This window comes from Rhinoderma darwinii, chromosome 5 (assembly GCF_050947455.1).
Source record: "Rhinoderma darwinii isolate aRhiDar2 chromosome 5, aRhiDar2.hap1, whole genome shotgun sequence".
Taxonomy (NCBI): Eukaryota; Metazoa; Chordata; class Amphibia; order Anura; family Rhinodermatidae; genus Rhinoderma; species Rhinoderma darwinii.
In genome coordinates, this window is record NC_134691.1 from 187,592,254 (window position 1) to 187,860,940 (window position 268,687).

At 43.8% G+C, this 268,687-nt stretch overlaps 3 protein-coding genes across 4 annotated transcripts; 1 reads left to right on the top strand and 2 right to left on the bottom strand.

The window, feature by feature from the left end:
- Positions 1–17,421: 17,421 nt before the first annotated feature.
- Positions 17,422–170,441, top strand: NFX1 (nuclear transcription factor, X-box binding 1). 2 transcript variants are annotated; one of them, XM_075826794.1, is made up of 24 exons: positions 17,422–17,610; positions 25,075–26,142; positions 75,305–75,466; positions 92,415–92,492; positions 92,605–92,710; positions 94,470–94,541; positions 112,611–112,750; positions 118,292–118,391; positions 121,892–122,109; positions 122,728–122,825; positions 123,890–123,920; positions 138,269–138,351; positions 138,899–139,007; positions 142,105–142,224; positions 143,742–143,821; positions 153,030–153,260; positions 156,618–156,691; positions 158,315–158,416; positions 163,913–163,954; positions 166,181–166,276; positions 167,230–167,296; positions 168,241–168,386; positions 169,559–169,663; positions 170,178–170,441. In XM_075826794.1, exons 1-24 carry the CDS (start codon positions 17,589–17,591, stop codon positions 170,251–170,253), a joined length of 3,426 nt encoding a protein of 1,141 aa, XP_075682909.1. In that variant the 5' UTR covers positions 17,422–17,588; the 3' UTR covers positions 170,254–170,441. The 2 variants fall into 2 exon arrangements, with proteins under 2 accessions (XP_075682909.1, XP_075682910.1); XM_075826795.1 differs by lacking the exon at positions 166,181–166,276.
- Positions 170,442–196,656: 26,215 nt separating this feature from the next.
- LOC142652815 (contactin-associated protein-like 2) lies at positions 196,657–221,656 on the bottom strand. Its single transcript, XM_075828495.1, has 5 exons — positions 221,484–221,656; positions 220,149–220,292; positions 212,970–213,124; positions 197,827–197,953; positions 196,657–197,753 (listed from the first exon to the last, which is right to left on the bottom strand). The coding sequence occupies exons 1-5, from the start codon at positions 221,617–221,619 to the stop codon at positions 197,569–197,571; spliced, it is 747 nt and encodes a 248-aa protein (XP_075684610.1). The 5' UTR covers positions 221,620–221,656; the 3' UTR covers positions 196,657–197,568.
- A 1,636-nt stretch (positions 221,657–223,292) lies between these two features.
- On the bottom strand, positions 223,293–246,483 carry LOC142652531 (uncharacterized). The gene is made up of 10 exons (XM_075828177.1): positions 245,856–246,483; positions 239,820–241,649; positions 238,929–239,154; positions 237,052–237,182; positions 236,526–236,682; positions 228,859–228,995; positions 226,487–226,621; positions 224,976–225,133; positions 223,941–224,067; positions 223,293–223,300 (listed from the first exon to the last, which is right to left on the bottom strand). Exons 1-10 carry the CDS (start codon positions 246,481–246,483, stop codon positions 223,293–223,295), a joined length of 3,537 nt encoding a protein of 1,178 aa, XP_075684292.1.
- Between the last annotated feature and the right edge of the window lie 22,204 nt (positions 246,484–268,687).

A 268,687-nucleotide genomic window follows, 5' to 3' on the forward strand; every position in this document is an offset into this window, starting at 1 on the left:
GCAGCATGTCTATGTCTGTGTCCTTCTCTCCTGCTCCCTCTCCATAGACTTCTATGGACAGTATGTCTCCTCTATCTCACTCTGCTTCCTATCCTGCTTCCCTCTCCCCTCTTCATAGACTTCTATGGTTCTATGGGCAGTGTCCCTCTCTGCTCCCTCCTCCTGCTCATTTCTCCCCTCTCCATAGACTTCTATGGGCAGTGTGTCTATATTTGTGTCTCCTCCCTCTCCTTCTCCCCTCCCCTCTCCATAGATTTCTATGGGTGGTGTTTCCTCTCCCTCCTACCCCTTCTCCATAGACTTCTATGGGCAGCGTGTCTCCTCTATCTCACGCTGCTTCCTCCTCCTGCTTCCCTCTCCCGTCTTCATAGACTTCTATGGGCAGCATCTGTGTGTCTCTCTCTGCTCCCTCCTTCTCCTTTCTCCACTCTCCATAGACTTTCTATGGACAGTGTGTCTATGTTTGTGTATCCTGTCTCTCCTTCTCCCCTCCCCTCTCCATAGACTTCTATGGGCAGTGTGTTTTCTCTCTTTTAGTTTACTTTCTTTACCTGCTCCCCCTCCCTTTCAATAGATTTCTATGGGCAGCGTGTCTGTGTCTCTCTCTTCTCTCCACTCCTGCTCCACCCTCTCCTCTCTATAGACTTCTATGGTCAGCTTGTCTATGTCTGTGTCTTCTCTCTCTTCTGCTCCCCCTCCCCCTCCCCCTCCATAGACTTATATGGGCAGTTTGTCTCCTTTCCTTCATTCTGTTCCCTCCAACGTGTCTGGTCTCTCTCTCTGCTCCCTCTTTCTGCTCTTCCCTCCCCTTTCCATAGACTTCTATGGGCAGCATCTGTGTGTCTCTCTGCTCCAGCTCCCTACTCATGCTGCCCTCCCCTCTCCATAGACTTCTACTCAAAATACTAATCAGTGCAATATCAAGCTCACATACAAAACGCACACCACACAGATTGAATTTGTTGATATATTGATCAAAAAAGACACTAACGGCTTAATCCAAACAGATTTATACAAAAAAGAAACATCACTGAAATTCCTTCAAATACAGCAAATCTGTTGCAACCAAGGTTCAAACAACAGAACACTATTCAGGTGAGATATGTGACAACATACCATTCCAGGTGGGGTGAAATAAGAAATATCCTGATCAAATACTGGCCAGTGTTATTGTCTGGCAAGTCTTTTGCCTCACTATCCAGCACTAGCCCCTGGCGCTTTAAGAACCTTCACAATACCCTTGTGCAAAATCACTATGCCCCCAAAACAATAGGGAGAATATTTGATGCAAAGAAACCAAAATGGGGATGTTACCCCTGTGGGAAATGTATTTTGTATCCCAACATTGAATGGGCAGTAGATTTCTAGGATTCAAAACGAGACAGAACATACAAAATTACTTGGCATATTACATACTCCTCTAAAGGTGTCATATACTATGCCATTTGCCCTTGCCCAAAAGTTTATATAGGCGAATTAAAAACTTGGGAATTCAAAACCCGGGTTAAGGAACATGTGAGAGACATAGAAGCAACAAGGGCATTACAGAGACAGATGTCATTCAAAAACTTGAAGCAATTCCACGCCACTTTTTGTTGAATCATAATTGTAACTCTAAACTGCTGAAGGTGAGGGGTATTGATTACATTACCCTTGGATTAAGAGATGTTGATCTTATGAAAAACTACTACAATGTGTCTCCAAATGGATTTGGAGATTTAAAACACTACAACCCATGGGACTCAATGAATCTTTTTGATTTACATATTTTCTCTGACTCTGATCAGTAGTATGTGGGTGCTCGATCTTCCAAATTCTTAGCTCTTTTTGTTTGATCTTAATGTATGTTCTTCTGTGTCCCATGCAGGCCCTCCTTCTTGCCATTTGTCATTTACTCTGTAGTCATTGGATGGGATCAGTTTGTCTTATATCGGTGACTTGTCTCTACGGAGTATTGAATCATCTTCTCAGATTTGGGTCTATAACAATTGCCGCATATGATTGGTGTATGAATATAGACCCAATGTAATATGTCTATTACATGCCCTTCCCACACATCTGCATTTATTATTATGGATACATGTATGTAGACTGATATTCTCTCACATTTTGTCCATATTTTCACCACATGCCTAATTGTGTAATTTTCACATATTTTCTACACCATATTTCTCTCTTTGGGATATGTTGGTTCAAACCTTCTGGTGTGTCCCACCATCACCCATAATATATTATTCTCACATCCACTTAATTTTGTTTATGATGTAGCTTTAATCTTTTTAATAGTTTTTACCATGAGTGTTAGTCATCCGGTATTGGGCTAATAATGTCATATTATCTCAAAATTTTGCTGTAAAGTGATGTTGATCTCTTCACTTACACTTATGACCCTTTTTGGTGCAATTGTCACCTATCACGCTATGTATATATATATATATATATATATATATATATATTCGTTCTTACATGCAATGTACAACCTGTATGTTACACTATGTTTCCATACTAAATATACCTTACAGTGACATTTTATTTTTATGACATTAGGATGGGTAGCATATGTTTATATATTAATAAGATAGTATCAAAATATGTTTGTAAGATGATTCTATACCCAGCACTCTTGTGATGCGATCTCATGAATATGCCTTACGATTTTCACACAGCTAAACCCCTGTTTTAACTGGCATCTTGATATATCTTTTGCCCAGGTTGAAGTTCGCATGCCCAGTATGTGACGCATGTAAATATATGACACGGAGCGCATGCTGTCATATATTTTTCACCATTTAGCAATTATTGATTTTTCTATACAAACCTTTGACTGATTGGTGGAGAGTGGTTTATAAGGGACACATTAGATTGTGAGAACCACCCTCAGACTAAGGTTTTCAGCAAAAACGCGTGTCAGGGTGGACATCCTCCATTACGGGTATTAAAACACATGGGTATGTATACTACTAAGGGCCTATGATTGTATAATGTTTGTATCAGTCCTTATGCATTATGACACTGTATTGTGACCATACCTCCCAACCGTTCCAGATTCGACGAGATGTCGCTCTGTCCCGGGCGGCCGGTGGTATGACCCGATGTCAACTGTATCTGCGTCCTCAGGACACAGATACAGTTGAACCCGGTGCTAAAGCAAGGAACCGTCATCTCCCTGCTTCAGCATTAGTACAGAGCGGAGGAGCAGAGGGAGATCCTTCACTCGTTGAGGCCTCCACGAGGACTCCTACTTTTAGGCGCTGAGCCAGGGGAAGCCCTTTATGTCACTGTACATATATGGACAGTGATGTCAGTTGCTCTGCTAGGAGCGGAAACCTTTGCCAGAGCGTTGCCGATGCTCTGGCCAGGGATTCCGCTCCTAAAGGGAATCCCTGATGTCACTGTCCATAGGATGGGTCTCTATCCACATAGAAATAATTTGACTAAACTAGAGTCTGCTGCCCTTCTAGCTTTGAGTAACAACAGGGAGATAATTATCAAGCCAGCTGATAAAGGTGGAGCCATAGTGGTGTGGGATAGAAAAGACTACATTCTCGAGGTAGAGAGACAGTTAGCTGATACTAGGACATATAATAAGATTGATAGTGACCCTACCTCGGGTATTCGCAGTAGCATTACCATCATCTTGGAAAACTATAAAGACCGAGGAACGATCGATGATAAAACCTTTAAATTTTTACAGAATCCCCATCCAATTACCCCAATATTCTATATTCTACCTAAGATTCATAAATCTCTACAACATCCACCTGGTAGACCTATAGTTGCCTCAACGGATTCCATACTTTCCCCTCTTTCAATTTTTTGGGAGAAGATCCTCACTCCTCTAATTAAGACTACACCCTCCTTCATCTTAGACACGGGACATTTTCTTAAAAAAATTAGTGATCTCCCAATGATTAGTCATGATTGTATCTTAGTTACCCTGGACGTTACTAGCCTATACACTTCCATTACTCACCAGAAGGGCATTCAAGCTGTTACTCGCCTTCTTGAATCCACTACTATGTCACCTGATTCAATATCATTCTGCCTGGAGCTACTTACATTAATTTTACATAAAAACTTTTTTCTATTTGGAGACGTGTTCTATGTTCAGACATGCGGAACGGCCATGGGCTCAAACGTCGCTCCACCGTATGCTAATGCATATATGGCTTCATTTGAAGAGGAATATGTCTATAGCAATCCTCTCTTTGTACAGCATGCCTTATGTTGGTTTAGATACATAGATGACATTTTCTGCATTTGGGATGGCCCTATGGGATCGCTAGATGACTTTGTCATGTACATCAACCAGGTGAGAGATGAACTAAAATTTACCCTTAACTTTAGCAAGGAAAAGATCTCATTTTTGGATACTATCATTGGACTGGATGGGACGGGTTCCCTTAGCTCTGACCTCTACTCAAAACACACAGACAGAAACAGTTTACTACACTACAACAGTAACCATCCTAGGAACACACTTTGTTCCTTACCACGGTCTCAATTCATGAGGGTTTCTAGAATCGTATCCGATTTTGGCATTAGAAAAACTAGACTACAGAATATGTCTAGAAAATTTGAGCAGAGAGGCTATCCCAAACGACTTTTATCAAAAGAGCTCGATAGATTTACAGGGGTAAATTCGGAAATTAAAATTAGAGAACCAAAACAAGCTAGGCTACCACTGATACTAACGTACCATCCCCATATACCGAAATTATTACAAAGCGTACGTAGACATTGGTCGGTATTACATACCGCCTACCCTGGGATCGAAGAATTCAGGAATCCGGTGATGATGTCCTCAAAGAGGCGCCCCAATGTTCGCGACCGTGTTATTAGAGCTGATATTGGCAGCTTTTCTAAGATACCGCGTCAAACTTTCTTACAGACTAAACGTAATGGCACTTTTCCATGCCTGCACTGTTCGTGCTGTTCCAACATTATTAAAGGTGACACCATTCAACATCCCCATACCAACAAATCTTCCCAGCTAAAGGTTTTTTCACATGTGACTCGAACTTCGTTGTATATTTAATCAAATGCTCTTATGGCTTGACTTATGTGGGCGAAACAACCCAACATATTAGAGATAGGATTTCGAGCCACAAATCCACAATCAGATGCAAGAAAACGTGGCTACCACTCCCTGATCATTTTATCAAGCTCAACCACAATATTTCTCAGCTGAGATTTCAAATCATTGAACAGGTCCTACGACCTAGGAGGGGTGGAAACCACATACACTTACTAAAACAACGGGAGTCCTATTGGATTCATACACTGGATACTTTGACACCTAAGGGCTTGAACAGGGAATTCAATTTATTATGTTGATACCAAATCTATGTTTTTTGTAGACCGCAGCGATCCATGTCATTAATACCATATGTTTGTTTCTTTCTCAGGCACGCTAGAATGTGCTGACGACCAGATACAGGTACCATAAAACCGGTTTCACCCACTTTGTCTTTTTATTTTAATTTAATTTATTTATTTTTTCTCCGTGTCTTCTAATTTAGCTTTACCTGTCTACTGACATTATCTACTCTAAATGTTTCTTTATATTTTATTGCTCTCGTTTGCAATAGGATACATATATGCCTTTTTAAATGCTTTATAAATATTTCGTTTCATTACCTAACTCATAATACATAGCATATATATTTTTCATACATTTTTTATATATTTCTTTATATTTTTAATTTTCTGATATATACAGTTTTTTGTTACATTACGCCAATTTTGTCTTCAGCAAACTTCGTTTATATTCCACATTATTCATTAACTTTGACATGCCTCAGACATACTTACATTCATTAGTATGATAACTATATCGGGTCATAGCCGTCTCAAAGCATTTATCCGGATCGTCTTGACTTCACACTACATCATATGCCGGCTTCACTGGGCGTCATAACAACCAGGGCAGCTTGCGTTTCATTAGGGGATGTCATTCCCCCACTGCGCATGCACCGACACTTGTTTGCGTGCCACACACCGGACTTCCGGTTTTGCAATGAGCGCTTTAAATGACAGACGCTCGTGGGAGATCTCCCACACTTGTGAGCATCTGGCAGACGCCATTAATATTCCACACATCCTTCTCGAGTTTATGCAGGTATGACGCTACTCTACTCCTTTATTTGGACAACATTTTATTCAATTATATTTTATTCAATTATATTTTACCTATCGTTCCTTTCCTTATCGTTCCTCTTCTTTATCTATATATATTATTACTCACCACCGACTTCTACACCGGTATTTTATGGTATGGTCCTGAGAGGTATTTTTATAATACCTCTCCTACTATATATCTTATCTATATTTATGCATTATTGTCTAGAGAAACAGTGTTTATAGATTTCGGAGATTTCATTCCCTTTACGTATCTTCATATACTATATTCTATTTCATTTTAGGAGATGACTCTATAACATACTGGATTTTCATTGGAATAGTCAGATTATATGGTCTATACCTTACTGCTTATACAGGATACCATGTATACCATACAATTATCTCTGTATATGATTTTATTTGCATTTCTTTGTATTTGAAAACTTGAATTTGTAGATGTACCATTATTTTTTTTTTTCCCATTTCTAAAAGAATAGTTATGTTATTGTGTATTTTTGTTTTTCTGTTTGCAGCGAATGTGAGAAAGGCCTAGGTTGGGCCGAAACGTCTAATACTGATCGCTTGCATTTATACCTCTTTTTGTTCTGTACATACTGAAACCTGTGGAATGAATAAAAAATAAATAATTCCTTTTGGAGATCTATACGACCTTTTATTCTTGGAGTGCTTATAGGTTTCTCTATCTCTATTAGTGGGGTACAACCCGAACCTAAAATAGCACCAACGATTAAGGAGTGCATCCTTACTATTTTTTTCATATATGGACAGTGACATCAGGGGCTACTCCTGGAGCTGAATCCCCTGCCAGAGCGTTGCCGACACTCTGGCCGGGGATTCCACTATTAGAGGGAACCCCTAACGTCTCTGTCCCATATATGGACAGTGACGTTAGGCGTTCCTCCTGGACCGGAATCCCCGGCCACAGCGTGGCTGATGCTGTGGCTGGGGATTCCGCTCCTAGAGGGAGCTCCAATGGTGCTATCTACAGGGGGTAGCGCTATCTACAGGGGAGTGGCGCTATTTTCAAGGGGGTTGTGGCACTATCTACATGGGCACTGTGGCACTATATAGGGGCACTGTCTACAGGGGATACTGTGGTGCAATCTACATGGGCACTGTGTGTGGCACTATCTACATGGGCACTGTGGCACTACGTGGGCACTTGCCCTTTATATGTGGGCACTGGCACTAGGGGCAGCTAAGGAGGCATTATGCTGTATGGCGGAAGCTAAGGGGGCATAATACTACATGGGGCAGCTATGGGGGCATTACACTGTATGGGGGAGGCTATAGGGGCATTATACTGTATGGGACAGCTGTGGGGGCATTTTACTTTATGGTGGCAGCTAAGGGGGCATTATACTGTATGGTGGCAGCTTTGGGGGCATTATACTGTATGAGGGAGCTACAGGGGCATTATACTGTATGGGACAGCTGTGGGGGCATTATACTTTATGGTGGCAGCTAAGGGTGCATTATACTGTTGTGGCAGCTTTAAGGGCATTATACTGTATGAGGGAGCTATAGGGGCATTATACTGTATGGGCAGCTGTGGGGGCATTATACTGTATGGGGGCAGTTATGAGGCATTATACTGTATAAGGTCATCTACGGTGGCATTATACTGTATGGGGGCATCTGTGTGGGCATTATACTGTATGGGGTATCTTTGTGGGCATTATACTGCATAGGGGCAGCTATGGGGGCACTATACGGTATGGGAGCAGCTAGGGGGCCATTATACTGTATGGGGCAGCTATGGGGGCATTATGCTATATGGGTAAATTTGTTTGGGTGTTATACTGTATGGGGGCATCTGTGTGGGCATTATTCTGCATGGAGCATCTGTGTGGGCATTATATTGTATGGGGCATCTGTGTTGGCTTTATACTGTATGGGTATATTTATGGGGGCATTATACATTATGGTGGCAGCTATGGGGGCATTATACTGTATGGTGGCAGCTATGGGGGCATTATACTGTTTGGTGGCAGCTAGAGGGCATTATACTGTGTGGGGGCAGCTAGGCAGTATACTGTGTGGGAGGCACTATGGGACCATGATAATGTGTGGGCTGCAACGGGTGTGTATGGGCAGAGATTGGGCGGTTTTAGAGGCATGGCTTAAAAGGAAAAAAATTCCACACCATGCTGCGCGTGCCGCATTACTAGTCCCTTTTTGCGATACTTAAAAGTTGGGAGGTATGTTGTGCAGCTTTATAGTGTATTTTTCTGTCCTGTTATGGGTGTTCACTGTATACTTGTTCGCATTTTGTATTACACATTCACATATACCGCAAAGTGACATCCTTTTTTGTTTTTGTGGGACTTATAGGTCATCAGTATATGATCGGTGCGTGTCCGACATCCATACCCCGCACCGATCCGCAACTCCGGCTGCCTCCGTGCACCGGATGTTGGGAACGGGATGCAGTAGTTGGAGCCGGAAGCAGATGGCTCCAACTACTGCATAGCGGCTGTTCGGCAGAACTGCAGCTCTGCACCTATTCACTTGAATAGGAGCAGAGCTGCAATACTACAGCTCGGCCACTATTCTTTGACCGGAGCCATCTGCTTCCGGCAACATCATCCGTCGCCCGGAGGCAGCCGGAGTGCCGTATCGGTGCGAGGTCTAGGTGTCGGATACGTATCGATCATATACTGATGACCTATCCGGTGGATAGGTCATCAGTTTTCAGAAAGTGGAAAACTCCTTCAAGCACTCATTTATTTTTGGTATTGGTATATTTGTTATTAGAGTGTGGCCTGTCACATATCTTTTTTGGTATATACATGGGCATCAGTTGTATGTATGGTATTTAGTGCCTTCCCATGTATAAACACTGCTATGATTCAGTATGTAATATGTATGTAACATCACTTGTAGCTAGATGCCGGTACTTAGCTCCATTCAAAAAAATAAGTCCTTGCAACATCGAAAACACTGATAATTGTACGTGCGGGGGGAGGGCTCAAGGTATCCTGCTGTTGTGTATTGCTGAGGCGTGACTATGGCCGCTGATGGTGGGTCCTGTGTCCCGTCTCGTCCATAAGTGGCCATCAGAGGCGTAGCTAGGGGTTTAGCACAGGGGGTGAAACACATCTGAGTGGGCCCCAACCCAGTGTAATGCCCTTATAAGATAAGATAACTTTATTAATCCCCAAAGGGAAATTCTAGTACTAATAATAAGATAATAAGTTAATAACTTCAAACACAATCCCCACACATCTGCCCCCACACAGGATAATGCCCCAATAGCTGCCCCCACACGATATAATACCCCTATATTTGCCCCACACAGTATAACTCCCCTATAGTGCCTCCTTACACAGCATGATGCCCCTAAAGCTGCCCCACACAGAATAATGACCCCTTAGTGCCCCCATAGTATAATGCCGCCATACCTGCCTTCACACAAGATGATGCCCCTATAGCATCCCCCACATAGAATAATGCCCCCTTATGTTGCCCCCACACAATATAGTGAACCCTCAGTGCCCCCACACAGTATAATGCCCCCATAGCTTCCCCCAGACAGTATAATGCCCCCATAGCTACCCCACATGGTATAATGCCCCACACAGTATAATGCCCCCATAGCTGCCCCCACAGTATAATATCCTCATAGCTGCCCCCACACAGTATAATGTCATCATAGCTCCCCCACACAGTATAATGCCCCCATAGCTGCCCCACACAGTATAATGTCCTCATAGCTGCCAGATATAGCCCCAAAGGTCCTCCATGCCCAGTTGTGAAAGTGATTAACAGATGTTTAAATTATTACATTTTGTGTAGACTCCATCTTGGATATTTGGAATCTATTTTGTCTTGAAGGATCCAATTTGAGATTAATAAGTCATGTTGCTTTAAAGCTAAAACCTCTATGTCAGCATTGCTCAGTACATATATACAGCACCAGAACCAAGCTCAGTACATATATACAGCAACAGAACTAAGATCAGTACATATATACAGCACCAGAACAAAGCTCAGTACATATATACAGCACTAGAACAATGCTCGGTACATACATACAGCAAAAGAACAAAGCTCAGTGCATAAATACAAGACCAGAACCAAGCTCAATACATATATACAGCAGCAGAACAAAACTTATTACATATATACAATACCAGAACCAAGCTTATACATATATACAGTACCAGAACCAAGCTCATTACATATATACAGTACCAGAACCAAGCTCAGTACATATATACAGAACCAGAACCAAACTTAGTACATAAATACAGCACCAGAACAAAACTCAGCACATAAATACAATACCAGCACAAAAACAGCTCATTTTAGTGCAACCCCTGCCGTAAAGGTTTGTACAGTGTAAAACTACAGCTCCCAGCATAGCCCGAACAAAAGTAAGGATATGCTGGGAGTTGCTGTTTCACAAAAAAAAAATCATACCATCCATCATCTTGCTGCAGATCATACAGTGACTATGTACTGATAAGAGGCAGAATAAACACTTCTACTAAGTGACTCACCGGTGACGATCTCAGATTCTAGTTGTTCTTTTTCCCTTTTATTCTCAATCCGGTCTAGACCTCTATGATGACATCTCCTGGGCACAGCCCATTTCTGCAGTTTGCCGCTCAGATGTCTTCAGCTTCTCACTTTTCAAACATTTCTGCACCTATAAACGAAGATAAAATTCTCATAGTGCCACACACTATGCACCCTAAATAAAAGAGTTCCATACACTGCACCTCTAATTATAATAGCACCATACACTGTGTCCCACACACACAGTGCTCCCTGTAGATAGTGTCCCCATAGAGCCCCCTGTATATAGTGTCCCACATATAGCCCCCCCTGTAGATAGTGTCCCACATAAAGACCCCCCTGTAGATAGTGACCCACATATAGCCTCCCCTGTAGATTGTGCACGACATATAGCTTGCCCTGGATATATTGCCCCACATATAGACCCCTGTACATAGTGTCCCACATTTAGCCTCCCCTGTAGATTGTGCCCCACATATAGCCCCCCTGTATATAGTGCCCCACATATAGCCCCCTGTAGATAGTGGCCCACATATAGCCCCCTGTATATAGTGCCCGCCATAGAGCCCCCTGTAAAGTGTTCCACATATAGCCTCCCCTGTAGATTGTGTCTCACATATAGCCCCCCCATAGATAGTGTCCCCACATATTGCCTCCCCTGTAGATTGTGCCACTCATATAGCCCCCCTGTGGATAGTGCCCCACATATAGCCCCTCCTGCAGTAAGTGCCCCACATATAGCCTCCCTTGTAGATTGTGTCCCACATTGAGCTTCCCCTGTAGATTGTGCCCCACATATAGCCCCCTGTATATTGTGCCCCATATATAGCCCCCAGTAGATAGTGTCCCACATATAGCCTCCTCTGTAGATTGTGCCCCACATATAGCCCCCCTGTATAAAGTTCCCCACATATATCCCCCTCTGTAGCTAGTGTCCCACATATAGCCTCCCCTGTAGATTGTGCCCCACATATAGCCCCTCGGTATATAGTGCCCCACATATAGCCCCCTGTAGATAATGTCCCACATATAGCCTCCCCTTTAGATTGTGCACCACATATAGCCCCCTGTAGATAGTGCTCCACATATAGCCACTCCTGTAGATAGTGCCCCACATATAGCCCCCCTGTAGATAATGTCCCACATATAGCCCCCCTGTAGATAATGTCCCACATATAGCCTCTCCTGTAGATTGTAACACACATATAGTCCCCCTGTATATAGTGCCCCCATAGAGCCCCCTGTAAAGAGTGCTCCACATATAGCCTCCCCTGTAGATTGTGCCCCACATATAGCCCCCTGTAGATAGTGTCCCACATATAGCCTCCCCTGTAGATTGTGCCCCACATATAGCCCCCTGTAGATAGTGTCCCACATATAGCCTCCCCTGTAGATTGTGCACCACATATAGCCCCCTGTAGATAGTGCCCCACATATAGCCACTCCTGTAGATAGTGCCCCATATATAGCCCCCTGTAGATAGTGTCTCACATATAGCCTCCCCTGTAGATTGTAACCCACATATAGCCCCCTGTATATAGTGCCGCTCATATAGCCCCCTTGTAGTGCCCCACATATAGCCACTCCTGTAGATAGTGCCCCATATAAAGCCCCCTATAGATAGTGTCCCACATATAGCCTCCCCTGTAGATTGTAATCCACATATTGCCTCCCCTGTAGATTGTGCCGCTCATATAGCCCCCCTGTGGATAGTGCCCCACATATAGCCCCCCCTGTAGTAAATGTCACACATATAGCCCCCAGTAGATAGTGTCCCACATATAGCCTCCTCTGTAGATTGTGCCCCACATATAGCCCCCCTGTATAAAGTTCCCCACATATATCCCCCCTGTAGCTAGTGTCCCACATATAGCCTCCCCTGTAGATTGTGCCCCACATATAGCCTCCCCTGTAGATGGTGCCCCACATATAGTCCCCCCTGTAGATAGTGCCCCACATATAGCCCCGCCTGTAGATAATGCCCCACATATAGCCCCCTATAGATAGTGTCCCACATATAGCCTCCCCTGTAGATACCGCCCCACATATAGCCCCCTGTATATAGTGCCCCACATATAGCCTCCCTGTATATTTTGCCCACATATAGCCCCCCTTTAGATAGTATCCCACATATAGCCCTGTAGATAGTGCCCCACATATAGCCCCCTGTATATAGTACCCCACATATAGCCCCCTGTATATAGTACCCCACACATAGCCCCCTGTAGATAGTGTCCCACATATAGCCTCCCCTGTAGATTGTATCCCACATATTGCCTCCCCTGTAGATTGTGCCGCTCATATAGTCCCCCTGTGGATAGTGCCCCACATATAGCCCCTCCTGTAGTAAATGCCACACATATAGCCTCCCCTGTAGAATGTGTCCCACATATAGCTTCCCCTGTAGATTGTGCCTCACATATAGCCCCCTGTATATCGTGCCCCACATATAGCCCCCAGTAGTGTCCCACATATAGCCTCCTCTGTAGATTGTGCCCCACATATAGCCCCCCTGTATAAAGTTCCCCACATATATCCCCCCTGTAGCTAGTGTCCCACATATAGACTCCCCTGTAGATTGTGCCCCACATATAGCCCCTTGGTATATAGTGCCCCACATATAGCCCCCTATAGATAGGGTCCCACATATAGCCTCCCCTGTAGATACCGCCCACATATAGCCCCCTGTATATAGTGCCCCACATATAGCCCCCACTGTAGTGTCCCACATATAGCCTCCCCTGTAGATTGTGCCCCACAAAAATCATACCATCCATCATCTTGCTGCAGATCATACAGTGACTATGTACTGATAAGAGGCAGAATAAACACTTCTACTAAGTGACTCACCGGTGACGATCTCAGATTCTAGTTGTTCTTTTTCCCTTTTATTCTCAATCCGGTCTAGACCTCTATGATGACATCTCCTGGGCACAGCCCATTTCTGCAGTTTGCCGCTCAGATGTCTTCAGCTTCTCACTTTTCAAACATTTCTGCACCTATAAACGAAGATAAAATTCTCATAGTGCCACACACTATGCACCCTAAATAAAAGAGTTCCATACACTGCACCTCTAATTATAATAGCACCATACACTGTGTCCCACACACACAGTGCTCCCTGTAGATAGTGTCCCCATAGAGCCCCCTGTATATAGTGTCCCACATATAGCCCCCCCTGTAGATAGTGTCCCACATAAAGACCCCCCTGTAGATAGTGACCCACATATAGCCTCCCCTGTAGATTGTGCACGACATATAGCTTGCCCTGGATATATTGCCCCACATATAGACCCCTGTACATAGTGTCCCACATTTAGCCTCCCCTGTAGATTGTGCCCCACATATAGCCCCCCTGTATATAGTGCCCCACATATAGCCCCCTGTAGATAGTGGCCCACATATAGCCTCCCCTGTAGATTGTGTCTCACATATAGCCCCCCCATAGATAGTGTCCCCACATATTGCCTCCCCTGTAGATTGTGCCACTCATATAGCCCCCCTGTGGATAGTGCCCCACATATAGCCCCTCCTGCAGTAAGTGCCCCACATATAGCCTCCCTTGTAGATTGTGTCCCACATTGAGCTTCCCCTGTAGATTGTGCCCCACATATAGCCCCCTGTATATTGTGCCCCATATATAGCCCCCAGTAGATAGTGTCCCACATATAGCCTCCTCTGTAGATTGTGCCCCACATATAGCCCCCCTGTATAAAGTTCCCCACATATATCCCCCTCTGTAGCTAGTGTCCCACATATAGCCTCCCCTGTAGATTGTGCCCCACATATAGCCCCTCGGTATATAGTGCCCCACATATAGCCCCCTGTAGATAATGTCCCACATATAGCCTCCCCTTTAGATTGTGCACCACATATAGCCCCCTGTAGATAGTGCTCCACATATAGCCACTCCTGTAGATAGTGCCCCACATATAGCCCCCCTGTAGATAATGTCCCACATATAGCCCCCCTGTAGATAATGTCCCACATATAGCCTCTCCTGTAGATTGTAACACACATATAGTCCCCCTGTATATAGTGCCCCCATAGAGCCCCCTGTAAAGAGTGCTCCACATATAGCCTCCCCTGTAGATTGTGCCCCACATATAGCCCCCTGTAGATAGTGTCCCACATATAGCCTCCCCTGTAGATTGTGCCCCACATATAGCCCCCTGTAGATAGTGTCCCACATATAGCCTCCCCTGTAGATTGTGCACCACATATAGCCCCCTGTAGATAGTGCCCCACATATAGCCACTCCTGTAGATAGTGCCCCATATATAGCCCCCTGTAGATAGTGTCTCACATATAGCCTCCCCTGTAGATTGTAACCCACATATAGCCCCCTGTATATAGTGCCGCTCATATAGCCCCCTTGTAGTGCCCCACATATAGCCACTCCTGTAGATAGTGCCCCATATAAAGCCCCCTATAGATAGTGTCCCACATATAGCCTCCCCTGTAGATTGTAATCCACATATTGCCTCCCCTGTAGATTGTGCCGCTCATATAGCCCCCCTGTGGATAGTGCCCCACATATAGCCCCCCCTGTAGTAAATGTCACACATATAGCCCCCAGTAGATAGTGTCCCACATATAGCCTCCTCTGTAGATTGTGCCCCACATATAGCCCCCCTGTATAAAGTTCCCCACATATATCCCCCCTGTAGCTAGTGTCCCACATATAGCCTCCCCTGTAGATTGTGCCCCACATATAGCCTCCCCTGTAGATGGTGCCCCACATATAGTCCCCCCTGTAGATAGTGCCCCACATATAGCCCCGCCTGTAGATAATGCCCCACATATAGCCCCCTATAGATAGTGTCCCACATATAGCCTCCCCTGTAGATACCGCCCCACATATAGCCCCCTGTATATAGTGCCCCACATATAGCCTCCCTGTATATTTTGCCCACATATAGCCCCCCTTTAGATAGTATCCCACATATAGCCCTGTAGATAGTGCCCCACATATAGCCCCCTGTATATAGTACCCCACATATAGCCCCCTGTATATAGTACCCCACACATAGCCCCCTGTAGATAGTGTCCCACATATAGCCTCCCCTGTAGATTGTATCCCACATATTGCCTCCCCTGTAGATTGTGCCGCTCATATAGTCCCCCTGTGGATAGTGCCCCACATATAGCCCCTCCTGTAGTAAATGCCACACATATAGCCTCCCCTGTAGAATGTGTCCCACATATAGCTTCCCCTGTAGATTGTGCCTCACATATAGCCCCCTGTATATCGTGCCCCACATATAGCCCCCAGTAGTGTCCCACATATAGCCTCCTCTGTAGATTGTGCCCCACATATAGCCCCCCTGTATAAAGTTCCCCACATATATCCCCCCTGTAGCTAGTGTCCCACATATAGACTCCCCTGTAGATTGTGCCCCACATATAGCCCCTTGGTATATAGTGCTCCACATATAGCCCCCTATAGATAGGGTCCCACATATAGCCTCCCCTGTAGATACCGCCCACATATAGCCCCCTGTATATAGTGCCCCTCATATAGCCCCCACTGTAGTGTCCCACATATAGCCTCCCCTGTAGATTGTGCCCCACATGTAGCCTCCCTGTATATTTTGCCCACATATATCCCCCCTTTAGATAGTATCCCACATATAGCCCCCTTGTAGATAGTGCCCCACATATAGCCCCCTGTATATAGTACCCCACATATAGCCTCCCTGTAGATAGTATCCCACATATAGCCTCCCCTGTAGATTGTGCCCCACATATAGCTCCCTTTGTATATAGTACCCCACATACAGCCCCCCTGTAGATAGTATCCCTCATATAGCCCCTGTCGATTGTGCCCCATATATCGCTCCCCCTGTATATAGTGTCCCACGTATAGCCTCCCCTGTGGATTGCGCCACACATATACCCCCCTGTAGATTGTGCCCCACATATAGCCCCTCTGTACATAGGGACCCACATATAACCCTCCTTTAGATAATATCCCACATATAGACCCCCTGTATATGATGCCACTCACACTTTTAAGTGGAAAAAAACACTTTACATACTCACCTTGATCCCGTTCCCCATATAGCCTCCCCTGTAGATTGTGCCCCACATATAGCCCCTGTATATAGTGCCCCACATATAGCCTCCTCTGTAGATTGTGCCCCACCTATAGCCCTCCCTGTATATAGTGCCCCACATATAGCCTCCTCTGTAGATTGTGCCCCACATATTGTCCCTCTGTATTTAGTGCCCCACATATAGCCTCCCCTGTAGATTGTACATTATACTGTGTGGGGAGGCGCTGAGGGGGCATTATACTGTGGGAGGGCAGCTATGGGGGCATTATACTGGGTGTGGGGTACTATGGGGACATTATATGTGTGAGGAGGTGCTATCGGGCATTATACTGTGTGGGGAGCACTATGGGGGCATCATACTGTGTGAGGAGGCGCTATTCGGGCATTATACTGAGTAGGAAGGCACTATGGGGCCACATGAGTTGTCCCTCTTTACGATCATTGAAAGTTATGCTATTATGTGGACTGAAAGGTCCCACTTTCTATTAGCTTCGCATTTTAAAATTCAGTGAACATCAATGACCTCAGTAACTCGAAAATATTAATAGACAATTTAATACACAGAGATAAATTGTACAATTTCATATGCAGGTAAGGCATATCCATAACATTGCCCATTGACAAAATAAAGCTGAGTGAAGAAGAAAAAAAAAACCCAGGCGTGCGCTTGGAGGCGGCGGGGCTTATCCAGAGCATGCGCGCCTGGGTCCAGGAATAATGAGTACGGTGACTAGCAGCATGTGACGTCACCAAAAGGAGCACGGTTCCGTCTCAGTGTCAGCGGAGCTGTTGTCGGGTTCTCTCGGACCTTTACCGGGTATAAGACGTCACGTGATCTGTACGGTGGTTGTAAGCGGAGGAATGGCGGAGGCGCAGCCCTCAGGTACTGTGTGAGGAGAGCCGTTCACTTCCCGGTGTCTATGTCGTTGTGTGTAATGTATAGCAGTAGACCGTGACGTTGACTCCAGTAGGGTCTGTATATGGGTGTATAGTGTGTGCAGTCAGCCGCGCTCTCAGCAGAACTATTCCGTGTACCAGACGCCTCTGTGCGTTCAGTCCAGTCAGCAGCAGTCGTGTGAGCGAGCCAATGACAGGCGCTGTAGCATTGGACGCATAGTCGGTGTGTGCCACGGACTGTATGTACATCATGGAACTTGTTCTGAAGTGTTGTGTAATCGATTAGTTACTCATTGACATAAAGTTTACTTGTGTATGTATGACGTCATCACATTGCTAGACACCTTTTATTGTGCGACCTCTGACTCTATGCGCCTTAAATGCGTCCGTTTCCGTTGAGCGCGACTTTTCTCCTACTTCATAGATGGAAATTGGCACTGATGCGACATTTCCATTGACCTCTTAGAAATAAAGTGGAATTTAAATTGTGTAAGTCCTGAATGGTGAGCGTTTTACGCCGGTCATCGCATGGCGCGTTGTCCAATGAATCTCTATACGGACCCCAGTGACCGCTGAATAGTCATCTGATTTGTGGTTGGATGTCCTTGCTGGCGGCAGTTGACCTGAATGACTTTTCTGTATATTATCACTAAGATGGGAACCCATTTAAATCATTGGGTTCCGTCGGGCGCCATAGGTGTCCATCTTGCAACGAATCCGTTTTTTTTTTTTTGTAGAACGGAAAAGCAGCAAGCAGATGTGAACGAAGCCTTAGGTGTTCTATTGCAGTTATTAGTTGGACATCTGTATTGCGCGGCTCTGTGATATTGTAAGAATCTGAAATGTCACTAAATGTCATAACCTGTGGAGGGAAACATTGGTTGCTCAGCGGGAGGCTCTTCATGTATTAGAATGTACACGGGTCTATAGAAGGGCAGTCATTGGCCTTTTTATTTATTCATGAAGAAGATATTGTAATATATTGTATTATTGCCCTCTTTCCCTGACATGGGGCAGATGATGGATCTGTAATAATGAAGTGTCCGGCACATAGGTTATGTGTCATTAGGGAAGGGCTGTGTCCCTACCGGGTGTTATTACATGGGTATTTTTGGGAGACACATTTGTGTTCTTATAATTATATAGTTACCCAATATATATTTATTGAATCCTAACTCCACTGGTAAAACCACCGTTCTGTCACCTGATGACAAATACTTGCGGTTTGCGTTCCACTTAAATGGGTTGCACAGGATATGGCCGCCTCTTCTAAAAACAGCTCCACACCTGTCCACAGGTGGTATTTCAACTCTGTACCACTAAAGAGAATGTGGTGATGTATTTGGAAGAAAGCCGCCATGTTTTTCTAATCTTGTACAACCCCTTTAAATGCCTCCTTCTCCCCAGCTATTAGTGGCTTCCTGAATCCGTGGCTATGCGGTCTGTTTTCGTCCCGGAAAATCCCTTTGAAGACTCCTTCTCCTCTAGTAGATTCCTCCACACACAGTCACAGCAGAACTCCCACCAGCTTATCCTCCCTCCCACTAGTCACAGCAGAAAAAGCCCCAGCTGCCTACCTTCCTATACCCCATAGTAGTCACAGCAGGACTCCCACCAGCTCATCCTCCCTCCCACTAGTCACAGCAGGAAAACTCCCAGCTGCCTACCTTCCTATACCCCATAGTAGTCACAGCAGGACTCCCACCAGCTCATCCACCCTCCCACTAGTCACCGCAGGAAAACCCTCAGCTGCCTACCTTCCTATACCCCATAGTAGTCACAGCAGGATTCCCACCAGCTCATCCTCCCTCCCACTAGTCACAGCAGGACTCCCACCAGCTCATCCTCCCTCCCACTAGTCACAGCAGGACTCACACCAGCTCATCCTCCCTCCCCCTAGTCACAGCAGGAAAACCCCCAGCTGCCTACCTTCCTATACCCCATAGTAGTCACAGCAGGACTCGTATTCCCTCACCTCCTGCTCCTATTGCCAACTGCTGTTTCAAGTTTCCTGCATCAGTCTCTGCTAACAGAATGATTTATCTTGCCTACACTGATACATTGCAACAAACCCAGTTCTCTTGAAAGCATCCTGTTCCATGCATTCTCCACCAGAAGGGAGCTCCCAGAATGCATCAAAGTTTGGAGCAAAGCCCAGTTATCGGGGCTGATAGTTGCCGTAGCGATCTGGCGACAGACTTTTATTCCGCCGTGGTTCAAGCAATCTTCTATAGGTTAAACATCGCAAATCTCTATTCTGAACTCCAGTCTTGCCTACACTGAGACATTGTAACAAATCCACTGGACTAGACTAGGAGGGTTTACAGTCTCTGAAAATAAGCGAGAACTCCTTTTACTTGACAGCAAGCAGAAATTTTGAAAATGTTGACTTTAAACAAGAACGGGCACATTTACTAATACAGCATGTTATTAAAGTGTGACAAGCGCCTTGTTCCCCAAGACAGTGGATATCTATTGAGGAATAAGTCTACTGTAAGGCTGGGTTCACACCAGCATGTTCGGTCCGTAAAGGACGGAACGTATTTCAACCGCAAGTCCCGGACCGAACACACTGCAGGGAGCCGGGCTCCTAGCATCATAGTTATGTACGACGCTAGGAGTCCCTGCCTCTCCGTGGAACTACTGACCCGTACTGAAAACATGATTATAGTTGTCTAGACCAAGGTGAGGAGGACCCTTGTGATTGCATCGCTGCCCATATCGCATATTGCTTATTGTCAGGGCACACTTATTAGCGTCCAGACTAATGTACTGGTATATAGATAAATGTCAGTATGTTTTTATAGTTAAAAAAAAAAGAAAACAACACAATCATAAGTTTCCTTTTTAATATAAAGTGAAGAAAATAAATGTAAATTAAAAAAATAAACAAAACCCAAACATCGCAGGAAATCAAATATTATGAACATGTTTTTAATCCCCATAACACCATGCACAATAAATATATAACGTTTCTGATGACCAGTGTAATATAGACAAAACATGTAAATGTAGCACAGAATGGCACGTAGTAGACCTAAAAATAAAAAAGTGATGACCACTGGAATGAATGCATTCAACACAAAAATGAGTCTGGTGTTTAAACTTTTTACTAAACCTTAAAGGGTGTTTCCAACTTCTGACAACTGATGACCTATACACCGGATAGGTCATCAGTACATGATCTGCGGGGGTCCGACACCAAACTGGAGGCTCCTGCCATGGAATAGCGGCCGAGCTGCAGTACTGCTCCTATTCAAGGGAATAGGAGCAGACCTGCAGGACGGCCGCTATGTTATGTACGGAGCCAACTGCTTCCGGGCTCCATACATAGCATTATGTGCCACCAGAGCAGCTTAAGGGTATGTTCACACAGGCTATTTTCAGCCGTTTTTCGGCCCGTAAACGTCTCGAAAAACGGCTGAAAAATTGGAAACCGAACGCCTATTTATTTCAATGGGAAATACGGCGTCCTGTTCCGACGGAGCGTTATTTTACGCCTCATTTTCAAAAAACGGCGCATAAAAAGTGCATGTCACTTCTTGAGCCATTTTTGGAGCCTATTTCATTGACAGAATAGAAAAACTGCTCCAAAGACGACAGTAATAAACACTGCGAAAAACGCTTGTTTGATTTAAAAAGCGGCAGAAAATCAGGAGCTGTTTTCCCTTGTGAACATAGCCTAACGGTGCTGGGTCCGGGAGACTGACCCGCACCGATAGCATACTGGTGACCTATCCAGTGGATAGGTGATCAGTTGTCAGAAGGTGGACAACCCTTTTAAGACTGGGTGGTTCACATGTCACGGTCAACCAATACCTTTTTCCGCGACATGAGAACCCAGCCTACTAATGCAGATTAGAAATACACTTTACATTAGGACTCATTACCAGAGCTGAGATCATAGGTTACATAGTTAGGCCTCATGCACACAAACTTATTTTTTCCCTCCCGTAAATACTGGCGTAAATACGGGTCCTTGGTCACACGTATTCGACCCGTATTGCACCAGTATTTACAGACCCGTGCCCGTAAATACGTGTCCGGTGTCACCCGTATTCCACCCGTATTTACGGGCACGTTTTCGCTGCAAAATTGCACTGCAGTAATCGGCAGCCCCTTCTCTCTATCAGTGCAGGATAGAGAGAAGGGACAGCCCTTTCCGTAGTAAAAGAAATTCATACTTACCTGGCCGTTGTCTTGGTGACGCGTCCGTCTCTTGACATCCAGTCCGACCTCCCTGGATGACGCGGCAGTCCATGTGACCGATGCAGCCTGTGATTGGCTGCAGCGGTCACATGGGCTGAAACGTCATCCCGGGAGGCCGGACTGGAGGAAGAAGCAGGGAGTTCTGGGTAAGTATGAACTTATATTTTTTTTACACGTTACTCTATATTGTGATCGGAAGTCACTGTCCAGGGTGCTGAAAGAGTTCCTGTCGATCGTTTAACTCTTTCGGCACCCTGGACAGTGACTATCCCCTGACGTCGCCTAGCAACCCTCCCGTAATTACGAGTGCACACACGTAGTCACCCGTAATTACGGGAGCCCCATAGACTGTAATTACGGCCTGAAATAGGACATGTTCTATATTTTTCAACGGCTCGGCCCCTTCCCATAAGCATACGGGGAGGTACCTGTGGCAAATAGAAGTCTATTGGCCTATAATTACAGGCCGTAATTACGGCCTGTGATTACTGGCGTTTTTACGTTCGTGTGCATGGGGCCTAAGTACAGTTGAAAAAAGTACACATGTCCATCAAGTTCAACCAAGGGATGGGAAAACGGAAAGAAAAATCTCTTCACATTGACCGGTTGGGTTCACATTTAACAGTTGTGTCCGGCCACTTTATAGAACTGACGAAAAATGTCCATGTACATAGTTGGACAGAAAAACCTTGCACGTGACGTTTCTCTATTTGGATTGAGATGACGTCCGGGATCAGATCTGGTACTACCAAACACAATACTGACCCCATATGAAACTATGGAGTCAGTGTTGTCATTTATTTCCCTCTGGCGTTTTTGTACTATGCCATGAGGAAAAATTAGACTTCAGGGCCGTGTATATGTGAACCAGCCCTTAGGCCTAGTTCACACTTAGTTCTTTGACACGCAGCAAAAATCTGCCTCAAATTTCCTGAAGGAATTTTGAGGCAGATATTTAATTGCCAGCGTTTTTGGAAAGAAGTTTTCTGCCTCTGCATTGATCTCAATGGGAGGTCAGAGGTTCAGACCGCTCTCAGAAAGAGCATGGCACTTTTTTTTTTTTCCGTGAGTGGTCAAAAGCCGCCCGGGAACAAAAAAGCCGTTGCCTCCCATTGAAATCAATGGGGGACAATGTGGGCCACTTTTTGGTGCTGATTCAGATGCGGTTTCCGCATCAAAAAACTGTGTGAACTGACCCTAAGGGTATGTTCACACACACTAATTACGGACGTAAATCGGGCGTATTAACCCCCGAATTACGTCCGAAATTACGGCTTGAATGCGTTGACAAACATCTGCCCATTGAAAGCAATGGGCTGACGTTTGTCTGTTCACACGAGGCGTATATTTACGCGCCGCTGTCAAAAGACGGCGCGTAAATAGACGCCCGCGTCAAAGAAGTGACCTGTCACTTCTTGGGGCGTAATTGGAGCCGTTATTCATTGGCGCTGCTTTTCATTGGAGTCAATTACGTCCGTAATGGACGCGGTGTTCAAGCGCCTGCACATGCCGTTACGGCTGAAATGATGGGGCTGTTTTCTCCTGAAAACAGCCCCGTAATTTCGGCCGTTACGGACGCTGTCGTGTGAACATACCCTAAGTGTCTGTTGTATAGACTGCTTATGTTTGTTTAAACATTCATGACCATATGGCCCCTTCTGTGGATGAGATGTTGCTTAATATTGGATTTATTTATTGTGTAAATGGCTAGCTTCTGCAGGGCTCCTGGCAAATAAATAAATAAAAAAAATCACTTGGGCGCCTTTTGACTCCTAATGTATAATTTTAGAAGCCCAATCATAGGTTTTGGTGACCAAATCAACATTACATTCAAAATAAGGAAAGCATTTACACTAGACTATGAACTGACCAAAGAGTTTACAGAAAACTATGGGGCAGATTTATTAAGATTGGTGTTCTGTATGCCAGTTTTAATATGAAGAGCACTGGAGTAAAATGCACCTAATTTATTAAGAGCCCTACCCCCCTCATTTATAAATTAGGCGCGTCTCTGGCTATTCGTGCGCCAGTAAGGGAAATCAACGGCAGCTATGAGCTGGAGTAGATTTCCGCTATATAATGAAATCACTTGGGCGTCTTTTGGCTCCTAAGTCTATAAATTTAGGAGTCAAATTTTATTATTTAGGTCACATTTGCAACCGTTTTGCTTGCCATCTGGATCCCTGTTTAGTGGAACTTGATGCTGAGTAGGGTCTCTTTCACATCTGCGTCGGAGGCTCCGTTAGTGGCCTCTGTTGCAGATCCAGTTGAGATTACCGGAGACTATAGCACAGCATGCTGTACATTTGTCTCCTATAAAACCACGTACACCTTGATGGAAAGCCGACGGAACCCGTTAAAGTCAATGGGTTCCGTTGTCCACCGGCTATGTCCGTTGTGCAACCGAACCCTTGCTTCCGGCATGCCGTCTTCTGCTCCTATGTCGGAACAGAACAACAGAATGTCACGGCGCAGTTGTGAACTTAGCCTAAAACTGTTTTTGAACTACTTCCACAAATTCACAGCTGTTGCATGCTGGATAAATGAAATGATTCCTTATGAATTACAGTTTTGTTAAACGTATTTGGAGATGGCCGCTTTCTTTGGTATAAGACTAAGGGTATGTGCACACTGCTTATTTTCAGGCATATTTCAGAGCTCCGATGTACACTTAAAATACATATACAAACCGCATTCCATTGATTTCAATGGAAAATACACTGTAGTTCATACTAGGTGTATTTTTATGGTTGCTGAATTAAAAAATGCCTCGTAAAAAATTGGCTTTGTAATAAAAATAGTGACGTCACTTCTTGAAACATTTTACAAGCTAATTTGCCATTGTCACGTCAAAAAACGCTTTGAAGTACATTTAAAAGGCATATTTTCAAAGTACACGTAAAAAAACGCTTGCAAAAATGCTTTGTAAACACCTGAATTCAAAGGCTGTTTTCTCTTGAAATCTGCCGCAAACGTGTGCTGTGTGAACATGGCCTAATTCTTGCATTTATCTGGTTGATTCCTAATTAAACATAGTGGTAGTATAGGATTGTATCATACTCAATATGGCTCTGTGAACGTTTTAAATTGCTGATTTAGTTTTGCAAATGAACAGACATATGGGAGAGTCACGTTTCAGCACACAAATATTTTATTTACAAAAGCATTAGTTATCTCTAATGAATAACCAGCTCATTGTAAAATATTGCCATTTTACTTACATCTTTGTTCTTTGTTTCAGGGCTTACAAAGTATAACCCCGAGGCTCCTGACTTTGTCCCTAGAGAGCACTTGAGTCATCACCCAAACTGGAGAAATCCAGGAAGAACTGAAAGCAATAGAAATTGGTCTAGAAACTGTAACTTACCTGCCACTCATCAGCATCAGTCACCACGGGAGAGCAATCACGACAGCCCTTCTCAGAAAGTGCAGTCCTATAACAGCTCCGCCAAAAGTAACAATGCCAGAGGCCAGCAAGGATCACCTGAGATCACAAACAAAACGGTGAGGAATCACAGCTTTCAGAATCAAAGGTGGCATCGATCCAGAAGTGAAAGATCTCATACTAGGAACCATTCAAGGCAGCCTCTTTCAGATACATCAGCAAGGCCGTCATTTGTTGGAACCACGCCGCTTGGTGACTGGCGTGTCCGGACAAGAGATCCCAGTGACTTAGGCTCATCGGAAAGTGAGAAAGAGGTTGGCAGTGCTGACAGTCGAGGTGCCAAGCCAAAGAGACTAACCCATGTGTCTGGAGGATCTCTCAGAGGACCTCGCGACAGAACAAAACATTCGTATGACAGGGAAAAACGCGTAGCTCCAAAGCAAAAAACTGATGAGTTGTTTGAAAACATTCCACCTCAAGATTTCAAGAAATCGGGCACAGCCAAGGAGGAGCATTTTAAAACTAGACTTGATCGGTGTGATGGAGCAGCTGAAGACCAGCAGAAACATTCATCTTCTGTTATTAGGCCCTCACGAGAACCACTGGATTGGAAGAAGCCTCAAGAATATGTTCAGACATTTAAGCGGAACGAAGAACAGAGCAACAAGTTGCCAAGACATGAAAAAAGCCAACCAGCAACATTTACATCAAGAGAGAAGAAGACCGATCGGGGAAAAGAACCCCCCACTTCTAAAACATACCAAGAGCCAAAGTCTGGTGGACATCACTGGGTCGCTGATGGTGAGAAGCCAGCCGGAAGGAAACATCCATCCCAAGAACGTGCTTCTAAGTCTTCTATGCAGCAAGATTCTAGCAGACCGTGGAAGAAACATGATTTACCAAAGAGCAAGGAAACACATACAGGTAAGGTAGTCAATAAGACTGTATGAAAAGTGAAATCTAATATTTAAATGCTTGTTGTCTTGTTTTTCCTTGCAATAATGAAGTTCTGAGTAAGTAGAAATGTTTGTTTTGTGGGGACCCATCCCCCGGCACACATTGTAATTGTCTGTCTGATGGAATACAAGCAACGCTGGACAAAGTTAATTCCCAACCTTTAAACATGTTAGGACTGATAATGCAATACCTACAGCTCCTTGCAAAAGTATTCACCCCCTTGTTGATTTTCCTGTTTTGTTGCATTACAACCTGGAATTAAAATGCATATTCACCTTGATTTTATGTAATGAAGCTGACAAAACAGTCAAAATTGTTACAGTGGAGTTGAAAATAAATACCTGGCTTAAAAACAAAAACTGAAAGTTGAGTGTATATGTATTCACCCTCTTTGCTATAATCAAACCAATTAACTTCAGAAGTCCAATAATTATTTGAATAAGACCCCCCCCCCCCCTGTCTGTGATCAGTGTCCACATGATCTGTCACATGAGGTGAGTATAAATACACTTGTTCTGAAAGAGTCTGCAAGACACATGAAGACCAAGGAGCTCTCCAAACAGGTCAGAGACAAAGCTGTGGAGAAGTATAGATCAGGGTTGGGTTATAAGAGAATATGCAAAACTTTAACCATCCCACGGGGCACCATTATATCCATTATAGCAAAATGAAAAGAAAATGGTACAATGATAGACCTGACAAGAGAAAGCCGCCCACCAAAACTCACAGACCAGGTAAGAGATTCAACCTAGTCACCAACTAAAACACTGAAGGAGCTCCAAAGATCTACAGCGGAGGTAGAAGTATCTGTCCATAGGATCGCTATAAGGCCTCATTTACACGAGCGTAATATACGCGCGTGCTTTTCACGCGTGTCGTACGCACCTATATTACTCTATGGGGCAGTGCAGACAATGCGTGAATTTTGCGCTGCGCGAGTGCGTTGCGTAAAACTCACGACATGTTCTATAATCGTGCGTTTTTCGCGCATCACGCACCCATTGAAGTCAATAGGTGCGTGAAAACCACGCATGCCGCACGGAAGCACTTCCGTGCGAACTGCGTGATTCGCGCAATAGCTGTCAAAAGGATGAATGTAAACAGAAAAGCACCACGTGCTTTTCTGTTTACAAACATCCAAACGGAGTGTCAAATTAGAGATGAACGCACCGAACTTCACCGGAATCGGCCGAACTCGTTTTGACCGAACCCGGCAAAATTTTTTCCGGTACGCGACGTCAGGAGACAGTCACTGTCCACGGTGCTGAAAGAGTTAAACCGGTTCAGCACCCTGGACAGTGACTTCCGATCACAATATACATGAACGTGTAAAAAAAACAAGGAGTTCTGACTTACCGAAAACTCCCGGCTTCTTCCTCCAGTCTGACCTCCCGGGATGACAATTCAGTCCAAGTGACAGCTGCAGCCAATCACAGGCCAAGCACAGGCTGCAGCGGTCACATGGACTGCCGCGTCATCCAGGGAGGTGGGGCCGGATGACGAGAGGGACGCGTCACCAAGGCAACGGCCGGGACCGGACTGGAGGAAGCAGGAAGTTCTTGGTAAGTATGAACGTCTTTTTTTTTTTTTTTTTTTATTCACAGGTTGGTGTATATTGTGATCGGAATTCACTGTCGAGGGTGCTGAAAGAGTTACTGCCGATCAGTTAACTCTTTCAGCACCCTGGACAGTGACTGACGTCGACTTGCCTCATCTCTATGATGGCGGCTGTGCGAAAATCACGCAGCCGCGCATCATACACTGATGACACACGGAGCTGTCAAGTGCCTTTTTCGCACGCCAAACGCTGCGTTTTTTTGCCTGCGCAAAACGCACACACGTGTAAATGAGGCCTAAGACATAGAAGAAAACATAGTTCACCAAACCGCATGTGGCAGATGTGCATCCGTGTGCTGTCCGTGCTCTTCTCGCACCTATTGAAAACGCACCAATATAGAACATGCAGTGAGTTTCACGCAACGGACGCTCGCTATGTGAAAACTCACGCATGTGTGCATAGTCCTATTGAAATCAATGGGGTCGTGTGCTGTGCGTTTCAACGCACAGCGAACACATGAGATTCACACTCGTGTGAATGAGCCCTTATGTTGTGGGGATGCTTTTTATCAGCATAGACTGGAAAGCTGGTCAGGATTGACGGAAAAGATTGATGGCCATAAATACAGGGCAATTCTTGATTAAAAAAAAAACACCAAACCTTTCCAGAGATAAGAGACTAGGTAAACGTACCGCTAAAGCTAAACTGGAGTGTTTTAAGGGAAACATTGTTACAGAATATTTTGCACCTTCAAAGTGGTATGTAAATCAAATGCTACAAACCACCCAAAAATCCATTTTAATTCACAATGTTGGTTTTGCAACAAAACAGGAAAAACACTAGTGAATGCTTCCACAAGGCACTGGATTATGATTCTAGTGGCTCCCAGTTGCATTATCACATTAGGACAGGGTTAAAGGGGTTGTCCAGGAAAAAAAAAAAATCTAAAAAATGTCCCCCAGCCTTGATTTGCCTTCCCTAATACCCCCTATTAAACTTCTAACCAGTTTCTGTTTGATTTCCATCGTCACTGCTGCTTTTTCTGTTTGTTTACATCCCTTACTGGCTGTTTCCTGTCTTGTAACCCACCACACCCATGATCCCCTGCTGCATCTGAGGAGACAGTTGCATCCTCCCCCTTCCTCCAAAGCACCTCAGCTATTAGCATACTGCCACGCCCCTCTATGGTCACATGTCCTTCCCTGCTCTAATTCCAGATTACAGGCAGACGCTCCCTCCCTGCACACTGTCTGAGGCCGGATTACACCAGCGTGTGCCTTTTGCTTGCGCAAAAAACATGTCGTTTAGTGCGCGCAAAAGGTACATAACAGCCCCCGCGTGTCAGCCCCGTATGATGCGTGGCTGTGTGATTTTCGCGCAGCCGCCATCATTATGACACTCCGTTTGTATGTTTGTAAACAGAAAAGCACGTGGTGCTTTTCTGTTTTCATTCATACTTTTTACTGCTGTCGCGCGAATCACGCGCGTACCACGGAAGTGCTTCCGTGTGCTGCGATTGATTTTCACGCACCCATTGACTTCAATGGGTGCGTGATGCGCGAACAACACACAAATATCGGACATGTCGTGAGTTTTACGCAGCGGACACACGCTGCATGAAACTCACAGACAGTCTGCACGGCCCCATAGACTAATATAGGTCCGTGTGAGGCGCGTGAAAATCAAGCGCGTTGCACGGACGTATTACACGTTCGTCTGAATAAGCCCTTACACAGTAATAATCATCATTATCCTTTGTGCTTCCATCTATCCCTGATCTAAGTCCAGGCACCCGTCTCCCTCCCCGTCCCTTTCACAGCCTGATAAATGTCAGGGGATGTTCACAGGCAAAGACGTCTCAAAATACGGAGCCGTTTTCAAGAGAAAACAGCTCCTGATTTTCAGAAGTTTTTTGTGCAAATCGCGATTTTTCGCTGCGTTTTTTACGCCCGTTTTTGGAGCTTTTTTCACTACAGTCTATGGAAAACGGCTCCAAAAACGTCTCAAGAGGTTTCCTGCACTTTTTCGCAGTCGTTTTTTTATGTGTAAAAAAAACACATCAAAAAACGCTCCTTCGGATTTTTCGGGAGTTTACGGCCCGAAAAATGGACGAAAATAGGCCGTGTGAACATGCCCTAAGTCTGCCCACTCCATTTAAGGGTATGTGCACACACACTAATTACGTCCATAATTGACGGACGTATTTCGGCCGCAAGTACCGGACCGAACACAGTGCAGGGAGCCGGGCTCCTAGCATCATACTTATGTACGATGCTAGGAGTCCCTGCCTCGCTGCAGGACAACTGTCCCGTACTGTAATCATGTTTTCAGTACGAGACAGTTGTCCTGCAGCGAGGCAGGGACTCCTAGCGTCGTACATAAGTATGATGCTAGGAGCCCGGCTCCCTGCACTGTGTTCGGTCCGGGACTTGCGGCCGAAATACGTCCGTCAATTACGGACGTAATTAGTGTGTGTGCACATACCCTAAGTCAGACATCTTGGTACACACAATCCAGTCAGCACATTTACCTCACCTGCTGCTGGATCTGTTCCAATAGATCCTGTATTAGGCAATGTTCACACTGAGTTTTTTTGCTGGCAGAAAATTCTGCATCAAGATTCTGTCTTGAATTTGGAGGCAGATTTTGACCTGCCTGCACGCCGTTTGTCACGTTTTTTGCCCGCGGCCATTGAGGGAAAAAGAAGCGACATGCCCTATCTTCGGGCGTTTATTCCTCTGACCTCCCTCTGACGTCTATGGGAGGCAGAGAAAGCGTTTTTCGCAGCGTTTTTGCCCGTTGCGCTCAATGCCCGCGGGCGAAAATCGTGGCAAGCGGCGTGGAGGCAGATCAAAATCTGGCTGAAAATTCAAGCGAAATTTTGAGGCAGAATTTTCTGTCTGCAAATAACTGTGTGAACAGGGCCTTACAGTGAAGCAAACACCAAACACTACTCCAAACAATGGTAAAACGTTTCTTTTTTTTTTTTACATAATTTACTATAAATGTATGTAAGGCCCCATACACACTAACGTGCTTTTGTGGGCGCAATTCCCCCGAAAATCCACGAGAGAATTGCGGCCCCATTCACTACCTTCTATAGATACTGACACAGCCCCCCTGTAGGTAATACCACACAGCCCCCCTGTAGGTAATACCACACAGCCCCCCTGTAGGTAATACCACACAGCCCCCCTGTAGGTAATACCACACAGCCCCCCTGTAGGTAATACCACACAGCCCCCCTGTAGGTAATACCACACAGCCCCCCTGTAGGTAATACCACACAGCCCCCCTGTAGGTAATACCACACAGCCCCCCTGTAGGTAATACCACACAGCCCCCCTGTAGGTAATACCACACAGCCCCCCTGTAGGTAATACCACACAGCCCCCCTGTAGGTAATACCACACAGCCCCCCTGTAGGTAATACCACACAGCCCCCCTGTAGGTAATACCACACAGCCCCCCTGTAGGTAATACCACACAGCCCCCCTGTAGGTAATACCACACAGCCCCCCTGTAGGTAATACCACACAGCCCCCCTGTAGGTAATACCACACAGCCCCCCTGTAGGTAATACCACACAGCCCCCCTGTAGGTAATACCACACAGCCCCCCTGTAGGTAATACCACACAGCCCCCCTGTAGGTAATACCACACAGCCCCCCTGTAGGTAATACCACACAGCCCCCCTGTAGGTAATACCACACAGCCCCCCTGTAGGTAATACCACACAGCCCCCCTGTAGGTAATACCACACAGCCCCCCTGTAGGTAATACCACACAGCCCCCCTGTAGGTAATACCACACAGCCCCCCTGTAGGTAATACCACACAGCCCCCCTGTAGGTAATACCACACAGCCCCCCTGTAGGTAATACCACACAGCCCCCCTGTAGGTAATACCACACAGCCCCCCTGTAGGTAATACCACACAGCCCCCCTGTAGGTAATACCACACAGCCCCCCTGTAGGTAATACCACACAGCCCCCCTGTAGGTAATACCACACAGCCCCCCTGTAGGTAATACCACACAGCCCCCCTGTAGGTAATACCACACAGCCCCCCTGTAGGTAATACCACACAGCCCCCCTGTAGGTAATACCACACAGCCCCCCTGTAGGTAATACCACACAGCCCCCCTGTAGGTAATACCACACAGCCCCCCTGTAGGTAATACCACACAGCCCCCCTGTAGGTAATACCACACAGCCCCCCTGTAGGTAATACCACACAGCCCCCCTGTAGGTAATACCACACAGCCCCCCTGTAGGTAATACCACACAGCCCCCCTGTAGGTAATACCACACAGCCCCCCTGTAGGTAATACCACACAGCCCCCCTGTAGGTAATACCACACAGCCCCCCTGTAGGTAATACCACACAGCCCCCCTGTAGGTAATACCACACAGCCCCCCTGTAGGTAATACCACACAGCCCCCCTGTAGGTAATACCACACAGCCCCCCTGTAGGTAATACCACACAGCCCCCCTGTAGGTAATACCACACAGCCCCCCTGTAGGTAATACCACACAGCCCCCCTGTAGGTAATACCACACAGCCCCCCTGTAGGTAATACCACACAGCCCCCCTGTAGGTAATACCACACAGCCCCCCTGTAGGTAATACCACACAGCCCCCCTGTAGGTAATACCACACAGCCCCCCTGTAGGTAATACCACACAGCCCCCCTGTAGGTAATACCACACAGCCCCCCTGTAGGTAATACCACACAGCCCCCCTGTAGGTAATACCACACAGCCCCCCTGTAGGTAATACCACACAGCCCCCCTGTAGGTAATACCACACAGCCCCCCTGTAGGTAATACCACACAGCCCCCCTGTAGGTAATACCACACAGCCCCCCTGTAGGTAATACCACACAGCCCCCCTGTAGGTAATACCACACAGCCCCCCTGTAGGTAATACCACACAGCCCCCCTGTAGGTAATACCACACAGCCCCCCTGTAGGTAATACCACACAGCCCCCCTGTAGGTAATACCACACAGCCCCCCTGTAGGTAATACCACACAGCCCCCCTGTAGGTAATACCACACAGCCCCCCTGTAGGTAATACCACACAGCCCCCCTGTAGGTAATACCACACAGCCCCCCTGTAGGTAATACCACACAGCCCCCCTGTAGGTAATACCACACAGCCCCCCTGTAGGTAATACCACACAGCCCCCCTGTAGGTAATACCACACAGCCCCCCTGTAGGTAATACCACACAGCCCCCCTGTAGGTAATACCACACAGCCCCCCTGTAGGTAATACCACACAGCCCCCCTGTAGGTAATACCACACAGCCCCCCTGTAGGTAATACCACACAGCCCCCCTGTAGGTAATACCACACAGCCCCCCTGTAGGTAATACCACACAGCCCCCCTGTAGGTAATACCACACAGCCCCCCTGTAGGTAATACCACACAGCCCCCCTGTAGGTAATACCACACAGCCCCCCTGTAGGTAATACCACACAGCCCCCCTGTAGGTAATACCACACAGCCCCCCTGTAGGTAATACCACACAGCCCCCCTGTAGGTAATACCACACAGCCCCCCTGTAGGTAATACCACACAGCCCCCCTGTAGGTAATACCACACAGCCCCCCTGTAGGTAATACCACACAGCCCCCCTGTAGGTAATACCACACAGCCCCCCTGTAGGTAATACCACACAGCCCCCCTGTAGGTAATACCACACAGCCCCCCTGTAGGTAATACCACACAGCCCCCCTGTAGGTAATACCACACAGCCCCCCTGTAGGTAATACCACACAGCCCCCCTGTAGGTAATACCACACAGCCCCCCTGTAGGTAATACCACACAGCCCCCCTGTAGGTAATACCACACAGCCCCCCTGTAGGTAATACCACACAGCCCCCCTGTAGGTAATACCACACAGCCCCCCTGTAGGTAATACCACACAGCCCCCCTGTAGGTAATACCACACAGCCCCCCTGTAGGTAATACCACACAGCCCCCCTGTAGGTAATACCACACAGCCCCCCTGTAGGTAATACCACACAGCCCCCCTGTAGGTAATACCACACAGCCCCCCTGTAGGTAATACCACACAGCCCCCCTGTAGGTAATACCACACAGCCCCCCTGTAGGTAATACCACACAGCCCCCCTGTAGGTAATACCACACAGCCCCCCTGTAGGTAATACCACACAGCCCCCCTGTAGGTAATACCACACAGCCCCCCTGTAGGTAATACCACACAGCCCCCCTGTAGGTAATACCACACAGCCCCCCTGTAGGTAATACCACACAGCCCCCCTGTAGGTAATACCACACAGCCCCCCTGTAGGTAATACCACACAGCCCCCCTGTAGGTAATACCACACAGCCCCCCTGTAGGTAATACCACACAGCCCCCCTGTAGGTAATACCACACAGCCCCCCTGTAGGTAATACCACACAGCCCCCCTGTAGGTAATACCACACAGCCCCCCTGTAGGTAATACCACACAGCCCCCCTGTAGGTAATACCACACAGCCCCCCTGTAGGTAATACCACACAGCCCCCCTGTAGGTAATACCACACAGCCCCCCTGTAGGTAATACCACACAGCCCCCCTGTAGGTAATACCACACAGCCCCCCTGTAGGTAATACCACACAGCCCCCCTGTAGGTAATACCACACAGCCCCCCTGTAGGTAATACCACACAGCCCCCCTGTAGGTAATACCACACAGCCCCCCTGTAGGTAATACCACACAGCCCCCCTGTAGGTAATACCACACAGCCCCCCTGTAGGTAATACCACACAGCCCCCCTGTAGGTAATACCACACAGCCCCCCTGTAGGTAATACCACACAGCCCCCCTGTAGGTAATACCACACAGCCCCCCTGTAGGTAATACCACACAGCCCCCCTGTAGGTAATACCACACAGCCCCCCTGTAGGTAATACCACACAGCCCCCCTGTAGGTAATACCACACAGCCCCCCTGTAGGTAATACCACACAGCCCCCCTGTAGGTAATACCACACAGCCCCCCTGTAGGTAATACCACACAGCCCCCCTGTAGGTAATACCACACAGCCCCCCTGTAGGTAATACCACACAGCCCCCCTGTAGGTAATACCACACAGCCCCCCTGTAGGTAATACCACACAGCCCCCCTGTAGGTAATACCACACAGCCCCCCTGTAGGTAATACCACACAGCCCCCCTGTAGGTAATACCACACAGCCCCCCTGTAGGTAATACCACACAGCCCCCCTGTAGGTAATACCACACAGCCCCCCTGTAGGTAATACCACACAGCCCCCCTGTAGGTAATACCACACAGCCCCCCTGTAGGTAATACCACACAGCCCCCCTGTAGGTAATACCACACAGCCCCCCTGTAGGTAATACCACACAGCCCCCCTGTAGGTAATACCACACAGCCCCCCTGTAGGTAATACCACACAGCCCCCCTGTAGGTAATACCACACAGCCCCCCTGTAGGTAATACCACACAGCCCCCCTGTAGGTAATACCACACAGCCCCCCTGTAGGTAATACCACACAGCCCCCCTGTAGGTAATACCACACAGCCCCCCTGTAGGTAATACCACACAGCCCCCCTGTAGGTAATACCACACAGCCCCCCTGTAGGTAATACCACACAGCCCCCCTGTAGGTAATACCACACAGCCCCCCTGTAGGTAATACCACACAGCCCCCCTGTAGGTAATACCACACAGCCCCCCTGTAGGTAATACCACACAGCCCCCCTGTAGGTAATACCACACAGCCCCCCTGTAGGTAATACCACACAGCCCCCCTGTAGGTAATACCACACAGCCCCCCTGTAGGTAATACCACACAGCCCCCCTGTAGGTAATACCACACAGCCCCCCTGTAGGTAATACCACACAGCCCCCCTGTAGGTAATACCACACAGCCCCCCTGTAGGTAATACCACACAGCCCCCCTGTAGGTAATACCACACAGCCCCCCTGTAGGTAATACCACACAGCCCCCCTGTAGGTAATACCACACAGCCCCCCTGTAGGTAATACCACACAGCCCCCCTGTAGGTAATACCACACAGCCCCCCTGTAGGTAATACCACACAGCCCCCCTGTAGGTAATACCACACAGCCCCCCTGTAGGTAATACCACACAGCCCCCCTGTAGGTAATACCACACAGCCCCCCTGTAGGTAATACCACACAGCCCCCCTGTAGGTAATACCACACAGCCCCCCTGTAGGTAATACCACACAGCCCCCCTGTAGGTAATACCACACAGCCCCCCTGTAGGTAATACCACACAGCCCCCCTGTAGGTAATACCACACAGCCCCCCTGTAGGTAATACCACACAGCCCCCCTGTAGGTAATACCACACAGCCCCCCTGTAGGTAATACCACACAGCCCCCCTGTAGGTAATACCACACAGCCCCCCTGTAGGTAATACCACACAGCCCCCCTGTAGGTAATACCACACAGCCCCCCTGTAGGTAATACCACACAGCCCCCCTGTAGGTAATACCACACAGCCCCCCTGTAGGTAATACCACACAGCCCCCCTGTAGGTAATACCACACAGCCCCCCTGTAGGTAATACCACACAGCCCCCCTGTAGGTAATACCACACAGCCCCCCTGTAGGTAATACCACACAGCCCCCCTGTAGGTAATACCACACAGCCCCCCTGTAGGTAATACCACACAGCCCCCCTGTAGGTAATACCACACAGCCCCCCTGTAGGTAATACCACACAGCCCCCCTGTAGGTAATACCACACAGCCCCCCTGTAGGTAATACCACACAGCCCCCCTGTAGGTAATACCACACAGCCCCCCTGTAGGTAATACCACACAGCCCCCCTGTAGGTAATACCACACAGCCCCCCTGTAGGTAATACCACACAGCCCCCCTGTAGGTAATACCACACAGCCCCCCTGTAGGTAATACCACACAGCCCCCCTGTAGGTAATACCACACAGCCCCCCTGTAGGTAATACCACACAGCCCCCCTGTAGGTAATACCACACAGCCCCCCTGTAGGTAATACCACACAGCCCCCCTGTAGGTAATACCACACAGCCCCCCTGTAGGTAATACCACACAGCCCCCCTGTAGGTAATACCACACAGCCCCCCTGTAGGTAATACCACACAGCCCCCCTGTAGGTAATACCACACAGCCCCCCTGTAGGTAATACCACACAGCCCCCCTGTAGGTAATACCACACAGCCCCCCTGTAGGTAATACCACACAGCCCCCCTGTAGGTAATACCACACAGCCCCCCTGTAGGTAATACCACACAGCCCCCCTGTAGGTAATACCACACAGCCCCCCTGTAGGTAATACCACACAGCCCCCCTGTAGGTAATACCACACAGCCCCCCTGTAGGTAATACCACACAGCCCCCCTGTAGGTAATACCACACAGCCCCCCTGTAGGTAATACCACACAGCCCCCCTGTAGGTAATACCACACAGCCCCCCTGTAGGTAATACCACACAGCCCCCCTGTAGGTAATACCACACAGCCCCCCTGTAGGTAATACCACACAGCCCCCCTGTAGGTAATACCACACAGCCCCCCTGTAGGTAATACCACACAGCCCCCCTGTAGGTAATACCACACAGCCCCCCTGTAGGTAATACCACACAGCCCCCCTGTAGGTAATACCACACAGCCCCCCTGTAGGTAATACCACACAGCCCCCCTGTAGGTAATACCACACAGCCCCCCTGTAGGTAATACCACACAGCCCCCCTGTAGGTAATACCACACAGCCCCCCTGTAGGTAATACCACACAGCCCCCCTGTAGGTAATACCACACAGCCCCCCTGTAGGTAATACCACACAGCCCCCCTGTAGGTAATACCACACAGCCCCCCTGTAGGTAATACCACACAGCCCCCCTGTAGGTAATACCACACAGCCCCCCTGTAGGTAATACCACACAGCCCCCCTGTAGGTAATACCACACAGCCCCCCTGTAGGTAATACCACACAGCCCCCCTGTAGGTAATACCACACAGCCCCCCTGTAGGTAATACCACACAGCCCCCCTGTAGGTAATACCACACAGCCCCCCTGTAGGTAATACCACACAGCCCCCCTGTAGGTAATACCACACAGCCCCCCTGTAGGTAATACCACACAGCCCCCCTGTAGGTAATACCACACAGCCCCCCTGTAGGTAATACCACACAGCCCCCCTGTAGGTAATACCACACAGCCCCCCTGTAGGTAATACCACACAGCCCCCCTGTAGGTAATACCACACAGCCCCCCTGTAGGTAATACCACACAGCCCCCCTGTAGGTAATACCACACAGCCCCCCTGTAGGTAATACCACACAGCCCCCCTGTAGGTAATACCACACAGCCCCCCTGTAGGTAATACCACACAGCCCCCCTGTAGGTAATACCACACAGCCCCCCTGTAGGTAATACCACACAGCCCCCCTGTAGGTAATACCACACAGCCCCCCTGTAGGTAATACCACACAGCCCCCCTGTAGGTAATACCACACAGCCCCCCTGTAGGTAATACCACACAGCCCCCCTGTAGGTAATACCACACAGCCCCCCTGTAGGTAATACCACACAGCCCCCCTGTAGGTAATACCACACAGCCCCCCTGTAGGTAATACCACACAGCCCCCCTGTAGGTAATACCACACAGCCCCCCTGTAGGTAATACCACACAGCCCCCCTGTAGGTAATACCACACAGCCCCCCTGTAGGTAATACCACACAGCCCCCCTGTAGGTAATACCACACAGCCCCCCTGTAGGTAATACCACACAGCCCCCCTGTAGGTAATACCACACAGCCCCCCTGTAGGTAATACCACACAGCCCCCCTGTAGGTAATACCACACAGCCCCCCTGTAGGTAATACCACACAGCCCCCCTGTAGGTAATACCACACAGCCCCCCTGTAGGTAATACCACACAGCCCCCCTGTAGGTAATACCACACAGCCCCCCTGTAGGTAATACCACACAGCCCCCCTGTAGGTAATACCACACAGCCCCCCTGTAGGTAATACCACACAGCCCCCCTGTAGGTAATACCACACAGCCCCCCTGTAGGTAATACCACACAGCCCCCCTGTAGGTAATACCACACAGCCCCCCTGTAGGTAATACCACACAGCCCCCCTGTAGGTAATACCACACAGCCCCCCTGTAGGTAATACCACACAGCCCCCCTGTAGGTAATACCACACAGCCCCCCTGTAGGTAATACCACACAGCCCCCCTGTAGGTAATACCACACAGCCCCCCTGTAGGTAATACCACACAGCCCCCCTGTAGGTAATACCACACAGCCCCCCTGTAGGTAATACCACACAGCCCCCCTGTAGGTAATACCACACAGCCCCCCTGTAGGTAATACCACACAGCCCCCCTGTAGGTAATACCACACAGCCCCCCTGTAGGTAATACCACACAGCCCCCCTGTAGGTAATACCACACAGCCCCCCTGTAGGTAATACCACACAGCCCCCCTGTAGGTAATACCACACAGCCCCCCTGTAGGTAATACCACACAGCCCCCCTGTAGGTAATACCACACAGCCCCCCTGTAGGTAATACCACACAGCCCCCCTGTAGGTAATACCACACAGCCCCCCTGTAGGTAATACCACACAGCCCCCCTGTAGGTAATACCACACAGCCCCCCTGTAGGTAATACCACACAGCCCCCCTGTAGGTAATACCACACAGCCCCCCTGTAGGTAATACCACACAGCCCCCCTGTAGGTAATACCACACAGCCCCCCTGTAGGTAATACCACACAGCCCCCCTGTAGGTAATACCACACAGCCCCCCTGTAGGTAATACCACACAGCCCCCCTGTAGGTAATACCACACAGCCCCCCTGTAGGTAATACCACACAGCCCCCCTGTAGGTAATACCACACAGCCCCCCTGTAGGTAATACCACACAGCCCCCCTGTAGGTAATACCACACAGCCCCCCTGTAGGTAATACCACACAGCCCCCCTGTAGGTAATACCACACAGCCCCCCTGTAGGTAATACCACACAGCCCCCCTGTAGGTAATACCACACAGCCCCCCTGTAGGTAATACCACACAGCCCCCCTGTAGGTAATACCACACAGCCCCCCTGTAGGTAATACCACACAGCCCCCCTGTAGGTAATACCACACAGCCCCCCTGTAGGTAATACCACACAGCCCCCCTGTAGGTAATACCACACAGCCCCCCTGTAGGTAATACCACACAGCCCCCCTGTAGGTAATACCACACAGCCCCCCTGTAGGTAATACCACACAGCCCCCCTGTAGGTAATACCACACAGCCCCCCTGTAGGTAATACCACACAGCCCCCCTGTAGGTAATACCACACAGCCCCCCTGTAGGTAATACCACACAGCCCCCCTGTAGGTAATACCACACAGCCCCCCTGTAGGTAATACCACACAGCCCCCCTGTAGGTAATACCACACAGCCCCCCTGTAGGTAATACCACACAGCCCCCCTGTAGGTAATACCACACAGCCCCCCTGTAGGTAATACCACACAGCCCCCCTGTAGGTAATACCACACAGCCCCCCTGTAGGTAATACCACACAGCCCCCCTGTAGGTAATACCACACAGCCCCCCTGTAGGTAATACCACACAGCCCCCCTGTAGGTAATACCACACAGCCCCCCTGTAGGTAATACCACACAGCCCCCCTGTAGGTAATACCACACAGCCCCCCTGTAGGTAATACCACACAGCCCCCCTGTAGGTAATACCACACAGCCCCCCTGTAGGTAATACCACACAGCCCCCCTGTAGTAATACCACACAGCCCCCCTGTAGGTAATACCACACAGCCCCCCTGTAGGTAATACCACACAGGCCCCCTGTAGGTAATACCACACAGGCCCCCCTGTAGGTAATACCACACAGGCCCCCCTGTAGGTAATACCACACAGGCCCCCCTGTAGGTAATACCACACAGCCCCCCCTGTAGGTAATACCACACAGCCCCCCCTGTAGGTAATACCACACAGCCCCCCTGTAGGTAATACCACACAGCCCCCCTGTAGGTAATACCACACAGCCCCCCTGTAGGTAATACCACACAGCCCCCCTGTAGGTAATACCACACAGCCTGTAGGTAATACCACACAGCCCCCCTGTAGGTAATACCACACAGCCCCCCTGTAGGTAATACCACACAGCCCCCCTGTAGGTAATACCACACAGCCCCCCTGTAGGTAATACCACACAGCCCCCCTGTAGGTAATACCACACAGCCCCCCTGTAGGTAATACCACACAGCCCCCCTGTAGGTAATACCACACAGCCCCCCTGTAGGTAATACCACACAGCCCCCCTGTAGGTAATACCACACAGCCCCCCTGTAGGTAATACCACACAGCCCCCCTGTAGGTAATACCACACAGCCCCCCTGTAGGTAATACCACACAGCCCCCCTGTAGGTAATACCACACAGCCCCCCTGTAGGTAATACCACACAGCCCCCCTGTAGGTAATACCACACAGCCCCCCTGTAGGTAATACCACACAGCCCCCCTGTAGGTAATACCACACAGCCCCCCTGTAGGTAATACCACACAGCCCCCCTGTAGGTAATACCACACAGCCCCCCTGTAGGTAATACCACACAGCCCCCCTGTAGGTAATACCACACAGCCCCCCTGTAGGTAATACCACACAGCCCCCCTGTAGGTAATACCACACAGCCCCCCTGTAGGTAATACCACACAGCCCCCCTGTAGGTAATACCACACAGCCCCCCTGTAGGTAATACCACACAGCCCCCCTGTAGGTAATACCACACAGCCCCCCTGTAGGTAATACCACACAGCCCCCCTGTAGGTAATACCACACAGCCCCCCTGTAGGTAATACCACACAGCCCCCCTGTAGGTAATACCACACAGCCCCCCTGTAGGTAATACCACACAGCCCCCCTGTAGGTAATACCACACAGCCCCCCTGTAGGTAATACCACACAGCCCCCCTGTAGGTAATACCACACAGCCCCCCTGTAGGTAATACCACACAGCCCCCCTGTAGGTAATACCACACAGCCCCCCTGTAGGTAATACCACACAGCCCCCCTGTAGGTAATACCACACAGCCCCCCTGTAGGTAATACCACACAGCCCCCCTGTAGGTAATACCACACAGCCCCCCTGTAGGTAATACCACACAGCCCCCCTGTAGGTAATACCACACAGCCCCCCTGTAGGTAATACCACACAGCCCCCCTGTAGGTAATACCACACAGCCCCCCTGTAGGTAATACCACACAGCCCCCCTGTAGGTAATACCACACAGCCCCCCTGTAGGTAATACCACACAGCCCCCCTGTAGGTAATACCACACAGCCCCCCTGTAGGTAATACCACACAGCCCCCCTGTAGGTAATACCACACAGCCCCCCTGTAGGTAATACCACACAGCCCCCCTGTAGGTAATACCACACAGCCCCCCTGTAGGTAATACCACACAGCCCCCCTGTAGGTAATACCACACAGCCCCCCTGTAGGTAATACCACACAGCCCCCCTGTAGGTAATACCACACAGCCCCCCTGTAGGTAATACCACACAGCCCCCCTGTAGGTAATACCACACAGCCCCCCTGTAGGTAATACCACACAGCCCCCCTGTAGGTAATACCACACAGCCCCCCTGTAGGTAATACCACACAGCCCCCCTGTAGGTAATACCACACAGCCCCCCTGTAGGTAATACCACACAGCCCCCCTGTAGGTAATACCACACAGCCCCCCTGTAGGTAATACCACACAGCCCCCCTGTAGGTAATACCACACAGCCCCCCTGTAGGTAATACCACACAGCCCCCCTGTAGGTAATACCACACAGCCCCCCTGTAGGTAATACCACACAGCCCCCCTGTAGGTAATACCACACAGCCCCCCTGTAGGTAATACCACACAGCCCCCCTGTAGGTAATACCACACAGCCCCCCTGTAGGTAATACCACACAGCCCCCCTGTAGGTAATACCACACAGCCCCCCTGTAGGTAATACCACACAGCCCCCCTGTAGGTAATACCACACAGCCCCCCTGTAGGTAATACCACACAGCCCCCCTGTAGGTAATACCACACAGCCCCCCTGTAGGTAATACCACACAGCCCCCCTGTAGGTAATACCACACAGCCCCCCTGTAGGTAATACCACACAGCCCCCCTGTAGGTAATACCACACAGCCCCCCTGTAGGTAATACCACACAGCCCCCCTGTAGGTAATACCACACAGCCCCCCTGTAGGTAATACCACACAGCCCCCCTGTAGGTAATACCACACAGCCCCCCTGTAGGTAATACCACACAGCCCCCCTGTAGGTAATACCACACAGCCCCCCTGTAGGTAATACCACACAGCCCCCCTGTAGGTAATACCACACAGCCCCCCTGTAGGTAATACCACACAGCCCCCCTGTAGGTAATACCACACAGCCCCCCTGTAGGTAATACCACACAGCCCCCCTGTAGGTAATACCACACAGCCCCCCTGTAGGTAATACCACACAGCCCCCCTGTAGGTAATACCACACAGCCCCCCTGTAGGTAATACCACACAGCCCCCCTGTAGGTAATACCACACAGCCCCCCTGTAGGTAATACCACACAGCCCCCCTGTAGGTAATACCACACAGCCCCCCTGTAGGTAATACCACACAGCCCCCCTGTAGGTAATACCACACAGCCCCCCTGTAGGTAATACCACACAGCCCCCCTGTAGGTAATACCACACAGCCCCCCTGTAGGTAATACCACACAGCCCCCCTGTAGGTAATACCACACAGCCCCCCTGTAGGTAATACCACACAGCCCCCCTGTAGGTAATACCACACAGCCCCCCTGTAGGTAATACCACACAGCCCCCCTGTAGGTAATACCACACAGCCCCCCTGTAGGTAATACCACACAGCCCCCCTGTAGGTAATACCACACAGCCCCCCTGTAGGTAATACCACACAGCCCCCCTGTAGGTAATACCACACAGCCCCCCTGTAGGTAATACCACACAGCCCCCCTGTAGGTAATACCACACAGCCCCCCTGTAGGTAATACCACACAGCCCCCCTGTAGGTAATACCACACAGCCCCCCTGTAGGTAATACCACACAGCCCCCCTGTAGGTAATACCACACAGCCCCCCTGTAGGTAATACCACACAGCCCCCCTGTAGGTAATACCACACAGCCCCCCTGTAGGTAATACCACACAGCCCCCCTGTAGGTAATACCACACAGCCCCCCTGTAGGTAATACCACACAGCCCCCCTGTAGGTAATACCACACAGCCCCCCTGTAGGTAATACCACACAGCCCCCCTGTAGGTAATACCACACAGCCCCCCTGTAGGTAATACCACACAGCCCCCCTGTAGGTAATACCACACAGCCCCCCTGTAGGTAATACCACACAGCCCCCCTGTAGGTAATACCACACAGCCCCCCTGTAGGTAATACCACACAGCCCCCCTGTAGGTAATACCACACAGCCCCCCTGTAGGTAATACCACACAGCCCCCCTGTAGGTAATACCACACAGCCCCCCTGTAGGTAATACCACACAGCCCCCCTGTAGGTAATACCACACAGCCCCCCTGTAGGTAATACCACACAGCCCCCCTGTAGGTAATACCACACAGCCCCCCTGTAGGTAATACCACACAGCCCCCCTGTAGGTAATACCACACAGCCCCCCTGTAGGTAATACCACACAGCCCCCCTGTAGGTAATACCACACAGCCCCCCTGTAGGTAATACCACACAGCCCCCCTGTAGGTAATACCACACAGCCCCCCTGTAGGTAATACCACACAGCCCCCCTGTAGGTAATACCACACAGCCCCCCTGTAGGTAATACCACACAGCCCCCCTGTAGGTAATACCACACAGCCCCCCTGTAGGTAATACCACACAGCCCCCCTGTAGGTAATACCACACAGCCCCCCTGTAGGTAATACCACACAGCCCCCCTGTAGGTAATACCACACAGCCCCCCTGTAGGTAATACCACACAGCCCCCCTGTAGGTAATACCACACAGCCCCCCTGTAGGTAATACCACACAGCCCCCCTGTAGGTAATACCACACAGCCCCCCTGTAGGTAATACCACACAGCCCCCCTGTAGGTAATACCACACAGCCCCCCTGTAGGTAATACCACACAGCCCCCCTGTAGGTAATACCACACAGCCCCCCTGTAGGTAATACCACACAGCCCCCCTGTAGGTAATACCACACAGCCCCCCTGTAGGTAATACCACACAGCCCCCCTGTAGGTAATACCACACAGCCCCCCTGTAGGTAATACCACACAGCCCCCCTGTAGGTAATACCACACAGCCCCCCTGTAGGTAATACCACACAGCCCCCCTGTAGGTAATACCACACAGCCCCCCTGTAGGTAATACCACACAGCCCCCCTGTAGGTAATACCACACAGCCCCCCTGTAGGTAATACCACACAGCCCCCCTGTAGGTAATACCACACAGCCCCCCTGTAGGTAATACCACACAGCCCCCCTGTAGGTAATACCACACAGCCCCCCTGTAGGTAATACCACACAGCCCCCCTGTAGGTAATACCACACAGCCCCCCTGTAGGTAATACCACACAGCCCCCCTGTAGGTAATACCACACAGCCCCCCTGTAGGTAATACCACACAGCCCCCCTGTAGGTAATACCACACAGCCCCCCTGTAGGTAATACCACACAGCCCCCCTGTAGGTAATACCACACAGCCCCCCTGTAGGTAATACCACACAGCCCCCCTGTAGGTAATACCACACAGCCCCCCTGTAGGTAATACCACACAGCCCCCCTGTAGGTAATACCACACAGCCCCCCTGTAGGTAATACCACACAGCCCCCCTGTAGGTAATACCACACAGCCCCCCTGTAGGTAATACCACACAGCCCCCCTGTAGGTAATACCACACAGCCCCCCTGTAGGTAATACCACACAGCCCCCCTGTAGGTAATACCACACAGCCCCCCTGTAGGTAATACCACACAGCCCCCCTGTAGGTAATACCACACAGCCCCCCTGTAGGTAATACCACACAGCCCCCCTGTAGGTAATACCACACAGCCCCCCTGTAGGTAATACCACACAGCCCCCCTGTAGGTAATACCACACAGCCCCCCTGTAGGTAATACCACACAGCCCCCCTGTAGGTAATACCACACAGCCCCCCTGTAGGTAATACCACACAGCCCCCCTGTAGGTAATACCACACAGCCCCCCTGTAGGTAATACCACACAGCCCCCCTGTAGGTAATACCACACAGCCCCCCTGTAGGTAATACCACACAGCCCCCCTGTAGGTAATACCACACAGCCCCCCTGTAGGTAATACCACACAGCCCCCCTGTAGGTAATACCACACAGCCCCCCTGTAGGTAATACCACACAGCCCCCCTGTAGGTAATACCACACAGCCCCCCTGTAGGTAATACCACACAGCCCCCCTGTAGGTAATACCACACAGCCCCCCTGTAGGTAATACCACACAGCCCCCCTGTAGGTAATACCACACAGCCCCCCTGTAGGTAATACCACACAGCCCCCCTGTAGGTAATACCACACAGCCCCCCTGTAGGTAATACCACACAGCCCCCCTGTAGGTAATACCACACAGCCCCCCTGTAGGTAATACCACACAGCCCCCCTGTAGGTAATACCACACAGCCCCCCTGTAGGTAATGCCACACAGCCCCCCTGTAGGTAATGCCACACAGCCCCCCTGTAGGTAATGCCACACAGCCCCCCTGTAGGTAATGCCACACAGCCCCCCTGTAGGTAATGCCACACAGCCCCCCTGTAGGTAATGCCACACAGCCCCCCTGTAGGTAATGCCACACAGCCCCCCTGTAGGTAATGCCACACAGCCCCCCTGTAGGTAATGCCACACAGCCCCCCTGTAGGTAATGCCACACAGCCCCCCTGTAGGTAATGCCACACAGCCCCCCTGTAGGTAATGCCACACAGCCCCCCTGTAGGTAATGCCACACAGCCCCCCTGTAGGTAATGCCACACAGCCCCCCTGTAGGTAATGCCACACAGCCCCCCTGTAGGTAATGCCACACAGCCCCCCTGTAGGTAATGCCACACAGCCCCCCTGTAGGTAATGCCACACAGCCCCCCTGTAGGTAATGCCACACAGCCCCCCTGTAGGTAATGCCACACAGCCCCCCTGTAGGTAATGCCACACAGCCCCCCTGTAGGTAATGCCACACAGCCCCCCTGTAGGTAATGCCACACAGCCCCCCTGTAGGTAATGCCACACAGCCCCCCTGTAGGTAATGCCACACAGCCCCCCTGTAGGTAATGCCACACAGCCCCCCTGTAGGTAATGCCACACAGCCCCCCTGTAGGTAATGCCACACAGCCCCCCTGTAGGTAATGCCACACAGCCCCCCTGTAGGTAATGCCACACAGCCCCCCTGTAGGTAATGCCACACAGCCCCCCTGTAGGTAATGCCACACAGCCCCCCTGTAGGTAATGCCACACAGCCCCCCTGTAGGTAATGCCACACAGCCCCCCTGTAGGTAATGCCACACAGCCCCCCTGTAGGTAATGCCACACAGCCCCCCTGTAGGTAATGCCACACAGCCCCCCTGTAGGTAATGCCACACAGCCCCCCTGTAGGTAATGCCACACAGCCCCCCTGTAGGTAATGCCACACAGCCCCCCTGTAGGTAATGCCACACAGCCCCCCTGTAGGTAATGCCACACAGCCCCCCTGTAGGTAATGCCACACAGCCCCCCTGTAGGTAATGCCACACAGCCCCCCTGTAGGTAATGCCACACAGCCCCCCTGTAGGTAATGCCACACAGCCCCCCTGTAGGTAATGCCACACAGCCTCCCCTGTAGGTAATGCCACACAGCCTCCCCTGTAGGTAATGCCACACAGCCTCCCCTGTAGGTAATGCCACACAGCCTCCCCTGTAGGTAATGCCACACAGCCTCCCCTGTAGGTAATGCCACACAGCCTCCCCTGTAGGTAATGCCACACAGCCTCCCCTGTAGGTAATGCCACACAGCCTCCCCTGTAGGTAATGCCACACAGCCTCCCCTGTAGGTAATGCCACACAGCCTCCCCTGTAGGTAATGCCACACAGCCTCCCCTGTAGGTAATGCCACACAGCCTCCCCTGTAGGTAATGCCACACAGCCTCCCCTGTAGGTAATGCCACACAGCCTCCCCTGTAGGTAATGCCACACAGCCTCCCCTGTAGGTAATGCCACACAGCCTCCCCTGTAGGTAATGCCACACAGCCTCCCCTGTAGGTAATGCCACACAGCCTCCCCTGTAGGTAATGCCACACAGCCTCCCCTGTAGGTAATGCCACACAGCCTCCCCTGTAGGTAATGCCACACAGCCTCCCCTGTAGGTAATGCCACACAGCCTCCCCTGTAGGTAATGCCACACAGCCTCCCCTGTAGGTAATGCCACACAGCCTCCCCTGTAGGTAATGCCACACAGCCTCCCCTGTAGGTAATGCCACACAGCCTCCCCTGTAGGTAATGCCACACAGCCTCCCCTGTAGGTAATGCCACACAGCCTCCCCTGTAGGTAATGCCACACAGCCTCCCCTGTAGGTAATGCCACACAGCCTCCCCTGTAGGTAATGCCACACAGCCTCCCCTGTAGGTAATGCCACACAGCCTCCCCTGTAGGTAATGCCACACAGCCTCCCCTGTAGGTAATGCCACACAGCCTCCCCTGTAGGTAATGCCACACAGCCTCCCCTGTAGGTAATGCCACACAGCCTCCCCTGTAGGTAATGCCACACAGCCTCCCCTGTAGGTAATGCCACACAGCCTCCCCTGTAGGTAATGCCACACAGCCTCCCCTGTAGGTAATGCCACACAGCCTCCCCTGTAGGTAATGCCACACAGCCTCCCCTGTAGGTAATGCCACACAGCCTCCCCTGTAGGTAATGCCACACAGCCTCCCCTGTAGGTAATGCCACACAGCCTCCCCTGTAGGTAATGCCACACAGCCTCCCCTGTAGGTAATGCCACACAGCCTCCCCTGTAGGTAATGCCACACAGCCTCCCCTGTAGGTAATGCCACACAGCCTCCCCTGTAGGTAATGCCACACAGCCTCCCCTGTAGGTAATGCCACACAGCCTCCCCTGTAGGTAATGCCACACAGCCTCCCCTGTAGGTAATGCCACACAGCCTCCCCTGTAGGTAATGCCACACAGCCTCCCCTGTAGGTAATGCCACACAGCCTCCCCTGTAGGTAATGCCACACAGCCTCCCCTGTAGGTAATGCCACACAGCCTCCCCTGTAGGTAATGCCACACAGCCTCCCCTGTAGGTAATGCCACACAGCCTCCCCTGTAGGTAATGCCACACAGCCTCCCCTGTAGGTAATGCCACACAGCCTCCCCTGTAGGTAATGCCACACAGCCTCCCCTGTAGGTAATGCCACACAGCCTCCCCTGTAGGTAATGCCACACAGCCTCCCCTGTAGGTAATGCCACACAGCCTCCCCTGTAGGTAATGCCACACAGCCTCCCCTGTAGGTAATGCCACACAGCCTCCCCTGTAGGTAATGCCACACAGCCTCCCCTGTAGGTAATGCCACACAGCCTCCCCTGTAGGTAATGCCACACAGCCTCCCCTGTAGGTAATGCCACACAGCCTCCCCTGTAGGTAATGCCACACAGCCTCCCCTGTAGGTAATGCCACACAGCCTCCCCTGTAGGTAATGCCACACAGCCTCCCCTGTAGGTAATGCCACACAGCCTCCCCTGTAGGTAATGCCACACAGCCTCCCCTGTAGGTAATGCCACACAGCCTCCCCTGTAGGTAATGCCACACAGCCTCCCCTGTAGGTAATGCCACACAGCCTCCCCTGTAGGTAATGCCACACAGCCTCCCCTGTAGGTAATGCCACACAGCCTCCCCTGTAGGTAATGCCACACAGCCTCCCCTGTAGGTAATGCCACACAGCCTCCCCTGTAGGTAATGCCACACAGCCTCCCCTGTAGGTAATGCCACACAGCCTCCCCTGTAGGTAATGCCACACAGCCTCCCCTGTAGGTAATGCCACACAGCCTCCCCTGTAGGTAATGCCACACAGCCTCCCCTGTAGGTAATGCCACACAGCCTCCCCTGTAGGTAATGCCACACAGCCTCCCCTGTAGGTAATGCCACACAGCCTCCCCTGTAGGTAATGCCACACAGCCCCCCCCTGTAGGTAATGCCACACAGCCCCCCCCTGTAGGCAATGCCACCCTCCGGAGAAATCCCTCACTTCACTGTCCATATATGAACAGTGAAGTGAGGTACTTCTCCTGGAACGGAATCCCCGGCCACATCGGCGGGGATTCCGCTTCATTAGTCCCTGACGTCACTGTCCATATATGGACACAGTGAAGTCTGTGACTTCTCTTGGAGCGGAATCCCCGGCCACATCGGCGGGGATTCCGCTTCTTTAGTCCCTGACGTCACTGTCCATATATGGACACAGTGAAGTCTGTGACTTCTCTTGGAGCGGAATCCCCGGCCAATTCGCCGGTGATTCCGCTTCAGAAGTCACTGTGTCCATATATGGACACTGAAGTCTGTGACTTCTCCTGGAGCGGAATCCCCAATCCCGGGTTTGGGGATTCCGCTCCTACAGTGAGCAAATAAACACCCTCCTCCTCCTCCTCACATGCGCTTCGGACTGTGAGGAGGAGCAGGAGAGAGCGAGCTACGGCCGTCACAGTGCACACCGACACCACATATTAAGACTTGCGCATGCGCAATGAAACTGCTGCTGAAGACGCAGCCATATCATTTAACAGACCATGCGTGGTAGTGTCAACCACGCATGCTCTAAGCAGATGGGGAAAACACGTGGTACAGTATGACGTAACCGTACACTGTGAAAACCGGAAACCGCAAACCGGAAGTTAGGCGCGAATGGACGGGTATGCACAGGAAGTGCAAATTTTACATGGACAAGCGGTCACGTGACGGAAGAGGGGATACGACGATACAGCCAGCTAATCAAACGTAAGTACATTACAAAGTTAAATGTTTTTTATGGTTTAGTTTAATTAAAAGTAATTTTTAACTTCCGGAAAACCCCTTTAACGTTGCTGTATTTTGCCTACTGCTGTATTGCTAGGCGTTTTCTAATTGGCCATGTAAGGGTAAGGCTGGGTCCAGACGCGGCAAATAACGTACATGCGGATTTTGTCACAGATTTTTCTGCGGATTTGACCCTATGCATTGCAGCAGAATGAGCATTCTGCGGATTTCACCCTATGCATTGCAGCAGAATGAGCATGCTGCGGATTTCACCCTATGCATTGCAGCAGAATGAGCATGCTGCGGATTTCACCCTATGCATTGCAGCAGAATGAGCATGCTGCGGATTTCACCCTATGCATTGCAGCAGAATGAGCATGCTGCGGATTTCACCCTATGCATTGCAGCAGAATGAGCATGCTGCGGATTTCACCCTATGCATTGCAGCAGAATGAGCATGCTGCGGATTTCACCCTATGCATTGCAGCAGAATGAGCATGCTGCGGATTTGACCCTATGCATTGCAGCAGAATGAGCATGCTGCGGATTTGACCCTATGCATTGCAGCAGAATGAGCATGCTGCGGATTTCACCCTATGCATTGCAGCAGAATGAGCATGCTGCGGATTTCACCCTATGCATTGCAGCAGAATGAGCATGCTGCGGATTTCACCCTATGCATTGCAGCAGAATGAGCATGCTGCGGATTTGAAAATTCGCAGCATGCTCTGATTTCCGTGCAGAAGTTTTCTGGTACATGTGGATAAGGTTTTCAAAACCCTATCCACTTGTATTGTTTCCGCTAGTGGATCTGGCCTTAGTTCACATGCTACAGAATTGTTGCAGAAATTTCTGAATTACTATTCAAAACATCGATCATGAGAGATATGGCACAATCCTTTTTTATATAGAGATTTTATTAAATCCATTTGTTTTTTTATTGTGTTATTTGACTATTTATTAATTGACTATTGCAGCTCTATTTCATGGTATTCTGAAGTTTGCGTTTATCAGTTGTAATATTACAATCCATTTTACCACGCCCATTCAAAGTTGACTTTACCGGGATTTTTTTATGTAAACTACTGCGATTTATATCTTTAGGGCCTGTTCACATCAGCATTCGCTTCCGTTAATGGGTTCCGCCAGACCTTTGTCGGAGGAACCCATCAACGGAAAGACAAATGGAAACCATAGCTTCCGTTTGCATTACCGTTGATTTTAATGGTAATGCTTCCATTGCTAATGGTTTCCGTTTGTCTTTGTTCCATAAGCTTTCCGTTGTTTTTACAGAATCAATAGCACAGTCGACTGAAACCTTACGGAACGGAAACCATTAGCAACGGAAGCATTACCATTGGAATCATTGGTAATGCAAGCAGAAGCTATGGTTTCCATTTGCCTTTCAGTTGAAGGGTACCTCCGATGGAAAGCTCCGGCAGAACCCATCAACGGAAAATGAACGCTGATGTGAACACACCCTTGCATGCATCCGTTCTTTAACATGATGAACGGGTCCAAGAACCCCAAAATGCATTGCATATTGAAAGGTAGAAAAAATGTTTATTCACACTAAATGACCATCGGCTGATTTTTACTATAATTCAGAAGGCGCGCGCTTGGTTCTCCTACTTCTGTTGTAATATTGTATAAATTACTCCTATAGTCATCCCTGTGTGCCCCCTGTGTAGGGCTGTGTGATTATGACCTAAATCACAATCCCGCTTAATTGAACATGTAACCTCGATTACGATTATTTAGTCCACACCCCTTTTTGCATGCCACGCCCCCTAATTGCATTCTACGACATTGAATTAATATTTATCCCCTGAGTCGGCTGTATACCACTGTATATAATATACCCGGACACTGCCCCCACACAGTATAATGCCCTCATAGTGCTCCCTACACAGTATAGTGCCCCTAAAGCTGCCCTCCACACAGTATAATGCTCCTATAGTTGCCCTCCACACAGTATAATGCTCCTTTAGTTGCCCTCCACACAGTATAATGCTCCTATAGTTGCCCTCCACACAGTATAATGCTCCTATAGTTGCCCTCCACACAGTATAATGCTCCTATAGTTGCCCTCCACACCGTATAATGCTCCTATAGTTGCACTCCACACCGTATAATGCTCCTATAGTTGCCCTCCACACCGTATAATGCTCCTATAGTTGCCCTCCACACCGTATAATGCTCCTATAGTTGCCCTCCACACCGTATAATGCTCCTATAGTTGCCCTCCACACCGTATAATGCTCCTATAGTTGCCCTCCACACCGTATAATGCTCCTATAGTTGCCCTCCACACCGTATAATGCTCCTATAGTTGCCCTCCACACCGTATAATGCTCCTATAGTTGCCCTCCACACCGTATAATGCTCCTATAGTTGCCCTCCACACCGTATAATGCTCCTATAGTTGCCCTCCACACAGTATATAATGTCCTTATAGTTGCCCTCCACACAGTATAATGTCCTTATAGTTGCCCTCCACACAGTATAATGTCCTTATAGTTGCCCTCCACACAGTATAATTCTCCTATAGTTGCCCTCCACACAGTATATAATGTCCTTATAGTTGCCCTCTACACAGTATATAATGTCCTTATAGTTGCCCTCCACACAGTATATAATGTCCTTATAGTTGCCCTCCACACAGTATATAATGTCCTTATAGTTGACCTCCACACAGTATATAATGTCCTTATAGTTGCCTTCCACACAGTATATAATGTCCTTATAGTTGCCTTCCACACAGTATATAATGTCCTTATAGTTGCCTTCCACTCAGTATATAATGTCCTTATAGTTGCCCACCACACAGTATAGTGCTCCTATAGTTGCCCTCCATAAAGTATAATGTCCTTATAGTTGCCCTCCACACAGTATTGTCGTGGAATTCAATGGCTCAAAATATTGGACTGAAATTTAGACGAGTGTTCCAGCAGACACTCACGCCCGGCACTTTATCCAGCATCCTAATCAGGATCTTTCATACCGATATATATCGAGAGAGGAGAAATAACACACAGACGCTGCAGGTATGCTCAAAATACTCCTCTGGAGGTTTATTGCCAAACTCCATTATAATATCATTCAGAAGGGATGTAGACTTTAGGTTAACCAATCATAGGCAATGTGACAATAACTCTTCAGCCAATAGCAGACCATAAGAATATTTCAAATGCATAATTCTAATTCTTCATTAAAATGCTGACATCAGGTAACACCTGGAGACAAGCATATAATCGGCAGTTGTTAGTGATTTGTTCTCATGGGGGAGTTTGTTGCAATAATGAGAAATAATTGCACTTTATGTCTAGGGGTTCAGCCAACCCGCTACAATGGGGTATGAAGGCCATATTATGATAAGACATTTCTTTGAATTATATAGAGGAAAGTTCATTACAAAATGGAGAATGCATATTTTAGTAATTCGGCATCCTGCTTGATAATTCCTAATGTAATTTCATACAAAGAATATAAGCAAATAAACCATCCTTCACAGTATAATGCCCTTATAGTTGCCCCCACACAGTATAATGCCCCCATATAGTATAATTTCCCCATAGATGCCCAAACAGAGTATAATGCTCCCCACACCCTATAATGCCCCCATAACGGCGGCCTTTCCCACAGTATAATGCCCCCATAGCGGCCTCTACATAGTATAATGCCCCCATAACTAACTTCCACGCAGTATAATGCCCCCATAGCGGCCGCTACATAGTATAATGCCCCCATAACTAACTTCCACGCAGAATAATGCCCCCATAGCTGCCCTCTCGCTGTATCATGCCCCCAATAGTGCCTGATAAAAATAATATACATATTTGCCTGACCCCGTTCCTTAGGGTCTCCTGCTCTACCATTGGATTCAACTGTATCTGCGTCTTAAAGATGCAGATACAGTTCAAACCGGGAGAAAATAATTGATGAAACCGAAATTCGCAAGATGACGTCTATTTAATTGTGCTGAATTTCAATTATTTTCGATTGATTGCACAGCCCTATCTCTGTGTCTGTTTGGATTAGTGCATACGGAGGAGATTCCAAATGATGCATGTTGGTAGCTAGCAATACAAACTCCTTCTACTTGGTTTTTTATTTCCCTGGAGGGACAGCCTGACAGGAAACTGCTGAAATAATATGGTGATCCATGCCAGAGAAAAAGTGTTTTAATAGTGCACCTTGAGGCATGTCTACAAGAAATTTGCAACAATTAACTGGAATTAGACTTAAGACCGTTTTGCATGTAGCTTATGTTAGTGAGTTGCATAGTTTGATATGCGATTTGAAATCCACTTCTTGCCGATCACGTTATCAAGCTTAATGTTCCTTTTACAGGTCGTAGGTTGTAGAATTTTATTTAAGTTTTCCTTTTGTATAATAGTGTTTTTTTTTTGGTTTTTTTTTTGCCTCTGCTTGCATTACTGTACCATTTCTCCTTTTCAGGACCAGACTAATTTAAATTTTTATCCTTTTGTTTTTTCCTCCCCGACTACTTCAAAAAGTAATAACTTTTTTTTTTTTTCTTCGACTCCGCTATAAAGAACAAATTGTACTTTCTAATGGTACTATTTAATATTGTGTGAGATGTACTGGGAAGCTGGAAAAAAATTCAGAATGGGGTGGAATTGGGGAAAAAACAGCGGTTGCGCCATTTTCTTTATAGGTTTTCATTTTTACGGTGCTCTCTGTACGGTGAAAATTGCACATTTACCTTCATCCTGTGGGTCAGTTCGATAATGGTAATACTAAATTTATGTAGTTTTTGTTATGTTTTAGTACCTTTTTAAAAAAAATATGTAAGTTTGAGAGAAACAAAATTATTTGCTTCACCATATTGTGACCACCCCCCCATAACTTATTTGATCTTTCTGTGTTTGGTGACTTTTTGTATGGGGAAATATGTAGGTTTTATTGATACCATTTTAGGGAATGTCTGGCGTTTTTATCACTTTATTTTTACATTTTTAAAAAAAATTATTTTTCAAACAGTTTATTGAAAAGGAAGTACAAATGACAGGGTAATCGTCAAGGTACAATAAAGAATATACAATCCATTATGTGTAAACTCTAGCTTGTAACAACAGTCCTGTTTGCGAACATTATACAATCACTTTGTTACACATTGTCTACACGAAAGACCTTAAAGAGGAGGCATATATAAAAAATACAGGGTAAAGTCACCGCATGCAGGCGGGTAGGAAGCTATATTGTTAAAAATAAAAAAGATAAACACCAGCAAGGCGACAACGTAGGCTTCATTCAGATCTGCGCCAGGGCTCCGTTCCGTCTAAGCTTTCCGTCGGAGCAGAGCCCTGACTGATGCAGTCGACTACGCTATTGATTCTGTCAAAACAGCGGAACCCTTGCACAACTGAGACAAACGGAAACCATTGGCACCGGATCCGTCACCATTGAAATCAATGGTGATGCACATGGTTTCCGTTATTTTGTCAGGGCTCCGTTTTGACGGAACGTCCGAACGGGACCCTGACGCAGATGTGAACAAAGCCTAACAAATCAGAGTCTAAAATCTAGTCCTCAGGTAGACTATATATCCCGGGGTAATGAAACTCAAAGGTTACCCACGCTGGAGGTAACTGGAGACTAACACCATCCACTCCAGACAGACACAAACTTGTGTTGGCAGTCTCAATGTTTATAAACTAAATTTTCATATGGAAGCACAGAGTTAACAAGTTTCTTCCATTGAGAGATCGATGGGGGGCGTTCAGCCATCCATCGGATGGCAATAGCTTTCCTGGCCATAAACTGGACTTCTCGAAGAAAAATTCCTTCATAATGGGGCCATACGTCTTGTTGAAGTAATCCCAATAAACAAATTCCTGGTTCTAAGGGAACCAAGCTGTCTAATATCTCAGACAACAGATCTATTACCTCTCTCCAAATATCAGGACACAACCAAATCGTATACTCAAAATCTGCCCGAACTTGTGAGCATCGGAGGCAGTTTGCATTATCGGCTCTGCCCATATGCAGTAACCTGATGGGCGTGATATAACGTCTATGAATAATAAACAGTTGTCATCTTATTGTTTGCTGCCGGAGAAACTGAGAAGTGATATCATGACCTCTCCCTAGTCCTCCTTGGATATAGAGGGAATCTGTGCCTTCCAGCGACTCTCAATTGCAGATTCAGCGTGGGCGACCCTCTGAGAAAGAAGTATAAATTACTGACACTGGACCCCCTTGGACCCGGAGTCCTTAGTACTCCTATGAGAGGCAGCGAAGATGTAGGACTCTGGTCCTCCCTGAATTGAGAGGACAAGGCATGTCTTGGTTGTACACACCGAAATGTTTCCCTCTCAGGAACCTGGTACGCATACGGAATCCCTTGTGTAGTTAAAGTATTGCCTTCATCATTTACCAAATGCTGTAATCTTGTCACTTCCAAGGCTTCCCAAAACGCTGGAAAGTGAGATAGACCATGATTAAACCATATGGGCAAGTCGGCAACAATATCCAAATAATGGAGTGTTTTTTTGGCTGTTGAGCCAGTTTAATTATGGGCAAGGCGTAGCTGGGGTTGAAATCGTGGGATCAGAGTAGGGGCCACAAATTAGGGATACGAAGGAAATTCGATAAAAAAATGTTCTGCGTTAGGCAAGGGAGGATCTGAAATTCACAGTCTAATAAAACGTAACTGACCTGCTAAGTAATATAGGAATATATCCGGCAATGCTGCACCAGCTTGATCCTTGGGTCTCTGAAGGATACCGGGCGTGAGTTTTGGTCTGCCTGTAAACCGTATAAAGGGAGAAAACAATGAGTCCACCAAGCTAAAATAACGTTTGGGAACCAATGTGTCCGCGTGCTCAATATACTTGTCCTTCTCAATGAATTGGAATATCATCAAAAAGTAAATTTATTTCAGTAATTCAGTAATTCAATTAAAAAAGTGAAACTCATATTATATTGATCCATTACACACAGAGTGATCTATTTCCAGCATTTTCTTATTTTAATGTTGATGATTAAGGCTAACAGTTAATGAAAACCCAAAATGTAGTGTTTCAGAAAAGTTGGAATATTAAATCAGCCCAATTTCAAAAATGATTTTTAATTCCGAAATGTAGGCCTACTGAAAAGTATGTATGTAAAATTTCCTGGTAGATGGCTGCGATGATTCTGGACTTGATATAACACAGTGGACCAATGCTCTTGCTCAGTGTTCCAAAGTCCTGTTTTCAGATGAAAGTAAATTTTGCATTTCATTTGCAAATCCAGGTCCCAGAGTCTGGAGGAAGAGTGGAGAGGCATCAATCCAAGTTGCTTGTGGTCCAGTGTGAAGTTTCCAGTCAGTGATGTATTGGGGAGCCATGTCATCTGCTGGTGTTGGTCCACTGTGTTATATCAAGTCCAGAGTCAACGCAGCCGTCTACCAGGAAATTTTCGAGCACTTCACGCTTCCCTCTGCTGACAAGCTTTATGGAGATGCTGATTTAATTTTCCAGCAGGACTTGGCACCTGCCCACACTGCCAAAAGTACCAATACCTGGTTTAATAACCACAGTATCACTGTGCTTGATTGGCCAGCAAACTCGCCTAACCTAAACCCCATAGAGAATCTTATGCTTCAGATACGTTAATAAGGGATAAATCTTTGTAACATACGAGTGTGTACTATCGCGGAAGATCAAGATGCCCAAATATTTAAAACCGTGTACTACCTGCAGACCCTGAAAATTAGAATCCCATCCAATACGAGCCTCGTGTGGTCCTATACGAATACCCTGAAGCACCGTATCTTGACTGATACAAATAGCCAGGGGTTCAATAGCCACAGTGAATAGAAGAGGTGAATATGGGCACCCCTGCCTTGTTCCTCCATGGAGGCAAAAGGAAGGGGATAGAAGCCCATTAACCACCACCGAAGCCCGAGGATACTTGTACAAAATAGTAATCCAATTAATAAATTGCTTGCCAAAGCCAAATCTGCGGAGAGCTGAAAAGAGGTGGGGCCGTTACACAGAGTCGAACGCCTTGTGAGGCCAAGGCCCAAATCCAGCTAACACCTGAACTCTGCGGTGTTAAGAAACGTCCGTCCCTTTAAGATTACCATGACTACTAGTCCAGCTTTTGGGCTGTTCTGGTTTTAGTTGTTGAACCTATTCCCCCTTCTCTGTCTTTCTTCCTATCAGATTGAACGGTGGAATATTTAATTCAGGGTTGGTTCTGTTTTCTTTGCTTGTGATTTTCCTGGTTTCCATGTGTTTTGATCAAGCTAGTGACTATACCCTGTACCTTTTTTGACTATTTGCACTCTTTGGAACTGGACGTAGGCTTGTCTCTGGATTACCCTTTGTTTACTGATTTGAACTTTCTGCTCCTGGCTGTTTTTGACCTCTACAATCCCTGATATCCACTAGCTTTGTGATTTGGATTTTGTTTACCCTTGGGCTGTCTTGTTTTCTGCTCTGGTATTGCCTGCATTGCACCTCTTATCGAACACTGAACTCTGTTAAAACAACCTGGGTTCTAGGCTGCAAAGTCCAACTTGCCTTGCCGCGGGCTCTGGCGAAAACCATAGATTAGCCTTCGATTCTGTTGATCAGAGTTCTAATGGATTTGAGGTTGTTGATTTTTATTTACACTCTCATTTGCGACAGTCTTTAGCATCCTTTGGAGAATTGCTCACCTAGCAATTCCATAAACTTCCACCCTGGAAATGACTCAACTGGTGATTCCATTACATACGGATATTATCGGAGGTGGATTTGCCAGGAATGAATACAGACTGATCCGGATGGATAATCTCTTTTATAACCCTACTCCGCCTATTTACTAGAAGCTTTGTTTAATATTTTGTAAAATGACGACTATAGTTGCGTCTTTTGTGGTGTCCAGCAACTCATTCTTAGTATATGAATTTTCAAAAAAGGAAAAATTGGAGTGCTAAAGTATCCATATATTGGAGATATACTTCTAATGGCATACCTTCTGGTCCTGATGCCTTCCCTTTTAGTCATAGAAACAATGCATTCAGAAATCTCCAACTGTGAAAGGAGCATCAAGCCTCTGACTACTGTCAAGCAATAACCCTGGAAATTTTACCTCGGCAAAGTAAGCATCTAAGTCAACCTGACAATACTGACCCCCTCGAGGTATGTAAGTCCCTATAAAGGTTAGCAAATTGATCTAGTATATCTTGCAGCATAGTAGACCAGACATTTTGGTCATTTCGTTTGTGCAAAACTGGCGGGATATGGTATTCTGTTTTACTAAGTGAGCCGGTAATTTGCTAGACTGATTGCCCAGTTCAAAAAATGATTGTCTATTAAAGAATGCCCTATGGGAAGCTTTCACCTGTATGACTAGTAAATATTCTCTGCCAACTGCAAGCCAGGCATCCCTGTTCTGCGGGGTCGGATCCCCCACAAACGAACCCTCCGACTCCTTGCACCTGCGAACCAGATCAAGTTCCTGTTGAGCCGAGGAGTGCTTAACATAGGAAATGGAGGAACGTAAACCGCCTCTCAAGTAGGATTTTAATGTGTCCCATAACAGTAATCCATTTTGTTCTAGGCTAAGTGCTTCTACAAATACTTCAAGTTGATAAGGAATCTTATCATTTACTTTAACCAATTGTAACCAGAACGGATGATTCTTAACCTCTTCCCGCTCCTGGACGTACTATTAGGTCATGGTAGCTGTATCGTTCGCGCTCCATGACCTAATAGTACGTCTCGGGAGTAACGGCCGTTTCGGCCGTCCTCCCGACACATACAGGAGCTGTGACAGCTGCTGTCTTGTACAGCAGCTGCCGCTGCTCCTACCGCTGGGACCGATCGCTGTGTCCCCGCTGATTAACCCCTTAAAAGCCGTGTTCAATAGTGATCACGGCTTTTTAGGGGTTAAGCTACAATCGCTAGCCTGCTACGCGATAGCGGCTGGCGATGGTAACTATGGCAACCGGACACCAAATAATGGTGTCCGGCTATGCCATCGACGGAAGCCTAGTGGGTCCTGACGAAGTCAGGACCCACTATGCTTGCTGTCAGTGAGTAGCTGACAGCTCTAATACACTGCACTACGCATGTAGTTCATTGTATTAGAATAGTGAACAGGGCCTCCTGCCCTCAAGTCCCCTAGTGGGATAAAGTAATAAAGTTAAAAAAAAAGTTAAAAAAAGATGTGTGAAAATAAGAAAAAAGTTTTAAAAGTAAAAATTCCCCCTTTTCCCTTATCAGTCCTTTTTATTATTAATAAAAATATATAAACAAACAAATAAACTATACATAATTGGTATCGCCGCGTCCGTAACGGCCTGAACTACAAAATTATTTCGTTATTTATCCCGCGCGGTGAACGCCGTAAAAGAAAATAATAATAAACCGTACCAGAATCACAATTGTTTGGTCACTTCACCCAAAAAATGGAATAAAAAGAGATCAAAAAGTCACGTACCTAAAAATGGAGCTGATCGAAACTACAGTTCGTTACACAAAAAATAAGTCCTCGCACGGCTTTATTGATGGAACAATAAAAAAGTTCTGGCTCTAAAAGTATTTTATTGTGCAAACGCCATAAGACATAAAAAAACTATAAACATATGGCATCGCCGTAATCGTATCGCCCCGCAGAATAAAGTGAATGTCATTTATAGCGCACGGTGAACGCTGTAAAAAAATAGAATAAAAAAACAATAGTAGAATTGTGGTTTTTTAGTCACCACGCCACTTAAAAATAGAATAAAAACTGATCAAAAAGCCGCATGCACCCCAAGAAAACTACAATGGATTCCTCAAGGGGTCTAGTTTTCAAAATGGGGTAACTTTTGGGGGTTTTCCACTGTTTTGGCACCACAAGACCTCTTCAAACCGGACATGGTGCCTAATAAAAAGGAGGGCTCAAAATCCACTAGGTGCTCCTTTGCTTCGGAGGCCGGTGCTTCAGTCCATTACAGCACTAGGGCCACATGTGGGCTATTTCTCAAAACTGCAGAATCTGGGCAATACGTATTAAGTTGCGTTTCTCTGATAAAACCTTTTGTGTTATAAAAAAAATAATATAAAGAGGATTTTCTGACAAAAAAATTAATGTAAATTTCACCTCTACTTTGCTCTAAATTCCTGTGAAACACCTAAAGGGTTAATAAACTTTCTAAATGCTGTTGTGAATACTTTGAGGAGTCTAGTTTCTAAAATGGGGTGTTTGATGGGGGTGTCTAATATATAGGCCCCTCAAAGCAACTTCAGAACTGAACTGGAACCTAAAAAAATAAATAAATGAGGCAATACTTCGCTTCTTACATTATACTGATGATGAGCCATGCCCACCCCGAGATGGCCCCAGTTTTGACCGTTTGTATAAACGGAGACCCCTATTAGACCGTTTCAGTGCCCAGTTTTCCCAAGCATACACCCCCGAGAAGTGTATTTCTATTGAGTCCTTGGTACATTTTAAAGGGAGGGTTCAATTCCGCGAGTACCTGCCGGGTAAGAGGGCAAGGTATGGCGTGAAGATGTATAAGCTGTGCGAGAGTGCATCAGGGTATACCTACAAATTTAGGATATATAAAGGGAAGGACCAGTATTCAACCCCCAGAATGCCCCCCCTCCCTTACTGTGAGTTAATACAAAAAATTGTGGTGGATTTGGTGCACCCACTGCTGGACCAGGGTTACCACCTCTACCTGAATAATTTTTATACCAGCGTCCCACTCTTCAACTGCCTCGCTTCCAGAAGTCATGCGGCACTGCTAGAAGAAATCTGAGAGGCCTCCCTAAGACTCTGCTTGGGCAAACCGGAAGGAGTGAGAGCAGGGCACATTCTAGCAGCAACATATTGTGTGTCAAGTACAAGGACAAGAGAGATGTCACACCAGTACCCATGTACCAGTACAGAGACCCCCAAACCAGACTGCATCCTGGACTACAATAGGTACATGGGAGGGGTGGACTTGTCAGATCAAGTCCTGAAGCCCTACAGTGCCATGCGGTGTGGTATAAGAAGCTGGCCGTGCACATCATACCGATGGCTTTGTACAATGTGTACGTGCTACGTCGATGTACAGGCCAGACTGGAACTTTCCTGGAATTTCAAGAGGTGGTTATCAAGAACCTAATCTTTAGGGACCAGGAAGGGGGGGGGCACCCAGTACTTCTGGAAGAGAGGCCACACGCATCATACAAGGGCAACACTTTCCAAGAGAAGTTCCCCAAACTGGCAAGAAGGGAAAAAGTCAAAAGAGGTGCAAAGTCTGCTATAAGAGGGGGATAAGGGAGCACGCAATATATCAATGTGACACGTGTCCCGAAAAACCAGAGCTCTATATGAAAGTGTTTTAAAATTTATCATACATCCCTTGGTTTATAATTTACCCCAATTTTACTTACCCTGATGCACTCCGCACAGCTTATCCCGCTCATCTTTCCCTTCTGAGCCCTGCTGTGTGCCCAGGCAGCTGATAACAGCCACATGTAGGGTATTGCCGTACCCGTGAGAACCAACATTACAGTTTATGGGGTGTATGTCTCCGGTCAAATGCTCACTACACCTCTAGATGAATGCCTTAAGGGTGTAGTTTTTAAAACGGGGTCACTTCTTGCGGGTTTCAACTGTACTGGTACCTCAGGGGCTTCTGCATACATGACTTCGCACTAGAAAATCCCCAGTAGGCCAAATGGTGGTCCTTTCGTTCTGAGCCCTCCCATGGGCCCAAACGGCAGTTTATCACCACAAATGGGGCATTGCTGCACTCTGGACAAATTGCGCAACAGAATGGGGTACTTTATTTCTTGTGAAAATAAGAAATTTTCAGCCAAAACTACATATTATTGGAAAAAATTAATTTTGTTTTAATTCCCATCCCAATTCAAATAAATTCTGTGAAAAAACTATGGGGTCAAAATGGTCACAACACCCATAAATGAATTCCTTGAGGGGTGTAGTTTCCAAAATAGGGTCACTTCTGGTGGGTTTCCATTGCTTTGATACCTCTGGGGCTCACCAAATGCGACATGGCACCCGAAAACCAATCCAGTAAAATCTGGACTCCAAAGAACAAATAGCGCTCCTTTCCTTCTGAGTCCTCCCATGGGCCCAAACGGCAGTTTATCACCACAAATGGGGTATTGCCGCACTATGGACAAATTGGGCAACAAAATGGGGTATTTTGTTCCCTGTGAAAATAAGCACTTTTGATCACAAATGACATCTTATTGGAAAAAATGAAATTTTTTTAATTTCACAGCCCAATTCAAATAGGTGCTGTGAAAAAACTGTGCAGTCAAAATGGTAACAACCATAAATGAATTCCTTGAGGGGTGCAGTTTCTAAAATGGGGTCACTATTGGGGGATTCCTACTGTTTTGACACCTCAACCCCTCTTCAAACCTGGCATGCTGCCTAAAATATATTCTAATAAAAAAGAGGCCTCAAAATGCACTAGGTGCTTCTTTGCTTCAAGGGCTTGTGTTTTAGTCCACGAGCGCAGTAGGGCCACATGTGGGACATTTCTAAAAACGGCAGAATCTGGACAATACATATTTAGTAGTGTTTCTCTGGTAAAACCTTCTGTGTTACAGAAAAAAAATGGAATAAAATTGAAATTCAGCAAGAAAAATGAAATTTGCAAATTTCACCTCCACTTTGCTTTAATTTTTGTGAAATGCCTGAAGGGTTAAACTTTCTAAATGCTGTTTTGAATACTTTGAGGGGTCTCGTTTTTAAAATGGGGTGTTTTATGGCGATTTCTAATATATAAGGCTCTCAAAGCCACTTCAATTGGTACCTAAAAAAAAAAAAGGCTTTTGAAATTTTCTTAAAAATATGAGAAATTGCTGTTTATGTTCTAAGCCTTGTAACGTCCAAGAAAAATAAAAGAATGTTCAAAAAACTATGCCAATCTAAAGTAGACATATGGGAAATGTGAACTAGTAACTATTTTGGGGGGTGTAACCGTCTGTTTTACAAGCAGATGCATTTAAATTCTGAAAAATGCAATTTTTTCAAAATTTTCTCTACATTTTGCAATTTTTCACCAATAAACACTGAATATATCGACCAAATTTTACCACGAACATGAAGCCCAATGTGTCACGAGAAAACAATCTCAGAATCGCTTGGGTAGGTTTAAGCATTCCGACGTTATTACCACATAAAGTGAAATATGTCAGATTTGAAAAATGGGCTCTGAGCCTTCAGGCCAAAACTAGGCTGCGTCCTTAAGGGGTTAAAAGAGCATCGAAATTCCTACAGTCTGTTGCGATAGTTGAAGTAGGATCTGGCAATGGTCCGAAACTGCTCTAGGGAGGTGCACGATAGATCATAAAGAGGGAAAAAGTGTGGGGGATCCAAATATATAATCAATCTGTGATACAGCATTAAGTTGGGGGTTATGGCATGTAAGTTCTCCTATTCCCTAATGACACACCATCCAGAGGTCTATCCTACCTATCTCCTCCATAAGCGAAGCTAATTGTGTAGTGCAATTAGAAGCTCGAGGCTCCTCCTATGTGGAGAATCGGTCCATAGAAGGAACCATAGTTATATTTAAATCCCCCATTAGGATAATGCTTTTTTGTGATGCAAATGATACGGCCTCCCTGAGTATTACAAGGGAACTATGGGGTGGGTTATAGGTGTGTAGGGCCTCCCGCCGGAGACTGCTTTGGACCAACATGGAAACCCCCCTAAAGGAGGAAGACTGTAAGGAATGCTGCCCCCATTGAATCCACAGCTTGCTCAGGAATCGCACAGTGTCGGTGGTTAAATGAGTCTCCTGTAGACAAATAATGTGGCGCGTGTCTACAAAGCACGGAGTAAACCATATTTTTCTTTCTAGGCAATCCCACCCCCCTTACATTCCAAGACAGTGTCTTAAGTTATGCCATCGGAAAGATGAAATCATTGCATATAAAGGAGCATACTTGACTTATAATAGCACTGCACTAGATAAATGACATACACATCCCATGTCAAACATATAAAGAAGTGCCGTACATCACAGGACAAGGAACAATAACAACGAACAAAAATTTACATAGGACCCCAACAGGAGCTCGGTGAGTATACGTGACATTTGGGACGAGAGAAATGGGGGTAGTTTCCACAGAAAAGGAGACACGCTGTGGAATCAAAGATGGAATAAACACTCCTCCGTAGCATCCCTAAGTTACAAGCAATACCAAGCCAGCGAGGGAGACCTCATCCCATTATATATAAAATGGGGAGGGAGCAGGAGACCTATGGGTTAAATACCAGTATACAAATATACACTCACATGATTAGGCTATGGAGCAACCTAAAACAAAAAATAAAGAGCAAATGTCTAGAGCCATAGTCACTGTCCCATAGATAAGCGCAAAGTATCAGCGACGAGAATATCTACCATTTCTGGAAAGCCATTCATCAGCAGCTTCTGGCGTAGTAAAAATACTGAGCGCTCCCCATCGACCACCCTTAGGCATGCAGAGTACGCCATAGAATATGGAATCTGTCGCTCTATTAGCCTTTTTTCTGGACATAAGGGGCCCTCTGTCGTTGTAGCTCCTGGGAGAAGTCGGGGGAAAATCTCCTTTTCGTCGAGCAGTCTGTAGTACGGTGTCCTGGTCCTTGCAATTTAGTAGCCGTGCCAACAATGGCTGCTGATTCATGCCAAGAGGTGGTGGTTTGGCGGGTACTGCGTTCCCTCAATGGCAAAGGCCGGCTAGAATAAATTGTCCGGGAACAAATCTCTAAGCTATTTTTCAATATATACATTTGGTCTTTGGACCTCTCCCCTTTCAGGGAGGCCTATAATTCACAGGTTATTCCTCAACCGGTTTTCAAGATCATTACCTCTGTGGCGCCACAACTCCATTTTACCGGTAAGGGCAGAGAGTGTATGAGGCATAGCTTCAGTACGATCCTCCAGGGCAGAGATTCTAGTTTCAGCCTGAGTAACCCGATCTCTCAGGTTATGTAAGACCTGGGGTAGGAGGCCGACATCCACTTTCACCTCCTCAATTTTAGTAGTGACAGACATCCGAGTTTCCAGGATCTCCACCAGAATTGTCGGAAACCTGCTTCAGAATCTGCTCCGGAGGGGCAGCTCCCTCATCTGAGGTAGGAGTTGCCGGCAATGCAGACACACTATCTACAGACTTAGGCCTCGTGCACACTTCAGTGTTTTTCTTCAGTGTGCTAAACGTTTTTCTGACGGCTAGCACACTGACCCATTAATTTCAATGGGGCCATGCACACTTCAGTTTTTTTTGACGGCCCCGTTGCTCTGTTTTGGATCCATAGTAGAGCATGTCCTACTTTGGTCAGAGAATCCGTGACCGTGAGGCCCGTGCAAGTCAATGGGGCCGTCAAAAAAACTGAAGTGTGCATGGCCCCATTGAAATTAATGGGTCAGTGTGCTAGCCGTCAGAAAAACGTTTAGCACACTGAAGAAAAGCACTGAAGTGTGTGACGGAGCCGTTGCCTAGCAACCGCAGGGCGGGCAGAAAAACATTACAAAAATATTACACTAATCTGCAGCCACTTGTCTCTATCAATAACTGATAGAGAAAAGAGGCTGCTGATTAAAAATAAAATAAAAAGCATTTCATACGTACCTTCTTTTGTGACGCGGCAGCCTGTGATTGGCTGCAGAGGCGGTCAAGTGGGATGAAGCATCATCCGTGGAGGCTGGCCTTCTGACGTGCGTGACCGCCCCTACAGCCTGTGATTGGCTGCAGCGGTGACATGGATTGAACGTCACTGCTGGAGGCCAGACAGGACGAATGTAAGTATGAACTTATTTTTTTTTTTTTTTTTATTACATTAAAATTGTATTTTCCACGCGCCGAGCATGGTACTGTCAAGGTTGCTGAAAGAGTTACCGCCGATCAGTGCAACCCATTAACTCTTTCAGCACCCTGGACAGTACCATGCTCGGCGCACGGAAACACGGAAACCACACGGCTGCTAAAACGGGTTCACGGACCCGTCAAAAGCGGCCGTGAAATCGGTGATGTAAGTGTGCACGAGGCCTAAGCTGACCTGCCTCAGCCGCCATCTTGTACAAAGCTCCTGGCAAACTCAGCTGCAGCTGATGCCTTAGGCCCTGTTCACACAGTTTTTTTTTTATGAGTTTTTTGACGCGGAAACCGCGCCAAAAAACTCCCCAAAACCCCGCCGAAAATGCCTCCCATTGATTTCAATGGGAGTTGGACGAGATTTTTTACCGCGAGTAAAAAAAAACGTGTCGCGGTAAAAAGAAGCGTCATGACCCATCTTGAGGCGGTTTCCGCCTCAAAAACGCAATTTCAGTCAGAAAGAGGAAAGAAAAACCTCGAGTGTTTTGACGAGTTTTTGTCAAACCACTGTGCAAAAACCTACTGGAGCAGTTTTTGCACTAGGAATTTTCCTCCTGCAAAAAACTCAGTGTGAACACAGCCTTAGAGGGGCCCATGCTGTTTCTCGAGGGTCCTACCCTTATTCCTCAAATTACATTCTGACATTTTTTCCCCGCTATGATGTTCGCCGTATTGGATAAATATTTTTATGGTTCAGGCATTTTTGGACGCGGGTATACCTAATGTGTTTTGGTTATTTTGGTTTATTTATTTTTATACATTCTTCTTCTATTTACTATTTTTTAAACTATTCTTGAACCTGCGATCATTAGATTGCTTATGCCATAGATTTCACAGATCACAGTATTGCAGTCTATGGCAAAATCAGTGTATTGCTATTGAGACCTGCCACAAGCAGATCTCAATATCAATCTTCCTATAGCAGGACTGGAAGCGTTCACAAGGCTCCCAGCTGCTAGAGGAACACACTGGCTCCCGTGACCTTGCCGCGCTAGAGCCGGTAAACAGAAAATCCCTCAGATGCCGGTGGTCACATCTGACATGGCATTTGAGTGCTTAAATGCCTGCCATCAGAGATGTGTAACACAGCAGAGACACGGCGGCTTTGGTGCCCTCTCTGCTTCTGAGCGGGCGCCATATTTAAATACCCTTTCCTGACATAAATAGCCAGTGCAGCGACGGGAAAGGGTTAATTGCAGTAATGCCGAAGCAGCAATTTGCTAGTTGTAGCTATTCAGACTTCTAAGTGCTTGTCCACACGTAACCGGATTGCTGCGTATTTTCCATCCGGAATTGTGGACGGAAAATACGCATCAGACTACAGTAGCAGCAAAGTGGGTGAGATTTAACAAATGTCATCCACACGCTGCGTAAAACTTCCGAGCAGAAATTCGCCTGCGGTGCATATTTTTTGTACAGCAGCATGCCAATCTCTGCTGCGGAAAGCGGACTGAATTGCTGCGTTTTTCAGAGATGTCACCATCCCCCAGCATTGAAAGAAACGCAGCAAAATCTGCACCAGTTTCTGCAGTAAAAACCGCAGGAAATGGTGCTGTTTTTCCGCAGCAGAATTTCTGCTAGTTTCTGCGGAATTGCTGCAGAAATTTTCTGCAGCAATTCCGTTACGTCTGGACAAGCCCTAATGGTGGTCTTGCTCTTCAGTAAAAAACCAGTTCACGGACAGCTGGTTGTAACTGACCAGTTTTAGATCATCTCCCTTTTTTCACATTGGCTTATGCCCCATGGACACTGACGTGCCCGTAATCACTGGTTGCGATTGCGGCCATGCCTGGCCGCGGAAGTTCCCCTCCGCACTCTCAGCCCGTGCTTCCATACAAAGTGGACTGCAGTGAACATGAACTTGAATGGAGCGGTGGTCCAGCATTCGTCCGCCGCTCTGTTCACTACCTGTGAGAGTGACAAACAACCGAGTGCTGTTTCCATCATTAACATAAACTTTGAATGGAGCTCGACTGCTGCTCCATTCAATGTCCTCACTGCGGTGGGGCCCCCAACGATCAGCATAACACCTGATTCCCTATGCCAAATCCTTTGTTCTGCCTATTCCCCTGCTCATTAAAATTAACGTATATGTTAAAGGTAAGGCTGCCAGGCGATTAAGACGTAGCAGAAAACGGCAAGCAGTTTTACTTCAAATCGGTTTCTGCTTTTTAATGGCTGGTTTTGCGGGTAAAACTGCTGATACCTGCAAAACCACGCGTCCATTATCAATCAAGTTGAAAACTGTTAATTCACGGGAAAAACCACGTGTGTGTGGTTTTAACCCCCGGCACCGCGGCCTTGTACGTGCAGCTTTACAGTTTTTGGGGAGTCTGGAAAGAGACACAGTGAGAGCATTATTTATCATATGGAAACCTTTATAAATTTGAAAGGCAAATATTGGAAATACTTGTTTTAGGCCTCATCCACACGACCGTAGCCACGTGCACGGTCGTAATGTTCGGGTCGGCGGGCAGCAGAGTGTCACTCGCGAGCCGTGCACATGGTCGCGTCCATTATTTCCTATTAGCCTGGACTGCAGAACACGGCCGTAATAAGATATGCCCGTTCTTTCTGCGGTCGGGGGCTCCTGGGCCACGCACGGACTGTGGAAACCACGGTCATCTGCATGGCACCATAGGAAAGAATGGGGCCGCAATTCTCCCGTGGATTTTCGGGGGAATTGCGGCCGCAAAAGCACGTTCGTGTGCATGGGGCCTTACTTTTTTTTTTTTTTTTTGTTCTCTTGGTTTCCACAGAGCATGAGTTATTTTGCACATCAAACTATACAATAATAAGTTTAGCTCTGCAAGATCTGTATGACTGGCCGACTCCTATCACCGCTCACTGTGTTGCAGTTACTAGTGTGACATAAATAACGGGCAGACAGGTCAGTAGTGTTTTTCTTACTCATTGCCTGCAAACATAAGGCAAGAATAAAATGTATTTATTAGAAAGTGAAACATAATGAGACTCGTTCTTGCTTGTGTTCTATACCAACTTTCCCACAGACTGTATTAGTAAAGCTGTTTTTCCAGATGGTTACCTCCAGTGCTTTTCTCTTTCATCATGAGTGGCCTGATATTTTTCTGCAGCTTTTTTCTCTGAGTTCTACAGAGGAATTTTACAAGGCTTGCATAATATTAAAGGTGTCGTCCACTATCCGACAAATGGTGACCTATCCACCGGATAGGTGATCAGTATACGATCGGTGGGGGTTTGACACTCAGACCCCGCACTGATCGGCTGCGTCCGGCATCGGATTTCCATGCCGAAAGCAGATGGCTCCAGTCACTGAATAGCGGCCAAGCTGCAGTTCGGCAGCATGGCCGCTATGCAATATACGGAGCCGAAACAGCTGATCAGTGTGGGGCCCGGTTATCGGACACCCACCGATCGTATACTGATGACCTATCCGGTGAATAGGTCATCCGTTGTCCGGTAGTGGACAACCCCTTTAATGTATAAATCCTGCAATTCCTGATTCGTCCTCAGCTTGTGTAACATTGGCAAATCAAGCTGTAGCGAAAATATAAGGTGACAAAGTGGTCAAAAGATTCAGTCAATGTACAGAATGAATTCTATAAACGTCACAACTATTTAAAAGGAGTCTGTCATCACGTTTTCACCTCCCAAACCGCTAATCCGACTATATAGGGAAGGATGCTAGTTTTTCAGACATACCTCATTGTTGCCAACCATTTGCCGGGACTGTCCTGAATGTATAGAGACAATCCTGGCAAATTACTGTCCCGAACGTGTCCCAGCAACTTGAACTGTCAACGGCCGTATTCAATTGTATCTGCGTCCTCAGGACGCAGATACGATTAAATACTATGGCAGAGTAGGGAGTCCTTCTCCCTGCTCTGCCATTCACTAGGCTACAGGCAACGTTAGGCCTGCAGCCTATAAAACGCTGGGACAGGATACCTGTGCATGCCGGCGTGGTGACCTCACTGGATCGTGGTGGCCTACGCAAGGATCCTGTCCCGGCGCCTCAAAGGCTGCAGGACTGAGGAGACTGTGGAGCTCCATTCTTCGTGGTAACTGGGCTAAGGGAGTATAAGGGTCTTTTTTTTGGGGGGGGGGGGGGTGTGGCATAATCTACGGGGAAGGGGGTCTCGGTGTGTGCCACTACCAGGGGTGTTCCCTGTGTGTGGCAATATGTACCCGGGGGGATTCTGTGTGTGGCGCTATCTACGCTGGTTTTTATGTGGTCAGCACATATCGCCTAGCCATAGTGCTAAAGTGAGACATCACCTGCCTTCATACCACCAGATAACCAGAGAGAAACTGGCCGCCATAGTAGTTGTCAGCCAAACGAGTGCAGAAATTCTGTGAAGAAAGCCACGCCCTATTAAACGCAGCCCATCGTGAACCATAAAGAGCTTTGATTCCGCCAGTTTAACACCTTAAATGCCGCGGTCAATCGTATAAATTGTTAGAATCAGGGGGCGCCCCCTCAAACACGCCCTCGTGCCCCCCCCCCACGGCGCGATCGGCTGTTTACAACTGTTGTTATGGCAGCCTGGGGGCCTAATAAAGGGCTTCAAAGGAGACTGCAATACTTCACTGGTTCAAGTCTCCTAGGGGGACTAATAAAGAAAGTCAAATAACCGTTAATACTTGTTTTTTTATGTTTAAAAAAAATAAATCCAAACTTTAAAAAAAACAAACATTTTTCCACTAAGGTAATGATAACAAAAGATAACGCCTCATGCACGCGACTGTTGTGCCGCTCTGGCAGTTTTTGACTGGATCCAAGTGGCACCCGATAGGCTTCACGGGCCCATTCACTTTAGCGTGTGAATCGGATCCGAGGAAAGATAGGATGTGTTCTATCTTTCCTCGGATCACTGAGGGGACTCAGCCGGCGCATGCGGGTGTGTGCATGAGGTGTAAGAGTTAATGTAACTGGTATTGTTGCATCCGTAAAAGTCTGAACGATCACAATATAGCGTTGTTCAACCCGCTCGGTGAACGGCAACAATTTTTTTACAAAACACGCAAATTGCTGTTTTTTGGTCACTTTAGCTCTCCAAAAAATGAAATAAAAAGTGATCAAAAAGTCGCATATACACCAAAATGGTATCTACAGCTCGCCTCACGTCGCTAAATTGATGGAAAAATAAAAAAGTTATGGCTCTCAGAATATGGCGACACAAAACAATTTTTTTTTTTGGCAAATATTTTTTTTTAAAGTGGTAAAACATGCAACAAAACATCAATTTGGTATCGCCAAAATAGTTTCAACCTGTAGAATTAGGTGCACATGCATTTTTTCACCGCCTGATCGATGCCGTGAAAACAAACCCCCCCCCAAAAAAAAAAAACGCTGTTTTTTCCCATTACACCACACAAATATTATTATTTTTTTAGCTTCCTAGTACATTGTGCGGTACAATAAATGGCGCCATGACAAACTACAGCTTGTCCCACAAAAAACAAGCCATCATACGGCTATGTCGACAAAAAAACAAAAGTTCAGGCTTTTGGAATGCGAGGAGAAAAAAACGAAAATTAAAAAACTGATCCTGGCCATGTCTCCAAGGAGTTAATGGATGAAAAGTGGTATTGTGATTTGTGATTAAATAAAATAATCTGCATCTGCTTTAAATTCCCTTTTTAGTATTTTATTTTCTTGATAAAAGGACATCCATGACACCTGTTATAGATATTGCATTTCTAAATACATATAAAATATATCGATATATCTTCATTCCAAAAAAACGAATGGTAATCCTGGGATGAATACGTACAGAGTTCCTTGGCTTCTGTCTGCACATGGAAATGTCAGATCCCTAGAGTGTTTTTGTTAGTAATGCTAATCCTTCTCCTGAAGGCACGTAGAGGAATATCTTGCCATATATTACGCTACACGTTAATTGGCTGTTTCCTTGCTGAGAGTGAATTAGTAAATAGATGTTTGATGTAGATTTGATGCCATTCACATTCCTGTTGGCAGATTTGATCTTCTGTGCCAGGTCTCCTAATTCATAACCAACTGCGTAAAGACATCTGTGTGTGATATTTTGGAGAAGAACATTGATGAATTGGATTTGTTAGTCTTGGTTTTCCTGGCTAATAATTATTTTATTTTTTTCATTGATAATAAATAAATATCTTTTATTTATATGTATCTCTGATTGACAGGTGGCCAGTAATTTGCGTCCTATTTTGCGATCTCTTGCTATTTATATGCTTTTTTTGCTGCTGTATTTTAATCCTGAGCGGAGCTCTTGAACCCTTTTTTTAAGGCCCTGCATAGAAAAATCAAAGCTGTTATTGAGCTGGCTGTGGGAGCGAGTGATTCATGGCCTACAAATTGTCAACTTTAAGTTCTGCTGTTCTTACCAGCTATATCTGAGTTGTAATTACAGTCCTTGTTGAGGTTTGCCTAGACCTGCATGGTAAGCATGAGTGCTTAGCACAGCAGAGGAGGCCGATTTTAAAGTGCTGGGCAATTACACAAATCTGTGCCATTCAGCGGCACTTTGAGAAGGTGCCCAGAGCATGTCCTTCTATTATAATTGCATCCTGCAACGCCATCCATTACACGTGCTTGTGTTAGGACCTTTAGCTTTATCTCTACACTATGCATGAATTTGTAGCCGTGAATATTCTTTATATTTCCCAAAGTATATGGACCCTCCCCCTAATTCTTGAGTTCAGGTGTTTCAGTCGCACCCCTTGCAAGCAGGACAAACCTTGGTAATAGTATGGGTCGCACTTAAAAACTCATCCGTGTCTAGTTTTGCTAGGCCTGCCCTGGTAAATTCTGTGTGCTATTGAAGAAGCCACTTATGCGAAACGCATAACTAAACCTATTTCCTTACCCTGAATGGGTGAAACATATATATTGTTTTGTGATCCTTGGTACCTCCTTTTATTGGGAGATACCTCACTGGATTTACTTTTATAGTATACTTGGATTCAGAGAGATAGTGGGTCTGTAATTTTCAACCCTTTAAAACTTCCATCTAGTCACTAAATTTTTTTACTGTACAAACCACTAGATATTACATGATAAATATGTGAATCTGTAGGAGCCAATGCACAACCTTCTTTTGTGTTTTCTTTTTGGTATGGAGCTCTCTTTATGTACTAATGGTTTTAATGCGTTTTTAATGCTATTTATTAAAATGTTAGTTTTATACTAAGATAGTATTTGACTCGTTTCTTGTGCTTTTGATTTCTATATTCATTAGTTGACTATCGGTTATTTGTGGAGGAGCGGAATATACAGTGCATTCAGAAGTCTTCAGACTCTAGCTGTTTTTCAAATTCTGTTAAAATAATGTCCGAATGTCTGAATTAGACTCTCTAATCTGCGCTCGTTTGCTCCTTTCACTTCCTCGTTACTACGTCCGCTCACCCCCGTATATTTCCATCATGTCGGCAGCACATCTCCCTGTTTACATGTAAACGATACAATCAGCCGATGAACGAGCGTTTGCTCGTTCATCGGATGATCATTGACCTGTTTACACAGGGCAATGACAAGAAACGAGCGTTCATACGAACGCTCGTTGGACGATAATTGGCCCATGTAATTAAGGGCTCCCCCATACACATACGATTGTGAGTGGAAGTGTTAAAAAATGTTGTGGTGTTTTGTTTTGTTTTTTTTTAGTTTTTTTATTTACATTTCTCTCTAATACTTGGTGTTTTTCTTTTACAGGGTCTCTGATTGAGCAACTGACAGCAGAGAAATATGAGTGCATGGTGTGTTGTGAGGTGATACGAGTCATGGCTCCAGTGTGGAGCTGTCAGAGCTGCTACCATGTTTTCCACCTTAACTGCATCAAAAAATGGGCCAGGTCTCCTGCATCACAAGCTGAAGGTCAGTATTCTGTTTTTCTGTCTTTGCGGTTCTTAAGCCTGCGGCCGAATCGGTGCCAAAAAAACGGGCCAAAATCGCCTCCTATTGATTTCAACGGGAGGCAGAGGCTTTTTTTCTCGCGGGAACAAAAAGTGCAATGTCTTTTCTTGCCGCGGTTCTGCCTCTGACCTCCCAATGAAATCAATAGGAGGCAGAAAAAGCGTAGAAAAAACGCTGCGAAAGCCGTGACAAAAAAGCGCAGGCAGGTCAAGGAATTTTAAGGCAGATTTTTTTTTTCTGCCTGCAAAATACTCTGTGTGAACTAGATTGCTCTATTGATTTTTAAAATGTTGTATTTTAGCTTCCTGTGGAATTAATTTCTCTAGTGGCACTTGTCAAAACTAGTAAGGGACACAGAAAATGTAAAGCCTTGTGATACATAAAAGGTGTTCTGAAAACACTCCTTGACTAGTAATTTGAGCACATTAAGGACAAAGGCACGCGATTCGTTTATGTGAGGATTTGCCACATCTATTCTCATGCAGCAAATCCTCGGCGAAATACGGTACAAGCAAAGTTAATGAGATTTAAAAAAAAAATCTCATCGGCACATTGCAGATATTTTTTCCTGCTTGTAAATTGACCTGCGGCGCGTATTTTAAGATCCGCCACATTGCGTTTCCGCTTGCGAATTGTGTATGAATAGTTTTTTTAAAAAAACGCACCAAAATCCGCAGCATAAATACGCACCTGTTTCCGTATCAAAATTTAAAAACCACACCTTTAAAACGCATCAAACGCAAAAATGTATAAGGCGTTGTTTACATCTGCGTTGGAGTCTCCGTTTGAATCCCCTATCACAGATTGAGTCAAATTTGACAGGAAAAAGGGCGTACATTTCAGCGGAATCCGACTAACCCCATTACCAGTTAATGGGGTGCGACGAGTGCCGTTGGTATTCGTTGTGCGACTCATCTGGCACAGTAATGTGGCTTCTGCTATAAATAAGAGCTGACGCAAATGTGAACAGAGCCTAAAATCCCTTTGTGCTTTAGACTGCAGGTATACAGAAACTAAGCATCAGAGATTAAAACCCAACCTGTCAAATCTTTGTTTTGGAAGGCTTTCTGGCTGTCTGTATAGACATTGAATTGTTAGCAGAACTTGGGGAAATTGGTGGGGATTCGCTAAAGACGATTGTTAATATCTATGGCCAGCCGAAGCCAATCTTTATAAAGGTGACCTAAAGAAGCTTAAAGCTCTCTGCGGCGTCATTCACTGGAGAACCGTATTATTTTCTATAACGTTGTGGTCGCCACACACACACAGCACGCTTTTTATACCTTTTGTGAAATACTAAGAAGTAAAATAAAAATCTAATCTACTGTCATTTTATTGGTAGGTAATGTACTACTTAGCCGGAGTGTGAACGTTTTCCTTCCTGTTTTTATTACTCTTATATATAGTGTTGTTATGGCAACTTGGCTTACAATTGCCATGCTGAGACATTGTCAGCAATGGGGAAAAAAATAAAGATAGAAATAGGTTTTAATATGGAGAAGAATAATTATCAGCGTTGTATGCATAAGGAAAAGTGCCACTAAAATCTCCTTATATTTATTACATTGTGACGTTCTGACTCCCTTTTTATGCTGCATGGCAGAAATCCATTTCTTAGAACAAGAATTTTTTTTATAGTATAGTACAATGTATCATATGATGCCTGGCTTTTATGTTCATTGTTTTACTTGTAGAACTGAATGAGAACAAATCTACAAAAGCTCATGTGACAGTGGTGCATTAAAGGGGTATTCCCATCTTAGGCTTCTTTCACACTACCTTTAGGCTACACTCACACGATGGAAAAAAAAAATGTCCATTAAAAACTGATCAACTGTCCGTTTTTCATGGCCATTTTGCATCAGTGTGTCTCCAAATTTTCATCCATTTCCACTCCGTCTGTCCATTTTTAATGACCGTTTGTCATCTGTTTCCCATCCGTTTTTAATGGCCGTTAAAAAAAAAAAAAAAAAAAAAAAAAAAGGATTTCATTTGTCATGGTTTTGTTTTGTTTTTTTTTGTCCCAACCCCCTGAAAACACCACAGTGCCCATGTAGATAGTGCTGCAATGTCCCTGTAGATAGTGCCACAGTGCCCACTGCAGATAATGCGGACAAGGTGACAGTGCCCACTATGGTGACAGTGCCCACTATGGTGACAGTGCCCACTATGGTGACAGTGCCCACTATGGTGACAGTGCCCACATAGTGCCAGTGCCCATTGTAGATAGTGCTGCAGTGCCCATGTAGATAGCGCCACAGAGCCCACGTAGTGCCGCAGTGCCCATCTAGATAGCGCCACAGTGTCCCCTGTAGATAGCGACACTAGCTCACTGTAGGAGCGGAGTCCCTCTGGCCGGGGATTCCGCCCATAGAGGAGCCCCTGATATCTCTGTCCATATATGGACAGTGACGTCAGGAGAGCGGAATCCCCTGCCAGAGTGGGCCGGGGATTTCGCTCCAGTAGTAACCCCTTGACGTCACTGTCCATATATGTATAGTGACGCCGGGAGTTTCTCCAGGAGTGGAATCCCTTGCGAGAGCAGGGTCTGGAAGCCGGGGATTCCGCTCCTACAGGGAGCTACAATGGTGCGATCTACGGGGGATGGGGGGTGTGCTATCTTCAGGCAGGGGGTGCTATCTACAAGACGAGTTCCCAGCCAGAGATCTTGCGATGCTCTGGCCGGGGATTCCATTGTTGAAAGCCTGACATCACTGTCCTTGTATGGACAGTAATGTCAAGGGCTTCCGTGGGCTCAGAGCTCACAGTAGCGCTGTGTGCGGTGAGACCTCGGCCAGGATCAGTCTTTACCGGCTGTTGCAAGGATTGCTTCCTGAAAAACGGCCGGTAAAAACGGATCCATTGACTTCTATGGGAGCTGTCTGTCTGTGAAAACGGTCAAAAATAGGACGTCCTATTTTTTGACGGCCAATATTCACGGGCCGTTAAAAAAAAAATAAAAAAAAATAAATAAAAAAACGCCCATGTGAATACACCCATAGAACTTCATTATTCTGAAAACGGCCGTGTAACGGTTGTTAAAAAAACATCTGTTACAAGTCATGTGAATGAAGCCTTCGTATAAGTTTACCTCTCTTCCGTCAGAGGAAGAGAGGATCGAAAGAAGCAACGGTTCTGTTAGAATTACCATTGACTTCAATGGTAATTCTTTGTCTCCGTTCGCTAGGTTTGTTTTTTTTTTTGTTTTTTTTGTTCACTGAAACAAAAGTTCTGCAGACTGCACTTTTGCTTCCGTCCAAAAAATGGGAACCTAGCGAACGAACACAAACGGAAAGCAACTGAAACCGAAGAATTACTATCAAAATCAATGGTATTTCTAATGGAACGTTGCTTTCCGTTTTAATCTTTCGATCCTCTCTCCCTCTGATGGAAAAGAGGTAAACGTTATTAACGGAAGTATGAATTTAGGAATTACCTGGATTTTTGCATTGATTACTAATAAAATGTGGTCTGATTATTATCCAAGTCACAATTCTAGACAAACAATCTAACTAAACTAATAACGCACAAACCGTTTTAATGGCTTTTATTGGGAACATTGAGTAAACATCATGCCACAGCATCCCGATAGAGTTCAGGTTAGGATTCCGATTTGGCCATTCTAAAACACAAATTTTCTTCTTTATTAACCATTCTTTAGTTGATTTTGCTTCTTTTTTTTTTTGGGGGGGATAATTTGTCTCTTCAGCTTGAGGCCATTGTTCCCTCCAATGATTGCAAGGCGTCCAGGCCCTGAGGCAGCAAAGCATCCCTTAAACCATGATGCTCCCTCCAGCATGCTGCACAGTTGGGATGGGGTGTCGGAGTACAGTGTTCTTTTTCCTCCAAGCAGAGCGTTATGCATTTGTGCTAAAAACTTCCACTTTTGTCTCATCTGTCCATTGAACGTTTTCCTAGAAGCATTGTGGAACATTCAGGTGGTCTCCGGCAAACTTGAGATGGGACGCAATGTTTTTTTTTTTTTGGGACAGCAGCAGCTTCCTTCATGATGTTGTTTTTCATGGACACCATCTGCTCAGTGTTTTTCTAAGGGCTCATGCACACTTCCGTTGGCCGTCGTACGGCTGCTAACGACTGATCCGTGAAACACTGACCGCACACGGTTGGATTCCGTGTGCAGTCTGTTGTTCCAATGGACCAAATGAATGAAATGGCCGAAACTGTTCCATCAAAAACAGACAGGAGTATACTCTCCGTCATGTTGGAGGGGTTGTGGTCTGATAGGTAGCTATATGCATGTGTGGTGGACTTGCACTCTGGTATTCAGTTTTTGGAAAGCAACTTTTACACTTATCTCTTCTATTGTACAGTTCACTGTGTCCCCATCCCCTGCCCTTGCACTATGCTTTATTGGACTTGCTGACATCCCTGCAGATCTTCGGTGTATTGTTGGCCATGTCATACTGGCCGCTAGATTATTGATAGCGAAGTCCTGGAAATCCCATGATCCGCTTACGCTAACAATTTGATTGTTATGGAGAAGATGGTATCTGTACGCCTGAATACCTTTTAACAGATTTCGAGTGCATTGGGCTTTATGGTCTGAATATAGATTGTCCGGAACCCCACCCCCCTCGTAACATAAGTCCTGGTGTCTACGGGTGGTACTATTGTGGTTACATGTTCATTTTTAATCCTTTAACCCCTTCAGGACACAGCCTGTTTTGGCCTTCAGGACGAAGCCGATTTTTCAAATCTGACATGTCCCTTTATGTGGTAATAACTCCGGAATGCTTTTGCCTATCCAAGTGATTCTGAGATTTTTTTCTCGTGACATAGTGTACTTTATGTTAGGGAAAAAATTTGGTCGATAAATTCAATATTTATTTGTAAAAAACACCAAGATTTAGAGAAAATTAGCAAAAATTAGCATTTTTCTAAATTTAAATGTATCTGCTTGGAAAACAGATAGTAATACCACACAAAATACTTACTAGTTTATATTTCCCATAGGTCTACTTTATGTTTGCATCGTTTTTTGGACATTCTTTTATTTTTCTAGGACGTTACAAGACTTAGAACTTTAGCAGCAGTTTCTCATATTTTCAAGAACATTTCAAAAGCCTATTTTTTCAGGGACCAGTTCAGTTCTGAAGTGGCTTTGAGGGCCCTATATATTAGAAAGTTCCCATAAATCACCCCATTTTGAAAACTGCACCCCTCAAAGTATTCAAAACAGCATTCAGAAAGTGTTTTAACGCGTTAGGTGTTTCACAGGAATTAAAGCAAAGTAAAGGTGAAATTTACAAATTTCATTTTTTTTTTTTCGAAAATTCATTTGTAATACATTTTTTCTGTACCACAGAAGGTCTTACCAGAGAAATGCAACTTAATATTTATTGCCCAGATTCTGCAGTTTTTAGAAATATCCCACATGTGGCCCTAGTGCGGTAATGTACTGAAACACAGGCCTCCGAAGCAAAGGAGCACCTAGTGGATTTTGGGGCCTCCTTTTTTTAGAATATATTTTAGGCAACATGTCAGGTTTGAAGAGGTTTTGTGGTGCCAAAACAGTGGAAACCCCCCAAAAGTGACCCCATTTTAGAAACTATACCCCTCAAGGAATTTATCTAGGGGTATAGTTAGGATTTTGAAACCACAGTTTTTTTGCTAAATATATTTGAATTAGGTGAAGATTAAAATCTGCTTTTTTTTGTGAAAAAACGTAGACATTTTTAATTTTTGCAAGGAATAAAGTAGAAAAAACACCCCAAAATATGTAAAGCAATTTCTTCCGATTATAGCAATACCCCATATGTGGTAATAAACTGCTGTTTGGACTAGGGATGCACGGTGCATCGAAACTTCGATACTGTTTCGATACTGTGCATCCCTAAACGGTTCGATACCGCTATTTCCTGTATTTCGATACTTGGCTGCGCAGCCGCACAGCTCAGTATAGTAATACATGAATGTATGGGAGCGCGGCTGCGGCTGTGTAATTCAGCCACAGCCCTGCTCCTGAGTCATGATAAGTTTGCGGGGTCAGGATGATGCGATGCGGCCAGCGCTGCAATAATGAGCGGCGGCACTGGAGACAGAACATGGCGGGCACACTACAAAACACCCCCATGTTCTGTCCTCAGTGCCTGAACTGCCGCTCATTAGTGCAGCGCCGGCCGCATCACCTCATGCTGACCGCGCACTTCCTGTCAGGAGCGGGGCAATGGCTGTATTACACAGCCGCAGCCCCGCTCTATAACGGCGGAGATCAGAGAAACCTCTCATCTCCGCCGTTATTCCCCTGAATGCTGCGATCACAGCTGACTGCAGCATTCAGGAGAAAATGAGCAGGGGGGATGCCCCTGGATCGCGTCACAGGGAATTCCTGTGACGCGATCGAGGGCCATACCATATATGGGCAGGCAGCCCAGGGTCTATTGACGGACCCCAGGGATGTCTTACCATATTTCATGTTGTTAGGACATACCCAAGTATGTCCTAACAACTGCCTGTGTGCTATCTGTCCACAGGGTAATGTACTGGCACATATCTGATATATGTCAGTACATTAAAGTTTAAAAATAAAGTAAAAACAGTATTGTTAAAATTTAAAAAAAATACACATACACCTTTTTTACAATAAACATTAAAATATTCACACATTCAGTAATGCATCGCACAACATTTTTTTTGCATCATTTATGATGTGTACGCTGTAAAAAAATGAAATAAACACGGCTTTCACTTATTAATGTGAGGCACGAGGTGCGATGAATTTAACCTCCATGTTCCTCGCATTAATAGTAATTAACCACATCATGTACCTCATCATGTACCTCGCATTATGACTGAGAAACATGATGGGATTAATTACTATTAATGTGAGGCGCGTTCAAAATTAATCACACGTCGCGCCTCACATCAGAAAACGGAAGAAATTTTTTTTTTTATTACTGTTGCCAAAAGTATCGAAATTGGTATCGAAATCGCAATACTAAACGAAGTATCGGTATCGAAGTCCAAATTCTGGTATCGTGACATCCCTAGTTTGGACCCACAGCTGGCCTCCGAAGAGAAGGAGCACCATTTGGATTTTGGATTTCTGATTTTGCTGAAATAGTTTTCAGTGCCGTGTCGCGTTTTGCAATGCACTGGAGGGATGAAAATCATGGAAACCCCCCAATAATGACCCCATTTTGGAAACTACACCCCTCAAGGAATTTTTTCTAGGGGTAAAGTTAGCATTTTGACCCCACAGTTGTTTTGCTGAATTCATTGGAATTAGTCTGTAAAGGTAAAAATCTACTTTTTTTCTGTAAGAACGTAGACCTTTTTAATTTTTACAAGTAATAAAGGAGAAAAAGCACCACAGCATTTGTAAAGCAATTTCTCCTGATTACGTAAATACCCCATATGTGGTAATAAACTGCTGTTTGGACCCACACCGGGGCTTAGAAGGGAAGGAGCGCTATTTGACTTTTGGAGCTCAAATTTAGCTGGAATAGTTTTTGGGTGTCATGTCGAATTTGCAAAGCCACTGAGAGACCGAAACAGTGGAAGCCCCCCAAAAGTAACCCCATTTGGGAAACTACACCACTTAAGGAATCTTTCTAGGGGTATAGTGAGCATTTAGGTCCCACAAATCTTTTGCAGAATTTATTAGAATTAGGCCGTGAAAATTAATATCAACATTATTTCCACTAAAATGTTGATTTTTTTTTTTTCAATTTCACAAAGGATAAAGGAGAAAATGCACCCCAACATTTTTAAAGCAATTTCTCCCGAGTACGGCTATACCCCACATGTGGTCATAAATGGGTTTTTCATTAGAAAGTAATTAACACTTTCCGAACTGAACCATGTTTTTATTTTTCGTTTTTCCTCCCCGCTTTCCGAGAGCCACAACTTTTTTATTTTTCTGTCAATAGAGTGGTGTGAGGGCTTATTTTTTGCGGGACGAGCTGTAGTTTTTATTGGTACCATTTTTTGGTACATAAGACTTTTTGAGCACTTTTTATTACATTTTTTGTTAGAACGAAGGTCACCAAAAAACTGTTTAAAATTCTTTATTTTTGACGGCGTTCACCTTGCGAGTTCGATAATGGTATATTGTAATAGCTTGGACTTTTACGGACGCAGCGATACCAATTTTGTGTTTTTTTTTTTTTGTTTTTTTTACATTACTTTAGAGAAAAAAATGTGAAAAGGGTTTCTTTTTGGACTTTAAATATTTATTTAATTTTTTCCACTAATAATAACTATTTACTTTTTGTTTTTACACATTTTATTAGTCCCCCTAGGAGACTTGAACCAGCAATCGTTAGATCACTGGTAGAATACACTGCAATACTAATGTATTGCAATATATTGTCATTTTTACAGGCTCCTGTAACAGCGTGTTCGCTGTTTCTGTCCGTTAGTCCCAGGTATATTATTGTAATACACAGCTGACACCGGCAGCGTATGGCGAGGGCTCAGCGCGTGGGACGCTCCATATATCACCCCCCCACACCACGACATGCTATTAAGTCATGGTGCGCGAAGGGTTTAATGCGCAGCGGATGGTGCAGAGTGAAAATTGCAATTTTCCACTGATGTGCCATTTTAGTGCACTATGTGTTGTGCCCAGTTTGTGCCACAAATACCTCATAAAATTTTAACCGGGTTCTCCCGGGTATGGCGATGCCATATCGGTGGACGTAAACGGCTGTTTTGGCACGCTGTAGGGCTCAGGGAGGGACGCCATTTGGCTTTTGGAGCGCAGATTTTGCTTGGTAGTAGCTCTGGCGTTTTGCTGGTATTTCAGTTTATAATGTGGGGGCAAATGTAGACTGGGCAGAGTACATCAGGGGCATAATAAGAGGGTATAATAATGCGGTAAATAAATAATAATCCGCAGATATGTGGCTTTTTGTGGCACTTATAAATGGCGCCTGATCTTATCCGCTTTTGGAACACTGCACATTTTGCATCGCCATATTCTGGGAGCCAGAAGTTTTTTTTATTTTTTCACCACCAGAGCCGTGTGAGGGCTTATTCTTTGCGGGACAATCTGTAGATTTCATTGGTACCATTTTGGGGTACATGCCATTTTTTTTATCACTTTTTTTATTCCATTTTTCGGCAAGCCAGGTGACCAAAAACCATCAATTCTGACAATGATTTTTATTTATTTTTTACAGCGTTCACCCTGGGCTATAAATGACCATTATATTTTATTCTGCGGGTCGGTACGATTACGGCGATACCATATGTATATAGTCTTTTTTATGTTTTGCAGCGTTTGCGCAATAAAGTAACTTCTTTAGAAAATAATCTATTTTTTGTGTCACCATATTCTGAGAGCCATAAGTTTTTTTTATTTTTCAGTCAAAAAAGCTGTGTAAGGGCTTGTTTTTTGCGGGACGGGTTGTAGTTTGTATCGGTACTATTTTGGCGTACATGCAACTTTTTGATCACTTTTTATTGTATATTTTGGGAGGAGTGGTGACCAAAAAATAGTGATTCTGGCATTGTTTTTCGTTTTATTTTTTTTGCGGTGTTCACCGTGCGGGAAAAATAATATTATAGTTTTATAGTTGGGGTCGTTACGAACGCGGGGATACCAAATATGTGTACTTTTTTTTACGTGTTCATTTTTTTTCCTATAATAAAAGACTTATTATAGGAAAAAAAGCAGTTCTTGTTTATATCACTTATAACTTTTATTTTTACACTTTTTTTGAAAACATATTTATTCTTTTTTTTACTTTTTTCACTTGTCCCACTAGGGGACACTTAGACTTGCAGCTCTGATCGCTGCTGGAATACATTACACTACACACGTAGTGTAATGCATTCAAACTGTCATTCTGACGTAACCGTCACACTGACAGGAAGCCTACGACGACCACCCTCAAGGTGGTCCTCATAGGCTTCTGTACATGGCAGCCCGGAAGCCATTGTCTGGCGTCCGGTTGCCATGGGTACCATCGCCAGCCCCCGTGATTTCACATGGGGGCTGCCGATCGGCACTAAACACCTTAATTATGGCGTTCAAAATCGAACGCCGCAATTAAGGGGTTAACTGCCGAGATCAGCGGCGATGGGCCGCTGATCGGCAACGGGAAATGCAGGGCACCACTCTGCACAGTTAACCGCCGCTGCGGTGTAGCGCCGCGCGGCGGTTAACAGTCAGAGCACAGACGTTATTTCACGTCAAGGCGCGCGAAGTGACTGCTCACATTGACGTGCATTAATGTCAAGGTTGCGGGAAGGGCTTAATTTGAATTTCTGTATATTTGGATAGTCCTGTATACTTTTTCATGGGGTCTTGTTGTAACCTTTTGTTAGCTTGTGGGAAGGGGCTGCAGTCTCTGCATGGGTGGGCATACTTTCTGGTGCGGGATTTACTTGTCTTTAAAACAGGTAATAAGTTGGTTTTCTTTAGATTTATTATTTTACAGCTGAAAAATTTGGTTATGTCTGTTTGAGATCTCTGATGTACTTGTACTATAATCCAGCATGATTGTACGTTAACTTGATGACAATGTCTGGAATTGTTAATATTGGAGTGGATTATGGAGTGTACGTGTTCTTCTTCTTTTCTTCTTGTTATATTGAAAAGGTAATAAAAATGTAAATAAAAAAAAAAACGGACAGGAGTAGGACCTGTTCTATTTTTGTTGGAACGGCCACACGGTTCCATTAGAACAACTGAAGTGTGCATGGACCCATATAAATCAATGTGTCCTTGTGCTGTCCGTTAAAAAAATGGATAGCACACTGAATAAAATAACTGAAGTGGGCATGAGGCCTTATAGTGGACTCATGAACAGAAGTATTTGCAGCTTGTAGAGTCCCCAGTAGGTCTTTTGCAGTTACCCTTGCCTTCTTTCTCGCCTTTTTCAAGATTGTCCGTTGTGCTTTTGCAGTGATCTTAAGAGAACAGATTAAGCTTTAGCAATGCTTTTGCTGCCTTTTCCAGCTTCATGCGTCTCTATAACACATCTTCTGAGGTCTTTAAAAAGTTGTTTGCCTCCAGGCATGGTTCACGCTAACCAATCTTTCTTCAGAATAACAGAATTGTTAATAACCAGGCTTTGCTTGCCTTTAGTTAATGGGCAAAGCACCTGTGAAACCCACACTTTCAATCTCATCTCGTTAATGGAAACACCTCATGCCAATGAGCTCTTGGCAATGTCATTAACACAGAAGTTCACTTACCATTTTCTTCCTGAACTGTGGATGTTTACTCGATGTTCCCAATAAGACATGAACAATGCAATTTTTGTGTGTTAGATTTGGTTAGATTGTATTCGTCTATAATTGTGACTAACCATGAGACCGCTTTTTATTAGTAATCCATTCAAATCTCGAGGTAATTCCGTAGGACTTAATTACTTATTCTTGCAACTTTATATCTACGGGATATGCCATAAATGTGTTATAGGATCTGGTCCAACCTCTGGGGCCCTCACCTATTGGGAAAAAGAAGAGTCCCGTGTCTTTAGTTTGCCAATTTTGTTAAAGTGCTTACCATATGGGATTCCATGGAGAAGTTGCCCCTCTTATGGAATAAGCAACATAGCATTGGCACACGGGTGTCCTAGAAACCCCCCTTTTTTTTTTTTTTTCAATAGATGAGGGTGCCTGAGGTGGGACCAGCGACTATCCTGCATTTTAGATGATTTGCTTATGGATATACCATAAATGTGTAAGATTGGAATAATCTTAGAGATGCCCATATTTAAAGCACTAGGCGCTCACCTACCGTACAGCCCCTGAATTGGAGTTGAGATGTGCTGAATCCCACTTCTAGAGTTTTTCTCAAAAGGATGTGTGGGTCGGTGGTACTTCAGGGGGAGAGGCCTGTAAATTGGTTTCCTCCATTATCACAACCAAACAAGTGGGTACCGTGTAATACATTTCCTCTGCAATGTGTAGACACCAGCAGCTTCTCTTAACAGATGAGTTTCAGGGAGCTGCCTTTGGAAAAGGAATTGTCTTGGCTTGACAGACTCTTAAGTTTTGCAAACCTGATATGTTTTTGTGCTAATATGTAGCAAGTTGCCAGATCATGATGTGTTTTTTTGGCCTTCTTTGAATTTTAGGTTTTAAGGATGAGGGAAGCGTTTCCAGAAACTGACACTCTCAACAAGCCTATAGTCTTTGTAGAGTAATCCGACTATTGACTGTAGTTAAAACATTGGGGGAGATTTATCAAAACTGGTGCAAAGGAAAAGTGGAGTTGTTGCCCATGGCAACCAATCTGGTTGCTACTGTCATTTTCCAAAGTCCCTTTGAAAAATGAGAGGTGCACTCTGGTTGCTTCTCCTTTGCACCAGTTTTGATAAATCTCCCCCAGTGTTTGCAGATTGCTGCAGAATAGTGTCTTATATGACGAAAGATTGGTGCCAGACTGTGGAAACAGTGACTTTATTTAGAGGTTGATGCTCTGGGTTGCTAGCTAACCTGGCCAAGTTATACTTTCGTCTTTTATTAGTAGCTCTTTCTCCTTTAAAACCTGCTGTTGTCTTCTGCATTTCACCCCAGGGGATCTGCTGAATTAATCGTGGAACATGGTTGAGGAGCAGCTCTCGGCGTGATAAGCACAGGGATAAAGGCTTTTACATTTACACATGATTTATTGTGGCTTGCTGTGTAATGTCATTAGTACATTGATAATTATAGGACAGACGGCATTTTATGTTTTTCATCCTGTACGTGGGTAACATTTAAGGATGGCTTTAACAACCGCAAGATGCTAATTTGGTGACAGTTTATGTTTGCATTGTATGTCAGAAGCTATGTTAAATAGAATAAGACTTCCATAAAATATTCCACACAATAGTTGCTTGTTTAGTCCTATATTTTTTAAATATTTTGTAAAACTAAAGAGGTTTTCCCATAGTAAGTATCTCTGATCGGCAGGGGTCCGACTTCCGGGACTCCCACCGATCACGAGAATGGACTAACTTTGTCTTTCCAGAGAGCCCCTATAGTAATGGAGTGGTAGCGCGCATGCTCAACCACTGCTCCAGTCCATTTATATGGGGCAGCCTCATAGATACAATATATTAACCACTAAGCTACACTAGACCACCAGGTCTATTTTTATTAATTCTCAAGCCATCTCGTACCACCCAAAATATTCAGTATTAACCTTTTAACCCCTTCCCGACATTTGATGTATCCATACGCCAAAGTCTGGTAGGGGAAGTATGGAGCGGGCTCACGTAGTGAGCTCGCTCCATATGATGCAGGTGTCGGCTGTTTGTTACAGCCGACACTTCAGAGCAACGAGCGGCATCGCGCTCGAGCACGATCCCGCTAGTTAAACTCGTTAAATGCCGCGGTCAATAGCGACCGCAGCATTAAAATCGTTAGAAAGAGGGGGGCGACCCCCTCTAACAGCTCATCGCGCACCCCGCAACGCAATCGCGGGTGGGAGGCGGGCAATGGTTGCTATGGCTGCCTGGGGGCCTAATGAAGTCCCCCAGGTCCGCCATCTTTGTACACTTAAGGGCTTAATAGTTGCCTGTCAGAATCACTATATACTGCAATACATTAGTATTGCAGTATATCGTGCAAGCGATCTAACGATCGCTGGTTGAAGTCCCCTAGGGGGACTAATAAAAAAAAAAGTAAAAATGAGTTAAAGAGGCTCTGTCACCAGATTTTGCAACCCCTATCTGCTATTGCAGCAGATAGGCGCTGCAATGTAGATTACAGTAACGTTTTTATTTTTAAAAAACGAGCATTTTTGGCCAAGTTATGACCATTTTTGTAGTTATGCAAATGAGGCTTGCAAAAGTACAACTGGGCGTGTTGAAAAGTAAAAGTACAACTGGGCGTGTATTATGTGCGTTCATCGGGGCGTGTTTACTACTTTTACTAGCTGGGCGCTCTGATGAGAAGTATCATCCACTTCTCTTCAGAACGCCCAGCTTCTGGCAGTGCAGACACAGCCGTGTTCTCCAGAGATCACGCTGTGTCACCATTCACAGGTCCTGCATCGTGTCGGCACCAGAGGCTACAGATGATTCTGCAGCAGCATCGGCGTTTGCAGGTAAGTCGATGTAGCTACTTACCTGCAAATGCTGATGCTGCTGCAGAATCAAGTGTAGCCTCTGGTGCCGACACGATGCAGGACCTGTGAGTGACGTCACAGTGCTGCACTGCCAGAAGCTGGGCGTTGTGAAGAGAAGTGGATGACACTTCTATACACAACGCCCAGCTAGTAATAGTAGTAAACACGCCCCGATGTACGCACATAATACACGCCCAGTTGTACTTTTACTTTTCAACACGCCCAGTTGTACTTTTGCAAGCCTCATTTGCATAAATACGAAAATGGTCATAACTTGGCCAAAAATGCTCGTTTTTAAAAAATAAAAACGTTACTGTAATCTACATTGCAGCGCCTATCTGCTGCAATAGCAGATAGGGGCTGCAAAATCTGGTGACAGAGCCTCTTTAAATAAAGGTGTTTTAATGTATTTATTTTTTTTGTGTAAAAAAATAAAAATAAAATAATGAAAAAAAAATAAGTTAAAAAAAAATATTTTCCCCCTAGAGCATAGTAAAAATGTAAACATAATTGGTATCGCTGCATCCGTAAAAGTCTGAACTCTTACAATATATCATTATTTAACCCGCACGGTGAACGCCGTAAAAAAATAAATTTGTAAATGCCAGAATCTCTATTTTTTGGTCCCCTAATCTCCCACAAAAAATGAAATAAAAAGTGATCAAACCGTCACATGTACACCAAAATTGTATTTATTAAAAACTACAGCTTATCCCGCAAAAAATAAGCCCTCATACCACTTAATCGACGGAAAAATAAAAAAGTTATGGCTCTCGGAATTTGGTGACACAAAATACATTTTCTTTTTTACACTTAGGTTTTTACTTGTAAAAGTAGTAAAATATACAAAAAACTATATATATTTGGTATCGCCGTAATCGTATTGACCCACAGAATAAAGTTAACATGTTGTTTTAATTGCACAGGGAATTCCATAAAAACGACAGGCAAAAAAACACGGAGGAATCGCTGTTTTTTTTTTCTTCATTTGCTACCCCACAAATTCTTTTTCTCCCATTTCCTAGTACATTATATGGCAAAATAAATGGTGCTACGAAAAATTACAACTCGTTCCGCAAAAATCCCTCGTAGGACTATATCGACAGAAAAATAAAGACGTTCTGGCTTTTGGAAGGCGGGGAGGAAAAAATGAAAATCTGAAAAAGGGCTGCGGCGAGAAGGGATTCAAGGAACACTAAACATACCAAATGCACAAAAAATAAAAAAAAAGTATCCCAGCAATTCCTCCCCTAATCTCCTCCTCCCCTTTGATCCTATTTTGTCTCATATGCAATTAAAGAGGCTCTGTCACCAGATTATCAAATCCCTATCTCCTATTGCATGTGATCGGCGCTGCAATGTAGATAACAGTAACGTGTTTGTTTGTTTTAAAAACGATCATTTTTGGCAAAGTTATGAGCAATTTTATATTTATGCAAATCAGCCTTTCTTATGGACAACTGGGCGTGTATTGTGTTTTTAGCAACTGGGCGTGTTTACTTGTTTTACTAGCTGGGCGTTGTGAATAGAAGTTTATGACGCTAACCAATCAGTGACCAGTCAACGTCCTACACTCCTCTCCATTCATTTACACAGCAGCATCGCGTTCTTACTAGAACACGATGTGCAGCCACATACACAGACATTAACGTTAATCAAGTGTCCTGATAATGAATATACATGACCTCCAGCCTGGACATCATGTGTATTCAGAATCCTGACACTTCTGAATCTTTTCTGTGAGATTCCAGCAAGCCATGCGTAATCTCGCGAGATTACGAGGTAAACGATATTTTGTTTCCCTTGCTGGAAATCTCCCAGAAAAGATTCAGAAGTGTCAGGATTCTGAATACACATGACGTCCAGGCTGGAGGTCATGTGTATTCATTATCAGGACACTTGTGTATGTGGCTGCACATCGTTCTAGTAAGAACGTGATGCTGCTGTGTAAATGAATGGAGAGGAGTGCATGATGCTGATTGGTCACTGATTCGTCAGCATCATACACTTCTATTCACAACGCCCAGCTAGTAAAACAAGTAAACACGCCCAGATGTTACAAACACAATACACGCCCAGTTGTCCATTAGAAAGGCTCATTTGCATAAATATAAAATTGCTCATAACTTGGCCAAAAATGATAGTTTTAAAAAAATTAAAAAAAAGTTACTGTCCTCTACATTGCCGCGCCGATCACATGCAATAGGAGATAGGGATTTGATAATCTGGTGACAGCCTCTTTAAAGAATTATTCCCTGTTTTCCAGGAGATCGGCCATTCCCCCCTCCTTTAAGCCACTCCTATGCTTCGTTTTAGCGGTTCTTCTTGGTAAAGTGATAACAGAAATTGTGCGGGGTTATGTTGCAAGCTCTTGTCCTCTTGACATTGCTCTAGGTTATGAATGCACTCTTATCTGCAAAAGGGGGACCACAATTTTGTCTTATTGAGGGGCACCGAATTTTTGGGGCATCCCTGATCAGACATGATTGTGGTTGATTGAACCACTATTTTATGTGTATGGCCAGCATTACAGTAATGTATAATGAGAAAGCTGTCCATAAGGGAAGCTGGCCTAGTTCAGACCGTATTTAAGGGGCTTTTTACACTAAAAGTACAGTAACAAATCATTTAACACTCTTGCCAAAGTTCATACCCCCTCCTCTCTCTCCCCAGAGGGGACGGATCTGTTTTTATATAAGGAATACATATACTTTTGTATGCAGTGAGTATTTGTGATTGCCTATAGTATTGCATTATCTTTACTTGCTATATTGCTGTCTCGTGATTTAGACAACGGTCTGAAACAAGCCGTTGTGTATAGTTAATGACTATATCCTCTTAAAGAGAAGACGTGCTTTTATCTTTTTCTCTCAGATGGAAATAGTGGTTGGAGATGCCCCGCCTGTCAAAATGTCTGCGCTCGAGCTCCGAGCACCTACACCTGCTTTTGTGGTATGTTGAAATGTCTTGGATGCACAGTAATTTGTACATAATAGAGACTAATTGTTGGTTAGTGTGGGTTTTTCATTAGTATAAATATTAGTTTTTCTGTTTCATTTTTAAGGTAAAGTCAACAAACCGGAATGGAATAGAAATGAAATTCCCCATAGTTGCGGTGAGCTTTGTGGAAAGAAGCGCTCTGGCCTGGATTGTCCTCATACTTGCAACATGTAAGGCACGGTTAGGACATCTTCTCACTAGTTTCTGTGTAGCAATGGCCTCGCTCTTTCCTGTGATGTGTGAATAAAGCAAAGTGTAGAGGAGAATAGAGCAATGTTTACACAATAAAATAAGCCCGTATTGTTCATAATCATTGATTTTTTTTTTTTTTTTTTTTTTTTTTTGTTAGTCACATTTCCAGTCATAAGAATTAACACAATTGTGGAACACCTTGATAAAGAGAGAGGCAGTTTTGCCCTCCTTAAAAAGTTTTCTCAGTGAGGCTCTATTCACATCTTCCTGCCATAATTACAGACCTCACAGCGGAACCTGACCAACCCCATTTTTAAGTGAATGGTGACCATCGGGCCCTGTTGGTACCCGTCCGGCACTCTGTCAATTTCGTTTTTCTGCTCCTATGACCGAGCAGAATAATGGAATTGACAACACAGGTGCCCTTTAGCTGAGAGCAGCAGACAGGGATCTCCTCACAATGGTCCTCCCAATTTGTCCTTTTCAGCTGAATACTAGGCAATGTATACAGACCCTTTCCCCCGAACTTTGGTTTTAGACCTGGATAGCGATGTTCCTGAAGAACCACTTTAATTTGAAAAGTACTGTCTGCATTCAGTCACACATTTGTAAGGTTGTAGTCTTTTAAGTAGAAGTAAAACGCCACCTTTAACGCCACTTTAAATCTAGATTAGGGAAATGCATCATCAGCCGTACCCTAATATATACCCACTGCCAAAATCACTCCAGCGATGATAATGGAGCAGGACACCTGCACAGAATACATCCCACTGGTGGCTGCCGTCCAGGCCCCTTTAGTAGAATACAATCCCCTAGTGGCTCCTGTCTAGGCCCCTTTAGTAGAATACAACCCACTGGTGGCTGCCATCCAGGGCCCTTTAGTATTTTACAATCCCCTGGTGGCTGCCGTCCTGGCTCCTTTAGTAGAATACAACCCCTAGGTGGCTGCCGTCCTGGCTCCTTTAGTAGAATACAACCCCCTGGTGGCTGCCGTCCAGGTCCCTTTAGTAGAATACAACCCCCTGGTGGCTGCCGTCCAGGTCCCTTTAGTAGAATACAACCCCCTGGTGGCTGCCGTCCAGGCCCCTTTAGTAGAATACAACCCCCTGGTGGCTGCCGTCCAGGCCCCTTTAGTAGAATACAACCCCCTGGTGGCTGCCGTCCAGGTCCCTTTAGTAGAATACAACCCCCTGGTGGCTGCCGTCCAGGCCCCTTTAGTAGAATACAACCCCCTGGTGGCTGCCGTCCTGGCTCCTTTAGTAGAATACAATCCCCTAGAATACATATAGCTGGTGCAGTGACAGAGCAGGTACCATCTCTATACAGCTTCCATTCACCTTGGAACAGATTTATCAATACAGTCTCTAGGACAATGTAATAAGACCTCTATCGTTCGCTACTCATTAAATAATATAGCCTGGTGTCGGAGACACATTTTGTGTCAGTGAAGACCTGTTTTACAAGTGCTCAAACTTTGTAGGAGCTTCACTGGCGAGCGGCGGCCACAGACTTATGACTTCCGATACACTAATACATCTGCCCTCTAGTGTACCAGCGGAAGTGTGCGTTCATGCTATTTACAGAAATTGCGTGTTGTTGTTGTTGGCTATAGATCTCATGCAAAGTTCCTTATGGTGCACTTCCTAACTGCTGCTATGTTGTTTTAGTATCATTACTGCATTTCTTTTATAACCAAGCGTGACTATTATTTTACTTATATCACTTTTCTTCACTTAGCCTGTGTCATCCAGGACCTTGCCCCTCATGTCCTGCCTTTGTGACAAAAACCTGTGAATGTGGAAGAACCAGGTAAGTAATTGTAATATATTAAGCAAAAAAGTTTAATCTTTCTTTTTGGTACCCCTACCCCCCCACCCCCGACTGGTTGTGCATGTGTTTTGTATGTATATACTACCAGACCTGCATGTCTCTTAGGGGCTCCTTCACTCTTGCGTATGAAAATATGGATTAAATACGGATCTTTTTTCACAATTTGCTCAGTTTCTGCTTCCATATTGTATCCGTTTTGTTCCGGGTTTTTTTTTTCAGTCGTATGTTTTTCATTCTTATTTGTTCCTTTTTTTTTTTTTTTTTTTTTAAGGGATTAATAATTTTTTTTTAATCCCTTCTTTTTTTTTTTTTTTTTTGCTGTCTTTTGCTAAAATACAGATGTGTAAAAGACCCTACCGGTACACACACGTGACCTGTGACAACTTTTGTGCAGTTTCTGCTTGTATGCTCTAGTTTTATAGAGTCCATCTTTAAGATTGTATTAATAAATCTACCCCAATATTCTACATTAAAGAGGCTCTGTCACCACATTATAAGTGCCCTATCTTGTACATGATGTGATCGGTGCTGTAATGTAGATTACAGCAGTGTTTTTTATTTAGGAAACTCATTTTTGACGGAGTTATGACCTATATTAGCTTTATGCTAATGAGTTTCTCAATGGAAAACTGGGCGTGTTTTTACTATATGACCAAGTGGGCGTTGTACAGAGGAGTGTATGACGCTGACCAATCAGCGTCATGCACTCCGCTCCATTCATTTACACTGCAGATAGCGATATAGCTATATCGCTATTTGCAGTCACATAAACACACTATAACGCTACTCATGTGTCTTGACAATGAATATACATTACCTCCAGTCAGGACGTGATGTGTATTCATTCTCCTGACCACTTCTGTAGCGTCTGTGTGATTTACAGCACAGCGAGATCTTGCTGTGAATGACCGTTTACAGCGTAATCTCGCGAGACTACGCCTGCTGTGCTGTAAATCAGAGACGCTACACAAGTGGTTTAGGAGAATGAATACATACACATGACGTTCTGGCTGGAGGTAATGTATATTACTATATCGCTATCTGCAGTGTAAATGAATGGAGAGAAGTGTATGACACTGATTGGTCAGCATCATACACTCCTCTGTACAACGCCCACTTGGTCATATAGTAAAACACGCCCAGTTGTCCATTGAGAAACTCATTAGCATAAAGCTAATATAGGTCATAACTCCGTCAAAAATGATAGTTTTTCTAAATAAAAAACACTGCTGTAATCTACGTTACAGCGCCGATCACATCATGTACAATATAGGGCACTTATAATGTGGTGACAGAGCCTCTTTAAGTTACTTCCAACTTTCTTGAAGAGGGGTTGACAGATCACCTTTGCGGGATGGAGTCTTGTCATGGACCAAGTTTTTAAATTTTAAGAATGAAGAAAGTTGATCCAGCGCTGCAGGTATGTGGTTTAAAAAGGAACATATTCCCAATTTTATTGTATCAAAAAAGCTTTAAAATTCGATATCAGGTGCATTTTGGCATCAAGGCAGTAATAGGTGGGTATTTAGCGCCTACGCGTTTCAAGCACGGCAAGTGCTCTTAGTTATGGCATCCATTCACTCATTCACTGAATGGATGCCATGACTAAGAGCACTTGCCATGCTTGAAACGCGTAGGTGCTAAATACCCACCTATTACTGCCTTGATGCCCAAATGCACCTGATATCGAATTTTAAAGCTTTTTTGATACAATAAAATTGGGAATACGTTCCTTTTTAAACCACATACCTGCAGCGCTGAATCAACTTTCTTCATCCTACTATTGTTTGCCGTGGACCGTTGCGGAGATCCGAGCAAGGCAGAGGTGTCAGGCGTTGGACTGGTGAGCTGGAGGTTTCCTCCCCCTATTCTTTTAAATTTTCAGTTGTGTTGAGATTCGAACTGTTTGCTGGCCATGTCTTTGAGTTGATACTACCTTGCTGAAGAAAAGCTTTATCACTCTTTCCTCTGTGGCAAGATTCATTATCATCCTGAAAAAGGACTTTAACACCAAACCTATTCGATGGAATGAGAAAAGTGTCCAAAATCTATATGTACACCTGTGCATTGGCTGTTGAGGTAATGATTGCCACCTCCCCTGGTACTTTACCTGACAGGGGTGTATCATAAAGGAATGGGGAAATGTTTTTTGGTTTTTTTTCCAGACCGTAATCCTAATATGTTTTTATTAGAACGACACCAGAGAGAAGCTCTAGCATCTGGTCAATGCAAATTGCTGATTTATCCCTCAATATCCCTCTCATCCAGTCATCCACACGACATTATGGCTTCTCTTGTCCCTTGTAACCTTGTTTTATTCAGTTTAGTTGTTAGTTCTGGATTTCTACATTTAAATCCTATTTCATTTAGCCAAGTTCTAACAGTTCTGTCACAAACATCAACCCCTGTTTCTTCCCATTTGGTTTTCATTTGTTTTCTTGGAAGTTTTCCATTTTCAAGGCCTATTGCTTGAGTTTTCTCTCCTGACACCTTGACGTCGTCTTTGGTCTACCCGTATGTTTTCCTTTTATAACCTTTCTATGTTATTTATACTTGCACCAAATTTTACACACCGCTAACAGGGAGCAACTAAGATCTTTTGCCACACTGTGTTGGATTTCAATCTTGAAGGAGTTTTATAATCCTAGTTTTAGGCAATGTTTGCTTTCAATTAGCCAAGTCCCACAGCTAGTTCAGGTCTGTAAGTGCTCCCTTTTAGCACCTTCCCGACATGCCATAAATATACGGTGCAGGGTAGGTGATTATGGAGCGGGGTCACGGGCTGAGCCCACTCAAATAGAACGAGCATGTCAGCGGTGTGTAACCTCCAACACGTCAGTGTAACGAGCAGTATGAATCGCTTAAATGCCGCCGTCAAAAGCACCCACGGCATATAAGTGGTTAGAAGCAGGGGAATGGCTTTTTTTTAATTTTTATATAAGGCTTTATCTTTACTTTTACAACCGTACAAACATTACAAGTGTAAACTGTAATAAACATAAGGGCAGTCACACAACCCAGTCATACAACAGACATCCATGCAGTCTACTTGACTCATCCCAATCCCAGACAACAACTCCTGTCAAGGTAAGGATGTGACCGCTGTTTCAGGCGTCTTCAGCCATCTGGCCCAGATTTTCTCAAACTTGTAAGGACCGATCCTATGAATATACAACATTTGGTACAAGGGCACATATTTATTAATAAGCTGGAGCCAATGTGCAATACTCGGGACCACTGTTGCCTTCCACAACATAATGACTTTTCTGGCACAGAACAAAGCAAATCGAAAGTCTTATCATAGTATCCCGGCACCACCTCATTTATGATTCCTAGCAGTCAAACTTGGGGGACAAGAAGCCTAGGAAATTGAAAGTGATCATGAAGGAATGCAGCGACTGCTGACCAAAAGGGCAAAATCTTAGGGCACAGCCACACACAGTGAAGATATGTGCCAACATCAGATTGCCACCTAAAACATGTATCAGAATTGGAGATACCAATTATTTTCAGACGTACTGGAGTATAGTAGACTCTATGCAGAAATCTGGACTGAATGAGGAAATCCCTAGCACTCACAGCTTATGTCAAAGAAGGATAGTTCCACTGCCGCAACTGCTCGCTCAACAGCTCTGGGACATCACCATTCCATCCCAAAAAAGCTCCCAAACGGACGAGGTCTCACAGTTTCCAATAGAGTGTATAATTGATTCAGAGGTTTAGAGAGGTCCAGGGAGCCCAAAAGGTCCTCCAACTTGGAGTAAGAGAGGTAAGGTGTTCAAGGCCAAATTGGGCCACACACGCATACCGCAATTGTAGGTAGTGAAGGAAAAAAATTGTTTTTGGATACATCCTATCTATCCCCAAGATCCGAGAGACACAAATCCAGTATCCGCAAAGTACAGCTTGCCCACAAATTAATTCCGGCCCCCGCCCGAAGTACCGCACCCGGCAAAGACTCAAGATGGGATAAATGAGGGTCGCCCCATAAGGGAGTTTTAGGGGAATATGAGGAGGCATCCGCGTCTGCAAGCAAATCATGCGCAATGTTCCACACTTGGGCAATCGTTTGAAGTGGAAGGGCCACCTATATCTATATAGTAAGTTGGTGAGGCTTTCATATGAGCTCATGGCATTGCCCCTATTAATGTCTTTCCACTACCGGGCACATACCAATTGTTAAGCAATATAGTAGAGGTAGGGTGCTGCCATCCCTCCCAGGGACTTCGACATAGGGGCTGCCCCACCACCCCTGCTATTAAAGCCTCTCTGATTGTGGCTTTGTATGCATCCTATTTAACTAAAGGGTCTGGGAAGTTACTTCCCCAATAATTGTCATGTGCCCTAGAGACCAGTGGCTTTACCACAGGAGAATTTAACCAGGCAGGATGTAGTCTCCAAACCTTTGAGTCAGCGGGAGGGCCTGCCTGAATAATTATACAAAGAGCAGTGTGGTCTGAGATACCCATTAGGGGTAAAAGCTATAGATGTAATTGCGGCAGGAAATCTGGGGAAGCCCAGGCGAGGTCAATCCAAGAGAACGTTTTATGCGACGTGGTATAATAGGTATATTGTCTATCCAGTGGTAATTTCCAACGCCACATGTCAATAAGGTGGAGGGTTAGAGTCCAGGCGTTAAGATGTGCAGAGGCAGAGTCCGGACCACCCGTCCGATCCACAGAGGCATCAGGAACAGCATTAAAGTCTCCTACACAGAGGAGAGGGCACACTGGAAATTGCATAAGTTTACCAGTTACCAACTGTAGTAAATTAAGATCAAGGTGAGGGGGGGGGGACATATAAATTCACGGTATTAAAGGCAAAACCATGTAAAATACAGTGTATTATGATATACCTTCTCAAATGGTCACAGGCAACTTGCAACACCTCGATATGGAGACTTTTGTCTATTTAAAATGGATACACCACGTGAGTAAATGAAATAAGTTGAATGGTATCCCCTGGCAAACCAAGCTCGATTAAGGGAGAAGATCTTCTCCCCGGTCGTGTGTGTTTCCTTTAAGCATATTATGTGCGGGGATTGCTTTTTGCCAGAATCCAGGGCCACTGCTCGTTTAAATTTGGAGTTTATCCCTCGCACATTCCAGCTCAAACTTTAATCGATGCCATAGTATCTTTAGAGGAGACACAGGTGCCCGCAACCATTTGCGACAAGGAACAGAAGGGGGATGAGTCAAGAGCACACAGCTATATACACACACGCACAAAGCAATCGTACAAAAGCTGCAATAATATACAAAAACATTCCCAATTGAAATTGTAAAAAAAAAAGGAAAAACTCAATCTAGCACTTACAACCTCAAAGTGTTTACCTATACCCACTAACTGTTTAACCCAAGAACAGGGGTCACTGTCTAAGCTACTAACAACTAGAAGCAGAGTCCCGAGACCTGACCCTGTAAGGGAAATGTACAAGTAGAACATCAGAATTCTTGACAATCCTGCAGTGTAGAGACATTGCACCAGTCATCTAGAAGGGGAAGCTGCTGGAGACTAATCTGTAGAACTTCTCTTGTCGGGAGGTCCTCCCTGCCAAGTAGGGGGAGGGGGGGGTGCTGTTTCCACCAATGCCAGGGCCTCGTCTGGAGTCATGAATAATCTAGTAGCAGGGCAATCCACAACCCTCAACCTGGCCGGGTACTACATGGCATATTTGTAGCCTTTTCTCTTTCAATCTCTTTTGTGTCTCCATAAATTGGGTACATTGCTTACGTATATTAACCGAGAAGTCCGGATAAAAAGAGAGACACTGCCCAATGAAGAGGATGTCCTCTTTTTTTTCTGATATCTTGAAGAATGGCATCCCTGTTGGGGACGCTGTTTAACATTAGAATTTCAGTAAATCATGCAAGTGATCCAACGATTGCTGGTTCAAGTTCCCGCGGGGGACTAGTAAAAAAAAAAAGTTAAATACACTTAAAGAGGGTCTGTCACCACATAAGTGCCCTATCTCCTACATAAGGAGATGGGCGCTATAATGTAGGTGACAGCAGTGTTTTTTTATTTAGAAAAACTATCTATTTTCACCACATTAGGAGCGATTTTAGCTTTATGCTAATTAGTTTCTTAATGCCCAAGTGGGCGTGTTTTTACTTTAGACCAAGTGGGCGTTGTACAGTGTGTATGACGCTGACCAATCAGCGTCATGCACTTCTCTCCATTCATTTAGTCAGCGCATAGTGACACTGCGTTGTTCACTATGTGCTGTCTTATACTGACATATTAACGTTACTGAAGTGTTTAAACAGTGAATAGATATTCCTTCCAGACAGGACGGGATGTCTATTCACAATCCCGGCACTTCGTTAATGTTTCTGTAGTACTTACAGCAGAGTAAGCGTAATCTCGCGAGATCACACTGTAAATGACAGGTTACAGCGAGATTACGCTTGCTCTGCTGTAAGGACCAGAGAAACGTTACAGAAGTGTCAGGATTGTGAATAGACATCCCGTCCTGTCTGCAAGGAATGTCTATTCACTGTCTAAACACTTCAGTAACGTTAATATGTCAGTATAAGACCGCACATAGTGAACAACGCAGTGTCACTATGCGCTGACTAAATGAATGGAGAGAAGTGCATGACGTTGATTGGTCAGCGTCATACACTCCTCTGTACAATGCCCACTTGGTCTAAAGTAAAAACACGCCCACTGAGGCATTAAGAAACTAATTAGCATAAAGCTAAAATCGCTCCTAACGTGGTAAAAATAGATAGTTTTGCTAAATAAAAAGCACTGCTGTCACCTACATTACAGCGCCGATCTCCTTATGTAGGAGATAGCTAGAAAATGACAGAAAAAGACAACAAAGCGCACAATAGTGCATGAAACTGTGATTTTATAGGTGTGAACAGTGTGCAAGTGGTGCTAACCTGGTGCGGTTATGCTGGGAGCATAACATCCAGTAGAGCAGAATCCAAAAACGGCCTCCACGGTATGTTGGTAGTAGAGTCAGGTTGCAGCCCAGGACCCGGTTTGAGAACTTAGCAAAAAAGTCTCAATGTAGATATGAAGGAATAAAATAAAGAACGGGTGCTTTCCAGGCGCTACCGATCGGAGTGAGCATTTATATGCTACCTGAGGAAGAAACCGGTCCGGTTTCGAAACAGTCCGCTGTTAAACAGTCTACTGTTGTGTTATATACCTGCACTAATAAATCCTTTTAACTACTGATCTCATCTCTATCCTTGAGACAATTGGATTATACTTTCTACGGATGATCACTCCGATCGGTAGCGCCTGGAAAGCACCCGTTCTTTCTTTTATTCCTTCATCTGTAGGAGATAGGGCACTTATAATGTGGTGACAGAGCCTCTTTAAATCAAGTTTAACCCCTTCGCGCTCAGCGACGTAATAATCCATCGCGCTAACTATCGCTAGCGCTCAGCGACGGATTATTACGTCGCGGGGATAACAGCCATTTCGGCCGTCCTCCCGACACATGCAGGAGCTGTGACAGCTGCTGTCTCGTACAGCAGCTGTCACAGCTCCTACAGCGGGGACCGATCGCTGTGTCCCCGCTGATTAACCCCTTAAAAGCCGTGTTCAATAGTGATCACGGCTTTTTAGGGGTTAAGCTACAATCGCCAGCCTGCTACGCGATAGCGGCTGGCGATGGTGGCTATGGCAACCGGACACCAAACAATGGCGTCCGGCTCTGCCATCGACGGAAGCCTAGTGGGTCCTGACAAAGTCAGGACCCACTATGCTTGCTGTCAGTGAGTAGCTGACAGTTCTAATACACTGCACTACGCATGTAGTGCGGTGTATTAGAATAGCGATCAGGGCCTCCTGCCCTCAAGTCCCCTAATGGGACAAAGTAATAGAGTTAAAAAAAAGATGTGTAAAAATAAGAAAATAAAAGTTTTAAAAGTAAAAATCCCCCCTTTATAATAAACTATACATAATTGGTATCGCCGCGTCCGTAACGGCCTGAACTACAAAATTATTTCGTTATTTATCCCGCGCGATGAACGCCGTAAAAGAAAATAATAATAAACCGTACCACAATAACAATTGTTTGGTCACTTCACCTCCCAAAAAATGGAATAAAAAGAGATCAAAAAGTCGCATCTACCTAAAAATGGTACTGATCGAAACTACAGTTCGTTACACAAAAAATAAGTCCTCGCACGGCTTTATTGATGGAAAAATAAAAATGTTCTGGCTCTTAGAATAAGGTAACACAAAAAGTGAATGATTTATTACAAAAAGTATTTTATTGTGCAAACGCCATAAGACATAAAAAAAACCTATAAACATATGGTATCGCCGTAATCGTATCGCCCCGCAGAATAAAGTGAATGTCATTTATAGCGCACGGTGAACGCTGCAAAAAAAATTGATTAAAAAAACAATAGTAGAATTGCTGTTTTTTAGTCACCGCACCACTTAAAAATAGAATAAAAACTGATCAAAAAGCCGCATGCACCCCAAGAAAACGAAAATGGATTCCTCAAGGGGTCTAGTTTCCAAAATGGGGTCACTTTTGGTGGTTTTCCACTGTTTTGGCACCACAAGACCTCTTCAAACCGGACATGGTGCCTAATAAAAAGGATGCCTCAAAATCCACTAGGTGCTGCTTTGCTTCGGAGGCCGGCGCTTCAGTCCATTACCGCACTAGGGCCACATGTGGGATATTTCTCAAAACTGCAGAATCTGGGCAATACGTATTAAGTTGCGTTTCTCTGGTAAAACCTTTTGTGTTATAAAAAAAATGGTATAAAGAGGATTTTCTGACCAAAAATTTTTTTTTATTTCACCTCTACTTTGCTCTAAATTCCTGTGAAACACCTAAAGGGTTCATAAACTTTCTAAATGCTGTTGTGAATACTTTGAGGGGTCTAGTTTCTAAAATGGGGTGTTTGATGGGGGTTTCTAATATATAGGTCCATCAAAGCAACTTCAGAACTGAACTGTAACTTAAAAAAAAATTAAAAATCAGGCAATACTTGGCTTCTTACATCATACTGATAATGAGCCGTGCCCACCCCGAGATGACCCCAGTTTTGACCGTTTGTATAAACTGAGACCCCTATTAGACCGTTTCAGTGCCCGGTTTTCCGAAGCATTCACCCCCAAGAAGGGTATTTCTATTGATGAGTCCTTGGTGGATTTTAAAGGGAGGGTTCAATTCCGCGAGTACCTGCCGGGTAAGAAGGCAAGGTATGGCGTGAAGATGTATGAGCTGTGCGAGAGTGCATCAGGGTATACCTACAAATTTAGGATATATGAAGGGAAGGACACCAGTGCTCAGCCCCCAGAATGCCCCCCCTTACTGGGAGTTAATGCAAAAATTGTGTGGGATTTGGTGCACCCACTGCTGGACCAGGGTTACCACCTCTACCTGGATAATTTTTATACCGGCGTCCCACTCTTCAACTGCCCCGCTTCCAGTCCTGTGGCATGCGGCACTGCTAGAAGAAATCTGAGGCCTCCCTAAGACTCTGCAGGGCAAACAAGAAGGGGTGAGCGCAGGGCACATTCTAGCAGCAACATATTGTGTGTCAAGTACAAGGACAAGAGAGATGTCACACCAGTACCCATGTACCAGTACAGAGACCCCTAAACCAGACTGCATCCTGGACTACAATAGGTACATGGGAGGGGTGGACTTGTCAGATCAAGTCCTGAAGCCCTACAGTGCCATGCGGTGTGGTATAAGAAGCTGGCCAGGCACATCATACAGATGGCATTGTACAATGTGTACGTGCTACGTCGATGTACAGGCCAGAGGGGAACTTTCCTGGAATTTCAAGAGGTGATTATCAAAAACCTAATCTTTAGGGACCAGGAACGGGGGGGGGGGGCACCCAGTACTTCTGGAAGCGAGGCCACACGCATCGTACCAGGGCAACACTTTCCAGGAGAAGTTCCCCAAACTGGCAAGAAGGGAAAAAGTCAAAAGAGGTGCAAAGTCTGCTATAAGAGGGGTATAAGGGAGGACACAATATATCAATGTAACGCGTGTCCCGAAAAACCAGAGCTCTGTATGAAAGAGTGTTTTAAAATGTATCATACATCCCTTGTTTTATAATTTACCCCAATTCTACTTACCCTGATGTACTCCGCACAGCTTATCCCCCCTTATCTTTCCCATCTGAGCCCTGCTGTGTGCCCAGGCAGCTGATAACAGCCACATTGAGGGTATTGCCATACCCGGGAGAACCCACATTACAGTTTATGGGGTGTATCTCTCCGGTCAAAATGCTCACTACACCTCTAGATGAATGCCTTAATGGTGTAGTTTTTAAAACGGGGTCACTTCTTGCGGGTTTCAACTGTACTGGGGCTTCTGCACACATGACTTTGCACGAGAAAATCCCCAGTAGGCCAAATGGTGGTCCTTTCGTTCTGAGCCATCCCATGGGCCCAAACGGCAGTTTATCACCACAAATGGGGTATTGCTGCACTCAGGAAAAATTGCGCAACAGAATGGGGTATTTTATTCCTTGTGAATAAGAAATTTTCAGCCAAAACTACATATTGGAAAAAATTAATTTTGTTTTAATTCCAAGCCCAATTCAAATTAGTTCTGTGAAAAAACTGTTGGGGTCAAAATGGTCACAACACCCATAAATGAATTCCTTGAGGGGTGTAGTTTCCAAAATGGGGTCACTTCTGGTGGGTTTCCATTGCTTTGATACCTCTGGGGCTCTGCAAATGCGACATGGCACCCGAAAACCAAACCAGCAAAATCTGTACTCCAACAAACACATAGCGCTCCTTTCCTTCTGAGCCATCCCATGGGCCCAAACAGCAGTTTATCATCACAAATGGGGTATTGCCGCACTCAGGACAAATTGGGCAACAAAATGTAGTATTTTATTTCTTGTGAAAATAAGAATTTTTGAGCTAAAACGACATATTATTGGAAAAAATATTATTTTTTTTAATTCCCAGCCCAATTCAAATAAGTTCTGTGAAGAAACTATGGGGTCTAAATGGTCACAACACCAATAAATGAATTCCTTGAGGGGTGTAGTTTCCAAAATGGGGTCAGTTCTGGTGGGTTTCCATTGTTTTGATACCTCTGGGGCTCTGCAAATGCGACATGGCACCCGAAAACCAAACCAGCAAAATCTGCACTCCAAAGAACACACAGCGCTACTTCACTTCTGAGGCCTCCCATGGGCCCAAACGGCAGTTTATTGCCACAAATGGGGTATTGCTGCACTCAGGAGAAATTGGGCAACAAAATGGGGTATTTTGTTCCCTGTGAAAATCAGAAATTTTGATCACAAATGAGATCTTATTGGAAAAAATGACATTTTTTTAATTTCACAGCCCAATTCAAATAGGTGCTGTGAAAAAACTGTGCGGTCAAAATGGTAACAACAACCATAAATGAATTCCTTGAGGGGTGCAGTTTCTAAAATGGGGTCACTATTGGTGGATTCCTACTGTTTTGACACCTCAACACCTCTTCAAACCTGGCATGCTGCCTAAAATATATTCTAATAAAAAAGAGGCCTCAAAATGCACTAGGTGCTTCTTTGCTTCTAGGGCTTGTGTTTTAGTCCATGAGCGCAGTAGGGCCACATGTGGGACATTTCTAAAAACTGCAGAATCTGGACAATACATATGTAGTAGTGTTTCTCTGGTAAAACCTTCTTTGTTACAGAAAAAAAAATGAATATAATTGAAATTCAGCAAGAAAAATGAAATTTGCAAATTTCACCTCCACTTTGCTTTAATTCTTGTGAAATGCCTGAAGGGTTAAAAAACTTTATAAATGCTGTTTTGAATACTTTGAGGGGTCTAGTTTTTAAAATGGGGTGTTTTATCAGGGTTTCTAATATATAGGCCCCTCAAAGCCTCTTCAGAACTGAAGAAGTACCTTAAAAAAAAGGCTTTTGAAATTTTCTTAAAAATATGAGAAATTGCTGTTTAGGTTCTAAGCCTTGTAACGTCCAAGAAAAATAAAAGAGTGTTCAAAAAACGATGCCAATCTAAAGTAGACATATGGGAAGTGTGAACTAGTAACTATTTTGGGTGGTATAACCGTCTGTTTTACAAGCAGATGCATTAAAATTCTGAAAAATGCTGTTTTTTCCAAATTTTCTCTAAATTTTGCAATTTTTCACCAATAAACACGGAATATATCGACTAAATTTTACCACGAACATGAAGCCCAATGTGTCACGAGAAAACAATCTCAGAATCGCTTGGATAGGTTTAAGCATTCCGACGTTATTACCACATAAAGTGAAATATGTGAGATTTGAAAAATGGGCTCTGAGCCTTAAGGCCAAAACTAGGCTGCGTCCTTAAGGGGTTAATATATAAAATTAAAAGTTAAAAAAAGCACAATGTAAAAAAAAAACAAAAAAAAACATAACTGGTAGCCGCATCTGCAAAAGTCCAAACTAAATTGAATTTCTGTTTTTTGGTCACTTTAATTTCCCACAATTTTTTTTTTTATAAAAAGTGAACAAAATGTCTAAAAGAAACTGTAGACACTACAGCTTGCCCCACAAAAAATAAGCCCTCATACCACTCAATCGACAGACAAAATAAAAAGTAGTTATGGCTCTCGGACAAAAAAATAATTTTATTTTTAACAATCCGCTTTTTTCCTTGCAGAAGTAGTGAAATGTAAAAAAAAACTAGAAATTTGGTATCACAGCAATCGTATCAAAATAAAGTTAACATGCCGTTTTTACTGCAGGGTGAACCCTGTAAGAACAAAATTCCCCCCCCCCCAAAAATGGAGCAATCGCTGTTTTTTTTTTTACATTTCCCACTTCACCTTACAAATAACTTTTTTGCTGTTTCCCATGACATTATATGGTACAATAAATGGTGCTGTGAAAATCTACAACTCGTCCCGCAATACACAAGCCCTCATACGGCTACATCGACGGAAAAATAAAGTGATGACTTTTGGAATATGGGGAGGAGAAAATGAAAGTGAAAATCCAAAAATGGCTGCAGCAGGAAGGGGTTAATTGCAGAGCTTGTATATTTGGAGTTGTGCCGGTATTTGTCTTAGAACTGCAAACTATAAGGTGATTTCAAACGGTTTTCCTCAACATTTTGAGATTTCATAATTATTTCCTTTACACGATCTGGAAAAAATGCCATTAATTAAAGTAATTTCATTGAATTTGTGTGCGGTATGTTTCACAAAGCCACAATGTTCATCTATTAAACACACATTGTTTTATGTCCTATCTGAGATTTGTGGATTTGCAATGAAGTAAAAAAGCTGGGTTAATATCCTCTAACGTGGCGATTCCATGACTTTTGCCAGGTGTTACGCTGCGCAGGGTCTCAATATCTAACGCCTTATGAATGTTTATCACAACCAATTGAATCATGGTTTCCATCTCCCCCACCTAATCACCATGGGGAGATGATATGCATGTTTTTCCCTTGGCATCCTAGTAGTGACATATGATCGAGTAATGAGTAATATGGGATTGTAGTTAGAATAGTTTTGCTGATATTTAGCCATTTTTTGTTTTGAAATTGTTAAATGTCTCCGTACTCTTATATTCACACTCCACAAGCTCTCCAATTAATCCTCTATAATGGCTTAACCTCAAAATTGACCACAGAAAACATTTTCAGGGGTTACTGAGGGTTGCAATCATGCTGTTTGGCAAGCGATTATAAATGACGCTACATTGGAACTATATAGTCCGCTGGCCTGCTGCGCCGCTCCTAAATGATCTGTCCTCTGTTCCTGCATTTCAACCATCTTGGAGAGCAGAAAACGGGACTGGTATCCGGGCTGGATCATTCAGAAGCTGAGCAGCAGGTCAATCTACATTTCAAATGTATCTTCAACATTTTTTTTTGGACTGGAGTGTCGCTTTAACCCCTTAATACCAAAGGTATTTTAAAACTTAATGACAGCAATTTTTTAAGTTTCTCCATCGCCCCATTCAAAGAGCTATAACTTTTTTCTTTTTGCATCGACATAGCTGTATAAGGACTTCTTTTTTTTTTTGCGGGACAAGTTGTACACCGCGTTCCAAATTATTATGCAAATGTTATTTTTCGCTGATTTTCCTAAATAGTCGATGCAAATGACAGTCAGTATAACCTTCAAGCCATCAACCGTTGGAGTATAATGCGAATTTTATTGAACAAATCTCCCAATAATAACCGATTTTTTTATTAGAAGTAAAAAACTCACAATGCACTGTTTCAAATTATTATGCACAACAGAGACCAAAACATTTTAGAGGTTGTAAAGAGAACTAAAATGGTAATTTGTTAAATTTGCAGCATCAGGAGGTTATATTTACAGAAATCAAAAGCTCTTTCAATCCAAAAAAACTTAGCAGGCCAAGTTACACGTTAACATAGGACCCCTTCTTTGATATCACATTCACAATTCTTGCATCCATTGAATTTGTGAGTATTTGGACAGTTTCTGCTTGAATATCTTTGCGGGATGTCAGAATAGCCTCCCAGAGCTTCCGTTTTGATGTGAACTGCCTCCCACCCTCATAGATCTTTTGCTTGAGGATGCTCCAAAGGTTCTCAATAGGGTTGAGGTCAGGGGAACATGGGGGCCGCACCATGAGTTTCTCTCCTTTTATGCCCATAGCAGCCAATGACACAGAGGTATTCTTTGCAGCATGAGATGGTGCATTGTCATGCATGAAGATAATTTTGCTACGGAACGCACGGTTCTTCTTTTTGTACCACGGAAGAAAGTGGTCAGTCATAAACTACGTACTTTGCAGAGGTCATTTTCACACCGTCTGGGACCCTGAAGGGGCCTGCCAGCTCTCTCCCCATGATTCCAGCACAAAACATGACTCCGCCACTTCCTTGCTGACGTCGCAACCTTGTTGGGACATGGTGGCCATTCACCAACCATCCACTACTCCATCCATCTGGACCATCCAGGGTTGCACGGCACTCATCACTAAACAACACGGTTTGAAAATTAGTCTTCATGTATTTCTGAGCCCACTGCAACTGTTTCTGCTTGTGAGCATTGTTTAGGGATGGCCGAATAATAGCTTTATGCACACTTGCAAACCTCTCGAGGATCCTACACCTTGAGGTTCGCGGGACTCCAGAGGCATCAGCGGCTTCAAATACCTGTTTGCTGCTTTGCAATGGCATTTTAGTAGCTGCTCTCCTAATCCTATTAATTTGTCTGGAAGAAACCTGCCTCATTATGCCTTTATCTGAACTAACCCGTCTGTGCTCTGAATCAGCCACAAATCTTTTTCACAGAACGATGATCACGCTTAAGTTTTCTTGAAATATCCAATGTTTTCATACCTTGTCCAAGGTATTGCACTATTTCACGCTTTTCGGCAGCAGAGATCCTTTTTCTTTCCCATATTGCTTGAAACCTGTGGCCTGCTTAATAGTGTGGAATGTCCTTCTTAAGTAGTTTTCCTTTGATTGGGCACACCTGGCAAACTAATTATCACAGGTGTCTGAGATTGAGTACAATGATCCAAAGAGCCCTAAGGGCTTGTTCACATCACCGTTCATTTCCGTTCCGGGGTTCCGTCGGGTGAACCCCGCAACGGAAAGTGAAACTGACAGCACAGCTTCCGTTTCAGTCACCATTGATCTCAATAGTGACGGAAACATCGCTAAATCTTTCCGCTCGTCACCATTCCAACTGGTTTCCGGTTGCGGGGTTCACCGATAAGGAAATGAACGGTGATGTGAACAGGCCCTAAGACACAATACCATCCATGAGTTTAATTGAAAAACTAATAATGAAATGTTTGACACCTAAATCCAATGTGCATAATAATTTGGAACACGGTGTATTTTATAATCGCACCATTTTGGGGAACATGTAATTTATTGTTTTGTTTTTTTTAGTGGGTTACTGGAAAAAAACGGAAATTTTGCCATTTGTTTTGCGTCTTAATTTTACGCCGTTTACCGTGTGGCATAAATAACATAACTGTCTTCAGCGGGCCGTTACGATTGCGGCGATACCAAATTTATATGGATTTGTTTGTTTTCCTACTTTTACACAGTAAATTTTTTTAAAAAAATTTGCTTTTGTATCGCCATATTTTAAGAGTATAGTCCTGCCTAGAAAAACTTAAAGTAGTTTTATTCGTATAGTATTAAAAATAGGGCACTAAATGCCAAAAGTACTGAGTGTAGGCGTAGGCACACAGATCCACGGTCCCTGATAAATGTCAGGAAACGTGTCATATCGATTGAAAGGTTTTTCAATATCACCTAAGACAGGGGTAGCGGGTAGTGCTCCTCAATCACTTGCCATAGCGATGCAAAGGTAAACAAGCCTCCTTGAAATGTCCTGTATGCACATAGAAACAGACGTGCCACACTCTGGACATGCACAGGGGACCTAAGCAAATGTAGATGTGGTCTGGTTACCACAGTAAAGCAACGTCACAACGCGTTTCTGCAGCCCTGTAACTACAGGGCAGCGTCCTCAGGAGTTAAATTTGCTTATTATTAATGAACTGCCGAACAGCACATTTTCTGCTGTTTGTTTTGTATTCTCCGGGGTGCACGGAGACACTGATGGCTGGTCTAACACGAGCTGGAGAAACTCGAGTGCCTTATATGGCTAGCCCCACCTCCTTCAGAAGCGTGATGGAAAGCCAGGACCAATCGGTGTGTCAACGCCAGAATGACGCCCACCGACATAGACCGGCCTCCTAATGACATCACAGCCAATCACAACGATGCAGAACACATCACCAGTTGCTAGGGGAATTTCAGGCGATCTCATATATACATTGCTGCAGCAACAGAGTGTCAGTGTGACAGGGGAAAGTTACAGCTCATGTATAGGCAAGGGAACTCAATTGGAACCTGTAGGAGAAAACACTACCAGGTATCCATAAAGAAGGTATCTTTATGGATACCTGGTAGTGGTTTCTCCTACAGGTTCCAATTGAGTTCCCTTGCCTATACATGAGCTGTAATTTTCCCCTGTCACACTGTGACACTTACTTTGTTGCTGCAGCAATGTATATATGAGATCGCCTGAAATTCCCCTAGCAACTGGTGATGCGTTCTGCATCGTTGTGATTGGCTGTGATGTCATTAGGAGGCCGGTCTATGCCGGTGGGTGTCATTCTGACTATACATTTATTAACGTTTACTATTTACACAGATTTTTTGGAATTTAACATATTTTAAGAGCCATAACTTTTTTTTATTTTTTTGACCGATGCAGCTGTATGAGGGCTTTTTTTTTTTGCGGGACGACTTGTAATTTGTATTGGTACCATTTTGGAATAGATGCGACGGTTTGATCACTTTTTATCACATTCTTTTGAAGGCAGGATGAATAGAAAACAGCAATGCTGGCGTTTTTTGTTTTTTATTATATTTTTTACGGCGTTCACGTGCGGGTTAAATAATTGAATCATTTTATAGTTGGGTTTGTTACGGACGTGGCGATACCAAATATGAGTGACTTTTTACTTTTCATAAAGTATTTTGTAAGGGGAAAAAGTGGGTTTTCTTTATTTTTTTTGGACTTGGGACATCTATTTATTTATTTCAAACTTTATTTAACTTTTTTTTTAACTTTTATTTCTAGTCCCACTGGGGGACTTTACTGTGCAGACTTCTGATCGCTATTATAATACACTGCAATACTTCGGTATTGCAGTGTATTTTTGCCGGTCAGTGTAAAATTGACAGGCACCTGTTAGGTCATGCCTCTGGCATGGCCTAGCAGGCAATTTACTAAAGTCAGACCTGAGGGCCTTTGTTAGGCCCCCAGGCTGCCATAGAACCCATCGGCACCCCGCGATGCACTCGGGGATGCCAGTGGGATTAGAGAGGGAGCCCCCTCCCTCTAAAATCTCTCGGATGCGGCGCTCGCTATTCCGCACCGCATCTGAGGGGTTAAATATGATCGGAGAACACTGCTAGTGATCTCTGATCGTTGCCCTGAAGCCCGAGGCTTTTATGGCCATTTTCTGTAACACTTAGACACGTCTTTGTAGCGATTCATTTTTTTATTTTTTTTTAAATGACTATGTATAATTTGCACTAAAGTTTCTGTTCCTAATAATAACACTGTGTACTTTTTTTCAGTCAGTCTGTTCGCTGTGGGCAATCTTCTACAATGCACTGTGCAAATCTTTGTGGAAATACATTGAACTGTGCAGAACACAACTGTAATCAGGTGTGCCATGCTGGGAAGTGCCAGCCTTGCCAGCAAATTATACATCAAGGTAGGAAACTCGACTTTTGAGTGGGCATTGGATATAAATGTTGTTTTTACTGGATGGGGTTAACTTACTGACCTACTTAACTACATTTCTGTATTGTCCACTATTACACATTCCATTTATATACATTTTGACTCTATTTCTAAAATGCTGTTTGAGCAGCTTCTTATGTAATATCGTAAGTGCTATTAAATAAAAGTTAATTGTTTTCAATGCTTCTGAATAGTGTAACCGTTTTTATATTTTTATAAAAGCGTTACTATGGTAGCAGAACATTTTTATAGTACATAATCCTTTTACTCTGGATTATTGTGTCCGATTTCTACCACAAGAAAATTTAGTCCCTAAAGTAGCCGTTTATATATGCAAATAAGAGTCTTTACTGCAGCTTATTTGACGGAGTCGGTCATTGGGATTTATACTCTCAGGAGTTAAAGCTCCTAAAGTAGAGATACACTTAGTCACAATGGAGTAGACTAAATTGCTGCATCGGCTTTTTCAAAAAGGTGTTGTATTAATGAGACCACGCCTTTTCGGATAGAATCGGTGCGGCGATCAGCTGATCGCCGCAGGTCCAGCTTCTTTTAATGCCTAGCAATCGTGCTATTGTTGGGAAGCTGCCTGTGTTTGGACAATTCCCATGCCTTACACATTAGCTGTCCTTTGTGGCCCATAGAGTGGGGGACTACCATCTATGATGTCTATATACCAAAGTAGGTCATATATACAGGGCTTGCCTTCCTGAGACAACCCCTTTAATTTCTTTTTACACTCTAGTATGTATGTCTATATACACTACTGCTATTTGAAGAAAAAGGGGCTATGAAACCAGTGTAAAAGGGAAACTGTCTTTGTTGCTCATAGCAACCAATCACCGCACACTTTCATTTTTCAAGAGCAGTATTTGAAATGAAAGCTGCACTGTGACTGTTCTCTATGTGCAGCAAAGACCGTTTCTCTTTTGCACCAGTTTCTAAATCCCATCTGTATTCGGTGAAATAACTCCGGTGTTCCCCCTTGTATTGTGATACTGTGTAAACTTGTGAATGTGTAAATTTGTCCCATAAATGACTCCCAGGAAGGAGTTATCAATCGAACAGCGGTCTGCCATAGTCTCTTTGAGAAACGCAGGGCCTAGCCTGCATTAAATTTCAAGTCTGGAGAAGGTTTCTCTTAGTGGCATGCAGTGTACTCTCAAGAGATAGCGCCGAAAACAATAGTGTACGTGATTGACCACGACCTGCACAATCGTAAGTGACCACAAAACAGGACGACAAATTTCAGTGTATTCCAAACGGAACACATTTAAAACCGCTTGTCGGGTCCATGCTTCTATGATGGTAATGAGGCAGTTGCAAGCCAAAATCGCCTTTAAATGTTGCTACAAGAGAAGTGGACTGCAATCGGATCTGAAACATTAGACAAGTTGACCAACAGAATGCCTTGCATTTGCACTGCTGTGGTCTCTTCTAAGGGTGGATACTTTGATCAGAGAAATAATTAACCTGTTAGTGACCGCCAATACGCCTTTTTACGGCGGCCACTAATGGGCTTTATTCTGATGCATATGCCTTTTCACGGAGCTGCATCAGAATACAACCATGTCGCCAGGAGCAGTAAAAGCTCTCAGCTACCAGAGGTAGCTTAGGGCTTGAAGCACCGCTGCTCGAGTGGGCGGATCGAAATCCGCCCGTTTAACTCCTTAGGTGCGAACGCCACATCTAAGTGGTTTTGGAGGGAGGGGGCTCCCGCTATCACCCCACCCGATGCGATCGCGGGTTGTCGATGGCTTCTATGGCAGCCAGGGGCCTAACAAAGGCCGCCAGGTCTGCCTCTAGTTAATGCCTGTTGGGCCATGCCAGGGCCCAACTCCTTATGCACACGACCGTGTGCGCCTACTGAGTCCCGTCAGTGATCCGAGGAAAGATAGAACATGTCCTATCTTTCCTCGGATCAGAGACTCTGATCATTTTTCACGGACCTGATTCACCCTCTAAAGTGAATGGGTCTGTGAAGACTATCGGGTGCCACATGGATGCCTTAAAAAAAACGGCCCGAGTGGCACAACGGTCATGTTCATGAGGCTTAATAGATGCCTGTCAGTTTTATACCGACAGGCAATACTAATACACTGCAATACAGAAGTATTGAAGTGTATTATAAAAGCGATCAAATGATTGCATAGTATAGTCTCTTAGAAATAATAAAAAAGTTTAAAAAAAAAATGTTTAAAGTGTATAATTAAATGGAAAAATCCGCTTTTTCCCCTTACAAAATGCTTTATGAAAAAGCAAGAAAAAAGTTACACATATTTGGTATCAAAGTGTCCGTAACAACCCCAACTATTAAGCTATTGCGTTACTTAACCCGCTCAGCGAACGGCATAAAAAACAATGCGAGAATTGTGGTTTTCTGTTCGTCCTTAATTTTTTTTTTTTAAACGTGATGATAAAGTGATTAAAAAGTTGTATGTACTCCAGAATGGTACCAATAAAACTTACGAGTCGTTCTGCAAAAAAACCCTAATACAGCTGCATCGGCGGAACAATAAAAAAGTTATGGCTCTTCAAATTAGGATGCAAAAAAGGGAGGTGTTTTGTTTTTTTCTATACCCCCCCTGAAGTTAATTACATGTACCCCAAAATGGTGCTATACAAAAATACAACTTGTCCGGCAAAAAGTCCTATGTTCTATGTCGACGCAAAAAATAAAAAAGCTATAGCTGGCAAAACGTAAAAAATAGGCTGGTTACTAAGGGGTAAGGAAATCGAGGCTCAAATCATTTGTAAACAAAGTTTGAGTACAAAATGTTTACTTGCCTAAATACAGTAAATCCATAGTCCTCACAAACTAGCTTCTTTTAAAAATAAAATAAAAATCTGATTTGTTTATGTCATGGACGCCCAAGTCTCCTTGATTCACATGGGGCGTGAAGGCTGGCTGTATGTATGGTACCATCCCGCAGAAGAGCTACTGTAGCACAAATTGCTAAAGTTAATACTGGCTATGATAGAAAGATGTCAGAACACACCGTGTACCACCGACCATAACATTGTTTCAGACCAAGAGCACCCCTTCATGACAACGGCATTCTCTAATGGCAATGGCCCCTTTCAGCAGGATAATGAGCCCTCCCGCACTGCAAAGATTGTTTAGGAATGGTTTAAGGAACATGGCAAAGTTCAAGGTGTTGACTTGGCCTCCAAATTCCAACGATCTCAATCCGATTGCGCATATGTGGGATTTTGCTTGAAAAGCAAGCCAGATCCATAAAGGCCTCACCTAGCAGAGGTCTTGTGTAGTCCATTTCTCCACAGGTCAGAGCTGTTTGGGCGGCACAAGGGGGATTTACACCGTATTAGGCAGGTGGTTTTAATCTTATAGTTGAATGTTGTATTTGTGAATACTGTTAAATGAGGAAGGTAGGCAGCATTTCAGAATAGATTAAACAATGTTTTCATTGCTCTAAAAAGGCAACCTTTCAGCTGTCACCATGGGGCTTTTGTCAAGCTGATGCGTTGCCTTTTTAGGTGAATAAAAACACCTTTTCATCTATTCTGGAGTGCTGCCTACCTTTTCCATTTATACATTTGATTGAGGGAGTTCGTTGAATGGGATTCCTAGGGCTGTAATCCGCATGTTTTTATTTTGTGCTGCTTTAACTACTATTATGTATGTATGTATGTATGTATGTATGTATGTATGTATGTATGTATACCACTAAAATTAAGCCATTCCATTTTTTTAGGATTTTCACTTGCATTCAAGTCTCAATACATACCACATCTGTGGTGCACTGACAATGCTGACGTGCCCATAGACGTTCTTTCCCAAACTAATGCTAAAAGTATATCCTTTTTGGCCAGTATATGTCATGATCCCGCAGCCCCAACTGTGTTGAAACGGTAGTTAACTGTGCTTATCAATACTATTGTATACAATAAAAAATTTATACTGTGCATGTGTCCAAATCCACTCCAACCATCTTCTTGATAAGGCACGTTAATATCTGAAGTGTCGCTGCTGTTATTTCTAGGGACATTGGAGCTTCAATTAATTGGGGACTTTATTGCCTCCTTCTGTGTGCTTTGATACCTTTTTTTTTTTTTTTTTTTTTTTTTAACTATATAAAAGCCTAAATGGTCAGTAAAGTAACAAACTTTGCAGAAATCTATAGTACAAGCAAATATAAGAAACTTTATAATATGTTATTAACTATCCGGCTCCTCACCTCGCCCGCTGTTCACTTACTCTAGGGCAGCACGGTGGCTCAGTGGTTAGCACTATTGCCTTGCAGCGCTGGGGTCCTGGGTTCAAATCCAACCAAGGACAACATCTGCATGGAGTTTGTATGTTCTCCCCGTGTTTGCGTGGGTTTCCTCCGGGTACTCCGGTTTCCTCCCACATCCCAAAAACATACCCATAGGGAATTTAGATTGTGAGCCCCAATGGGGACAGTAAAAAAAAAGTGGACCTCTGTACAGCGCTGCGTAATATGTTGGCGCTATATAAGTAACTGAAATAAATAAATAAATAATACTCTGAATTTACTGCTTTCTCCCTCTTGTCTAAAAGACTAGGATTAGGTTACAAATGCCTATAGAAGTCTATGGAGAGGGTAGCAGAGTAATTGATAGGTAAAAAGAGAAGCACCAAGACACTGCTGTAGCTTCTCGTAACTCATTACTCCTGTATAATGTCTGCTGCTTTTTCTGAGGGTGTGCTACAAAGACATTGGGGATGTTCTTTTCTCTGTTTGCAATGTATGTCAGACAAGATAGTAGTTCGTCTCCACCCACTACCTTGGGGAAAACTGAGTATTGGAGAGCGAGCCTGCAGAGGGGAAATCTTTTAGGGTATGTGCACACGATGAGAGGCTTTTACGGCTGAAATGACAGACTGTTTTCAGGAGAAAACAGCTGCCTCGTTTCACACGTAAATGCTCCTCCTCGTATTATGCGAGGCGTCTGTGACGCTCGTAAATCTTGAGCTGCTCTTCATTGAGTTCAATGAAGAACGGCTCAAATTACGTTGCAAAGAAGTGCCCTGCACTTCTTTGCCGAGGCAGTCAATTTACGCGTCGTCGTTTGACAGCTGTCAAACGACGACGCGTAAATTACAGGTCGTCTGCACAATATGTCGGCAAACCCATTCAAATGAATGGGCAGATATTTGCCGACGTATTGTAGCCCTATTTTCAGGCGTAAAACGAGGCATAATACGCCTCGTTTACGCCTGAAAATAGGTAGTGTGAACCCAGCCTTATAGTCGTATAGTGGCCAGAGATGGTGTTATTCCTCGTATACACACTAATGACCGTTTTTTTCTCAAAGGCACCTGAAAGGTTAGGTACTCTTTAATATATGTAATGGTAAGCAATAGTTAATATATTTTATTACTGCTTAATTTAAAGAAAATATGTATATTTCTTAATTTGCATATTAAAAAATACTGATTTTGTATTGCAAATTGCGTTGTATTAAATGTATAATTGAACTGAGATGTGTTGCACTTATGTGATTTCTTTGTTTGGATCCCGCTCAGCATGCTATTGTGGTGGCAGCTCTCGTGATGTGTCATGCGGAACAGACAAGGATAACTATGATGGCTTTGGAAACTTCTCCTGCCAAACGCTCTGTGGCAAGTAAGCTTCAACGCTTCTGATACTCCTTGTTAGCTGATTTCTTAAAGCCAAATATGCCATACCCGATAGGTTGGTGATGACGGGGTTATGCTTATTACTACTGTTTTATTATTTTACTGTTTACTTTTATGTTTATTACAGGCAACTACGTTATTGTCACATTTACAGTACGTTTAAAATTGTCAGTAACTTTTACTAGTAGACCTGTATTGCTGTGACAAGCAAAATAAAGAAGGGGCCTGTGCATATTCCCTCTTACATGTGATAAGGCAATAGCATTTATAGCAAAATATTTTTTATTTTTTTTGTAAACTTGATTCAGAGTTACAAGTGTCGATATTGAATGGCTGTAGGCATGATATTTTTAGTTAATAGACAAACCGTAGTAGTAGAATGCGCTGTTGTAAGGGCTCAGCGACTTTCTGTGTGACAATCTGTCAAGTTTTTGCTGTGCTAGAGCCGACCCTTTTAAATAACTAAACTCCAATCGTAGGGCACGCAATTTACAGAACAAGATCACCAAGTTCTGAAGTGTGAGTCTCAAAAACATTCTGACCTGTGCTAAAAAGATTTCCAAACTGCATGTGAAAGCAACAGGAGCGCCCGCTTTGTTCACTGGGAGTTCCGTGGCTTAGTAGCTGCACACAAGTCTTAGATCAGCGTGCACAATATCAATCATTGCCTGATGCCATTGGAGCAGTGTAAAAAGCACATTGGAGAAGATCTATCAAAACCAGTGCAAAGGAAAAGTGGAGTAGTTGCCCATGGAATCCAATCCGATTCCTTCTCTCATTTTTCAGAGGTCTTTTGGAAAATGAAAGCCGCAACCTTATTGGTTGCCATGTGCAACTACTCCACCTTTCCTTCAAACCTGTTTTGCTATATATCCATCATTATCTCGAGTAGTATGTCAGGCTTCCTGTCTAATTTTGTTCCAATTGTGTGGAGGAAGATAATGGTCTAGAAAGCTACATTGTAGAAAAAAAGACCGGGACCGCACATATGAACATGATGATCTTTGTTAACATTTTGATAAAACTGTATACGCCCTCTTGCCACTTCACGGTGACCTATTTTAAGTGGGACCCTTCATTATTAGGTGCAAGATCACATTGCAACCAATTACACAAAAACCCAGGGGCCCAACAGCACCCCTACTGCCATGCTAAGCCACCGTGGCTTTGGGCCAAATGCCCCCTCAGGCTCCACACCACACCACACAACACCACGACCAAGTGAACAGATCAAAATAGCTCTTTTTTTTTTCCATGTGGTCTTAGTGGACAAACTGAGTGCAAATCGGAAGAAACCCTTATGCTGTCTCCTGCTAAATGGGTGGAGTGTTTGTACCAAAGCAAGGGAATCTTTTCATGCTTTTTCTTTTATTTATACATTTTATAGTTATTTATTGTTGATCTAAATAACAAAATATTCCATACTACATAACAAAAAAAGCGAAGATAGATCTTACTAATACTAAGTGTTACAGCAAATACTGATATTCTGGAGAATTAAAAATCTCCAACAATTTACAATACGTGTGGATGGGGTTTTGGAAACTCCATGTACATGTAGTGGTAAGAAAATTCAGGGTATGCTTTTCAAATCTACAGCATGTCAATTATGCTGCAGAAATGTGTATTTTCACATCGGATTTACATTTTTTTGCAATGTAAGGTCTCATGCACACGACCGTATTTTTTCCCACCCGTAAATACTGGCGTAAATACGGGTCCGGTGTCACACGTATTCGACCCGTTTTGCACCAGTATTTACGGACCCGTGCCCGTAAATATGGGTCCCGTGTCACCCGTATTCCACCCGTATTCCACCCGTATTTACGGGCACGTTTTTGGCGGCAAAATAGCACAGCACTAATCGGCAGCCCCTTCTCTCTATCAGTGCAGGATAGAGAGAAGGGACAGCCCTTTCTGTAATAAAAGTTAAAGAAATTTATACTTACACGGCCGTTGTCTTGGTGACGCGACCCTCTCTTCACATCAAGTCCGACATCCCTGGATGACGCGGCAGTCCATGTGACCGCTGCAGCCTGTGATTGACCTGTGATTGGCTGCAGCGGTCACATGGGCTGAAACGTCATCCAGGGACGGCCAGGACGTCGGGCCGGATGTCGAGAGGGACGCGTCGCCAAGGCAACGGCCGGGAGACAGGACTGGAGGAAGCAGGAAGTTCTCGGTATGAACGTCTTTTATTTTTATTTTTTACAGGTTGCTCTTTATTCTGATCGGTAGTCACTGTCCAGGGTGCTGAAAGAGTTACTGCCGATCAGTTAACTCCTTCAGCTCCCTGGACAGTGACTATTTACTGACGTCGCTTAGCAACGCTGCCGTAATGACGGGTGCACACATGTAGCCACCCGTCATTACGAGAGCTCCATAGACTTCTATGGACTGTCCGTGCCGTTATTACGGCCTGAAATAGGACATGTTCTATCTTTTTCAACGGCACGGGCACCTTCCCGTAAGAAAACGGGAAGGTACCCGTGGCCAATAGAAGTCTATGAGCCCGTTGTTACGGTCGTGTGCATGAGGCCTAAGTGATGAAATCATCAGTAAATCCACAACACAAAATCTCCTCTGTCTGGACCCAAGCATGTCCGATTTGCAACCATAAAAGACAGACCATTTTCAGTGTGTCATCTGTCTTTCTCTACAACAAAAAAAGGAGGTACGACTAGTTTTGTCAATTTTGTCCTAACCCGCTGAAAACATAGGAAGGTCACATGATCGCTCAGACTCTCTTTTTTTTTTTTTTTTTTTTCTGCATCGCTTCGCAATGGTCTGTGAAAAGGGACAGCACACTAATGTCATCCTTTTGCTGTCTGGTTTTTTTTCACGTACCCATAGACTTCAATGAGCTAGTCTGATCCATAAAAACAGACCAGAATATAGGTCATGCTGTGAGTTTTTCTCGTAACGGACAACCGCTTCGTTGAGGTAAAACTGATGTGTGGATAGACCCATTGACTTGTATGGGTCAGTATGCTGTCTTTTGTTAAAATAGATCAAGTGTACATGTTAATGTGAATGAAGGCCTTACCCTTAGAGTGCTAGTTGTTTGCTTGAGTTCTCACATTTTTAATTAACTGCAAAAAACAAAAGGAGTTGTTGTGAGAATTGTTTTTAGGCCCCATGCACACGAACGTGCTTTTGCGGCCTCCATTCCCCCCCGATAATCCACAGGAGAATTGCGGCAGCATTCATTTCTATGGGCCATGCACACGACCGTGGTTTCCATGGTCCGTGCATGGCCCAGGAGCCTGGACCGCACAAAAAACCAACATGTCTTATTACAGCCGTGTTCTGCGGTCCAGGCTCTGCGGGCGCCTCGCCGGTGACACTCTGTGGCCGGCCGACCTGAAAATCACGGCCATGCACATGGCTAAGGTCGTGTGCATGAGGCCTAAGAGATGGTAACGTGTGCTGGTTAAAACTTACATAACGTGTTTTTTTGGGGGATTTTTTTTTTTTTTTTTACAGAAAATTGAATTGTGGAAAACATGGGTGTACAGAGGTCTGCCATCCTCAGCCTTGCCAGCCTTGTCCAAGACTTCCACCGATTGTACGTTTCTGCCCCTGTGGACAAACTCCATTGAGCAAATTACTGGAATTGGGTTGTGTGGACAGAAAAGCCTGCACAGATCCAATACCATCTTGTGGGAAGACCTGTGGAAAACCTCTGCCTTGTGGTTCTCACGGTAATCTAAACCAGCTTCAGAATTACACACTTACACGCGCACTTACACACGCACACTTAGGCCTTATTCACGCGAATGTGTTAAACGGCCATTGAAGCAACGGCCGTCACACGGACCTATATAATTCAATCTGGCCGTTCAACGGACCGTGTGAAGGGTCCGTGAGAAAATAGGACGTGTCCTATTTTTTGACACTGCATTTCACGCGCGCGCACTGAATTTCACGCGCGCGCACAGAATTGCACACACAATGAACTACACGCGCTGAATTACACGGGGCGCGGGCACGCACGCACACGGAATTACACACGCACTCACTGAATTGCGCAGCTGCACACACTGATGTTTCTGTTAATCATGTAAATATGTTTGTTGGATAAGGCTCACACTGTGTTGAGGCATTACATCCAGCGGAACGTATGCTTCAGCCGTATTCAACTCTGTCTATACAGTTGTATACATCTGCCATTGACTCCCATTGAAAAAGTAGAGGAGTGGTTTGTGGTAGCTAGGTTTTGTGGACATTTCACTTCATGCAGGATTTCCTATGTTGTCCATTGAATTTAAGTACTGGATTAGTTTATTAGATTGATGTTTTTCATTTCTATATCATGCCAGATTTCATTCATGTCTGTGAGAATCTCTGTCATGAAGGAGAATGTGGACCTTGCTCTCGTATGTCCAACGTATCCTGCCGATGTGGCTTTAAAACAAAGGTATGATATTTATAGACTTTTTTTTTTTCTTTCTTTCAGTCCATGTCACTATTTAGGAAAATGTGTGGCAATATGAATAAAAATCCATACAGAACTGTTCCGGATAGAACAGCAATGTTAATAGAAACTACATGACTGCCATAGGAATGAAGGGGAAGTTTCCTCGCCATCATATGTGACACATGCCAATTTCCGGGGCCTCACTTAAGAACTGGCATAGACAAAAAGTAGAGTAGTTAGACACGGCAACCGAACAGATTCTAATGTTTGTTTTTCCAGTGTATAATAGGAAATGTAATAAAATGATATGGTTGGTTACTGTGGGCATCTGCATTTATTTTCCCCGCACTAGTTTTTCACGTGTGGCTTGCAGTGTTTTCATAACTATGGTTAGCTGTTTGCATGTCCTGGAACGATACAACCATACTCAGCACCAGCAATAGCTCCTTTTTGTTCAGTTTGCGTGTTTTTAAAGAGCCACTAAACCTAGTAGAAAGCTAGCAGAAACTAGAGATGTATAAGACCAATGGAGCCCACTTATTTCTGGACTTGCTTCAGTAATCCTATTGAAGAACACTTCAGACAATCTCCCCAGCCTAAAGCCGTTTACCAGGTTCGAAGTGGACCAGCGCGGGCCGCGATGTCTCGTATCCCCCACAGACTACAGTCTATGGAGGGATGCGTGACACGCAATAAAATAGGACATGACCTATTTTTCAACGGAGCGTTCATACGCTGTGATGAAAGTCGTGTGAATGGCCCGATTGAAATCCATGGGTCCGTGTGACGGAAGTTTTAACAATCGTCACACGGACGAGATTCACGTTCGTGTGAATGAGCCCTAACACTAACTGCCTATCAAATGTAGATTAGATATACTTTCGGTAGAGGGCCGCTTTAAATATTTAATAATCGTAGTTTACAATAATTCTCACTTTTTGAAATCCTAGAATATGTTGGATGTTTTATGTTTGTTTTTCAAATATATGAAGATACTTGATTTTACTTTCGTTTTCTATTTTTCACCAAAACATGCTACAATCTTGATTTTAATTTTTCTACAGGAAGTTCCCTGTTCACTGATACAAAATGAAGGTAAGTAGGCTGGATGCTTTCACTACATTAGATTGTGAGAATGTAAGAGGATTTTTCTTTTGTATTGCGAAGCAGCAGGAGGATGAGGCTAGAAGAAGCAGCAATAGTAAATCCTGTCACTGCTTTCTCCTCTGTGTGTTACTGATGCTGGCTCTGTGTCTGTATATAGTGAGAAACTCCGTTAACCCTTCATAAGCTACTTTGTTTTCCACTAGCAAATTTAACCTTTTACAAGCAGCTGCATCCTCCTACTTTTTTTTTTTCTTCTTTTCTTTAAATCCTGTATTCAAGTATCAGTCAAAAATAACAAATCTCAGCATAAGGCCGGATTCACACGAGCGTGTTCGTTCCGTGATATACGGTCCGTATGTCGGCCGCATTTCCCGGACCGAACACACTGCAGGGAGCCGGGCTCCTAGCATCATAGTTATCTATGACGCTAGAAGTCCCTGCCTCTCCGCGGAACTACTGTGCCGTACTCAAAACGTGATTACAGTATGGGATCGTTTTTCCGCAGCGAGGCAGGGACTTCTCGCGTCATAGGTAACTATGATGCTAGGAGCCCGGCTCCCTGCAGTGTGTTCGGTCCGGGAAATGCGTCCGACATACGGACTGTATATCAAGGACTGAACATGCTCATGTTAATCCGGCCTAAGGGTCAGGAAAGTAAATATCCTCATTTCCCCCAACACTATAAAAGTATATCCCCCCCTCCTCCCTTTCCTGACCACACGGATAGAAGCTCTAATATTTTAATCCAAAAACCTATATATATCTTCTTTATTAAACAGGCTCTTCATTAACCTTCCCCAGTATTTCCTCTGATGTCCTTGTTTCTGATAAATATGAAGCCATTCTAGTGTAGTAAAACACATAAGTGTATTTAGAAACTCAGAATAAGGCGGTGTGCAGGGATTTAGCCATGAATTCAAAAAAATCATCTGACAACCAGAGGCTTAACAATGGTCTCCTGGTCTGCCATGTACTGAGGCCTATTAGGGCTTGCCAAATGGGCTGCCCATCAGTGTAAAACAAGTAGTTCAATGTATTGTACCTGCGATCAGAAGATCAGGCCTTTTAAGTAACCTGGTAAGACTTAACACAAAAGTAACAAAAAAATGTTTTAGAGAGAATATGATTTTTGTTACTTCTATTTGCTATCATATCATTTATTATTGGGGGGAAAAAAACCTATACAGAATTGGTATCGCCGCGTTTGTAACGACCTGAACTAAAAAATATCCTGTTATTTACAGTAAATGCTAAATAAAAACGATGGCAGAATTGCTTATTTTTGAGTCCAAAAATTGTTTTTATTAAGTGCTACCAATAAAAACATCAGCACGACTCTGACGCAGCTCCGATGGAAAAATGAAAAAATTATGGCTCCCAGAATATGGCGACACCAAGACCTATATCTATTTTTTCTATTTAGAAAAGTGATTTTATTGTGTAACAATAGTAAAACATAAAAAAATATATTTTATATCACCATAATCATATTGACCTGCAGAATCAAGTTAACATGTTTCTTATACCACACGGTGAACACCCTAAAAAATAAATGGACTCTCCTCCCCAAAAAATTCTTACGTGAAAAATAAAGACCACGTGTTCGCCAAAGTGGTACCAATAAACGACCGTTTGTCCCACAAAAAAACAAGCCCTCACACCGCTCAGTCAATGGAAAAATAAAAAAGATGACTCTCAGAACGTAATGATGCAAAATGATGACCCAGACTTTTTTTTATACGCCAAGCGGTTTCTTTCTTAAAACCCTATGTTGTCATTTGCTAGACCCCAGAGGTGGACCCCGTAGATGATGATATTTTGGGGCCTTTTGCTGCTTATGGAGCTAGTGAAGCAGTCAAAGATTAGGCAATACTGGTGAGCGAATATTTTGTACAATACCCAGATTGCTTTTTCTCTTCCAAAAGGCCTCTGAAAAATAAGGTGGAATATGATTCGTTGCAATGAGCAACTAGTCCACTTTTTCTTTGCACCAGTTTTGATATATCTTCCCAATGTGGAAAACACAGTCCTAGGCTGGGTTCACACGAGCACATTAACGTCCGTAATGGACGGACGTATTTCGGCCGGAAGTCCCGGACCGAACACAGTGCAGGGAGCCGGGCTCCTAGCATCATAGTTATGTACGATGCTAGGAGTCCCTGCCTCTCTGCAGGACAACTGTCCCGTACTGTAATCATGTTTTCAGTACGGGACAGTAGTTCCACGGAGAGGCAGGGACTCCTAGTGTCGTACATAAGTATGATGCTAGGAGCCCGGCTCCCTGCACTGAGTTCGGTCCAGGACTTCCGGCCGAAATACGTCCGTCCATTACAGACGTTAATGTGCTCGTGTGAACCCAGCCTTAGAATCACTGGACACATGTCCGATTTGAAAAATGGGGCTACATCCTGAAGTGTAAAATAGACAGTGTCCTTAAAGAGGCTCTGTCACCAGTTTATAACTGCCCTATCTTCTACCTAATCTAATAGGCGCTTTAACGTATATAAGTAATGTGGTGTTTTGTTTTATTTTTAAAATATTTTTGACAAAGTTATGAGCATTTTAAGTGTTATGCATATTTGTTCTTAATGACCAAGTGGGTTTTTTTTTTTTGTTTTTTTTTTTTACTCTTGACCAAGTGGGCGTAGTAAAGGGAAGTGTATGACGCTGACCAATCGGCGTCATACACTTCTCTTTATTCATGTCCAGCTTAATCCACAGCACAGCGTGATCTCACGAGATTACGCTGTGCTGTCACTTACTCCCGTAGTTCCTTCTCACAAGCGACGGGAGCATGACCAGACATTGCCTCCAGCCTCTAGCCAGCCTGTTTCAGTGATTTTCACAACATTGGCCCACAATTACAGGGCTCTGATGTCGAATAGTAAAACAAACCCACAAGAAGTGACTCCATTTTGGTTTCAACTGTGTTTTTATTGAAAATTTTTCAACAATATACATATAACTTAGAGCAGCATGAAGGGCCATGCAATTCACATAGTAAGACAGTAACTTTCAATAGACAGACAAAACATCTGGGAAAAAACACAGGGGTTTAAGGGGGTGAGGAGGGGGGGGATAGTCGGAGCTCCACCTACCACCTAATCTTGAGTTCCCTGTATCCAATACTTGTCCCACGGGTCCCACACCACTTTGAACCTGTCCAGTTCATTGTCAATAGAGGCCGTCATATGCTCCATTGTACGTATTTCCCTAATTCTAGTTACTAAGTCGATGTGGGAGGGAGGGGTTGTCTGTCTCCATTTCCATGCTATCAACGTCTTAGCGGCTGTAAGAAAGTGTCGAAAGAGTCGAGCTGGTGATTTCCCCAAAGACCTAGGGGGAACATTTAGGAGGTAATGAAGAGGGTCTAAGGGAATATCCTGCTGCAACACCGCCAATGCCAAGTTCTTAACTTCCAACCAATACTGTTGTACCAGTGAACAGCTCCAGAAAATATGGAACAGATCACCTCTCTGACCTCTACATCGCCAGCAATCCGACGGAATACCCGGATTGAAGCTATGCAGAAAGGCAGGGGTATGGTACCAAAACATAAGGATTTTATATTGGTTTTCCTTATATGCAGTGCAGATGGAGGTTTTAGCTGCTTGCGACCAAATAATCTGCCACAATGAGAGCGGGATGGATTTATTCAGTAAGGCCTCCCACTTCAACATGTATCTATGCCCAGGCGGAGGGGAACCCTCCGGGGATAGCAATAATGCATAAATGGCTGAGATAAGCCCCCTAGTGGTGGTAGCATACCGACATAACCTTTCGAAGCTTGTAGGTGCAGTAACCCGCGTGGATCTAAAAGTTTGCTGCATGTAATGTCTAACCTGAAGATAGTGAAAGAACGCAGCGGAGGGAATATTATGATGTTTTTGAAAGTATGAAAACGGGTGAAGCTCTTGCGTGTGGGGATCAACCATATCAGCCAGGTGAAATACCTCAATTCCCGTCCACAATCGGACTATTCGGGAGGTAGTGCCCCCCGGGATAGTGGGAGTGTAGAGTACCGAAGTCAAGGGCGGGCAACCCGATGCCAAATGGAAGCGGTTTTTACAGGTTTCCCACACCTCCCTTTGAAATCTCATGGGACCCAATAAAGATGCAGTCGGCATTACTAGTGGGTCACCCCATAACAGGGAGTTTGGGTGGACCGGGGCCATCCATAGCTTCTCTATTTCGGTCCATTTATTGTACGCCCTTAAAGACACCCAGCTGGGTATGCGACGGAGGTGTGCCGCCCAGTAGTACTTCACCACATCAGGGACCGATAGCCCACCCGCAGATCGACCCGATAATAAAACTGATTTCGGAATTCGATGTCTGCCGGAGTGCCATATGAACCTGAGGATAGAAGACTGCATAGCCCGCAATTCCTTCATAGGTACTGCTACCGGCAAAGTCTCAAAGTAGTACAGTAATTTAGGGAGCAAGGTCATTTTGACCGCTGCTATGCGCCCAAAAAATGACATGGGAAGAGGATCCCACCTGGCCATTAGCTGACGTAGCTCTACAAACAGAGAGGGGAAATTAGCCTTGTAAACCGACGTATAGGAGGGAGTGAGTTGAACTCCTAAATAAGTCAGGGAGGTTTCCTTCCAGTTGTAGGTGTAGTTGTGTTTGAGTAGCTGGAGCTCCTGGTGTGGAACATTAAGAGGGAGCGCTTCCGTTTTAGATGTATTAGTTTTATATCCTGACAGCCTCCCATACCTACGGAGAACTGTAGTAAGGTTAGGGAGGGAGGTATGAGGTTTAGTGATAGTCAAGAGGACGTCATCTGCAAACAGGGAAACCTTAAACTCTTTATCTTGTATCTGGACCCCCGCTATATCCCTGGATTTCCGTATTTGAGCTGCTAAAGGTTCTATGCATAGCACAAATAAAAGTGGGGATAGGGGACACCCCTGACGTGTACCATTCCAGATTTGAAACGGAGGGGAGGTGGAGTGTGGGAGTTTAATTGCCGCTGTTGGTTTGGAGTAGAGACCACGCAGTGCTGTCAAATAAGGGCCCGAAATCCCAAATGAATTTAGAGTTTCGAACATAAATGGCCATCCCAAGCGGTCAAACGCCTTCTCTGCATCTAGACTAAGAAGGATCGCCGATTCCTTTTGCTTTTGGAGGGCATCAATGAGGTCAAGGGCCCTTCGTGTGTTGTCTCCTCCTTGCCTAAGAGGCACAAAGCCCACTTGGTCTTTGTGAATCAAAGAAGGGAGCCAAACATTGAGTCTATTAGCTAGAAGACGGGTGAAAATTTTTAGATCCGAATTCAGAAGGGCTATGGGTCTGTAATTGGAGCACTCTGCGTGGTCTCTACCCGGTTTAGGGATCAGCGTGATATGAGAATGCAGGAATGTTTGAGGGATGGGAGAACCCTGTAGGAATTCATTAAATAACGAAGCCATCCGTGGAACCAAGATCTCTGCAAAGGTCTTATAATACCCATATGTAAAGCCATCTGGTCCAGGGGCCTTACCACTAGGGAGGTCCTTCAATATATCAAACAATTCCTCCGCAGAGATCGGGGCATTCAGGGATGAAAGCTCCTCATCTTTCAGTTTAGGGAGAGCACAGGAAGAGAGATATGCTTGCAGCGTTTCCCTCCGACGAGCCGGATCAGGTGGTAAGGTATTTGGCAGGTGGTATAAGGATTTATAATAGTCATGAAAAAGTGTGGCTATCGTGTCTGGGTGATGCTGGAGTATGCCCGCCTTATCCCGAACCGCCTGTGGAGTACGAACAGTCGCCTGATCCCGCAATAGTCTGGCCAGAAGCGAGTGCGCCTTATTACCTTTGTCGTAATATTTCCTTTTTGTGTATAGTAATGACTTTTCTACCCCCTTCATAGCTAAGTCCTTGAGTTGTGCTCTAGCCTCTATCAATTTCCGTAGTGTCGGGACCGCCGGTTTAATCCCCATTTCTCTCTCCAACTTAGTAATTGTCCGATGGAGAGCCACCCGCTTGGCCCGAGAGTCTCTTTTCAATCTAGATCCCATTACTATGCATTGCCCTCTCATCACCGCCTTATGCGCCTCCCAAAGAGTGGATACTGAAGGAACCGATCCCTCATTAAGTGCATAAAATTCCCGCATATGCCCGGCCAGGCTGTCCCTAAGAGAAGGGGACTTAATCAAAGTTTCGTTTAAGCGCCAATGACATACTCTCGTATTTGGTTTCCCTATCTGTAGGGACACAGAAACTGGTGCGTGATCTGACCAAGAGATGGGGTCTATATTCGCCCCCTGGAGCGCACGGAGGGCAGGGACATTACCAAAAAAGTAATCTAAGCGTGTATGAGTGCTGTGCGTATGGGAGAAGAAGGTATAGGACCTATCACCTGGGTGATCCACTCGCCACAAATCATAGAGCTGGTGCTCTCTAATTAGTTGCCTAAAACGTGTAGAAAGTCCTGTAAGGGTGGGCGTCGGAGTAGCGTGTGTAAGAGAGACCCTATCCATGGACGTGGAGAACGGGACATTAAAATCTCCTCCCACCAGCCATGCCCCCCTAGGAAGCTTCTGGAGTTTAGAAAGGAGTCTACGTAGGAATGGAATCTGTGCGGTATTAGGAGAGTAAACGTTACATAAAACGATGGGCTGTCCAAGCAAAGTCCCCTCTATTATAACATATCTGCCTTTCGGATCTAGATGTGAGGTGTGAACTTGTATGGGGCAGGAAGCTGCTATCAAAATGGCCACCCCCTCCCTTTTGCGACCTGACGAGGCAGAGTACACAGCAGGATACGCCCCTCGGGCAAATTGGAAAGTTCCGGATGAATCTAAGTGTGTTTCCTGCAGAAAAGCAACTTCCGCTCCAAGCGATTTCAACTCCCTGAGAAGCAAGCGTCTCTTCACATTGGAGTTGAGACCCTTGACATTAAGTGTGACAAATTTAACCATGGTCAAAGATGTATGAAAGAGCAAAGAATGATGTGGAAAGTGCGGATGTATACAGCTCACAGTTATGTCGGGGCCAGTCCCATGTCGGTTTCAAAGCAAGCAGTGTTCTACGGCGTCCTTCTACCTTGGAGGTTCTTGGAGGATTCACTGTCGTCTCAAGTGTTATTTCGGATGAAAGTAGGAGGGGAGGGAAAGACACTGGGGTAAAGACGTACCAGGGAGACAATACACATATCTGCAGTGAGAACAAAGAGAAATGCATGAGATCAATGAATTTCAAACACACTCAGAAAATACTACCAGGGAGAATACTATACCCTGGGGCGGGTGATATTAAAGCAAAAGAAAACTGGTAATACAATATTACCCTTTGCAACTCTCTCTAAAAACAGAGGGAGAACTGCAAAACAAATTACCCCTATCAAAAAAGGAGGTCGGGTCTCAACAGTCGAGGAACCTAGTACAAAAGTACGTATAAATACGTACAGGCCGAGAAAAAACAAAAAGGGGGTGAAAGAGCCAAGTGTATCCCGGGCAATCGCGCCCTGCCACAATTTACGTTAACGAATTAAAGCGAAACAACATAAAATCAGAAATATAATCCTAAATGCATTTTTAGCCTAGGATAGTGCAACTGGCGAAGGGAGCAGCTGGTATGGGTGACCAGGCTCCTTCACATATATTACGGAGGTGCCGTGTATCTGCGCAGCGTCAATCAATTCAAATCAGGTCTTGGTGAACTTCGGGTAGACTGTCGTCTTGGAGAGGTCCTCCGCTTATTTCGGACCGACTGCCAGACTGGAGGTGGAGACGAAGGCGGCAAAGGAGTCTCCCAATTCTGCATCTTGGGCGTTGGTATACCAAGGGAGTCACAGAAATGAGGCAAATCCCCTGGGTACCTCAGGGTTGCAGAAACACCATCTCTTCGGGCTGTAAGGGAGAACGGAAACCCCCATCGATAAATAATATTGTGGTCCCGTAGGGCTGCGAGAAGTGGACGAAGCAGACGTCTTTTCTGTAACGTAATCCAGGAGAGATCCGGGAATAACTGAATCGGCACACCGGCATACTCCAGGTCTTTACGCTGACGGGCTTTAAGCATAATGTCCTCCTTAGTGCGGAAATCCTGGACACAGCAGATGATATCTCTGGGCTGAGATGTAATGGATTTTGGTTTCAGTGCTCTATGCGCTCTGTCAAGCGGTATCCGATTAGACGGGGGTGCACCCAAAAGGTCGTTAAAGATAGTCTCTAACACGATGGGAAGATCTTCAGACCCCGAGGGCTCCGGTATGCCCCTTATCCTTATATTATGACGGCGACCTCTGTTATCCAAATCCTCTAGATGCAGTTGCATATCTCTAATGGACGCCAGCTGGGAGGACACTGAAGACTGTATCACAGAAACATGGCGCCTAGTGGCATCGTGGTCATCTTCTAAAGCCTCCACCCTCGTAGCAATCTGCTGTATATGCTGCGACACCCCCGCCAATTCTGAACGAAAAGCTGCCTTCACTTCTTGTATCATACTCTTAAAGTCCTCTTTAGTGGGCAACTGTGAGAAACATTCCCTCCACATAGGGGGCACATCTGAAGGAAGTGAGGCTGAATCCTCCAGGTCAGAATCTGAGGCATATGCAGGGGCCTGGGCATAGGGGGTCAAAGATGGTGTATCCCCCAGATCGTCTCTCCTCCCCGGCTGCTGGATCGTGGGCCGTTGGGGTTTAGGTGCAGGCCAAATCTGTAGGGCCATTTGTGCTGAGGGCTGTGACATTGGTGGTTCAAGCAGGTGTACTGGGGCCTCTGACTGAGCTGATGCTCCTCGTGGCCTGGCCTCCATTGCTCCTGGGATAGGGGACCCCCTTCTCTGCTGTTCACAGGACGAGGTGGAGGACAGCTTAGGGGAGCTGGGAGGGTGAACTTTAGCCATCCGGCTATTCAGCTTACCCTGTACGTGGGGCACTGTCTCCTCTCCCTGCTCGGACATCTCCCCTTCCTTCTGACACGAGGCTGTCCAAGATGGCTGCGGCTGAGGGAGCGGCGTGGCTTGCCGCCGAAGAAAGTAGCCGTCGATCGTTGGTGGAGCGGCGGCGACCTGGTGCTGTGCTGCAGGGGTGAGTCTAGACCCTTGGGGTCTTTTTTTCCCCATATGAGGCACCTTTCCCCGCTGTAGGCTGCTGGATCTGCGTGGCAGGGCGCGGAGCTCTCAGTTTATGCGACCGGCGCCATCGACTGCTGGCCACGCCCCCTCGTGACTCCATTTTGGAAAATGCACACCTTTTGGGTCAAAATACTCACTGCACCCCTTAACTAATGCCTTAAGGTGTTTTTTACTAGAAAATATTGTGCAGTGGATTTTCCACAGATATGCCATTTTAGGGCACAATATGTTGTGCCCAGTTCGTGCCACTGAAGACAAATATCTAATCTCATAAAGTGCTAAGTGGGTTCTCCCGGATATGGTAATGCCATATATGTGGACGTAAACTACTGTTTGGGCACACTGTAGGATTCAGAAGGGAGGGAGCGCCATTTTGCTTTTGGAGCGCAGATTTTGCTTGGTAGTTGTTCTTTGGGGTTTTGCTGGTATTTCAGTTTATAATGTGGGGGCATATGTAATCTGTGCGGAGAACATCATGGCATAATAAGAGGGTATAATAATGCGGTAGATAAATAATAATCCAGAGATATGTGGCCAGTGTTGCACTGATAATTGGTGCCAGTTCTTATCCCCCTTTTGGAACACATTCTGCACTTTTGTGTCGCCATATTCTGAGAACTATAACTTTTTTATTTTTCGACTGAGCTGTGTGAAGGATTATTTTTTTGCTGGACAAGCTGTAGTTTTCATTGGTACCAATGTGGGGTACATGCGACTTTTTGATAAGTTTTATTCTATTTTTTAAGAGGTGTGGATACTAAAAAAACAGCAATTCTACTATTCTTTATTTTTTTTACAGCGTTCGCCGTGTGCTATAAATGCGTCACTTAATTGTGCAGGTCAATGCGATTACGGCGATCACAAATGTATATATATTTTTTTAATGTTTTATCGAATTTGCACAATAAAATATTTTATTTTTTTTTTAATCTTTTTTTTAAATCATTTACTTTTTGTGTTGCCGTATTCTAAGAGCCATAACTTTTTTTTTCGTTTTTCATCAAGAAAGCTGGGTGAGGGCTTGTTATTTGCGGAACGAACTGTCGTTTTGATTAGTACCATTTTTTGATCCATGCAACTTTTTGATCTTTTTACTCCGATTTCGTGAGGTGAACTGACCAAAAAAATAGCGATTCTGGTATGATTCATTATATTTTTACGGCATTCACCGCACGGGATAAATAACAAAATACAGGCCATTATGGATGTGGCGATACTAATTATGTATAGCTTATTTATCTTTTTAAATTAATAAATTTATATTATTTAAAAAATTTTGTTTCACTTTTTTTTTTTGTCTTTTTTTTTTTAATTGAAGGCATGATCCCCTGATCGCTATTCTAATACACTGCACTACATGCATTGTGCAGTGTATTAGAACTGTCCTTTACTCATTGACAGCAAGAATAGTGGGTAGGACCTACTAGGATTCCGTAGATGGCAGACCCGGAGGCAATTATTAGGCCACTGGTCGCCATAGCAACTAACGGCAGACCGCGATCACATTGCGGAGCCGTCAATGGTGTTCTAACACCTTAGAAGCCGCAATCGTTGTTGAACGCGGCTTCTAAGGTGTTAATCGGCGGGGACCACCGTGATCTATTCCTGGGAAGTAGCTGTGACAACTGCTGTACGTGACGGCGTTTGTCACAGCTCATAGATGTGACGGGAGGAGGGGCGGAATGGCGGTTATTCCCATGACACACTATTAGGTTACTGAGTGTGAACGATGCGCTCAGCATGACCTAATAGTACGTCATGGAGTGAGAGGGAGTTAATACTTGTTTCTGGCCAAGAGGTATCACACAGGTTTTTTTTTTCCAACTTTTCAGATTCCTTAAAAAAATTTAAGATCTATACTTATATTCCCTTTAGGCTTCATTTACATCTGCCTTCTGGTTTTCAGTTGTACTGTTCCGTAATAAGAGCAGAATGACGAAAAAACTGTAAGAGCCGGCTTAGTCGCATGAATGACACCAACGGCGCCTGACACAATCCATAGACTTTATTCGGTTCCTCCGGATTTCCGTCACGGTGTCTGTCTTTTTACCGGACAAAATAGAGCATGTGTCTTATGGAGCCTCTGACACAGATGTGAACAAAGCCTTATCAGGGAATTTTACAGATAATCTAATAGGAGCATTTTTATTTTATTTTTTTAAAGATTTTTTTTAAGTCAAATAGCATGTTTCTTCCTAATACAACATTTTGAATTGCAACAAGAATCCAGCAGTAACTGATTGATTTTTTTTTTTTTATTTAAAAAAAAACCAAAACCCTGTTAAAGGTGTACATAGCCTTTAAACTAAAAAAATGCATTTAAATATATTATAATTAAGAGTTCCCGTCGTCCATGCATCCAAGCCGCTGTTCTTTTTTGCACGGTCGAGAACGACCGGGTACAACCGCGAGTTGTAGTGATTTTGCAATTTTTGGCCGCAACATGCACAAGTAAAACAAGCGTTATACATTTGCTTTCCCTGCACAAGCCGCAGGGTTGTAAACTGTGTGGTTGAAAACCCAATAGCAAAACCGGAACAATTCACTGTGTTAAAGGGAATGTGTCGTCAGAAAACGACCTATTGTGTAAATGAGGGGTCTCAAACACGCGGGCCGCATGCGGCCCCTGGGGCTGTTATCTGCGGCCCGCCGGACACAGAGCCGCTAGTATCGGCTCTGCTCCGAGACTCTGGAATTCCCTGACATCGCTGTCCTATATGACACATGAACAGCGATGTCTGGGGCTTCCCCAGAGCCGGAGTCCCGGGCAGAGCGCTAGTACAGGCTATGCTCCGGGACTCTGTGGAATTCCCTGACATCGCTGCCCATATATGGACAGTGTGTCGGGGTCTTCCTCAGAGCGGAGTCCCGGGCAGAGCGCTAGTATCGGCTCTGCTCCGGGACGCTGCGGAATTCCCTGACATCGCTGCCCATATATGGACAGTGTGTCAGGGTCTTCCCCAGAGCGGAGTCCTGGGCAGAGCGCTACTATTGGCTCTGCTCCGGGACTCTGTGGAATTCCTGGACATCGCTGTCCATATATGGACAGTGTGTCAGGTTCTTCCCCAGAGCGGAGTCCCGGGCAGAGCGCTATTATCGGCTCTTCTCCGGGACTCTAGTGAAGCCTCTGACATCGCTGTCCATACATCGTCAATGATGTCAGGGGCTTCCCCAGAGCAGGAGTACCAGTGATGTCAAGAGCACAGCTGGAGTCCCAGGAAGAGCCTACTAGCGCTCTGCCCGGGACGACATCTCTGTCCATATATGGACAGTGATCTCAAGAGCAGTGCTGGAATCCCAGGCAGAGTGCCAGAAGCGACTCTGCTCTGGGACTCCAGCTCTGGGCAAGCCCCTGACATCACTGTGGCAGCATCTGCGGAGGGCACTGCTGTGGCAGCATCTGCGGAGGGCACTGCTGTGGCAGCATCTGCGGAGGGCACTGCTGTGGCAGCATCTGCGGAGGGCACTGCTGTGGCAGCATCTGCGGAGGGCACTGCTGTGGCAGCATCTGCGGAGGGCACTGCTGTGGCAGCATCTGCGGAGGGCACTGCTGTGGCAGCATCTGCGGAGGGCACTGCTGTGGCAGCATCTGCGGGGGGCACTGCTGTGGCAGCATCTACCGGAGGCACTGCAGCACTATCTAAAAAGGGGCTGCCCAATCTTGACGTGTGCTAACTCAGCCGCCGGACTGCATTTAGCGACACTTAAACTGGAAAGCTGGATTGTTGAAATAAGCACGTGGAGAAATCTCTCAAATTTTAAACCTAGCGGTATTATTATAGTAATATAGTGTTATAGTAGTTCAAGTAACTAATTGATAATTTTGTATTGTATCAAATTTGAAAGTAATGCGGCCCAACCACTTCACATTTTTTCTATATGTGGCCCACTTACCTGGCCGAGTTTGAGACCCCTGGTTTAAATCAAATTTTATGTTAAATGTAGAAAATCACCAAAAACTCTTAAAGAATATGTTTAAGCCATTATAATAAATAATCCAAAAAATCTTGCTGTTTTCCTTCTATCCATTGAACCTCACAATACTGATATTTCCTGTTCTGTAGAGATCACTTTTTAGCAGTCGTATTATTATTACAGGCAGAATTACAATGACAGGTAACACATATATATATATATATATATATATATATATAACACAGGATCACCATTGACAATAGGTTATGGACACCGCTCCCTCCTATCCCTTCCTGCACAATGACCTCTGTACAGGTCACAGAGCATGCCTAGAACACTCTCCCATAGAAGTCAAGGGGTCCCCTCTTGTTTACAGGTTCCTATGGTCCATGTGGCTGCTGTAGAGCAGGTCTCTGAATGCTGTTATCAATAGCGCAGTAAAGATGGCTTCCCCCCATAACTCTGTAAAGGAAATATTATAAAAAAAATAAACAATCAAAAAATAAAAACCGATTAGAAAAAAAAAGAATAGGTTTCACTATGTGGTTTTAAATTCGTAACAAAATATACTAAATAAAATCTAGAAGAGCTGATGTATTCCATTTAAATCTATTCCAGCCTTTATAAGAGTTAGATGCTTCTTTGACCACCATCACAGATCCTAGAGAAGTTCTTACCTAGTGTACCTAGGCTCTCAAAGTGGCAAATCTGCCTAGTTATGAAGTGAAATAAAGTTTCTTATATAGATGCATATGTGCTATTCAGGAGTTTGGGAAAGCTGGGGGACAACCCTGTGTAGACTATAATTGCAGCTAGAAACAGATATAATTGGCTAAATAGAATAGTAAGACCTCATCAAAGACTAGAACTCATGCGTTTAATACAGGATATTTATTGTTTATTTTAGATGGAAGTGCACTTCAAGTAATTTTTTAAAGCAAAATCACTACTAGCGCGTCTATTTCACCACTAATACAGTAGCACAGTGTTCATGATAAGCATGTTCAGTTAAATCCGGGCTGATAACCAATTGGATATTAGCTGCTGTTGAGCAGGATTCACCTGCTGTGGTGACAAGATGACCTTATGGGAATTAACTTGGAAGCTCCTGGCTTTTGAACAGCAGACATTATTTCTGATGTCAGATTTACAGATGGCCTACAGGAACTCAGCTTGAGGAAGAACTCCTTTCTGGAATCTTTCACCGGCGTTTTGGCAAAAATAAGTCCAAAGTCATTTATTAGTGCAAGTCTCCAGCGTTTAATATGTGTCAATGATATTCAACTGGAACTGTAACCACTTCAAAAAGCCGGACTTATTCATTTCTACTTCTGCTTTTCCAACTATAGAAGATCTTACATTCTTTTGTGACAAGCGTTGTAACAAGAAACGTCAGTGCGGGCGACATAAATGCAGTGAAATTTGCTGTGTGGTGAGTTGTTTCATGGGATAGAACAGCTACTTGTTTGCCGATGGGGGGGGGGGGGGGGTGTTGAATTGTAATGTTACTCTACAGTGGGTCAGCTTCACTGGTACAGTGAAGGTTACTTAACTATTGGTCCAACTGTACCAATGACTAACTTACGTGTGCATATCTGGTAGTAACCATGCATTTGCAAGTACCGATAGGGAGCAGTAAGAGCATGCCTGTTGCACCATTGTAGTCCAACTTCTCCAATAAATGGACCTCATTGAAGGGCTAACAAACTACTGGCAATGTGAAGAACTTGGACAGCAAGACCAATGGCTCATAAAATGCAATTAATTTTGGGACAAAGCCTTTTGTGATGACGAGTGGTTGGTTATGAGGACAATAGCAGTAGATTATTAGCAGAGCAGGGGGTAAGGCCCTTTTGCACCGGCCGATAGGCATTGCTCCTTTGATTAGAATAACCTGATATAGTGTTGTAAGTTTATTAACAATATGAATGACCATTTATACTGACTTCTCTAAAATCGTGTACTATATTTATTAACAGGACAAAGAACATAAGTGCTCCTTAATCTGTGGTCATAAACTCAACTGTGGCCTTCACAGATGTGATCATCCATGCCATCGTGGAAACTGTCAAAACTGTTGGCAAACAAGTAGGTTGTTCTGACTTTTAATCATTGTAGTACTGTTGACACTAGAGATCACTGAGACATTGAAGTTTAGAGAAATGACTTATTAATAAGATGACATAATTTAGGGCTCTTATGCGAGGACAGTGTTATAGGCTAAATTAAAAGCAAAATGAATGTTGAAAAAATAAATAATTCTGCATCAAATTTTTTTAACGCCTCTCTAAATAATAATAAAAAGAAGAACTAGGTCAACACAAACGGAAGCTGAAAAAAGAAATAGTTTTTGTTCTATATTCCTATCTGAGACATTTTTGGCATAGCCACAGGATATGCCATAAATGTCTGATAGATGCAGCTCTGGGCCCACATGTCTCTCAAATGGGGGCCAGCCGAAAGCTGTGACACAACTATTAAGTGTGTCACATCTTACTCCAACTTTCTTCCTATTAAGACTGGTGTATGAGACGCCAGTCTTAATAAATTCCCCCCTCCCCCGATGTGTAGAGTGCCACCATTATTGTATGTTTTTCCAGTACTTGAATTCTGCTGAACATTTTTTTTTTTTTTGTTGAATTGGCACGGGTATACTTGCATCTTATGTCTTCGTGTCTTTCCAAGTGTGAAAAATGTTTTTCTAATTTATTATGATTGGTTAAATGGATGTTAATTAGCTGCATTGTTATTGGTCTGTTAACACTTACTAGATAAAATATATGCAATAGATGCACATGTGTATTTCACTTAATAAATGTGAGATGGTGCAGAATTGTTGCTGTAACGTGTTGACGTAATTCATGGTTTTGTGAAGATTGAGATATTACATTTTGCAAAGTGCACTTTTGGCATCTGTCATTGATCATCTACGTCACCAGCTACTGAGTTGTGCAGAAGCACAATGTCTACCACTCTCTTGATTGTGTTGATAGAAAGTTGGATATGTGGTATGAAGTAAAGTCATGGCATTGAGTTTTCCCATACTAAAAACTAAATTAATTTTGGTATCTGTGCATTTGAGAAATAGGTTTTCATGGTATTCAGTATATTGTTTGTGTACAGCCCTGGCCAAAAGTTTTGAGACTGACACAAATTTGGTTTTCACAAAGTTTGCTGCTTCAGTTTTTATAGTGGCAATTTTCATCAACTCTAAATTATAAAGTGTGCAATTAATTTGATCAAAGTCATTCCTTGCCATGAAAATTAACTCCATCACAAAAAAACTATTTCCACTGCATTTCAGCCCTGTCACAAAATGACCTGCTGTCATAATTTCAGTGATCTTCTCATTAGCCCAGGAAAATGTGTTAACAAGGACAAGGAAGCTGATATCACTCTGTCATGCTGATTGAATTATAAGAGCAGACTGGTTGCTTTAAAAGGGGGATGGTGCTTGAAATCATTGTCTTCTTCTGTTAACCATGGTTACCTCCAAGGAAACACATGCAGTCATTATTGCTTTGTATCAAAAGGGATTTACAGGCAAGGAGATTGCTGGTTGTAAGATTGCCCCTAAGGGCTTATTCAGACGAACGGGATATACGTCCGTGCAACGCGCCCGATTTTCACGCACGTCGCACGGACCTATATTAGTCTATGGGGCCGTGCAGACAGGTGCATGATTTTTACGCTGCGTGAGTCTGCAGCGAAAAAGTCACGACATGTCCGTTCTTTGGGCGTTTTTCGCGCATCACGCACCCATTGAAGTCAATGGGTGCGTGAAAATCACGCATGCCACACGAAAGCACTTCCGTGGGACAAGCGTAATTCGCGCAACAGCTGTGAAAAGGATGAATGAAAACAGAAAAGCACCACGTGCTTTTCTGTTTACAAACATCCAAACGGAGTGTCATAATGATTGCGGCTGCGCTATAAGCACGCAGCCGCGCATCATACGGGGCTGACACACGGAGCTGTCAAGTGCCTTTTGCGCGCGCAAAACACTGCGTTTTTTTGCGCGTGCAAAACGCACACGCTCGTGTGAATCCGGCCTAAATCAACCATTTTATCGGATCATCAATAACTTCAAGGAGAGAGGTTCAATTTCTTTGAAGAAAGCTTCAGGGCTCCCAAGAAAGTCCGGGCAAATCCCACGACCGTCTCCTAAACCGGATTCAGCTACGGGATCGATTCAACACAAATACATCTGCACGCACAGTGAGGCGAAGACTTTCGGAGGCTAGCCTGGTGTTCAGAAGGGCAAAAAAGAAGCCTTTTTCTCGCCAAAAAAACCCATTAAGGACAGACTAACATTCTGCAGCAAGTTCAGAGACTGGACTGCAGAGGACTGGGGTAAGGTTATTTTCTCTGATGAAGCTCCCTTCAGACTGTTTGGGACATTTGGAAGAATGATTGTCCGGAGAAAAAAAGGTGAGCGCTACTATGATTCCTGTGCCATGCCAACAGTAAAGCATCCTGAGACCATTCATGTGTGGGGTTGTTTTTTATCCAAGGGAGTGGGCTCACTCACAATTTTGCCTAAGAACACTTCCATGAATAAAGAATGGTATCTAAACATACTCCAAGAGCAACTTCTCCCAACGATCCAGGAGCAATTTGTTGATGAATAATGCTTTTTCCAGTATGATGGAGCACCATGTCACAAGGCAAAAGTCAAAACTAAGTGGCTCGGTGAACAAAACATTGACATTTTGGGTCCAGGGCCAGGAAACTCCCAAGATCTCAATACCATTGGGAACCTGTGGTCAATCCTTAAAAAGCGGGTGGACAAACAAAAGCACAGAAATTGTGATAAACGCCAAAGACTGATTAGGCAGGAATGGGTTGCCATCAGTGAGGATTTGGCCCTGAAGCTGATATCCAGCATGCCAGGGCGAATTGCAGAAGTCTTGAAAAAGAAGGGTCAACACTGCAAATATTGAGTCTTTGCATAAACTTGATGTATTTGTCAATAAATGTTTATGAAATACTTATAATTGTACTTCAGTATACCATAGAAATATCTGACTAAAAGACCAAAACCAAAATTTGTGTCCGTATCAAAACTTTTTAGGCCAGGACTGTACAGTTGACAAAGATAATCCTAACCTGAAGTGGGGGAGGGCACTGGAATGTAGAAACATCAGCCGCTATTTGAACAGTCTTCATATTTTTTTCATTGAAGGTTTTGACGAGCTTACTTGCTATTGTGGAGAGTCTATTATTTATCCTCCAGTACCATGTGGCACCAGGCCTCCAGAGTGTAAAAACTCTTGCACAAGAGAGCATGAGTGTGACCATCCAGGTAAGCTGGTTATTGACACTTTACATTTTGACTCCTTATGTAGACAAACCTAAAACATGTACCTAAGCACAAACCTCAGAAATAAGCAACATTTTTTTTCTTAAATTCCCCTCTTTATTTTATCCTCTTCTTGTGACGTTCAATAACCCGCATCCAATTACTGAACATGTTATGTTATACAACCTTCTTGGTAAATTGCAGCTTTCCCAGACTAACACTAAAGCATCACAGTTAAAGAAGCACTCCACATTATTTATTTTTTTATTGTACCCTCCATTTGTACATTGGTGTTTCAGTGGGGTGCATTGTGCAAAAATACTTACCGATCCCCGCATCTTGTATTTTTTGGGTCCAGTGCCACTCACGTGATCTTCCCTCTGACTTGTCTGGAGTCACTGTGCTTTTGAATAAACTGGAACTCGGGCTCTAAATGCATTGCTATGTGAGCCAGAACGAGGCTCCATAGGAATGCATTGAGAGCATAACTTCCAGTTTTCTGAACAGCAGAGATTCCAGACCAGGTCAGAATGAAGATCACGTGAGCGGCGCTGGACCCGAAAAACGACAAGATGCAGGGATCGGTAAGTATTATTTATACGCAACACCCCACTGAAACACAAATGTACAAATCGAGGGTTCAATAAAAAATATAAAGTGGAGTGCTGATTTAATGCTTCTACTGCTATTTACCTTTGCTGCTTTTTATTTTTTTTATAAAGGTTATACATTCGTTATTTCTTTATTGCAACCAAAATTAATAATCGGATCTGTGATTGTAGTAATTATCTTCTAGATGTGAAGGTTTGATGTATACGATTGTTAGGAAAGTTGGAAATTGTCCAGCTCTGTAATTAACTACGGAGTTTAAGATTCCTTGACAACGGTATAAGGAAAATTGTTAATTTCTAGTTTCAATTTTCAAAATGTGCTATAGTGTGCGATTACAAATAAAAGATTGTGGGGGGTGTTAAGATCTGAATATTACATTTGATCTACTTCAGTGTTTTTGTGCGTGTGTGTTTTTATACTGTTAAGTCAAATCGTGCCTTAATATTTTATGGTTTTGTTCATACCATCATGAAGTGGCACAAATTATTCATGGTTAGACTGTCACAATATCTGCAGTTTCCTAGTAAAAAAAAACTCTTCTATTTTTTGGGGTTTTCAATCCACATTTTACTTTAAAAAAATAAATTAAATAAGAAATTAAATCAACAAAAATACAAAATTGCAAGTGAAAATATCAACACAGCGTGTGTGTGTGTGTGTGTGTGTGTGACCATCTGAATACATACATACATACATACAAACGCCTGTGAATGGGAGATTTAACCATTATTCTCTGAGTAGAAAAACTGTACTTATTGGTGAATGACCGTTTTAGTAGGCCTACGTTTTGACATTTTAACTTTAGACGCATTAGTGAAAAGATTTGTTTTTACTGGAAAGCTTCTGTCTAAATGCCAATAATGTTTTTGTTTTTTTTTCCATTTTCTTATTTTATTCTACATTTCCAGTATTTCATTCATGTCACAGTGAAGATAAATGTCCCCCATGTACATATCTCACACAGAAGTGGTGTATGGGAAAACATGAGGTAAGAACAGTTGTCTTCGTTTTTCAGTCAAGAGTTTTATAAATTTTATAATTTTGAAGTGATTTAGTCACGGGCTGGAGTGCTAAATAGATGGTGTAATATCAATCGGGTGGGGGAATGTGTTAGGCGGGATTCACACGACCGGGTCGTTCCCGAGCCCGTGTGTCGGCCGGTAAAATCGGCCATTTTGCCCGGCCGGTTTGCATAAAGTTATGCATCCGTGCCGGGCCGGGCAGATCCGGACAGTGACATCAGCGGCAGCTCCTGAAGGGGAATCCCCATGTGTTCGGGGATTCCGCTTCAGGAGTTTCCCCTGATGTCACTGCCCAGATATGGACAGAGACATCAAGCGCTCTGTCCAGGAGCGGAATCCCCGAAAACACGGGGATTCCGCTCCTTCAAGGAGCTAAAGTGCGGCTAGCACATAGCGGAGCGGGGAGATACCTCCCTGCTCTGCTATAGTGGCGTCGCTGCAGTAGTAGCAGCCGCAGCAGCAGCAGCTGCTGCTACTAGCGGCGCCATCGAAGGTGTCGCCGAGCCAGGGTGCTTTTAACAAGCAGGGGAAGGGAGCCAGCGCAGCGCTCCCTCCACCTGCTGTACACCCCGGCCCTGCAACACAGTGTACAGCGATGCCATTCGTCAGAATGGCATCAACTCCTCCTCCTCACATGCACTCTGCGCTGTGAGGAGGAGGAGATAGAGCGCAAGCCCCGGGAAACCCGGCCATCACTCGGAACACATTCCGGTGATGGCCGTGTAATACCCGGCCCCATAGACTTCTATGGGAGCCGGGCGGCCGGGTGCCCGGGCAAAGATAGAGCATGTCCTATTTTTTGACGGCCGGATTTTCCGGCCGTCAAAAAATCGGTCGTGTGAATAGCCCCATTAGGGGTCTATCATTCCTAATGCAGCCGGGTGCCGGCCGATTTATGAACGGCCGGCACCCGGCCGGGAAACCCTGCCGTGTGATTGAGGCCTTAGGCCTGTTGTTTCAAAGAGAGACGTACAGATCATACCCTGGAAAGACAGTGTAATTCTGAAGATAATACAAAAGTACGGATGGTTTAGTTCTACAAAGTTCATTGCAAGGAAGCGTTTACATCGGCCTTTATTCTGTCCGTGAGCTGCTTACAGAAGTTCCCATTCTTTCCATCACATCAAGAAAGCCTCTTGCACCAACTCATTGGCGGAATATAGGCTGCTGTAGACAGCACTTAATTTTATGCTAATGAGTTTGCAAGGAAATTCTAGAAAATTTGCTTTTTCACAGTATTTATACTGTTGTGGTCTACACGTGAATTTATTGCCATTAATCAATTAAAAATTAGAACGTACCTAAACCTTTCAAAAGCGTGTGTGTGTGTGTGTGTGTACATGACTTGTATCCTGCATTCCCCCTTTAGGCTCAGTTTCTAATTCTCCGTTTTCCCTAAGCTCAGCTCCTGAGTGGGTGGAGACTAGCTGCTATGTTAGCTCCCGTACACAGCAGAAAGAGAGGTGATCCTGCTCCCCTTTCTTTATCTATCACACATATAAAATAAGCAGCAGGACATTATAAAGCAGTACTGAGCTGTTTTACTGTGAAACAAGCACTGGGGTGAGATAAAACACTTACTAGAAGCTGTGAATAAAAAACACTGGCTCAAAAGAACAAAGATTATAAACACAGGAGCTGCAGTGACCTCCCAGTAAACACCCGTAGTACCATCAAACTGACATAAGTAAATGTAAAAAAAAACACCAAAGGTACTGCGCTGCCTCGAACACCACGAAAGCACCCACTTGGATCGTGAGGGAGAAAAACAGGTCATACAACACATATATAGTAATCGCCAAGGTGGCAGGAGAAACTGTGACAGGAAATATATCATGAGCACAGTACTCACCGGATGAAAACGAGGTAGAAACGGACCCGAGCTTGCTGACTGTGGTAATGTGATACTTTGGTAATCCAAAATGAGTTGGAGAGTAAAAAAAAAAAAAAAAAGAGTGAGCGCACTTGCAAAGAGGGATCGCCCTGGCCGAAGGAGTCCCACGTGCCGTCCGTGCATAGAGAAGATGTGATGGTAAGGAAGGCAAAAGCAGACAAAACTCCAATGTGTTTCAAAGGCTATATGGCCCTCTTCTTCAGGGAAATGTCTGACCATATGCTCCGATTGGTCATTTGCACCTGACTTGGCACGCACTCTTTAGCTTAGTATAGCAATGCAAAAGTTATTGTTTTATTCTATTCCCAATTTCATAATAAAAACACATGACACATGAAAAGTGACACATTTAGAAAAAATGTTTAGAATAACAGAGCCTAAAAAGCATAAAGCTCAATATCAAAGTTTAACCCGCATGGGACCAGGAAATGAAAAAGTAAAATCCAGTTACTCTCAACCCTTGACATCCTGTGTATAAAATTTCCTCCGAATTCTGGAGTGACTATTTCAATACCCATAAAATGAACTTTCTCAGTCACTGCAATGCTGTTCTGTGTAGTGGCGGGCCCTTTTAAATATTAAAGTGCTTAGTTATTTTTTATTTTGCAATGGGCGTATAGCCCGTCCAACATATATCTTGTCACAGGGGCATGATAGATTTATTAGACAAGTAATATGGGATTTAATAGTAAATTGTTCTTCCCTTCGGGTCAATGCAAACGATGCGTATTACGTGCAGTAAAACAGCGGGGTAAATCAGTACCAGCATAGACTGAGATTCCAGGTAATCTCATGTCCTCGCTGCAGGTCCATGTATCTTGCGATTTCCGCTTGCGAATTCTATCACTGTAGTTCTACAGAAATACGCAGCAAAACTTGCAGCATGAAAACGCAGTTATTTACGCAGCAAGACTTAAAAACTGCACCGAAAAACGCAATGTGTTCATGCGGCCTTAGTGTTTCCTAGTAAATGTTTTTATTTTTATTTTATTTTTATTTTTTATATAATCCTCCCCCCCCCCTCCCCCCCCCCCCATTTGTGCATTCACTTGACATCATACTAACACGCTGAAATCACTGGGAAAATCTTTTGATTTTAGAGAGGTGTTATCTCTGGGATATTGCTTGACTATAGAAATATTTAGAATATGATACTGTTATCAAAGTACAAAAGTCGTCGGCTACAGACCTAATTGAGCCACCAGTGGTTCCCAAACTTTCCAAGTCCGTGACCCACTTTTGGCGAGACTTTTGTTTGGCACCCCCCACTACCATACTTGCCCCCATTTCGTCTGATGTATCTCAGCATCATTCATAGTTAGATGCCAGTACTTAGCTCCGTTAGAAAAATAAGTCCCTGCAACATTGAAAACAAAGACAATTGTACAGTCGAGGGATGGGGAGGACTCAAGGTATCCTGCTGCTGTGCGTCACTGAGGCCCGACTATGGCTGTTGATGGGTCATGTGACCCTTCCATTAGTGGTCAACAGAGGCGTAGCTAGGGGAGGAGAACAAGGGGGTGAAACACATCTGAGTGGGCCCCAACACCAGTGAGCCTTCCACACAGTTTAATGACCCCTTCGTGCCCTCACACCGTGTAATGCCTCTATAGCTGCCCCCACATCGTATAATGCCCCTATAGTGACTCCCTACACAATATAATGCCCCTTTAGCTGCCCTACACACAGTTTAATACCCCCCCATAGCTGCCCCCACGCAGTATAATGACCCCATAGCTGCCTCCACAAAGCCCCAAAAGTGCCTTATAAAATACATACTCACCTATGCCCGTTTCCACAAAGGGTGGAGGAGATCCTTCAGCTCCTCCGGTCTGTACTCTGTGGCTCAGCGCAGACAGGCGCGATGACGACGCTACATCGCACTTGTCTGCTCCGAGACACTCGCGGGTCAGCACTCATGGCAAAGGGCATTCTGGAGCAAGGAGCTGTAAGCTCCAGCATTGATTACAATTGTATCTGTGTCCTGAGGACGCAGATACAGTTGAAATCGGAACATGAGTCAGTGGCTTGCGACCCTCCCAGAGGTCTTCACACAACCCCCCCCCCCCCAGGAGGTCACGACCCACAGTTTGAAACCATGCTCGACAATGGGACAGCATGTTTCATAATTTCCCTAGACATACTGTTCTTTTCATTATTGCTAAACATAAGAATAATTTGGCATATACTAATATTTCAAATAGTAAAACTATTTGAAACATTAAAATCCTTTAAGGCTATGTTCACACACAGTATTTTGCCGAGTTTTTTGACGCGGAAACCGCGTTGCAAAACTCGGCAAAAACGGCCCGAGAACGCCTCCCATTGATTTCAATGGGAGGCGTCGGCGTCTTTTTCCCGCGAGCAGTAAAACTGCCTCGCGGGAAAAAGAAGCGACATGCCCTATCTTCGGGCGCTTCCGCCTCTGACCTCCCATTGACTTCAATGGGAGGCAGAGAAAGCGTATTTGGCGCTGTTTTATGCCCGCGGCGCTCAATGGCCGCGGGCGAAAATCGGCGTGCAGGGAGAGGAAAATCTGCCTCAAAGTTCCAAACGGAATTTTGAGGCAGATATTCCTCCCCCAAAATACTCTGTGTGAACATAGCCTAAAGGGGTTGTCCGCTTAATGAAAATCTTCGGTAATATCTTGTTAATATCTCCTATTGCATGTGATCAGCGCTGCAATGTAGATAACAGTAACGTTTTTTGTTTTTTTTAAAAAACTTTTATTTTTGGCCAAGTTATGAGCTATTTTATATTTATGCAAATGAGCTTTGAATTGGACAACTGGGCGTTTTTTTTTTCCGTTATGTCCAACTGGGCGTGTATTGTGTTTTTAACTGGGCGTGTTTACGTGTATGACGCTGACCAATCAGTGACCAGTCAGCATCATACACTCCTCTCCATTCATTTACACAGCAGCGATGTGCAGCCACATAAACAGAGATTAACGTTAATCAAGTGTCCTGATAATGAATACACATGAAATCCAGCCTGGACCTCATGTGTATTCAGAATCCTGACACTTCTGACTTGAGATTTCCAGCAAGGGAAACAAAATCTCGTTTACCTCCGTAATCTCGCGAGATTACGAGTGGCTTGCTGGAATCTCACAGAAAAGAGTCAGAAGTGTCAGGATTCTGAATACACATGACGTCCAGGCTGGATTTCATGTGTATTCATTATCAGGACACTGCAGTAACGTTAATCTCTGTTTATGTGGCTGCACATCGCTGCTGTGTAAATGAATGGAGATGAGTGTATGATGCTGACTGGTCACTGATTGGTCAGCGTCATACACGTAAACACGCCCAGTTAAAAACACAATACACGCCCAGTTGGACATAGCGAAAAAAAAACGGCCAATTGTCCATTTCAAAGCTCATTTGCATATATATAAAATAGCTCATAACTTGGCCAAAAATGAACGTTTTAAAAAAAAAAACACAAACCCGTTACTGTTATCTACATTGCAGCGCCGATCACATGCAATAGGAGATAGGGATTTGAGAATCTGGTGACAGCCTCTTTAAGCTGAAGTTCTATGCCATTTTTGTGCGTTCATATTATAAGTGCCCTATCTCCTATATAAGGAGATCGGTGCTATAATGTAGATGACAGTAATGCTTTAAACCACTTTATGAGCGATTTTTAGCTTTATGCTAATGAGTTTCTTAATGCCAAAGTGGGCGTGTTTTTACTTTAGACCAAGTGGGCGTTGTACAGACCCCTGTATAGATTCCGTTAGCCAGAACAGGTAATCGGTCCGGGTGTTGGTCCCCCACAGATCATGTACTGATGACCTATCATGTGGTCAGGTCAAACTGGACAACGCCTTTTAAAAGGGTTGCCCCATGACCCACTTTGCTCTCAAAAGCTGCCCGACATGTATAAACGCTCATAGGAACTGTTGAAAGCCTATCGCTTGAATACAACATACCTCTCCTGTAACCATGCTTCCCCTCTGTGCCGAGCGGGAGAGATTGTCGGAGGGATTCAGTGGAGACACACCAGGTGGCACTATAGAGGCTGTGTCTCCTCTTTATTAGCCCTCCACCAGCTGCCACATCGCTGCCTTCAATCTGCCCTCTTCCCCCTGCTGTGTACGATACCACAGTCCCTGCACATACGGCATCCATGCTTTGCAGGAGTCCATTTATTGGCATATGAGGGAGACACCGCTAACTATTTGTGTATGAATGTGCTGCTGTGACAGTGATAGATCTGGCCACACATAGATCTGCACATGTGTGTCTGATAGCAAAAGCGTTGCTGGAAGGATGTGCACAGACCAGTACCATAAAAACAGCAGCGGGCACCAAAGTTAGGTTAAAAAAAAAAAAAAGCTATATCTTTGTGTGCATAGATAAAAAAAAAATTTAATTTTTTTAAATACAGTTCCAATTGATAAAATGCTTATTTTGCTTTAAAGAATAATTTAACTAGCACTTTGCTTCATGGGACAAACTCTTTAAAACTCAACCATAGAAATGAACTAGGAAGCTACCTATTATTACTACATATAGTTAGCAAGCTCAATTGTTCAATAAAATAGTGACCAAATATTGGCATATTTTCAGAGCGTATCGCCATAGGTCATATTTTGTTTTTTGAAAAGCACCATCTTTTGGTAACAAGGTCGCTCATTCGGCGGAAATAAAAGAAGCTTTAAATCCCCAAACACGTTTTGTTTTTTCTTTCATGCAGGCATGCCAATTTCTGAAAAACAAAAAACTTCTTCAATGAAATCAAGGATTTCCAGGATACACTAGGGGAAAAACAATGTATTCTCAAATACTGTATTACTTGTGTAACAAAGGTGGTTTTATATATATAATCTCATATGATGCCCCTGCTACAGGATACATGTTGGACGGGCTATACATCTATTGCAAAAAACAATAACTGAGCAATTTAATAATGTTTAAAAGGGCTATAAACCTATCATGCTACTATGCAGAAACGCATTGCAGTGACTTTAAGGGATCTCGTTTTATGGTATTGAAATAGTCACCCCAGAATTGAGAGGAGGAAATTGATAAAGGTCCTATTGTTGGACAGAAACGCCCGTATTTTGTTGACTGAATAAAACCACCATTTTTTTCACATACTGTAGTGCTGCAAGATTTCTATTCCTCTATATTGCTCAGTCCTTGGATCCGGACTACTTGCTTGGCACCAAGATATCTCTTTTTGAGAGTGCTGCTGTTTTCTGATGTATGTGTATATGTGTATATATATATATATATATATATACACACACAGGGATTGCATAAGTATGTATGCAGTTTAAATATTTTATAGAATAACAAAACAATTTTACACAAAGTTCTTTATTGGCATGCTTCTTTTATGAACTGAATCATGTTATCAACCGTGCGTGGTTTTCTTGAATATACTTTAACTTTGATAACTCCCCAAAAGAAAAAGTCCATCGGGGTAAAGCCCGGTGATCGTGGTGGCCTCGTCTACCTATCCACCTATTGGGTAATTGTTTGTCAAGAAAATTATGCACCGCTAAAGCATAGTGAGGAGGGCTCCATCTTGCTGAAAATCGAAGTCTTCATTTTCATACTCCAATCGCATTTGCGTTATTGTGTTTTCTTGGAGCATGTAAAGGTACAGGTCTAAGGTAACCGTTGTATTGTAGAAGATCGGTCCAATTACCATTTTACATGAAAGGGCCACCCAAATTGTAACTCCAGGTTGATTCAACTGTTCTTCAGTTGTTGCAAGAGGGTTTACTGTATATTAATAAACACAGTTGTGCCTATTAACATCACCGGAAAGTTTGAAGTTGGCTTCATCGGACCAAGTTATTTTTCTAATAATGGCATCAACTTGTGTTTCTACATTTCTCTACGGTTTGAAAAATCTCCCCTGTATACATTCTAAATGTCATTTTTCATATGTGTCATTTGTTTTTTTTATTATATTGGGAAGAAGCAAGAATAAAACTAACTTTTACATTTGTTCTTTTTGCATCTTTTCTGAGACCTTTCTATACTAAGCTGAGTAAGTGTGTGTCAAGCCAGGTGCATACGGTCAAACACTTCCTTGAGGACGAGGGCCATATAGCCTTTGAAACTCATTGGAGTTTTGTCTACTCAAACTTTTCTTACTATCACTGTGACGTCACAGCTACTTACTCTGCGCATTGACTGCATGTGGACAGGCCAGGGCGATCCCTCTTTGCAAGTGCGCTCGCTCACATTACCACATCGATCGTTAATCAGCCAGCAAGCTCAGGTCTGTTTCTATGTCGTTTTTCATCCCGGTGTGTACTGTGCTCATGATATATTTCATGTTCGTTTCTTCTACCCCCTTGGTGATTACTATATATGTGTTGTATGACCAGTTTTTCTCCCTAGCGATCCAAGTGTGTGGTTGCTTTTTCCTTTGTTGTGTTCTAGACAGCGCAGTACCATTTGGTGTTTCTTACTCGCTAGAAGCTGCAGCAGTGCGTGCGTGCGTCTGTCAGTCTGTCTGTCTCCAACACCTCCATGCCCGCCCCCTGTCCATGAACTTCTATGGGCAGCAGTTGTAACCTGATCTCCATGGAAGAACACTGGTGTAAGTAGTTTATCCGTGAATTCAGAGTGGTAAGTGCAGGAGGCAGGGGGGTAAGAGTAGAGGAGTCTGCAATATATCTTATTACAGAAAAATGCCCTTTTCTCCTTTATCAAAGTTTCTTATCTTCGCTTGTGTTATGAGGAATAACTTTAAAGTTTAGCTACCTATTTTGGTTATTTCATGTTGTGTTCTCCATTCATATACATAGGTGCTTTCATTACTCATTACAGTTTCTGCTGGTTTCAGTTTAGCTCCATTACGTTACCCAACGTGACCTTACAGCATGGTGTGTCATCTGAGCTCCCAGAATGCGCTGTACTCTGGTAACCGAAGCCCAATAGAATTCTGAATTTACTTTTGTCTGACCAGCCAATTAAAACATCATGTATTTAATCATTAGTATAACATAAGTAATGCAAACAATTTACAGTTACTCCACTTTTTTATGTAGATTAAGGTCTTCTGTACACGGCATATCTGTGTGTAGTCCCTGCAGCTGAGTAATATGGATCTGTAGGCATGGTGTACCACCGTATGGTTTTCTGGTACAGCACAGTTTTATGGAGCTATTTCCCCCTGGAAGCATCAGCTGAACACCACCGCTGCTTTGTAAGACAACCCATTTTATGTTTGGACAGAATTCTGGAAGACATTATATAACATGGAATATCATAGTAATGTCAAATTCTCCTATTTTCTTTTCACAGCTTAGGAACAATATTCCCTGCCATCTTACTGATATTTCATGTGGCCTGCGATGTAACCAGCTATTAAAATGCGCAATGCACAAATGCAAAAGGATCTGCCACAAAGGAGAGTGCCTCATAGATGAGGATTGTAAGCAACCTTGCACCCTACCAAGACCGGACTGTGGTCATCCATGTTTGGCTGCTTGCCACCCCTCGCAGCCTTGCCCGCTTTCCACATGCAGTGCAATGGTAATTGTACCTTTTAATATGATAGGAACAGTAATGTTGATGATGCTGAATTATTATGACCGTACATATACATAGGCTGTATACAAAGTGTTCACCCTTTGCCTTAAAAACAGCATCAATTCTTCTAGGCACACTTGCACACAATTTTTGAAGGAATTCGCCAGGGAGGTTGTTCTTGGAGAACTAACGACAGATCTTCTGTGGATGTAGGCTTCCTCAAATTCTTCTTTCTCTTTATGTAATCCCAGACAGTCTTGATGTAGAGATCAGGGGTCTGTGGGGGCCATATCGTTACCTCCAGGGCTCCTTGTTCTTCTTTATGCTAAAGATAGTTCTTAATGATATTGGCTGTATGTTTGGGGTCGTTGTCCTGCTGCAGAATACATTTGGAGTCAATCAAATGCATACCTGATGCTATTGCATGATGGATAAATATCTGCCTGTAATTCTCAGCATTGAGGACAACATTAATTCAGACCAAATCCCCAACTCCATTTACTGAAATGCAGCCCCAAATCTGCTTCACTCTTGTCTGTAGACACAAATTATTGTACCACTCTTCAGTCCTTTGGCAAACAAACTGCTTTCTGTTACAGCCACATATTTCACATTTTGACTCGTCAGTCCAGAGCACCTGCTGCCATTCTTTTGGACCCCAGTTCCTATGTTTTTGTGCATAGTTGAGGCCTTGTTTCAATTTTAGAGGTATGACTTTTTACCCCTGGTTGATGGCACTGCTGGACGACTTCCGATTTCGAAGGGAAGTAAGCATAATGTGTCTTTGATATTCTGCACTGTTTTCTTGGCCGACCTCTGCGTCTACGGTCCTCAACATTGCCCCTTTCTTTGTTTTTCTTCAAAAGAGCTTGAACAGCACATCATGAAACCCTAGTCTTCTTTAAAGTCTTCGCCTGCGAGAGACCTTGCTGATGCAGTATTAGGGCTTATTCAAACGAATGTATAATACGTCCGTGCTACGCCCGTGATTTTCACGCGCGTCGCACGGACCTATGTTAGTCAATGGGGCCGTTCAGACTGTTCGTGATTTTCACGCAACGTATGTCTGCTGCGTAAAACTCACGACATGTCCTATATTTGCCAATTTTTCGCGCGTCACGCACCCATTGAAGCCAATGGGTGCATCCGTGTGCCGCGCGTCATGCGCGCTACAGTAGTCAAAACTATGAATGAAAACCGAAAAGCACCACGTGCTTTTCTGTTTACAAACATAAAAACAGAGTGTCATAATGATGGCGGCTGCGCGAAAATCACGCAGCCACGCATCATATGCTGCTGACGACACAGAGCTTTTATGGACCTTTTGCGCGTGCAAAACGCACGCTCGTGTGAATCCGGCCTAACTACTTTGTGTCGTGTCTGTGCTTAGTCTTGCCATGGTGGACCTGTGACATTAAATAGTCTTCCAAAACCTCCCCTTTCTAGCAGAGATTGGCTGTTCCTCATCCAATTATAAGCCTCCTACACAGTTGTTTCTGTTACAGTTAATGACTGTTTCAACCCACATATGAAAATTATGATTATTATCACATATTTGGTATAATTGGTTAATCCTACACCTGACCACAATCCTACCAAATCCGTGACATTTGGCAAGAAAGCCTAGAAGAATGGATGCTTTTTTGAAGGCAAAGGGTGGTCACACCAAATATTAATTTGATTTAGATTGATTTTGTTCATTCACTTTGTATTTTGTTAGTTGATAAAGCGTTGATAGTTTTGTTTTTGGTTTTTTTTAAAGCATTTTTACTCTGCAGCATTTTTCCACAACTTCCTAAAGCTTTTTCACAGTACTGTATATGTGACAATTATATGTCATTTAAAGAGAAAAAAAAAAATCTTGTCACGTATTCTACTTCCTGTCTTGTGTCACTAACTTCCTTTCTGTGTGTACTGATATCTCGACAGAGGATCATTTGACACTCCTGGCCTTGCCGACCAGCGAGGAGTATGGGGTTGACACAGTTCGGTTACCACTCCTCCACTATTTTACTGCTTCTTACATTAAACTAAAATAACGCACTGCACCTGGGGGGCTCTGTTTAATCTACAGGAACCCTCAAAGAGTCAGTGCATTAGATTAGTATAATATAAGTTCACAGCTCCACTGTAGCTGCGGTGTGATCATCACCTTTTCAAAGCATAGGAGCTACATGTAAAGATTACATGTGGCTCCTATACTTTCTAATGACTCTGATCTTGCCGCTAGTAAAGAGCCACCAGCAGCGAAATACTATTAATGGTGAGCAGAGGCAGGTCACCACAAGTGTACAGGTGCCAAGGCTACCGCTCAACTGATCCCAGAAAGAGTGAGACCAAGTGACAGCAGAGGACAAGGAGTTGACTGCTTTTTAGGAGTGGCCCTTGTCTTAGTCAGTGGTCAGCACATCTGCTCTTTAAACTTGCAGCACAACGCATGCACTTGCAGTAGACTGCTGCGCTAGTCCATTATGCAAAAAAAAAGTGTATAGATGTATACCAGCTCAACGGAGGCCAAAATTACACTCTTTTGGGCTCTATTCGGTGAATAGTGGCCTTTTGGATGCGTTTTGATGCCACGTATGGCAAGTAGACACTGCAAAACAGCCATGTCTGTGAACTGGTAGATTAGTGTTTTATTTCCCATAAAACCTTTTTACACAGGCCGATGGTGAGGCGTGATCCAGCATCAGCCGGTGTAAGGGTACGGTCCCATGTAGCAGCGGCCGAAGTCACGCACATGTGGACGCTGCTACATGGGACCGTACCCTAAAGAGGCCCAGCAAGCAGCTGCCAAACCAGCAAAACCCCTTGTTTGTCGGCTGACCACATCTTTTTTTTCGGTACCGTGTAAACAGGATGTGCTACCGACAATCATGCAAAGTTATGGTAACGAATTATCTCGTTCGTCCCCATACAATGATTTCTCTACGTAAATGGAGCTAAACGAACGCCAATTGACATGCTATATCGTTGATTGACACTAGTTTACCAGCTGTAAAAGTCGTTCTGCTGCTGTAAAAGGACTCTTAAAAGGTGTTTTCCAGCCACTAAAAATTCATGGCCTTTCCTCCGGATAGGTCATCAATAGGTGATGGGAAAGGGGTCCGACTTTCGGGACCTCCGCCGATCAGTTGTTTTGAAGGGGCCACAGCGCTCGTACGAGCGCTGCTTCCCCTTCATTTATCATTGCCCTGTTTAAACAGGGCAGCGATCAGCCGATGAACGAGCAGACGCTTGATCATCAGCTGGTAGTATTTTTTAAACCGAGATGTGCTACCAACAAAATGCATGGAGAGGAGCGATTGTAGTAGATTGACGTGTGAGTTGTGCTAATATGTCTTCTGTATTTTTTTTTAGTTAGATCTCCAGTGTGAATGTGGGCGTAGGAAAGAGTGTGTGGTTTGCACAGCTGCTTCCTCTGCCTATCAAAGGTTAGTGTTACAGTATATTTAATGGTTTATTGATCATTTTTACGAGATGTGCAATTATTGTGTGTTTTCCCATGTCCTACTTGTACAAATTCCTTTTTCTCAGCTTGATGATGACAGACCTTAAAGGACTATCCAGTTTAATATATGTAAATAAAGCTCATTCATTGTATGATAAAGCTATGAAATATTTTACTAAACTTGGGGGGAGATGTGTCAAACTGGTGCAAAGGAAAAGTGGAGTAGTTGCCCATGACAAGCAATTGGGTCGCTGCTTTCATTATTCAAAGGGCCTCTAAAAAATGAAAGGTAGAATCTGATTGGTTGCCATGGGTAACTACTTTGCACCAGTTATGATACATCTCCCCCCTTTTCAGTTTCTCTCCATTAAAGTATATGTACGCCTTCTGAAGACGTTTTTACTAAAACAGTGTATTAGTGTTTTGTGCAACTTTGTCATTTGTTTTTATTAATAATTATTTTTACTCTTTCATATACAGTTTATATGTATCTTGGATACATAGTAGCTGAAACTTGTATCTGTCAGGTCCGCAGGTCTGACTGCTTCGGTGACAAGAGTCCTGCGTGTCTGACACGCAGGATTGAGCTGTTATCAATCACATCTAAATTCATAACTAAGATGTGATCGATAAATGGTGGATCACACAGGGCCCGCTGTCACCGTCGTAGTCAATCCTGCTGACCTGACGGATTCAGGTTTCAGCACACGATACAGCTTCTATGTCCTGATCATCACTCATTGGTGTTAAACTAACATAGTTACAGGGCACATTTACGCCTGGGCTACACAGACACTTTTTGTAGCGCTACTGATTCATTTTAACTATTGAGCTAGAGCTGCAGACCAAAGGAATACATTGAATTGTATGCAATCTTGTGGACTGCAGCTGTCACTTGATTATTCAGTAGCCCCACAAAGTCTGTGTAGCCCAGGCCTAAGTGTATTGTGGTGAAATCACACGAGCAGGCTTTATGGCGTTCATTTGCCACAAATCCTGCCCCGTGTGAATGCACCCTTAGAACTCTGTCTTGAAACGAGGGCAGCAGCTGTGTCAGTTGGACATGACCTGACCACTACTACTGAGTTGTATACATTGTCAGGCTCATGTGGCAAGTGAAAATGGAATCCAGTATAGTTAGGGACACTTCCTCCCTGTTCATGCCCACAGATCATATAATGCACTTTTTAAGGATCTGATAGATCAGAAAATTTGGAACAGAAATACCGCAATGTGGTTAACTTTCACTGGTGAGGATACCTGTTGAGGTTCGGAAACTTTGTAAAACGGTGGGGGGGGGGGGTACACAGTACAATTTCCATGTGGAAAAAGTGCAAGGTTTTGATTAGAATGTTTTGTAGCAGCGTACCAAACGAAATACATGGCTCCAATGTCTTTATGTTCTCCAATTCGTGTCCTAATTCAGCCCTCTTATCATTGGTTGTATACTGTAGCTCCATGTGTCATGACCGCAGAATTGTTTTCTTATAATCTCTGAGTTTTTGACTTATCTTTGTTCTATCTGTATGACAATCTGCAGGGCATGAAAGTGCCTTACAATTGGTAGTTTACACACAATGCCAAGATTTCATTTTTCTGTTTCTAGAATAGCTGCTATATCTATGGCCGCAAAGCTGACCGAAATGCAACTAGGCGATTCTGTGGATATTGGAAAACTTGTCACCAAAAAAGAAATCAAACAGACCAGGTAAACAAATACTCTGTCTTCTGTCTTATTCTGTGAGGAAGCAGAACAAAACAGGTCAATAAATATTTAATTTATGGATTGATTTATATTCAAGAGGCCCAGGCTTGTGATCCACCTCCTTCAGCTTCTATTATGTGTGACATGGGTGGTCGAATATAAATATTCAATGTAATTGATTTGTATTATATTGTTGTTTTTTCATTTGTGCTAACTTATCCAGACTGCTATGCATATAAGAGGTATTAAATAGATATAAAATAGGGTTTAATAAATATTTCTGCCTTTAGTGGGATGAGAGGAGGCAGAGGGGAAGCTCTGTCTGTGTGGCATCCTTGCATGTGCAGAAGATAGCCCCTTACATTGATTTCTTTATAATATTCTCTCCTCCTTTCCTCCTTCTCCCCCCTCCTTGTCTTCTCTCTACTGCTTCTCCATAGCCAATAAAGCAGCAGTACTTTAACAGAATAAAAAATTTTTGTCGGGGGACATTATATGCTACTAAACTTCATTTCCTATACATTTAATACCTGTTAAGGATCTGCCAGGCACAACTTCTGTGTATACGCCCATGGGTAATCAGTCTGCACCTGGTTCTATGTCTGTGAGACTGACTCCATCTTCCACCACTCAGGATGGCAGGCTTAGGAGTGAGAGAGCCTATCGCAGCCTGGCCAGACGGAGCTAGCTCCCGCCCTCTGTCTATTTATACCTGCCTTTCCTGTTCCTCCTTTGCTTGTGATTCTTCTCGTGTGGTTTCCTGGCCCAGCTGCAGCTCCTAGCTATTTGACCTTGCTTCATACTGACCCCGGCTTACTGACTACTCTCCTGCTCTGCGTTTGGTACCTCGTACATTCCTGGTTTGACTCGGCTTGTTCACCTCTCTTGTTGCTCACGGTGTTGCCGTGGGCAACTGCCCCATTTCCCTTTGCTTGTGTCCCCTTGTCTGTTTGTCTGTCGTGCACCTAATGAGCGTAGGGACAGTCGCCCAGTTGTACCCCGTCGCCTAGGGCGGGTCGTTGCAAGTAGGCAGGGACTGAGTGGTGGGTAGATTAGGGCTCACTGTCTGTTTCCCTACCCCCCTGCCATTACAATACCTCTTTTAGGTTGTGTATGGTACATTTCAGTCTTATAAATGTGAAATATGAGTCATTGGCGGTTTTTCTAGCATGAAATTACATAAGGACTGTAAATTTATGTCTTAATGTGTGTGAATATTTTCTAACAGTTTATAGTTGTGTATTCCTTGCAAATGGATACCTTTTTTTTTTTTTGTAATTAAGAATTATTCATGCGGTCACCCGTTGAATTAAAACATTCAAAGGGGTTGTTCCGCCGTTAAATATCATATTTATTGTACAGATCATAAGTGTTTGCTATTTACATCCAGCCAATCAGCATTCACCTTTCATAGGCAGAACACTCACGATTGGCTGAGACAACAGCCAATTGGCACTTGCGTATAGATGTTCCCTCAGCCAATGGTTGAATACAGTACAGCAGTGGCACCGATAGTGTACTGCACGGTATAGTAGTCCTGCTGTAACACTGAGGGATACATAGGGGGTTAGGACTATGAAAAATATGAAGTCATATGTTCAATGATCTGTCTGTATTGTCACAAATTAAAGTGGAGCTAAATTCAAATTTTTTTCTTAAGTGGTTTTATGAAATATTCTAATTTATTTTATTACCTTAATTTTCCTCCTTTATGTAGAAAATTGTAGCCAAACCCCGTCTTCCTGCTCCTCTAGTTGAATGCCTTTTGTGGTTGCTATGAGAAATCCTTACACCGTTAAATGTTTCTAAGTACTCTGTGCACAAATTCAACTGTGTACGGGCGGAGGCGCGTGCACCCTCCCGAGATAGAGGCTATTCTCTTAGCACAACGCACGTCTCAATTCATGGCTCTGCTTGTGTCTGGCACCTTTGCCTTCTTACTGTGTAATTACTGTAGTATAGTCTACTGCAGCTTACATCCACCCAAAACTTTTTGTTTCAATAAATGAGCAGGAGTAGGCGATGACACTCTTGAATAGGTGGTTGATGGCAGATGCGGGAAATCGCACTGGGGGATGGCAGGGGTTTGAGCTGGCACTAAGGGATGGGAGGCTGATGGCAGTGGTGGAAGATCGCACTAGGGGGCGAGCGGCATAAGGAGGAGGACGGAGGTTATGGCAGGGGTGGGAGATGGCACTAATGGATGAGCAGCTGATGGCAGGGGGTAAATGCCACTTGGGGGTGGACGGCTGATGGCAATTGGGGACGGGTGGCATAAGGAAGACAGAGGCTAATGGCAGGGGTGGGATATAGCACTTGTGGATGGGCAGTATAAGTAAGGGGATGGAGGTGATAACAAGGGTGGGAGATGGCGGCTCATGACGGGGGTGCCAGATGACACTTGGAGATAGGCGGCATAAGAAGAAGAATGGAGGTGATGGCAGGGATAAAGAATGTCCCAAAATGACGGGGCGGGAAAACTTGGATGGGCAGGGGTGCGGGAATGGGTCGCAGATGTGGAATAGTCATTCGGGAGGAAAATATAAGGATGAACTGAAGGAGTGCAGAAATTTATTTGAGAGCTAAGGGGAGACAACAGTCACGTAAGGGAAACACATGACAGAACAAAAAGGTTAGGGGATGGTGTTTTATAGATATTGACAGACTCTTATCATTTATTGCTAATGTTAAGGAAGAATGTGTCTATTACTAGACGTGAGACACAAGGGAAAGTGGTTTTCAAAGATCAGAAATTCAGATTGGTTGTAGCAGTATGAGCACTCACGATAGAGCATATATGCATTATGGGTAGATTGAAAAATGACATACTTTCCTGGAAAATATCATACATTGAAAGGCATGCCCCACGGGCCATGTTTGAAGCAGGAAGTGCGGAGCATTGAACCAGGAAAGAATTTTTTTTTATAAGTGCACCAATTAGGAGAGAGGTTTTTGTTGAGTGACACAATTTTTGAGTTTTGAAAGATTAGTTACTCTTTAAAACAGTACCTAACTTTTCAGGTGACTTTTTTGAATAAGCTGTCAGTGTTATTCCTCATGTACACACATATCTGGCCATTATGTGATTTGTATGTGGCATTTTTATCAGTTTTCCCATCTGCAGGCTTTCTCTCTCTAATTCTTAGTCTCCACTCACTGGCTTAGAGAAAACGAACTGCTATCATCTCTGCCATACCCTGCACACACAGGAGAATCTCCTATCACATATAAGAAGGAGCATGGAAGACCTTATACTGCAGTAGAGAGCAATGTAGCTGTGAATCTAGCACTGGGGTGACATATAACACTTACCACCAGCCTGCGTCTTCTCACTCGTGCGGCGCTCTTTCTCTTGCTATCGCTCGGCGTTCTTTCTCTTGCCATCGCGCTTGCTCTTGCACTCTCCACTTTCTGCTCCCTCCTTCCCCGCTCCATAGACTTCTATGAGAAGGCAGTAAAGAGATACATCCTCACTTTCTGCAGTCTGTCTTCTCTGCTCTGTAGCTAGAGATGGATTTTGCTTGACAACAGTGGACAGCAGATTACAGGAAGGGAGACACCTAGTGGTAGTAACTTCACACCGAATATGTATAGATAAAACAATTCTGGTTTCAACATACCATGGTCGCCCTGAAACCAATTAATTATATGTTGAGGGACCACTGTACATTGTCTGCTGCCAGAGGGGGAAGGAGACTGATTTTGCTCAGAGCCCCTTCCTCAGCAGCAGATGAGCAGCAGCACCAAGGGGAGTAAATAAAAAAAGCAGGGAAAAGTATTTTTATATTTTCTAAAAGTGTTTCTTTACTTTAAAATAGCTATTCACAGTATATCTACACATAAATTGGTTTAGGCTGTGTTCGTGCTTGCATTTCTGGCACCCTTGATAACTAGAGAAATCCATTTGCTTTGGTGCAAGTTTGAAGGTGTGTTTTTTCCATTAAACTCTTTGACAGATATTTCTCTCTGATCTATTCCAGCCTGTACTTATTTTTAGGTTCGAACAGTTAGTTTAAAATAAATTTGTATGTTCCGGGTTCAGGAATCTTACTGCCCTAAGGGTTTTGCTAAATTTATTGCTAAAAGATGCTGGACTATGTGTTGTTTTACTACTTTAGGGATTATCAGTGCTGCTTTCTTTTTCTATGAATTTTAGGTTACCATTTGATGGTAAATCTAGTATGTTTTGTTTTAAGGAAATTATATTGATCATTTTCAGTTAGATTTAATTCATAGGAGTTGCCTGGAAGTTTATTGATCAGTTATTTTGCATACTTTATTCTTCTTCTTTTGCATATTTTCATTTCGGTCTTTCTGAATATTTCAAGTGATTATTTCTAGAGGCATTTGGTGTTCATGCGGATGTCTAGATGCTCCTTCAAGGGGCAGGTTATAATAGTCCACCCTTTGTGTGCTCTTGCTATATTTTAGGCTTTTTATGCGATGAAAGAAAATTCCTTTTTATTTATTTATTTTTTATAGTATTTTTTACTGTTACTGGTATTTTTTATTTTTTTTCAGGACCATGTAAAAAAAAAATGCAGTCATTCTAGGAAAAACTAGCAGCCGCATCTGAAGGCCCTATTAGACGATGCAATTGTTGTACACATTTTCATATTGTTCCAATGTAAAATAATCGCCACGTGTAATGGAACAACAAATCATTGGGTTTCCGTGGATCGGCCACATCTACCTGGGTGAAAGATTATCTTTCGTCGCCGCCATATACCTCGTCTAATCACAAATCTTCCAGTCGTTAGCAGATTGGTCCTGTGCACTTCACCTACAAGCTCAATAATCTTTGTGTGTAATTGCTACATGGTCAATCGCATTAACGACTGAACAGCAAAAATCTTTAGCAATTATTGTCACATGTAATAGACCGTCTTTCAAACGCAAACGACTCGCTAAATCATCGCTAGTTCATGAAAGAATATCTGCCCATCTAATAGGACCCTTAGGCTGTGCTATGAATTGGATGTTACAGTAATGTTTTAAACAAATTCCCTGTGGTTAGAAAGGCACCTCTGCGAACATGACTCGCTCATACAAATCTACAGGGTTTCCACCTAAGTTATCAGATTTTGCCTTGTAGAATGTCTTTACAAGCAAATGCTCTACCTTCGTAATGGTTACCGTGTTTACAAGATGATATGTGATTATTCTTGTGAGTGCTACAGGCCTTTTCATTACACAATGAGCACATTTTAGCTCGAGTTCCCATGTCATATTTGCCTGTGCTCTCTGCAAAAACAATGTGTGTGGGTGGCTTACATTTTAATTTTATTTTCAAAGCATACGAATTTTATTTGATTGTCGCAGCGACGCACTAGGACGTATTCAGCTAGAACACTTTTTAGGGTAATTGTGAAAGGTCAGAACAAGTAGGCGAGTTAAGTACTTTGAGCAGTGGAAGAAATGTTGACTATCTGGCCTTGTAAGTGAACGCCCTTCCATTGCGATTTGCCCGCTGACTTGCTTTTGTCTGACTGATTACAGGCTGCAGTGTGACGAAGAGTGCTTGGCTTTGGAAAGGAACAGGTAAGCAGGCACAGGGTTATATCTATGTTGTGAGATTATAATGTTTAAAGTGTTTTTTATGTAGCATTTGTAGGGTAAGAAAAAATTATAGATATTCTGATAAATGAAGGTCATAATTATGTAGCGTTAACATATTTGTCAGTTACAATCCGTGGAAGCGATCAACCTAAAAAGTAAAATTCAAAAATGAATGTTAGAGCTTACAAATAAATGATTTTATATACTGGACCAGATGCTTTAAAGCCAACTCCACTCAAAATCTAAGAATTTAGCTGGGGCTTTATGTAACCTCAATGGCCTTTCTTTGCAATCTCATACCTACAGGGGCTCAGGAAGCTGAGGTTTGGGCCATTGTCTAATCGATACTGGATATAGAAAAACAAAAGGGCAGAGCCTCGTCGAATAGTATGCAGTGATAATCAATCACATATAGAAGCAAATAAGGTTATGCTCGCCTATGTGTCGTGTAGGAGACACAACAATTTGTAGGGCTTGTGGTAGAAATTAAAGGTGCAGCCACCACAGGATCGTCGCTTGACCACAAAGGATCATTGGCACATGAGTAAAGAGAAATTGGCAAAAAGAACCTGGATAGGCGCAACCATCAGGAGTGTAAACCAGAAATGGAGTCCGTAGTGATGAGTTTAATCTTTCTTTATTGAAATCACATTAATTACGTGTTGCAAGGTGATGTCACCTACGCGTTTTTTTATGAGATTTTTAATAAAGAAACTTTATGCTGTTTGCTACAGACTACAGTTCTGGTTTCCATTCCGGATGGTTGTGCCTATCTAGGTCCTTTTTGCTTATTTCTCTTTACCGATGGGCAATTATTTGGTGGTGGTCCTCACTGTAATAGAAATGCCTCAGCTGTCCAGGTTTGTGACTTGAGGGGAAACATTGACATCACCATTCCCTGAATGACAAAATGCCAGTTCTGCAAGGTCAAGGCAACGTTTTTATTTACTCTGCAGAACTGATATTTTGTTGAGGCACACTGAATTACATGAGTGAGACTTCTGCCGTTTAAAGATATAGACAGACCTGTCTAATATAAAGATAACAAGTTTGATTATTGCTCTATGGTGCTCTTGATCACTGCAGAGCTTAAAAATCGCTCAGGAGCACACAGGAGCCGCTGTCAGTCGAGCCGTCAGTGCAGCTTAGTACCTGTTCACATCAGCATTGGCTTTCCATTCCGGGGTTCCGTCGGAGGTTTCCGTCGGGTGAACCCCGCAACGGAAAGTCAAACTGAAACCACAGCTTCCGTTTCCGTCACCATTGATATCAATGTTGACGGAAACATTGCTAATGGTTTCCGTTTGTCACCATTCCGGCAGGTTTCCGTTTTTCCGACGGAATCAATAGCGCAGTCGACTCCGCTATTGATTCCGTCGTTAAAATGGAAACCATTAGCAATGTTTCCGTCACCATTGATATCAATGTTGACGGAAACATTGCTAATGGTTTCCGTTTGTCACCATTCCGGCAGGTTTCCGTTTTTCCGACGGAATCAATAGCGCAGTCGACTCCGCTATTGATTCCGTCGTTAAAATGGAAACCATTAGCAATGTTTCCGTCACCATTGATATCAATGGTGACGGAAACCATTAGCAATGTTTCCGTCACCATTGATATCAATGGTGACGGAAACGGAAGCTGTGGTTTCAGTTTGACTTTCCGTTGCGGGGTTCACCTGACGGAAACCTCCGACGGAACCCCGGAACGGAAAGCCAACGCTGATGTGAACAGGCCCTTATTGATGGATTAGTCTCAGAACAGCTTTCTGCAGCTTCTATGTACTGTGATACATTGAAGCTGCAGAAGTGAATCAGTGACATTTTTTATTTTATTTTTTCAAATAAAAGTCAATTACAAAATTTGTTTTTACCACTAAATAAATTCACTTCATTAAAATTATTAAAAAAAAAAAAAAGACCCTAAAGGTGTCCATGGCAATTTAGAGAGGACCTGTCTTTAGGTTCTACAAGTTGAACTGGTTAACTGACTGAAATAGCTCTGTCTCCCTGATTCCAGCACTGGTTTTTTTCTTTTTTCCCTGGACATACATACATACATACATACATACATACATACATGCATACATATATACATGCATACATATATACTAGAGTACACACACACACAGTAAATACATGTTATGTAGGTTAATACATTCAGTTTTTGTTTTTTTTGTTCATTTCTAATTTTATAAATCTTTCACAGACGTCTGGCAGAGGCTTTGAACATTACTGAGAATTCAGATCCTTTTAATGTTCGTTCTGGATTTAAGTTCAGTGACAGCTTGAAAGATGATGCAAGGTTTGTTCTTAGTTCACATGGCACGCATTTGTCTTCACATCAACAGTAAAAAGCCGCATAATTTAGAAATCTGCACAAGAATAGTCTGAATAATTCTAGATGATGTAGTAAAATACAATCCATCTAAAATAAAATAAAAAATAAGCAACTTTGCAAATCTTGATTTTAAATAATCTCCTACCATTTGGTCTCTACAGAGCTATGTGTCCATGTTTACATGCTACAAACAACACCTATGTAGTTTGACCCTGCAGTACTTTTGGTGCTATAAGTATGGTTTAGTAGAATCGCGGAGGGTCCGGGTGTTACATCGAGAATATGGACTGGTACAATACACCCGACTGAATTGAACCTTACTATGAATGTGTTGTTTTTTTTTGATATGTAGAATACTTAAGCCGTCTCCAACATTTTAGGGAATTCATCCGGGTAGGTGGTACCCATTATTTCACATGTGCTGTTGATGGTTTTACTAATAAAATAATATTGGGCAGTATTTTCTCAATGATTTTAATACAAGTACCCTCTAAAAACCTCAAAGTCCCCCAAGCTAATAAGAGCACGGCACGAGGACACTGAGATTACCCACAGGTTGAGAACTAGAACGTATGTGATTCCTGCTCCCTTTAGAACAAAGCACCAGTCCTAGTTCCTAATAATAGCATATTGGGGCAATAAAGAGGAGATGTGAATAAATCAGACTTGCTAGAGGTGTTTGAGAACCACCAAGATTTTTACAAGAATGATGTCCGGGGACAACGTTCCATACAGAAGAAAAGCAGCATCGCTTCTATCTGAAAACGATCTGTCATGGTGATAGACCTCTTTACACTAGAGCTTTTTATTAGATGCTCTTATTAAAACAAACATCAATGGCACATTTTGAAAATCCGCTTTATACGAGGCCATTGAATGACTCTGCATATTCATATGTTTTTCTTTTCAAACTGCAGAAAAGATTTAAAGTTTGTCTCTGACATTGAGAGAGAAGTAAAAGCTCTTGTGGATGCCGTCAATAAGGTCGGTTGACAAGCCCTTGTTTTATATAAGATATTCTTTATATGGTTCAATTCACATTACTTTCAGACTTTTGACAGATACATGGGAATGTGTAACACTAATCTCACTCATGCTGTAGTCCTGCTGTGGAACGTCAATGTTTTTTAGGCAATCTATCAAATAATGTACTTTGCAGCCATCACATGTCCATCATATATTATACATGTTAAAGAGCACCTGTCACCAGTGCTACATTATATTTCCAATAAGTGAGAGTTATTTATCTCATACAATTTACACAGAATTTAAAGGGTAACTAAACCTTCAGAAAACTTCTCACATGTCAGACGTTTTGATCGGTGGGGGTCTGAGCACTGAGACGTGTGGTTTTCATTGCAATTTTTGTGACCGATTTTTGAGACAAACAGGTGGATACAAAAAAAAACGCTGTATCAGTCTTTCCTTTATACTATTCATTCTTTTTGGATCCACTCCTACACGGGCCAAAAAAAAACTACAACGAAAACTACATGTGTAATTCCTGTCTAAGGCCAGGATCATACACACAGTTTTGATGCAGGTTTTTTTTTTAGCCAAACACAGGAGTGGAGAAAACAGATGCATTAATCTTCTCTTCCTCCTTTTCCTTCGTTTTCGATACACTTCTAGTTTGGCTTAAATAATGTATCAAAAACGGTCTGTGTGATCCTGACCTAACCGTGCCATTCAGCTCATGTAAGTTTTTTATTTGTGGGTTTGTCTAAACGAGATAACCAGTGTATGAGTTTTCAGAACATAAGTTTGCTTACATGTGTGATTATTTCTTGTGATTCCACATTTACATTTGTTATATGTGCAGTAAAAAGTAGTACTATGGTATTGTTGTTTTTGTAGTTCAAGGAATATGACAAAAATATGTTTGCAGTTTGAGTTCTCACAGTATAATTAAATGCATTATTTTGCAGGGAAAACAAACGAAAAAAAGCCATTGTTTTCCACCAATGAACAGAGACCATCGGAAAATTATCCACGACCTTGCAGAAGTGTACGGTGTAGAGAGTGTGAGCTATGACAATGAGCCCAAACGCAATGTTGTTATCACTGCTATAAAGTGAGTTAAATTTCACATTGTTCTTCGAGATCTGCAGTGTATTACTGCTTAATATACCATCATAAAAGCGGTCAAGTACAAAGTACATGTAAGGCTTTGTTCACATCTGCGTCAGGGTTCCGTTCTGACGTTCCGTCGGAGCTTCCCATCAGAACGGAACCCTGACTGAAACAAACAGAAACCACAGGTATGATTTCAATGGTGACTGACCCGGTGTAGTCGACTACGGTATTCATTTCGTCAAAACAACGGAACCCTTGCACAACAGAGACAAACTGAAAACATTTGCATCGGATCCGTCACCATTGAAATCAATGAAGATGCAAACGGAAACCTCTGGTATCGGTTTGTTTCAGTCAGGGTTCTGTTCTGACGGGAAGCTCCGACGGAACGCCGGAACGGGATGCTGACGCAGATGTGAATGAAGCCTAAGCTAGAGGAAAGATTTTTTTTTTACCAATCTAAAGCTCCTGAAATAACATATGCCTACAAATGTTAAATATTTCTGCATAGAATTAATGTCAATTTCAAAGTCTAGTCATGGCATTATTGTACATAAAAAATTTAGTGGAGTTCTCAGTGGAACATGGACAAGTTTTCTAATATTACATTTAGTTGAAAGGATTTTTACTGTAACCTATACCAACCAACCAGACACTTGACAGTCTTTGTCCAAGGATGCATTTACATGGTACATGTTACCTCCATACATAGTTTTTTTTCGAAAAGTTTTACCTCCTGGAATTGTTGGAGAAGAAATGAGACAGAAATCTGGTTAATCATATAAAAGCTTATAGGTGGATAAATGCCTACTGGCTTAACATTTGTTTTTATTTTTATTTTCTTTTTATTCAAATTTTGCAATAGCATATACAAATTGCAACATTATAAAATGTCACAATCTTATGACCGTCCCACAAAACAGCAAAGAGAGCGGGGGCGGGGAATCAACAGGAGAAATTTAAGTATAATAACCACTAAATAGTAAGGAGTCTTTTGTCCAGTTGTTGACAATTTCTCCTTTGATGATCCCCTTTTCACCCATATGTGTGAGTGTTCTTTACTAAAGTCTGCAGTGTAGTTGAAGAAAATTCATTCAAAACAGGCCATTGGCATGTGTAGTCTGTGATTGAATATGTATAGAATACATCTTTGCTATAAATCTTTCGCAGAGGCAAATCTATGTGCCCAAATATTACTCTTATGGCTGTAATCGAAAGAGAAATCCAGACAAGACCCCCTCCTCCCATTGCCCACTACAGACATCAGACTGAAAGGTAAGAGACCGCCTCAGGTTAAGCATCTCCTTGTGTTGTTGTGTTTAGCATCTCCAGAGTTTATAAAATCATCATGGTTTTTTGTTTTTATTATTTTCTAAAGGCGATCAGCCCGTTGATCGCCGCTCGTTTTCTGCTTTCACAAGAAGCTAGTAAGGGGACGAGCTCTCGTTACACCGTTATCATGTCCGCAGCACGTCTTCCTGTTTACACTGGGTAATGTGCTGCCTACAAAGATAATAGTTTCTGTAATTAAAATGATACAATCCGCTGATGAACGAGCGTTTGCTCATTCATCGGTTGATCGTTGCCCTGTTTTCAAAGGACAAATATCGGGAACGCGCGTTCTATGAATGCTTGTCTGCCCGATAAATGGCCGGTCTAAAGGGCTTTTATTCTTTCTAAAACTGTACAACTATGGAGTTTTGCCTAGCATGAGTAGAGCAGAGGACCTATTGAGAAAGGATCTGTGTTGGTTGTGACTTGATTATGTGGTTGCTAATTTTTCTTTCAGAAATGGTGGAAGCAGTGGCCCACAGAAGACCGTGCGAGAAGAACCTGTAATAGACTACTTTGATGTACAAGATTAGTGACATCTGCTGTTACTGGGAATAATGTAAGGGGTTTGTGGACTTCTGTGGCTACTAAGTACTGAGATCATCAGTCACGCTTTAAGTAGTCCTACTATAGGTATGGTACACATTCATGGAACACTGCTGGGATACCTGCACAAAAGATCACAATTTCAGGTCCAAAATAAATGTTCACAATAAAACAACTGCAGACTACTATCCATCTCATGAATTAGCTGCTCTAGCCGTTCCAACAAATGCCATATGTACAATCTCGGTGCCTGTTTATTCTATATTTTTTTTGGTCGTGAAGTTTTTGATAATTTTGCTACCCATAAAAAATATAATTTTGCTTCGGTTTCCAACTGAGGGTTTTACAATTGCCACAGCTACCTACCAACCCTAGTGACTGCTGCAAAATTCATTTGACCTCTCATTGTCTCGAAATGACATGTACACAGTTATGTGAATATGCAGCTAAAGGGCCCAAATAGTTTTGCATTCAATGATAGAATATTGTTGTAAATGAGAACAGCACAGAGGCCTGAAACATTTAAAACAACATCTATTTTTTTTATTATTGAAAATCTTTATGGCAGCTGAGAGATCACATTATTGTGGGTGAATGTTTTGCTTGCATTGTATTCATCTGCCGGTTGCTTTCCTCTAGAATTAGTTCCTTGGGTTAGGGTATTACAGGTACATACAGTAAGGCTTATTTCCTTGTTAAGGACACTTATCACCTATGTTGTCTACACCCTGATTTAAAATGTGGCCTGGCAAGTGCTTTATTCCAAAGTGATTCACTTACTGGGATCAATATTTTGTCTGAACTCAATCTCACAACTGTGCTTGTTACAGTAGCCCGCCGTTAGTGGTGTAAATCGGGATTGCCAAGAATAACTTACTAGACACCTGCATTTATCATTGTTGGCAATGAATGGCTGCTTTTCTGATCTGAAACCAGGGCTTTAGATTATCATTAAATACAATGTTATATATAATTTTGTCTTTTTCATAACAATGTGATACTATCTATTTAAAGAGGCTCTGTCACCACATTATAAGTGGCTTATATTGTACATGATGTGATCGGCGCTGTAATGTAGATTACAGCAGTGTTTTTTATTTAGAAAAACTCATTTTTTACGGAGTTATGACCTATATTAGCTTTATGCTAATGAGTTTCTCAATGGACACCTGGGTATATTTTACTATATGACCAAGTGGGCGTTGTACAGAGGAGTGTATGACGCTGACCAATCAGTGACCAATCAGCGTCATACACTTCTCTCCCTTCATTTACACTCCAGATAGCGATATAGCTATATCGCTATTTGCAGTCACATAAACACACTATAACGCTACTCATGTGTCATGACAATGAATATACATTACCTCCAGCCAGGACGTGATGTGTATTCATTCTCCTGACCACTTCTGTAGCGTCTGTGTGATTTACAGCACGGCGCAGCGAGATCTCGCTGTAAATGACAGTTTCTCGCGAGACTACGCCTGCTGTGTTGTAAATCACAGAGACGCTACAGAAGTGGTCAGGATTCTGAATACACATCACCTCCTGACTGGAGGTAATGTATATTCATTGTCATGACACATGAGTAGCGTTATAGTGTGTTTATGTGACTGCACATAGCTATATCGCTATCTGCAGTGTAAATGAATGGGGAGAAGTGTATGACGCTGATTGGTCACTGGTCAGCGTCATACACTCCTCTGTACAACGCCCACTTGGTCATATAGTAAAACACGCACAGTTGTCCATTGAGAAACTAATTAGCATAAAACTAATATAGGTCATAACTCTGTCAAATGATCGTTCTTCTAAATAAAAAACACTGCTGTAATCTACATTACAGCGCCGATCACATCATGTACAAGATAGGCCACTTATAATATGATGACAGAGCCTCTAAGTCATTTAACGCACTTCCTGCTCTGCACTGCAATAGTACATCGCAGTTAGGAGGTTATTCCCGTGAAGCGCCGTATTATTACGGCAGAATGGTAGTTCTATCACATCCGGGTGCCGGTGGAATTATACAGCCAATAACTCTGATCCTGGCTGTTTAACCAATTAGATGCCACAGCACCTAAGTGGTTTTACATAGGGAGGAGGCTCTCTCTCTAAGCTCATTGGCATTCCCACAATTGTGGGGTGCCGATGGGTTGCCATGGCAGCTGGGGGCCTAACACTGGTCCTCAGGTCTGCCATATAAGAGAGTTGATACAAAAAGTATTTCAATGTATTCTAGAAATTGTCCAGGAGATTGGATGTTCAAGTCTCATAGAGGAACTAAAAAAAACAAACAATAGTTTACAGAAAAATAACAAAATCCCCAAGAAAAGGAGGAAAAGCGTTTTGCCTCTTCCATCATAGGGGAAAAAAAAAAACTACATTTAATTGGTATTGCAGCATTTGTAATGACCTCTACTATACAAATAAAACGTTATTTGTAAAATAAATGCAATGTCAGAATACCCCAGATGTACCCCAAAATGGTACCAATTGAAACTACAACTTGTATTGCAAAAAATAACCCCTAATGCAACTCAATAGTCGGTAGAAAACAAATATTTGAAACAAGTGTTTTTGTTGCACAAAAGTAGTAAAACCTAAAAAAAGATAAAAATGTTGTATCCCTGTAATTGGAATGATCCGCAGAATGAAGTTAACTTATTGCATGGTGAATATCGTAAAAAGAAAACTTAAAAATCAATGGCAAATTTGTTGTTTCTTTCTCAATTACCCCCAAACAAAATTGATACATTGTATGTGCCAAAAAATCGTGTCATTGAAAAAAAACATCTTGTCTTGCAACAAGTAAGCCCTTATATTGGTACGTCTGCAAAAAAATAAAACCGTTCTAGCTTTTAGTATGCAGAGATGAAAAAACTAAAAGAAAATGCTGTCCTGAAGGCCCAAATTAGGCCACTTCCTTGAAGAGTAACATTTAATTTTTTCCCCATAAATCCAAAGTACAAGCGAAGATAAGAAACTTTGTAATACATCTCTAGTACAGAAAAATGACACTCAGACAAAAATGGCTTATCAGACTTCTCTGCCCTGACTACGGCACCGATCACTCACTCTGAATTTACTGGTAAAATCTGTCTTCAGTGAGGCAGAGGTAAAGGCGTATTATCACTTTACTTAATGTATCCGGTTACAGCTGCTGACCATAGAAATTTATGGAGTGAGCAGCTGCAGAGAGAGACTGGCACACAGATGCTGCTGCAGCTTGTAGTAAGTATTATATCTCACCCCACTGTTGGATTAATAGCTACACTGCTTATTACTGCTGTATAATCTCCTTTGTGCAACTGCTGCTTCTTCTGAGGGTGTGCTGCAGAGAGATCGGAGAGCTGGAGCTTCTCTTTTCTCTGTGTGCTGTATTTAGCATACATCGCACCATAGTGGGCAGAGACTAGATGTTATGGAGTTCAGAAACAAATGGCAATTAGAAACAGAGCGAAACGGGAAAACTGCTACAAAATGCCATTTACAAGTCATATAATTACCAGAGATTGTTATTTCTCGTGTATACACACGACAGCTTATTCTGTCACCTTAACCTGTTAACGCCGAAGGACGGATATATCCGTCCGTCTGCAGCTGCTAGTTCGCACAGGAGGACGGATATATCTGTCCTGTGAAGGCGCGGGTACTGACGGTGTACCCACACGATCAGTGGCAGGAGCATGGCTGTTATACACAGCCTGGCTCCTGCTACAACTGCCGGAATCGAAGAGCGCTCCGATTCCGGCAGTTTAACCCATTAAATGCCGCTGTCAATAGCGACAGCGGCATCTAATATGTTTGACAGAGGGAGGGAGCTCCCTCTGTCACCCCATCGGCACCCCCGCGAAGAAATCGCGGGTCGCCGTCAGGTTTCCATGGCAGCCGGGGTCCTAACAAAGACCCCCCAAGTTTGTCTTCAGCAAATGCAATAATGCTTTGGTATACTAAGTATACCAAAACATTATATATGCGATCAGCAGATCGCATAGTGAAGTCCCCTGGTGGGACTAAAAAAAAATAAAAATACATAAAGCCGTTAAATAAAGTTTGTGGGAAAAAAAAAATTTGTCAAAATCAAATAAAACTTTTTTTGCCCAAAAAGTGGTTTTGTTTAGTAAAAGTGCCAAAACAAATAACACATGCACATATATGGTATCCCCGCAATCATAACAACTTGAACAATAAAATGAACACATTAATTAAACCGCCGGATGAACGGCGTCCAAAAAAAAACAACGGCAAAATTCTCTCTTCTCCCATTCCCCCCATAAAAAATTAAATAAAAGTTAATCTAGAAGTCCTATGTACCCCAAAATAGTACTAATGAAAACTACACATTGGCCCGCAAAAATCAAGCCCACATATGGCCACATTGACGGAAAAATAAAAAAATTACGTCTCTTGGAATGCGGCGATGCAAAAACAAGTAATTTTTTTCTAAAAGGGTTTTTATTGTGCAAACGTAGGAAAACATATAAAACGTTTACATATTTGGTATCCCCGTAATCGTGCCGACCCATAGAATAAAGTTAACATGTTATTTACGCTGCATAGTAAACGGCGTACATTTTTAACGTGAAAATCAATGCTGGAATAGCTGCTTATTTTCAATTCTCTCCTAAAATAAAGTTAATAAAAGTTAATCGATTATATTATAAGCATGGAATGCGACCGTGAAAAAACAAAAAATAATCCTTGGTCATTAACGCGAAAAATGGCCCGGTCATTAAGGGGTTAAACGCAGAAATATTATAGGGGGTGTTTTGCTATCATTTTAGACTTGTCGGATAGTATATACTGTCTAAAATAATATACACTGAAAAAATGATCAAGATGAACAGGCTTGGTCACATTAGCGCGAGATTCCTACACTCTGTTGGTCATTGCAGTAGATTACCTTTTCTCTGTGATGAATGTTGGTGACATTTTGCTCATGGTGATTATTGATGTCATTAACTACCTTTTTATAGCGATTTGAAGTAAAATTTATTATGCACATAACAGCCCCAACACCTATTCATAAATAAATACACTGATGCAAATGGTGGCACGCGGACAGTCTCTCAATTTTGAAGGTGTCAAATAATGTTTTCTGTTTTTGTTAGGCTTTATAAATTGTCCAATGTAACGTGAATAACATTGACCATAGGAATAGTAACCTTCTCCATATAAATCAATCAGCCATAACGTTAAGACCACTGACAAATGACGTAACATTGATTTATCCCAGTACAATGGCAACTATCAAGTGCTGGGATATATAGTAGTAGGCAGCAAGTGAAGATACAGTTCTTGAAGTTGATGTGTTGGAAGCAGACAAAATATGGGCAAGTGTAAGGCCACTTTCACACAGCAGTATCTTGGTCAGTATTTGAGATCAGTATCTGTAAGTCAAAACCAGGAGTAGGTCCAAAACACGGCAGAGGTACCATTATACTTTTTCTGTGTTTATTTTCCAATACTGGTTTTGGCTTTTAAATAGTGATGTAAAATGTTGATCTAAATACTGCCGTGTGAAAGAGACCTAAGGATCTAACTGACTTCGACAAGGGTCAACCCAAACGGCAGGTCTAATGGCGTGTTCCCGGTATGCAGTGCAGTAAGTAGTACCTACCAAAAGTGGTCCAAGGAAAGACAATCTCGGAAAGGGTCATGGGCGTCCAAGGCTCATTGACGCATGTAGGAAGCGAATGATAGCCCAACTGGCCTGATTCCACAGAAGAACTACTGTAGCACAAATTGATGAAAATGTTAATGTTGGCTAAAATAGAAATGTGTCAGAAGACACGGTGCATTGCAGCTTGTTGTGTACAGGGCTGTGTAGCAGACGACAGGTCTGAGCGCCCTTTCTGACTTTTGTCCCTGTCCAAAAGTGGCTATAATGGGCACGTGGGCATTAGTACTGGACCATGAAGCAACGGAAGAAGATGCCTGGTCTGATGATTTATGTTTTTTTACTTCATGTGGACAGACGTGCATCGCTTACCTGGGGAAGAGATGGTAGCAAGATGCTCTATGGGAAGAATGTAAGCTGGTGGAAGCAGTGTGATGGTCTCTGCAATGTTCTGCTGATCGTAGCTGTAGCGTTCATGTGAATGTTACTTTGACATGTACCACCTACCTAAACATTGTTGCAGACAAGTATACCCCTTTGTGACAATGGTATTCCCTAGTGGCGGTGGCATCTTTCAGCCGGATAATGTGCCATCCCACACTACAAATATTGTTCAGGAATGGTTTGAGGAACCTGACAAAGAGTTCAAGATGTTAACTTGGCATCTAAATTTCCCTGATCTCAATCCTTTCGAGCATCTGTGGGATTTACTGGAAAAACAAATCCCATCCATGGAGACCCGATCTGGTTACTTGGATCTTCTGCTAACGTCTTGGTGCCAGATACCACAAAGGTCTTGTGGAGTCCATGCCTCAATGAGTCAGAGCTGCTTTGGCGCATGAGGGGACCTACATGATATTAGGCACTTGTTTTTAATATTATCGCTGATTTGGTGTACATTTTATAATAATTATGTTGCAGTTAATTGGGCATAAATGCTAAGGGGACCATCTACATTTTCTCTGCAATCTACTGCAATGCTGGGGAGACTGACCGGAAAGTCTGAAAATATCTCTCGCACCTCCACAATCACTACTTTTATCTTGTATATCTCCAGTTGTGAGAACCTCCAGTGACATTTACATACACATGTGAATAATAATTCCAGCTATTCGCATCTATGGGACATCTACCGTACAATTTGTTTGTGTTTCCGCCCCAATCAACAAAAATGTTAAAACCATTTAGTGTAGTGTACATGTTTGAACATCATTTTCACAGCGTATATATAGTATTTGTACAAAGGTGATCCTGAGACACAGCTTGTAATACAGCCGAGAGATGCATTCACAGTTCTGCTAGTTACTATTGGAAACCGAATACCAGCTTGTCATATTGCGATAATGCTGTGAGATCAGTAACGTATTCTATTTATGCATCATGGTGTAAAGATTGAACTTCCCAGAATGCTAATCGCCATATAAAATTTTGGTGCCAGCAGAATTGTGAATGCAGCGCTGTAACTCTGGCCCAGTAAAAGACATACTGGGTAAATTTGGAATTACTTTTTTTGTAGATTAACATCTTAAGGACCACCCACTGTAAATACACTACCGTTCAAAAGTTTGGGGTCACCCAGACAATTTTGTGTTTTCCATGAAAACTCACACTTCTATTTATCAAATGAGTTGCAAAATGACTAGAAAATATAGTCAAGACATTGACAAGGTTAGAAATAATGATTTTTATTTGAAATAATAATTTTCTCCTTCAAACTTTGCTTTCGTCAAAGAATGCTCCATTTGCAGCAATTACAGCATTGCAGACCTTTGGCATTCTAGCTGTTAATTTGCGGAGGTAATCGAGAGAAATTTCACCCCATGCTTCCAGAAGCCCCTCCCACAAGTTGGATTGGCTTGATGGGCACTTCTTGCATACCATACGGTCAAGCTGCTCCCACAACAGCTCTATGGGGTTGAGATCTGGTGACTGCGCTGGCCACTCCATTACAGATAGAATACCAGCTGCCTGCTTCTTCCCTAAATAGTTCTTGCATAATTTGGAAGTGTGCTTTGGGTCATTGTCCTGTTGTAGGATTAAATTGGCTCCAATCAAGCGCTGTCCACAGGGTATGGCATGGCGTTGCAAAATGGAGTGATAGCCTTCCTTATTCAAAATCCCTTTTACCTTGTACAAATCTCCCACTTTACCAGCACCAAAGCAACCCCAGACCATCACATTACCTCCACCATGCTTGACAGATGGCGTCAGGCACTCTTCCAGCATCTTTTCAGTTGTTCTGCGTCTCACAAATGTTCTTCTGTGGGATCCAAACACCTCAAACTTCGATTCGTCTGTCCATAACACTTTTTTCCAATCTTCCTCTGTCCAATGTCTGTGTGCTTTTGCCCATATTAATCTTTTCCTTTTATTAGCCAGTCTCAGATATGGCTTTTTCTTTGCCACTCTGCCCTGAAGGCCAGCATCCCGGAGTCGCCTCTTCACTGTAGACGTTGACACTGGCGTTTTGCGGGTACTATTTAATGAAGCTGCCAGTTGAGGACCTGTGAGGCGTCTATTTCTCAAACTAGAGACTCTAATGTACTTCTCTTGTTGCTCCCACTTCTCTTTCTACTCTGGTTAGAGCCTGTTTGTGCTGTCCTCTGAAGGGAGTAGTACACACCGTTGTAGGAAATCTTCAGTTTCTTGGCAATTTCTCGCATGGAATAGCCTTCATTTCTAAGAACAAGAATAGACTGTCGAGTTTCACATGAAAGCTCTCTTTTTCTAGCCATTTTGAGAGTTTAATCGAACCCACAAATGTAATGCTCCAGATTCTCAACTAGCTCAAAGGAAGGTCAGTTTTATAGCTCCTCTAAACAGCAAAACTGTTTACAGCGGTGCTAACATAATTGCACAAGGGTTTTCAAGTGTTTTCTAATCATCCATTAGCCTTCTAACACCGTTAGCAAACACAATGTACCATTAGGAGACTGGAGTGATGGTTGCTGGAAATGGGCCTCTATACACCTATGTAGGTATTGCATTAAAAACCAGACGTTTGCAGCTAGAATAGTCATTTAGCACATTAACAATGTATAGAGTGTATTTCTGATTAATTTAATGTTATCTTCAATGAAAAAAAACTCTGCTTTTCTTTCAAAAATAAGGAAATTTCTAAGTGACCCTAAACTTTTGAACGGTAGTGTATCTGGACTCTTTGTTAGCCTCTACTGTTACCAACAAAGCAGCAGTATTACTATAAGCAACTGACAGCATTTTTAATGACATGCGCCAATTCTTAGTAAAGGTGAACCTACATTTAAAGGGGTTGTCCACTACCGGACAACTGATGACTTATCCACCGGATAGGTCATCAGAACATGATCTGTGGGGGTCAGACACCTGGACCTCGCACCGATCAGCCGCTCCGGCTGCCCTTGGGCACTGGAAGACCACCGGATGTCCATGCCGGAAGCAGTGGGCTCCCGTCACGGAATAGCGTCTGAGCTGCAGCTCTGCTCCTATTCAAATGAGTAGGAGCAGACCTGCAAGTTCTGCAGCACGGCAGGTATGCTATGTACGGAGCCAACTGCTTCTGGCTCCATACATTGCATAATGTGCAATGACATCCGGTGCTCATAGGCAAGCGGAGCAGCTGATCGGTCCCCCTTTAGACCCAGTTCAGACAGTTTTTTTTACGCTGATGTTGTCGCGAAAACCATGTCGGAATCAATGGCAAAAAACGTCCGAAACGTCCTCCCATTGATTTTGATGGGAGGTGGAGGCGTTTTTTTCCTTGGCAGTTCTTAGCCGCTCGTGGTAAAAAAACAGCGGCATGCACTTCTTTGCTGCGGTTCCGCCTCTGACCTACCATTGAAATCAATGGGAGGCAGAGAAAGCGTTTTTTGCCTGCAGCGCTCCATGGCCGTGAGCAAAAAAAATAGCTAGAATTCGCAGGCAGGTCAAAATATGCCTCAAGATTAATGAAGGCAGATTTTTCTGCCTTCAAAAAAACTGTGAACAGGGTTTAATGTGTTAAAAATGTAATGGCAATGGAAGAGACCGTCATTACATTTAATTTCACTTTGATTTTAAGGGAAGGGTTAAAAAGTGAGCCTGGAAATAAATGGTACAGCCATGCGTTTTCATGTCATACGACCGTCTGACACAATACATGTGGTATAGAAAATACATAGGCATATTCCATCCCATATCTTTAACCTATTGCACGCCAACCATCTGATTGTTCCCAAGTATTTCCTCCGCTCTCTCCATTTCATGTTCCTGCTGCTGGATACTTAATGGTAAGAACAAAACAACAAATCTAAAATGTGAGACTTGATTTGTTCTTATAATGGGTCTGTTGAGACCGTATTCACAGAGGAGGCCGAAGTAGAGGACCCTCACCGCAATAAAGAGCCATTCTGATCATTTACATGGGAAACCGTCCTTGGCATTAAGCTGGTAATGGGAGAAATGTTTCTGAGTTCTTATTGGCTGGCTTTCAGTTTGGTTGTTAGGGCGACAGCCAGTAGTGGTCGGGATGTGCTTGTTGTCCCCGGTAACACGAGATTTCAATGCAAAAAAATGACTTTATAAAAGCTTTTATAGAGAATAGTAAGCAGTAAGAGTATGCCAGGCAGTCGGGTCACGGTTTTAGAACAAGCCTTTATTCCCCAAATGTTGCAGAATCCACTTTCCTTGACTTCCCTTTAACATCACTTTCTTTTCTTTGTTTTTCTAGCACATAGACTGGGATTTTTTTTAACCCTTAAAGGAGTTGTCTGCTCTTATCTACATGCTGCAGAATTAGAAATAGACCTATGTTGTGGACTTTAAAATCCATGGTATATAAATTTAATCCATAGCATGTCCATCTGCTGTCGATTTCACATCAAACGCTGCCAAAAAAAAGCCACATGTTACACCTGCGGATTTGCAGCGGATTTTTCCGCTTACGTGTGCAAGTAGCCTAAGTATACAAAATACACGAAAAATTGTCCCAGTTATTCCTCTCAATATCCTCCCCTCATTCGCTCCTATTTGGTGATATTGCAAACTAAACTGATAGAGATAGCGGACGTTTTCTTCTATATGTGTCCAGGAGATCAGCCATTCCCCCCCCCCCCCCCACCACCACCTCACGATTCTGTCTGCCATAGGAGACCAGGAGCTCTGCCACCTCAGGTGAGCAGGAAATTGAGACGATCAGAAGGAAATTAACCCTTGTGTTCTCTACAAGATTATTGCAAAACTGCTAATTTTATTAACATACATAAAATCCTGCAGACTGACAAATACGGACAACTCTTCTGTTTTACTTTTATCATTTATTTCTAGGTGTCTAGATGAGTCGGCTGATCCTGCCGATTTCTGTGGAACCTGCTGACTAATGTGTATGGGGTTTGTGTTGGGGAGAGAAGGATCATCATTTGTTGCCTTGAAAGATAAACTACTCCCTTTTGAAAACCCATGCACACTCAGATCGATGTCGGTCCGAATCTCGGCACCTCCACCGATCAGCTATGCCATTGTGTAGACCATAAAGGCTGTAATAGGGCTCTGTATTTAAAGTATTTCAGCCTCCATTGTCTGATATGCAAGAAATAAACGGAAGTACTCCCATTTCATTCTAAATTTAAACCGGAAAGCCTCTCTTGTGATACTGCGCTGTCCTGTGTTCTGTCTGTTCACATTTTATGTTATCAGTTTTTAATTTTTTGTGGAATCAATATAAAATACAATGAAGATTAATACAAACTGGTACAAAGGAAATGTGGAGCAGTTTTCCATATCATTCAGTCAGATTCCAGATCTCATTTTAAAATGAAAGAAGCAATCTGATTGGTTGCCATAAACAACTGCTCCACTTTAAGGCCTCATTTTCGGGTAGGTCAGCAGCAGAGTGTCATCTGCGAGCCGCCCGCAAATCGGGCCGTGCACATGGCCGCGTCCATTGTTTCCTATGAGCCTGGACCGCAGAACACAGCCTTAATAAGACATGCCCGTTCTTTCTGCGGTCCGGGCTCCTGGGCCATGCACGGACAGTGGAATGGCCCCATAGAAATGAATGGGGCTGCAATTCTCCCATTGATTTACGGGGAAATTGCGGTCGCAAAAGCATGTTGGTGTGCATGGGGCCTTAGTTTGCACCAGTTTGGATAAAGCTCCCCTTATATTTTCCATAATAAAAAGCGTAAAAGTTTGAGACATGGCCTTTTTCTTCAGCTTCTAATCTATTTTGTATACTACTTGATCATAAGTGAAATGTAGGCTGATTTGGTTTTCTATTGATGGACATTGTATGAGAAATTACTGCAAACCGATGATCGAGGGGTGTCAATAGACCGTTGGACTGCTCAAATTATTGAATAAGATGTGAACAGATGAACTATTACCTCTTTATTTCTTTAGAATAGATCGGATCAGGCAAGGCAATGCTTCTCTACAACTACTACCTCATTGTTTCTTTGGGGTCTTGAGATAATAACGCATACCATCTGTGTTTTTTGGGGTTTTTTCTTAGTTTTTTTTCATGTTTTATTAGGAGTGCTGATTTTAACTTTTTTTTAAAATTGACAGTTTTGGAGTGCAAAGTCCTCCCTCTTCGTGCAGACCCTACGTAGTGATTTATGTTTGTAGGCTTCGGATACTATTAGTCAGCCTGATATGGGCAGTAAAAACGAGCGCTAATTGACGAGACAGCTTGTTTATCGGTGCTCGTTTACTGCTTTCACAAGGAGCAATGATCGGTTATGAATGGGGACGAGCGATCATTACTACGATCATTTGTCCCCATACATTTCCATTAGGTCAGCAGCACATCTCCTTGTTTACGCAGGAAGATGTGCTGTCCACTAGCGACCATTTTATTGGCCCTGTAAACGAGCTTATTGAATGAGTTTGCTCATTCAGCCGCTGATCGTTACCCTGTTTTGTACGCTCGTTTTCCCGATCGGCCATGTAAGGCCCTGTTCACACAGTTTTTTTTGACACGGAAAACGCGCCAAAAAGCTGTCAAACGCCTCCCATTGACTTCAGGCAGAGGCGTTTTTTTTCCCCGCGAGCTGGTTTAAAAAAAAAAAAAAGCGACATGCCCTATCTTCGGGTATTTACGTCTCTGACCTCCCATTGACCTCAACAGGAGGCAGAGAAAGCGTTTTTGCCTGCGGCGCTCAATGTCCGCGGGTGAAAAGCACAGCAAACGGCGTGCAGGCGGATCAAAATCTGAATTTTCTGCCTATAAAAAACTGAACAGGGCCTAATAGGGCCTTTAGTCCTTGTAATTAGGGAGAGCCTTTTTCTCTTGGTTGACAAATAAAATGTCTTTCTTCTGAGACCTGTTCTTATATTACAAAAATAAAAGCACCCACGAGCAAAAAAAAAATGAGTAATGATCACTAGGGAAATGTACTGTATAAGGGTGGATTTACACGAACGTGTAATACGTCCGTGTAACGTGCGTGTTTTTCACGCGCGTCGCACGGACCTATGCTAGTCTATGGGGCAGTGCAGACTGTCCGTGATTTTTACGCAGCGTGAGTCCGCTGCGTAAAACTCACAACAGGTCCTATATTTCTGTATTTTTCACACATCGTGCACCCATTGAAGTCAATGGGTGTGTGAAAATCGCGCGCACCACACGGAAGCACTTCCGTGGGATGCGCGTGATTCACGCAACAGCAGTAAAAGAATGAATGTAAACAGAAAAGCACCACGTGCTTTTGTTTACAAACATCCAAACGGAGTGTCATAATGATAGCGGCTGCGCGAAAATCACGCAGCCACGCATCCTATGTGATGACACACGGAGCTGTTAAGTGCCTTTTGTGCACGCAAAACGCTGTTTTTTGCGTGCGCAAAACGCACACGCTCGTGTAAATCCGCCCTAAGGTATAAATAATATGCACCTATATTCATTTACAGAAGTCATGTTCAAAAGAGGGACGGTAGAAGCATTAGCATTAAATTGTTCATGTGATGTATTGTTATCAAAAGGGGAAAAGTTCCCAAAAATGTAAGCCTAAGGCCTCATGCACACAGCAGGACCATGTAGCTAAGGCCTGGGCGGCAGCACATAGAGTACTTTCCGGCTCTGTACTATGGTGCCTGTCATAGGCACTACGTGAGCAATGCATGAGCAATGGTTCTAAAGGAGAAGATCTACGTCATATGGTATGGAATATGCCATCGTTTTATTTGTCCGATTCCATTTGAATCCTGAGGAGTATGGCGGCACAGTAAGGCCAGTACATGAGCACTTACTCAAAAAGCCAACCGTTCAAAAGCTGGTAACCGAAAATGCCCACACACACGGGTCCAGAAAGCTGAGATACGGGGAGCTGTTTGGTGGGGTCTTCATACCGTATGGCTGATTTGATTGTGGCGTGGAGGAAACACTGTAACAGATCCTCCAGTAGTGATTGTGTATGTGTGAACGATATTAGCGCCTCTTTTTAGTGTTCATTTTGGTTTCCTCCATACTTTAACATCCTCATGTTCAGCAAAATATTGACGCCACCACACATCTGATCTGCTTATTGAACAAAACCCTTAATCTGTTCTTGGCCCGTAGTTGATCAGGTTTCTCTATGTAAATAGGTATATTGTACCAAGCACCAATTCTTAACCCATTAATACCTTATGAATTGGAAGAAGCACAGTAATCAGAGAGAATACATAGACTTTGTTAGTGCAAGAAATAACTGTTTTAAGAGAAATCTGCGCATAAAGTGCTTTTACAAGCCGTCATAAGTGAATAGTGAAATCTGCAGTTTCATGGCGCGCTCACATGCAGTGCTTTATGTATAGGTTGGACACTATGATGGTTTTCCAGATCATATCCGTGCAACTGTGAATTCTGCTGCTTCTGGTGGTTTTTCTTAAATATGCTATGTTATGTATACTGGGGGTTATGTTTATCCCTCTGTTATAAAAAGAAGAGCTGTTAAATATTTTGCAAATATTTTTCAACTGATGGAGCCAGATGACTTGCAATCTGTAATAAAGACTAGTGTTCTCAGTGAACCGGTGTGGGCATTTTTCTTTTCACGAAATGGATGAGATCCTGGAAATGGTGATAAATGATGGTTATCTACAAGATGAAACCTAAAATGGCACTCTCCACCATTCCTTCTTTTTCACCTCGTCTCTGATCACCAGCCTACTGTATATTGGCCCGCTTGTCCGCAGGCTATCACTTCGGCTCTACTCTTTCTTGTCCAAATTGTTCATTATAACCTTTGTACCAGATTATTTTACAAGATGCACTTGCTAACTTGTGTATATATGTACAATGCCCTTGGCACTTTGTTGCGATGCGATTCTACAAATGTAAGGGCTAGTTTTTTGGCGCTCTTTTTAATGCAGAAAACATGTCGGAAACATCGCAAAAAAAAGTCAAATCGCTTTCCATTGATTTTTTCTGAAAAATAAGCGTCATGCTCATTCTTCCCGCGTTTCCGTCTATGTCCTCCCATTGACATCAATGGGAGGCAGAGAAAGCATTTTTTACTGCGTTTTTTCGCCCGCGGTGCTCAATGGCTGCGGCCAAAAAACGCAGCAAGAAACTGCAGGCAGGTCAAAATGTGGCGCAAAATTCCTGAAGGAATTTTGAGGCAGATTTTTTTCTGCCTGCAAAGAACTCTGTGAACATACCCTAAAGGTCAACGCCTAACAGTTACAACAAACTTTCTGTACCGTGCAAAAACATTATGTACTTGTATGTGATACATGATGCAAATGATATGCTTTAAAGGGTAACTAAACATTCAACAAACTTCTGGCATATCATAGTGATATGTCAGAAGTTTTGATCAGTGGGGGTCCAAGCACGGAGACCCCCACCAATCGCTAAAAGGAAGCGGCAGAAGTGCTCGTGTGAGCGCTTAGCTGCTTAGTTTCTGTTTGGCTTTTTCCGGAAAGCCGGTGTAGCGGTGTACGGGCTCATAGACTTTCTATTGAGTCCATACGCGCTACATCAATTTCCGGAAAAAGCCGAACAGAAACTAAGCGGCTGAGCGCTCACACAAGTGCTTCTGCCGCTTCGTTTTAGTGATTGGTGGGGGTCTCAGTGCTCTGACATGTCACTATGATATGCCAGAAGTTTGAATGTTTAATTACCCTTTAATGCTGGGGTGGTCAGCTGTGGTGTAGCAGGAATCTACTGTATTAGTACAGTTCTTAAAATCTACCGGATATAAATGTTTCTCTTCACACAAAAAAGCAGCAGCCCTTCACAAACATACAATCGCATTGTAAGGGTATGTGCACACACACTAATTACGTCCGTAATTGACGGACGTATTTCGGCCGCAAGTACCGGACCGAACACAGTGCAGGGAGCCGGGCTCCTAGCATCATACTTATGTACGATGCTAGGAGTCCCTGCCTCGCTGCAGGACAACTGTTACGTACTGTAATCATGTTTTCAGTACGGGACAGTAGTTCCACGGAGAGGCAGGGACTCCTAGCATCGTACATAAGTATGATGCTAGGAGCCCGGCTCCCTGCACTATGTTCGGTCCGGGACTTGCGGCCGAAATACGTCCGTCAATTACGGACGTAATTAGTGTGTGTGCACATACCCTAAGTCTGCAAAAGTTTTCTCAAAAAGTGAAGCAGAAACACAGCACATTTAGGGCTTGTCCACACCTAACAGAATTGCGGACAGAAAATACGCATCAGACTACAGTAGTAGCAAAGTGGCTGAGATTTAACAAATGTCATCCACACGCTGCGAAAAATTTCCGAGCAGAAATTCACCTGTGGTGCGTATTTTTCGTACAGCAGCATGTCAATTCCTGATACGGAAAGTGGACAAATACGCACCATTTTCTGCAGTAAAATCACAGAAAATGGTGCGTTTTTTCCGCAGCAAAATTTCTGCTAGTTTCTGAGGAAACTCTGTTATGTGTGGACAAGCCCTTACAAAGAAGAGCTAATTTGTAGAGGAGGTAAGAATGTTTGCCATTATGGTAACAAACATACAGAGGTCTCCTGTGGATTATGCAAATAACAATTACTGGGGTTTTTTTTTAGTCCAAAACCTGTGGACTAAACTGCCCTCATTGTTAATCTAAGGCATCCGTGAACTACCGGCTGCGTACCTAGGCTTTAAAGGTTTATACATTTAGGTTTGGCATTAAATTGGGTGGGTAGAATTTATGTTATTATGTATCACTTCTGAAAAAAAATAGCTGAAAAGTTCTAGTTGGAGAACACTTGACTATTTCCTATATCTCCCATAGACTTGTATGGGTGGGATGCATACATGCTAGGCCAGTGCACTATAGATCTCCTGCCAAAAGTGGCTGACCATCTTAGAGGGTAAAGCAGTACCACATTGTACTGATTTTGTAAGGTCCCAGCAGTTGGACCAGCAATGATCTCACATTTATCTCCTTCCATTTTGTTTTATTTTTTTAAAAACACTGTTTTATTGAGCTTTTGCAATAATACAAATTCAAAACACAGGCAGGATAACCAGTATAATGCCAAATATAACATCTTTATTGGATGCAAGATAAAATACAGAATATAAAATGGAACGACAAACCCATGAAACAAGGATCCCCACACATACTAAAAACCTCAGATAGAGAAAAATACATGAGTAAATACAGCAAAGTGCAAGTGTCTGAACGATAAATGCAGCAGCCCTGTACTGACAAGTGTCGAGTTAGGGAAAACAATTCGACCAGACAGGCACAACAAGGAGGACAGGATACAGGCCAAAAGAGGGGGACCCTGATCACCCGGACGAAGCAGGTGGCGAAACAAGTTTGGGATCAGGCTCCTTTTTGTGCCTGTCTAGTCTAATTATTTTCCCTAACTCGACACTTGTCAGTACAGGGCTGCTGCATTTATCGTTCAGGCACTTGCACTTTGCTGTATTTACTCTTGTATATTTTTTTATAATTTTCTTTTCTATGGGGGGTTTTTAGTATTTACGTGTGGGGATCATTGCATCATGGGTTTGTCGTTCCATTTTATATTCTGTATTTTATATCTAATGAAGATGTTCTGTTTTGCATTACATTGGTTATCCTGCCTGTGTTTTGTGATAGGAGTATTTGATTTGCTATTCAGATGGGATCAATTTTTGGTGGTTTTTGAGTCCACTTTTGGAGGAATATAAAATTAGAGGAAAACAACAATGTTTTTGCCTTATTCCAGTAGTAACAAATGAGTTACTAAGAAAATACATCATTTTGTAGAGCTACAATTCTTATCACCTTGGCCTTAAAGCAAACCTGTCAGCAGTTTTGAGTCCTCAGAATTGCTGACGGTACCATATACAACCATACTTCTGTTGTCATGCATGTTGCATGACCTAAAAATCTCCATTTTGATGTCCCTGGTGCCACGGCCAGAAGTGCCACGGAGACCGCCTCTCCATGTTCAGTGAATGCTTCCAGACCCTCCCCTCGGGTCTAGCATTATATCAGGAGATTACTAGTGTCATCACCCAGAGCCGAGAGTGCCACTTGCAAACGCAGTGCCAGGGACATCAAATTGTAGATTTCTTGGGCATGCAACTTGCATGACCGACAACTTAGGAATAGTTACACTACACTCCCCAACCTGTTTATAGTGCTGTCAGCAGTTTTAAAAAACTGCAGACCGGTTCCCTTTAATAAAAAAAATATTTGAATGTTCTATTGGTTACTGGCATTGGAATAAGTATCTCACTTTAACTGCAGAGCTGGATCACCATACAGCTTGTATTATCACAATTAGGCTGGGTTCACACGACCTATTTTCAGGCGTAAACGAGGCGTATTATGCCTCGTTTTACGCCTGAAAATAGGGCTACAATACGTCGGCAAACATTTGCCCATTCATTTGAATGAGTTTGCCGACGTAATTTACGCGTCGTCGTTTGACAGCTGTCAAACGACGACGCGTAAATGGACTGCCTCGGCAAAGAAGTGCAGGGCACTTCTTTGCCACGTAATTTGAGCTGTTCTTCATTGAACTCAATGAAGCACAGCTCAAGATTTACGAGCGTCTCAGACGGCTCGCAAAATGCGAGGAGGAGCATTTACGTGTGAAACGAGGCAGCTGTTAACAGTCTGTCTTTTCACACGTAAATGCCTCTCATCGTGTGAACATACCCTTAGACTTCTTTAGACCGAGCCAGCCACTTATTCACATACAAAAAGTGTCAACTCAAAAACGAATTTAACAGGTTCCCGACCGCTGGCTGTGTTTTTAGGCCAGCAGTCAGGGTCTCTGAAGTCCGCCGTATAGACTAATTACGGCGGCACTTCAGAGAGTGTGCACATGTGATCACATTTGTTTTTATTTTGAAGGTTCTGGCAGCAAATCTCCTGCCTCTTTTCTTCTCCTCACACTTTGTTTCAGTGTGAGGATAAGAAGAGACTTGAGAATTGCTGCCAGAAGAATACTGTGAAAAAAAAAATAGTGTTACACACCAATACATTCTCTGTATAGATAATTTCAATCTATCTATACAATCTATCCATATATCTTTTGTTCTATCTATCTACCTTTCTATCTTTATTAGAATAGGCAGGTACGGAATATATCTCTATCTATCTATACTACTGCTAACAAAAAAATAAACCACTATTGATATAGATATATATATATTTATTTTTTTGTTAGCAGTAGTGTAGGTATATATATATATATATATATATATATATATATATATATATATATATATTCCAGTTTGTGTGTGTATATATATTTAGATACATCTAGATAGATAGATAAAATTGTCGTGTTAGTGACCTTATGGTGAGGAATTTATTTAGCGCTGAGGAGGCATACGCCATGCTGTGGTCAGATTCTGAGACCACATCAGAGATGGCGTCTGTTTTTGGCAATGATGATGATAGTGTCGCTTCAAGTTCATCTTCAGGGGACATTATCCCTGACGCAGTAGAAACAGCGGAACATGAAAGCGCAGGGCCTAGTAGCGCTGTTGCACGGGACAGCCTGGTCCCTTCAGTTCAGACTCTTGTATGGGCACTTGCTCCATCTTTTGGGCCTAGAATCCACGGATTTACTGCCACTCCTGGCATAACTGTGGACAATACAAATTTTGTCCAAATGGATTACTTCCATTTATTTATTTCAGACGACCTCCTAAATATGATTGTCCACTAAACAAATATATATGCCGCTCAGTTTATAAGGCAGAAACCTTTATCCACCCATGCAGTGGCGTAACTACCGCCGTAGCGGCTGCTACGGGGCCCGCGGCATGTGGGGGCCCGTGTCGCCCGCAGGCACGGGCCCCCACCATGGCCGGAGGCTCTGCGAGCCGCTATGGCTGCTACAGCGGGACGCCACTGAAGACTACTGCAGAGCAGGGAGGTATCTCCCCGCTCTGCCATTAAACAAAAGACATGTATCCCCTATCCACAGGATAGGGGATACATGTGTGATCGCTGGCATTGATAGGGAGAACAGGGGACCGAAAGTCCCCTGAAGTTCTCCATCACAAACCTCGGACTTCCGGGGTCTGTGTCGGCAGCTCCGTAGAAATGAATAGAGCGCCGGTCGCGCTTGTGCGCATGCGTGACCAGCGCTCCTTTCATTTTTATTGAGCTGCGCAGACGCCGGAAGTCAGAGGTTAGTCATGGAGGACTTTCAGTCCCCTGTTCTCCTTATCGCTGCCAGCGATCACACATGTATCCCCTATCCTGTGGATAGGGGATACATGTCTTTTCACACTGTAGGTCGCATTTTTTTGGGGGGTTGGGGATGCTGTATGGCGTTCCCTACAGGGGTGGGCTGTATGGCGTTCCCTACAGGGGGTGGGCTGTATGGCGTTCCCTACAGGGGGGGTGTATGGCGTTCCCTACCAGGGGGTGGGGTGCATGGCGTTCCCTACAGGGGGGGGGGGTGTATGGCGTTCCCTACAGGGGGGGGGGGGTGTATGGCGTTCCCTACAGGGGGGGGGGGTGTATGGCGTTCCCTACAGGGGGGGGGTGTATTGCGTTCCCTACAGGGGGGCTGTATGGCGTTCCCTACAGGGGGGACGACTGTATGGCGTTCCCTACAGGGGGGGGGGACTCTATGGCGTTCCCTACAGGGGGGGCTGTCTGGCGTTCCATACAGGGGGGGGGGGCTGTATGGCGTTCCCTACAGACCCCCCTGTAGGGAACGCCATACAGACCCCCTGTAGATAACGCCATACAGACCCCCTGTAGATAACGCCATACAGACCCCCTGTAGATAACGCCATACAGACCCCCTGTAGATAACGCCATACAGACCCCCTGTAGATAACGCCATACAGACCCCCTGTAGATAACGCCATACAGACCCCCTGTAGATAACGCCATACAGTCTCCCTGTAGATAACGCCATACAGCCCCCTCTGTAGATAGCGCCATACAGTCCCCCCCCTGTAGATAACGCCATACAGTCCCCCTGTATATAGCGCCATACAGCCCCCTGTAGATAGCGCCATACATCCCCCTGTAGATAACGCCATATAGCCCCCCCCTGTAGATAACGCCATATAGCCCCCCCCCTGTAGATAACGCCATACAGCCCCCTCTGTAGATATCTACAAAGGGGGCTATATGGCGTTATCTACAGGGGGGCTGTATGGCGTTATCTACAGGGGGGGCTGTAAAAAAGGCACGATCTACAAGGGGGGGTTTGTGTGACACGGAGGGGGGGGCCCCAGTCAAAAGTTTGCTATGGGGCCAAGTCTTTCCTAGTTACGCCCCTGCACCCATGCCAGATTTTGGACACCCACCAATTTCCAGGAGTTAAAAAAAAAAAGTTTTGGGGCTCTCCCTAAATATTGGTATTGTAAAAAAGCCCTCCATTAGGTCTTACTGCTCAACAAGACCCGCCCAAGCCACCTCAGTGTATTCTGCAGTAATGCCCTCATTATGAAACAATAATGAGGTTCCTCCACTTCAATGACGACGCACAGGCCCCTCCAAGTACCGATGCAAACCGTGATCGGTTGTTCAAAATAAGACCACTAATAAATTCCCTCAATAATTTATTTCTGCAAACTTTACACCCCTGAGCACAATGTAAGCGTGGACGAATCCCTCCTCAACTTTCATGGAAGGCTTAGCTTTCACCAATATCTACATTCCAAAAGGGCAAGATATGGCATTAAGCTTTATAAATTGTGCGAAAGCGGGTGAGGATATACTACTGTCTTCAGAGTTTATGAAGGACGGGACCGCTCAATAAGGGTATGTTCACACGGTAACGCCAAATACGTCTGAAATTACGGAGCTGTTTTCAGGCGAAAACAGCTCCTGAATTTCAGACGTTTTGACAAGTGCACGCGTTTCGCGGTGTCCATTACGGACCTAATTGGAGCTGTTTTTCAATGGAGTCAATGAAAAACTGCTCCAATTACGTCCCAAGAAGTGACGTGCACTTCTTTGAGGCGGGCGTCTTTTTACACGCAGTCTTTTGACAGCGGCGCATAAAAAAAAAAAGCCCGTCTGCACAGAACACCGTAAGACCCATTGAATTCAATGGGCAGATGTTTGCAGACTGTTTAGAGCCGTTTTTTCAGGCGTAATTCGAGGCGTAAAACGCCTGAATTACGTCCGTAAATAGGGCGTGTGAACATACCCTTAATGTTCCTGGGTGCCCCCCTGATCTTTCTACCAGCAGCATAATTGTGTGGGAGATAATGCAGCCTCTGCTTCACAAGGGGTACCAACTGCGACAATTTTTATTCCAGTGTGCCCCTGTTTAGGCATTTGCCTGCTGCAAGGGCCGTGGCATGTGGTACCATGTGCAAAAACCGAATTGGTTTTCTGCAGCAATTAGTGGAGAAGCAAGAAAAATATATAAAAATGATGTATGCTGACAAATGCCATTAAAACAAAGCCCTATCTTTCCTTTAAAAAGAGTGTAAAATTCAAAGATGAACTTTATTCACCTGCTGAGTTATAGTCATCTAAAGAAGCGAATAGCAAAATTGTAATATTTTCTCTGGTCATTTAGCTGTAAAACAGCCTGGTCCTTAACCTGTTAAGCTAAATATAAGTAAAAACCTTGGCGTTAAATAATTGGGGAATAACACACATCTGGCCGATAAACAGCTGAGTAGCCAATTGTTTCACTTTTGAGCCCTAAAAGGGGCGTGGCTATGTACGAAAATGATTGTAATTCCTACGATGTTTGCCCGATTTGGATGAGCTCATAGGAATTATTCCATTTTAAGTCCAATATGCTGCGGTAGACAACAACTTGGTCAATAACGTAGCTGTGTTTAACTTTGTTTATGGTTACAATTCACAAATCCACAGGGGGAAGTTTCTCTATGCATGCCCTGTATTAACCCTTTTAGATTCCTATTTCTCTGTGGCTACAGACCTTCTGGCTATAGTGCACTACTTCTTCCAATAGCCTAAGAACCCCAACAATAGAAAGTCTTGATCCACACCGAGTCCGTGTGCCATCCAACCTTTTGTAGCGCAGCATACACCCCTACAGTAGAGTTTTCTAGTTTTATCATCCATATTGGCAGGTCAAGACTTTTTGACTGCTTGGTGAGAGGGGGACAAGCCGTAATAAAACATGAGGAAAAGGGAGAAATAAAATGCAAATTATAGTTCTCCCCTATGATCCACTTTCATTCATAGTTTCTATCTCCTGTCAGGTTACTCAGACAACCAGCATGCCATGAAAGCATTAGCCAGCACATTAGCATTCAAAGTCAGTCTTTGCATGATTTTTGTTGTCTAATAATAACACAATTCACACTTTAGCCATTTTCTGGTGTTGTGGCATGCGACTAACCATTCCAACATAAAACAGGAATCGTTAAGTCTAGAATGTTATTTCTTAACACTTTCACCCCCTGAAGTAAAGCTTTTCCCTTTAGGATTTCTAGCCTCCATTTTGCTTGAATACGGCTATTTTTAAATTTGGGGTAATCGTTTATCAGAGTTGCCAGAAGGGCCGCTATATAAAACTGTAGGCTACCTGGTCCCCTCCATGTTGTTTGTGGTCACAGAGCCAGGATGAGGGGTAGATGAGTAGGTGGCTGTCCATGGTGGCATGGGAGTAAAGGGTAATATATGGATTCAAAAAAAGGATCTGCTTTTTTATTTTCCAGTAATACCACCATTCCTGTCCATTGCGACAGCCACAAAAAATGACCAAAAGAAAATCCAGTTGTTAGTAATGAAGAATGCATGGGGAGTACCAACATTGATGTTCCAAGGCCATTTGCAAGCAATTTGGGAGCTTGGCGAAGAGAGGGGTGAACTTGTGCTTGCAACTACAAGTGTTGGGTTACAAGGTCTGGGGCAAACACGCTTGACATAATAAATATAGTGTGGTCCCCCGCAAAAAAATACGCCAAACATTCCACTGTTTACAGCACAAGTTGGCATTAGTGGGCAAACGTTTATACCCAGTTGATTTTTTTTTATTTTATTACTGATGAACTTCTGAAGCACATTGTATACCAGACATATACCGTCTAATGTGCCGGCAACAAAATAAATTCCTTACCCTAATCTTCAACGTGGGAATGACCAAAAAACCTAAATTGACATCCTACTGGTCTCCCACGCATGCCATTCTTCGCATGCCACTGTTCTGTGATGGCCAGGTCAGGGTACCAATTTTTTTTGCATTTTAATGACCACTCCATTTGTTGCAGAGATAACCAAACTGGGCAAGATAAACTTCTTAAACTGAGGACCCTTATTTCATACCTTATTAGGCATTTTTTTTTAGAAATGTTTACTCCAAGGAAAAATATTGCAGTGAATGAATCATTGAGCCAGTTTACTAGCTGACTGACATTTAAATAGTACAACCCAAGCAAATGATCCCGATGTGGTGCCAACATGTATAAGTTGTGAGAAAGTGGCAATGGCTACACTTATGCTTGCTTTGTTTTGTGCAAGCTGTCTCGTTGACACGGGCCGTGTAAGAGGACCCTTAATTGAAATGTAATACCAGACACAGAATTGTTTTCTCATCTCCCACAATCCCTTTAAGGGTATGTTCACACGCGAAAGTAAAAACTACTGTAAAATACGGATCTGTTTTCAGTTGTTTTTAAAGAATCAAAGTTATTTATAAGTTTTTTGGAGCTGTTTTTCTATTGAGACAATGAAAAACCGCTCCAAAAACGGCTCAAGAAGTGACATGCTACTTCTTTTTACGGGGCTTTTTTTTACGAGCCGTGTAAAAAAACACCCGTCTGAGTGAAACATCATTTTTTCCATTGCAATCAATGGGCAGATGTTTGCAGGTATCTGTTTCCATTGCAATCAATAGGCTTCTGTTTTTTTCAGGCTTTTTTCGAGGCATTTACGCCCCGAAAACTGCCTAAAAACACAGCATGTGAACATACCTTAAGGGTGGCGTCACACGTGGTGTTTTTTTAGGAAAAACGCTAATTGTCTTGTGCTATTTTTCTGGCAAAGAAATGCTGCTGCCAGATGTTAGATGAAGGTCAATAGAGAAATATAAAAAGCACTACAAGCCTTTCCTTTTTTTATGGGCATTTTTCTCTTCTGTCATTGCATTTTTTTTTTTTTATCACATGTTGCACAGAGGAATCTTTTCATCACATGATCTTTGAATCACACGATTCGCAATGTAAAAAAACCACTGTTTGGCAAAAAAATGCCATAAAAAACGCATGCACTATTTTTCTATGTGTGTATGAAGGAAGCCTAAATCTCTTTTTAGATGCAAAAACTGACCTTGCATTCTTTGTGGGGTATATAAATCTACAAAGATTCTACCCTACATGTAACCTGCACTTACAATGGCAACCTTATCACCTCCTCGAACTCCCGCATAAAAATACTTTCTTGTCTCCGATCTCTTGTCCAACACTACAAACCGTCTAAAGTTTACCACTTATGACAAGCATATATTTTGGCCTAAACCGTTATTCCAAATTGCCTCCATCTGACGTGTCTAGAGGTGCTGCTCCATTTCTTGACCTCTTGTTTCTACGCCCTATTATTTGTAGATTGTAAGCTCATATGGGCAGGTTTCATACTTCTTGTAACTTGTAAATAAATGTATTGGTCTTTTGTGACTGTTACAATGTGTTATCCCAATACCATACTATGTAAAGCACTATAGAAGCTGATGGTGCTTTATAAATAAATATTAATATTCTGGCTGTGAGAATCACCACCATATTGTATGACTGCCCAGTTGCGGTTGCATTGCAAATTTGTCTGCAGCTTACTAGGTCGCTTTCAGATGTAACAAATTTGTTGCCGATTTGATGTGAATTTGCTGCGCAGCTTCTGCATTAAAAATTTTCAACAAATTTCAAGTTTAATACAGGTGAATGTGGTTTTCAAATTCCCATTCACATGTAGTGGAAAAAATGAGCTACAGATTTGAACACATGCTGCAGATGTTCAAAATCGCAGAATGGTAATTGTGCAGATTTGCTGTGGATTTTAGTCTTTGCAGTGCAAAAGGTAAAACCTAAAGCAGATCTGCAGCAAAATCTATGTGTAAAAAAAAAATGCAGATTTTGCCATGGATTAGTCTGAATTGAGCCTTATTATTATTATTCAATTATACACACATGCCTCATACATGATATGGTTTTCATACACTGTCACATCTGCTGCAAACAGGAAGCCCACATATTCTCACCTTTGTACCAGGTTCCAGACCCCTGGGAATGCAATCACAAAACCTGTTCATGGCAACGGGATTATATTATCTTCTTTTATATAAAAACACATCAATTTAACATGACTTTTTATTGCATATAACCTTACAATAAAATAAGTCATCTTTTCTTCTTTTTCTTGCATTTCTTTTTTTGTTACACTTATGCAAAGAAATGTTATCTTCATTACACACATTTTCAATTTATTTTGCTAAAAGGAATACCTGAATTTATAATATATATAGAGAGATGGCACATCTAGGTAAATGATGAGGGCCCTATATGAATAAATGGATGACTTGGAGTTAGAAATATCCCACCTGCCATTTATGTATGACCCAGCTACAAAGCTAACCAGTTTATGGGAACAGAGATAATGCAGGGGTAAAGCCTCATGCATATTGCCATGCCCGTAATCACGGTCCGCCACCCACATTTTCGGACCATGCTCCTATATAAAGTATGGGAGCACGGTCTGTAAAAAGCAAACAATAGGATATGTCCTATCTTTTGCGGAGGCGTTCTACGGCCCGGACACCTTCCCACAAATATACGGGAAGGTGTCCGTGGTCAATGGAAATGAATGGATCCTTAATTGCGGACCGCAATTACGGACGAAATCTACGGTCGTGTGCATGGGGCCTTAGGCCGTATCTTTCATCCATCCATAAATACTGTACGTAAATACAAATCCGTAGTATTCCGTAAATCATCCACATATACAGAAGGGTGTCCATAAATACGATCCGTAGTGCATCTGTAATGCATCCGTATTTAAGGACCCACAAAAAAAACTCTAGGGTAATCCCCTGGTGTCGCATAGCAATGCTTCCGTAAGCGCCCATAGACTTTGGGGAGTACGTGACGTAATTATGGACTATCATTTCTACGGCACGGACAGCCATCCGTAAAAATACGGAAAGGTGTCCGTAGCCCATAGAAATCAGTGGGTCCGTAATTACAGATGGAAAATACGGTAGTGTGCACGGGGCCTAAATGTTAGTCAAAGTTCTTTTCAGGTTTACAGCTCAGATGGGAATCTACAGGTCATTCTACTTCAATGTAAGCTGATTTCTAGGCAATCCACTTCTGTATACCTCAACCTCTACATCTTAGCTTTCCAATGGTGTGATAAGCCATCTCCAGTGGGAAATCATTGGTGTCACCAAAATAAACAGCCTGGATTGGCAGTGCTGTCTTGTCTCGTAGGAACCCATCATCTGTCCTCCAGATATTGTCATTGCTGTCGCAATTACAGAGCTTATCCGTGTATGAACAGGTACCTAAGGGACACAAATAGGAGCATATTCTGTTAAAGATGAAGGAAGCTTAGAAAATATATAGTGTATAATATACCTGTTCTTCCACATGCACAACCTCCAATAGAGGGATCAGCACCACCCCAGTAATCCATTCTTTTTCCATCCCAGGAAACCCACCAGCCCCATCCAGACTGGATAAAACGCAAATGGCGGCAATCAAGCTGGAATAGGAAAAAGTAATAATAATTCTTAGTAGATAAGGTATTGCTCTTGTTGACAAGCACAGAATTACAGGCACCTTAGGCCCAAACATTAGTGGACTCCTGGAATTATAGCGACAGTACCCTGGTTTCTCTTATTGGTCCTTGGCAGCAGTGTCTTGAGTCCAATATGTTCTAAAAGCCATGTGGATTTAGTCAACCAGTTGTTTGTTTTGCAGGAAAAAGCCTGAAGAACCATGGGCCCTCCCTCCCTTGTTCTACATTTTTATTTTATGTCACATTCTTTGTTTAGGCTGGCTGGATATTGATTATAAATGACCTTTAGTTATTATTTTTGTGCTTTGTAGCTGATCTGCTACTGTGTTTTTTATATATTTAGGTAAAAAAATGTTACTATACGTTGATCATGTAAATTCAACGTACCTGTTGCCCCACTCCTGAATGATCCGTCCTCCGTTCCTGCTTACCAGTCCCCTGTTTTCCAATCCTCAAGATGGCAGCTGAAGTCTCAGACTTCGCTATGGAAAGCTGCTTTTTCATGCCACCACCTTCTCCACTGCCCTCTAATAGACGAGCGCTAATGAAGTCGGCCCCTGTGCCAGCGCTGGGTCCATCAGAGGGCAGTAGAGGGGGTGGGGGGTGTCTCAGACTTCTGAAGAAACTCCCTATAGTGAAGTCTGAGACTGCGTCGGCTATCTTGGAGAGTGGAAAAACGGGGGACTGGAATACAGGCCAAATAATTCAGAGCAAGGCAGCAGGTAAGTTGACTATACATTTCTAATTTTATATATTTAAGTTAAAGCAACCCTTCCGGTCCTATTTCAAATGTATGGTAATTTATTTTATTTTTATTGGACTTTCGGGTCGCTTTACTGTTGAATAATGGTGATAATTAGGACCATATAATCCTATGAATAAGTAATCTGAAGATGGAAAAACCTTTTTAATAATATCAGCAAAAGTATCCACTTATGACTAGATATAAAACATGCACAATATTTTGACACTTCGCGTTAATGTTCTAAAATACTTTCTTATGTATAATACAAGCATAAATTTACTGGTATGTCTCACCCCTGACTGCACCGCCCCTAGTTTTATCTTGTAAGTATTGTGAGCTTTAACCTCCTTTAACCCTGCTTTATATAGAGCAAACATGTTTACATTCCTAATATCACTTTCTATCTCTTTTACTGTTTCTGTTCTATCCTTATTATCTTAGGGCCTGTTCACATCACCGTTGCCCTACCGCTCCTAGAGAGGTGCGGCACTATCTACAGAGGGCACTGCGGCATTATCTACAGGGCGTGTGACACTATAAAAAGTGGGTGTGGCACTATCTAAAGAAGGCACTGCAGCATTATCTATAGGGAGGTGTGTGGCACTATATACAGAAGGCACTGTGGCATCTACAGGGGGTGTGTGGCACTATCTAAAGTGGGCACTGGCATTATCTACAGGTGGTGTGTGGCACTATATACAGGGGGCACTGTTTCATTATCTACAGGGGGTGTGTGGTACTATCTAAAGAGGTCACTGCGGCATTATCTACAGGGGGATGTGTCGCACTATCTACAGAGTGAACTGTGGCATTATCTACAGGGGATGTGTGTCACTATATACAGAGGGCACTGCGGCATTATCTACAGAGGGTACTGTTTCAATATCTACACATGAAATCCATCTGTTTTTAAAAATCTGTCAAAAACTGAAAACACGGACACGGAACAGATACAAAGTAGATGCAAAACGACCATCAAAAAACGGACCTAGATGGCCGTTTTTAACGTCCGACACTGGGACCCTGTTATGTGAATAGAAACAACAGCAATCCCAGTGAGGTGTGGTGTGGCTAGGAGATGCAGGGTGGAATTGGGTAGCTGTAAAGGCGCCAAAAACTATCACTTCCTGAAGTTAGGGCTAGTGTTTGACGTATTTTCAGGCTCACAAGCCTGCTTCGAGGATCTGATCTGAGGTCAGTGGACAGCAGCTGCCTTCTGGGCACTTCCTCTTGGCGCCAGGCCTTGGTGCTGGACTAGATATGACACACGTGACATTACAATGTGTGTGTATGACTTCAGTGTAGCGCTGAGGCCATAGCAGAGAAAGAGAGCCCTGACATGGTACACAACAAGTATCTAATCTCATGTTTCCAATCTATCATGTTTCCAATCTATCACAAACTATACACCACTCTGCTAAAATTGGCACATTTTCAGACCCTAGACTACCTTTTTGGTGGACCACTGTGGTAAAAACAGATGTTAAAAACTGATGACAACTAACGACAACCGATGACAACTAATGCCACAGTGCCCTCTGTATATAGTCCCACACAACCCCTGTAGATAATGTTGCAGTGCCCTCTTTAGATAGTGCCACACCCCCCTTGTATATGGTGCCACACATGCCCCTGTAGATAATGCCGCAGTGTCCTCTATATATAATGCCACAATCCCCCCTGTAGATAATGTCACAGTACCCCATGTAGATAATGTCTCACAGCCCCCTGTAGATAGCGCCAGAGAGCGTCCCCTGTATATGGCGCCACACACACACTCCCCTGTAGATAATACCGCAGTGCCCTCTTTATATAATGCCACAGTACCCCCTATGTCCTTATGTATAATGCCACAGTACCCCTGTAGATAATGTCACACTGCCCCCTGTATATAGCGCCACACAGCATCCCCTGTAGATGGTGCCACACATGCCCCTGTAGATAATTCCGCAGTGCCCTCTGTATATAATGCCACAGTACCCCCTGTATATAATGCCATAGTATCCCCTGTAGATAATGTCCCACAGCCCCCTGTAGATAGCTCTACACAGTAGCATTGTGCACGGGGAATTATCGGCGAGCGGAAGAGCTCCCTGTGCTCCTCCGCTCTGAACTCATTCCGAAGCAGGGACCTGATCGTTCCCTGCTTCAGTATTAAGTTCAACTGTGTCTATGTCCTGAGGACGCAAACACAGTTGACAGTGGGACATACCCTGGGCCGCACGGAGCAGCGGGACACGGCCTGGAATCCGGGACTCTACTGCTGAATCTGAGATGCGTGGAAGGGTAGTCGTCAGGGTCTCCGCCTGGAGCGGAATCCCCGACAATGCTATGACCGGGGATTCCGCTCCTAGCTCACATCCACCTTCCCGGGTGCTGCCGGAAGGTGGATGCGGCAGCACCCAGCCACAGTTAAAATAGATAGGATACGGCGCCGGACCTCCCTGTGTGCCAGAACCAAACACGCTACAGGTAATGTTTTTGGATTCGGTTCCCTGTGCCAGAACGGATCCTATAGAAAGCTATGGGATTCGTTCTGGCATCAGTTTGCCTATGGCTTTTCTTCAACACGCCGGAGGTAAACTGAAGCAGACGCAGGACATATGTGAACGGTCCCTTAGTGGTTCTCCACAGCCATTTACAAAGATTGCAACACACTAGAGCTTATTTTTTTTACCCCCAGCTCTTCCTTATCTAACCCCTTAGGCTGGGTTCACACACACTATTTACGGACGCAATTCGGGCGTTTTAGCCCCGAATTATGTCCGAAAATGCGGCTCAAAAGCGTCGGCAAACATCTGCCCATTCATTAGAATGGGTCTTACGAAGTTCTGTGCCGACGGTCATTTTTTTAACGCGCCGCTGTCAAAAGGCGGTGCGTAAATTAGACGCCCGCGTCAAAGAAGTGCCTGTCACTTCTTCAGACATAACTGGAGCTGTTTTCCATGGACTCCATGGAAAAACAGCTCCAATTATGTCCGTAATGGACGCAGCGAAAGACGCCTGCACATGCCATTACAGCTGAAATGACGGTGCGGTTTTCTCCTGAAAACAGCACCGTAATTTCAGCCGTAACGGACGTGTACATGTGAACATACCCTTAAACTCGCTTCTCCCCCTATCTGACATAAATTTACTAACATTTTCTTCCCTGTTCCCTTTGACTAACTCCCTCCGGTCCAAACACTAGCACAACATCGTAGGAACTTTGGATTTCAATGACCTCTAAGGGTGCGTTCACATATATCAGTTGCATCAGCATCAGGTTTTTTTTGTCTCTCAAGTGATTACAACTGATACAAAAACTGATGCAAAAATGTATCAGTTGCCATCAGGTTTTTTCACAATTTTTACTACAAAACCATCAGTTGTCGTTAGTTGTCATCAGTTTTTACCATCCATTTTTAACATCAGTTTTTACCACAATGGTCCACTAAAAAGGTTATCTAGGGTCTGAAAATGTGCCAATTTTTATCAGAGTGGTGCATAGCTTGTGATAGATTGGATACATGATAGATTAGATATTTGTTGTGTACCATGTCAGGGCTCTCCTTCTCTGCTCCGGCCTCAGCGCTACACTGAAGTCTGACACAGACATTGTAATGTCACGTGTGTCTTATTCAAAGCAGTGCCAAGGCCGGCACCTAGAGAGAGAGCCCAGAAGGCAGCTGCTGCAACAAATCAGATCTTCGAAGCATCCCTGTGAATCTGCAAAGTCTCCAATCACTAGCCCTAACTTCAGGGAGTAGATAGTGTTTGGCGCCTTTACAGTTACCCAATCCCACCCCGCATCTCCTAGTCACACCACACCACGCTGGGATTGCTGTTGTTTCCATTCACACAACAGGGTTCGGGTGTCGGCCGTTTAAACGGCCATCTAGGTCTGTTTTTGATGGCCGTTTTGCATCTGTTTTGTATTCGTTCCATGTCCATGTTTTCTGTTTTTGACAAATTTTTAACCCCTTCCCGCACCTTGGCGTAACTGTACGTCCAGATAAGCAGTAACTTCGCGCACCTGGGCGTACAGTTACGTCCGCGCTTTAAAAGTTAACCGCCGCGCGGCGCTACACCGCAGCGGCTAACTGTGCAGGGTGTCAGCCCTGCTCTCCCCGTTGCCGATTAGCGGCCTGTCGCCGCTGAAATCGGCAATTAACCCCTTCGATGCGGTGGTCGATTGCGATCACCACATCGAAGAGGTTTAAAGCGGATCGGCAGCCCCCCACATATATTTGCGGGGGCTGGCGATCCTTATCATGGCAACCAGAGGCCAGACAATGACCTCCGGGTTGCCATGTACGGAAGCCTCGGAGGATCAGCCTCCGGCCGTTCCTCCTCTGCTTCCTGTTAGTGTGACAGTTACGTCACAATGACAGTTAGAACACATTACACTACGTGTGTAGTGTAATGTGTTCCAGCAGCGATCAGAGCTACAAGTCTAAGTGTCCCCTAGTGGGACAAGTAAAAAAGTTAAAAAAAGATAATAAAAATGTTTTGAAAAGTGTAAAAATCAAAGTTAGAAGTGACATAAACAAAGAATGCTTTTTTTCCTATAATAAGACTTTTATTATAGGAAAAAAATTAACACGTTAAAAAAAGTACACATATTTGGTATCGCCGCGTTCGTAACGACCCCAACTATAAAACTGTAATATTATTTTTCCCGCACGGTGAACACCGCGAAAAAAATAAACGAAAAACAGTGCCCGAATCACAATTTTTTGGTTACCAACCCTCCCAAAATATACAATAAAAAGTGATCAAAAAGTCGCATGTACGCCAAAATGGTACCAATACAAACTACATCCTGTCCCGCAAAAAACAAGCCCTTACACCGCTTTTTTGACTGAAAAATAAAAAAGTTATGGCTCTAAGAATATGGTGACACAAAAATTAATTTATTTTATAAAGAAGTGATTTTATTGCACAAACGCTGCAAAACATAAAAAAAATTATATACATCTGGTATCGCTGTAATCGTATTGACCCGCAGAATAAAGTATAATGTTCATTTATAGCCCAGGGTGACGGCCATAAAAAAAGAAATAAAAAATATTGTCAGAATTGATGGTTTTTGGTCACCTTGCTTGCCAAAAAATGGAATAAAACGTGATCCAAAAAATTTCTGATACCCCAAAATGGTACCAATGAAAACTACAGATTGTCCCGCAAAGAATAAACCCTCACACGGCTCCGGTGGAGAAAAAATAAAACAGTTCTGGCTCTCAGAATATGGCGATGCAAAATGTGCAGAGTGTTCCAAAAGCAGATAAGATCGGGCACCATTTATCAGTGTGACACCGGCCACATATCTGCGGATTATTATTTATTTACCCCATTATTATACCCTGATGTACCCCGCACAGATAACATGTACCCTGATGTACTCCGCACAGATAACATGTACCCCGCACAGATTACATATGCCCCCACATTATAAACTGAAACACCAGTAAAACCCCAAACAGAACAACTACCAAGCAAACTCTGTGCCCCAAAAGCCAAATGGCGTCCCTCCCTTCTGAGCCCTGCAGCGTGCCTAAACACCAATTTACGTCCACAGATATGGCATCGCCATACCCGGGAGAACCCGGTTAATATTTTGAGTTATTTGTCTTCAGTGGCACAAACTGGGCATAACATATAGTGCACTAAAATGGCATATGAGTGGAAAATTGTAATTTTCACTCCGCACCATGCGCTGCGCATTAACCCCTGCGCGCACCATGACATAGCATGTCGTAGTGTGGGGGGTGATGTATGGAGCGTCTCACGTAAAAAATAAAGAATTTAGAACGGCAAAATCGCTGTTTTTTTGGTCACCTTGGCTCTACCTAAAAATGTAATAAAAAGTGCTCAAAAAGTTGTATGTACCAAAAAGTTGCACCAATAAAAACGACCGCTCGTCCCTCAATAAATAAGCCCTCATACCGCTCTATTGACTGAAAAATAAAAAAGTTGTGGCTCTTGGAACGCGGGGAGGAAAAAACTAAGAAGGAAAAGAAAAAAATGGATCACTCCAGAAAGGGTTAATTACTTTCTAATGAAAAACCATTTATGACCACACGTGGGGTATTGCCGTACTCGGGAGAAATTGCTTTACAAATGTTGGGGTGCTTTTTCTCCTTTATTCCTTGTAAAAATTAAAAATGGTTACCTTTTTTCAGAAAAAAAGTCGATTTTTACCTTTACAGAATAATTCCAATGAATTCAGCAAAACAACCGTGGGGTCAAAGTGCTAACTTTACCCCTAGAAAAATTCCTTGAGGGGTGTAGTTTCCAAAATGGGGTCACTTTCCGGGGGTTTCCACTATTTTGTTCCCTCCAGTGCATTTCAAACGCGACATGGCACTGAAAACCATTCCAGCAAAATCAGAATTTCAAAATCTAAATGGTGCTCCTTTCCTTCTGAGTCCTGCTGTGGGTCCAAACAGCAGTTTATTACCACATATGGGGTATTGCTATAATCAGGAGAAATTGCTTTAATTAAAAATTTCTACGTTTTTTCAGAAAAAAGTAGATTTTCATCTTCACAAACTAATTCAAATAAATTTAGCAAAAAAACTGTGGGTTCAAAATGCTAACTATACCCCTAGATAAATTCCCTGAGGGGTGTAGTTTCCAAAATGAGGTCACTTTTGGGGGTCTTTATTGTTTTGGCCCCACAAGACCTCTTCAAACCTGACATGGTACCTAAAATATATGCTAAAAAAAGAAGGCCCCAAAATCCACTAGGTGCTCCTTTGCTTCTGAGGCCTGTGTTTCAGTCCATGACCGAACTAGGGCCACATGTGGGGTATTTCTAAAAACTTCAGAATCTGGGCAATAAATAATAAGTTACATTTTTTGGGAAAAACCTTCTGTGGTATAGAAAAAAATGTATTACAAATGAATTTTGTATAAAAAAAATGAAATTTGTAACTTTCACCTCTACTTTGCTTTAATTCCTGTGAAACGCCTAAAGGGTTAATACACTTTCTGAATGCTGTTTTGAATACTTTGAGGGGTGCAGTTTTCAAAATGAGGTGCTTTTTGGGGACTTTCTAATATATAAGACTCTTAAAGGCACTTCAGAACTGAACTTGTCCTTGTAAAAATCGCCTTTTGAAATTTTCTTGAAAATATGAGAAATCGCTGCTAAAGTTCTAAGCCTTGTAACGTCCTAGAAAAATAAAATAATGTTCAAAAAATGATGCCAAACTAAAGTAGACATGTGGGGGATGGTAACTAGTAACTATTTTGTGTGGTATTACTATCGGTTTTACAAACAGATACATTTAAATTTAGAAAAATGCTAATTTTTGCAATTTTTCGCTAAATTTTGGTGTTTTTCACAATTAAATACTGAATCTATCGGGCAAATTTTGCCAGTAACATAAAGTCCAATGTGTCACGAAAAAACAATCTCAGAATCGCTTGGATAGGTAAAAGCATTCCGGAGTTATTACCACATAAAGTGACACATGTCAGATTTTAAAAATCGGCTTCGTCCTGAAGGCCAAAACAGGCTCAGTCCTGAAGGGGTTAAAACAGATGAATTTTATGTGTAGATAATGAAACAGTGCCCTCTGTAGATAATGCTGTAGTGCCCTCTGTATATAGTAACACACACACCCCATGTCGGTATTGGTTCAGAATGCACTAGACTTATAGGAGGTGCACGAATAGGGTCCCAACCCAATCGTATGTAGAGAAGTATTCGGCACACAGGCAAATGTGATTCAAAAATTCTTTCGTTTTATTTATATTGTATTCAAATGCCATGGGCGGAGTGCGTGCCACACCCCATGTAGATAATGCCACAGTTCACTCTGTCGATAGTGCCACACTGCTCTCTGTATATAGTCCCCTACACTACAGGGGTAGATAATGCCGCAGTGCCCTCTTTAAAACTTGCCACATACACCCTGTAGATAATGCCACAGTGCCCTCTTTAGATAGTGCCACACACCCTCTGTAGATAATGCCGCAGTGCCCTCTTTAGATAGTGCCACACACCCCCTGTAGATAATGGAAGTGCCATCTTTAGATAGTGCCGCACACCCCCTGTAGATAATGCCACACACACCTGTAGATAATAAAATGGTGCCCTCTGTATATAGTGCCACACACCCGCTGTAGATAATGCTGCAGTGCCCTCTTTAGATAGTGTCACACACCCGCTGTAGATAGTGCTGCAGTGCCCTCTTTAGATAGTGCCACACATCCCCTGTATATAGTGCCACACACCCCTTGTAGATAATGCCAGTGTCCTCTGTATATAGTGCCACCTCCCCTTGTAGCTAATGCCGCAGTGCCCTCTGTATATAATGCCACAGTACCCCCTGTAGATAATGCCACACAGCACCCCCTGCAGATTGTGCCACACAGCGCCCCCTGCAGATTGTGCCACACAGCGCCCCCTGTAGATAGTGCCACCCCCACTGTATAATACGCTACCTCCCTTCCACTGTAGATAGCGCCACTAAAGCTCCCTCTAGCAGCGGAATCCCCGGCCAGAGCATTGCCGACGCTGTGGCCGGGGATTCCTTCCAGGAGGAGCCACTGCCCATATATGGACAGTGACATCAGAGGTTACTTATTGAAAGGAATCTCCGGCCACAGCATTGCCGACGCTGTGGCCGGGGATTCCCTCCAGGAGGAGCCCCTGATGCCACTGTCCATATATGGACAGTGACGTCAGGGGATACTGCCTGAACTGAATCCCCGGCCACAGCATTGTCGACACTGTGGCCGGCGATTCCCTCAAGGAGGACCCCCTGATGCCACTGTCCATATATGTACAGTGACGTCGGTAGCTACACCTTGAGCGGAATCCCCATTGCCGACTCTGGCCGGGGATTCCGCTCCAGGAGGAACCCCTGACGTCAATGTCCATATATGGATAGTAACCTCAGGTGTTTCTTCTAGGAGCGGAATCCCCGGCAAGATAATAGGCAACAGGGATTCTGCTCAATCAGTAGCCACTGACGTCACTGTTCATATATGGAAAGTAACGTCAAGGGCTTCCCCGAGCACAGCACTAAAATTAGGGAAGTCCTCGGCGAGCAGAGGAGCTCCCCCTGCTCCTCACGCTGAACTAATTCTGAAGCAGGGAGCTGATGTTCCCTGCTTCAGAATTGGGTTCAACTGTATCTGCGTCCTGAGGACGCAGATACAGTTGACAGCGGGCCATCCCCCTGGCCGAATTCCCGCCGGGTGCTGTAGGAAGGTGGATATGGCAGCACCCGGCGTTCATCCGGTCACATTTAAATTAGATAGAATACGGCCCGGACCCACCTGGGAGCCAGACCCAAAAACACTGCAGGTAACGTTTTTGGATCCGGCTCCTGCACTGGTCCAGCGCCGTACGAAGTGACAAGATATGGGATCCGTTCTAGCATCAGTTTCCCTCCGGCTGTTCTGCAACACGCCGAAGGGAAAATGACAGGAGCAACGGACATATGTGAACGGCCCCTAAGACTCTCTGATACCACTTTCTACCAAATCCTCACTTCATGATGCAAAAGCAGTCACTGTTTTCAATAATACCACAATTATTTTAGCTCTCAACTCAGTCGCCTCCCACAAACACAACAGAGCTTTGACAATAGGCAGCCCCGGCATACCAATCTGACAAAAAAACTGAGGCAAACTTTCAGGGATGCAGAGCGACATTGGAAGAAAACCCACTCAATGGAAGACTTCGCAACATAAAAAGAAGCCCTTCTTAACTTTAAAGAGGCTCTGTCACCAGATTTTGCAATCCCTATCTCCTATTGCAGCAGATCGGCGCTGCAATGTAGATAAGGGGGGATTCACACGAGCGTGTATTCGGTCCGTGCGGGCCGCGTGGTTTTCACGCGGCACGCATGGACTAATACAAGTCTATGGGGCAGTACAGACAGTCCGTGCTTTTTGCGCAGCGTTTGTCTGCTGCGCAAAAAGCGCGACAGGTTCAATAACTCTGCGTATTTCGCGCATCACGCACCCATTGAAGTCAATGGGTGCGTGAAAATCACGCGCACCACACGGAAGCACTTCCGTGGGACGAGCGTGATTCGCGCAACAGCAGTGAAAAGGATGAATGAAAACAGAAAAGCACCACGTGCTTTTCTGTTTCCAAGCATCCAAACGGAGTGTCTTTGCGAGGAGCGAACCCCGACAACCGAGGCAAACTTCACCGGGTTCGGCCAAACTCGTTTTGGCCGAACCCGGCAAAAAAATTTCCGGTCCGCGACGTCGGGAGAGATTCACTGTGCATGGTGCTGAAAGAGTTAAACTGTTTCAGCACCATGGACAGTGACTTGCGATCCCAAAATACATGAACCTGTAAAAAAAAACGAAGTTCTAACTTACCGATTACTCCTGTCTCCTTCCTGCAGTCCGACCTCCCGGGATGACACTTCAGTTCAAGTGACAGCTCCAGCCAATCACAGGCCAAGCACAGGCTGCAGCCAATCACAGGCTGCAGCGGTCACTTGGACTGCCGCGTCATCCAGGGAGGTGGGGCCCGATGTCAAGAGAGGCGCGTCACCAAGGACGCGTCACCAAGGACGCGTCACCAAGGCAACGGCCGGGAAGTTCTCGGTAAGTAGGAACTTTATCTTTTTTTTTTACAGGTTTTTCGCTGTTGTGTTCGGCATTCACTGTCGAGGGTGCTGAAAGAGTTAGCTCTTTCAGCACCTTGGACAGTGACGGGCGTCGACAAGCCTCATCTCTATGATGCCGGCTGCGCGAAAATCACGCAGCCGCGCATCAGACACGCCTGACACACGCAGCTGTCAAATGGTTTTTGCGCTCGCAAAACGCCGCGTTGTTTGCGCGCGCAAAAACGCAACGCTCGTGTGAATCTACCCTAAGAGTAACGTTTTTGTTTTTTTTAAAACGAGCATTTTTGGCCAAGTTATGACCATTTTTATATTTATGCAAATGAGGCTTTCTAAAGTACAACTGGGCGTGTTTAAAGTTAAAGTACAACTGGGCGTGTATTGTGTATGTACATCTGAGCGTTTTTACTTCTTTTACTAGCTGGGCGTTGTGAATAGAAGTGTATGATGCTGACGAATCGGCATCATCCACTTCTCTTCGTTACGACCCAGCTTCTGGCAGTGCACAGACACACAGCGTGTTCTTGAGAGATCACGCTGTGACGTCACTTCCTGCCCCAGGTCCTGCATCGTGTCGGACGAGCGAGGACACATCGGCACCAGAGGCTACATTTGATTCTGCAGCAGCATCGGCGTTTGCAGGTAAGTCGATGTAGCTACTTACCTGCAAACGCTGATGCTGCTGCTGCTGATGCTGCTGCAGAATCAACTGTGCCTCTGTGTGTCTGTGCACTGCCAGAAGCTGGGTGTTAACGAAGAGAAGTGGATGATGCTGATTCGTCAGCATCATACACTTCTATTCAAAACGCCCAGATGTACATACACAATACACGCCCAGTTGTACTTTAACTTTAAACACGCCCAGTTGTACTTTAGAAAGCCTCATTTGCATAAATATAAAAATGGTCATAACTTGGCCAAAAATGCTCGTTTTTAAAAAAAAACGTTACTCTTATCTACATTGCAGCGCCGATCTGCTGCAATAGGAGATAGGGGTTGCAAAATCTGGTGACAGAGCCTCTTTAAGTCCGCACTCACTTCTGCTAAACAGGCCTACTTTGCTACTGTTATATCTTCTCTGTCCCACAAGCAATTACCATAACTGATGAAAAGCTTTCCACCCTACTCTCGAAATCACTCCTCACCACCTGGAGACTTGACCCAATCCCAAACCTCCTCATCGCTAAACTTACTAGTGTGTTTATCCCAGTCCTAACCCATCTCTTCAACCTATCACTAACCACTGGCATCTGCCCTTCTTCACTTAGACATGCAAATATCATGCAACACATCCATCCTTAAAAAACCGTATCTTGACCTTAGCCTAATGAAGACCTCAGTCCGAGGTAGAAACACGTAACACTGTCTAAATAAAGATCCAAACTTTATCAAAACCTAAGCTTGAATTTACTTTGCTTTGGTCAATGCACTGCAGCGCTCCAGGGAAGAAGTCTAGTTTCTATTAGAATTGCTACAGTATTTGGATAAGGGGATCTACATGCCCGATGTCGACTTCGTGAGCCTGCACCAAGAAAGGCGAGCACTTTTTTTTTATTGTCTGTCATCTGTCTATTCAACACAGACTCCGATGTTATTACTCTAGTGGAGCACTGTTTTCTAATTTTTCTACAATTTTTACACTTCTTAAAATTCAACATCGAGAAAATTCCTCATCTCTCTCCCCACCTCACTCCCCAGAACTATAAATTACAGTTATGGGTTTCCCCAGTATTACATGTTAACCTTTGAGTCTGACCTATCCTACAAACCACACATCCAAACTCTTATTACCTCCTGCCGCCCTCACCTCAAAAACATTTCTCAACCCTACTCTTTCCTCAACCCTAAATGATGTTTGTACATCCCCTCATCATCTTTCTCCTAGACTACTGCAACGTACTTCTCTGTGGCTTCCCCTCTAAGGGTATGTTCACACGCTGAGAGGCAGTTACGGGTGAAAAGACAGACTGTTAACAGCTGCCTCGTTTCACACGTAAAAGCTCCTCGTAATTTACGAGGCATCTGAGACGCTCGTAAACCTTGAGCCGTGCTTCATTGATTTCAATGAAGAACGGGTCAAATTACGTGGCAAAGAAGTGCCCTGCACTTCTTTGCCGAGGCAGTAAATTTACGCGTCGTCGTTTGACAGCTGTCAAACGACGACGCGTAAATTACAGGTCGTCTACACAGTACGTCGGCAAAAAGAATGAATGGGCAGATGTTTGCCGACGTATTGCAGCCCTATTTTCAGACGTAAAACGAGGCATAATACGCCTCGTATACGTCTGAAATTTGGCCGTGTGAACATACCCTAACACTCTTGCAACCCTCAAATCCATACTCAACTATGCCGCCCGGTTTATCTACCCCTCCACTCGTTACTTTACTGCCTCTCCCCCATGCCAGTCACATCACTGGCTACCCATTGCCCAGCAAATGTATTTCAAAATACTAACCATGACATCCACATTCTGTCCCTTTCATATATCTCTGCCTAATATCCCGATACTTCCACACACGTAACTTTCCGGTCCTCACAAGATTTTCTTCTCTGCTCTCCTTGTGTCTGCTCTTCACATCATCACCTTCAAGATTTCTCCTGTGCATGCCCTATACTCTAGAACTTGCTATGCCAACACATTGGACTGTCTCCCACCATCCAAACCTTCAAAAGCAAACTAAAAGTCCTCCTCTACAGAAAAGCTTACAATCTACAATAACCCTGACACCACTACGCTACACCATAATAACAGCTTTTACCCCCAACTTCTGTCTCCTTTCCTCTTGCCTCGTAGATTGTAAGCCATTGCGGGTAGTTTCCACTCTCCTTCTGTACCAGTGTGTCACTTAGCAAGCTCATGCTTATTGTACTTATTTATTGTCTCATGTTATGTATTTAAAAATGTCTGTATTTCATATGTACAGCGCCCTAGATTTAATGTTGCTTTAAAATAAATAACAATAAAACAATATATACATGGTTATATCAGATGTTTCACGTATGACTTCTTGTTTTATATTTAGTTGGATTAATGATAACAAAGTAAAAGTTATTATGTAACACAAGATTTATGCTAGGTATACTTAATACTTTTTTTTAGAGATATAGGTGTATCGGACCCAGATTTGCAACTTTTTGCTAATAAAAAAAACAGTCTCTCAACACACTTCTTTCCCTAGTGTGACCACTAAGTGGTGCCATGTAAACACTTAGAAGTTTTTTTTTTTACGTGTTAAAAATCCGTATTCTGTGTCATGTACTGAAAGGATGAACTTACAGCGCACTGGAAACAAGATCTATCTCTGCCTCTAACCTATGACGCATCCTGACCCTTTTTTTAATTTTTTTTTTTTATGGGAAATGAGCACAAACAATCAGGATCCATCATTTTTATTTTTCTAGCACAGGTAAGAAGCTGATAAATGGGCTCTAATTTGTTGCTTATTGTTATGATAAAACTATGGTGACACAGGTAGACAAGCCTGTAACTTCAGCCACTGACAACTTGGCGCTAAAGGGCTTTTTAATATAGATCATCAGTTCTATAGCCTGGCACCAGTTAGAACTATATGATTGCTAACCATGGGTAAATTGGGAGAAGGTGTACCTTTCACATCACTATATAAAGCAATGAAACTTTTGGCTTACCCTTACAAATTGTTCACAGCTTTGTGAAACTTTAGTCAGAGCATTGAGCTGCAAGAAGTCTGCAGAATATACCAGTTGTCTCTTGTAGCACCCTGCCTCTTCACATGGACTCACAGGCATCCGTCTTTCACTGTTATGGCCTACCACCGTTATACCTGCAATTTCAGAGACAGAATTATTAGCCTGCGACAGGTGGGAAACATAGATCCCTAAAAAAAAAACACGTATCTACTGGAGTGTTTCTACCACTCCCCCCAGTTACAGCAGCCATGTTAGAAAAGCAGCCATATTGCGTTCCTGTGACTGGTGCTCACGACTGTGGTTAACCATTTGTAGTTGATAACATTTAAAGAAGCCATATAAGGTACAAGTGTTCTGTCACCAGTTACACCTTGGTTATCTCGCTGCTTGACGACCGTCCGTTGTATATGAAGGACGGGCGGACCAGGTCCTTAAAGGGACTGTCACCTCTGAAAACCCCCCTAAATTACAATAATCAGTTAATAGCTGAAAAGACACTGATACCGAATGTGCAGGTTTTTCTTTCTGCTCACTTGCATTCCCTCGCTATAAGCCCTTTAACGGGCCGTGCGCCGCATGAGGATGACGAGTCTTAGGAATCCTCTCCATTATATCATCGAGCAAGGTAGTCCTCTCTATGCATCAGCATGCAGCACATGGCCCGTTTGCGGGCTTACAGCGGGGGAATGCTAGTGAGTAGAACGATAAAAATTACATATTCGGAATTTACGCTATATACTGATTATTGTAGATTATGTCGGTTGCCCAGCGGTTTTTATCACTTCTGTCTTTTCTGTTCATACGTGCACAGCACTCAATAAGTCCGGGTGTTACAAGATCACCAGGATGCCGGATGGAGGAGACTAATGCTGGGTGTTACTAGACACAGCACGGCCCTATCAGTGACAATATTCACTATAAGGGTATGTCCACACGTAGCGTAATTACTGTGGATTTGCTGTGGAATCACTGGTTTTCTGTTGCAGGTGTTCCCTATTGAATTTAATGGGGCTGTAACAAATAGAAGATGTTGCAATTTTTGCAGGGGAAAAGCTGCGGTTCCGCCGCAAAAATCGCTAATCAGAAAAAAAAGAGATTATACTTACCCAGATCTCTCTGCGTCCAGCCCAGGTGACAGGGATGCTAACCAGCGCTGAGCTTCCTCGTGTGCTGAACGGAGGAAGCGTGAGAACGATGGGAAGGAGCAGGCTGGGTGGGGGCTGTGAGAAGCACTAAGTACTGCTGCTCTGCCCTCTAGTTACTCCGCTTTCGAAAAGAGCGGAAGTGGCTAGGCGGCTTGTGTGAGAGCCGGACCGCAACTTAAATTAGGATGAACTATTAGTTGTATTCTAGCTAGGTTATAGGGCAGGGTGCCACTGTGGATAATTTAAAAACGCCCGATGCGTGTTTCGACTGCATTTCTGGCTTCTTCTAGGGGCCTAGAAGAAGCCATAAATACCGGCGAAACGCGCCCCCACCCCGCCTGCTCCTTCCCATCGCTCTCACGCTTCCTACGTTCAGCACACGAGCAGAGGAAGCTCAGCGCTGGTTAGCAGTGGTCAGTGCTCTGGTATATAACCAGAGCGCTGTTGGCAGCACATTTCACAGGGAGATTGGATCACTGATAGAACTGGCATCCTATTTGCCCTGCCATATCTACTTACGGTCAGAACAAAGCATCAGTACCAACTGCAGATGCTAGGTTATCTCACCAACATTGTTCTATTCTGCCATTATACATACGTTCCAGCCTTATTTTATGACAAGTACATTGACACAGGCACGGCACATGTAGCAACCTGAGTGCAATTAGGTGTTGACACAGATGCTTCTGTTAGGACCCAGGTGTGGATATATGCCATCTTGATATTCCATCTCCACAGGCATGTTTCTATGCATGGCCAATATCAATAAATGACCATAGTACAGCAAGGTTGGGCATAGTTTAGTAACCATGGTTAATTGTCTCCTTTAGATGCAGAAAAATAGGGGTCTCTGCAATCGTCTGACTCATGCCGACTGTTGATTTTCTAATAAAATTTTCAATAGTTAACACTTTCATAACCAAGAGTCATTGATGTCCCTGTGTCCAGGTCAAATTTTCCATTTTTGATATGCACTTGTTTAAACGATAATATCTATTTTTGCTTTGTTTTTTACAAGACTTATGAGGCTTTCATTTTCTAGATTAGTTTAATTAATTTAGTATTTTCAATTTTTATTTTGAGCAGACAAATCACAACAAATTATAATTTTTATATATATATATATATATATATATATATATATATATATATATAGATAGAGATATATGTACATGTGTGTGTGTGTGTGTATATATATATATATATATATATATATATATATATATATATATATATATATGCATACATACACTGTAGAGCTCTGTAACAATTAGTCCTCTTCTCTCTCCGTCACCCTGGATTGCTGTGAGGGGTGAGTGGGGAGGGCTATATACACACGACTGTGAAAAAAATGGCAGTCAACAACAGATCAACTGGCAGTTTTTCATGGCTGTTTTGCATCAATGTGACTCAAAATTTTATTGGATGCATTTTATTCGTTAGGGTTTTTTGTCCCAAACCCCTGCAAACACCACAGAGCCCAGGTAGATAGTGACACAATACCACTGTAGATAGTGCCACATTGCCCACATAGATAGTGATAGTGCCACAGTGCCCACATAGTGCCACAGTTCCGTCTGTAGGTAATGCCCACATAGTGCTAAACACAGTGCCCATGTAGCTAGCGCCACAGTATCCCCTGTAGATAGTGCCAATATAATGCCACATTACCCATGTAGATAGTGCCACACCCCCTGTATATAGCAACCCCCTGTAGATAGCACCACACCTCCTGTAAATAGCACCACCACTGCTGTAGATAGCAACATCCCCCCTGTATTTAGCAATATGCCCACTGCAGATAGCGCTACCCCCTCCTCCCCCTGTAAATGGCACCCCCTTCCTGTAAATAGCACCACTGTAGTTCCCTGTAGGAGCAGAATCCCTCTGGCTGAAGATTCCGCTCCTACTGGAAGCCCCTGATGTCAGGGGTTAACTCTAAAAGCGGAAAACTGGCACAGAGCGATCTGACACTGGGGATTCCGCTCCTAAAGAGAGCCGCTGACGTCATTGTCCATATATGGATAGTGACACCAGGGGCTTCTCCAGTAGCGGAATCCCCGTCCAGAATGTCGGCCGGAGATTCCGCTCCTAGAGAGAACCACAAACGTCACTGTCCAATTGGACAGTGACGTCAGGGGCTCCCTCTAGAAGCGGAATCCCCGGCCAGTGTGATCTGACACCGGGGATTCCGCTCCCAAAGTCAGTTCAGGTGCGGTGAGGGGTGCAATGTTATCTACAGCGGGGCGTTGCTGTCTGCAGCTGCTACCCAGAGCACTGTCCGGGGATTCCAATGCTGGAGGGAACTTAGGTGGCGCTATCTACAGAGGGTTTTGCGCTGCCTACAGGGGGTTGTGGATGGCACTATCTACAGTGGGGGTGTATTCCGGGGCTCTCAAAGCCCCAGCAGATATGAGAGTGCAGCGCTGCACTCATTAAACCTGTTCCAGGCTGTCAACGTTTATACACGTGCTAACTGCACGGGGCATCGGCAGTTAGAACGTATATAGCCGTATGGCAGTCATGAAAGGGTTAATAAATATTTCATTAAGTCACAGCAATACTCCGACACACTTTTCCACCTTTCCCTATGGTTTACTGCCCTTTTACTGGTGGTGCACACCTTGTGTGGTTCCTTGTTACAATATTGTAAAAAAAAAAATTGAGGGCATTTGGTATTTTCTCTAAGGCCTCTTTCACACGACAGTGAAAAACGGCCATGTAACGGCTTTCACATGGCCGTTTTCAGAACAATGATATTCTATGGGTGCATTCACACGGCCGTTTTAACGGCCTGACGGCCCCCATAGAAGTCAATAGATCCGTTTTTAACGACTGTCAATACATGTAACAACCGTTAAAAACGGATCTGTTACATGGGGATTGGCAAGGGAACTACTAGTTCCCTTGCTGGCTATCGTTGGCATACTCACGTTTGCGGCACTTCTTCAGGTGTGGTCACTCGTCTTCACGGGTTTGAAGGCGCCTCGATGACATCATCGCCCCGTCGCGCTGCCTTGCCAGATCCCGTGCAGACGAGTGACCACAAGTGAAGAAGACGAGAGACGGCGCTGCTCTCGTGAGTATGTGGCACGATCTACAGGCAGGCTAGTGTGGCATCTACAGGGAGGCTGATGTGGCATCTACAGGCAGGCTGGTGTGGCATCATGTACAGGGAGGCTGGTGTGGCATCATGTACAGGGAGGCTGGTGTGGCATCATGTACAGGGAGGCTGGTGTGGCATCATGTACAAGGAGGCTGGTGTGGCATCATGTACAGGGAGGCTGGTGTGGCATCATGTACAGGGAGGCTGGTGTGGAATCATGTACAGGGAGGTGTGTGGCATCATCTACAGGGAGGGGTGTGGCATCATCTACAGGGAGGGGTGTGGCATCTACAGGGAGGCGTGTGGCATCATCTACAGGGAGGCGTGTGTCATCATCTACAGGGACGCGTGTGGCATCATCTACAGGGAGGCGTGTGGCATCATCTACAGGGAGGCGTGTGGCATCATCTACAGGGAGGCTGTAAATAGTGTCTAGGTGAACATGTGACCTTCCTTTTGCTGTTTTTAGGGGGTTGGGACAAAAAAAGCCTGACCAATGAAATTCATCAGTTTTTTTAACGGCCATGAAAACCTGATGCAAAATGGATGTCAAACGGCCATTAAAAACGGACAGACGGACTGAAAATAGATGAAAATTTAGAGACACACTGATGCAAAATGGCCATGAAAAACTGACAGTTGATCAGTTGATCAGTTAATTTGCAGATAGTGGGAAAAATGCAGAAGAGGAGATATTATGATGTTGATGGAAGTAAGAAAATGGGTGTAGATCTAGTGTAAGGGGATTAACCATATCGGTCAGGTGGAATATATCTGCCCCAGCCCAAAGTCGGACCATCTGTGAGGTGGTTCCCCCTGGTATAGTAGGGGTGCATAACATGGAAGTTAAGGGGGGGGCATTCTGATGCCAAATGGAAGCGTTTCTTGCACACTTCCCTGATTTCTCTCTGAAATCGGATGGGGCCCAGAAGGGTAGATGAGGGCAAGACTAGGGGGTCATCCTATAGCAGGGAATTAGGATGAATCAGAGCCATCCATAGTTTCTCAATTTCGGTCCACTTTGTGTATACCCGAAGGGACGCCCAAAATGGGATGCGACAGAGACGAGTTAGCACAGTAATACTTCACAATGTCAGGAACAGATAGTCCTCCATCAGATTTACTAGATAGTAGGACAGATTTAGAGATTCTGTTTCTACCGGAGTGCCATATGAATCTGAGAATAGAAGACTGCATTGCTCTCAATTCCCTCATGGATACCGCCCCAGGTAGCGTCTCAAAAAAGTATAGCAGTTTGGGAAGCAGGGTCATTTTAACCGCCACGATGCGTCCAAAAAAGCACATAGGGAGAGAGTTCCACCTGGCCATATGTCTATGTAACTCTACGAAAATAGGAGTAAATTTGGCCTTGTAAGCTGAGGTGTAGGAGGTGGTGAGTTGGACCCCCTAGGTAGGTCAGAGATACATCTTTAGAGTTATATTTGTAGTTTTGTTTGAGTTGCTGGAGGGTATGTGGGGGACTTTAATAGGGAGTGCTTCTGTCTTGGCTATGTTTGTTTTATATCCTGATAGACCCCCATACATATAGAGGATGTTAGTGAGGTTAGGTAAGGAGGTGTGAGAGTTTGTAATAGTCAGGGGGACATCGTCCACAAATGAGTGAGACCTTAAACTCTCTATCATGTATCGAAATTCCCATTGGACAATGACATCAGGGGCTACTCCTGGAGCGGAATTCCCGGCCAGAGCAGTGCCGACGCTCTGTCACGGGATTCTGCTCTTAGAGGAAGCCCCTGATGTCCATATAAGAACTGAGACATCAGGGGCTCCTTCTAGGAGCAGAATCTCCCTGGCCAGAGGAAGTGGCGCTATCTACAGGGGGAGTTGCGCTATCTGCAGGGGGGTTTTCACGTCGTGTGAATATAGCCTTATAGCCCGCTTCACTCTCCGCTCACAGCGATCGAGAGTGACGGAGACAGAAGATGACTGATTGTTACAGAGCTGTACAGTGTGTGTGTATATATATATATATATATATATATATATATATAACATAGATAAATATATATTTAAAAAAATTACCAAAAAGCTTTTTTTCACATTTTTATTGATTTGTCTGCTGATAATAAAAATTGAAACCATGGAGTTAATAACTAATCTAGAAAATGAAAGCCTCATAAGTCTTGTAAAAAACAAAAACAAAGTAAAAATAGTTGTGATATTCAAAGCGGTTGCAATGATATTATCGTTTAAAGAAGTGCATATCAGAAATGGAAAATTTGACCTGGATACAAGGGGCCTCAATGACCCTTGGTCATGAAAAAGTTAATTAAGTGAAAAAGACATAAAATACGCACCCAAAAAAAAAATTACCCTGCCAATCATTGTCGTAATGCTAGCCCTGACCCAATTACCTTAAAATACACATGTATTATATAAAAATTTATGGTAGACAATGACGATAGTACTATATTATTACCAGAAAAAAAATTGCTAGAACGTAAGAAAGCATATGTTTGTACGATTATAGTCAAACAATAAGCCTCAAAATTCTAGGGATCATCGGGGTTGAGTTTACACACAGTGATATATCTAAGTCACATACATTGGCATGTTTAGTTAGGGAGTGAGTTGTACATGGTATTAGCTGCACATTTCATGGAAACATACTTATCATGGTTTCCTTTGTAATTTATTGGACTGTCTTAGACAGAGTTTTATTTCAAATTTTCAATTCTTCTGTGTGATCTTTTGTTTTAAGAAAATGTTTATGTTCACACAGTGTGGTTTTCTTAATTTCACAACCAGCAGAATACCAAATTCAACTCTGGGTTATAATACAGGCTGTGTCTTAGGACCAGTAAAAGATAAGTAAAGAGATTTAACTCTTTATCTAGATTACCGTATATATAAACTGCAACATATAAACTGTAGGCAAAGGATTACCTGAAAGGGATGACATGTCGCAGAAGACCTCAAACTGAGGAACACCTTTGTCAACTCCATCTGGGTCAATTATGTATCGTCCCGAGTCAGTAATTCCAACTTTTTTTAGAGCAGCACATGACTCTAGCACTGGAGGTTCTGAAACTTTCAAGCAAAAATTTGTGCCAAGTAATCTCAAGAGGATTCTAGAAGCCACGGACATTGAACATTTGACTTCATGGGAACAATGTCTGTAATACGGTCTATGATGGAGCATTCTGCATATTTAGAAAACGCAGACTATGTATAGTTATACAGTCAGATAAATATATGTCTGTGTGAATAATTCCATAGACTAAAGCTGACCATATACATTAGATAGCTGTCAGCCAAGTGTAGATGTATATTTCAATTGGGAACGGGAAATAAGCTGTTGCCAGACCCTATGGCAATGATCTTCCAGTGGAACCAAAAATCAGGAATGTTCAAATCCAACATGATCCCAACCCTTCATTTCCCCAATGTCTGAGGTCAGGGGACTTTCGGCTGCCTCCATAGTCCTTAGATCAGTGGTTTTCAACCAGTGACTGAGGAACCATTTGTGGCTCGCAACCAACAGCTGTGTCGCTATCTGGTATAGAAAAGTGAAGCTTAAAAAGCATTTCCTATATAAGCTCATCATTACAGGCCAAACACAGGTGCTACCCAGCATTTTTAAGACTTGAACAGCAAACCTGCCTACGACACATAAGAGTTCAATTTAAGTACTTAAATCACTACATATTTCCTGTAATTTAAGACAGAAATTCTCTAAAGTTTTTTCTGCTTTAAGAAACAATATCAGCTAACTATGGCTCTGTTCACATCGTCATGATGACTTCTATTCATAAGGGAAGACACAAGGCTATGACAGATACCAACAGCGTCCAATGGACCCAACTGACTTATAATGAGGTCTGTCTGGGTTCTGTTGTGGTGTCGATCATTTTGACTGCAAGAATAGCATTGTATGCTGTGCTATACTTCAAATGTGACAGAACTGCTGACAGAGCCATTAACGTCAGTGTGAACAGAGCCTTAATTGTTTTACAATGGTAAACATGACTATCTCCAGGGTTATTTATTTGCAGCCATTTGTGACAGACCTAGTATGTTGAATAAGCCTATAACATGCCTCAGCAAATGGTGTGTATGTTTTAACTAATTAATATTTCTTTCAGTAATCAAAGCCTCTCTATGAAAAATTAAAATTTACAATAGAATATTTAACATTGGATACTTTTTATTTCACAGGTGGCTAAATACTGGAAGCCAACAGTTAAAAAGATTCTGTAGTATGAGTTAATGCTGACTTACTGGTTCCCCAACATCGGAGTTTGCCTATGCGGTGATATGCCATTGCCATTGGCACATCACCTGTACCTCCAAACCGAAACTCCTGAATTGGTAGAGAAGACCTATCCATTATTGCTCCTTCATCCATCCTCCACATATCATCATTTGCATCACAGTTACAAGAAGTGATACCAAAGGCACATTCACCTAAACAAAGCATACATGTGGAGTCATTTTATAACCCAAAAACATTCATGATCTGAAATTGTTATTTAAACTGTCTCTTTACCTACCATATGTGGTACGAGTGGCCTTTGGTCTTCACAAGGTTGCCCAATGACAATGTATGTTGGCATGGCTAAGGCTCTGTTCACACCTGCGTTGTGGCATATCCCTATGACGACTCACCCCATTCACTTATAATGGGGTCTGTCGGGTTCCACCGAGGAATCCATAGTTTTGACAGGAAAAATAGCGCTATTTTTCCCATGAAAAAAGACTGCATCTGCCAACGGAGCCTCTGATCCAGATGTTACTATAGCCTGAATGTGCCTAATATTGGACCAGATAATAATGTTGTAACATCCCATAAAATATATTGTTTTGTTCCTTAGATTGCTAAAAAATAATTAACATAAATAACTATTAAATAAATACATTAAGTTACATACAATAATGTAAAACATACATATAACTAAAACACATATTCCTTTAAAATACAGTTTTTTTGGGTGAGTAATTATGGTAACTAATCATATACACGTTTGGTATTATTTTAGCTTTTACAATTCGTAGAATAAATTTATCAAGTTACTTTTGAGAATCTGATGAAAGATGAAAAAAAATTGCGAAAAAACATCACAAAATTAACAGTTTTTTCTTCTTGCCTCATAATGCCATAAAAATCTACTTTTCTTGAATAAAACAAGGCATCAAGGAGCACTGATGGGAAAATGAAACAATTATAAGCACTAGGAATGATGAGAGATATAAATTTAAAATCAGTTTGGTCCTAAGGATAAACATTACACTGGCCCTAGGTCTAATAATCCCATAGAAAGTATATATTAAACATCAACTACTACTTCACCACACCCTCGGCCCTGTTGACAGCAACCACATACTACAGCAAAATCTGCTCTAACCATAACAACCTGTAGACATTTAGAAACTTTGGTGTTTAGTAAAAAGTGTGCAAAAAAATATGATCATTTTTTATTTCTTTATTTAAATTTTATCCCAAAATCTAAATACAATGCAGAATTAAATGTACCTCAAATGCCCTCCTCTAAAAATCAGAAAAAAGTAAAAATAAAATAAAAAGTTATTAGCCTTGGAACATCAGGGTTTAAAAATGTAAAATTGTGCTACTAAAGTCCAAAATGTTTATTTTTTTGGTGGTCCTTAACGCCTTCCCGCTATCTACAGCATATGAACTATGTAGTTACTAAGAAAAAACGAAAAAAAATAAAATGAAACTTGCAGGTGCCGACTGCATTATTCAGCCAAAACCTTGCTCTAATGCCCGGGTTCAGAGAGAACTCTGGTCCAGGCTATTTAACCCCATAGATGCTACTGTCAATGCTGAGGGAGGGGCACCATCTGTCAGCCTATTGCAGCCACCCCACTCCACGATGCGATAGTGGGGTGCTCGCGAGCTGCTATGGCAGCCTGGGGCCATAACAATTGCGTCTGCCATCTTAGTACACCTATTAGACCCTGTCAGAGGGTCTAATAGGATGACTGTCAGCTTTATGCTGATTGGCTTAACACACTGCAATACAGAAAAAATTGCAGTGTATTATAGAAGCGATCAAGAGATTGCATAGACTAGTTCCCTAGTGGTGTAAAAGAACGTGAAATTAAATGTTAAAAAATATTAATAAAGAGAAAAAAACACACAGAAACCGTGTTCGTAACGACCTGGACTATAGAACTCTCATGTTCTTTAAACCGCACAATGTACGTTGTAACAAAATAAAAAACTGAGCTGCAGCTAGCCCAGCCACCCACAGCTGATTGGCAAGTTTCTCCCTATGCATCGGAAGCTGTCAATCTGAGGCCCATGAATACAAGCTGCTAGAGAAAAGGTGAATTTTACAAAAACTACTGAACGCTGACAAGTGAGTAATACAGCGTTGGAATAAGGGTTGCTGGCACTATTTTATGCTGCCCTTAGAAAGGGCAGCTTAAACCGGGTAACAGATTCCCTCAAAAGAGGTTGTGTAACGAATATAACCTTTTTTCAGATAGCTGATCACTACAGGTATTTTTTCTCACACCCCCAGAAAACCATCCATCGGTCATGCATTTCCCATGCAGTGGCCACTTCGCTCATACTGTGCCGCCTTGCTGTCTAGTTCAGCTATGGAAAACATAGCTGTGGTGCAGGGGCTGTATGATGGACAGAAGGCTAGCCCTTTGGTGGCTACTACGTAGATATGCCTGTAACATGTATAAAGAAATAGAATATCCTACCATTTTCTCCACAAGCACATCTTCCACTGTTTGTGTTGGATCCACCCCATGAAATTATCTGATCTCCATCTCTGGATACCCACCATCCCCATGGTCCGTCCAAAAAGCGTACATGACGGCAGTCCAACTATGACATAAACAGATTATTCACTTACACTACATAATATGGGATATTCCTCTTCCAGTTTGAGTTTAATACCATTTTTTGCAACTATGATAGTAATGACAATTTTAGAGAGCGAATAGGCTGTCAAGATCTCTCATAAATGGGTACTTTATAGGGATGAAGAATTGTATCCATATAAATAAGCTAAGGCCATGTCTATAAACAGCAAAGCACTGTCATGGAGCTAAACCTGAACAGGACAATGGATAATCATTCATTCAGATCACATTGTAAACTATGCATTTACTTTATTGCAAACACTAAAATTATGGCTGTTATTATACTAGGCCGCAGGATTTCTCTCAATTGGATGTTTATTTAAGATTTAATAAATTATATTTAGGAGTCCCTGCCTCTCCGTGGACCTACTGTCCCGTATTGAAAACATGATTACAGCTAAGTTTAGAGCTTAGCTAAGTATAGTTTTTCCAACATAATAAAAAATCTCCCAACAAAGGTGGATTTAAATTGGGGAAGTTATGTCAATGACCAAAGTCTGTGACACTGATCATTATTTCGCTTTGGTTGCAGCTGCCTGACTCTGTTTACAGTCTACTGCTTTTTTTGTAGGAATAATGTACTCATGAACATCAACACCAAGTGTGCAATTTTATCAATAAGAAATTACAGTTTTTTACAGTTGACTTCTAAAACAATTTGAGAATCCTTTGTAGTTATATAGGTACATAGTATGATTGAAAAAAAGACGTGTCCATTGATATTACCGATTTAATACATGTGATCAATCTACACAATTGTTTGACTACTGTTGGACAGCAAAATATATCTTCTCCCATTCTAACATTGATATCAGCAAAATATATAATGGAATATATAGAAGAAAACAGCAATTTGGCAGATACACCTACTTTCACAAACTGTTCACAGTTTTCAGAAATAGAAGTCAGGGATCTAAGTTGAGCCAGGGAACTCGACTTGTATGTGATGACCCTAGAATAACATCCAGGAGTTTGACAAGGAGAAACTCTCTCTTTGCCTTCTGAATCATGCCCAACAATCGTTATGCCTATAAAAACAATTATAAACTATGATTATATTATAGTATCTGCCATAAAAAATGGGTACATAAAAAAATCTATTTTTATACATTTTTACCAATATCTCTATGATACAGTACAACAGCATTTTTGGATAAAAGGACTCTTGGGCTAATAGCAATTGCTATGACTTCAAGTCAAGATCATACAAGAATATGGTGACCTTTTTTATGAAAGGAACACTGATAAATTGATACACTGTAGCATGTCAGATATATAGTATGGATACCAAAGACAGAAGTCACTGTCCCTTTGGGCACTGCACTCAGCATGACACAGTCTAATAGCAAAACTGACCATGTTGCCAACCAACCAGATCTCAACTTTTATTGAGTTGTACTGTGATTGTTGCTGCGGGCAGCAATGCCAGTGTACTGCTTAAATATCCAGACTAATGTTATGCCTTTTTTAGTGCCTTACAGATATGGTCTAATTGAGATAAAATTATTAAGCAATAGTTAACGACTATAACACCAGAAATATTTGGGCAGAAAGGAAGCAAGGACTCAGAAGCCCTAATAAACTAAAAGGTGCAATAGCACCCAATGAACTCCGGATCAGGGGACCAAAAGGAAGTGGTTCTTATATGCAATAACCCATCAAATTCACCAACACCTTTCTTCTCAAACTGGTCATATATAAGACAGTTGTCGGCTAAGGGTATGTTCACACACACTAATTACGGACGTAATTCGGGCGTTTTTGCCCCGAATTACGTCCGAAAATAGCGCCTCAATAGCGTTGACAAACATCTGCCCATTGAAAGCAATGTTTGTCTGTTCACACGAGGCGTATATTTACGCGCCGCTGTCAAATGACGGCACGTAAATAGACGCCCGCGTCAAAGAAGTGACCTGTCACTTCTTTGGGCGTAATTGGAGCCGTTATTCATTGACTCCAATGAATAGCAGCGCCAATTACGTCCGTAATGGATGCGGCGTTCAAGCGCCTGCACATGCTATTACGGCTGAAATTACGGGGATGTTTTCAGGCGGAAAAAAAACCCGTAATTTCAGCCGTTACGGACGCTGTCGTGTGAACATACCCTAACTGTTTCTCCCCAACTCCCCCAAAAACATGTTTTCTTCCATAAGGAAAGGGGATTTCCCCATACACATTAGGGCTTGTTCACATCTGTGTCAGTGTTGCCATTGGTCCGCTTTGTCAGAGGAGCAGAACAACGAAAATACCGTAAGCGCTGGTTTCGGTGCTCGATAGTCACTAATGGCACCCGACGGACCCATAGACCATGCAGCCACCATGGCGCCACATGACCTAAATAAGAATTAAGATATATTTCTATACAGTATGTATATATTTACCTGTCGTAACGTCCGATGCCATATCACACTCTACAGTAAAATGACTTTCTCCTTGCCCAACACCATCTGGATCTATGGTATAGGTTCCAGATTCCTGGACTCCAGCATTTCTCAGATTAGCACAGGACTCATACACTATGCCAGAAATAATAAAGAGGGTCAGGTAAAGAAGAATCACACTCTTCCTCCTTAAGGCCTTATTCACACGAACATTGATTATGTCCGTGTGACGGCCGTTAAAACACCGGCCGTCACACGGACCTATGTAATTCAATGGGGCCATTCACACAGCCGTTGTTTCAACGGACCGTGTGAAGGGTCCTTTAAAAAATAGGACATGTCCTATTTTTTTGGGCTTCACGCATCCCTCCATAGACTCTAGTCTATGGGGGATGCGTGATAACGCATCCCGCAGGGGTGCAGCACGGATGCACCTGTTTTTCACGTCCAAGGTTTCATACGCTCGTGTGAACTAACCTAAGGCTGAGATTTCATGCCGCAGTCAAAATACATATTTTACAGCAATTCACAGCAAAACCCTGATTTTGCCAAAATTTTGCAAAAAAATTTTTGACCACAACATGTGAACCCAGCCTTAATTCTCCTGCACACGTTGCGTATTTTTTTTAGGATTAGGATTTTTTTGTGCAAACATTCCGCATGTATGACAGTAGCAGCAAAATTGATGAGATTTGAATAAATCTCATCCACAAGCTGCAGAAAAATATCCACAGAAAAGATGTGCCGAAAGTGACCGGTGGAGCGGATTCTAAATCGACAGTATTTCAAATTATGTTGCGAAAAATCTGTGGAATCTCTACAGGGAAAATCCAGAAGGAGAAGCCGCAATGCGCGCAGCTGAATGGAGAAAGGAAGTATGTGCTTCCAAAATGGCCAAACCCAGAAATGCATTAAAAAATAAAAAATACATTTAATAAAACATAAAAAAACAAAAACACATAGTTTCTCTTCAAGAGACTTACATCTAGTTAATGAAACTAAAATCAAATAGCATCAGTGGTGTATGAGTTTGTGGTAGTATTGAAAGACAGGATTCTCAACCTCACAGTGTATGCCTGAATTGTTGTACCCACCAGTATTCTTATTCTTTTGGTTCTTACTACTTCAACTGCGTCCCAATGGACAATTCCGCTATGCAGCCGCAACACATGTTCAAGGAATATTTCCATCTCGGGCATTCATGGCATATCTACAGGATATACCATAAATGTCTGATAGATGCGGGTCCAACCTCTAGGATCCGTACCTATCTCTAGAACAGGGCCCCCTGACCTCCGTCCTACCTTCTGCCGCTGGGCTCCGGCCACTATCTGCAGAATTTCTATTTGAGTTTCTCAAACAGGGTAGCAAAATGCACTCAGACAGTGGCTGAAGGTAGGATGGAGTCAGAGGGCCCCGTTCTGTATATATTTGCGGGCCCTAGAGGTCGGATCTGCATCTATCGGACAATTATTGCATATTCTGTATATATGCCAGTTTTGTGGTTCAAAATACTGGTCTAAAGTATACCATTCAATAGGTGATGTAAAGAAAGGAAAGGAGTCTAGCATTAGGCCAAGACGTGCCAAACCTATCAAACAGTGCACGCGTCATTGAAAAATTTGGCGCATCTTAAGTCTAACACCTCCAGTTTTATTTATCTTTAAGTCATTATTAATAGATCTGTCCCAATGTTTCTCAGAGTACTCCTGTAGCAGAATAAAGCTACCATGGCATTATTTTCCTACACCTTTTAAAGTGAAAAACATTTATCCTTAAATTATTCTTGTGTGTAGGTACAATTGGTTTTTCAGCCTAAAAACCTGCAGGGTCCCCATCAGTGTCCTCATGGAAACACACCCTGCTTTGTACGTTGAGCCTTGTTGTAGGGAAAATTGGGCAGAATTATTCTTAACATTGTAAGAATAGGTTTTGGTTCTGTATTAACTACTGTCATTCATTTCAGAAAAGTCTTTCGTGGCTTATTAACTGTTACCATCCAGGTCAATATCCACATACTAACTTCCACTATTCAAGCTTTACAGGAACACTGGAAAAAACTATTACAATGTGCAGGCTTGAGGGGGCGGTGGGTGACAAACGGATCATATCTTATGTGTTCTTTGAATCGTTGAAGCCTGCATTGCCCAATTCAGGCCCTGCATTGCCATAACACTGTGTATCAGTTTTAGCACAGAGTTCTCCTGCAAGATCAAATCCAGATTCCCAGCTAGTATATATATCAAGCATCAAGTCATTGCAATAAAAAACAAAAATGTCCCTGTACAGAAAACTCCTCAACCAAATCTTTATAAATGAAATACACGTTCAGCACAGCTATGAAGTATATAGCTGACATGGTCATAGTATACCTTGGCAAATAACACTAGCTCTCTCTATTGTGCCACACAGGCCTTTACTTTTCACTCTGCAGTTCTCTAAGGCAGACTCTCCTCCATTGCAACTAACAAGGGAAATGGCCCATGAGACACTGTCATCTCCTCTGATCCTAAAAAAGGTAGAAACAATAAATCAGAATAAGAATTAAAGGGGTTATCCCACAAAAAAATAATTAAAAAAGTCTGCAATACTAGTATTTTTCCACCAAAATCACAGTTCAGAATTGTGTTTTCTCCCATTTGGCTCTATTTGCTCACCCCTCCTCTGCACTGTGCATACCAGTGACGTAGGCGGGCAGCAGAGCGCCCCACCTGACTTCTCCGCCTCTTGCACTCTTGCGGTCTGGCTCTCTGTAACTCCATCCCCTACCCTTGCGCTTCCGCAGCACATTGTAGTAGTAGTTGTAACGGCCATGGCCACGGACCATCGTTTCTACTCACCCCTCGATGGTCGCGGCCATGACTCTGTGAGTGCTGGCCGGCATCGCCTTCCTAGGAGACGCCAGCACTCATTTCTGCCTTGCTTCACTGGGTCCCGTAGGGTGCGTGCGCGCTCTCACGCCCGGCCTTAAAGGGCCAGTGTGTGCACATGAAAAAATGGTGACCCTGGACTATAAAAGGGGCTCTGTCCTTTCACTCATTGCCTGAGCGTTGTTGTGATTACCGCTGTTAGTCTTGCAAATGGTCCCTTAATGTTATCCTGTTCCCAGTGTTCCCGTACCTGCTACCTGTATCCTGTGCTACCTTGATCCTGTGCCTTAGAAAGTTGGATTGGTGTTGTGTCACCGGCCACGCCTGCTGTATTACACCACGCCTGGTGTCTGCTGGCAAGGTCCCATCTGAGCCTAGCCGTTGTGAACTACTACAGGTACCCTTGTGCTTGGACTATATATGCATTGACTTGGTACACTGTTTGGCCAGCTGCTATCCCTCTATGGCGGTACGGCCCAGTGGGTCCACATACCCACAGATTGTGACAGTAGTGTTAGAGCCCCCGCTAACTGGCACACATAGTGCCACTAAAATCTGGTCTTCTCCACTTTTCAGTGTAGGAGAATGCTCCGATTCTCCACTGACAATTGTAGAACGGCAATAGGAGAAGAAACTGGACGGCTTCACTGATGGATCAGTGCATGATGCAGACAGAAAAGGGGGTGTGGGAAAGCTACTACACATACGCGTCCACCACAGGCAGATGCAGAAGGTGGACAAAGATTGCAGCCACAGCAGAAAACATAGGGGGGTGCTACCACTAACGCCGATATAAGTCGTTTTTGACACAAGTATTTTTTGTACATGATGTATAACTTTATTTTACATGGGGAATTTAATTAAAATTTATATTTTTGGTGGGATTGTCCCTTTAACTGTAGACTGTATTCTCAAAAATTTACAGCACAGGAAATATACATCATCCTCCAAAGAGCAAGTGGATACTTTGTGCAACGTTTGTAAGAACTTTAGCAAGGGTGCTCCTTTCTCACTTGTATCTTATTTCAGCAAACACTTCTCAATCCATGTTACCAATCTGAAAAATTAGTGTTAATGTTTTTCTTCTTTATAAAATTCAGGTAACGTGGGAATTTACCATCTACTATAAATTATAGTAATATTAGAAGTCACCGCACTATGCTATGTTAATGAAAACTTGGTCACCAGTATATTATGACTAGTAGGAGATTTTATCCAAAATGCAATGCCAACGTTTGTGCAAAAGGTGTTGCAACAATGTATAAAAGGAAAGCTGAGCTGAACAGCTTGATATACATATATATTTACTTTTGGAGTACAGGTGGCGGTCCTAATCACTGTATGACCGCTATCTCAGTATTCACAGAAATACAGGAAAGGTTATCAATCACAGAGTAGAACTGCCCACTGGACTTCAAAGCCCAGAATGAGCAGAGGCTTAGATCAATAAATTACAAGTTATAAGGAATTTTTTGCTACGAAAATACATATCAACCTGCTCACTACTCCTGCTCTATAACATCCTTCCTTCAGATTGGACTGCATTTTCAATGTGACCGGTTCCCTTTAATCAGGGAACCTTTAAGTGTTCGTAGGAAACATGACAGGATATAGATATATATATATATATATATATATACAGTTGTGGACAAAATTGTTGGTACCCTCCAGTTAAAGAAAGAAAAACCCGCAATGGTCACTGAAATAACTTGAAACTGACAAAAGTAATAATACGTTTGAATTTACTGAAAATCAACTAATGTAAATCAGACATTACTTTTGAATTGTGGCTCAACAGAAAAATGTAAAGAAATACACTAATGAAACTGCCTGAACAAAATTAATGGTCCCCTTAACTTCATATTTTGTTGCACAACCTTTTCAGGCAATCACTGCAAACAAGTGATTTCTGTAACTCTCAATAAGACTTCTGTACCTGTCCGCAGGTATTTTGGCCCACTCCTCGTGAGGATACTGCTCCAGCTATCTCAGGTTTGAAGGGCGCCGTCTCCAGACTGCAGGTTTCAGCTCCTTCCACAGATGTTCAATAGGATTTACATCAGGGCTCATAGAAGGCCACTTCAAAATAGTCCAATGCTTTGCTCTGAGCCATTCTTGGATGTTTTGGGGCATTATCCTATTGGAGCAGGGGTGGGATCCGGCTGGTTCGCTTCGGTTCCCCCGAACCAGTTGTTAAAATTACAGCCGATTCGCAGAACCAGGGTGAAGCGGGAAACCAGAAACGGTCCCCGTCCTTAGGACGCTGATACAATTGAGTTCACTAGCGCTGCCCTGGCGAGGCACATGATGCCTCGCCATTCGGCGCGTTAGTAATGATGCAGTCGGCGCGATTATGTCATCGCGCCGCTGCATCGTTCTGCTGGAGGAGGACTGCGTCGCTGGAGGATGGCGCGGCAACGGGACATGTAAGCATATAATGTTTTTTTCTTTTATTTTGGGCAGTGTTGGGGGCCTTAACTATAGGGGACAATAACTACAGGGGACCACTATATATGGAGCACTAACTACAGGAGAGGAATATATAGGGGGCACTAACTACAGGGAAGAACTACATAGGGGCAAGAACTAAAAGGGAGGACTATATAGATGGCACCAACTACAGGGTTGGACTATATAGGGGACAATAACTACAGGAGAGCACTATATATGGGGCACTAACTACAGGGGAGGACTATAAAGGGGTCACTAACTACAGGGGAGGACTATATAGAGGGCGCTAACTACAGGGGACGCCACAGGGGGCCCTATCTACAGGGGACGCCACAGGGGGCACTATCTATAGGGAACAATAATAATATTAACGCCACAGGGGGCCCTATCTATAGGGAACGCTACTATCTACAGAGGGCACTATGGGGAGCACTATCTACAGGGGGCTCTATGAGAGGCCCTATAGGCGGTTTTACACTGGGCAACTATCGGGCAAACCAGCGTTGCCGATAATTGCCCTGTGTAAACAGGGCAGCGATCAGCAGATGAATGAGCAAACGCTCGATCATCTGCTGGTCGTATAATCTTAAAAAAGTTAAATATTATCGTAGTCGGCAGCACATCTTGGTGTGTAAACAGGGAGACATGCTGACCACATAATGGTAATGGATGGGGAAGAGCGATCGGAGTAACGACCGCTCGTCCCCATCCATAGCTCCGTGTGACAGGAGCAAACGAGCGCCAATCAATGATGTATCGTTGATCGGTGCTTGCTGCATTGGCCGAATATCGGCAGGTGTAGAAGGCCCTTACCTACAGGGGGCTCTATGAAGGGCAGTATCTACAAGGGGCCCTGTGTGTGCTGCATTACTTTACAGTGTTTGACACAATTTTATTCATGGACACAGTGTATAAAACTATTATGTTCAGGAGCGCAGTGTATGGTACTATTATGTTCAGCACAGTGTGTAGCACTATTATGTTCGGGGGCACAGTGTATGGTACTATTATATTCAAGGGCACAGTGTATGGTACTATTATATTCAGGGGCACAGTGTATGGTACTATTATATTTGTGGGCACAGTGTATGATACTATTATATTTAGCAGCGCAATGTATGATACTATTATATTTAGGAGCACAGTGTATGATACTATTATACTTATAGAGTGCGGCACCATGAGAATTTTATCTTCGTTTATAGATGCAGGAATGTTGGAAAAGTGAGATGCTGAAGACATCTGAGCAGAAAACTCTGCAGAAATGGGTCGTGGCTGGGAGAAGTCATCATAGAGAACCAGAGAAAAAGAACGACTCCAATCTGTGAAGTCGTCACCAGTGAGTCACTAAATGTAAATGTTTATTCTCCCTGTGACTAATCAGTACTATCGTTATTTTTTTGTGAAACGACAACTCCCAGCATACATTTACCATCATTCTGGCTATACTGGGAGCTGTAGTTTTATGCCGTACAAACTTATATGACAGGGGTTAAACTGAATTTGCAAATGATCTCTGTACTGAGCTGCATTTGTGCTTGTGCTGTATTTATGTACTGAGCTTAGTTCTGATACTGTATAAATGTACTGAGCTTGGTTCTGGAGTTAGTCACATCATAACAACCAAGCTCAATACATATCAACACCACCAAAGAGAAGCTCATAACATATATACAACTCCAGAACCAAGATCAGTACTTATATACAACACCAGAACCAAGCTCAGTACTTGTATAGAGCACCAGAACCAAGCTCAGTACATATATACACCGGAACCAAGCTCAGTACATATATACAGCACCAGAACCAAGCTCAGTACGTATATACAACACCAGAACCAAGTTTAGTACATATATACAACACCAGAATCAAGCTCAGTACATAAATACAACACCAGAACGAAACTCAGTACATTTATACACCAGAACCAAGCTCAGTACATATATACTCACCAGAACAAAGCTCAGTACATATATATATATAGCACCAGAACCAAACTCCATACGTAATTACAATACCAAAACCAAGCTCAGTACATAAATACAGTACTGAGCTTGGTTTTGGTGCTGTATTTATGTACTGAGCTTGGTTCTGGTGAGTATATATGTACAGAGCTTGGTTCTGATGCTGCATATATGTATGAGCTTTGTTCTGATGTTGTATATATGTACTGAGCTTTGTTGTGGTGCTGTTTATATGTACTGCGCTTAGTTCTGGTGCCGTATTTATATGCTGAGCTTCGTTCTGGTACTGCATATATGTACTGAGCTTGGTTCTGGTGCTGTATTTATATGCTGAGCTTGGTTCTAGTGCACTTTATATGTACTGAGCTTTGTTCTGGTGAGTATATATGTACTGAGCTTTGTTCTGGTGAGTATATATGTACTGAGCTTGGATCTGGTGAGTACATATGTACTGAGCTTGGTTCTGGTGTTGTATGTATGTACTTGGCTTTGTTCTGGTGTTCTATATATGTACTGAGCTTGGTCCTGGTGCTGTATATATGTACTGAGCTTGGTTCTGGTGTTGTATTTTTGTACTTGGCTTTGTTCTGGTGCTGTAAATATGTACTGAGCTTTGTTCTGGTGCTGTATATATGTACTGAGCTTGCTCCTGGCACCATATCTGTGCATTACCCGGGAGAGTTGTCATGGCTTACTGCGCATGCCGCACTGTCCTCCACCCTTCTCACAGTGCACACTCTAACTAAATAGGCTGAGAACGCTTAGGATATTGAATGTGCACATGTAGGTCTATACATAATGGGTGAGTTTAATATAATGAGCGTCGGTAGGTAGGTATGTACACTTATGTAATTATATACATAGTGTGGAAATGCACAGTAAAACATTCTGGACAGGGAATTTATTTATTTAGAGTCCACTTTAATATAGGGCATATTTGGAATATCATAATTGATTTATTTTATTATTAGAGTAATTTCCATGGCGTGATACACCGCAAAACACTGTGACCCCCCTCCCCCCACGCGTATATCTTTGTCCGCAAAACAGGGAACCTGTTGTTAAAAATTTGAATCTCACCCCTGTGTTGGAGGACCCATTACTTGCGACTGACACTGGGCAGCACATTTTGCTCCAGGATGCCTTGATACTCTTGAGATTTCATTTTACCCTGCACAGATTCAAGACACCCTGTGCCAGATGCAGCAAAGCAGTCCCAAAACATAACCGAGCCTCCTTCATGTTTCACAGTAGGTACAATGTTCTTTTCTTTGTATGCTTAATTTCTGCGTCTGTGAACATAGAGCTGATGTGACTTGCCAAAAAGCTCCAGTTTTGCCTCATCTTTTCCAAAGCACATTCTCCCAGAAGCTTTGTGGCTTCTCAATATGCATTTTGACAAATTCCAGTCTCGCATTTTTCTGATTTGCTTGACAAAAATGATTGTAACCCCTAGAAAATGAAGCATCCAAAGAAAAGAACATTGTACCTACTGTGAAACATGGAGGAGGCTCGGTTATGTTTTGGGGCTGCTTTGCTGCATCTGGCACAGGGTGTCTTGAATCTGTGCAGGGTAAAATTAAATCTCAAGTCTATAAAGGCATTCTGGAGCGAAATGTGCTGCCCAGTGTCAGAAAGCTTGGTCTCAATCGCAGGTCATGGGTCCGCCAACAGGATAATGACCCAAAACCCACAGCTAAAAACATCCAAGAATGGCTAAGAGCAAAGCATTGCACTATTCTGAAGTGGATTTCTATGAACCCTGATCTAAATCCTATTAAACATCTGTTGAAGGAGCTGAAACCTGTAGTCAGGAGAAGGCGCACTTGAAACCTAAGATAGCTGGAGCAGTGTCCTCACGACGAGGAGTGGGCCAAAATACCTGCGGACAGGTGCAGAAGTCTCATTGAGAGTTAGGGTATGTGCACACGGTGAGAGGCTTTTACGGCTGAAATGACAGACTGTTTTCAGGAGAAAACAGCTGCCTCGTTTCAGCCGTAATTCCTCCTCCTCGCATTTTGCGAGGCTTCTCTGACAGCCGTAAATTTTGAGCTGTGCTTCATTGAGTTCAATGAAGAACGGCTCAAATTACGTCTGAAAGAAGTGTCCTGCACTTCTTTTGCCGAGGCTGTATTTTTACGCGTCGTCGTTTGACAGCTGTCAAACGACGACGCGTAAATGACAGGTCGTCTGCACAGTACGTCGGCAAACCCATTCAAATGAATGGGCAGATGTTTGCTGACGTATTGTAGCCCTATTTTCAGACGTAAAACGAGGCATAATACGCCTCGTTTACGTCTGAAAATAGGTTGTGTGAACCCAGCCTTACAGAAATCGTTTGTTTGCAGTGATTGCCTCAAAAGGTTGTGCAAGAAAATATTAAGTTAAGTTGACCATCCTTTTGTCCAGGCCAATTTCATTAGTTTTTTATTTTACATTTTTCTGTTGAACCACAATTCAAAAGCATTGTCTAATTTACATTAGTTGATTTTCAGTAAATTCAAATGTATTATCACTTTTGTCAGTTTCAAGTTATTTCAGTGACCATTGTGGGTTTTTCTTTCTTTAACAGAATTGTACCAACAATTTTGTTCACGACTGTATATGTAAAAATAAATGTTTTATGTGCTATTTAAAGCGGCTGGTAACTGGTGTAGAACCCTTTTAAATATTCTTGTAATATAAACATATTATTGCTGTTATATTTTCTGCTTAGTTTTAAAAGTGCCATAATATTGTCTGCATTCAGAATACCTGGTAGCAATTGCAGGGCCAGAGAAACCAAGTTGCCGGCACACTACTTGGGCATCATTGTTAGTCCACTGCTTGGCACATATGTTTCCTCGTACTCCATGGTACTCGATTTCGACCACTCCTTCTAGTGAGTTTTTCCCCTCAGTTAAAAAAACACCTTGTAAAATAAGTTATATAGTGTGTTATGTATCTGTAAGATTTTAAATATAACATAAAATTAACTAATCAATTAATTAAATAAACAAAAAGGAATTACACATGGAGCTTTGTTCATTCAGAATAGTTTTGGTGCAGTTTTTGTACATCTTTCCACTGTCATCCTCTTACAACTGTGGTATTTTAAAGGTTTAGTTTGCTTCACACAGTGCAATGTGAAATAATGGTTATTACTAAAATATTTGGAATATTTGACGTCTGTCAAGAATGACGTAGCAGCAGCTGCATGCAGCCAAAACCCTGCTTACTTGCGGTGCCCAAGTGAGCGGAGTTCCGGCTGCCGCTACATAGGAGCGCACCCTTATAGTACCTGATGAAGACTGTGTGGTCTTGAACTGCACTGAAATTCCATCCAGTTCTACTGATGTATCAGATCTCATGATCACTGTCATCACATTGGATGAAGCCCGGATTTGGGAAGGGAGTTGTGATCCACAAAACCTGGTGAATGGATGAAATAGAAAAAGACACACTAGCCTGAAAGAAAACAGAACTGATCCATATTGCATTACTCAAACATTGTTGTCTGTAGATTCAATTCATCTTGTTCATCTACATTGAGATTTTTACATTTCCTTGTAGATGATCCCACTCTTTTCAAATAATAATAAAAAAGAGATGCTGGCCACTAATTAAATAAATAGGGAATTTGAGGTAAGTCAGGTGTAGTTATTGAGTGTTTTGATAGCAGCAGTGCTTGTCATTACATCAGCATATCACACAGAACCAGGTCTAGACAAAGATCTGTGGTACTATGTACACAAGTAGCTTCAGCCCACTCACATAACCATAGGTGGTGCCCTCTCTTTTTTCAGTCCCTCTGTTGACCCCTCCCTTTCCCAGTTCAAGATGGTCACATCGTTCTTGGTCCCCAGCTAATTCCGGGTCCCCAGCATGGTCCCCTCTCATTCCTAGTCCCCAGCATGGCTCCCTCTCTCATTCCTACTCCCCAGCATGGCACTCCTTCAGATCTTGGTTCCCAGCATGGTTCCCCCTCTCATTTCTGTTCCCCAGAATGGCACCACCCACATTACTAGTACCCGGCATGGCTCCCCTCTCATTCTTATACAGTACAGTCCGCCATCATGGCTGACCTCATACTAAGACACTAGCCAGGCTTCACACTCCATATCACCTCTCACTGCTAACCTTAACTCCTCATACAGTGGCAGTCTCCAGGCTCTCTTGCTTAGCAATCGCATTAACTGTTACGTGCAGCATGATGCATTCTGTACCCTTCCTTTTTCTGACAGCCTCCTTCCTCCTCCCTTCATGGTGCAGGAAATGCTCCTTCTCTTGCTCTTTCTTTTCCAATAAGAGCCACAATGCTGGAAGCTTTTATCCCCTGATGTGACACGCACATGTCTCCTCCTGCTTTTTCTGATCTAGTGATGTGATGTGGCACAGACAATTCACAGCGCATGAAAGTTCAATATGTGGTCTTCTCAAATGAGTTCATATTGAAGTATTTGCTTGGTTAGCATAGGGAGTGGTCGGCCTATAGAAGGCCAGCTTCCGTAGACTATAATGGTGGGCAAATCTGTCATACAAAAATTTTGTCTGGATGGGGGATTTTCTCAAACAAGTGGTCATCTGTGTAGGAATCAATGTATTTGTTTATGAGTTTACCAGGTAGTATAACTGGGTTGTAGAACTAAGAGGAATACACCACATTATTGATAAAATATTGTGATATATGGAAAAAAAATCTGATATCTGGTCTACGAACATATATTTAAATTTTTTTACATTTAGGTCAATAAGGTACAAACGAGATTCTCACACTAAGGCCACTTTCACACGGGCGTTATTTGGTCATTATTTTACATCAGTATTTAAAAGCCAAAACCAGGAGTGAATCTAAAACATGGAAAAGGTACAAATCTTTCCATTTTACTTTCTCTGTGTAGATTCCACTCCTCATTTTGACTTAGAAATACTGAGAAAGTGGCCCAAAGAGCAAGGAGTATTTATTGAAGGTGAAATGTTGCACAGATGACTGGTTTGGGCAGAGCTTTCTTCTCATGTATCGTTCATCAGGATTTATGTTGCTAAGGTTTGTATTTGTGCCCCTCCACTATCCTGTGCATTATAAATAAAAATAGCAATAATAACAATCATTGTAATACAATCATCAGTACAAAAATGATGTATGAAAATGCCAGACGGTTGCTTTGTAGACCATACCTGCCTAAAACACGTTGGTCACTCTCCATCCCATCATAAACCAATACATAATCATAATCACAATTTCTGTGTTCTTCTATAACAAGTGACACAAAATCCAGAATGACGTATAAGCCAAGTGGCACTTCAATAACCCATATACAATTCATATCTTTTTCATATGATTGTGGAAATCCTGGACTGTGAAACTGGCCAGAAAGTGCTTTAATCCAACCACCACATGAATCTGAAAAGAACAATCATGTAAGTTTGTCATTGTGCATTGGAGTACTGGCACAGTTATTAGTCTTTAATAAAATGAAAACCACAAAGATGGTTGGTCTCACAGTGCTGTAACATTGATGCATTTTTGGGTCCATATTACAGACATACGCCCCAGGCCCCCCTCCCATGGTGGTTCTATTAAACTTGGATCACCCTTGGGGTCAATGGTGATTTTACTATGGTCAGTAGAACTGTGGAGGTTCTGTTACTTACATCTGTAATATAGACGCAAAAAAGCGTTAGTATTATGGCCATCTGAACCTGGCCTGAATTACACACATGCATTTACAGTTACTATAGCATTATTTTTTTTCTTCCTCTCCATTTTATTCTCAATTGAGGGGCTAGTTCATGTAATTATTGTTAGGGACTACTCTAGGAAGCTGGTTAGAGCCCCAAAATCTTTACCTCTTATGCACATTAGACCCCAGGTGTCCCGGGCAGAAAGTAGTTTTAGGTCTATTTGATTTGCACAGCTTTATAAGCCAATCGTACGATAAGCTAAAGAGCCCCACATGTCAAGTACAACAGGGAAAAAGTGGTGTCTGGTCTTTGTCCTAAAATATTATCTGATTTGTATCATAGACAACAAGTTATTTGCGATTTCAAAAAAATATTAATACTTACCAAGGCTCAAATTTGTCACATTGCTTTGAGGTGTTGGACTTGCAGTCACTTTCATGTGATCATATGGAGTAAAGACTGAAGATATGGTTGGAGCAATGTCCTGTGATTGTTTTGGTGATTGTATTTCTTCAGACACCTTAGCAGATAATGTTACAGTTGTGGGTGATGTGCTTGTTTCCTTTGGTGTTAATACTTCATCTAAAGCTTTTTGGTTCCCTAAAGTTCCCATCGTAATATCTCTATTCCCATCTATGTTGGTCTCATTTTGCAAATTAGATACCGGTGTCGGTTCACTTAAAACATTATTTTCTGACTTTACAGATACCTGAACTTCTTTTTCTTGGAATTGTAACTGTGAAGATGTTGTAGGATGTATATCAAAGAATGCTCCGTGTTGGCTGGTTATTTGATCTGTCGTCAAGTGAAGTACATCTGTTTTGTTCTCTATTGGCATATGTAGTTGAGTAAATCTAGATGAGTTCTTTATGTAACTGAGAACAATCATTTCATTTTCTGATTTTTGCCCATTATATAAATCCTGCTTGTTTTTGCTAAACAGTTCATAAAATTTTCCCACATCTTTATAGGGTGAATCACTTGGAGACATTCGTGGAAAAGACAAAGCTAATGGAGTTGTAGCTCTGGGATACTCTTGTTCTTGGCTCGATTTTTTGTCAGTCATAGTTTGTACAATTTCAGTTTGACTTTGCAAACTATTGAGATGAAACATATTCTCCAGTGTAGCGTTTTCATGTTGAGAATTTGAAAGGAAATCTGTATTATATGAGTAATTTTTAGTTTCAAGTCTATCTGAAGAGTAAGTCTCATTTTGTGACCATGCAGTTACGGAAACATTCATCCCCTTTATATCAGTTGTTGCTCCAGTAATAAAGGTACTTCTTAACTGAAATGTTTTATTATAAAAAAAAGGATTCTGTGTTGTTACAGCTAGTGGAGGTAAAACATCAAACTTTTCCGTCCTAGTTGCTATACCATACGGATTCTCATGTGAAATGCTATTCACCACATCCTCAAATCTAGATATGGATGAATTTAGAGGGATTATTGTACTGCTACCAACATGAGATCGATTGTCACTTGTAGGCAAATAAGGTTCATGTGTGGTATGGGTTATATTAGTTACCAATGATATGCTCTTTTGACCATCTTCGTATATATCTGAGGTGCTATTCAGCACTATAGTTGTATTTAAAGAAATGTTTTCTTCTTTTTGTTCAGACAAAATCCCTGATGAAAAGTCAAAATTGTTTTCATCTTGATCTAGAGAATCGTTTATTTTCTTAGTATCTGACTGGTTCCTTTCCATTAGGAGATTACTATATATGTCACCTTTCCTAGGTACTGCATTAGCTGACAGTAATGTGTTGAGGGGAATTGTTGATGGAAATTCTGATGTGAAACTTAAATCATATGAATCAGGTGCAGTTGTAGGAAGAATGTTTCTTGTTGGGGACTCTTTTGTGCCCCAGGAGACCTTAAAATAAGCTCTATCATAGCGTGAGCAGTCATCATCTTCTTTATAGCAAAATACATCCCACTTCTCTTGGAGATTCTGTCGAATCCCATAGGATATGATTCCTGTTTTATTTTCCCCACAGTTCCAGTGTTTGTTTATACGAGGGTAAGCCACCTCCGCAGATATTATCCAGCCTGCTCGACATTCTTCAAGCCCAGATTTTAATGCTTTTTCAAGTTGGTCTCTTGATGCTATTTTGCCCCCAAAATCTTGCACACAAGCCTCTTGAGCATTATGATAGTTTAGCTGGTACCTCATGTGGCGGTCATAATGAAACACGCCCTCCCTCCGACCTGTGGATGGGAAAAAAAATAGAAACTGAACTAAATATTTCCATTTTTATTTTAGAAGTAGTTTAGAAGGGTCTATAAGTAGTATGTTTGTAATATTTGTCTGGTTTCGATATACTGTTGTTTCTCATCGCAATGGTCTAGAACAAGAAAGGGGTACACAACTTTTTTAGGTCCAAGGGCCACATTGACTGCTGCATGAAGAGGCTGTTTTCAAATTTTCACATAAAGGCCCACATTTACTAAGACTGGAATTTTTTTTACGCCAGTCTAAGTAAAGGAGTCAGGGGAGTGATTGTTGCCAAATTTATTAAATGGCACATGTCTCTTAATAAATTTATAGCATTTTAAACTCTCTGACAGTTAGAAAAAAAAATTGCCACCAGGTATGAGAATACCGTATGTGCTATTGTCACTTAGTCTACTTTGATAAATGTAACCTAAACTACGTCTCCTTGGAGACCACATCAACTTTTCTCGACACTTTTAAATTTTGTCAGTTAACTAAAAATTATGCAAATTTGCCAGGGCCCTCCTTAGTAGGCTCCGCTATGGCTACTACAGCGGTAGCGCCGCCACATTCAATAGTATCTGCGTCCTTAGGACATAGATACTATTGACTACTGCCTAGGTAAGTAGAACGTTTTTGTTTTTATTTGTTTGGGGGCAATATATGGAGCTATTTACAGGGGACTGTACTGTATAGCACTATCTACAAGGGGGAGCACAATCTACAAGGGGGGCTGTATAGCACTGTCTACAGGGGGCTGTATAGCACTGTCTACAGGCGAGGCTGTATAGCACTGTCTACAGGGGGGGCTGTAAAGCACTGTCTACAGGGGGCTGTATAGCACTGTCTACAGGGGGGCTGTATAGCACTGTTTACAGGGGGGACTGTATAGCACGGTCTACAGGGGGACTGTATAGCACAGTCTACAGGGGGGCTGAAAAGCACTGTCTACAAGGGGGCTGTATAGCATTGTCTACAGGGGGGCAGTATAACACTGTCTACAGAAGGGCTGTATAGCACTGTCTACAGGGTGGCTGTAAAGCACTGTCTACAGGGGGCTGCATAGTGCTATCTACAGGGGGCTCTATAGCACTGTCTACAGGAGGACTGTATAGCACTGTCTACAAGTGGGCTGTATAGCACTGTCTACAAGGGAGGCTGTATAGTGCTGTCTAAAAGGGGGCTGTATAGCACTGTCTACAGGGGGAGGTTCTATAGCAGTTGTTAGGTGGGCGGTATAGCACTGTCTACAGGGGGGATGTATAGCACAGTCTACAGAGGGAGGTTGTATAGTACCGTCTATGGGGGAGGCCATGTAGCACTGTCTACAGGAGGAAGCTGTATAGCACTGTCTACAGGGGAAGGCTGTATAGCACTGTCTACAGGGGGGTTGTATAGCGCTGTCTACAGGGGGCTGTATAGCACTGCCTACAGAGGGAGGTTGTATAGTACTGTCTACCAGGGGGGCTGTGTAGCACTGTCTACAGGAGGAGGCTGTGTAGCATTGTCTACAGGGGAAGGCTGTATAGCACTGTCTACAGGGGGACTGTATAGCACTGTCTACAGGGGGGCTGTATAGCACTGTCTACAGGGGGGCTGTATAGCACTGTCTACAGGGGGCTGTATAGCACTGTCTACAGGGGGGCGGTATAGCTCTGTCTACAAGGGGGGCTGTATAGCACTGTCTACAGGGGGAGGCTGTATAGCACTATCTACAGGGGGGCTGTATAGCACTGTCTACAGGGGGAGGCTGTATAGCACTGTCTAAAGGGGGGCTGTATAGCACTGTCTACAGGGGGAGGATGTATAGCACTGTCTACAGGGGGCTGTATAGCACTGTCTACAGGGGGCTGTATAGCACTGTCTACAGGGGGGCTGTATAGCACTGTCTACAGGGGGGCTGTATAGCACTGTCTACAGGGGGAGGCTGTATAACACTGTCTAAAGGGGGGCTGTATAGCACTGTCTACAGGGGGAGGATGTATAGCACTGTCTACAGGGGGCTGTATAGCACTGTCTACAGGGGGGCTGAATAGCACTGTCTACGGGGGGGGGGCATTATAGCACTGTCTACAGAGGGAGGTTGTATAGTACTGTCTACCAGGGGGCCTGTGTAGCACTGTCTACAGGAGGAGGCTGTGTAGCATTCTCTACAGGGGAAGGCTGTATAGCACTGTCTACAGGGGGGCTGTATAGCACTGTCTAGAGGGAGGGCTGAATAGCACTGTCTACAGGGGGGCTGTATAGCACTGTCTACAGGGGGACTGTATAGCACTCTCTACAGGGGGCTGTATAGCACTGTCTACAGGGGGGCTGTATAGCACTGTCTACAGGGGGAGGCTGTATAGCACTGTCTACAGGGGGCTGTATAGCACTGTCTACAGGGGGAGGCTGTATAGCACTGTCTACAGGGGGCTGTATAGCACTGTCTACAGGGGGGCTGTATAGCACAGACTACAGAGGGAGGTTGTATAGTACTGTCTACCGGGGGTGGGGGCTGTGTAGCACTGTCTACAGGAGGAGGCTGTATAGCACTGTCTACAGAGGAAGGCTGTATAGCACTGTCTATAGGGGGCAGTGTCAGATCATCATTAGGGCAGTTCGGAATGCCACCCAGGGCCCAAGGCTCCCGGGGGGGCCCATGGCCACCCGAACCGCTTATGACCACACAGGGCCCCTCATGCCCGGTGGCTTCGCTAGCACCGAAGGGGCCCCGATGCTAGCGGCAGCCACATTCTTTTTTTTCTATAAATTCTTTTATTTTCCACACCAAGAAGAAAGTGCAGACATAAACATCACTGACATCGGCCCACAGGCCAGCATTTATAATTACAATATATGCCAAAGATACCATACAAAACCATGACATTCTGCTGCATCACTCTTGACGGGTCAGATAATTTATACATCCTGAACCAGCAGCCATGCATAAAAACCCAAGTGAGAACAAAGTAGAAGTATAGAAAAGCAGGGAAAAAGAGGGAGCAGAAAGAAGGAAGCTGACCTCCCACAATTAAATCTAGGAATTATACTCCGGAGGCCATATTAGTCCTATACTCCACTGACGATTGAAAATGAATCCACTCACACCATGTTTTGAGAAATTTAGCATGGGCCCATCTCATTGATGCCGTGAGGTCCTCCATTCTCATGATCTCCTGAATCATTGTCAAATGTTCAATTTCCCTGCAGCACCACCACAGGGGAAATTAAGCATTACACAATGCCGATTCAAATCAATAGGTTGCCTGTGTAATGCAGGACAGGACACTCTTTTTAATGGCACTCCACTCTGGATGAGAATCCTGAACAGGGGAACACTCTGTATTAACTCAGCATGCCCTAAGGGTATATGAAAATGGGTTTTCTAAACTGGATAACCCTTTTTTTTTTTTTTCAAATATATTTTTATTCAAAGCCAGAACAGTTACAAGTATGCAATGTGTGTCACACATACAATAATACGTACATCAAATAACAATGTGTTCCAGCTTCAAGATTATTTTCCATTTTACTTGTCATCATTAAGTTACAAAGCAATTAATAAGGCAAAACAAAGCCAACAATTCCCTTCCCTCCCCCCAACTCTCCCCCATCTCGGTGAACATTTTCTTAACTAGCCATCAGCATGCCTAGCGTGCCCTGGATACTCTGTGAACTATACCATGATGTGTGTCGAAATGTGCGCATGAACACCCCTATCTCTGCTGTGGGATAATGTTGCTCGATGAATGTACGCCAAGTTTTAAAAAATTGTTCTGTAGACCTTTCTTTGTGTCTTTCTAGGTCCGTTTTATCATATCCCAATAAAGTCTTGAGAGTAGTCACGACCTCCGCAATTTCCGGGACCGATGCCTGTAACCAGTGGCGCAAGATGCACTTCTTGATAGCCAATAATGCCATATGTATCCCTTTCCGGGCCACTATAGGTGGTCCCTCCCCCCCTGGATCCAAGGGGATATAGTGAAACAACACTGCCTGTGGGTTTGCGTGCACCTCTTCCCCCCAGGTGTCTTTAATAAATTGTAGAGCCAGATCCCAAAACGTCCGAATTTGTGGGCACAACCACATCCCATGAAGTAAATTAGCTTTGTGTAAGTCGCATTTAGGACAACTACGCAGATAGTGTGCTGGAGCGTCCCTATAGGATAAATTAAAGGCGTATGTTGCTCTGTGCATAAGCCATAAGTGCATCTCACGCCACTGTTCATTTACCATGACCTTCCTCACCCTCTCCCATCCATCTCGAATTTTGCTGGAGATTTCTGGATCCTCCAGCTCCACCTCCCACGTTCTAAAGCAGGAAGTACTAAAGGAATCAAGATGAGCATTCCGAAGTTTACCATATAAACTTGCAAGACTTCTTCCCGTACCACCCTGCGGCACCATCCCATCAAATGCTCCCCGCATCTCCACTACATCAATATTGCAGACTTTGGTTTTACATAACTCTGTTACTTGAGCATATTGCAAATACTGATTTCCCCTCAAATTATATTTGCTAGAGACCTCCTGCCACGTAAGCCATCTCCCCTCCTCAACATTCATGAGTTGGCCCAGGACATTGATCCCTTCATCTCTCCACTGCGAAAACAATTTATTCTGACTCCCCTGTGGGAACATGGGGTTATCCCACAACGGACAGAATTTAGAAAGACCATACGGAAGACCAAAAAGCTTCCGCACCGCCTTCCAGGCACCGATTGTATCTTTCAGCAACAGACTTGACTTAACATTATTAGGCAGTTGAGCATATGGCAGATGTAACAGGGCCTGCAGCGGAACCGATCCCGCCAAATCCTGCTCCAGCTGAACATTGGAGTACATATTAGTGTTATGTATCCAATCCCCTATATGCCTGCAGATGGCCGCTAAATTGTAATATCGTATAAGTGGCAGCTGAATGCCTCCATCCACTTTGGGCAGAGCCAATTTTTTATATGCAATCCTAGGTCTCTTCTTTTGCCACAAGAATTGTAAAAATGCTGTCTGTAATTTCTGGTTATCTAGATGCTTGATCAATATGGGTATGGTTTGCATTGGATATAGCAGACGAGCAAAGCTTATCATTTTTAAAAGAGCAGCTCTCCCAAACAACGACAATGGCAATGACGCCCATCGATTTAGTTCCTTATGAATTTTTTCAAACAAGGGTGAATAATTTAGCTTATAGAGGGAAGAGGGAAATTTGCCTATTTTAATCCCCAGGTATGTGATATAAGATCTGGCTATTTCCACCGTACCTGCAAGGGTGGTCTTGCCCCTGATTCCTTCAAGTAAAGTAATTGACTCTTTTGCGCATTGACTTTATAGCCTGAGAATGACCCAAAGTATCTTAGCTTTGGATAACCCTTTTAACTTTGTAGTTACTAAGGTCACCAAATGTTTGGAATCCAGTTAGTATGCAGGAAACATTAATTGCTGTATTCAATATGTAAACAAGAAGGTTATATGCATATATGGCTAGCTAATTAACCGAGATATCCACTGTCACACCCTGAGTTGACCCATTAGACTGGAGAGCTCTTGCCAGGCACTCTACACAGATGTAAAGCAGGGGCGAAAATGGGAAACCCTGCCATGGTTCATTTTTTATTCAAAACGGTGTATATAATAAGCCGATTACTCTCACCTGAGCAAGGGGGTTGAATAAATGGCCATAAAACTAATATGTGGTGCAGAAAAACCCACTTCACCTGGTCAAACGCTTTTTCAGCATCATCTGAAAAGAGACAAAGTATATTCCCCTTGTCCCCTTGTACCTAGCATAGGAGATCTGGGTCATCTTGATTGTATTATCTCTCTCCTGGGAATGAAGCTCACTTTCTTTATGAGAATGAGTGAGGATGTGGTTGGAGACAGTTGGCAATCATTTTGGAATACAGATTTATATCAATATTAATAAGATAAGATTTATATCAATATTAATAAGAGAGATCAGTCAAATTAACAGAGGGTCCTTCCCAGGTTTAGTTATCAAATATATGAGCAGCCAAGGCTTGTAGATGAAAATTTGATCCTTTGGCTATAGAATTAAATGCACGCAACAAGGGTGTCACTGTGGTTGAGGAGGACATTTTATATAAAAAATTGCTTACCTTATGAGCAAGAGCAATAAGAATATACAGAAGGCCAGCAGTGGGGAAATCAAACTCCACACCATTGCCCTGCAGGTCATATATATATTTATATATTATATACAAATTAAAATATAATTAAAAAAAGAATAAAATTGTGTTAGAATAAATCGAGAGTGAAATGCAGCACAAAATAACTACTAAAGCCTATACAACAATGCCATTATTATCTTCTTGTGATATCATCATTATTATAATTATCACTATAGACAATGACCATTTAATAAACTCAACTTACGACTCAAGTACTGCTGGCACCGTAGTATAGAGGAGCATGGCGAGAGGAGAACGATGTGAATTGCACAGATAAACCACCGCTCCATCCTAAGAATAAGACAGAAGTCTAATATGTGCTGTCTTCTCACACAGAAACATATAGTTTAAAGAATGGAAGGAAATGCCCATCCTGGACTAGGGAATGGTTAGTGAAAATAGGGCAGAGAATGTTTACAAAAACGAAAACTGCTTCCTTAAAGGAAATTAGGTTTATTTTAAACATATTGATGCTAGTCTTGTTGTTAGTTAAAGAAGTTTTCTGTTTTTAATTTATAAATATAAATATAAATACAAAGTATATATTAGAAGATAGCATATACTACAACTCCCTTATATATATATACCTGTTATGAGAATCAAACCTGGCAGTAAAGAAACAAATAGCAAATATTTCATAAAACAGACTGTTTCCTGTCAAATCCTTTGCCTGCTATTTATGGACCGAACAGAAGCTGCTGTTAGGATATGTCCACACTGCAATACACCAAACATATTCCAAAATAGTATTCTTTTGGCATACATATTGCCGGTAAATGCTGCATATCTTTTTTTAAGCTACGCTTTTCAATGCAGAGCCATCCTCCAAAAAAAAAAACCTGTATATCATGCGGTATACATATGCAACTGTATGGCAAGTCCAGCACTAACAGATGGGTGGAACCAAGGCCGGCATTAGGATCGATAGCGTCCCGTGAAAAATTTTCTTTTGGGGCCTCATCCCCATGATAAAAAAATTCTCCATTAAAAAGTATAATACCCCCCCACAGTACAATGCCCTTTTTAGTGCCCCCACACAGTATAATGCCCATTATAGTGCCCCCACATACAGTATAATGCCACACAGTATAATCTCCCCTAAGTGCTACACACAGTATATTGCGCCCTTTAGTGCCCCTACACAGTATAATGTCCCATTAGTATCCCCCATACAGTATAATGCCCCCTTAGTGGCCCCCCTCACAGTATAATGTGCACCCTCCCCTCCCCTGAGTGCCACACACAGCCCCCCTTGTAGATAGTGCCCCCTGTAGATTGTGCCATACAGCCCCCCCCTAGATTGTGCCATACAGCCCCCTGTAGATTCTTCTTTACAGCCCCCACCTCAACCTTGACAGTGCCCATCACCTCCACTTTGTAGATAGTGCCATACAGCCCTCCACCTCCCCTTTGTAGATAGTACCATATAGCCAACACCTCTCCCCTGTAGATTGTGCCATACAGCCCCCACCTCCCCCTTGTAGACAGTGCTATACAGCCCCCACCTCCCCCTTGTAAACAGGGCCATACTGCCCCCACCTCCACTTTATACATAGTGCCATACAACCCCCACCTCCAGCATGTAAACAGTGCCATACAGCCAACCCAACTCCCCTTTGTACATAGTGCCATACAGCCACCACCTCCCCCTTGTAAACAGTAGCCCCCACCTCCCCCTTGTAGACAGTGCCCCCCAAACAAATAAAACTAAAAAATTGTACTCACCTAGGCCCCATTCCATGTATGTTGCTGTTAGTTTCACATTACTAATTCTGGCTTGATTTCAGGAAAATTGGGGCGCTTGCTATTCGTGGCAAATTTATTTGGGTCGATTTAACCAAATCGAATCCAAAATTAATTTCGGGCAAGTTACTCATCTTTAGTCACCTGTCACCTCTTCCGCCATGTCTGTTTTAGTATATACTTTATTTCCCATAATAATAGTTTTTTTTTGTTGTTTACCTGTAAACTCCTATTCTCACAAAGTTCATTGGGGGACACAGAAAACCATGGGTATAGGCTGCTGCCGACAGGAGGTGACACTAAGCTACAAACAAAAAGTGTTAGCTCCTTCTACACAGGCTATTCCACTTCTGAAGACGCTGAGCTAATCAGTTTGTATACAAGCAGTAGAAAAAGCTAGAAAAACCCAACAGAAGGTATATAGTAAACCTAGAACCAAACAGTTAATGGCACACAACCGAAAAGAAGAGGAATCCGTCCAAATGGCCAAAAAAACTGAAGAAAATAACTGCCCACCAATGAACTTTGCGAGCAAAGGATTTTACTGTAAGCAACTTCAAAATCCTGTTTTTTCTCACACAGTGTAACGTCTGTGGTCGCTGACCACGAACTCCTTCCATCCGGTCGGCGCCCTTCTCTCCAGAGATGTCTGCACATGCGACCAGGGTGCGCTCACGAGCTCAGTCCAGCCTTGGAGCGCACACAGGTGTGAGATTAAGCTGATTGCTCGCATAGCACCCTGGACTATAATAAGGGCCCAGCCCCTTCCTGCCTTGCCTGAGCCTTGTTGTCGTTATCCTAGTATGTCTATGCAAATGGTCTCCTAAGTGTTTTCCAGTTCCCAGTGTTCCCCGTTCCTGCTACCTGTAACCTGTATCCCGTGCTATCCTGGTCAAGTGCCGTGTTGAGCTGAAGTCGTGCTGTGCTGTTTACCATGCCTGTCCTGCTACGCCACGCCTGGCACCTGCCTGCTGCCTGGTCCCAGCCGAGCCTGTCTTGCTACTGTCTGAGCTACCACAGGTACACTATACGAACTATAGACTGCGACCTGAGTCCTGTTGGCCAGCTGCCATACCCTAAAGGCGGTATGGCCCAGTGGGTCCACATACCCATTGTGACAGTAGGCTCAGGCCATGGACCCCGCTGGTCAATCCAAGACCATGACGATGTCACAGGAGATGGGGGTGGATATGCTAGACCTCCGGTCTCAACAGGACCGACTCCTCCAGGCATTAAACATTATTGCACGTCGGCTGGAGGTGCAAGCTGCCGTTCCTCCTACTACACCTCATGGCAGTACTGATCCTCCAACTACACCTCCTGGCAGTGCTGGTCCCCGATTTTCTTTACCGCTTCCTGACCGCTATGATGGAGACGCGAGGACCTGCCGTGGATTTTTGAACCAGTGCCAGATCCACTTTTGCCTGTATGCAAGGGCATTCTCGTCTGATGGCGCAAGGGTCGAGTTCATCGTCTCTGTCCTCACTGGCAGGGCCCTTGCATGGGCGAACCCTATCTGGGACAGACAAGGACCAGAGACCCGTGACTTCCAGGGGTTCCTACGGACATTTTGCATGGTGATTAAGGAGCCTGGACGAGTCTTGTCTGAAGCCGCCTCCTTGCTGAACCTACGCCAGGGAGACACCTCCGTGGGCAAGTACGCCATCCATTTCCACACCCTGGCGGGAGTACTGTTGTGGAACAATGAGGCCCTGGTGGCTACATTCTGGCAGGGACTGTCTCCTAGGATTAAGGACGAGCTGGCCGCCCGAGATCTACCATCTACCCTGGATGCCCTCATCCTTCTGGCTGCCCGGATTGATATTAGGATCCGAGAACGGTTCCAAGAAGCTCGTCGGGGAGGACTCCTTTAGTCCGGTTTCTTCTTTGCAGCAACCCCTGCTGTCCTCAGATGCTGATCCTCCTATAGAGTCTGTGAGGACAGACCAGCTTAAGCTGTCTACCCAGGAAAGACAACGCAGACGCACCTTGGGACTGTCTAAATGATCACTAATACCCCAGGTATTTTTCATTATTACTTATATTCGCTTCTTTTGGACACAGCCGGGTCTTTGATGCTGGGAGAGCATGGTGTGTTGTTGTTTGGCCTAGCAAGCAGGGTAGCCCGCTCTATGAATTATCAAGGCGTCACAAATAGGCTTCTACCTGGCTACACACGTTGCACCTCATGACTTACACACTATCCCTCCATGTTTCACACACTTGCATCCCATTATTCATTTATTTTTTAGGCACTTTACTCATTACTGCCCCCTATATTTCACTTACATTATTACACTTGCACATACACTATTCATTTATTATTTCTTACTACACATCCCATGCACCACATACCACTCCCCTCAAGACTAGTGGGAGTGGCTATTATTATTTAAAGCACCTGCTCACTCGCCTTCATTGGCGTTTCTGACCTGGCTGTGTCCATTTGTAAGTATGGCCTTTTTCAGTGGTTTTGTATAAATGTCCTTGTTTTTATCTGTTTTGTCTGTACATCAGGAGCTTTTCGCTCCAGTTAGGGAGTTAGGGACTCGCAAGTCTGGGGATCCTTGTCGTGGATTGCGAGCTTGCGTCCTTTTGGCCAAAATGATCACTAATACCCCAGGTATTTTTCATTATTACTTATATTCGCTTCTTTTGGACACAGCCGGGTCTTTGATGCTGGGAGAGCATGGTGTGTTGTTGTTTGGCTTAGCAAGCAGGGTAGCCCGCTCTATGAATTATCAAGGCGTCACAAATAGGCTTCTACCTGGCTACACACGTTGCGCCTCATGACTTACACACTATCCCTCCATGTTTCACACACTTGCATCCCATTATTCATTTATTTTTTAGGCACTTTACTCATTACTGCCCCCTATATTTCACTTACATTATTACACTTGCACATACACTATTCATTTATTATTTCTTACTACACATCCCATGCACCACATACCACTCCCCTCAAGACTAGTGGGAGTGGCTATTATTATTTAAAGCACCTGCTCACTCGCCTTCATTGGCGTTTCTGACCTGGCTGTGTCCATTTGTAAGTATGGCCTTTTTCGGTGTTTTTGTATAAATGTCCTTGTTTTTATCTGTTTTGACTGTCTATATTGCGGCCTCAGTGGCCATCTTCTGCGTCTGTGTCCCCAAAAGCTGAGGAGCCTAGGGCTGGTGGGAGAGACAACCCTGGGTAAAGAAGGATTTTCGTCTAAATTGTCAATCCCCGTGACCATAGTGTCCGGTGAGAAAACGCATCGGGTCTCTGCGTATCTGGACTCTGGATCCGCTGCTAATTTCATTCATAGAGACCTGGTGGATCTTCTCCAATTGAATGGACTACCTCTGAAAGACCCAATGGTAGCTGTGACCAAGCTGCTGAGGCTCCAAGTGGGAGCCCTCCATTCCGAACTCCTTCCGTTCTTTGTCCTGGCTAAAGCTGTCAATCCTGTGCTGCTGGTTCTGCCTGGCTCCGACTACATGCCCCAGTCCTGGACTGGAATTCTTGAGAGGTTCTCAAGTGGGGTCCCATGTGTCTCAACCGTTGCCTGGTACAGATTAGTTCGGTTCAACCTCCTCTGCCTCAGTCCTTGGCAAGATTGCCTGGTCATTATTATGCATTCTCAGATGTCTTAAGCAAGAAAGAGGTGGAGTCGCTGCCCCACACCGGGCGTATGACTGTCCTATCGACCTAGTTCCTGGTGCATCCCTTCCCTGTAGTAGGGTATATCCTCTCTCTGTGCCAGAGACTCTGTCCATGTCCACCTATGTTAAGGAGAACTTGGAGAGGGGCTTCATATGGAAGTCTTTCTCCCCGGCAGGAGCCAGGTTCTTCTTCGTCAAGAAAAAGGATGGTTCTCTGCGTCATTGCATCGACTACCGGGGTCTAAACCAGATCACGGTAAAAAATAGGTATCCTTTGCCATTGATTTCTGAACTGTTTGATCGCATACGTGGAGCCAAGATTTTTTCAAAACTAGACCTGCGTGGGGCTTACAACCTAATCCGGATTCGTCAGGGTGGCGAATGGAAGACAGCATTTAACATCCGTGACGGACACTATGAATATCTAGTAATGCCCTTCGGTCTATATAATGCTCCCGCGGTCTTCCAGGAGTTCGTTAATGACATCTTCCGTGACCTCCTCTATGTTTGTGTTGTGGTCTATCTTGATGACATCTTGATTTTTTTCTCCAGATCCAATGACTCATCGGAGACATGTCCGTCAAGTTTTGCTACGGTTAAGGGAGAATCGTCTGTATGCCAAATTGGAGAAGTGCATGTTTGATAGAGATGCTCTACCCTTCCTGGGCTACATCATCTTGAATCAAGGTCTCAATATGGATCCTGAAAAGGTAAAGACCCTCCTGGAATGGCGACGCCCTCAAAGCTTGAGGGCCATACAGCGCTTCCTGGGATTCACCAACTTTTACAGACAGTTCATTCCAAACTTTTCCTCACTCACATCTCCTATCTCTAACCTCAACAAGAATGGCATGAACGCCAAGGTGTGGACTCCAGAGGCGGAAGTTACTAGCCATGAAATTGGCTGTAGAGGAGTGGAGACATCTATTAGAGGGCGCTGTTCATCCCATCTTGATATTTACGGACCACAAGAACCTTACTTTTTTCCAGACGGCCCAACGACTGAATCCCCGTCAGGTCAGGTGGTCGCTGTTCTTTGCCCGGTTCCAGTTTGAGCTCCACTACCGTCCGCCTTTCAAGAATGTGAGGGCCGATGCCTTGTCCAGGTCTTTTGAGACGGAAGATACTATGGAGATGCCCCAGAACATTATCGACCCGTCCTGTATTGTTTCAGTTAATCCACTGCAAGTTGGGGACATCCCTCCAGGGAGAACTTTTGTGCGCATGGCTGACCGAAGGAGAGTCCTCCGCTGGGGACATGCCTCTAGACTGGCAGGTCACGCGGGGATCCGTAAGACCCGGGATTTGATTGCCCATCATTTCTGTTGGCCCACGCTGCCTAAAGATGTTATGGACTTTGTTTCCTCCTGCTCTATGTGTGCAGCTAACAAGGTCGCTCACTCCAGACCCGCTGGTCTGCTCCAGCCATTGCCTGTGCCCGATGCTCCCTGGCAGCATATAGCTATGGACTTTATTACGGACCTGCCTCTCTCTGCCAGATGAAGCACTGTCTGGGTGGTGGTGGATCGATTTTCAAAAATGGCCTACTTCGTTCCTCTGACCGGTCTTGCGTCTGATCCTCAACTGGCCAAACTGTTTATCCAGCACGTCTTCTGCCTGCACGGCTTGCGGTGGCATATTGTGTCTGATCGGGGGGTTCAGTTCACCTCGAGGTTCTGGAGAGCCCTCTGCAGACTTCTAGTTGTGAAGTTGGACTTTTCCTCGGCCTACCATCCTCAGTCCAATGGACAGGTCGAGAGGATCAATCAAATCTTGGAGAACTACCTGCGTCACTTTGTCTCTAGGCAACATGATGACTGGGTACAGTTGCTTCTGTGGGCTCAATTCTCCTACAACAATCATAGCAGCGAGTCCACAAGGAACATTCCGTTCTTACATAGTCCTTGGCCAACACCCACGAATACCTCTCCCGGTTCCTGATTCATCCAAGGTACCAGCTGCTGACGCGGCCTTTAGGGACTTTCTACAAATTTGCCGGCAGACTCGATCCTCCATCCTGCTGGCAGTTGACCGTATGAAATGGAGGGAGGACACAAGGAGAAGAGAACCACCTCAGTTTCTTCCTGGCACAAAGGTCTGGCTGTCCTCCAGGAACATTCGAATTAGAGTACCGTCATGCAAGATTGCTCCCAGGTTCCTCGGACCATTCGAGATCCTACAACAAATCAACCTTGTCGCCTATAAGCTTCAGCTGCCTCCTACCCTCAAGATCCCCAACTCCTTCCATGTATCCCTCCTGAAGCCAGTGATCCTGAATCGCTACACCAAGACTCCTAGCCCTGTGGGGTTGTCGCCAGCGGCCCTTCAGACACCTTTGAGGTTCAAGATATCCTGGACACCAAAAGAGTGAGAGGAAAGACCTTTTATTTGGTGCATTGGAAGGGATTTGGTCCTGAAGAGAGGTCTTGGGAGCCAGAGGAGAACCTCAATGCCCCTGCTCTTCTGAAAAAGTTTCTCTCTTGCTCTGGTCCCGAGAAGAGGGGGCGTAAGAGGGGGGATACTGTCATGTCCGTGGCTGCGGGCTGTCAGCTCTGTTCTTCCCCTGACAGCCGCAACCACGAGTCGGCAAGCGCTAATCACGCGTCTAATCACCAATGCCGGATCCTGTAGGGTGCGCGCACGCTCGTGCCCGCTCTTAAAGGGGCAGCGCATGCACAGGACCTCGTTCCTGAACTTTGACCCGTGAGTACTCTGGACTATAAAAGCGGTCCAGCCCCCTAGTTCTATGCCTGAGCTTTGTTGTTGTATTCCTAGTCTGTCTTGCAAATGGCCTCCTAGTGTTTCCTGCTCCCAGTGTTTCCTGTTCCCGTTACCTGTATCCTGATCTAGTGCCGTGATTGCTGTAGCCGTGCTGTGCTGTATTCTACGCCTGACCTGCTTCTCCACACCTGACATCCACCTGCTGCCAAGTTCCTGCCTAGCCTGCCAAAGGTACCACAGGTACCCTATACGAACTATAGACTCTGACCTGCGTCCTGTTGGCCAGCTGCCATACCGCCAAGTGGGTCCACGAACCCCAGCGTGACACTGAGCTTTATTCTGGCGCTGCATTTATGTACTGAGCTTGGTTCTGGTGTTGTATATATGTATTTAGCTTGGTTCTAGTGCTGTATATATGTACTGAGCTTTGTTCTACTGCTGTATATATGTACTGAGCTTGGTTCTGGTGTTGCATTTATGTACTGAGCTTGGTTCTGGTGCTGTATTTATGTACTGAGCTTTGTTCTGGTGCTTTATTTATGTAGAGAGCTTTGTTCTGGTACTGTATTTAGCTTGGTTCTGGTGCTGTATTGATGTACTTGTAATGTCTATGGCCACGTTCTGTCGTTCTAACTTTACCCCTCGACGACCGCGGCCATGGACGTCCTGCTGCTGTGCTGCATCATCCCCCTGTGAGGCGCCGGCACTTACTTCCGGTTATCGAGCCTGTCTTCCGGAGAGTGCGCGCGCGCGCTCGTGCCCGCTCTTAAAGGGCCAGCACGCGCACCTGGAAATCATCATCATCATCATCAACTCCTGAATTCCTGGACTATAAGAGGGTCACTGCCCTTCTTATCCTCGCCTAAGCGTTGTTGTTGTTGTTTCCCTCAGTCTGTCTTGCAAATGGTCTCCTAAGTGTCTTCCAGCTTCCCAGTATTCCCTGTACCTGTATCCTGTAGCCTGTTTCCCGTGATATCAGTACCATCCTGGTCTACTGCCATGCTGAACTGTTGTCGTGTTGTGCTGCATTCCACGCCTGTTCTACTACTCCACGTCTATCGTCTACCTGCTGTCTGGTCCCAGCCGAGCCTGACTTGATACTGTCTACATTGCCTCAGGAGACCTGCTCCTCTCTGGTGGCGCGTGCTTCATACAGCGTCAGAGAGGAGCAGAAGTGTTCTCACAGACGGGCACGTCTGCTAAGTTAAATAATCCCCCTCCCCGGTCCAGTCCGTCTCTGGCTCAAAATGCCGCCCCCCACTTTTAGCTGGGCTGCGCCGCCTGAGGCTGTCGGCTCACCTCGCCTCATGGTAGATGCGGCACTGGGTGCAGTGTGTAAAACATGGAGGGCTAATGCGTAAATCATGGGGCACAGCCTATATAGCCTGGTAGCAGCCAATTTGTAACGCCATGATAGTACATGGAGCGGCCTGCCCTGCTTGCTATGCCAGACCGCAACACACCATGCTCTCCCAGCATTGAAGACCTGGCTGCGTCCAAAAAGTAGTAAATATTATACAAGTAAACATGGAAAATACATGGGGTATTGGTTGTAATTTTGGCCAAAAGAACGCAAGCTTGCAATCCTCGTCACGGATCCCCACACTTGCGAGTCCCTAACTGGAACTTTTCGTTCCAAACTTGAAGCTACACCTCAGAAAAAAGTGGGACATAGAATAGGATTAAAAACACAAAAAATGGCCATACTCACAAATTGGGCAGGTATAATCCCAATAGCCAGGTCAAAAATGCTGCTGAAGGAAAGTGCACAGGTGCGTTTAAATAATAATAGCCACTCCTACTAGCCTTGAGGGGAGTGGCGTGTGGTGCATGGGATATGTAGTAAAAATAAATGAATAGTGTATAATGTGCAAGTGGTGAATAAAGTGTAAAATATAGGGGGAGGTACTAAAAGGGTCAGGAACGTGAGTGATGCATGAAGTGTGGGTGCAGTGTGTAAAACATGGAGGGCTAATGCGTAAATCATGAGGCACAGCCTATATAGCCTGGTAGCAGCCAATTTATAACACCATGATAGTACATAGAGCGGGCTGCCCTGCTTGCTATGCCAGACCGCAACACACCATGCTCTCCCAGCATTGAAGACCTGGCTGCGTCCATAAAGTAGTAAATATTATACAAGTAAACATGGAAAATACATGGGGTATTGGTTGTAATTTTGGCCAAAAGAACGCAAGCTCGCAATCCTCGTCACGGATCCCCACACTTGCGAGTCCCTAACTGGAACTTATTATTTAAACGCACCTGTGCACTTTCCTTCAGCAGCATTTTTGACCTGGCTGCGTCCTATTGACCCTTTTAGTACTGCCCCTTATATTTTACAATTTATTCACCACTCACTATACTCAGTACTGCCCCCTATATTTCACACATATTATTACCACTTGCACATTATACACTATTCATTTACTTTTTACTACATATCCCATGCACCACACGCCACTCCCCTCAAGGCTAGTGGGAGTGGCTATTATTATTTAAACGCACCTGTGCACTTTCCTTCAGCAGCATTTTTGACCTGGCTGCATCCTATTGGGATTATACCTGCCCAATTTGTGAGTATGGCCATTTTTTGTGTTTTCTTCGTTTATAGGTGCAGAAATGTTTAAAAAGTGAGAAGCTGAACACATCTGAGCGCCAAACTGCAGAAATGTGTTGTGGCCAGGAGAAGTCGTCATAGAGGTCTGGATCGGATGGAGAAGAAAAGAGAAAAAGAACAACTAGAATCTGACGTCACCTGTGAGTCAGTCAATGTAAATGTTTATTCTGCCTCTAATCTGTACTGTAGTCTCTGTATGATCTGCAGCGAGACGATGGGTGGTATGATTTTTGTTTCCTGTGAAACAGCATCTCCCATCTCTGTATACAATTTAGTGCAAACCTATACGGCAGGGGTTGCACTAAATTGAGCTGTATTTGTGCTGGCGTTGTATTGATGTACTGATCTTGGTTTTGGTGTTGATTTTATGTACTGAGCTTTTTTCTAGTGCTTTATATATCTACTGAGCTTGGTTCTGGTACTGTATAAATATATATATTAAGCTTGGTTCTTGTGCTGTATACATGTATTGAGCTTGGTACTGGTGCTGTATATATGTATTGAGCTTGATTCTGGTGCTGTATTTATGTACTGAGCTTGGTTCTGGTGCTATATATATGTACTGAGCTTGGTATTGGTGCTGTATACACTACCGTTCAAAAGTTTGGGGTCACCCAGACAATTTTGTGTTTTCCATGAAAACTCACACTTATATTTATCAAATGAGTTGCAAAATGACTAGAAAATATAGTCAAGACATTGACAAGGTTAGAAATAATGATTTTTATTTGAAATAATAATTTTCTCCTTCAAACTTTGCTTTTGTCAAAGAATGCTCCATTTGCAGCAATTACAGCATTGGAGATCTTTGGCATTCTAGCTGTTAATTTGCTGAGGTAATCGGGAGAAATTTCACCCCATGCTTCCAGAAGCCCCTCCCACAAGTTGGATTGGCTTGATGGGCACTTCTTGCGTTCCATACGGTCAAGCTGCTCCCACAACAGCTCTATGGGGTTGAGATCTGGTGACTGCGCTGGCCACTCCATTACAGATAGAATACCAGCTGCCTGCTTCTTCCCTAAATAGTTCTTGCATAATTTGGAGGTGTGCTTTGGGTCATTGTCCTGTTGTAGGATGAAATTGGCTCCAATCAAGCGCTGTCCACAGGGTATGGCATGGCGTTGCAAAATGGAGTGATAGCCTTCCTTATTCAAAATCCCTTTTACCTTGTACAAATCTCCAACTTTACCAGCACCAAAGCAACCCCAGACCATCACATTACCTCCACCATGCTTGACAGATGGCGTCAGGCACTCTTCCAGCATCTTTTCAGTTGTTCTGCGTCTCACAAATGTTCTTCTGTGTGATCCAAACACCTCAAACTTTGATTCGTCAAATGTCAAATGTCTGTGTGCTTTTGCCCATATTAATCTTTTCCTTTTATTAGCCAGTCTCAGATATGGCTTTTTCTTTGCCACTCTCCCTGAAGGCCAGCATCCCGGAGTTGCCTCTTCACTGTAGATGTTGACACTGGCGTTTTGCGGGTACTATTTAATGAAGCTGCCAGTTGAGGACCTGTGAGGCGTCTATTTCTCAAACTAGAGACTCTAATGTACTTGTCTTGTTGCTCATTTGTGCAGCGGGGCCTCCCACTTCTCTTTCTACTCTGGTTAGAGCCTGTGTTTGCTGTCCTCTGAAGGGAGTAGTACACACCGTTGTAGGAAATCTTCAGTTTCTTGGGAATTTCTCGCATGGAATAGCCTTCATTTCTAAGAACAAGAATAGACTGTCGAGTTTCACATGAAAGCTCTCTTTTTCTAGCCATTTGGAGAGTTTAATCGAACCCACAAATGTAATGCTCCAGATTCTCAACTAGCTCAAAGGAAGGTCAGTTTTATAGCTCCTCTAAACAGCAAAACTGTTTACAGCGGTGCTAACATAATTGCACAAGGGTTTTCAAGTGTTTTCTAATCATCCATTAGCCTTCTAACACAGTTAGCAAACACAATGTACCATTAGAACACTGGAGTGATGGTTGCTGGAAATGGGCCTCTATACACCTATGTAGATATTGCATTAAAAACCAGACGTTTGCAGCTAGAATAGTCATTTACCACATTAACAATGATTAATTTAATGTTATCTTCATTGAAAAAAACTGTGCTTTTCTTTCAAAAATAAGGAAATTTCTAAGTGACCCTAAACTTTCGAACGGTAGTGTATATGTAATGAGCTTGGTTCTGGTGCTGTATATATTTACATAGTTACATAGTTAGTACGGCTGAAAAAAGACACATGTCCATCAAGTTCAACTAAGGGACGGGAAAAGGGAAGGAAAAATTTCTACACATAGGAGGTAATATTTTTTTGTTCTAGGAAATTATCTAACCCTTTTTTAAAGCCAGCTACTGTCCCTGCTGTGACCAGCTCCTGCGGTAGGCCATTCCATAGATTCACAGTTCTCACGGCAAAGAAGCCTTGTCGCCTCTGCAGCTTGAACCTTTTTTTCTCCAGACGGAGGGAGTGCCCCCTTGTTTTTTGAGGGGGTTTTACAAGGAACAGGATTTCACCATATTTTTTGTATGTGCCATTAATATATTTATATAAGTTAATCATGTCCCCCCTTAGTCGTCTTTTTTCAAGGCTAAATAGGTTTAATTCTTTCAATCTTTCCTCATAACTTAAATTCTCCATGCCCCTAATTAGCTTTGTTGCTCTTCTTTGTATTTTTTCCAACTCCAGGGCATCCTTTCTATGAACTGGAGCCCAGAACTGAACTGCATATTCTAGATGAGGCCTCACTAATGCTTTGTAAAGTGGTAATATTACATCCCTGTCCCGCGAGTCCATGCCTCTTTTAATACACGACAATATCCTGCTGGCCTTTGAAGCAGCTGATTGACACTGCATGCTGTTATTGAGTTTATGATTTACAAGTACACCCAGATCCTTCTCAACAAGTGAATCCGCCAGTGTAGCTCCCCCTAGGACATATGATGCATGCAGGTTGTTGGTACCCAGATGCATAACTTTACATTTATCTACATTAAACTTCATCTGCCAAGTGGACGCCCAAACACTTAGTTTGTTTAAATCTGCCTGCAATTCATGAACATCTTCCATAGACTGAACTATATTACATAGCTTGGTGTCATCTGCAAAAATAGAAATAGTGCTATTAATCCCATCCTCTATATCATTAATAAATAAGTTGAATAATAGTGGTCCCAGCACTGAACCCTGGGGTACACCACTTATAACTGGGGACCATTCAGAGTAGGAATCATTGACCACAACCCTCTGGATACGGTCCTTGAGCCAATTCTCAATCTAATTACAAACTATATTTTCTAAACCTATAGTCCTTAATTTACCCATTAGGCGTCTATGAGGGACAGTGTCAAATGCCTTTGCAAAGTCCAAAAACACTAAATCCACAGCGGCCCCTCTGTCTAGACTTCTGCTCACCTCTTCATAAAAACAGATTAGGTTAGTTTGACAACTTCTGTCCTTAGTAAAACCGTGCTGGCTGTCACTTATAATGCTATTTATTGTCACATAATCCTGTATATAGTCCCTCAATAGCCCCTCAAACATTTTCCCCACGATGGATGTTAAGCTCACTGGTCTATAATTACCCGGGGAAGACCTAGAGCCCTTTTTGAAAATAGGCACCACATTTGCGCTGCGCCAGTCCCTTGGCACTATACCAGTCACTAGAGATTCTCTGAATATTATGAAAAGGGGGACAGAAATAACTGAACTAAGCTCTTTAAGAATTCTAGGGTGTAACCCATCTGGTCCCGGGGTCTTGTGCACATTTATTTTATTTAATTTAGCTTGGACCATATCTACATTCATCCAATTCAGTATATCAACTGAATTGGATGAATGTATTTATGTATTTAGCTTGGTTCTGGTGCTGTATATATATGTAATGAGCTTGGTTCCGGTATTGTTTATAAAACTCTATTGCTTGTAAAATGTACAAATGGTTTTATGCTCGAGATACATAAAATAAATGTGGAAAAAAAATGACACCTCATTGATTGGTAGAGAAAACAACCATGGAGAGGGGGAAGGAGATGTCGGGAAAGAGGTTCGGTGGGGCAAACTTAATCTTTGCCCCGGGTGCTGAAGAACCTAGCTACGCCTCTGCTGTATGGTGACAGCTAAGGGGCATTATACTGTATGGGAGCAGCTAAGGGGCCATTATACTGTATGGGGCAGATAAGGGGGCATTATTTTGTATGGGGCAGCTAAGGCGGCATTATACTATATGGGGGCAGCTATGGAGAAATTATACTGTATGGTGGCAGCTAAGGGGAAGTTATACTCTATGGTGCAGCTATGGAGGCTGTAATGACTGGGGTGGGGAGACAGACAAGTGAGCCCTAATCTACCCACCACTGAGTCCCTGCCTACTTGCAACGATCCGCCCTAGGCGACGGGGTACAACTGGGCGACGGTCCCTATGCTCAATAAGTGCACGACAGACAAACAGACAAGGGTACACAGAGCTAGGGGGAGAAAGGGGCAGTTGCCCACGGCAAAACCGTGAGCAACAAGAGAAGTGAACAAGCCGAGTCAAACCAGGAGAGTACGAGGTGCCAAACGCAGAGCAGAAGAGTAGTAAACAAGCCGAGTCAAACCAGGAGTGTACGAGGTACCAAACGCAGAGCAGGAGAGTAGTCAGCAAGCCGGGGTCAATATGAAGCAAGGACAATGGTACAATAAGCTGCAGCAGGGCCAGGAAACCAAACGAGAAGAATCACAAGCAAAGGAGGAACAGGAAAGGCAGGTATAAATAGACAGAGGGCGGGAGCTAGCTCTGTCTGGCCAGGCTGTGATAGGTTCTCCCACTCCTAAGCCTGCCACCCTGAGTGGTGGAAGATGGAGTCAGTCTCACAGACATAGAAGCAGGTGCAGACTGATTATCTATGGGAGTTAACCCCGAAGCTGTGCCTGGCAGATCCTTTACAGAGGCATTATACTGTGTAGGGGCAGCTATTTAGCAATTATACTGTGTGGGAGGCACTATAAGGTATTATACTGTGTGGGGGCAGCTATAGGAGCATTATAATGTGGGGGTTTCTATGGGGGCATTATGCTGTTGGAGGCACTATGGTGCATGATACTCTGTGGGCTGAACCGGGTGTCTATGGGCAGGTATTGGGTGGGGGTTAGAGGCACGTCTTAATATGCCCCTCTTTGTGATACTTGAAAGTTGGCAGATATGTAGGTATACTCCTATAGACAAGGGACAACAATGCAAGGTCCTGCCTGGTGAACGCACCAAAAGCTACAACATAAAACAAACGGGCATGAAAATTGATGACATATAAAATAGTATAAATCTTTATTATGGATCAAAATGTACTAAAATAAAACATAAATGATCATCTTTTCCCTATGTGCCTGTTTTTGTGTGCTAATTTGCCCCTCATTGCACTATGTATTTTAGGGCTGTAGCTTTTTACAGATTGGCTCTAGTACTTTAATTGACTGTTTCATGTTTATATGTATGTAGGAGGATTTTTGTACTTTCCTGGAGGGATTTTGTTTATCATTGGCTTGTTGTTTTATCTTATTACATTTTGATCTATAATAAAGATTTATACTATTTTATATAACATCGATTTTCCTGCCTGTTTGTTCTGTGTCAGACTTTAAGGTATGTAGGTATGCTGAAGAATTATGATTCTCCTTCACTAAAACTAGACAAACCTCTGAGCAACAGCCCCATAGCGTTATCCCTCCTCCAACAAACTTTACACTTGGCCCAATGCAGTCAGACAGGTAATGTTCTCCTGGCATTCGCCAAAACCACTTGTCTATCAGATTGGCAGACAGAGTCCAGTGGCGGCGTGCTTTACACCACTCCATCTGACGCTTGGCATTGTGCTCGATGATATAAGACTTGCATGCAGCTTCTCAGCCATGGAGACCATGCCACAGTTTTTGTACTGATGTTAATACCAGAGGAGGTCAGGAACTCTGCAGTTATTTAAAGGGAATGTGTCGCTAGAAAATTATTATTTTTTTAGTTAAACAGTTAGTGTATAGGTGATTAAACATTGTTCTAATTTTTTTAATTTTTTTCACGAGTCAGGAAATATTATAAATTAGATTCTAATTTATAAAATTTCCCAGTGCTGGTCACTAGATGGAGCAATTCCCAAAATCGCAGCATTGCATGTGGTAAAGCAACCACATTGCTTTATGCTGCAAAATTTGAGAAAACTCACTCACTCTAGTGAGCTCAAACAATCCCCCCTCCTTTATCCTGGCTAGTGCCAGGAGAAAGAAGGGGATTGAACGTTCAAACCTCCTACACTGTGTGTCGCCATTTTTTGAGCTAACACACAGTGTAGTAGGTTAACATACTGTAGTAAACACACAGTAAAACACGTGCATACACAGACCTAACTTACCTGCTCCTGCTGCGGCCGCTCCCTCCGGTCCGTCCGCTCCGTCTGCTCCCTCCGCTCCAAGTGCACAAGTCCGGAAGCCGCGAACGGAAGTAGTAATCTTACTGTCCGGCCGCGACTTCCGGTCCACAAGAAAATGGCGCCGGACGTCGCACAGTTCAATTTGGACTGTGTGGGAGCGGCGCATGTGCCGTTCCCACACAGACGGCGTACAGCATAGTGGAGGGAACGGGCCCCGTTCGCATTCACTATGGGACTGTATGTGCCGTATTCCATGTCTGTATGTGTCGTTAATCAACACATACAGAGATGGGAAAAAAAATGGCAGCCCCCATAGACAAGAAAAAGTGAAAAAAAAAAAAAAAAAGTAAAACACAAACACACAAATAAATAAAAAAAATGTTAACACTAAAAGCAAATTGATATAAAACATTTTTTTTTCGTGACACTGGTCCTTTAACCAGCAGAGCGCTGGCGACTCTAATGCACTATGCACCTCACCACTCGGTGACCCCGCTCTGTAAGTTTACGTGGTCTGCCACTTCGTGGCTGAGTTGTTGTGGTTCCTAAACGCTTCCACTTTGCAATAATACCACTCACAGTTGATGGTGGAATATCTAGGAGGGAAGAAATTTCATAAACTGACTTGTAACAACGTTGGCATCCTATTACAGTAAAACGCTGGAATTCAGTGAGCGCTGTAGAACGGCCCGTTCTTTCATAAATGTTAGTAAATGCAGACTGCATGGCTAGGTTCTGGATTTTATACACCTGTGGCAATAGGACTGAATGAAACACCTGAATTTAATTATTAAGACGTGTGTCCCAATACTTTTATCCATATAGTATATCTGTAAATAATGGAGAGGGTGATCTTGCTCATATTAAACTTCAATTTATGACTTAGCAAGCTGCATCTCGGTGCCTCTCCTGTTTATAGATAATGGAGCTACTGGGGCTCATCTGGAATTCGAGTATTTCAGGGTTATAGGTGAAAACCTCTATATTCGATGTAGCAAAACTTGTGGAGGGAAAAGTGGAGGAGCTGCTAATAGCAATCAATCAGAGTCACGCTCTCATTTTCTCAGGGGGTCCTCTAAAATGAAAGCAGCAATGTCATTGGTTGCTTTGGGAAGCGGCTTCACTTCTCCTTTGCAATAGTTTCGATAAACCCCCTCAATATCTGTTTGTATGTCCTTTTTAATACAGTTTAACCCTTTCACGACCAAGGACGAAAATGCACGTCCTGGTCGGCTGCTAGTTCCCGCACCAGGACGTGCATTTTCGTCCGCATTTCAAACTGTCACTCTGTGTAAACACAGAGTGACAGACCCGCGCTGACAGCTGTCCTAGACAGCTGAGACATCAGTCTCGCCGGACAGCGGACCATCGCCGCTGCTTTCGGCATTTAACCCCTTAAGTGCGGCGACGTATTGCCGTCGCCGCATTTAAGTGGTTTGAAGCACATCGGCAGCCCCCACGAAGTGATCGTGGGGGCTACCGATGCTTGTCACGGCAATCGGAGGTCAGATAATGACCTCCGGGTTGCCATGTACGGACGCCTCGGAGGAACAGCCCCCGGCCGTTCCTCCTCTGCTTCCTGTCAGTGTGACAGTCACGTCACAATGACAGTTAGAGTACATCACACTACGTGTGTAGTGTAATGTACTCTAGCAGCGATCAACGCTGCAAGACTAAGTGTCCCCTAGTGGGACAAGTTAAAAAAGTAAAAAAAAGTAATAAAAATGTTTTAAAAAAAGCGTAAAAATAAAAGTTAGAAGTGATATAAACATGAACTGCTTTTTTTCCTATAATAAAACTTTTATTATAGAAAAAAAATGAACACGTTAAAAAAGTACACATATCTGGTATCACCGCGTTCGTAACGATCCCAACTATAAAACTGTAATGTTATTTTCCCCGCACGATGAACACCCCCAAAAAAATCAATAAAAAACGACGACAGTATCACAATTTTTTTGGTCACCACCCCTCCCAAAATAAAGAATAAAAAGGGATCAAAAAGTCGCATGTTCCTAAAAATAGTACCAATAAAAACTTCTATCTGTCCCGCAAAAAACAAGCCCTTACACAGCTTTTTGGACTAAAAAATAAAAAAATGATGGCTCTCAGAATATGGTGACACAGAATTTTTTTTGTTTATAAATAAGTCATTTTATTGTGCAAACGCTAAAAAAAAGGACCAAACCTATAAATATATGGTATCGCCGTAATCGTACCAACCCGCAGAATAAAGTAAAAATGTCATTTATAGTGTACGGTGAGCGCCGCAAAAAGAAAACCTAAAAAACAGTGTCAGAATTCCTGTTTTTTGCTCAGGATTGCAAAAAAATGGAACAAAAAGTGATAAAAATAAATAAATCGCATGTACCCCAAAATGGTACCAATAAAAACTGCAGCTCCTCCCGCAAGAAATAAGCCCCACACCACTCTATTGATGGAAAAATAAAAAAGTTATGGCTCTTGGAAAGCGGGGAGTGAAAATCAAAAATATGAAAGCAAAAAATGGATCAGTCCTGAAAGGGTTAATTCATTTGTAATGAAAAAACGTATGACCACATGTGCGGTATTTCCGTACTCGGGAGAAATTGCTTTATAAAAAATGGTTGTTTTTTTCCTCCTTTATCCCTTGTGAAAATGAGAAAATGCAACATTTTAGTGGAAAAAATTTTGATATTAATTTTCGCGCCCTAATTCTAATAAACTCTGCCAAAGTCCCGTGGGGTGTAAATGCTCACTATACCCCTAGAAAAATTCCTTGAAGGTTTTTCCAAAATGGGGTCACTTTTGGGGGAGTTTCCACTGTTTTGGTCCCTCCAGTGCATTGCAAATGCGACATGGCACCGAAAACCATTCCAGCAAAATCATAAATCCAAATGGCGCTCCTTCCCTTCTGAGCCCTGCTGTGGGTCCAAACAGCAGTTTATTACCACATATGGGGTATTGTCGTAATCGGGAGACATTGCTTTACAAATGTTGGGGTGCATTTTCTTCGTTATTCCTTGTAAATAATAAAAATGTATATGTTGTTTCAGAAAAAAAGTACATTTTAATTTTTACAGACTAATTCCAATATATTTAGCGAAAAACCTGTGTGGTCAAAATGCTAACTATACCCCTAGATAAATACCTTAAGGGGTCTAGTTTTCGAAATGGGGTCGTTTATGGGCAGTTTCTATCGTTCTGGCAGCTCAAAGCTTCTCCAAATGTACAGTGGGGCCTAAAACATTTTCAAGCAAAATATGAGTCCTGAAAGCCTCCGGGTGTTCCCTTCCTTTGGGGCCCTGCCGTGTGTCCAAACAACGCATTAGGGCCACAATGTGGGTATTTTTGAAAACAGGAGAAAGAGGGTGATAGATTTTGGGGTGTGTTTCTTCATTTTCATGTTCGCTTTACAAAGAAATCGGTCTTCAAACAAATACTTTTATGAAAAAAGTGAAATTCTTTTTTTTTTCACCTGATATGCATTAAATTTAGCAAAGAACTGTGGGGTCAAAATACTTACTATACACCTAAATAATTACGTTATGGGGTCTAGTTTTCTAAATGGGGTCGTTTATGGGGAGATTCTATTGCTCTGGTAGCTCAAAGCCTCTCCAAATGTACAGTGGGGCCTAAAACATTTTCAAGCAAAATATGAGTCCTGAAAGCCTCCGGGTGTTCCCTCCCTTTCGGGCCCTGTCGTGTGTCCAAGCAATGCATTAGGGTCACAATGGGGGCATTTTTGAAAACAGGAG

What these genes read in the sequence shown, in the direction of transcription:
- LOC142652531 (XM_075828177.1), bottom strand. Translation starts at nt 246,483, where the DNA reads ATGTACTCCAATGTTCAGCTGGAGCAGGATTTGGCGGGATCGGTTCCG. An exon ending in GACCAACGTGTTTTAGGCAG is followed by an intron (nt 237,183 to 238,928) that starts GTATGGTCTACA and finishes TCCATTCACCAG; the next exon opens with GTTTTGTGGATCACAACTCC. An exon ending in GACCACACAGTCTTCATCAG is followed by an intron (nt 236,683 to 237,051) that starts GTACTATAAGGG and finishes TTATTTTACAAG; the next exon opens with GTGTTTTTTTAACTGAGGGG.
- LOC142652815 (XM_075828495.1), bottom strand. Translation starts at nt 221,619, where the DNA reads ATGTGGAGGATGGATGAAGGAGCAATAATGGATAGGTCTTCTCTACCA. An exon ending in ACTCCGATGTTGGGGAACCA is followed by an intron (nt 220,293 to 221,483) that starts GTAAGTCAGCAT and finishes TTTGCTTGAAAG; the next exon opens with TTTCAGAACCTCCAGTGCTA. An exon ending in GCTGTGAACAATTTGTAAGG is followed by an intron (nt 197,954 to 212,969) that starts GTAAGCCAAAAG and finishes TTCCTATTCCAG; the next exon opens with CTTGATTGCCGCCATTTGCG.
- NFX1 (XM_075826794.1), top strand. Translation starts at nt 17,589, where the DNA reads ATGGCGGAGGCGCAGCCCTCAG. An exon ending in TCAAAACTGTTGGCAAACAA is followed by an intron (nt 139,008 to 142,104) that starts GTAGGTTGTTCT and finishes TTTTCATTGAAG; the next exon opens with GTTTTGACGAGCTTACTTGC. An exon ending in TTGGCTTTGGAAAGGAACAG is followed by an intron (nt 163,955 to 166,180) that starts GTAAGCAGGCAC and finishes AATCTTTCACAG; the next exon opens with ACGTCTGGCAGAGGCTTTGA.